Here is a 284,853-nt window from a genome sequence, read left to right on the forward strand (position 1 = left end):
AGATGATTGGAGCACCTTCCCTTTGAGGAAAGGCTGAAGAGTTTGGGAATTTTTAGTTTAGAAAAGAGAAGACTAAGGGGAGGGGAACGTGATAGAGGTTTATAACATTATGCATCAACTGGAGAGAGTTGACAAGAGAACTTTTTCTCCCTCTCCAAAATATTAGATTTTTATAAAAGTGACAAAGAAATAAATGCTCCTTCTCCCAAAATATTGGAACACAGGGGCATCCAGAGAAGCTGATGGGCAGGAGGCTCAGGACAGACAAAAGGAAAGACTGCTTTAAACTGAGAAAGTTTAAAATGTGGAATTCACTGCCAGAGGATGTAGTGATGGCCACAGGAATAGATTCATGGAGGAGAAGTCTACCAATGGCTATTAGCCATGGTGGTGACTGAGGGGAACCTCCAAATTCAGGGGCACTATTCCTCTGACTCCCAGAGCAAGTTTGGTGCAGTGGTTAAGTTCACAGACTCTTATCTGGGAGAACGGGGTTTGGTTCCCCCACTCCTCCACTTGCACCTGCTGGAATGGCCTTGGGTCAGCCATAGCGCTCACAAGAGTTGTCCTTGAAAGGGCAGCTGCTGTGAAAGCTCTCTCAGCCCCACCTACCTCACAGGGTATCTGTTGTGGGGAGGGGAGGGGCAGGTAAAGGAGATTGTGATTGCTCTGGGACTCAGATTCAGAGTATAGGGCAGGATATAAATCCAATGTCGTCGTCTTCTTCAAGAGGCAACATCAGAGGAAGGTCTCAGCCTCCTTGCCCTGTTGTTGGCCCACCAGAGGAACTGGTTGGCCGCTGTGTGAGACGGGGTGCTGGACTAGAGGACCACTGATCTGATCCAGCAGGGTTCTTCAGAAGTTCTTATGAAGGCCTTGGCCTCTCTGCCCTGCTGTTGGCCTTCCAGAGGAACTGGTTGGCCACCATGTGAGACAGGATGGTGGACTAGACAGATGCACCACTGATCTGATCCAGCAGGGCTCTTTGTATGTCCTTATGAAGACCTCTATGCCCTGTTGTTGGCCTTCCAGAAGAACTGGTTGACCACTGTGTGAGACAGGATGCTGGAGTAGATCGACCACTGGTCTGATCCAGCAGGGCTCTTCTGATGTTCTAATGCTGCATTCCTCCTCCCCGCCCCCAGCCTTTCCACCATAACTACTCTGGCTCCGTTTCTTGTTAGACTTCAGCTGACACAGACAAATGGAGTCCAGAATGGAAGGGAGCAGTGAGTTCGTGGGCATTTTGGCTGTTCGCTTTGCACAAAGAAGAATCGATCATTTCTTGTAATGGGTTCTTTGGCAAGCTTTTGGGAACTGCAAAGTGAAATGTTTTCTTCTCCGGGCTGAGAGCACCACTCACTCTGGCAATGAGCTCGCGATGTGGCCGGGGAAGCAGATCAAGAGAGCAGGCCGTTTCCCACAGGCTCTGTTCCCGCTGCCGGGACGTTTGTCTTCATTTTTCACTCATTCTCTGTATCCCACCCACCTACCTTCATTCTTTCCTTTTGTTTTGTCATCAAGTGGCAGCTGATTTATGACCACCCCGTGGGGTTTTCAATGCAAGAGGCCAACGGAAGAGAGTGGCCAAGGCCTGCCTCTTGGACTTTCTTGGTGGTCTCCCAGTCAAGTACTAACTAGACTTAGCTTTCGAAATCTGACAAAATCAGGCTCGCTTGGACTACTGAGGTCTGGGGCCTATTTCTCACAAGCACCCAAATCAAAACAAACCATTACTTATTTATTTTCGGCCAATGGGACTTTGGTTTTAAATTGTGGTGGAACTTGTTGTAAAAACAATTTTTATTATTCTACAACATATTATATCACTATTTCATTCTTCTCTCAAATAAAAGTCAATATGTTGTATCACATTTCCACCTCCCCTCCTCCCTTTCAAGACTTCCCCAGCGTTACTTACAATATAAAAGCAATAAAGGTAATTTAACATTTTTTTAAAAACTGTTTAAAAAGAAAAAAGGAACTTATACTTCTTTATGGTTATTACCTCATTCGATTAATGATCCAATATATTACTAAATTAAGTCATGTTATCTATCTTATTATAATCTTTTAAGAAAGAACAAAATATTTTCTCATACTCTCATTTTAACTATCATTCTTGTCTCAGTAAATTAAAAATAGCTGATAAACAAGTTATCCATTATCAAATATCACCAAGTGTCCTTTCACTCTCCAATGTTCTTCCACATAGTTCTGAAACTTTCGCCATTCATTATTAAATTTTTCCATATCAAGTTCCTTTAGTGTTCTTGTTAATTTGTCCATTTCACTCCAGTGCATAGTTTTCATAACCCAGTCCCATTTTTCTGGAATTTTATTTTGCTTCCACAACTGCGCATACAATGTCCGTGCAGCTGAAAGCATGTACCAAAGTAATGTTCTGTCTTGCTTTGGGAAATTTTCTATTTGTAATCCCAACAAAAAGATTTCTGGTGCCTTCTTCACTTTGTATCCCAAAATCTTTGACATTTCTTGCTGGATCATTTGCCAATATTGTACAGCCCTTTCACAAGTCCACCACATATGGTAGAAGGACCCTTCATGTTTTTTACATTTCCAACATCGATCAGACATCTGGTTATTTGTTTTCGACAGTTTTTTTGGTATCATATACCATCTATACAACATTTTGTAACCATTTTCTTTTATGTTATTACATGTCGATATTTTCATAGAGTTCTTCCACAAGTATTCCCCTTGTTCCATCTGAATTTCCTTGTTTATATCAATTGCCCACTTTATCATTTGAGATTTTACCACTTCTTCCTCTGTAGACCATTTCAGTAACAGTTTATATACTTTATTTTACGTCCTCACCAAACAGCATTTTCTCCATTTCTGTTTCTTCTTGTCTTATTCCTTCATTCCTAATGTCCTGCTTCAGCAGACTTTTAATTTGTAACCTTTGAAACCAATTAAATTTATAATCCAATTCTTCTACTGATTTTAATTCTGCTTTGCCTCCTTGTATTTTTAACAATCGTTTATATGGTGACCATTTCTCTTCCTCAATATCCGAATATAACTTTATTACTTCCGTTGGCACAATCCACAGCGGTTTCCTCTCATCTCCATATTTTTGGTATTTCAACCAAGTTTTAAGCAAACTACTTCTTACATAATGATGTGAGAAAAAAACATCCATTTTACTTTTCCCATAGCACAAATATGCATGCCAACCAAAAACCTTTCCATGGCCTTCTAATGTTAATAATTTTCTGTTTAATAACACTATCCAATCCTTAATTCATACCAAACAAACTGCATCATGATATAGTCTTAAATCCAGTACTTGGAAGCCTCCCCTTTCTTTAGCGTCTGTCAGGATCTTCATCTTAATTCTTGGTTTCTTGCCAGCCCATATAAATTCCAAAAGTTTCCCCTGCCATTTATGAAATTGTTTATCTTCTTTCACTATCGGTATAGTTTGAAACAAGAACATTATTCTTGGTAATATATTCATTTTTATAGTCGATATTCTACCCAGGATAGACAAATTCAACTTATTCCATTTTTGTAAGTCCACCTCAATTTTCCGCCAAAGCTTTTCATAGTTGTTTTTTAAAAAGTCAATATTCTTTGTTGTAATTTCTACTCCTAAATACTTTACTTTAGAGGCCACTTCACAGTTTGTTAAATTTTGTAATTACATCTGCTTAGATTTTGACATATTTTTACACAAAATTTTTGTTTTCTCTTTATTTACATAAAAGCCTGCCAGATCACCATATTCTTTTATTTTTTGGAGCAGCAACGGTGTAACTTGAGTTGGGTTTTCATTTATAAACATTACATCATCTGCAAACGCTCTGTATTTGTAAGAAAAGCCTTTTAATTTCAAACCCTCTATCTCCTTATCTTCTTGAACTTGCATAAGCAGTATTTCCAGTGTCATTATAAATATCAAAGGGGATGTCTTGTTCCTTTACAAATTGCTATTTTCTCTGTCAAATCTGCATTTATACAAAGTCTTGCTTGTTGGTCAGTATATATTGCCTTTACCATTCTAACAGAGTCTTCACCCAATCCCAATTTCTCCATTACTGCAAACATAAAGTCCCAATGAACATTGTCAAAAGCTTTCTCTGCATCAGCGAAAAGCAAAGCTACTTCTTTTTCAGGATGTTTTTCATAATATTCTATTATATCTATTACAGTTCTGATATTTTCTCTTAATTGCCTTCTGGGGAGAAACCCTGCTTGTTCCTCTTTAACAAAACTATTCAAATGCTGCTTCAGGCGTTCCGCTAAAATTCTAGCATATATTTTGTAGTCATTATTTAGCAATGAAATTGGTCTATAGTTTTTTACATTAGTCACATCTCTCTCTTCTTTTGGTATCAACGAGATTACTGCTTCCTTCCAAGTATTAAGTATCTTCCCATCTATTCTTATAATGTTCATCAATTTCTGAAGTTTTGGAAGTAGAGTTTCTTTAAGAACTTTATAATATCTTGCTGTAAAACAGTCAGGACTCGGAGCCTTCCCTGGCTTCATTGAGTTAATTGCCGCTTCAATTTCTTCTTTACCAATTGGGTCATTTAAGATCTTTTTCATATTGTCCGTTAGGGGTTTAACATTAATTTCCTGTAAATAGGCATCTATTTTCTCTTTCCCCCCCACATGACTTTTATACAAATTTGCATAGTACTTATAAAACTCTCTTTTGATTCCTTCCTGGTCAACAATTTCTTTGCTGCCCTAACTAATTTTATTAACAATTTTATTTTCCAGCTTTATTTGCACTCTCAAAAGATTTTTGTTGAAGCCTTTTTAAGTTCCATTCTACTTCTTTATTTAACAAGTGTCTTAGTTGGTCCTATAGAATTCCAATTTCTTTTAAAATCTTCTTTTTCCCTGGTCTCTTTATAAGCTCTCTCTTCTTCTTCTTAATCTCCTTCTGTATGCCTGTCATTTCTTTCTCTTTAGCTTTTCTGTCTTTATTATTCAATGTGATTAAAATACCTCTCATCACCGCTTTATAAGCATCCCACACCGTTTGATATTGAACGTCCTGGTTTTCATTTACTTGGAAAAAGGCTTTAGTCTCTTTTTGCAGAGATTCTACTACCCCATCTTTCTGCAGTAAATCTTCATTTATTCGCCATCTTAAAGTGTTTTTGGTAGATTTCACAGACCACATTATTGGATTATGATCTGCTCTTATTTTCAGAAGAATCTCTATTTTTTTTTGTTGTAAGTCCCAAATTTTTTGTACTCCATAACATATCAATCCTTGAGAAAGAGTTATGTCGAGCTGAGAAGAAGGTATAGTCTCTAACTGTAGGATTTTTCTCCCTCCAAATGTCTACAAGATTTTCTTGCTTGGCTAATTAAAAAAAAGACTTTGGTAGTTTACCCTCATTATTCTTCTTCCCAGATCTGTCCAAAATATTTTTAACTGTACCATTAAAGTCTCCCATTAACATGATTTGCTCATATGTCTCTTGATCAAGTTGCTGCATAATGTCCTTTAAAAAAGAATCTTTTGCTCCATTAGGAGCATACAGTCCCAATAGCAAAGTCTTCTTGTGGTTCATCATCAGTTGCACTGCAATATATCTACCATCATCGTCCTTAAAAATCAATTTTGGTTCCAATTCCTGTCTTACATAAAAAAACCACACCTCTTTTTTTCTCCTTAGCCAATGAAATTCCATACCAAATTGCTTATTCCACAAATATTTGTAATCTAATCGTTTAATATGTACTTCTTGTAGACAAATTACCCTATTTTTTGGACCATAAGACACACTTTCCCCCAAAAAAATTGGGGGGGGGAGTGTGTGCGTCTTATGGAGCGAAGGTACTTACCTTCCTCCGGGGGGGGGGGGGGCGATCCGCTGCCTCCGCCTCCGATCCCGGCGCTTCCCCCGCGCCTGCCTGCCTGGCTCCAGCTTCTTCCAGCAAGCGCTGGGATCGCTCCACGTGGCCCCACCGCAAACCCAGCCCTTCACGAGCGCCGGCTATGGAGAGGGCAGCGTGCTTCCTCCTTGCCTGCCTGCCTGGCTCCAGCTCTGATGCTTAAAGCAAGCGCTGGGATTGGAGGGCAGAGGGAGCTGGATTCCACATTTTAATCACTCTCTACTTAAAGTAGCATTTCCATCAGCTATGTAAGAATCTTCGTTCATGTTAATATACAAAACTGAACCCAGAAGTGAAGGCTGCAGTCCAAAGCATGTCGACTTGCAAGGAAGACCCCCTGAAGTTGGCAAGGCTTTCAAAGGCCAAGCATTAGGGTTGCCGAGTCCTAATCAAGAAATATCTGGAGACTTTGGGGGTGGAGCCAGGAGACTTTGGGGGTGGAGCCAGGAGTTCTTTGGGGGTGGAGCCAGGAGCAAGGTTGCGACACACACAATTGAACTCCAAAGGGAGTTCTGGCCATCACAGAGAGACAGTTTGGTGTAATGGTTAAGTGTGTGGACTCTTATCTGGGAGAACCGGGTTTGATTCCCCACTCCTTCACTTGCAGCTGCTGGAATGGCCTTGGGTCAGCCAGAGCTCTCTTATCTGGGAGAACCGGGTTTGATTCCCCACTCCTTCACTTGCACCTGCTGGAATGGCCTTCAAGTTCTCCATGAAAGGGCAGCTGCTGTGAGAGCCCTCTCAGCCCCACCCACCTCACAGGGTGTCTGTTGTGGTGGGGAGAAGATATAGAAGATTGTAAGCCGCTCTGAGTCTCTGATTCAGAGAGAAGGGCGGGGTATAAATCTGCCATTCTTCTTCTTCTTCACATTTAAAAGGACCGCACACCTTTTAAATGCCTTCCCTCCATTGGAAGTAATGAAGGACAGATAGGGGCACCTTCGTTGGGGGTTCATAGAATTGGACTCCCTGGTCCAATCTTTTCAAAACTTGGAGGTATTTTGGGGAGAGGCACTGGATGCTATGCTGAAAATTTGGTGCCTCTATCTCAGAAAACAGCCCCCCCCACCGAGCCCCAGATACCCTCAGATCAATTCTCCATTGTATCCTATGGGAATCGGTCTCCACAGGGAATAACAGAGTGCCCAGCAGACATTTCTCTCCTCCCCCCCCCAGCTTTCAGATGATCCTTCAACAAGAGGAGGGCCTCCAAACCGGGGGGGGTTCCCTGCCCCCTCCTGGGGATTGTAGAACGTAGAACTAAGAGAGAAGTCACTGTGGAGATAATCAAAAACACAACCACAAGGTTAAAGTGACAATTAACTAGCAAATGTATTATTAACCATAAACACAAAGAAACGTAAGTCCCTAATAAAGTCCTTAGAGTAGTTACATATGGAGAAAGTCCAACATGAGAACGTCTTCTTCACATAGTGATTTCTTCAGTGAAATTTCCATCAATGAAATACGAATTTCCAAATGTTGCTTGAAAATCCCTGGACAGGTCGTCGACTTCTGCCCCACCTGTTTCCAATTCTTTTTCAACAGGGGATATTCCACAAATTTTCTAAAAACATGAAAAGAGACCTCATGCTACCTGATAAATATTAAATGATTAATAATTAATACAAAAATAAATCCCAGAACTCACAACAACAAATATAAGATTCTTGCATAACGCTAACAGGGACCATAGCCTCCTGGGGGTTGGCAACCCTACCAAGCACACATAAAGACAGGGTCGCAAGCACAGCGTCACAGAACCGAGGGCAAGAGCCCGTGTGGCACAGCAGTTGAAGTGTCAGACTGGGATCTGGGAAACCCAGGTTTGAATCCCCATACTGCCATGGAAGCTGGCTGGATGACCTTGGGCCAGTCACATCTTCTCAGTCTCACCTACCTCACAGGGTTGTTGTTCTAAGGATAAAAAGGAGGAGAGGAGAATGATGTCACCAGCTGTGGATCCCCGTTGGGGGGAAAAGTGGGATAAATAACTAAGTGGACGGATAGAATCTTTAGTGCATGTCCTATATGATTGCAAGGTGTACAACATTCACCGTGAAATCCTTCCTTTTCCTGCAATCTTGCCTACCACTCTTAATCAAAAAATGCAACAACTGAAGGGTCTTCCATGGGCCTTTTTTTGGTAGAAAAAGCCTGGCAGGAACTCATCTGCATATTAGGCCATGCCCCCTGACATCACCACTGTTTCACACAGGGCTTTCTTGTGGAAAAGGCCCGGCAGGAACTCATCTGCATCTTAGGCCATGCCCCCTGACATCACCACTGTTTCACACAGGGCTTTCTTGTGGAAAAGGCCCAGCAGGAACTCATCTGCATATTAGATCATACCCCCTGACATTGCCATTGTTTCGCACAGGGCTTTTTGTGGAAAAGGCCCGGCAGGAACTCATCTGCATTTTAGGTCACACCCCCTGATGTCACCATTGTTTCACACAGGGCTTTTTTTGAAGAAAAAGCCCAGCAGGGACTCATTTGCATATCAGGTCACACCCCCTGACACCAAGCCAGCCGGAACTACATTCCTGTGCGTTCCTGCTCAAAAAAAGCCCTGGTCTTCCGGATGATAGGAACCCTGTGGTTATACTCAAATTAGCTAAATTTGGCTGGCTTGCCACCAGAACGAGAAAGTCACTTGTAGCTCAGAAGGGTAACAGGCATTTTTCCCCTTTCTCTCTTAGTTGGTAGCATTTAAAACAGGGTGGGGAACCTTTTTTCTGCCAAGGGCCATTTGGATATTTATGACATCATTCGCGGGCCGTACAAAATTATCAACTTAAAAAACAGTGCTCCGCCAAGAACGAACAATTCAGACTGGCAAATCTTATGCAAATAATTGTTTTTCTATTTGAAGTCACGTGGGGAGAGCCTAATTCAGCACACACACACCGGCTTGCCACCCTAGGCAAATGCCTAGGTCCAGGCATATTAGACCACATCCCCTAATAGTAGCATATTAGGTCACACACTCATTAGCATATAAGGCCACACCATCTGGGATAATCACGTGCAAACTGAACTGGTGGTAGCTGGCTCCCACCCCCACACCTGCCAGCCCTCCCTCCCTTCAGCTGCTCCCAGCAGATCTCAAAAAGCACACACATAACCCAGCAGAAGCCCTTCACAATGCCCATGAGAGGGTGGGGCTCGGCCCAGCAATCCCCGAGGACCAGACCAAGTGATCTCGAGGGTCGTAAATGGCCCTCGGGCCTGACATTCCCCACCCCTGGTTTAAAATGATTAATCCCATTATAAACTATATGTATGTTTTGTAATTGATTTTACCTCTGCCCTCTCAGCGTAATTTATGTGGGATACTGTAACCAGCATTGGTATTATCTGTATTGTTTTTGCTGGCTTCTGCTGAATAAACCTGAAACTTGAGATAAATAACTAAACAATGTAAGCAGAGGAAGCCTACAATTGTGCCCTTCGTTCTCAGGCAACCATGAGGCTAAAATGGAGGAGAGAACATCAGCCACTTTGGGTCCCAATGAAGGGGAAAGGCAGGGTCTAAACAAAGTAAATAAATAAGGGCCATCAACATCCCATTCCACCCTGACCTGGATGGCCCAGGCTAGCCTGATCTTGTTAGATCTCGGTAGGGCTTTTTGGGGGTAGAAAAATCCCAGCAGGAACTCATTTGCATATTAGACCACGCCCCTGTCATCACCATTGTCTCACGCAGGGCTTTTGGGTAGAAAAAGCCCAGCAGGGATCATTTGCATATTAGGCCACACCCTGGCACCACCATTGTTTCACACAGTGCCTTTTGGTTGAAGGAGCCCAGCAGGAACTCATTTGCATATTAGGCCACGCCCCCTGACTCTAAGCCATTTGGAGCTGCGTTCCTGCTCAAAAAAAGCCCTGGATCTCGGCACCTAAGTAGGGATGGCCCTGGTTAGTGCCACTGGGTTGCTGTGCAGGGGCAGGCAATGGCCAGCAACCTCGGAACATCTCTTGCCTTGGAAACCCGATGGAGTCCCCGTAAGATGGCCACAACCAGAGAGCCCTTTCCAGCAGCAGCATCGTGTTCCATCACAGAAGCTACCCAACTCGGGACAGAAAGTTCTTATGAAACCACATCACCAAAAGTCACAAGTCCAAAACATTCTTTTGACTTAGTTTTGTTGATACTTTTCTAGAAAGGCTCCTTTGGGGAGGTTTTGTGTGTGTGTGCGTGCGCGTGTGCATGTGTATGTTTATATGTGTGTGTATTGGGGGGGGGAGCAAACTAGCAAAAATGTGTCAATGCATGGCTTCCCCCCCCAGAAAAGTTCCAGCAGGAACTCATTTGCATATTAGGCCACACCCCTGACATCAACGTTGTTCCACGCCGGGCTTATGGGTAGAAAAAGCACAGCATGGACTCATTTGCATATTAGACCACACCCTTTAGCCAGCCAGAATTGTGTACCTGCTTAAAAAAAAAGCTCTGTGGGAATTCAAAACAGCCAGATGGCCATCTGCAGGTGTTTCCCATTTGTGAAACCAAAAATCTTGAAAAAGAAGGGCAGACCAGCTTGAACCCTGGTGCAAAATGAACAAAATTTTATTCAGAATGTCAGCTTTTGTGTGCTAGAAGCACACTTCATCAGACAATAGTATGGAATGGCAAGCGGTCCTAAAGATGGAGAAACACCAGACCCCAACTTGTGACTCTTTTAAATCTGCTAAAAAAACCCTTTCCATGACTCTGTGCGTAGTAACTCACTGCCCACTTTCTCCATATTTAGGACTGCTGGCCATTCCATCCTGTTGTCTGATGAAGTGTGCTTAGAGCACATGAAAGCTTATCTTCTGAAGAAAACTTTGTTGGTCTTAAAGGTCCAACTTGACTCCTGCTTTTGTTCTACTGCTTCAGACCAACACGGCTGCCCACCTGGATCTATTTACTGGTGCCAAATGTCTCTTTTCCTTCAGGTCTCGATGGGGACAGACACGCTCGTGCAGCTGCTCAGCGGCACAACTATGCTAGCCCCTCGCCTGGGCCGAGCCGGGCTGTCCGTCCTCATGGCAGTGCGGCTGGCAGCGTTGGCGGTGGGAGCCAGAGCCCTCTGGCAGGACGAGGTTGGGGACGTGGGCTGCGATGCCACTGCCAGCTGCCGCCTGGCTTGCTTTGATTCCGCTTTCCCGGTCTCCCCCTTCAGCCTCTTCCTGCTGCAGGCGGCTGTTGTCTCCACGCACGGTTTGGCTTGCTCCTTCCTGTGGCACCCGCCCGACTGCCAGGGGAAGGGGTGGCTCCGCGACAGAACCCAACAGCTCCGACTCCATTTGCTGAGCGTCCTGGCTCGAATCCTCCTGGAAGCCATCTTCCTGGGGACGTTCCACGCTCTCTACACCCGCTACCCGCCCGTCTTGCACTGTCCTCCTTCAACACTGTGCCCCAACTCTGTAGTGTGCACCATCCGGAATGCCCAATGGAAAGACACCTTCAACCTCTTTGTAGCTGGCATTTCCTGGGCCTGTGTGGCTGTTTGCCTGGTGGTACTTTACTTTGCCGTCACTAAAATCGTCCAGCTTCCATTGCGGCCTGCAAAGATGCACTCGGAACATCCCCTTTTAGCAGAATGTGCTTGAGCATCCCTGGTTCAAGGCACCCCCACTGCCGGATTAAACCCTGTGGAGGCCTCTAGGCAGTTGAAATCTTGGAGGCCCCCTTGCAAATTATCTGAGAGTCTGAGTGCCCACCCCACCGCCCACGGCAGCCTGCAGGCCTACGGTTGCCAATCCCCAGGTGGGGCAGGAACAAAGCCCAAAGGCATCCATGAAAAACCAGCCTCAATTATGGAAAAATTAATAACTTTATACAAAAATGTTTTATAATACTTGCGAACACAATATAGCCCGAAACCAAAGTCCTTTCATTTAATACCAACGTTCATTTCTTTGCGGTGGAGGTCCGGGAGAGAAATTGGCCAAGTAAGAGTCCAATGCTAAGAAGGTCCTTTCAGCAAAGACAGGTGCAAAGACGATAAGCAGCACAGCGCAAATTCGCAACAGGGAAGCGCATACTGCTGTTCACACGAGGCTTTTACAAGCTGCATAAAAAATATCAGAAATACAAAATTGTGTATTTTAAGCTTGCTGGTGATTTCTGATATTATTTTAGCAAATTTAGCCCCTCCCCCCACTTCAGGGTCATCCAAAAGTGGGGGGAGGGTGGGAAATGTCTACTGGGCACTCCATTATTCCCTATGGAGATCAATTTCCATTGATCCATGGGTATCTTGGGCTCTGGGGGGAGCCTGTTTTTTGAGGCAGAGACACCAAATTTGCAGCATAACATCCGATGCCTCTCCTCAAAAGACCCTCCAAGTTTCAAAAAGATTGATCCAGGGGGTCCAATTCTATGAGACCCTAAAGAAGGTGCCCCTATCCTTCATTATTTCCAATGGAGGGAAGGCATTTAAAAGGTGTGCCGTCCCTTAAAATGTGATGGCCAGAACTCCCTTTGGAGTTCAATTATGCTTGTCGCAACCTTGCTCCTGGCTCCACCCCCAATGTCTCCTGGCTCCACCCCCAAAGACCCCAGATATTCCTTGAATTGGACCTGGCAACCCAGTGCAGGCCCCTTCGACAAAACTGTGGGGAAGAGGCAGAGAGAGGCAAACTTGGCGACACCAGCAGCAGCCGCACCAGACAAGTCGGGCAAAAAGTGGCTCAGTTGCTGGCTGAACACGCAGGCTGGGAGGGTTGCAAGCAGGGGGGGAAGCTGGCCTGCGGCCCCTAAAGAGCCTACTAGGTCTGATTGTTAATCCACCCCAGCACCCCTCGTGGTTCATAAATGGATGATGTCTGTCTGTCCTCTCCCCTCCATAGCAGCTGGCCACTCTTTTACAGCTTTGAGGGCAGAATACAGCAACTGGGAACAGGGAAGGGGCGCTCTCCCCAGCCAGTCGTCTTGCTCATGTGAAGGCGCAACTGAGGAGCCTGATTGTTGCACGGGGAACAGTTGTCTCCTTTTCATTTAAACCTAGGGTTGCCAAGTCCAATTCAAGAAATATCTGGGGACTTTGGGGGGTGGAGCCAGGGACAAGGGTGTGACAAGCATAACTGAACTCCAAGGGAGTGCTGGCCATCACATTTAAAGGGACAGCACACCTTTTTAAATGTCTTCCTTCCATAGGAAATAATGAAGGATAGGGGCACCTTCTTTAGGGTCTCATAGAATTGGACCCCCTGGTCCAATCGTTTTGAAACTTGGGGGGTACTTTGGGGAGAGGCACTAGATACGATACTGAAAATTTGGTGCCTCTATCTCAAAAAACAGCTCCCCCAGAGACCCTGAAACCTCCAGATCAATTCCCCATTATACCCTATGAGAATCGATCTCCACATAAGGAATAATGAAGTGCTCAGCGGACATTCCTTCCCCCCACCCCGTTTCTGGTGACTCTGAAGAGGGATTGGCCTCTCTACTTACAAGTTGCAGCCAACTTCTTACAAGTAACACAGACACCCCATCCCAAGAGGAAGCCTTTCCAATCTGAGATTGGAGCCTCCCGAGGCGGATAGTCACATGGTGGCTTTGGGGGCGGGGCTTCCCTTCGCCGGCCAGCTGACTGGGGGCGGGAAGCAGCCTGGGAAAGCAGAAGAACCCCCGCTGGGACCTGGGGATTGGCAAGCCTATTTAAACCAGGGGTGGGAAACCTTTTTCTGCCAAGGGCCATATGGATATTTATAACATCATTCGTGGGCCATAACAAATTATCAACTTAAAAAACAGTGCTCCACTGAGGAAGAATGATTCAAGCCAGCAAAATTAATGCAAATAATTATTTTTCTATTTGCAGTCATGTGGGGAGAGCCTAATCTGTCCTCCCCCCCACACACACACACCTGGCCTGCCACCCTAGGCAAATGCATAGGTTCAGGGCTTTTTTGTAGAAAAAGCTCAGCAGGAACTCAGTTGCATATTAGACCACATCCCCTAATATTAGCATATTAGGGCACACCATCTGGGATAATCAAGTGCAAACTGAACTGCGGCAGTAACTTTTCCAGGCCCTGCAGCAATTCTGGCCGGCCAGCCAGACCCCAGGGAGGCTGCCACACAGCACATCTGGGCCCTGCGATCCCTGCCTGGCCCTGGGGAGGCTGCCGCACAGCACAGCTGGGCCCCACAATCCTCGCTGGCCAGCCAGGCCCCAGGGAGGCTGCCACATGGCTCAGTTCGGCCCAGCAATCCCCGAGGGCCACACAAGTGACCTCGAGGGACGTCGTACACAACCCTCGGGACGGAGGTTCCCCACCTCTGGTTTAAACCTGGCTGCCAGGAGGGAAAGTCATTACTTATAATATGGCTTCTCGGGTAGGAAATGGCACCACAACACTCAAGATTGTTATTTTTAGTTTTGTACATTCAAGTTATCAGTGCCTTACTGGAGAGCAAGGACTTCAGAAGATATGCCTTTCTGGGACCAGAGCTGCTACGACGGAGCATCTGCAGATCTCAGCTTTGAACACCCCCAACGATTTATACTTTGAATAATTGCTGCGCTGTTTGCAACCAAGGGAAGTCCTTGCCTGATGTCTGGTTCAGTGTGTAGAAGGCAGCAGAGCCCAGGAAACCCCTGGGACTGACTTACGACTGTCAAAAAAAAAACCCCTGGGACTTACTTACGACTCTACCTTCAGGAGCCTCAAAGTGGCTTACAATCAACTTCCATTTCCTTCCCCACAACAGGCAGCTGGTGAGGTAGGTGGGGCTGAGTTTGGAGAGCTGTGACTGGCCCAAGGTCACCTAGCAGATTCCATGTGGAGGACGGGCGGGGAGGGGGTTGGAATCAAACCCGTTTCTCCAGATGAAAGTCCGCAGTCGCAAACCGCACCACGCTAACTCAGAGGGTTGGCGTCTAGGCAATCTAACCTTGGCCCCAAGAGAAGTAGAATTCTGACACTTGCTGTACATTGAGCATATGTTCATTTTAAAGTGACCGAACAGTGTTACTGTCAAAAAATGCAGCAGACCCCCAGGAGAGAAGATACTCAGGACCTTCTAGAGCAAGGGTGTCAAACATGCAGCCCAAAGGTCAGGTCAGACCTCCAGAGGGCTCTTATCAGGCCCACAAGGACCTGTCACCTGCTTCCTTATCTCTCCCTTGCTTCCTTCTGCATAATAGCTTGCTTTGCCAGGCTCGCTCAATTGCAGAAGAGCTACAGGACTAAACTTCTATTTTCTCCATTGGCTGACCAGCACATGAAGCAACTTTATGTACAAAAGCCCACAAGGCCCAGCCATTGCACGTTTCCCCCTGGGTCTTAGGCTCCAAGCAATGACCATAAGATTTCTGTAATGAAGGTCAATAAATCATCTGTTGGCATTTATTTTGATTGTACTGGATTACTCAGTATATGGAGAATATTTTATATGTAGGGTTAATATTTTAAAACATTTCTGAATTACACACACAAAAAAGTAGGTTTGCAACTTACACAGACCTGAATGACACCTGAACAGCATACTCAGGATTGCTACAGCACAGACACTGTCTCCAGATTATGATGTAATGATTCAGGGCAAGAGGTTGCTGTAATCAGAGACTGTTAAATAAACAAAATACTGCAAGTATGCTTTGTTTGCATTTGTATCTCTGCAACCTGGCATTACATTTTATGACACAAATGGCCTGTCCCAACAAGGTCTCATTTCTATCAGCTGGCCCTCATAACAAATGGGTTTGACACCCCTAGAAAATACATTGACCAAAAGAACACGGGGGGTGTCACTGGGAATCAGTTAATGGAAAATGCAAAGGGGCGATTATTTTGCTCAAGCCGCCATCAGTTTGTTTAACCTTGAGGGATCAGGGAGGAGTCAATTTCCAAACCAACCAACTCATACAGTTCCTTGTGGGACCCTAGCTTTTTTGTTCTGCTCTTCAGTTTGCAGTTTACCCACATTCCAAACATGAGGTCTAGAAACTTGTTAAAGAGCAGAGACTTAAGAAAGTGAACTCTTTGTTGATTCCGCACTCCTCCACTTGCAGCTGCTGGAATGGCCTTGGGTCAGCCAGCACTCTTGCAGTTGTCCTTGAAAGGGCAGCTGCTGTAAGAGAGCTCTCTCAGCCCCACCTACCTACAGAGGGTTGTTGTGTGCGTGTGGAAGCTAAAGGAGATTGTGACCACTCTGAAAGGAGGGCAGGCTATAAATCCAGTATCATCTTCTGCTTCCAGCCTCAAACCCTGCAGTATACAGCAAGGCTTGCCGGCTTCACCTTCTGCTACCAAAACACAACTAAAAAATAAACTAGGTGAGTGGTTACTAGATGATGTGGCAGAGGAAACCTCCACATTCACAGGCAGTAGACCTCTGAATCAGAGCCAGGAGGCAACATCAGGAGGGCCTCCACCTCCGTGCTCTGCTGTTGGCCCTCCAAAGGAACTGGCTGGGCACTGTGTGAATCAGGATGCTGGATTCAGCAGGGCTCTTCTGATGTCCTTATGAAGGCCTCGGCCTCTGTGCCCTGTTGTTGGCCCTCCAGAGGAACTGGTTGTCCACTGTGTGAGACAAGATGCTGGACTAGATGGACCAGTAGTCATTCTCTGAGGTTCTTATGAAGGCCTCAGCCTCTATGCTCTATTCTTGGCCATCCAGAAGAACTGGCTGGCCACCGTTCACGACAGGATGCTGGACTAGATGGACTGATTCCTGCAGGGCTCTTCTGTCCTGAAAAGCTCTCCCCACCCCCCCAGAACTTCATGCTTTTCAAGGATCATTTGAAGTCACGGTGAGGAGCTCTACAAGAGAGGACAGTTCTCTACCCCACCCCAGTTCTGCAGACAACATGAACGCACATGAAGCTGTCCTTCCACTGAATCAAGCCTTTGGTCCATCAGTCACTGTTGTCTCCTCAGACTGGCAGCAGCTCTCCAGGATCTCAGGCGGAGGTCTTTTACTGCCTACTGCCTGGTCCTTACAGCTGGAGATGCCAGGGACAAACCTAGGATGTCCTGCATGCTAAGCAGACACCAAGGGTGGAATTCCAGCAGGAGCTCCTTTGCATATTAGGCCACACACACACAGGGCTGCTTTTTGTAAACTCTTGAAGGACTGGCTACATCAGGGGGGCGTGGCCTAATATGCAGAGGAGCTCCTGCTAGAATTCCACTCCTAGTTGGCATAACCAGGAACTAGGGAGGCTTGGGCAGACCAGGGCGTGGGTCAGAGGACCTCCTGGGGCAAATGACAAGACACAGATGCAGAGACTGTTGTTTTGTTCATGCTTTTTCAGCCAGTGAATACTCTGGTATATGTTAAGGTTCTAGCCCAGGGGTGACCAAATCCACTTAACGTAAGAGCCACATAGAATAGATGTTTGAGAGCCGCAAGACAGGAAGGAAAATACAAGGGGAGAGAGGTGGAAAGAAAGCAACTTTAACTTTAAATGCATTCTCCAAGCCCCTGTCTGGCTTGGTGAAGTGATTTAAAGAGTCAGTTGATAGGGCGGGGGCTTCAAGAGCCACACGCTGTGTGAATGAGTCACATGTGGCTTCCGAACCACAGGTTGCCTCCCCCCCCCTCTAGAAACTTGTTAAAGAGCAGAGACTTAAGAAAGTGAACTCTTTGCCTCTTTTTAAAAGCTTTAAGGTCTGTATGCTCCCTTCCTCAATGCAGTTCCATAAGATCAAATTCAAATGCTGCAATGACATCAAGTCCTCTTGGCAGCCACAGACCAACCATGAAACACCAAGACCGATTTTGCACTAGGATGTGTTCTGAGTGGAGAGCCCTTTTGCTCCCGGCACTTCTCCCCATTTGCGCACAAGCTGCCCCGGAGCTGTGAGTTGGCCTGCCGCTTTTCCGTGGCAAGCAGAAACCGCTCATAAGAGGATCTCGCTTGCTGCAGAAAAGCAGCAGGCCAACTCGCAGCTCCAAGGCAGCTTGTGCAAAAACGGACAGAAGTGCCGGGAGCAAAAGGGCTCCACCCAGAGCAAGCCTAGTGCAAAATCGGTCCGACGCTTTATTGTAACTGTCATTCTTTTAACGGCCATTCTCTGCTTCTGTGGCACTTCTGAACATAAGAAACAATGCCAGCATCCCATAAAGATACGGATTCATCAGGTTGTTGGGAAACCTTTATTTACATGTAGAGATTTTCTTCCCAAAGCTTCTTTTATTTCAGAGGAATAAACCGAGACGAGTGGGTGGCTCCAATGCCCGGTCGGCCGTGCTTCACAGGCTTGTAAGTGATAGAAAATTCACCCAAATAATGGCCAATCATCTCGGGCTGAAAGAGAAAATTAAGGGTGGGGGGGAGAAGAGATGAAAAATAAACCATATTAATACAGCAGCTAGGATTTTACTCACACAGAAATGGAAAAAGAAGAAGATATTGGATTTATATCCCGCCCTCCGCTCCGAAGAGTCTCAGAGCGGCTCACAATCTCCTTTACCTCCCCACCCCACCCCCGCCACAACAGACACCCTGTGAGGTGGGTGGGGCTGGAGAGGGCTCTCACAGCAGCCGCCCTTTCAAGGACAACCTCTGCCAGAGCTATGGCTGACCCAAGGCCATTCCAGTAGCTGCAAACAGAGAAGAGGGGAATCCAACCCGGTTCTCCCAGATAAGAGTCTGCACACGTAACCACTACACCAAACTGGAAACTTCAGGAAATTCCCACAAGATTGAATTTGATGGGGAAATTATTGGAAACAGTGGAGATGGACTACTTATCCCAGTTGCTCGCTGGGAAATCTAAGGAAGAAGTAAGAAAATACTGGGAGAAGTTATACGCGTAGTTAGATACTTAAAACTTACTGATGCAGACTCTTATTTCTACTTACCATATATGCTATATATACTAGAAATATAATCTAAAAATAGATAGTTTAAACGACTTACAATCTTTATAATATTTTATATAGATTATGGTGATATGATGCGAAGTGTGTAATATTACAATGAAAATATTTTATTCTATTCATTTACTGACACACAGAACGGATTATAGTTGTATTACTAGTTGTATTATTACTTTTCTATTCCCACTTCCCACCTCCCTTTTATTCTTCCGGAAAATCAATAAAACTTTAAAAACGAAAAATAAACCAAGTGAGGGTTGAAGAATTAAGGAAGGAAGGGAAAAAATCTGGAAGGGAAGAGACGCACCTCTGGGTTCAGTTCTCAACCAGAACTCAACATTTAAGAAAATGGATACAAAATGTTCTAATGGAACCTATAAATTATACTGAACGTAACCTTCGATCAGTGATGGCGAACCTTTTAGAGACCGAGTGCCCAAACTGCAACCCAAAACCCACTTATTTATCGCAAAGTGCCAACACAGAAATTTAACCTGAATAGAGGTTTTAGTTTAGCAAAAGAAACAACGGGGGTGAAATTAACAAACGGAAAGAACATTTGGTCTGGATAGCATTTGCTTAGGAAACCAACAAAATAGTAACATGTCAGAATGAGAGAATGATGGTGAGAGTGTCAAAGGCAATAAATGGAGGCTGTTCATTGCTCTGTTGCTTGCAAGTCTGGGTTAAACTGAGAACATGCCTTTCCCAGAGGTGTTCCTGTCCACGTAACTTGCTTTTGAACAAGTAACATACGTTATAAATATCATTCTAGTTTGCCATTAGGAAAAAAGAATACATTAAAATATAGTGTGTTTAGCAGGAGCTGGTGGTTAGGGCGTCCAAATCAGATCTGGGAGGTCCTGATTCATAGGCCCACTCTGCCCTGGCAGCTCGTTGGGAAACCTTGGACCAGTGTTAGCCCGCCTCATAGGTTCGTTGTGAGGATAAAATAGAAGGGGGGAGTGTGTCAAACCACTTCAGTGTCCTTTTGGGGGAGGAAGGCTTGATTCAAGGTCCTAATCTCTCCTCCCTCCTGCCCATCCTCACACACCCATGCTCTCTTCTTCCCTTTGGCTTGGACCTCGCCACAACAGTTTTGAAATATGAAACGCAACCAGGTCTTGGCCAGATGAAAATGTGAAGCTGCCTTACACCCATCTCTCTAGTGCAGGGGTGGTCAAACTGGCTCTTTCACACGCATCGTGTGGCTCTTGGAAGCCCCCACCAGAGAAGGCATTTGTCTATTTAAACCACTTCTTCAAGCCAAGCTAGCCAGTGGCTTGGAGAATGCATTTAAAGTTCACTTTCTTTCCACCTCTCTCTCCCCACCTATTTTCCTTCCTTCCTCCCTTCTGATCTCTTATCACCTGGAGATTTGTTGTGATCCCAGGAGGTTTCCAGCCACCACCTGGGGGTTGGCAACTGTTCTACACCCATGCTCAGAAGGGTATAATGCCACAGGGGTAAAGGAGCACGCGTGCCCACAGAAAGGGCTCTGAGTGCCGCCTTTGGCACCCGTGCCACAGGTTTGCCATCACTGCCTTAGATGGACATGGAAACATCCCCGTGAATAGAACACTGCCATTATAAGCTAGCAAATCTTAAAATGTGAAAATAAAATTTAGGACATTAGTAAGAATAATGAGATATGGCAAATAATACAGTAGTGGTCAAACATCTTCTATCTTAATAAATATAGTACATATAATAAAAAATTTAAAAATTATACAGCTCCAGAAAAAATATTAACTAGAATACACTGGTTAAAATTACAATCTGTTACTTCGACATTAACTTGTAAGAACCATAAAATGGAATTTGATTGCATGGGAACAAAATTTGGCAACTTTATGCATGGTCTCTGTATTTACGGTATATCCGTTTCAGTAGCATTTGTGATGGTATACAGAGTACTCAGGCATTTAAGAAAAGATAAAATACAAGCTTGGAAATATTCAAAAAACAGTCAGTTCAGGACCCCTTCTTTACATAATCCTCACGAACTCTCCTAGCTGCCGCCATAAATTTGGCACAATTAATTGTGAGTTGGGGGTTAAAATCTGATAACAGCGTATTTCTGATTTTGAAATCAGAAAACCCGAGACATCCCTCTAACAAAGAATAAATGTACCTGGCTCGTATGCCAGGGTATAGGCCACACCCAAACAAAACATGGTCAATCGTTTCAACTTTATCTGCACCACAAGGACAAACCCGCTCAGCCATAGGCACCTTTCGTCCCGAACTTATCTGCTAACTTTCTTGCAAAGACAACCACATTTTTCTTCTGCACTCTGCCTTCCCAGGAGAACTGTATGTTCTGTTCAGTGCTGGGGAAAGATCCAGTTAACTGCTAGCTTTTGTGTTCTCAAAGGGAGTTGTGGTCACACCCTTTCAGGTAAGCACTGGTGCACCTGAATCCTCTTTTGCAAATTGTATACTGAACATCCCAGTCTGGCAAAGAATTCCGTAGGTTTTTAAAACAAGTTTTCACACCATCTTTGAACCCTGGTGTCGAGGAGCAGAGAGCTCTGGTCAGATGGCATTACCCATCCACCGTGATTTGTTTTCGGAAGGAGCCACAAATTAATTACAGTGACAGAGAACATCAACGCTTGTGACTGACGGAAAGCAAAAGGAGACACACCCAAAAAACCAAGCCTGATCTCTGCCATTTGTGTTTGTACCTTCTGAACAGCTTTTCAGGATTTTCGTTATTTTTGATTCTGAAGTCTGGATGTCTAACTTTTTGAATAACCAGCTTCAAGAGGGGACTGGATAAACATATGGAGCAGAGGTCCATCAGTGGCTATTAGCCACAGGGTACTGACAGAACTCTCTGTCTGGGGCAGTGATGCTCTGTATTCTGGGTGCTGGGGGGCAACAGTGTGAGAACTTCTAGTGTCCTGGCCCCACTGATGGACCTACTGATGGCACCCGGGATTTTTGGCCACTGTGTGCCACAGTGTTGGACTGGATGGGCCACTGGCCTGATCCAACATGGCTTCTCTTCTGTTCTTAATGCTCTAAAACCTGGATAGTCCTGGGCTAGTCTGAACTCATCAGATCTTGGAAGCTAAGAAGCGTCCACCCTGGTCAGTACTTGGGTGGGAGACCAGCAAGGAAGTCCAGGATCACTCCGCAAAGGCAGGCAATAGGAAACCTCCTGTCCATCTCCCGTTCTCAAACTTTTTTATGCCCCTGCCCCCTTGGCTCCATATACTCATCCCCATTGCCCCCTACTAAGGCTGCCGTGAACCTGGGCCTAGGGAGGCCTACAGGCTCCAGAAGCATAACTAGGAGTAGCTAGAGAAGGCCTACATTTCCCAGGATCCAATCTGGTTGAGTGGCAAGGTTTTGGAGGGAAAACTGGCCCGGGGGACCTGAGAGGAAAGCATAAAAGGGCCAACCACAGACAGGGTGCGTTCTCTCAGGAAAACGCAGCAGGAGAGAAGGCAGCAGGAGAGGTCCTTTACCCAAAGGCTTAATTTGATATTAGAGCAGGGAACGTTTAGCAAGTCATGTTAGGGCTTTTCTATTTGTTTTGTACCACCTTTAAGAAGACGAAGACTGCAGATTTATAGCCCACCCTTCTCTCTAAATCAGAGTCTCAGAGCGGCTCACAATCTCCTTCATCTTCCTCCCCCACAACAAACATCCTGTGAGGTGGGTGGGGCTGAGAGGGCTCTCACAGCAGCTGCCCTTTAAAGGACGAAGGCTCAGAGCGGCTTACATTCTCTTTTCCCTTCCTCCCCCACAACAGACACCCTGTGAGGTGGGTGGGCTGAGAGGGCTCTCAGGGCACCCTGAGAGGGTGGGTGGGCAGCTGCCTTTTCAAGGACAACCTCTGCCAGAGCTGTGGCTGACCCAAGGCCATTCCAGCAGGTGCAAGTAAGTGGAGGAGTGGGGAATCAAACCTGGTTCTCCCAGATAAGAGTCCACACACCACCACTACACCAAACTGGCTCTATTGTATATATATTTCACGATTGCCCGAAATGTTTTATCACCCACTTCTTATTTTTTGAACACTGTCAATAAACTGTTGTTGTTTAACTGCTTGGGTCTGAACGTCTCCTTGGTTACAGTTAAGAGGCATTTACTAATAAGGAGGATCCAGGGGTGTTTGGGTGCTGTGGGCCCTCCCATGCAGACCCTGACCAGAGTGGCAGCAGCCAGTAGAAGGTCCTCGTAGGCCCCTGCTGTGTGACATAGCGCGTGGCTCCTGGGTTCTTTCTCAGATCTTATGCTGTGCGGGCAACGTAATGACATCACTCAAAGTAACGTCATCACATTAGGGATGTCCCGGTTTGGGTTTCCCCTGCCAGCCAGCTAGCTGGAGATGGATCGAAGCCCTCAAAAACACAGGAACCTCCACTGGGACCTGGGGAACCTATGCTTACCTATAAAAAGCATTATTCAGAATAGCAATTTGCTTCCTTAAATGTACTGGGGGGGGCTGTTTTTTTTTTAGGTACAGGCACCAAATTTGCAGCATAACATCTGATGCCTCTCCTCAAAACACCCTCCAAGTTTCAAAAGGATTGGACCAGGGCAGTCCCTTTATATATGATGGCCAGAACTCCCTTTTGAGTTCAATTGTGCTTGTCACAACTCTACTCCTGGCTCCACCCACAAAGTCCCCAGATATTTCTTGAATTGGCCTCCAGCCCAAACATTCGCAGGGACAGAGAGGGGCTCCCTCCTCCCCCTCACTCTCACCTTGATCTCCACCTGGTTGAAAGTCTTCCCGTTGTACACGCCCACCATGCTGCCCACCATTTCGGGCAGGATGATCATGTCGCGCAGGTGGGTCTTGACCACCTCGGGCTTCTCCATGGGGGGCGCCTCCTTCTTGGCCTTGCGGAGGCGCTTCAGGAGCGAGTGCTGCTTGCGCCGCAAGCCGCGGTTCAGACGCCGGCGCTGGCGGGCACTGTACAGCTGCATCAGCTGCTCACTGGAGAAGGCAAGGGAAGGAAACTTCTGAGCGCTGCGATGGGAGCACAGAACACCGCCCCCCCCCAGCCAAAGATCAAGTCACTGGGTGCTTTCACACAATGACCATTTGCAAGTGGGGTCTGCCGTTCTTAACGCAGTGAAAATCCAATAGCAAAGCGTGTTATTTAGTGTGTGTGAGCTGTCTGCTAGTTCATGGAACACCCGTGAATGTTTCAGGTGGGGGGGACCAGTGTTCTCTCTAAGCTAAGAAAGTGTGAGCTAGCTCACAGATTTTTAGCCTTCAGCTCACACGTTTTTGTCTTAGCTCAGGGACGATCCCAGATCTCAAGAATTTAGGCAGCAGCTCACGACTTCAATAAAAGTAGCTCACAAAGCAGAATGTTTGCTCACAAGACTCTGCAGCTTAGAGAGAACATTGGTGGGGGGACACCACACCCATATTCAATTCTCTCTGAATAACTCAACAGCTGTGTGGTACCCAAGATAGTGCAGTGTCAAAAGAGGGAGATAATCTCCACTCTGCCAGAAAACTCAAAGGAGTGACCATGGGAGGGCCCCTCAGTTTCAGCCTCAGCTGCTTCCCGGGGAAGATTAAAAGATGCAACCCCCATAGAGAATGAAGAGAAACACACAAAAGACATCATTTCAGAGGCTGGAATCAAGTCCAGCAAGAAGACTAAAGAAGACTGCAGATTTATACCCTGCCCTTCTCCCTGAATCAGAGTCTCAGAGCGGTTTACAATCTCCTTTATCTCCTTCTCCCACAACCTGTGAGGCGGGTGGGGCTGAGAGAGCTCTCACAGCAGCTGCCCTTTCAAGGACAACTGCAGTAGCTATGGCTGACCCAAGGCCATTCCAGCAGCTGCAAGTGGAGGAATGAGGAATCCAACCCAGCTCTCCAAGCTAAGAGTCCGCGCACTTAACCACTACAGCAAACTTGAAGCAACACCTTCGAGGCCAAGATTTTCGGGGCTGATCTGACAAAGGGAGCTTTGATTCTCAAACGCTCACGTTGTTGGTCTGTAAGATGCTGCGAGACTCAAACCTAGCTATACAGACTGCACACACACTGTGTGAGAAAAATAACACGGCTCTTCAGCCATACTCCAAGCTGTGGAGTCTTGTAAGCAAAAATTTTACTTTGTGACTGCATGTGTGAGCCAGGGGGCTTAAAAATTGCGAGCTAGCTCACACAAACTCAGCTTACAGGGAACACTGCTTTCCAGTCCCCTCTTCCGTTCATCCAGATTTCCCCCATCCATCCCTAACCTACAACCCTGAAGGTTTTGAGCCAGGGACTCACAATCTTCCAGGACACCCAGCCTTGGGTCTCCAGAGCAGTACTGCTGCCGTTCTAAATTGTTACAGAAATGCCTTTGGGAAAGCCGCCCTATGGCCAGTGGCGAACATGTGGCCTAAGTCCAATAAAAGGAAAAACGCTCTTACTAGGACATGTCAAGGAGCTGATCCAGGTCAACACCTCGGTAGGTGAACTTCCGGAAAGTCCGTTTTTTCTTCTGCTCCACTTCCGCCTGCCCCCGACGAAGGAAAGCAAAAACACGATCAGTCAGGCCTGGCTTCCCCGACAGCATCCTAAGCCAGAAGCTTCCTGCCTAATAGAGGCTCCTTCCATTTGAGCGAGGAAGTAGTTAAGAACATAAGAGAAGTCCTGTTGGATCAGGCCAACGGCCCATCCAGTCCAACACTCTGTGTCACACAATGGCCAAAAATCACAGGTGCCATCAGGAGGTCCATCAGTGGGGCCAGGACACTAGAAGCACTCCCACTGTGCACCCCCCAAACACCAAGAATGCAGAGCATCGCTGCCCCAGACAGAGTTCCAACAATATGCGGGGGCTAATAGCCACTGATGGACCTCTGCTCCAGATGTTTATCCAATCCCCTCTTGAAGCTGGCTACGCTTGTAGCTGCTGCCACCTCCTGTGGCAGTGAATTCCACATGTTAATCATGCTTGGGTTGAAGAAGTGCTTCCTTTTATCCGTTCTATCTTGACTGCTCAGCAATTTCATGGAGTGCCCACAAGTTCTTGTATTGTGAGAAAGGGAGAAAAGTCCTTCTTTCTCTACCTTCTCTATCCCATGCATAAACATCACCCCTCAGTCAACGTTTCTCCAGGCTAATGAGCTCCGAGCATTTTAACCTTTCCTCATAGGGAAAGTGTTCCAACCCTTTAATCATTCTAGTTGCCCTTTTCTGGACTTTCTCCAATGCTATAATATCCTTTTTGAGGTGCGGCAACCAGAACTGCACACAGTACTCCAAATGAGACTGCACCATCGATTTATACAGCGGCATGACGACACTGGCTGATTTGTTTGCAATTCCCTTCCTAATAATCCCCAGCATAGCACTGGCCTTTTTTACTGCACTGTCTCAACATTTTCAGTTATCGTCGTGTACCAGGTGAAAAGGCAGGGAGAAGCCAGGAAGCCTCTCTCAAGCTAACCTACCTAGCAGGGCTGTTGAGAGAGGAAATGGCCAAGGGGAAATCAGGCAGGCAACCCAGCTCCTTAGGCAAATGCGAAGAGACAAGTGAGATCATACGACGAAACTAGCCCCCCCCCCCCGGATAAATGGAGGCACGGGCAGAAAAACTGGTGCGGTCTGACTTTGGACATACTCTGCTTTCTTTTTATTATAAGCAGCATAATGTAAGTAAACTTCCTAGTGAAAGGCCTCCTTTAAAAAAAATTTAGCAGCTCAGCCAAGGACTAAAATTTTATTTTTCATTTCCCTGACCACTATTCAAATATCACCACAAAATTTACTTTGCATGGTGCAGAGCAGAAAGTGCTAGTTGTCTGCTTATCTTTATAAGTAAGTTAAATGCTAGTTAAACTAGCAGGTAGGGATGAAAACGGCTAGACGTTTAAAGCTTGGATACCGCTAAACGTTTAAACTAGCCTTGCTTTGCAAATGCCACAGGCAGACCTCGGAAATCATGCAGGGACAGAGCTCAACAAACACATTAGGCAGTTGCTGGGGGTGGAGCCGGGAAAGGGTATCCTTAAGTTTTAATTGTATTCTGCTACTTCTCTATTCCAGTTGCCACAAGAACAGATCTTGCTCTTGCAGCAGGAGGTCAAAAATCCACTGCTTGAATATATATTAATCACAATTTCCCTGACTTTCTCTGACTTCAGACCAATTTCCCCGACTTTCCAGAACGCGGCAACTCTGCCAGTCTCCCCCCCCCCCCCTCCAAACACATAAGCCCCTGCGTTTAGGGGAAGGAGAGACCTCCAGATGCCCCCCCTCCAAAAAGCAATAATCTCATGCACAAAAAGCACCCTACAGGGTGAGGCCGTTGGGGGGCACAGTGGGAGGGCTACTGGAGTTCCGGCTCAGCTGGCGGACCTCCTGATGGCCCCTGGGTTGGGGCCACGGCATGACAGTGTGTTGGACTGGATGGGCCACTGGCCTGACCCAGCAGGGCTTCCCTTAGGTGCCTATGGCTTTACTGCCCAGCATGCAACACCCCACAAGAGGCAACTAAATGAAAACCCACAAAGCGCTGCCCCCCCCCACCAGTTTCAGAGGTACACTGCCTCTGGCCATGGGAGTTCCACTCCTCCTAAATTAGGCCAATCCCTTCTGAAAGTCGTGGTTTAGGACTGTCCAATCCTCTCTGGCAGGGCAAATGGTTGCCAGCTCCAGGTTGGGACCCCTCTTGGAAATAAGACTGGAGAAGGCAGGGACGTCCGTGGGGGACAAGGCCCCAGAGTCCCTCCTCCAGAGCACCTATTTTCTCCAGGGGAACTGATCTCTGTAGCGGAGTTAAGTGTAACGAACTCGTAGAATCAGAGTTGGAAGGGACCCCCCAGGGACATCTAGTCCACCCCACCCCGTACAATTCACAAACACCCCCTCTTAAATTCACAGGATCAGCATTGCTCTCACATGGCCATCTGTTTAACAACAGGGATGGTGGCTCAGTGGTAGAGCACCTGCTTGGGAAGCAGAAGGTCCCAGGTTCAATCCCTGGCATCTCCAACTCAGAAGGGCCCAGACAGTAGGTGAAGGAGATGGAGGGTCAGTGGCTCAGTGGTAGAGCATCTGCTTGGTAAGCAGAAGGTCCCAGGTTCAATCCCCGGCATCTCCAAAAAGGGGTCCAGGCAGTAGGTGATGGAGGGACAGTGGCTCAGTGGTAGAGCACCTGCTTGGGAAGCAGAAGGTCCCAGGTTCAATCCCTGGCATCTCCAACTCAGAAGGGCCCAGACAGTAGGTGAAGGAGATGGAGGGTCAGTGGCTCAGTGGTAGAGCATCTGCTTGGTAAGCAGAAGGTCCCAGGTTCAATCCCCGGCATCTCCAAAAAAGGGTCCAGGCAGTAGGTGATGGAGGGATGGTGGCTCAGTGGTAGAGCATCTGCTTGGGAAGCAGAAGGTCCCAGGTTCAATCCCCGGCATCTCCAAAAAAGGGTCCAGGCAAATAGGTGTGAAAAATCTCAGCTTGAGACCCTGGAGAGCCGCTGCCAGTCTGAGTAGACAATACTGACTCAGATGGACCAAAAGGTCTGATTCAGTATAAGGCAGCTTCATATGTCCATCCTCCAAGGCAGGAGAGCCCACCACCTGGAAATCAGCGGTAATTCCAAGGGATCCCCAGGTCCCGCCTGGAGGTTGGCATCCCTGGCGACTGAACTATGGCTCGTGTGAACGCATACACGTGTAGAACCGTTCCCCCCCTTCTTCCTCCAGGCCTGTTCTCTCTCGCTCCCCCAGTGCTTCTCCCCTCCGTTCAACTCCACTGTTTCCCCGTTCACGACCCCCGCCTCAAAACCCGTGAATAAAATCCCCTCCCTGTTTCTTCTTCACAACCCACGCCGCCCCCGGCCCGCCTTTCAGCCCCTTCGGGTCGGATGGATCCCGATTGCGAAGCCCAGAGGAAACAACGCCGAAGATATACCCACCATCTTGAGAGCAGGCCTCGCCGGGAAAAGACCGAGTCCCGCCCGATATCGCGAGAACTCCTCCCCTGCTTCTTTTAAAAAAAAAAAAGAAGAGGAAGTGCACAAGAAAAGACCCCGCCCACCGCCCGCTTCAGCGTGCCCAACTTCCGCCCATAACTGATTCTTTTGCTCCCTTGCGCCACCTAAGCTGCTTGAAGGTATCGCAGCCAGGAAGAGAGCAAGAGTTCAGAGGAGCGCCTTACAGCAAGGGTGTCAAACTTGTTTGTTATAAGGGCCAGATCTGATATAAATGAGACCTTGTTGGGCCGGGCCATGTCAGGCCAGGCCATCTGTATACCTATTTAAGATTAGGTAGCAGAGATATACATTTAGAAACACAATTAAATATTTTTTAAACAAAAAAACCCTTAAAACATTAGCACCTGTTGGTCTTAGAGGTGCTTTCTTTGTATCTCCCCATGGGATCCAGGGAACTGGAAGGAAGCTCTGGCTCTTTCCTTCCTTCCCCAGGAGACCAGGAGCGGAAGGAGTCAACAGAAGGGAGAGAGAGTTGGCTCAGTAGCTCTGCTGTGCGATTGAGAGAGCTTGGGAAAACAAGCTCTGCCTTCTCTGCCTCAGCCAATGGAGAAAATAGAGGTTTTGCTCTGTAGCTCCTGTACAATTGAGCAAGCCTTGCAAAGCAAGCTGTTATGCAGAAGGAAGCAAGAGAGAGGGAGAAGGAAACAGACGACAACCAGTTGCTCAGGGGCCTCTGCATGTCTGACACCCCTGCCTTACAGACTAACCAAATTCGTGGCTTTTGGGAGTCGCTGCTCACTGAAATTTGGGGTGACTCATGAAGGCTCATCCCCTGCCACAAATTTGGTTAGATTCAGGTGGGTAGCCATGTTGGCCTGAAGCAGAGGTGGCCAAACTTGCTTAACGTAAGAATCACACAGAATAAACGTCAGAGGTTTGAGAGCCCCAAGACATGAATGCCAGATGTTTGAGAGCCATGATGAGGGAGGGAGAGATAGTGGATGATATCTGACTTATATCCCGCCCTATACACTGAGTCTCAGAGTGGTTCACAATCTCCCTTCCCTTCCTCCCCCACAACAGACATCCTGTGAGGCGGGTGGGGCTGAGAGAGCTCTCCCAGAAGCTGTCCTTTCAAGGACAGAGTCTCAGAGTGGCCTACAATCTCCTTTCCCTTCCTCCCCCACAACAGACAACCTGTGAGGCGGTGGGTGGGGCTGAGAGAGCTCTCCCAAAAGCTGCCCTTCCAAGGACAGAGTCTCAGAGTGGCCTACAATCTCCTTCTCTTTCCTCCCCCACAACAGACATCCTGTGAGGTGGGTGGGGCTGAGAGAGTTCTCCCAGAAGCTGCCTTTCCAAGGACAGAGTCTCAGAGTGGTCTACAATCTCCTTTCTCTTCCTCCCCCACAACAGACATCCTGTGAGGTGGGTGGGGCTGAGAGAGCTCTCCCAGAAGCTGCCCTTTCAAGGACAGAGTCTCAGAACGGCCTACAATCTCCTTTCCCTTCCTCCCCCACAACAGACAACCTGTGAGGCGGTGGGTGGGGCTGAGAGAGCTCTCCCAAAAGCTGCCCTTCCAAGGACAGAGTCTCAGAGTGGCCTACAATCTCCCTTCTCTTCCTCCCCCACAACAGACATCCTGTGAGGCAGGTGGGGCTGAGAGAGCTCTCCCAGAAGCTGCCCTTTCAAGGACAGTTTCGGAGCGGCCTACAATCTCCTTTTCCTTCCTTCGCCACAACAGACACCCTGTGAGGCAGGAGGGGCTGAGAGAGCTCTCCCAGAAGCTGCCCTTTCAAGGACAACTCCTGCAATAGCTATGGCTGACCCAAGGCCATTCCAGCAGGTGCAAGTGGAGGAGTGGGGAATCAAACCTGGCTCTCCCAGATAAGAGTCTGCACACTTAACTGCCACACCAAATTAACAGAAATAAAGTGCACAAGTGTATCATCCCAAAACCACCACTCCACACACACACACAATCTGTGGAAAAATTATCATCCACAAAACCGGTCCCTGGTGCCAAAAAGGTTGGGGACCGCAGGCTGAGAGGGTGCATTGGCAGCTATCTATCTTGATTATCTCCATAGAAAGAGATGCCCAGGCTTTAAAAGCATACACTGACTGCAGGGAACAGGAAAAATCTGTGTGTTGCTTGTACAGTTTTACTGGGGGTGGGTGCTTCTCTACTCACAAGTAAGCTCCCATGGACTGGTACACACTGCTCCCTGATAATAGGCTTATTCAAAACTACTTGACTGCAGCTTGAAACTGCACTCCTATTAATGTTTACCTAGGACTACACGGGAGGAAACAATCTTGGCTCAACATTAGGAAGAACTTCCTGACCGTTAGAGCGGTTCCTCAGTGGAAAAAGCTTCTTGGGGAGGTGGTGGGCTCTCCTTCCTTGGGGGGTTTTAAACAGAGGGTAGATGGCCATCTGACAGCAATGAAGATCCTGTGGATTTAGGGGGAGGTATCTGTGAGTTTCCTGCATTGTGCAGGGGGTCGGCCTAGATGACCTTGGAGGTCCCTTCCAACTGTATGATTCCAAGAGTCTAGTGTGATTTTTCTTCCTATTGATTTGTTGGGCAATACACCTTTATGTTGCATAAAGCTCTCCGTGGTTTGCAGAGAGAATAACAGAAAATGACCCCCACACACACAGCTGTCGCACAATCTTTTCCGGGGACCGACCCAATGCACCTCAAAAACAGCAAAGTGGTGTGCTCTAGAAGTCTTCCACAAGCTAGATGATACCGTTTGTGAAGCAGTCCTCAAACCGTTGTCAAGGGAAGTACCCACAGCAGCCTGATGACAGCATTGTGAGTCAATTGGTGAGAACTCCTGAGTTGGCAGGGGAGGAAAGGAGAGAGAAGCTTGCTATGATGACCGTCCTAGCCCCATTCCCTCACTCAGACGCAGGATTTTCCCTCCATTCTTTCCCTGGCTGAGTAGCCCCTTTATTTTCTTATTTTCTGAAGATATACGGCTGTCCCATCCTTTCATTTTATTGCATTTTGATGCTGGCTTATGCCAGGGTAAGCGGCCCCATAGTGCAGAATGGTAAAGCAGCAGTACTGCAGTACTGTGGTCTGAACTCTCTGCTCACGACCTGAGTTCAATTCCGGCAGAAGCTGGATTCAGGTAGCCGGCCCAATGTTGACTCAGCCTTCCATCCTTCCGAGGTCGGTAAAATGAGTACCCAGCTTGCTGGGGGGAAAGCAGAGAAGACTGGGGAAGGCAATGACAAACCACCAGGTAAAAAGTCTGCCGTGAAAATCTTCTGAAAGCAACGTCAACCCAGAGTCGGAAACGACTGGTGCTTGCACAGGGGACCTTTCCATGTCAGGGTCTTGAGGAAAAAGATAAGATCACTCTCTTTGACGCAAACGTCTAAAAATGGCACACAAGCGCTCTTCAAAACATTAAAAAAACACGCCGAGGGGAGAAGGTCTGGTGAAATCAGGGGTAAAATGTCTGAGGTGAATTATAACTCTGAAGTGACTTCTTATAATCACAAATACCAGTTCAAATGTGAGAACTCTTAAACTTTTCATAAAGTCTTAGACAGGGTGTCAAACATGCAGTTTGGGGGCTGAATCAGGTCCCCAGAGGGCTTCTATCAGGCTCCCAAGCAACTGGCTGTCATCTGCTTCATCTCCCTATCTCTTGCTTCCTTCTGCATAACAGCTTGCTTTGCAAGGCTTGCTCAATCACACAGGAGCTACAGAGCAAAACCTCGATTTTCTCCATTGGTTGAGGCTTCCCCCTCTCCTGATCCCCTGGAGAGGGAAGGAAAGAGCCAGAGCTTCCTTCACTCAGTTCCCCGGATCCCATGGGAGAGATACAAAGAAAACACCCTTAAGACCCAAAAGTGCTAATGTTTTAAGCATGTTTTTTAAAAAAATCTTTAGTTGTGTTTGTGTCCTTTAAAAAGTTAATATCTCTGCTATCTAATTTTAAACAGGTACACACATGGCCCAGCCTGTCTCAACAAGGTCAGATCCAGCTCTCATAACAAGAGTTCAACACCCCTGTCTTAGAATATCTGAGATAAGAGGCTTTGATTTCAGTGTTTCTTGAACAGACTGGTTCACTTTAACTGACTTTTTCAAGTTTCAGAAGGTAGGGATACACTACCAGGTCCCAAATTCCAGGGATCCCTCCACTATTTGAGCTATCTCCCTTTCCAACAGGGCAAACTAGAAGCTCTGTCCTTTCTCCTGACCTGAATCGGGGTCTTCACCAATCCTCCCTCTTCTCCTTGCTGACCGTCCCAGCCCTCAGTCAGCATGAAACTGTTCTCAGTCAGAGCTAAACTTTCCAGTCAGGGCTAAACTCACACTGGTGAAACTCTTCAACACTCAGTCCCCAAATCTTCCTGCTCAAATGATGCTAACTAGGGATTCCAGCCTCCAGGTAGCACCTGAAGATACCCAGAATTATAGCTCATCTCCAGACCACAGAGGTCAGTTCCCCTAGAAAAAAATGGATGCTTTGGAGGTCAGCTTCTATGGCATTGTATCCCACTGAGGCCCCAGACTCCATCTCCAAATCTCCAGGAGTTTCCCAACTTGGATCTGGCAACCAAGCACTAGCCAATCAAATCCTTTTGAGCAGCCTGTTACTCAAAGCTCTCCAGTTCTGTGAAGCATTAACCCTCCAGAGTTTGTCACATATTTGCACAGCATGTATGTGCTTTTACAGCACAGTGCATCACACTTGTGCTCCTGGTTATTTTGGTGTAGTGGTTAAGTGCGTGGACTCTTATCTGGGAGAACCGGGTTTGATTCCCCACTCCTCCACTTGCAGCTGCTGGAATGGCCCTGGGTCAGCCATAGCTATCGCAGTTGTCCTTGAAAGGGTAGCTGCTGGGAGAGCTCTCTCAGCCCCACCCACCTCACAGGGTGTCTGTTGTGGGGGGAGAAGATTCAGGAGATTGTAAACCGCTCTGAGTCTCTGATTCAGAGAGAAAGCTGGGGTATAAATCTGCAGCCTTCTTCTTCTTACTAGAAATTTCATTGGTGTAGATCAAGATGGGTTACTGTGTTTATCTGCACCAGAGGAAAGGGGCAAGAGTCCAGTAGACTAACAAAACTTGTTGTTGTATGAGCTTTCTTGAGTCTTTATGGTGCTACTGGACTCTTGTTCTTTACCACTGCATGGCTGATGTAATGGTTTGAGTGCCAGACTAGCATTCGGGAGGTCCAGGTTTGACTCTCCGCTTGAGCCACCGATTGCTGCTGGGTGACCTTGGGCCAGTGACTCTGTCTCAGCCTAACCTGCCTCACGGGGTGGTTGTCGAGGATGAACTGGAAGAGAAGGCTGTAAGTTACTTTGGGTCCCTCCTGAGAAGAAATGTGAAGTATAAATAAAGTCATCTGCACCATAAAGGCAGGTGGTCAGCTGATGTGTGAACAAAACTGCTGGACTTGATAGGCCTCGGGTCTGATCCAGCAGTGCTCTTATGTCCTTTACACACAGACATATTAGTTCCATGATTCTCTTACATATTAGTTCTCCAAGCAGGAACTAGCCTATCAAACCGGGAAGGGAAAGGTTGATTTATCCCCCCCCACACACACTTTTTTCTAACAAGTATCTCTGCTACCTTGACCTAGTCTTCCATCTTCTGCTTTTGGCCATCAACACAGACTTTAGCCCTGGAATGTGACCCAGATTTGCCCTCACCACCTTCCTGCAAATCTATCAAGAGGCGTGGCCATGTCAGTCTCTCCGGAGCAGTAGAAAAGAGCAGGAGTCCAGCAAAACTTTTAACAAAATTGGAGGCAGTGTAGCTTTGGAGAGTCACTGCACATGGACCTGAAGAAGTGAGCAGTAAAGCTCAAAGCCTGTCACAAAATTTGTTGGTTTTTTAAGGTGCAGACTCTAGCACTTTTTTAACTGCTATCAGCTGCCCATCTTGATCCATTTGGAGAAGTGAGCAGTGGTGACTCAAGAAAACCTGTAAAAAAAAGGTAGTCCCCTGTGGAAGCACCAGTCGTTTCCGACTCTGGGGTGATGTTGCTTTCACAACGTTTTCACGGCAGACTTTTCACAGGGTGGTTTGCCATTGCCTTCCCCAGTCATCTACACTTTCCCCCCCAGCAAGCTGGGGACTAATTTTACCGACCTCAGAAGGATGAAAGGCTGAGTTAACCTGGAGCCGGCTACCTGAAAACCCAGCTTCCGCTGGGATCGAACTCAGGTCATGAACAGAGTTCAGCCTGCAGCTTTACCGCTCTGCGCCACGGGGCTCAATGCAAGAAAACCTGTTCCCGGTCACAAATTTTGTTAAGTGTTTTAAGGTGCTCCTGGACGTTTGCTCTTCTCTAGTGCTACAGACAGTTACCCACCTTGATCTACCTCCATGGAAGACGCATTTAGCGGCACAGAATGGAAATCCATCAACATTATGAAGAAACTTACACAGATACAAACATCAACCTTCATGAAAGGCGGGCTAGTATGGCTCCTGTTTTTAAAACAGCAGTGACTTGGCACCAGTGTTCCCTCTAAACTGAGTTAGCATGAGCTAGCTCAGATTTTTAGACTCCAGCTCGCACATTTTTGTCTTCGCTCAGGAAGGATGACCCCAGAGTACACTAATTTATGCAGGAGCTCACCACTTTAAGGCCACTAGCTCACAAAGTACAATTTTTGCTTACAAGACTCTGTGGCTTAGAGGGACCGTCGCTTGGCACCCATTAAGCATAACGCAACAGCACCAGTCTGTGCTTTGGGCCCAGTTCTGCTTCCACGCTGCCTGCTGCACTGTTGACATTTTACTACTGCCCCTTTCACAGGTAAAGCCAGAACCACAACTGGCTAAAAGAGTGGCAAACTGGAAAAGGTAAAAGCAGTCCCCTGTGCAAGCACCAGTCGTTTCTGAGGTGATGTTGCTTTCACAACGTTTTCACCTCAGACTTTTTATGCGGTGGTTTGCCATTGCCTTCCCCAGTCATCTACACTTTCCCCCCAGCAAGCTGAGGACTCCTTTTACCGACCTTGGAAGGATGGAAGGCTAAGTCAACCTGGAGCCAGCTACCTGAACCAGCTTCTGCTGGGATCGAACTCAGGTTGTGAGAAGGTGGCTCTGACTGCAGTACTGCAGCTTTACCACTCTGCACCACGGGGCTCTTTGGCAAACTGGACCCCGGGCTTTATTCCTAAAAGCCCACTTCAACAGCCTCAGGCTTTTGCTACCAGAGGAACAGGGAACCTGGTGCACAATCCCTTCGATTATTACCTTTAAATCCTTTTCTGCAAGTACCCCTTTTCCAAACTGCCTCATTCCATTTCAGGCATTTCAAAACTGTGCCTTGCTGGCACGTTGCAGGTACTTTAAGGAACACTTGGATCCAAACCACAAAGACGGATGACTTAACGGAAACCTCTTTGTTCTCACCAAACATGATTTAAACCTCCATGATGCTTTTAACATAAAGGGGAATTTGCTTGTGTTTTACAAAAAGATGAGAGAGAGGGCCCCCGTGCAGGTACTTTTGAAACATGATTAAGAAAGCTCACTGCTCTTAAAGCATTGAAGAGGTCTGCAGCAAAAGAAGCTAGGGCCTTCTTGGTGGCAGCACCAGAATTGCAGAATGCTCTCCCAGAGACCATAAGGACCCTGAGGGATCGCTCCACATTCCGCAGGGCCTGTAAGACCGAATTGTTTTGACAGGCCTTTGTTATCTAACCGGGAGAGAGCTGCCACCCGACATCGTATAGAGTACTAGGTGATCTCAGTCTGACAAGAACTCGCCTACATTGTATATTGTAGTGATACAGCACCGTGAAAAGGTTTTTAGAAAATTTAAAAATTGTAATTATATTTTATTGGTTTTTATTGATTTTTAACTTGTGAAAATGAATGTTGTTAGCTGCCCTGAGTCCGCCTGCGGAGAGGGTGGGATAGACATTTAATGTAATAATAATAATAATAATAATATTTTTCACTTCTCGTCTTCATGGAAATAAGAAGTAGAGAACGGAGAAAGCATTCCCCTGAGGTGGTGGTGAAGCAAGGCATGCCTGGAGTTCCAATGCAGTCTTTGAGCAGGGAAGGTGACCCGCGTTCAAGCCTAGGCTGACCTACTGCAAGCCCCGGGGCTCCTTGGTGTGATATGAGGATGGCAAAACGCTTTGGACAAAAAAAAGGAAAATGGAGACAAGTTTTGTGTTTCTAATCCAAATGTACTTCTCTTTATTCAAACCAGGGGTAAATTACTGGTTAGTGCAAAATGCACCCATTTTATTTTTTTAAAGTTTTTGCCTGAGGGAAATCGACATCTTCACAAGGCCTCCATTAACCCTTTAATGAAATCCACATCCCAAAAGGATTTTTTTTAAAGAACCTGAAGCCCAGATTGAAATGCTGTGCTTCAGAGGTGACACTGTGCCTTTCGAACAATTCTGCCCCTGTGCTGTTACCAGCTCAGAAACTGATAACAAAAAAAAGGAAAAAAAAGAAACACAACACACACAGTAGATTCCTCTTTTTTTTTTTTTTAAACTTCCAGAGTTTCTGGCCCAACCACACCAACGAAGGAGGCTGGAAGCTGACCCCCACTTGCATCTAAGCAGTGCTAACAGAAAACCCTGTGGTTTTTTTTCTTTTTTAAAATTAAAAATAAGCCAGCATACATAGTAGAAAAATTTCTCTTAAAAATCTCACAATCTGTAAATGTATATATTTTCTTCTTCTTCTTCTTTAAACATAAAGTTTACAATATATGGTAAAACAAAGGCTCAGGAAAAAAAATTTTCCAATCAAAAAATAGAGAAAGAAACCTGAAGTTTTTAATTAAAGCTGAAGACTTTTTAAAAACCCTGTAGTTTGAACCAGTGACACACTCTTTATTTGTGCTGATGGGTTAGAGAAAGGGGGGGAAATTAAAAACTGCAGTCCCAACATCACCCACAGCTTCGTTCTCAAAAGCTTCCTCCTTCCCCCAACACCCCCCCCCCCAGATGTTACATTTGTGGTTTGTTTTTTTCTTCCCTCCGGCAAATAGGTGATTGTCACAAGTTCAGAAGTCTAGGATTCCTGGGTTCAGCTGGTACCAGATATCCTGCTCTGGACAGAACTCCCTGATTTCTAGGCGGATGGTGCTAGCGGCGGTAGGGGTGAAAACCTTGAACGTTATGGTTCTGTCCGCGGCCAAAAGCACTGCCCCCTGCGGGCGGCCCACTTGAAGGTGGTACGGAAGGGCCTCCATAGGAGGGGGGCTGCTGGCTGGGATCGGAGAAGCCTTGTCCAAAACCACTCAAGTCTGGTCCGTACCCTAGAAAGAAAACAAAGGGGGGGTGGGGGAGATAGGGACTGAGCAACTCTTCCACTCAGAACTTCAAGCACAACACATCACATTTCTGCACAGTTCTATATTTGCACAAAGAGCCCTGGACCCTGGAGGCATTGGGCGCTACCTTCAGACTTTGTTCAGGTTCAAGAGGGGAGGGGGCAAAGGAGACTCCCGGGTTTTAACAGCTCATGTCTAACTTGAAACTCCTGCCCCAAAGCGTCCTTGTTTGCCAGGCTCTGATGAGAACAACTCTTCTGGTTTGACGCAATCTGATTGACCAACAAAAGCAGCCCCTCGCCCACCCACCCAGAACAGGAAGGGCTGCCCGCAACCAAAGTATAGTGCTGTGCATGGATCCCCCTCCCCAAACGAAAGTGAAAGAGCAGCAGAAAAGCTAGACTGGGGTTATTTTTCTATCTTGATAGCTAGTAACAGCAGTTTGCCTGCTCATGTCGAAAACTGCTGGTAGGCTGGCTTGTGGCAAGGGTAACTTGCCCTTCTGATCCCTCTTTGAACAGACATTCCCAGTGCACAAAAACTCAAGTAAGGCCCTTTGGATCGACCTGTGCAGCAGGATGTAGCAAGCTTTCAGCTGGCGCCAAACTCTTTGGGGGGCCTGGAAGCCTGAGCCAGGGGTCCATGATGGCCAAGACCGTTGGAGGTGCCAGCCAAGTATTTGTAGAAAGTGGGTGGGGCCAGATGGGGATTTTCCCAGCAAGCCTTCTGACTGGAGGTTTGATTGGCCGTGTCAATTTTCAAAAAATGGTGGCAGCTCCAAACACAGCACAAAGATCTTCGCTGTGTGACTGAAGGGAAGCTGCGGTGGCAGCGGCCATTTTGAGGCTGGCTCTGCCTCTTGTGGCAGCGGCCCTTTTGTGGCTAGCTCTGCCTCTTGTGGCAGCAGCCGTTTTCTGGCTGGCTCTGCCTCTTGTGGCAGCGGCCATTTTGTGGTTGGCTCTGCTTCTTGTGGCAGCGGCCATTTTGTGGCTGCACCCACCATGCTGTGTCAGGATTCCGAAGGTGCCCACAGGCTCAAGAAGGCTGGGACCCCTGCCCTAAACAGCCTCTTCTGAATGCTGAGACCCAGGGCTTTTTTTGAGCAGGTATGCAGTTCCAGCTGACTTGGCATCAGGGGGCATGGCCTAATATGCAAGTGAGTTTCTGCTGGGCTTTTTCTACAAAAAAAAGGCTTGCTGAGACCTACACAATTACTTTGGGCCAGGCTTCAAAGAGACCTTATAGCAGCAGAGTCTTTCACATACAGCTTAATGGCAGAAGATCTGTATGCAATCATGGCTCCTCTTCTGGGAACAGGGCCACCAGGCTTCCTGTTCACCTTTTTTTGTAGCAGGAACTTCTTTGCATATTAGGCCACACACCCCTTACGTAGCCAATCCTCCTGGAGCTTACAGCAGGCCCTGTTCTAAGAGCCCTGTAAGCTCTTGGAGGATTGGCTACATCAGGGATGTGTGGCCTAATATGCAAAGGAGTTCCTGCTACAAAAAAAACCCTGCCGAAAAGGAAGGCTGATCAAGTGACCTCTCCTATAGCAAGGAGACTACTTGCATGCAAAAGCATCAGCCAGCTCACTTGCACAGGGATTTCACTGGAACCAACTCAGTCATTTTTTTAGGGTCTCCACAATCAGGACAGAAGAGCTGGCGTGAAGGGGTTCGTTCCTGCCACTTGGAGGGCACGAAAACCCAAACAGAACTGGATTCAGACCAGTTCAGAAGCAGCGGCTCCAAAGTCGTCTAGGGACAGCAGTCGCCTAGAAGTTTGATTTCCCTGCGTTTGTTTTGTCCTCTCTCCTTTGGAAGTTCAATATAACTCAAATCTGCAGAACGGCTTGTCAGAATTTTATACCTGCATGCATCTATAATGCATTCTCCACATGGCATCTCCTGACCTCCCATCCATCCATCCATTTACGCACCGGCAGCTTAGTATGCATCTTAAGTTGTGTGAAAGGTTTCGAGAATGCAGATCTCTCTCTGCACTGCCTGGGCCATAAAGAACCTCAAGTCTGCTCCTCTCCCCATTTCAGCGGAAGGTGCCGCAAGAGAAGCCTACCTTTCCATTAACTTGGGAAACTATTCACTGCCGATTTGACCAACACACTGGTGGTATTATTAGCCAGTACTGCTCAGGGGAAACAGCAAGGCTGGGTACCTCTCCACCTCTAGAGGCGGCTCCCTACTATGGTTCAGCTACTTTTGACTGCTTGCAAGCAGCAAGCCAACTCCTTTCCCATCAAGCACATCAGAGAGAGAGACAGAGACAGAGAGACAAACAGACAGATAGGGAGGCAGAGACGGACGGAGACACTGGGTCTCTTCTTGAACCTACAACAGCAACCAGGAAAGAAAATTAACATATTCGCTAACATTATGGTGTCCATGCAAGCACACTGTTGTATGTGAAGTCCCCCTCCAACTCCCTTGCACAGGAATGCCACCCAGTGCCTCTGTTCCTTTTGGATAATTCTGCAGACGAGTGTCAAAAGAGAAACATGCACTAACGTCTGACCGTTGGACATAGCACTTCTCCTGCTACAGGAAGGGATGAAGGGATTCCAATCTGTTAGCTAGGTGCCCATAAATCTAGGGGTAATATTTAACCCACTGCAACAGAGGCAGCGGATATATTTTTAACCCCCCCCCAAAAAAACCCCCAAATATTTCCTTGTTGTGGTCCCCTGCCAGAGGAAGGCAGGGAGGGGCAAAAGTGCAGAAGCTCAGGGTTTTTTAGCACCCTCTCCCCATCTATCTCGGGTTGGCTTTAATTGCATACTTGTAAGTCAAATTTAGCTACTGACTCTTGCTGCTTCGGAAGCACTCCTCGTATTCTCCTCCTCCCCGCTTTAAGGTAAAATTTGGCTGACTCTTCCCATAGTCTATCTTAAGCAGCATCAGCAACGAACGCAGACCTCCCCAAACAGTTGTCTGCTGTTCCCCTTAAGGAGGCGGTCTCACATCTGGAGAAACGCCGTGCAGGGCTGCAGGAGTTGCTGTCCTTTCCGGGAGGGGAGAGGTTTAAGTGGCTCTTTCTACAGCCTACGTACGCCATGTTGTCTAAAGAGTTTGTTCCGGCTTTGTATTGTTTTTTTTCACCTGTCCATGCCTAACAACTAGTCAAGGTAAAAAAAAAAAGATGCCATCTCAGAAGCCACGTGGCACGCAAAAAGGCGCTGCAATTTAATACTCTTCCCTTCTCGGAGCGAGAACAGAGCAGGTGAACAGAGCAGAGAACAGAGCACATGGAATCCACTGCCACAGAAGGTGGTGGCGGCTGCAAGCATAGCCAGCTTCAAGAGGGGATTGGATAAAAATATGGAGCAGAGGTCCATCAGTGGCTATTAGCCACAGCATATTGTTGGAACTGTCTGGGGCAGTGATGCTCTGTACTCTTGGTGCTTGGGGGGGGGGGGAAGCGGAAGGGCTTCTAGCCCCACTTGTGAACCTCCGGATGGCACTTGGGGGGGGGGGGGAGTGTTGGACTGGATGGGCCATTCGCCTGATCCAACATGGCTTCTCTTATGTTCTCTCTTTTAGAGAAAAGCAACCACCAGCGAAGTCCACGGCAGTTATCTGACTCGATGCTGCTTTGCCTCTTCCAGGGTGTCGCTGCCCATCTCAGAGAGGAGCACTGCTTCCTCTCCACTGAGCGGCGCAAGAGAGCGCTGGGGTGGGGGGCGCGGAGGCAGGAAGCGAACTCTCATATCTACAGTATGTCCAGACAGAGCAGAAAGTGGGTAAGTGAGGACAGGAAACCTCAGCCCTTATTTGCTGGTACTGAACGCTATTAACAAACATCTGTTCGTGGCACAGGGAAGCAGAACTCTTTAAACAAGGGCCAGTGCCTGAACGCAAGAAGTCTCTAGCAGTGGGCAACCATCTCTCCCCGCCCCCCCCCCAGCTGTTAAGAGGGGAACCTGCAAGAAAAACAAAGTTACTCCTCCTCCCCCCTCCCCAATCCCTTCAACACACAGAGATTACAAGCAAGAGGATTTGGTGTAAAGAGGCTCCACCTACCTAGGGTAACTCACTTCTCAGCCTGACCATAAGTGTGTAAACAAAGAATTGGCCCGAAGCCTGAAGGGTCTTGAGAATAGGTACCCAGCCCTGGTAAGAAATGGAGGAAACCAGGGTGACTAAACCCCCAAGAGAGCCCTGGCACAAAACCTACAATTCTCTTGGAAAGGATGAGGGAGACTTACCCACAATGCAGTGCGTATGGTCACCCTAGCTGAAAGAGGACCGGCAGCACTTCGAAGACATTGCCCAAGGGTCTGTTTGGCACCAGAATCGTTTCAGCAATGTCTAACAAACCCCATTTAGAAATCTTAACAGCTATGCATCTTTAAAACATGCAGAATAGGAAAGGCAGCTCTGCCCATACGATACTGCTTCGCCCCAGATGAGTGACACGTAAAGCAAGAATTCTTTGCGACTCGTAGTACACAGTCTTAAATCAGCAGGCAGATAGATTTGGGCATTGAACTGGCCAAATCCTGAACCATTCTAATCCTAAGTATCGAGCCCCTCCAGTTCAAAGGGCGATCTAACTTCAGGTTTCTTGTAGCGCCATATCTTAAGGAGTTCAAGAAAGGCTTTGCAAATTTCTTTCTTAGGACGACATGCCAGGGAACAGGATTTAGCACACCGGATTTATTTTCTGCCTTCCCTCTGTATGTCCCTTAACAGGCATTCTGGGCAGCATCAGTACTAGCATCAGACTACAGGAAGTCCTGAAGGACAAACCTCCAAACAAAGTAAAACCTCTGCAGTCATTAGGGATGAGCCATGGAACCACAGCACCTTTAACACCAGAAGGAGGAAATGGACAAGGCAGGCACCTCCCCAAAGGCTTGTGGTCTCAGCATCATCTTGACCAGCACAGATAAGAACAATGCCTATAAAGCTCTTCTGGAAATCAGAGGCTTGTGTGGAGATGCAGCTTGCAATGCAAGTTGGTGGGTGGGCAGGAGAAAGAGAAGATTCCTTCCCTTAAAAAAACAAAGGCCCAATGCCACCTTAATGGCCAGCCACTCCTTTTTCTATCATTCCATCCTGTCCGGTTTCCTGAAGCTGGCTAAAGAACCTCTGTCATCAAACTGCTCAGATCAGTTTGATGGGTGGGCATAAAATAACAAGACAGCAAAGCAAACTTAACCGTCCAACAAACCTCCTCTATAGCATGCAGGAAATTTCAAAAACAGCCCTGCTCTGTGGTGCTTGGATTAGCAAAGCTTTCCGACACAGCGAGATTGAGAATACTCTTCTTCACCTCCTTCAACAGTTCAAGAGCTCACCTCAGACTTCCAGCCAGCCACCCCCATATGTTATAAGGAGTTTTGCTAACAGAAAATCTCTTTGAACAGCACAAAAATTTTAAAAAGGCATTCCACAGCCAGCAACATCACCTAAGTCAGCTGAGGGTTCTTCCGGTGCAAGAAGGCAGCCAGAAGACCTCACCCTGCAGGACCAATGTCCGACAACTCCTGTTTGGGGAAGGACAGCAAAGATCCTCTTTCTCTACTTCCCAGCAGCTCAACTATTCTGCCATTCACATTTCCAAACTGCTGCGGCTCTTCTTGCACTGTGATCACGAGAAGGCAGCCCAAGCACTCAAAACCTTGCCATGATGGACCTATGACGTCTTTCCCTATCTAGTCTGGGTTTTCCCCACAGAGAATCTTTCTGTCCCCTTCTCCTTACAGAGCAGTCTGGGTCTCTGGGAAGGAAGAACTTTAGAATAGCAGCAAGATTTAGCCTGGAGAGGAGGCGGCTGAGAGGTGATCTGATCACCATCTTCAAGTACTTGAAGGGCTGCCATACAGAGGATGGGGTGGAATTGTTTTCTGTGGCCCCAGAAGGTAGGATCAGAACTAATGGGTTGAAACTAAATCAAAAGGGTTTCCGGGTCAACATTAGGAAGAACTTCCTGGCCGTTAAGAGTGATTTCTCAGTGGAACAGGCTTCCTAGGGAGGTGGTGGGCTCTCTTTCCTTGGAGGTTTTTAAACACATGCTAGATGGCCATCTGATAGCAATGAGAATCCTATGAATTTAGGGGGAGGTATTTGTGAGTTTCCTGCATTGTGCAGGGGGTTGGACTAGATGACCCTGGAGGTCCCAACTCTATGATTCTATGATTTTAACTCTGGGGATTGCTGAGCAAGCAGGGGAGAGGAGAGGTCTCTGGGGAATCAATGGGTCCCAGCTATGTTACATTGGTCAAAAACAATTGGGGACCAGTAACTAAGATGCCACACATAGCCAATGAAAATGATTCCCACACTGCTTGGAGATGGATGATATGCATGCCCCCAGGGGCTCATACCCACCTTGCTTCCAATTAATGAGAGCGGAAAGCAAGTTCATTTTGCTCTGCCTCCCTTCCTGGAATGTCAAGCTAATTCATTACCATTCAAAATGCGCTCATTAGTATTGTGGATGATGCTGAACTGGAAGAGGCAGATAATACTTTGGAGCAGGGGTGGAATTCTAGCAGGAGCTCCTTTGCATATTAGGCCACACGTCCCTGAATGTAGCCAATCCTCCAAGAGCTTACAAGGCTCTTTTTTGTAAGCTCTTGGAGGATTGGCTACATCAGAGGGTGGGGCCTAATATGCAAATGAGCTCCTGCTAGAATTCCACCCCTGCTTCGAAGGATAGAAATAGGCTGCAGCTGGACTTGGATAGGATGGATTTTTTTGTGGGGGGGGGGGGGGCATGATGTCACATCTGACTTACGGCAGCTCCTGGTGAGGTTTTCAAGGCAAGAGCTGTTCATGGCTGGTTTGCCATTGCCTGCCTCCGCCTTGCGACCCTGGTAGTCTGAAGATCAGTGTTCCCTCTAAGCTGAGTTAGTGTGAGCTAGCTCAGATTTTTAGCCTCCAGCTCACACATTTTTGTCTTACCTCAGGAAAGATGACCCCAGAGCACACTAATTTATGCAGTAGTAGAAAAAATTAGATTTATATCCTGCCCTCCACTCCGAATCTCAGCGTGGCTCACAATCTCCTTTATCTCCCCCCCCCCCCGCCACAACAGACACCCTGTGAGGTGGGTGGGCCTGAGAGGGCTCTCCACAGCAGCTTTCAAGGACAACTCTGTGAGAACTATGGCTGACCCAAGGCCATTCCAACAGGTGCAAGTGGAGGAGTGGAGAAACAGATCCAGTTCTCCCAGATAAGAGTCTGCACACTTAACCATTACACCAAACTGGCTCTCAAAAAAATTTGCCTATTCCATCTCCCAGTTCCGAAAACCCATTTAATATATAGCCTTCAAATAGAGGACGTATCAGATATTAAACTGACATGAACAGATACCACACTTGATCTTAGCCAAAAGGCTGAGTAGCTCACAACTTTAATGCCAGCAGCTCACAAAGGAGAGTTTTAGGCTCACAAGGCTCTGCGGCTTAGAGGGAACATTGCTGATGACATTGGGCTAACCTGGGCTATCTAGGTGAGAGCGGGATGGAGGGCTGGGCCCAGACAAACAGAATGAAATAGAACAGGGAGAACTGTAAAGTGTAGCACAGGTAATGAAAATCAGTGATATAAACATTGGATGGGTGAAGCCAGGCTTGACAGTACAACCTGTGAAAAGAATCTGGGGATTTTAGTGGATCAAAGGCTTAACATAAGGCAGCAGTAGAAATGTTTACATGATTTTAAGCTGCATTATCAGAAGTGTATTTCAAGGTCATGGGTGATATTGGTACCAGCGGACACTGCTTTGGTTAGACCTCACCTGGGCTTTAGGAAGGACCAGTTTAGGAAGGACAATAAGCTGGAAAGAGTTCAGTGTAGGGCAACAAAGCTTGCGAGAGGTTCGGAGACCATGCCCTACCTAGGAAGAGAGGCTGAAGAAGCTGGGAATCCCCATGTTGGAGACGACATGCTTGCGAGGTAAAACGCCCAGCGCCTTCCAGTATCAAAGGAAGGGCATGCAGAGGATGGTGAGGACATGTTTTTGGTCATGTTGGATGGCTGTATTCAGACCAACAGATACAAATTGCAGCAAAGGACGTTCTGTCTAAATTTGAGGAAGAACGTCCTGACCGTATGGTGTGTTCGACACTGGAACAGGCTATCTTGGGAGATGGTGCATTCTTCACTGTCGGAGGTTTCGAAGTACCAACTGGATATCTACTCGTCTAGAATACTATAGTTGTAGTCCCTGTGTTGCTGAAAGGCTGATGACCCTGGGGGTCCCTTCCACCTCTGATATTAAATAAAGACATCCCCACCAGGGCTGTAGCCAGAAAATTTTATGGGGGGGAGAGAGAAAATTTTTGGGAGGGGGGGGGGCCCTGCCTGCCTGCCGTCTGAGGGCCACGATGGCAGCAACGTACCTATCCAGGGTGGTCTGCGAGAGCTCCTGAGGGGTGTGGAAAGAGGGGGGGCCTCCGACTGTCTGCCTCTTTGCTGGGCCAGGGCTGCCAGGGGAGTGGGGGGGGGGCAGGTGGAAGTGACCGAACGATCTGGGAGCGGATGAGCCCTGCCTCCCCTGCTCTACCCCAGCTAGTCTCACCAGAGGGCTGCTGGCTCCTGCCCACCTCCTCCTCCTTCCCTGCTGCTGCCAGGCAAGCCCCACCGCCGCCAGGCAAACCTCGCTACCACTGCTGCTGGGCAAGCCTCGCCGCCACCGCCGGGCAGGAGACGGGGCCTTAAAGATCGAAAAAGGGGTTTGATTTAAAGGGCCTGCCCCCCGTAGCTACAGGCCTGATTCCCACTAAAGTTTTTCCTGGGGCCCAATGAAGTCCTACAGGAAAAGCGCATGAATGCATTAGAGGAACCCTGACATAGATTCTCATACTTCCAAGGATAACATGGCCCTTCAAAATGCTTTGAACAATCAATGACTCCACAATGAGGCTGCAAGACAAATGCACTGCCGCACATGACATGACTGAACCGCAAAGAAATATGGAGGTGTAAAAAGATGGCGGCATAAACCCCTCCAGAAGCAAGCCTGCCCCCGAGCAGCAGAGGGCGAGGCCAGAAGCCGCCAGCTTAATCCCTGGGGCATCTCCTAGAGGATCAGGATATGACAGAATCAGCTACCAAGAGAGTGAGCTGGCAAAGGGATGACGTGTGCTTGGGCCTGGATCAAAGACAGTTTAAGGCAACTCCCACGACATTCAAAATATAACCATTAAAAAAAATCCGGTTTTGGATGCTGGGAATTCTCTGTGAAGGCCAAACAAGCCCACGTTTCGCAGTTACAATCCGCAGAAAGTTATGTGAACTTCCACTGGCCAACTCAGTTTGCAAATCAGTTCTCCTTCATTTGTTTCGATTCTGAAGACAAAACTATGAGTCATCTGTCCTTTTTACAAGCTCCTTTCTGGCCAGGAACACTGCCTCCAAGCTATTCAGTTAGTAGTCCACTCCCCCCACTCCAGTTCTTCAGGGTTAACAGCCACCTTTCAGCATCCCCCAAGCTGACCTAAATAGCAGCTGATGCTCTGTATGGTTTACCCTAAGTCTTCTCCCACAGATGGGTATTTCTGTTCCCAGAAGGCAGCCCTGCCAGGTTTGAAAAACTTGTTAAGGGTCAGCTTGCCCTCAACAGTGATGACCACCACAAGCCAACTATACCTATTCCAAGAAAACGCCTTTTCAAAGGTAGAGAGATGACAATCTCAGAAGGTGGATATTTTGGAAATCTTCTGCCGGAGAGCGGGGGGAACATTCTACAGTATCTTGCAGGCAACCCTGCCCCCCACCCTCTGGGCCCTTTTGAACAGTAAAAGGGAAGCAGGAAACGCTGGGAGGAGAGACCGAGACCAACAGATGCTACACCAAACACTTACCAAACTGACTATAGGGGAATTCTGGTTGGGCGGTTGGTGGCTTGCTCATGTCCTGAGTTGGCTGAGATGGTGGCGGTGGCGGTGGGAAAGCTAGTGGTGTCGCCCCAGGGGTGGCGGGTGGTGGAGGAACGCCAGGAGGGGCAAACTGGTCAGGTGGAGGAGGTGGAGCACCATATCCAAAGCCTGAGGGGGGAAACAGGAGAGGGAACATTCACTCCAGTGTAGAAAGGGGCTCCATACGGGAGGAGGGTCTACACTAAGCTACTTGTTCGGCCGAGGCTCAAGCAGGAAAGGGATGCCCTAGAGAGCCCTTCCCACTTCCCTGCCCTTTTTGCAGGCTCTGCTAGAGATTAGGAGAGCAAACGGGGGTCTGCGCGTGCCTGCGCCAACACGCACAGGGCGTCCTTGACCTGCAACAGTCAGGAAGACTTACTGAAGGGTGGAGGGGTGCCGTATCCCTGTGGGAAGCCCTGTGGAGGTGCGAATCCTCCGGGAGGTGTAGAGACGATGTATGAGGTAAACGGTGGTGGTGGCGGCGGCGCTCCTCGACCTGGAGGTGGGGGGCCATACCCACCTGGGGCAGAAAAGAAAAGCAAGAAACAGGAGTCAAAAACATAGAGGCTGGGGACTTCTAGGTCAGAATCAGCCCTTGAAGGACACTGCTTACTATATTGTGAACTAAACTTCTCAGAAATTCGCACTGATGAATTTTTTAAGAATTTTTGCGTCCAGCATGCCGTGATTCATTGCCTCCCCATCAGCACAAGCTGGGGGAAAACTTCTCTGGGAATTTTTTTTTTTTTTTGCATTGTCTTGGGGGACGGTTGCAGGAATGTATAGGATTATCGGGGAAGTGTCTCTCGAGAGTCATTTGGATGCACTTTTAAAGTGCCACAAACTTGCAGTGACGTTTTCTTTGGTAATGCAACCCAATTATTATGCAGTATTGTGTTCTCAATAAAAAGCAAGTGTTTAATGCCTCTCTACATTCTGCCCTCCCCACAAGCTGTTGACTGATCAACAAATCCCAGGCTGAGTACCTCCCCCCACCAAAAGGCAGGAGAGTAAGTTGAGGAAGTCAGAGTTCAAAGATCCCTGGGAACTGTAGTTCAAGATTGCTAGTGCATAATTCTTCACAGCTTCACAACGATCACAGCGCTGATCATTTGGCTTTGCAAAATTAACTCCAGCCCCAGGATCTTCAAGGCTCATAACACACTTACCGAGTGCTTGTCCTGCTGGTACCCACATACCTGAGGGGGAGAGAAGGAGAAGAGATCACATCAGGTTACTCTACCTACTTTGCTAACAAGTGTAGATGTTCTGCCACCTCACCGTCCTAGAGGACTGTGGGAATGCCAATGAATATTAAAGCCCACGGAGAAAGTTATTCACTTTATACACTACTATTCTGAAGCGAGGCATTCCAGCCCCATTGGTGGGCGAAGCCTCACTGGGTTTTTGAGATGGGCCTGCAGACTCAAAGGTAGAAGCCTTGTGTGAGATGCAGCGTCGAGCTCGAGTGAGAGATCAGGTCAAACGCCTGCAGCTCAAAAGGTTAAAGAGCAGCAAAAGTAAGTGACAGACACAAGTTTTAGGGTGTCCCCCTACACTCTCCATGTATCCAGAAAGTAACAACGGTTAAGCTGGGATCAGGAAGCAATTCTTCTCCAGGCCTGTTTGGGCAGGAATCCATGGAACAGGGGTCACTGTGTGTGTATGTGTGTGTGGGAGGTAATTTGTGAGTTTCCTGCATTGTGCAGGGGGTTGGACTAGATGACTCTGGAGATCCCTTCCAACCCTATGATTCTAAGTTTTCCTTTAAAGCTCTTTTAGGGCTTGAAGCATTGCTACAACCCATTTTCAGTACACCAACCAAGTTATATCCTACCACTCTGCTCAGCTAACGATGGCAGCTTTCTCCAATGCAAAGAATGACAGGACAAAACCCACTGCCCATCAACATTTCACAATGAACAGACAGTGCTTCTAGTAGCTATTGCATTATCCAGAATTGCTCCCTCCACATCATGGGGATTTGGTTAAGGTCACATCATGCAATGCAGACATAATTCTCTAACCAGACTGGGTTGTACCTACTTATAGGTATTTCAGTAGCAGAGTGTATAAACAAGTTAGATGCTGCCCCAACTATTTCTGCTTGTTGCTGGTGGGCAGACCGCAGATGCACACAAGGACGGGACATGGCCATGGCGTGTTCAGCTGCCTTGCTGGGAGATGGGCATGTGAGCCCAACTCCACCATCTGGGGAACAGGATCTCTGCCCCAAAGAAAGACTGAGCTGGACCAATAAGCAAAAGAAGTCAGTGGCCAGTCTGAAATCTAAAATGGGTGTTTTCAAAGCCCCCCACGGGGTCTGTCTGGAGAGGATCCCGCCATGGGCTGGAAAGAGGTACCTTGAGGCCCATAGCCTTGCTGCCAGGTAGGTGGGGGCTGCCCTGCCCAGCCGTTTGCAGCGCTTGGCATGATCCGGCTTCCCCACTGACTGGTGCCTGTCGGCCCTGGAGTCTGGCTTTTGCTATCCCGAGGCTCGGCCCGCTTCACCTCCACCTAAACAAAGAGACCAGGCACTCAGCGGGGAGATGCTGCAGGGTCAAACTGCCCCATTCTTCCCTTTCTCACACACCCGCAATTTACGCTTAAAAACTATATCTTAGCATCTTATAACTTACGGCTAAGTACTTAAAAATATATTAAACTCTTAATTAAGGACACTTTATTTCAAAAAGTAAATGTTTCTCAGGTACCGTGGCCATCAGAGCCAGCCATTCCAAGACTCTTTGTTTCATGTGAAGTTTGGGCAAAGACAGACCTTCTCTGCAAGATCTGTCTTCCATGGAAAGAAGCTGTTCTACTTTCATTCTGGTTTAGCAGCAGTGACAACTGCTTCAAGAATTTGCATTCTTGATTAATAGCTCTTAACAGCTTGTGTTTCAGGGTAAATGTTTTCACAGGTAAAAAGGCTCCAGGTAAAAGATCGTGGGTGAAAGAAGGTGCTTTAGTCAGACCTTTTCTCATGGTGGTTTAATTGAAGAAAGCTATGGAAGTGAGGACTGAAATCCACCACGTCTAAAATTGCAATTTCCGCTCCGTTCATACCTGAGAAACACACGTTTGGTTTTCTTTCTCTTTTTCTTTTTTTAAAAAATCAGTTTTTTAAAAACTTAACTGTCTTTTAAAAAAAATTTAAAAGTCTAATGGAAGAGAGAGACTTACCTTCCCCAGGCTAAGGCTTAAAGAACCTCAATTAACTCAAACAATGTCAGAAGGAATGGATGTGATAAGAGAACCTTACATTACATCTAACAAAAAAGTAAACAAACATGCAGGTAATAAAAAAAATGGACAGTTGAGTCAATAAGAAGCAAAACCTTCATACTGTGTTAAGTTCCGGGGGGGGGGCGGGGGGGGAGAGTTATTTTGCAAATAACGGGAGACATTTCCTTCAACTGAACACACCCCAGTGCTCCAAGGCCAATAAGACTGCCTGGTCTATTTAAATTGAGCTTTTCATCCAGTAACGCACTTTGCTCATGAACCATACAGCTTTTCTTCTAAATCCGTTCAATTAAAGCTTGCAATAATTTAGTTTGTCTCAGCTACACGTAACCAAATGAAGCAGATTTGCCTCTGAAGAGTCCAGGGGACAGTCCAAAGACACACAGGGGGCAGCGAGCCCGCTGGACCTGAGCCGGCTCGAATCTAGGAGATGCCTGAATGGGAGACCATCGATGCCCCTGAGCTCTTGAGAGGAAAGGTGCAGCAGCGATGTAATAAATACACAGCTGCACAGGCAAAGTTCGTAAGACTTGGGTGTCCCCAGTCACTCCCAAACACCCTCTGCGCAGGCAACTCAACAGTTTTTATTGATCTGAAAGACTGATGGAGGCCAAGAGAACAAGGAGGACACACCTGCTCAAAGCAAGGAGCCCTCGTGTGCTCAAGCAACCTGGCTGCTATTTAAAAAAACAAAGCCAATTTTTCTTTTGCACTGTCTTAATTACTTTCAAGTAAAAAAAATTAAGACTCTGATTCAAAATTAAAAAGAAATAATATTAAAAAAGAAAATCCCCTTTTCTCCCTGTACCCTAAATATCTTTTTTTTTTTTTAAAAGAAAATTATGGCTCCAAAAGCTGCTTTGTTTCAGAAATTCCCCAGATGGTGGCAGTGTTTTAGAAAGTGTGACATTCATTGCCAAGGGGATGAGACATTCAATGATGCCAATTTGGATTCCACCCTAGTAAACAGAACACCCAGACAGCCAGCATCAGAACACCTTTGGGCCAAGAGCAGTTTCGAGAGGCTGCAGCAATACTCTTTAAACAAGATTCTGCTTCATCTCCCCTTAAGACTGGCTGAAATATTATGGCACCCAGCTGATGTTGCAATTTGGGGTGACTTCTGTGCCAAAAAAGCCAAAGGCCATTCCACACTCAACTGCAATAAGGTCTATGGAGGTGCTTATCTGAAACTGACACGTCATGATCTTGTTCCAAGATGTTCTGAAGCCCCCACCATGTGCATCCTGTTACTTTAAAAGGCAGCTCTCCTGGGTATTCAGAACTAGTGCCAACAGCAACGGAGGGCAATTTCGCTGCAGAATACCACCAGATAAACAAGGGTTCTAAGTTCCTAACATGGTGGAATATTCACCTAAGTTACACTGACCACTCCAATATTAACTGGAACCTCCTAGGAGGTATTCTCCAGAGGATCTGGGGGACTTGTTACATTCTCTTTTTATTTTTGAAAATCAAGTTTATAGTGCCCGTTGCTGTAAAATTAGCAGACTGTTGAGAGGCTCTAATCAGGAGAAACTGAGGGAAGAAAACTCAAATGCGGTGGGGGCAGGACTCGATTCTGCATACCCATCTTTCGGTAGAAAATTAAGCCGTAAACTCTTTCAACGTTCCCATGGCATTTAACTCTCCTGTGTCAGCGGTCATAATGTTTGCACCATGCAAAACTGGATGGTTGCAAGCATGCTGGTTTTGAGCCAGGATTCCCCACAGTCCCCTCCACTTTCCTTTTGCAGAAGCTGGGGCAATTTCAAGGCAGAGGTTGCTTTGTGGAACTACTCAGGCCCCCTCCTCCCCCTCTTCCAGCTTGCTTCCTCAGAGGAAACCTCTGCCCCGAGGTGAGCAGCTTCATCAGAGGGTGAGGAGAAAGGCGGAGCCCTCGCACCCGTCACGCCTCTTAAGTGCTGACAACACAGTATGAAGACGACAACAACCAAAGGTCACTTAACTGTACTGTGGTTAAAAAAAAAATACTATTAGCTATAAAAGACCGTGTGGATTCGTATCAAAGTCTCACAGTAAGTGACCCAATTTTTTTTTTGTTTAAAACCGTTCCTTCAGGATGCTCTGTCAAGTTTATTCAAATTTAACCTTCCCTCAAAGGCCGCTGTAAACATGCAGCCTTCTTGGTCTCTGCCCCGCCCCGCCCCTCGGGTCCCACCCCAGAATACGGAACACACATCTGAAGGAGCAGTAATGGGAAACTGAGCCTTCGGCAACGTGGAGATTTCACTGGCGTTTCAGAAGAACTTTCTACCCCTGCCCCTTCAAGTCGACTTCTCTACTTGCCTCCTGTGTGCACGTGCGGGTCGGGAGAGGGAGGTGGTGTGCTGCTGAACACAAAGTATGTATAAACGAGACTGAACACCACTTGCTTTTGTTCACACAGAGGCAGCCACACAAATGGACACATTAGAAAGGCTATGCCAAACCAGTGTTCTATACATTTCCTTTACATTTAAGTCCGATTTTCAAATTTCAGGGAGGCCTTTTGGTACTTTTTGTTGAGATACTGATGGATTTTGCACAGGGTATGGAAAGGGGTCCATCCTATCATGGCAGTTCCTAGTTGGGCACAGCAGCCATCAGCTCTATCAGGTGTGACTTTTGCCCGGTTCTCGCACAAAACAATTGTGCGCCCAAACAAGTGCCCAGCCCTCTTTCTGCTGCTGCACACTGGCAAGGGAAGAGAGATGGTGGTGCAAGTAAGCATGTCTGCTGACGGTGAGAAGGCTTCCACAGAGCCTGGAAACACAGTTTGGGCCTTCTTAGTCTTCGGAAGGATTGTTCCTTATCCATGGACAGGCAGAAAATGAATGGTCTATTAAGCTAAAGCAGACTCATGAGAAGTTTTTGGCTTTATCTTGGAGGATTCTTTTCCCTTCAGTCCTTTCCAGCCAACATTACCCCTGCCCCAAACTACCGGGTCATATTTGCCAGCCAAATTGCCAGTTGCCCCAAGCCTCAGCTTTGTCTTAAGGTAAAATAAAACTACAACTACACACTTTTTTGCCCATGATGTCGTGAAAATGCATGTTGACAGCCTGGTCCACTGATTGTTCGTCCTCGAAAGTAATAAATCCAAAACCTAGCCAACGACGAAGAGTGAATCAAGGTAGCAGGGTGTTGTGACACAAAACAGGATGATGAACAGTATTAGGGGCGGACCAAGGGTTCGAGCGAGGGTTTCAGGAGACAGGGAGGGGGCAGAAGCCCCAAATCCAATCAGCTGGAAAGGGTGCACTTGGCGGTTGGAGAGGCACTGTCAGGGGTGTGACCAAATACATACCAGGGGCCTTAAGCCTTCCTTGTGCCTTGGCCATTAATGTTCAAAGAAACCAAAACTAACTCCAAAGCAGGATCTGTGCAGAACAGCAGAACTTTTACACCACTGAATGCTACAGAGCTCTGTTGGTTGATGCAAACACACATACACCCCACGCCAAGGCAACTTTTCTTTTCAGTTAAATGTAGAGGTTGATGACATTAAGGGAACATGGTGCCGGGGCTGGATGCTACATTCTGAAACCCAAGATTTCTCCCTTGGTTTGCATTTTGCTTTGCAGCTAGTGCTGACAGCAGCCATTTATTGCTCTAAAGCGTTCAACAGAAAAAAAAAAAAAAAGATACAGTCTCTGTAACAGTTAGTGTCTCTCTAAGCTTACCCAACAGGATTGGGTAAGCCCATGGAGCCTTATCATAGAGAAGATTCATATTTTAAAAGACACAAAGATACAGGCCAAAACAGATTGCAGCAAGTAAAAATTCTGCTTTCGGCAACAAGAGTAAGAAACAAATTAAAACAAACAAAAAAAGATGGATTGGAGGGGGATGACTTTTAAAAAGAACCTCTTGCATGCAAGAGGGCTGGCAGTATAAACAAAGTTGTTAAGTCTGTAACGGCCAAAAGAACAGTCTTTTTGTTTGAACACAAACGATCTGAAGGAGGGAGGAATTTCTAGCGAAAGATGAGCGCTTCTGCATCTGAACAATGCGAAGGTATTAGGAAAGATTTCATTTCAAAGCATCTAGGGGTGGGGGTGGGCAGGAAGCCCTCAAGAAAACGTTTCCTGATTGGCCTTTCCAGAAGGAGCTCATTTTCTTCTTCAACGTAACAGGGAAAGGGGGTGGTGGTAAGAAACCAGGTTTTCAAAAAAGGGGAAAAAAGCACCAAAACTTATATAAGATGTGAGAACCCGCTTTTAAAAATGTCTGTCTTTCAAAGAGAAAAGGGGGGGGAAAAAGAGTATGAAACAACTTAATAGAATGTTTTTTAAAGGTCTACATAGAGATTTAAAAAGCAGTCATAGATCTACGCATCAGTTTCCAAGTTGTCTAAAAACAAGTCCATATGCAATTGCCGTCTACATGCCATGTGTTGAAAACACTGGTAAGAGTTCTAAGGTCTTCCATCCATTTTAAGGTTCTAGCTGGTTGGGCTAAGCAGAAAGTAAGATTGGCTTCATGCAGTATTTCATGGGAAGCAAGAGCAGTCATCAAAGAGTGATGGAAACCCAGAAGCTGCTGTAGCTGCTGGGAACTGAAAAAGGCTCTGAGATAAACTGGAGGAATTCTAAAAATTTGATGGTGATTGGGGAGAATGGGGTTGGTGAAGGTGGTTTATGATTCCTTGGTTATAGAGGATAGCTGTCTATCTGAGAAACACTGCATGATTCAGGAGAGCATTTTTAAAAACTGTTACCCATTGGTACTAACTGGTCTTTAACAGGAAGCCAGCAATGAATATGGTGTAAAAAGGCTTACAAGAGACTGAAATGCAAAAGGCAAAACCATCTGCAGAGTAAAAAAGCAGCCGGTTTTTGTGAGAATTCAAATATAATACTTCTTTGAGTATGCTCATCGGCAATACGTAGCTACTCTTTGAGGAAGATGCCAGTGAGGGGGATTGGGCAAGTCGCCTTGGCCGCGTCTGGTGTCCTGGAAACATTCACGGAAGCTGCTGGCAGGGCAGAGCTTCCCCAACCACACTGCTCTTTGCCCTCAAACTCCCCTTCTCAGGTTGGAACACTGCCCCGGAAGCCAAAGGTCCTGCAGGATGAGGGCGAGGCCTTCAATAACTATAGGGAAATCATGAAAAATAATCTCTCTTGTGGCCTACATCTCTGGCACTGTGATGTGTTCTGCTTGCTAGATTTTGATGGGACCTTTGAGAAACGACGACTACTTGGACCAACTTTTTCTGTGAATTATTCCACTGGATCAGCCCCATGATTTGCTGCCTGCTAGCTTGTGCCTGACCTGAGATAGCTCAAGCTAACCTGGTGAGACTCTGGAAGCTAAGCGGGGTTGGCCCAGGTTTGTATTTGGAACTCCGGAGTCGTGACACAGAGACAGGCAATGGGAGAACACCTCTGAGCGTCTCCAGCCTGGAAAACCCCACAGGATCACAAGTCAGCTGCAACTCGATAGAAAAATGATAACAAAACCCTGTCCTCTACCCAACTACGTTTTCAAACCAATATTTTGCTATCCTGACCCGGATAGCCAGGCTACCCTGACCCCATGACATCTTGGAAGCTAAGCAGGATCAGACTTGGGTAGCATTTAGAAGAGTGACCTCCAAGGAATGCCCAGTGGTGGTGATGCAGACACAGGCAATGGCAAACCACCTCTGAAATGCCTCTTGCCTTAAAAACAAGTCTAGCTCGCCACCCAGAGGTGAATAATACTATAGGAGCTAAAACTTCTGGCTGCCAGACAATCTTAGGATCGCCTGACTGTTCTACACAATAATAATAATTAATCTTTTGCTGCCACAAAAGTCTCTATTAACAGAGCAAGCTGAAATGCAAAGATTTCGCCTTGGCATGGTACACTGAGCTTATATGCTTTGAGAGTTTTAGTTGATGTGTGGCACACACAAGGTAAAAAAACCCAGCACAGTCCACAGAAAGTCAAGTGTGCCCAAAATGGACCAATAGGTGTTCAGTGGAGCACTTCCTATTCACTTATTTCCAGCAGGACTTAAGAGAACTCAACTGCCTTTAAATTGCACTCTGTATGCAAATATGTAAAATGTGTAGGAGTTCAAGAACTCCAAACTATTTTCTATTTGAAGCCTTTGGGTTTGCAGAAAAATACACTAATGACTCGGCCCCAAGAGATCAAAGCTCAAGTCACAAAGCGCACTGGGGCGGTCTCGGGCAAGTTATTACCAGCCCAACCTGTCCTCACAGTTTTGTTCTGAGGACAGAGTGAAAAAACACAAGTCCTCATAATCCCATACTGGGTGAAGCGGTTGAAAGAATATTAGACACCAGAACTGAAGCCATGATTTAGTTTTGGAAGCACCAAGGAATAAGCTTGCAAGAAGTCATTAACCATTCAGCCCAAATGCCCTATCTGTAAAAGAGAAATAAGGCACTAGGAGGAGAAATTCTGTGTAAAGTTCCCTGAATACTATGTAGGGCAATAAAATAATTAATGCAAACAAGACAGTGAATGAGCAGAGATTCAAAGTAAAAGAAGAAACTGTGCAAGCTTGCCAGTTACGGAAGTGATAAATTTGGGGATAAAATGGCAAATGGCATTCAGAGTGACCAATGATGAAAACTACAGGAACCTACTTTGACCAAAGGTCTGTTTTAGATGTGGCACTTTGTAATGTGAAGAGAAATCTCAGGCTTATAATGAGACCCATGGGTGCTTCAGATGAGTGGCTAAAACCATGCATGTGACAAGTAGCGTGTGCTGCACACGCAAGACAGCTGCCGATAACCTGAACACATGGCTCTGTGGTGTTGTTGTGGGACCGCACCCAGCCAAGGTGAATGTTGCGGGCTTGGACCTATGCTGCACCCCTGTAAAATGGGATGGCAGCCGTGCCCATGTTTGTTAACAGGCACTGCCCATATCTCTTGCAACATGGAACCTGTAGGCAAAGTCACCAACGTCGCTACTGTTCTCTAAGCTCCAAGACTTTTAAGCCACATTCGGCAAAACAGGCTGCCGTTTGCAAGCAGTGGTAGCAGTTGTGTGTGAAGCAGAAAAATAAAAATATTAGAGGGGGAAGTTGCAAAAAAGAAAGGTGATATGAGAGCCATAACTGGAGAGAAGAGCCTTCAGAATTTCTTGCTTTGTCAGAGGGCAAGTCGAAAGGCTAGACTGTGCACAGACTTGACTCACAAGATCAAACTTGGGTCTTCAGAGTGGCCAAGCAGAGCTTTTGCAAATTCTTGTTGCCTTCACTATTTTTTTTTAAAATCCCGCCTACAGCCCCACCTACCAAAAGGTGCCGCTCTTTGTGTTGCCGGTAAATTTTTCTGCTGTAACAGGGCGAAGCTGTTGCAAAATGAATGAAGGCATCAAAATAAGATCCACCACTCCCCCGCTTCCCTTTCCCAAATATTGAAACTTCGTTTACACTCCAATAAAGTTAAAGCCTGATCCCGCCTTAGTTTGTGGACATGGCCTGTACCTCTGTGATAGATTATCACCTAGAGAGAAGAAATCTAAAGAGATATTAATCACAAAACAGTTCACAGAGAGAAAAAAAGGAGGGGGAAAAGAAAGAACTTAATGTATACTGTACTTTTACTATGAAACACTTAAATATGTCACTAAGGATGTATGTCTAAATTAAAAATAAAAACTAAGACTTAACAGCTTAATAAATATGAAGTGAAGAACTGACATATTACTTTAAATAATGGAGTCCAGGAGGAGGAGTGGAAGAGTCCAGATGGCAAACTGTTTTCCAGCACGTTCAACATGCTATAGGGTGGCTGGGTGCAACTCACATTGATGGCATTTTTAAAATACTGCCTCTTGAGAGTCAACAGAAAGGTGACTGTCACAATGGAAAGCTGGACAACACAGCAACTATCTCTTTGGGACCAAAGATGACAAGACATGCCTATTACTCAGCCTGTAAACGACATGGGGGAAAGCGGTTTTCCCTTTGACACAAAAAGAAGGGGTGGCAGAGATTCTCAGCCAAAACATTTTTCCAGCAGCAGTTCATCAACATGGGTTTTTAGACCATGAATATCAACTCCAGTCACTAGATAAAAAAAAAAGACAATAAAATCATATCTAGCCAGGCAGCTAGGGATAATTGTAAAACGGACTGTAAAGTTTTAATATGTTGCTGCTTTTTGAAAAAAAAAAAGGAAGGGGGCAGAAATCTAGAACTAGTTTGCAACTTCCCCCCTCGCTTTTCTGTTTTGCTGTTTGAAACCAGCATCTTAATCCAGGTGTTACCTTTTTGTTAAGAAAAACACCTGGAGGGGGGAGATGAACATGTAACATCCGACTTCAAAAGCACACACTCACACACCAGATGAAATAGCGTGAAAGGACTACATGAAGTGAATAGTTGAGTGAAATTTCCTGAGGCAATGTGCACAACAAATATATAAAACTGCTTTTTTCGGGGGGGGAGGAAGGGGAGAATGTGAGAGTTTGCCATCTGACTAGAGGAAGAGGATAAAGAAATTTCAAGGACAAACTAAATTCTCCTTTACCTCGGGGCCGCTGCTTCTCTGCATCATATATCATTACCACTTCAGTGACCTGGGAAAAAAAGGGGGAAATGCTACTAATGATGCTACTAGAGAAAGGTCGACAAGCAGAAGCAAGATGGGCTCATTTTCCAGAACTGGGCTACAAAACACAATTAAACGCTGGACACATGACTATCGATATCCATCTGCTGGATAACAGTACAATGAACATCTGGCAAGGAGTTTCCCATCCATAAAACCAGGGCATGATCTTGCATAAGGTGCCAACCATATAAAATACAATAGATAAAAAAAATCAGAAGGTATATAATTGGGAATGCATATAACACAGGACCAACCATCAAAAGAAAAGGCTTAACAAACAAGGCCCCATCTGCAGCTGAGTGATTGTCTGCCCCTCTTCAAAAATTGCCTAGAGAGGCTTTGATTAACTGCTGTGGCCGGGAAGGGGAAGGCACATAATGCATATGAACAAAAAGGGAGAAGCAAAGCATTTCTGAAAAAGGAAACTTGATGTAGAGGACCAAACAAACATCAGGCATGTATTCAAGGGAACCCATTAATGGTCTCAAGCAGCCCAATTTCCCCAAGATGATCAAACATCTGTTCCCATCAACAGCTGCCTGTGCTAACTACCACTTACCTCTGATTTGTTTACATGCTCAAGGGATGTTTCAGGGGCTGAAGCAAGTTGGTAAATGAGGAGAAAGCACCCCTCCCCCAAATGGCCAAAGGATAGAGAATGATTCTTTTGATGCCATACACAAAACTGGGATCATTACTAATCTGATCTCTCTGCTGAGACTCTCTGTAAACAATCCCAAACAGCGAGTAACCAAATGTTACTGCACAGTTGGAGGACTCTGTCCACAATACAAGAGGTGCAGATTCAGAGTTAATACCCCCGAGTCTACAATCCACCCTCAACTCAAATACAGCAATTGTGTCACTAAACCCCAGAAACGAGATGAGGTACTACGTGAATTCAAGAGGATGACACTTATTTCGAGCTGTCTAAACCAGGGGTGTCGAACTCGTTTGTTGGATCTGACATAAATGTCACTTTGTCAGCCTAGGTCACGTGTGCGGTAAAAGATAACACAAAGTACCCGTGATATAAACTTTATAAAGGTGATTTCAAGATGCCAAATGGCAACAGCAGGTGAATGACAAGAGCGGGCTTGATTGGGTCAGGTGTGATATGCGGAGGAGCAAGCAGGAGTGGAGATGTCAGCATTGGTAATGTGATAGGAAACCTAGGTCTCAATCTAGTCCAGGAGGATGCAAACAATAAATGGGCATAAGTCTGACATTAGAAAACAAAAACATTCAAAAACCAGTGGGGGAACATTTAACCTTCCAGGACATTCAGTTGCTGACCAAAGAGCAGCCGTTTTCTTACAAAGGAATTTCAAAGAGAGATGAGAGAGATTGCTGAACCACAACTGATAATGACGCTCAATGCATCCTCCTGGACTAAACTGAGACCTAGGTTTCCTGTCTCATTACCAACATCTGCTATTGTCATTTGGCATCTGAAATCACTCCACTCTCAAAAAAATAAGGACCAATGGACTCACGTTCTAGCTTTACCTGAAGACGTAAGCAGTGACTCACGATAGCTCATGCTTCCACGCTAACAAATTTTGTTAGGTACTACTGGACTTTTGCTTCTTTCCACTAATAAAGATTGAAAGCTGTGCTGTGAGGTTTCTTCCCCCCCCCCCATTCATCTGTTTAAACTGGACAGAGGGGGACCTCTCCCAGTGAAATAATGCATTGCTTTCAGAGTGGGTAAAATCAGTGCTACTGCATCAGTGCTAGAAAGGCAGCCAGGGAGGGAGATGTGTTGAACTGGAACATAAGGAACCATAAAAGTATTTTCAAATATTTAGTCATCTACTGCCAGACATTACAACACCATAGAATCCAATCCAAGTGTGCTAATTCCTAATCAGGGTCTTTTTGAAAGAAAATAGGCACTGAGAATCTTTTTTTTTTTTAACTTTTTTTCCAGAATAAGCCGAAGTAATTTTCTTTTAATTGGGGCTTTTTTTGTAGAAAAGGCCCCAGAAGGAATCCATTTCAATATTAGGCCATCCCCCTGACATCACCAGGAAATTGTTTGAATATTAAGTCACACCCCTGTTTTTAATTCTCCTTTTCCTTTATCCCATGTGCCCCTTCCTTTTAACACATCTAAATGTGTGTGTGTGAGAGAGAGGTGGGGGAGGGAGGGGGGAGAGAAAGAAAACAGCAGAGTGCTGCAATCTCAATGTAAATTGTGCTTGGCAGAAGAATCCATCCACCCACTTTCCCTCTGAAGAAGAACAAGAAGGAAGGCTTATACCTGAAATGAAGGAGCCAAGGGAGGAGTCAGGCTTTGCTTTTGTTCTGCGGCAGCAGCACTGCCTTTCATTTTCATGTTCCCTCCCCCATCCCTTCCTCCCAATGGAGGCGTGGTCAGCCAATGGAAGGAAGGGAAGTGTGGCTTGGATCTCTCCTGCAGGAAGCAGGAACCAGGAAGAAGGAGCTGGACAAAAGACAGCTGCGATGTGATGGCGGCAGCAGAGAGAGTCAGTTGCCTGAGGACCAGATGGGAACCTTGCAGGGGCCAGATGTGGCCCACGGGATGTATGTTTGACACCTCTGGTCTAAACTGTACCCCTGCCAGTACAAATTTCAGTAACACTGTGCTAAGTGCTGAACACTAAAAGCTAAGTGCTTCACCAGAGTCTCTACACCTTCAGACAGGTAGACAGCTTAGGGATAAGAAAAGACCAGGGTTCTCCATCAAGAAGCGAAGAGGCAACTCTTTTTCTTACCCGGTAGGCATGTGAGTCCTCTTGAGATATCTGTCCCCTGCTTGACACACACCAAGTTTTAGCTTACACAGGCTCATGAGTGAAGCAAAATAGCCTTGGGGTCTGCTCCCCAACCTGAATACAAACTCTGGTGGCAATGCATTAAGTGTGTCTGGTCAGAAGGAAGACCCCCCCACACCAGTTTAAAATATGTGCACCAGCTGCAAGGTTGCTGCACCTTTCTCAGCGGGAAGGGCACTGCTCCCCAGTGACAGCATTACCTGCTCAGCAACCTCTCTTCCTTGGCTCTCAGCATTTCCCTGCAGTGGCAGCAGAGGCTGTGCTGCTGGAGCAACAAAAGAAACGACACTGGGAAAAAGAAATTTAACCAGCTCCAGCAAAGGTTTAGGCAGCTGTTAAGAAAGCCACAATTCCCTCCTTGGGAGTCTTCTGGGAATTAAAGAAAAAGGATAGCTGTGCAATGAAAAGGGATGCAATTAGATTCTCCCAGCATGACATTTTGGTATTCGGGGGGGGGGAGGAGACTTTTTTTGCAGGATTCAAATTAATGAGCATGAATGGGAATGGCTAGGTACTAAAAAGAATTGCCCCATCCCACTGTCCATTTTCGGATTTACCCTGGGCAAAACTCAACAGCAACTGCTGAACACGTTCCCGTTCGCTTGCTGACTTTTCAAAATCCACCCCCTTTCCATAGCACGTCGCAAATCAACTTAAATTCAGTTATCAAATTTAGCAAACTCGATTTTGCAATAAAACTGCTGGCTGGGAGTGACTCGTTCAACCATTCCTTTGCAGCCTGTGGGGAGACCCTGAATTGCACTTCTGCGCACAGCCTACAGAAGCTCCTGGCTGGGTTTTGGGAGGCCATGCCTCACCTCAGCCCCGCCAACCAAGGCCAACATGGTTTCAGTTAGATGCGTGGAAGGCTACAAGTTAGTTGCCACGGCTCACGTCTCAACCTGCAGCTGTATTACTCAGCCACCTACACTACTATCCTGACAAGCTTGTTCTTGTTTGGCTCAACCCCCCGAAATATACCAAAAATGCTGCCCAGCTAACGTTTAGGAATAGGAGTGTTCTTGGGACAGCAATCAACACTCAGCTCCATACTTTGGCCCAGGACTATGTGGGGCACAAGCTCCAGCAGATGTTCAATGCCTTCCTTCACAATGACTTCTATTCTCCTCTTACCTCCAGTGGGGATTATTCCCTGACCCCCTACCCATGGCTTTCATGCCATTCCCTGATGCTGTTGCCAAAACTTCTGAACTGGTTAGAAAATTTGAGAAATGGTGCAAAATGAACATGAAAATATGTATGTTCACATAAGCTGGGAGGGGAGGAGGAAGGAAAAGGACAAGGAGGAGGAGAAATTGGATTTATATCCTGCCCTCCACTCCGAATTTCAGAGGCTCAGAACGGCTCACAATCTCCTTTACCTTCCTCCCCCGCAACAGACACCCTGTGAGGTGGGTGGGGCTGAGAGAGTTCTCCCAGAAGCTGCCCTTTCAAGGACAGAGTCTCAGAGTGGTCTACAATCTCCTTTCCCTTCCTCCCCCACAACAGACATCCTGTGAGGTGGGTGGGGCTGAGAGGGCTCTCCCAGCAGCTGCCCTTTCAAGGACAACCTCTGCCAGAGCTATGGCTGACCCAAGGCCATTCCAGCAGGTGCAAGTGGAAGAGTGGGGAATCAAACCCGATTCTCCCAGATAAAAGTCTCCCAGATAAAACTTAACCAGAAGGCAGGTGAAGTACAGGATACAGCTCTGCTAGAAGCGAGCAATTTTGTGCTAATCAGGAACTAGTTTATATGACTTCACATTGTTTGCAGTCCCCCTTTCTCACATGGACTCAAGGCGAATACATCTTATTAATATCAGCTCCCCAAAATCCAATGGCACTATCACTTACCATGTGTGGTGGCTCTTAAGCTAACATGTTAAAATAAACTAGTGAATCAAGTAACGTGTCACTATTTATTACTTTGCTGACCAATAGCCACGGCCTCCTTTTGGAGATCGGCCCAAAGCCAGCTTCCCTCCAAGCTGAGTGTGAGCTAGCTCATAGTTTTTAGCCTCCATCTGACACATTTTTTGTCTTGGCTCAGGAAAAACGGCCCCAGAGCAAATTAAATTTATGCCGTAGCCAAACTGCTCGCTCACAGCTTTAATGCCAGCAGCTCATCAAGTAGAACTTTTACTCACAAGACTTCACAGCTTACAGGGAGCATCCCGTGACACCACCCAGAAGTGAAGACTGGAAAGTCTAAACTAGGGTGGAAAAAAGCGATATGAAGCGTATGCTCCATACTCTTTGCATATGCTGGTTAACACTCCCAGCTTTAAGTTTAACCCGCTAAGCCACCGCTGTTAAGATTAAATAGACTCTGTTGGATTAATGAAATCCTATTTTAAAAGCTTAATGCTATGATTAATGTTCTCTTTTTTAAAGGCAGAATTAGGTGCTTGGAAAATAAAAATAATAGCAAAAGTCATTCGCAGACCGGGGCGGGGGGGAGGAGGTGAACAACACAGTTGTTATTTTGTTTGTATGCTAACCAGATAAATTGCACTGATCCAGTAAAATGGAGCACACTTGAGGGAAGCAGACTGTACTTCCACGCGGGATAGAAGGCATCACTTGGCAATCAGTTTGCTTCCAAATAGGAAATTACAAAGAGGGAACCCCCACTCCCCCCCAGCTCACTCTACTGGCTTTCCAATTCTCCCAGGGCAAAAAGAGCTTGCCTGAAAACACAGCTGCTGAGAGACTGATTGGGCAGGGAGCTCCTGCCTTTCACCAACCGTGCCACTGTAGATTCCTCCGGGAGGAGAAATACCATGGAGAGACTGGGGAACCTCGTTTCCTTAGACCCCACAGATAAAGGGACAGTCTGGGTGTGCCTCTGTGCTCCGTTTTCAAGTTACCAGGAGTCTTCAGCAGAGCACAGTCCTGTTTCTGCTCTTTACTGGGGACCCCCCCCCCTTTCATAGGTTTGATCTTAAATCCCACATTTTCCAGCATGCTTGAGATTTCTCCTAGATCGTGCCAGGATCTCCCTTAGGGTTGTACTGCTTTTGTTATGCACTATTAGAAGGTACAAGTGGAGACCCATGATATTAGCGAAGGGAGCCGTTCCCCAGCTTTATTCCCACCTGGTGCAGCTCCCAGCCTCTGTTGCTGGGCCTGCCGAGGTTTCTTCCCCTGCTCCCGCTGCCAGCAAGCCCTATGTGGCCCCTGGCCTCCTCCACTGGGCTCACTAAAGCTTCCCCCCACCACGCTGCTAATGCTATCAGTCAACCCCATGTGGCTCTCAACCTCCGCTGCCAGGCCCACCATGCCTTCCTCCCCCCACCCCCCCATGTCACCATCTGTCAGAGGAGAATGTGGAACCTCATACACAAACAATGCTTTGGTTTTGGGTGGTTTTTAAACCTCCCCAATGCAGTTTTTAAATATTTTCAGAGTTTTCTGCAAACCTGGACAGTCAATAAAATTGCTGAGCAGTCAGGTTAGAACTGATAAAAGGAAATAGGGTGATTAACACATGGAATTCACTGCCGCAGGAGGTGGTGGCGGTGGCAAGCATAGACAGCTTCAAGAGGGGATTGGATAAACATCTGGAGCAGAGGTCCATCAGTGGTTATTAGCCACAGCATATTGTTGGAACTCTGTCTGGGGCAGTGATGCTCTGTATTCTTGGTGCTTAGAGGGGCCCAGTGGGAGGGCTTCTAGTGTCCTGGTCCCACTGATAGACCTCCTGATGGCACCTGGGTTTTGGCCACTGTGTGACACAGAGTGTCGGACTGGATGGGCCATTGGCCTGACCCAACAGGGCTTCTCATATGTTCTTGAGAGTCCCCCAACTATCTGCTTTTAGTCAGTGTATACGAGAGATTTAAATATCCACAGATTGGGTCACACTTGACTATAATATATGACTGAGGCTGCTGACCACCCCCTCCCCAAACCCAAGGCTCCATCTGATTAAAAAAAAAATTAACAGAACATGAAAGCAGCAAGAACAGTTCATCAAATGAAATTACAGACAGATCCTGCCTAAGGAACGGTTTGTCCTGGGACCTATTTTCCTGATTTCATTCAAACCAAATGTATGCAGAGACGCAGTCAATATGGAGCAGCCTTCTAGCATTCAAGGCCTTCTGCGAATGGCAAATCAACAGCACTGGGCTTGCAAAACAGCAGTTCTTTTTGGGGAAACGATGAATTGGTCATTCCAAAAGCGGCATACAATAGAGCAGAGAAGGGGAGAAAACAACGCTGCATCCAAGACACTGCCCCCACCATCACAGGAACTCACCACTCCAAACTTTTTGAAGTATTCCCTGAGCTCTGTCTCGCCACAGTTGTGAGGGATTCCACCAACAAAAATTTTATTCGATTTATTGTCAGTCCTGGAGCCTTTCTGCTAGGACGAAAGGAAGAAAAATGTCTTGTTAACACTCACATTGCCTTGTGATGTTGCCTTCATGGGGGCAGAAGCATGCTGCAGGGTGGCAAGCAACCACAACCGAGATTGTGCTCAAGTTGAATTTCTCACATCTAGTGCAGCCAGGCCTCATTTGGGGCAGGAGCTCCTGAAGCTTTAAATTTTACTGTGTCCTTTCTTACCCCCCCCCCCCAAAAAAAAACTTGCTTCTGGGCTCCACTGTTCAAACACCCTGTGAGAATTTTGCTGAACTCTAAGATGTGACAAACTTTCTAATATTTTTCCCCACAAAAAAGGGGAAAATAACCAAAACATATAAAGCAGACAGAGGGAAATCTTCCTCGCACCACTGTGGCCACACAGGAGAAAGTAATTTAAAAAGTATGATGGGAGTAAGGTTTTACGATGACAATTAAAATTCAAGAAGCATTTGGTGGTAGATGCTGAGCTGACAGAATTTAGTCCATCTTCCGGTGATGTCAGGGGTGTGTGGCATAGGCAAAAGAATTGTGCTAAGGAGCTCCGGCAACTCTTTTTCTACAAAATGACCCCTGAGCAGCTATCCGTAGCTACCGTGACAAGTAAAAGTGCAGGCTGGGATCAAACGATGCTTTCAACTGCCTTGCCATCTCTGTAGGGTCAGCTGTGGCTCCAAAGGCCTCCTCCTCTTCAGGCTTGAGAGGCTAGCTGGCAGAGTTCAGAGAGGGCTGGAGAACAGATGAAATTCTTTGGGCTGGATGACACTGACCCACAGCTGAGCGACAGATGTCACATTTTAGCCAGATGTAATCAGCAAACAGAGGTATTTATCAATCACATTTGGGAAAAGTTACATAACAGCAAGGTGGGAACAATCAAAATAACTGCCTAGAACAGCTTTGCAATGTGACATTTTTAGGGCTTGTGCGGTTCTTTCCCCATCATGACAGCATCATTACAGAATAATCTCTCAAGGGAGGCCCACTTGGCTCCCTGTCTTTGACTGTTCAGGTAAGATATTTATTCATTAATTCATTTCCTGATCTGTGGCGGCACAGTTACAGGGTTTCCTGGAGGGCACTTCCATACTGGACCCATTTCAGTCCAGCTTCCGCCCAGGACGCAGGACAGAGATGGTGCTGGTTGCCCTCACGGGTGACCTCCTGAGGTATCTGGATCAAGGCGGTTTGGCAGTACTGCTGGTATTAGACCTGTCGCCTGTATTCGACACAGTTGACCATCAGCTGCTGTCCAGCCGCCTTGCTGATGTGGGGATACAGGGGTCTCCCTTACAATGGCTTTCCTCTTTCCTTCAAGGTCAGGGACAAAGGGTAGCTATTGGGGAATTGTCGTCCCAGAGGCACCCACTTATCTGAGGGGTGCCTCGGGGAGCGGTTCTCTCCCCAATGCTGTCCAACATCTACATGTCCCCCCTTGCCCAAATGGTCAGGAGATATGGGCTGGATTGTCATCAGTATGCTGATGACACTCAGCTCTATCTATTGATGGGTGACTGGTCCAGCTGTGCCCTGGAGAACTTGGACCTGGTGCTGCAAGCTGTGGTATCCTGGCTCAGGCTGAGTCGACTAAAGTTGAATCTGACGAAGACAGAGGTTCTCTATCTAGGTCACAGCGGCCTGGGAAGGGTGATCCTTTTACCAACCTTCAATGCTGGCATCAACGGTTAAGAGCTTGGGAGTGCTCCTGGAGCCCTCCTTAACTATGGAGGCCCAGGTAGCAGCCACTACCAGATCCGCCTTTTACCATCTTTGGTGAATACGGCAGTTGGTCCCCCACCTTGAGCGTGGTGACTTAGCAATGATGATCCACACCTCGGAATTGTTCTGGATGGCATATGACATCTAAATGGGAGAGGGCTGCCACCTCACCTGGAATTATCTTGTATTAGTACCAACTGCTTAGGATTCGACGACTTTGGAGAGAGGAAGATACTACGTGATCCTGCCTATAATAGATGTAGTAGCACCATTGTGATTTTATTCAATTGTTTTATTGTTTTAATATTGTTTATTAATGTTGCCTTTGTTTATCTTTTGTCGTTAGCCACCTTGAGTCTTTGTAGAATGGGCGGGTTATAAATCGAGCGTAATAAATAAACAATTATATGGGGTTTTCATCTTTGAAATTAGACGTGATTATAGTTTTGTATGTGACTATGGGCAATTCTTTGGAAAAGAGGCTTACAAATAAAACAAGCATTAAAATTGTTGGTTAAGGACACCTGAGCCCTGCCTTGGATGGCTCAATTCTACCAGATCTCAGAAGCTAAGCAGGGGTATGGCCCGGACCAGTATTTGAATGGGAGACAGTCAAGGAATACCAGGGACACAACGCACAAACCATCTGTGTTTGTCTCTAGCCCTGAAAACCCTACAGGGCCACCAATTTGGCTGTGACTTGACAGGACTTTCCATCACCAAGGACATCTGATGACATCAGTACAGACGGTTACAGCCTTTCCAAATGAGATTCTGCACTCAACTTACCTTGGTGCTTATGTATCGCCTTTTACATGTCTATCTGTGACCAAGTAGAACACTTGGGTCAAAGCGACAGGCATCGTTTCCCCAACCTTTATCGTGGGGAGCTACAAGAACAGCTCAGCAGACAAGAGCATGGCTGCCATGATCAGACGGAAATCCAACTTTCAACAAGCAGTGGCATCTGGTGAGCCAGCCCCAGCCCCAAGAGCTCAACTGATTTCTGTCAGTACACATGGATCTCACCTTCTGCTTCAAGCTTGTAAACAAAACTCCTCAAAATGTGGGCAAGATAAATCAAGAGTGTGTGTGTGTGGGGGGGGGAGCCTCAACATTTCTGTCAAGGTATAGAGGGGCACAAGACGCAGGCTAGAAAAGTCAACTGGCTCTCTTACCCATCCCTCCTTTGGTCGTGTTCTCTCTGGTTGCATCCCTCGAGGGGTACAGGGCTTTGGATCAATCTGTTAAACAAGGTGACAGTGTGAAGCAGCTTGCCAAGAAAAAAACTACTGGCGGCCTTACAAGATACAGCTATAAATCTGATAAACCGTTCTGCCCCACACCAGTGCTTAAAAAGACAGCTGCTGAGTACCAGCAGTTGCCTCCTGTCTGTCCCAATTTTCCAGGATGGCTGGAGCAATTTATCTTAGAAACCCATGTAGTAGCCTGGGTGAACCAGTTGGGAGAAAGCTCCCCTCCAACAGAGGCAACCGTGGCTGCAACTTGGCATGAAGTCACGATGTCTCAGAGAAAACCAGAGTTTACCAGCAACAGAAGAAACTCAATCACAACAAAGCAAGGGCCAGACAAGCCCAGCGCCAAGCTACATGTTACTCTACTGCAAGGCTGTCCCAGTGGCTACTCACCTGTGGAGAGAGAAAGGCCAATAAGCAACTAGGCCCAGGGATCATTTTATATATTTGGAAGACAGCAGGTTTTCCCTGTTTCAGAAAGCCGATCTGCCTTGAATGGTACGTATCAGTAAAAGGACAAATAATATTTATAGCCTGTTTTGCAAGGGGCCCTTGTTTCGTAATGGAATAGCACTTTTATCTAAGTGGTTAACCCCGCCCTTTCTCTGTGTAGCTTAGGGCAGCACACATAGTTCTACCGTCCTCCATTTTTTTCTTGCAGCAGCCACCTGTCACAAAGCAGGCCTCTGACAAAAAAGGCAGGACAAATAGTCACCATTACACTTATCTTGGCATGCAAAAATAAAAGGATTCTTTGGTGATAGTCACCATTAAAATAGGAGGGCTCATCTCACAATCATAGTGGGGCGGATCCTCGCCTCATTTCCCATTACGAACAATCTGTAAGGAACAGGGTATCCACAACAGGATGAATGCTGAATGTTTCTCTAAAAGCTGAAATGTACCAAGTCTTGGCATAAAACACCATCAAACCTGGAAAGTCTGGCCAATAACTGAAGCATTTAGCTGTCAAGTCCGTCACATCAACACACAATTACATTCCCTCCCCACCCCTGCCCCCCAGTGTGTAGCAGACTTACATTTCGTCCATCTAATGTATGGGGCCTGCTGGCCAGGACGGTCCCCACACAGTTGGGATCTTTGAACTTGACAAATCCAAATCCCCGGGACTGATTGGTTGTCTTGTCTTTCATTATTACACAGTCAACAACTTCCCCATACTGGGAAAAGTAGCTACGGAGTGTTTCTGTTAAAAATAAAAAAAAGAAACATACATGCTTTGTTGTGAACTAAGTATCTCTCAAAGAAACAGGATGCCGGCGAGGCTGGAAATGAATGAAGCTACAAGCTTCCCCAGTAATGTGCTGTCTCAAGACAGCTTGTGGATAACATATTCAAGGCTGAAAACAGGAAGGTCTCACTTTTGGGAAATCAAAATGACATGTAAAAGTTTAGTTACCTTAAAATGCGTTTCCAGCCATTCAACACTTAGAGAAGTATGGAAATTCTGTTCAAAATAAATCAGTAGGTCCACAAAATGATGGCTTTCTAGTAAAGGCAAGAGTGTTGATGTACTCAAATACCACTGCATACTCTTAGGGAGGATGACTAAAGCATTATTTCTTGTTATAAGACACATCAATCACCACCTTGCCCTGCAGTAATGGGAGGGGGGAGCTGACATTACTCTGGAGAGCTAATTCTTGGGAAACTCCTATTAGGTGGGAAGGACTTATGTTTTTCTGGCTGTACTGCCCCTCTGGGAAAACACCAAGTGATCTGGGATTGGGCTTTATGTTCAAGTCACATTATGATGGAGGACAGGAAGGAAAAAAAGACCATATGCAAGCACAATGTGTTACTTTTAAGTAGGAGAAGCAGGGACCTGAACTTCAAATGTGTGTGTGTGGGGGGGTTGAATTCTTTGTAAATTCTTTCATGATTGATGATGGTCATTACCTTGTGTAGTGCTCCAATCAAGGCCACCCACAAACAACTTTCTGTAATTCAAAGAATACATTAGTTAAAAACGTTTGTTCTGAAAATATAATCCACTTTGTACCCCACAGACACAGCCCACATGCATGTTCTTCAAGCTGATGAGCTATTGATATATTTTCGGAGGGATAAATCATGTTTGGGTATACTCTACAGCAGGGATGTCAAACTCATTTGTTATGAGGGCCAGATCTGACATAAATGAGACCTTGGAGGGCCGGGCCATGTTAGGCCAGGCTGGGCTGGGCTGTGTGTGTTCCCATTAGGGAGCAGAGATAGAAACTTTATAAAGGACACAGACAATCACAATTAAAGAGGAGGAGCCTCAGCCAATGGAGAAGATAGGGGTTTTGCTCTGTAGCTCCTGTGTGATCGAGCAAGCCTGGCAAAGCAAGCTGTGATGCAGAAGGAAGCAAGAGAGAGGGAGAAGGAAGCAGATGACAGCCAGTTGCTCAGGGGCCTGATAGGAGCACTCTGAGGGCCTGATTTGGCCCCCAGGCCAGTTTAACAAAACTGCTCTACAGCCTCCAAAGCTATGAACAACTGATATTTCTTGTCCAGTTTTCCTTAAGACTATGGAGCAATTTTCAAGCTTGGTGAAACAACCAACACTGAAATAATATATATAAATATAGGAAGTTTTAATAATGTTCTGTACTACGGTCATCATTCATGAACTACAGGAAAAAAGAATCTTTTCTCCTTCAGAAACTGAAACAGATGTTGCCTAGTATTAGCCATTGCCCACAACTTCTTCACAAGGCATGATAGCAATAAATGTCAGCTTTTAATTTATTTATTTAGATTTTTTTTTTAGTTGCCACTCATCTGAAGGGTCTCTTGGCAACTTACAAATTTACCATTAAAGTAAATAATATATACAATAAATTACTGACATTAAAATATTCAAATATGTGGCTCTCACCACAACGCTATTACAACAGGCCCAAAACATGGTTACTCTCCAAAAGTCAACTTAAATAATTCAGTTTTGCAAGCCTGCAGATACTAAACAAGTCCAGCAGGGCACAGGTGTGATCCAAGAGTGCATTCAATATCCAATGTCATCATCATCATCCCACTGGATAGGGGGCACAACGGAAAAGGCACGGAAGCTTGGGGGGGGGGGGGAGTTGTAACAAGAGAGAGCCCCATCGTATGAGGGTCCCAGATGGTTATCGGCTTCAAGGGATAAAACCAACACCTTGAATTGGATCCAGAGACTAACTGGAAGCCACTGCAGCTGCTGTAGAATTGGGAGTAATATGAGCTGACCATGATGTCCCAGTCAGCAACCTGGCAGCTGCATTCTGGATCACCTGCAGTTTCCGAAGTGTTTTCAAGGGCAGCCCAATGCAGAGCTAATTGCAGTTGTCCAGTCTGGAGGTCACCATTGCATTGGTCAAAATGGCAAGGTCTGACCCAGAAAAATAAGGAGCCAGCTGGCAGGCCTGGCATAGGTGAAAAAAAAAAGCTAACACTGGCTGTGCTACCATGGAGACTTGTTTATCTAATGATAGCACAGAATCTCAAAGCTCCTTACTGGACACCACTGAGCCTCAGGAGTGCTCCTCCAGCTAGCATTTCAGTCTTTCCCAGCCACATGATCGCCATCTTGGATTCAACTTCAGCCAGCTCCCCTTTAAAACTACTGGGGAGAGACAGACAGAGAGCGCTAAATAATGTTAGAGAGGCTTGAATCCTTTGGGACCCCACAATTCAGGTCTTGTTGGGAAGACGTCTCCTCCCTAGCCCTCTGTGAGCATCCCTAGAGGAATGAGAAGAACCAAATAAGGGCAATGCCCCATGCACCCAGGGAGGCAAGGCAGTCGGTCAGGACTAAATGGTCAACTGTACCAAAGGCCCCTGATACGTCCAGAAGGCTCAACAAGGCAGGCAAGCCTTTATACATATGTAAATAGGCAACATCAACCAAAGCAACCAGTGCTGTCTTGGTCCCAAACCCAGGTCTGAAGCTTGATTGATTATAGTTCTTATCTCATTCATTTAGTAATTTTTCCGATTTACACAGGAGGAAGAATCACAGTGATAGGTTTGCTAAAGGCAAGTGAGAAGACAGGCTGATACTAGATCATAAGTAAGCCATTTGGAAAAACAGTTTTCCAAGCAGTTCAAGCGTTTGCTAAAGAATCCGGCCAAGGTGGGAACTCTCCATATACATTGCCTCAAATGATAGGCAGGATATAAATGTATGCTCAAAACAAAGACGCACCTTTTAAAGCACTGAATAAGGAACTGCATGATAGCTGCAGAATAACAGTAGGCAACCCAAAGAATCATACAGCCATCCGTTCCCACTTACAGGTTTGATCAGCACAAGGCCCTGAGTAAACTCCTTCTTAGTATCAACACACTGCCACTGTTATAATATTACAAGCCCATCATGACTGTACTTATTATAGTCTCTGTACCAATGGAATTACTGCAGGTAGGCAGGCAGGGGTAAAGGTATGCAACTGGAGGTAGTGAACCTCATTGGCCACAGGACTGCACATCCACAATGATCACACTAGTAGATAAAGAAGCTTTCTGTGTCCCAAGAAACACACTAAGACACACACACCCACACCATTTCTGCTTGCTGCCCAGAAAAGCAGGGTATTCTTACCCTAATCCCAGTCTGCATTCCAGTACAGAAACAAAGCAAAGATTATAGTTGCTCCCATATTTCCCACATGTAGGTAGGGGAGGAAAAGAGAATACAGCCAGGTCCAGCTTGTCTGCTAGGCAAACTAGACATTTGCCTAGGGCACCGACAGGGCAGAGGCGCCAAAATCGGTCCCCACCCTGCCCCCTAGGCAAATCTCTAGTTATCTGCCTGCTTCCCCCTCCCTCCCACCCAATTTTTAATGCGGCGTTCGCTTTTTCAGTGGCTTGCTGGTCCTTCCTTTCACCACCGCCCCAGCACTGAATGTCTGGAGAGCACCGGAAGGCTGGCATAGAAGTGCCGGCCTCCTTGAAAGAGCCTTGGGAGCCAGTGCTTCGCCACCAGTTCCCCAGGCATTACAAATTGGGAGGGAGCGAGGGAGGTGGAGGTGCCGCAGAGGGGGGCAGTGGGACAGGACATAGGTGGCGGGCATCAGGCCAGGCCTGAATACAGCTCTGTTCTACCTCCTGCAGACCTCAATTTGGGTAGCAAATCATCATAACCTCTTAACTCCTCCTGTTTGCAAGAAACCAGGAAGAACAGGGACAATTCTTAGATTCTGGTCATTCCAGGCTATTAGCATGAAACATCCTTCCACTTCAAGTTACTGAGAGTGCCTGTTTTTAGTAAGTCAATCGATATCAGACATCAGTATGCACACATCGGCAGTGCAGGTGCAAGCAAACACACCTTGCTTGCACACCATATGGTGGAAGAGAGCCTGTGGGAAATCACAAGCGGCAGAAACAAAGGCTTCCTTTCAAGAGCACACCAAGCAAGGCGCAGTAATTAAAGGTCCAGGCACCATTAACTCCCATCACCTGGATATCCTGCACTGAGCTTCGGAGAGGACCTAATTATAGATTTAAAGAACATTACAATCATCCCACCCTTCCAATTAACAAAGACTTTACACCCTCCAAGGGAACCTGCAGCCATTCATCTATTTTATTCTCAAAACTGAAAGGAGTGGAGAGGAGAGGGAAAAGGAAGAGCAGGTGTTTGACTCTGTGAAACAAAGCAGGTAATTTAGACTGACATGGAATACTTGTGTGTCCCCCCTTCCCCTCTTCAATGCAATCTAAGCTACTGGATACAGACAATAACAACTTAAAGGGAGAGTGCTCTGTAAGTGTGTTACTGCAAAAAAAAAAGAAAAGAAAAAGAAACTGATGCACTTGATGTTTGCATAATATAAAGCAGGGGTCCCCAACCCCTGTGCTGCAGACCGGTACTGGTCCATGGCCTGTTAGCAACCGGGCCGTGAGCTGTATATTTATTTCATTATATATTATAATGCAATACGACGACACTGGATTTATATCCTGCCCTCCACTCCGACTCTCAGAGCAGCTTACAACCTCCCCCACAACAGACATTCTGTGAGGTAGGTGGGGCTGAGAGAGCTCTGATAGAAGCTGCCCTTTCAAGGACAGCTCTGTGAGAACTATGGCTGACCCAAGGCCATTCCAGCAGCTACAAGTGGAGGAGTGAGGAATCAAACCCAGTAATATTTTTGCACTTTAGACACTGGTTTAATGTTTGAAATGTTTGAATCTTGAAACATTTCAATGGTTTGATGTTCACAACCTTGCGGATCTCCTATTTGGGTGGAAAGGCAGAGTAGAAATCTTTTAGATAAATACTTAAATATCTGATTTTTAAAGGCAACAGCAGGTGACTGGACAGCAGCAAGAATCAGATCACCATATGCCACTGAACATTTCTGCACTAAGATTCAACATATTACTGTAACTAATCTACTCTGTATCTCTCTCTCTCTCGGCTTGACTTCGCGAATGAAGATTTAAGAAGGGTGCAGTAGTCCACATCTGCTGCAGGCTCGCTGGTGGCTGACAAGACCAATGCGGGACAGGCAGATCCGGCCACAGTGGCTGCAGGGAAAAGTCTGATTTGGGGTTGGTGCTGTAGCAGCGCGATTCTTCCTCAATCTCCTTTTGTCCTCAAGACCAGCTATGCATGCATTCTCAAAGGAAGAGACAGCCTGGTGGATGGTGTGCCTCCATGCTTTGCGATCTGAGGCTAGGTCAGACCACTGGTGATGGTTGATGCGACAGGTGCCAAGGGATTTCTTCAAGGAGTCCTTGTACCTCTTCTTTGGTGCCCCTCTATTTCGATGGCCGGTGGAAAGTTCGCCATACAGAGCAATCTTGGGAAGGCGGTGGTTTTCCATCCTAGAAATATGCCCTGCCCAACACTAAACAAAGACAGACCTCAAATTGCTCCATGCAGTATTCTTTTAGAAGTGTACTGTATACAGATTCTACAAAGCTGGTGGGCAAAGCGGTCTTTGCACTATATCCCATTCACTAGGGATAAGCAAAGCCACTAACACTCACTATGCTGGGATCATTTACACCTACAGTCCCCAACCTTTTTGGCACCAAGGACCAGTTTTGTGAAAGAATTTCTCCAAGAACTGGGGGGGGGGGGGGGGATGGTTTCAGGACGATACAATTGTGCACTTTATTTTGGCGTAGTGGTTAAGTGTGCAGACTCATATGGGAGAACCGGGTTCGATTTCCCACTCCTCCACTTGCAGCTGCTGGAATGGTCTTGAGTCAACCATAGCTCTCGCAGAGTTGTCTCTCAGCCCAACCCACCTCACAGGATGTCTTGTTGTGGGAGAGGAAGATAAAGGAGATTTTAAGCCACTATGAGATTCAGAGTGGAGGGCAGGATATAAATCCAATGTCTTATTATTATTATTACATTGTAATATATAATGAAATAATTATACAACTAACAGGCCATGAACTGGTACTGGTCCACAGCCTGGGGGTTGGGGACCCCTGATTAACACATAATGGCAAAAGGTGGGAGAGAAACAGATTGCCCATATGTGATTGTGCCTTCTAAGACATCAGTCCCAACACACCCAGGGAGATGAGGTACATGTAAATTGCTAAGCAATACATAAGAACAAGCAAAAAGTCTACTCCCAGATGCAAGACAGAAAAATCCCCGGCAATTGCATTACTGAGAACACTCTGCTGACACCTAAAAACTATCATGCCTTCCTCTTACAAACTGAATTTGGAGTCTTGTTTCCAATGACAGTCTTGTAGACCTTCCACTGAGCTTCTGCTTGAAAGGACCAGACCAAAATTGTGTTGAGAAACAAAGTTTTAGCTTCTGGCTCATCATAAGGCTTTCTGGCACTGCTGGACTCCAGATTTAGGTTTTGAATGCTGGTTGTGCTAAAAACAAACCACCAATTTGGGAGAAACACAGAGGTACACAAAAATATAGAATCAGAGTTGGAAGGGACCTCCAGGGTCATCTAGCCCAACACTCTGCACAATGCAGGAAACTCACAAGTACCACCACAGGATCTTCATTGCTGTCAGATGGCCTCCAGCCTCTGTTTAAAAACCTCCAAGGAAGGAGAGCCCACCACCTCCCGAGGAAGCCTGTTCTACTGAGGAACTGCTCTGTCAGGATGTTCTTCCTCATGTTGAGCCGGAAACCCTTTTGATTTAATTTCAACCTCCTGGTTCTACCTTCTGGGGCCACAGAAAACAATTCCACACCATCCTCTATATGACAGCCCTTCAAGTACTTTATCTCACCACTCAGCCGCCTCCTCTCCAGGTTAAACATCCCCAGCTCCTTCAACCTTTCTTCATAGGACTTGGTCTCCAGACCCCTCACCATCTTCATCGCCCTCCTCTGGACCCATTCCAGCTTGTCTATATCCTTCTTAAAATGTGGTGCCCAAAACTGAACACAATACTCCAGGTGAGGTCTTACCAGAGCAGAGTAAAGCGATACCATCACTTCACATGATCTGGACCCTAGACTTCTGTCGATACAGCCCAAAATTGCATTTACCTTTTTAGCCATCACATCACCAAGTTCAGTGTATGATCCACTAAGACCCCTAGATCCTTTTCCCACATACTACTGCTAAGACAAGTCTCCCCATCCTATAACCATGCACTGGATTTTTCCTACCTAAATGCAGAACTTTACATTTATCCCTGTAAAAATTCATTTTATTGGTTTTAGCACAGTTTTCCAGCCTGTCAAGGTCATCCTGTTTCTGTCTTCTACTGTCAGTTTGGTGTGCCACCAGAGATTTAGATTTTTTTTCAGCCCAAAAGACTCCAAATAATATACAATGCAAAATATGTTAATTTGATTCCATTGGATGATACACTTCAAACATTGGCTGCATCACACTTGGAGTGGTGTTTCCCCAGATGTTTTCAACACAATCTGCTAACATCCCAAAAGACAACACAAGGTCAGACTGCATCATCTGTTTCTCATTCAAGAGATGCTGCTGATATCAAATAATCTTTTCTTTTCCCCATATAATCATCATCTTTGTGATATTCTAGGGAGCACCCTTCCTGTAACAGCGTTCTTATAATAAACATGGTTAAATTTCTTCACTTTTTATATCCACATCTTTTCAAAGCCCACTCCCACCATTTTTGAGACACAAGTACAACTTAATCCACAAAAAAGAATATTAACATATGAATACTCCTAAAACACATTGTTTCCCAGATTGTCAGATATCTTTCAAGCTTGTTTTCTACACCTTAAAGTTTTGTTGTTTCCTTGTTTCCAAGGGAAGGAAGAGGGAAGGCAACAGCTACTGCATTGCTTGATCCCTTTAGCCAAGCCAGTAGGTTTGCAACCCTGTTGTGAAAATTCCTGCTTGAACCTTTTCCTCCACACTTGCAGAGCCAGCCAGAGAATCCTCCTAAGGCCCCTGGTTGCTTCATCCCATACCTGTTGCTTCATTCCTTGCTGCTCCCCCTACACACCAGCTGGGTGCATCAGGAGGCTGCCTGGGCAATAAACTGGTCTTCCTCTCTAGTTTCAGAGAATGATACCAGGCCGTCAGCAACCTGAGTACATAACCTTACGTTTTTGCTTTGAATATCCATGCTTGAAAAAGACAGAACGTCCATAACATGAGTATGCAACATAATACAGAGACTGATTCATGGGACCAAATCTACTAACAGAAGCCATTAAAACCAAGTAGCTATGGACAAGCACACACATGGCCTGCATCATGAGTATTTCTGGTCTCTTTTGTGCAGTCTCTGGTTGCCTGAGGATAGATGAGGCAGCCCAAGGAAATCTGTGAAAATTATTCAGGTGCACAAAAGTATCCTCAGAAATAAAACTGTCAGATTAAAAGGATATGTGAACAACTGCTGGGGGGAGGGAGCCAGTGAGGATTCCTCATAGCAAGCAAGAGAGTGTGACATATGAAAACCGTGTCTGAGAACTGCAACCTCTCTGCTGCACTGGATAGTATCCCACGATCATCATGCACCCACTTTTCTGTTTATAAAAAGGGAAACATAATTTGTGCGTGTGTGATTGGAAAGAACCAACAATTTGGGGGATGCTATTACAGAATTCTACCCATAGTTTAAGTAAAAATCTTGGGAACTATTGCAAGACAGTGTGATATAATAAGCAGATTTTCTAAAAAGAAACAGGATCCTTTAGACATTGGATAAACCAGCTAAACCTGTTTAAAAATCTAATTCCTTTTTTGTTAGCACTCAACACCTTCCAGCTTCCACTTATAGCCAACTTGGCTCCCCCCCAATGTTCACATGTACTCTTGCATGATGAAGTTATTCCAGACAAAGCAAGCTGGAGTTAAGTCGCTCCAAGGTGGGAATGCTCATATGACCAGGGGTTCAGTGAAATTTAAAAAAAGACAGTCCCCTGTGCAAGCACCAGTTGTTTTCACAACATTTTCATAAAGTTTTCACAATGTTTCCACGGCAGACTTTTTACGTGGTGGTTTGCCATTGCCTTCCCCAGTCATCTACACTTCCCCCCAGCAAGCTGGGTCCTTGATTTACTGACCTCGGAAGGATGGAAGACTGAGTCAACCTGGAGCCGGCTACCTGAACCACCTTCCACTGGGATCGAAATCAGGTCGTGAGCAGAGGGCTCTGACTACAGTAATGCAGCTTTACCACTCTGCACCACTCCATATCAGTGAATATTATCATCATATTATATCAGTGAAATCAGCAAGTCGCAACTGAATGAAGTACATCACCATATTCAAATACCTTTCATACTTTTTGAAACAAGATTAAAGCTGAGCTGCTTTCACAGGAGACTGAGCCAGGTGTATGTTTGGAGTTGCTTTAAAGAAAGAAAAAAACCCTCACTGTGCATTTGTTTCTCTAGACAAGCTTCAATACCTAAAAATCTAGCTCAGTTAAAGCTGAATGAAGCGTTCTGGGCCCTCTGGCAGATCTGTGGCTTAGACACATAGCTTATGGCCACACAGCCATGTCTAGCTTAGCTACCTTATGAAAACACATTCTTGTATTCCATAATTAAGGTAAGCCTTAACAATGAAATGCACATGTTTTATAATAAACCTGCTGAAACTGTGAGCTGCATTTTAAAAAAACAACAACAATTGAGTGTCTGACACTGTTGTATGAACGGAGGAAAGGAAACAGGCCAGTGGGGGCACCAGAAGTGTAAGGGTAAATACCCAGAATGAAGACACACAGTCAGGAAGGCTAGAATCCTGCACTGTGAAAGCAGCTCAGTTTTGACTGATTTGATAAGCACAACCCTCATGTTAGATTCTAAGCACACTGTCAAGTGCTAAGACAGGGAGAGGGTCCAATGTCCCCATGCAAGAGCCAAGAATTCACCCCTCAAATGCTCAGCCCACAAACATTGCAGCTTCTGGGATGGCTGGGACATCCCAAATTTGGTATGTGGAGGAGGAAAATGACAATGTCAAGTCACAGTCAACTTACGGCAACCCGAGTCTAGCGTTTTCAAGGCAAGAGACATTCAGAGGTGGTTTGCCAATGCCTGCATAACAACCCTGGACTTCCATGATGGTCTCCCGTCCAAATATTAACCAGGGCTGACCCTGTTTAGGTTCCAAGATCTGGCTGCAATTCATTCAAGAGGCTAAGAACTTCAGTACCTATCACCAAAGGTAACACAGAAGCAGTTCGAGAGCAACCCCCAATGCCAGGAGGTGTTATTTTCATCTTTTCTAGACACCAAGTAAAAAGGGGCCAACCCTCCCTGGTTCTCTGGTCTAGATAGCTCAGGCTAGCCTGACCTTGGAAGCTAAGCAAAGCTGGCTCTGCTTAGTATTTAGATGGGACCCAGGAAGTCCACGGTTGTTACGCAGAGGCAGGTAATGGCAAAACCACCTCTGTTCCTCTCTTACTTTGAAAACCCTACAGAGTCACCATAAGTTGGATGCAACTTGATAGCACTTTCCACCACCACCCTCCTCCCTGATGACTAATATCTCTGGTCTCACTAGCTTGATTAGAAGCTACCAGACCTACTCAGCAAGTAAGCAGTGCCCTAACAGTGGCTGACATTAGACAGCTAGGTCTCACAGGCAAGTAGGCTTAAAGAGCTGCAAGAGGCTAAGCAAAGACAGAAGCTGTTAGGGAGACCATAGAGGAGGAGAAGATTGGAATTACTACCTGAAGGAGTCTCAGAGCACCTTACAATCTCCTTTCCCTTCCCCTCCCCACAACAGATACCTTGTGAGGCAGGTGGGACTGAGAGAGCCCTAACAGAAACTGCTCTTGAGCAGAACAGCTCTGAGAGAGTTATGACTGACCCAAGGTCATTCCAGCAGCTGAATGTGGACAAGTGGGGAACCAAACCAGGTTCTCCCACATAAGAGTCTGTGCACTTAAACGCTACACCAAACTAGCAGTTAACAACAGCTTCAAGACTATTACTAAGCCAAGTACCACCAAGAAGGCAGAAGCGATTATCTTTTTGGCCTAATGAAGGCAGTTCTAAACAACAACAACAGAGAGAGAAAAAGCATACACCTTCAGTATACTACGTTATGAACCTACTCCAGGTTTTTTCTCCATAAGCTTTATCACTGGGCTACAAAACATCTTCCGTGATGAAAAATTAAACCCGGTCTAACTATAATTCCAGCACACTAGAGAAAATCTTTAGATGGCTTTGCCAAAATCCACCCCCCACAGCCATACACACACAAGAATGTAAAATTCACAGGATAGGGGACAGCAGAGGAAAGGAGGAAGATCTTTCAGAACAGTCTCTCCAGTTTCTCCCCAGTTCTCCGGTTTGATAACTGGCAATGCTGGCATTCTACAGAAAGCTACCCCCCTCTGTGAACTCTTTAATGATCTTAACTTAAAAAAAAAAGTTCAAAATGTGAATTTTAAGCACAGGCACACTACCTCCAACGTCTCAGTTCTTTTTAAATTACGCATGCTGTACAAACTGTGCCCGTCGCAGAGGGTTGTTTAGGGACATCTGAGCAGTGGCTTACATTAAAGACTGCTCCCATCACTACAAAGCATGGCCACTGGCGTTCTAACTCCACCTGACTGTACCCTGATGTCTTGTCCTACTGTTCCTACATGGTAATCCAGGGGGAAGAGAAGACAGCTTGTTTGGTACCAAAAAGCCAAGCCAGGGATTTGCAATTCACTTGTATTTCTTAGATGTATACAATTAATGCATACCGAGAAAAGGGGTGGTGTTGATAAGTGTTCTTGTTCTATTTGAAGATGGTGGCATCACTAATTCGTCTTTTGGTACATTAAATGTTTTATACATCCCTTTGAAGGCACCCTATTGCTAAGAACAGCTCCCCCTTTGAGCTGGAACAGCTACAAACAGGCACCAAAGTATCAGGAAGACCTTGAGCACCATGGACACTAAAATAGCCTCTGTTTTAGCAAAAGACATTATATTGGATTCTGTGAACCCCACAAAAGCCAGTGTGGTGTGGCAGCTAGACTGTCAGGCCAAGACTGGGAGACCCCAAGCTCAGACTCCCCACAGACATGGAAAGCTGCTGGGTGACCTTGGGTTGGTTACACACTCTCAGTTTAACCTACATAACAGGGTTGCTGTGAGGACAAAATGGAGGAAAGGAGAATAACATAAGTCATAGTGTGAGATACCAATGAAGTAAAATTAAAAAATAAAATAAAATACAAGGTTGAACAGTGGGGTAAGTATCTTTCAAATAGGTAAACATTCACATGCTACTTATAACAGAGGCCCTGATTTCTACATGGTCATCTAAGAGAAGCAATATGCCGGAAATTCCAAGAGACAAAAACTTTGCACATGGGGTCAGTATTACCTGCCTCTAGTAACTTCACCAGATATTTTCTCTACTATATTGCATTTATGCTCCCATCTATTCTCTTTATTTAAGACGTTCAAGGTCACAAAGATGTACATCTGTAAAACTATGAAAATGACTACAACACACAAAAATGTAACAATGCCTGAATCTTGCATCTCTGTGTAAAGGAGCACTATAATTTTTATGATGAAAGCTGAGTTCAAAGGAGCACTCACATGGAAGACAGATCCAGTCAGCTTTCTCACTCAATCTTGCCCCGTTCCACAGCCCCATTCCCCATGGTTTTTGTATGTGAAGGTCCCGTGATCGCTAGCATTGCCTTTTTATCTCTAGCAGAAAAGCTGGTTGGATCCAACCCCAAAAACACAGGCTGCTGACGCTGCACACACCTGCTGAAAAGTAGCACCAGTGGTATTAACTCTTCTGTGTTTTACAGATCAAATATGTTTCTGACACAACAACACAGCAGTCCGACTGCATGACTCTCTCAGTCCTCAGTGGCCTGCTCTATTCTAAATTATCTTTGGTCACCTTGACAAGTATTCAGACAAAAAGGCAGGGTATTCTAAGGTCAAGCAAAGCAGCTGTATGTAAATAGTGCTATTTATACACAGCTCTATAGATTGCCACAAGCTAAGACAGTTTTGGCCTCTTGCTTTGTGATAGATGGATTCTGGTACATTGAGCAAATGCAGAGTTAACCAACACTGCAGACTGAGGAAGATGGCATTAAAAAGCAGGGACTATAGCAAAACAGCAGCCTAGAGAAACCAGCTGCCAAATGCCAAATAATTCTCATCCTCCTCCACAATCTGCCTTTTCCCAGCTACCTGTTTTACCTGTAGCTCATCTTCCATTGCAGAACGTTTCTACCTGCAAACCCCTTTCTTTTCAACTTGGCAGGAAAAGCTGGTATTTTTGAGGCCTGGTTTTCCTTATTGCTAGAACAAACATAGCCCAATAAAATTAAAGTACAGGTAATTCAAGGACCAATACAGACAATAAAAAAGAAGGCAGCATACACAGCAAACAGAACCATCTATCAGTATGGCAGTATGACCCAAATGCTCCACACACTATCAATGAACTCAGTTGGATTTCTGAATAGCACCTGTAATATTTACCAAATCAAACAAGCTAATGTCACACCCCCATTCACTACTTAGGGCTTGCTTCCAAGCATGAATAGGATCTGGCTGTATTTCCCACCCCCCTTTGATTTGTTCTGCACCTTGAACCATACTCATTGATTTGAAATATTTATTATAGAGTAATTTTGCCTGCAAGTAACATGACTTGATTCTTTTAACAAAATCTTTTAGGTGTCCTGGACTTCAGCACGGCTGGAAGACACCTTCAAATGATGCCACTTACCAAGCAAGTATTCATCGGATTTTGTAAGCTAACAGAATGCTGTGGTCATGTGCTGCCTCACATCCAACAAGATAAAGTTAAACATCCTATCTGGAATTCAGATTTTTTTTCTTTTTTTTTGGGGGGGGGGGAGTTAAGCATCAAATATTCTCCATTTTTATAGCAACCAGCAGGAACCAATTAAGCCACCTGAAACACAACCAAATTTGGCCATTGGATTTCAGATTCTACCTTGTATTTTTAGCTCAGAGCATTCTGTCAACAATTAGAAGGAGGAAAAAGCATTTCTGAACTGAGTGGCTCAATCCTAGTGTCTCTTGGTGTCGCCCAACTTTCTCACCTCCTCCTCCACGTACAACTCAAAATGCTGCTCCTGGGGGCCAGAAACAGGTGGGAAGTGTCAGAGGTCTACAGTGGAAGGGGGAAGCCAAGTATTGCCCCCCCTTCAGCCCACAGACGCCTCTATAGGCTCCAAGCCATTAAATCCAACTTGCAACACTCCCAACAAAAGTTACTAGTGAACAAAAAAACCTGCTTGGATCAGGCAGGCAGGAGCATTTATTTAAGTTACCTAGGCCTTCATGAATTATATGAAATTACATGAAAATGAATTATTACAGTCACAGGTGACCAAAAATCCTGACGTGAATCAATACAGTGCTTTTGCGCTCCCCACCCCCCAATTGCTTATGGACCACTGACAGAATTTAACTTTGGGGCAAAAGAATTGGATGTAAGTCTGTTTCAATGTTTATGACGGTGCCCTCAATTCACAATGAACAAGACCCCATGCCCCCAAAATCTTACAATTTAAACTGCATCCCTGAGGAAACTACCCCAAAAGAGGCAGGAAACTATCCAAAAAGAGGGAAGGGACAAGATATGAAAAAATGCAATCACACATACCTGGGAAGGACAAATAAAGGGCTTTGTGAAAACACTCACATAAAAGGTAGGTTTTGAAAAGTTTTACTGAGAAAGCAAACAAGACTCCAGAAACCAAAGCATCACACACTGCATGGAAGAAACCCCTGTGCTAAACAGAAATCAAGATGCAAGTTATTTCTTTGATCACAAGTCAGCATCTCTTTCAGATTGTTTAACTGCAATGCTGGTTTAACATCATAAATCGAACATTATGGGGCTTGACACCCTTCTCCAGAGATGATGGTAAAGGAAACTGTACAATTACTATAAGACACTAGCTCCCATTGTGTCTCTTTTAAATGTAAAATGCAGACACAATCCAAATATTACAGAACTTTCAGTTTCATTTTTTTACTCAAGAAGAACAACCTTATTACTTTATTTAATAATAAAGCAGGTGACTTGTGCTAATAACCAAAGCAGCACAATGGGGCCACCCACACAGTTCTGACATACTTGGGGGGCTTCCCAGAAAGATATGACATGGTAAGGCTAACAGACTAGGCATGTGCCAGGAAGCGTGGAATGCTTAGAGCACTTCAGAGTCAATTAAGGTGGGTGGGGGGAGATGGGAAATTGGCCCTCTCAGGCTCTTGAAAGCTTACAGAATCTTGGATGAGGAAATTCAGCTGAGAGGGATTTCCAAATCATTTATTTCCCCCCCCCCAAAAAAAAAAACCCCTCCAGGGCCCCCTAGCTTGTTCTCTTAATAGTAGTTAATAGCACTTAACGGTCAAGTGTTTGCCACAGGCCTACCTACAGAAAAGGCCACAGTCTCTGCATGCTTAGGAGGACCCTCTGCCAATTAAGCAAAATTAAAAAAAACAAGATACATCCACCAAAATAACTGCATGGTTTGGACTGAGCATGCTCAATGCCCTCAGAATGCAGAAAGCAGTTTAGTCAGGTAAGGGGAAAGAACAGTAAGAGAGGAGCTTCCGCATTTATCCAAAGAGCTTACAATATCCAGGAGAGAATTATTCAGATCAGCTGGAGAGCTGAATGTTATCTACTCCTAACTTCCTCAGGGGTCTCCAATTCTCTTCATTCTACAAAGGTTAGAACTAATTTGGCATAGCCTGGAATCCAACTATTGCTTATTATTGCACTGCAAAAGGCAGCCGAGTAAGCAAGGATTACAGAAGATTTTTCCAGTTCTTTGCCTACATTCTGCAGACATCGTGCTCAACATTTGGAACACAGTGACTGAGAACATGTACAACCAGTGAGTTATTTTAGGGTTATAGATTAAAAGCACAAAGTCTCTTGGAAGGCTTTACAAAAGTTACTCTTTTCTTTTCAAATTCTGCTATTCCTGTAGCAAAGCTGATCAGTAAAACAAGAACAAGCAGCATAAAACCACATGAAGACAACCCATGAGGTCTTATCTGTAAATGGCAGGACGAGCAGGGAAGCCAGAAGAGATACAAAAAGCACCTTCTTTTAAGTCTGTCTCAATGTCAAAGCCTGAAGGCAAGCCTTGCCTCAGACAGTACCTCTAGAAGCAAGAGGGTGAATCCCAGTCTTCCTGACCTACTCTGATGAGTCACCAAAATTTCATCCTGCATAGATGTTCATTGTCCTTCAACAGCAGGGAACATAGAAGAGGCACTGAGACAGCAGCGAGGGCTCCAAGCAAGGGAGAGAGACTGCAGCTAGGAAAATGGACAAGGAGAGGGCAAGCAACATACCTTCACCTTGGAGAATGCCAGGGACTCTTCACACTGGGTATAAAGCAAGGAAAACACAGGGAACAGCTGCAGTTTTATGAGAGATCCCTGCATGACCTTGAGCCCCCAGTGCAGGGAAGTGCAAAGTTGGCAAGCCCTCCTGAATTATTTGAAATCAAGGAAGGGGGGGGGGGGGGAGAAGCTAGCAACTAGAATGGCCTCACAACCTATGACACAGGAGATCTCTCCACTGCACAAATGACCTGAACCTAACTTGAGTCTGCACAGCAAAGGCAGTCGAACCCTAAACCTCACAAAGAACAAATGAGCTCTTGGGAAGCATACTTCCAGTCAGCTCTTTACCAGCTACACAAAGGCACATGCATGCATGCCCTTCTGAATCAGTTCTCCAACAGCTGCATGACCTTCACACAAATGTACTGAGGGAAAGGCACCCCCTTCCCAAAGAGGCCTTTGACCCCACTAAAGTAAAAACACCTCAGTCACCAATTTGTCAATCTAGGTCAACATTGTCTCTTTTGCTCCCCAGGGTGTCAGGCAGAGAAAGGCTTTCCCCAGCATCTGCTATCCAAGATTCTTTAACCAGAGATTTAACTTGGGGCTTTCTGTGTATGAGGCAAGAGCTCTGCCACTGAGCTGCAGCTTTTTGGTTTGTGAGTTACTCCACCACTGCAGAGGCCTTAAGGGTGAGTGACAGTGACTCTCCCTCATTAATTCTTTTCAGACCTGTAACCATCCATTACCAACTAGCCCTTTCTCCTAGAATCACAAAAAAGAGATACCCCACTCCCCAGCTTGTGCTCTAATAGGGGGAACCTGTTTGGGGTCCCATTAACTGGAAGAAAAGAAGATTCAATAAATGTTTTAAACAAATTAACTAAACAGACAGCCTCCCCATAGCTCTCCATCCTCAGCAAAGCCCTTCTAGCAAAACCTAGCTCCCACATGGAAGAAAGCAGTAGTGTAGATCTAACCATCCCCAAACTTAAATTGGAAGAAAGTTCCTTGGCTTGGAGGAAGGGTTCAAGCTTGCGCCAAAAGGAAGTATATAAACAAATAAACTGTATTCAAGTGAGTGGTATGATACATCCCAGCAGCTGACCACCTGTGCCCATCTTTTTAAAAGGCTCTCAAAGAGTGCCCTTGTTCCTGCCTCATTCTAGCAGCTGCTGACATATTATCATTCAGGCCACATCTCAAAGTCCCCTTCCTCACCCATCACCCCTGCTGACTGCAAACTTTCTCCCAGGCAGGCTAAAACAGGGGTCACCTTCCTTTGTTCTCACTTTGTCCCACTGAGTCTATACAGTTGAGACCCAATCCTGTCCTTTCTAAAGAAGCCACCTGAAGCAAACTCTTAGAACATAAGAGAAGCCATCTTGGATCAGGCCAATGGCCCATCCAGTACAACACTCTGTCACACAGTAGCCAAAAAAACCCAGGCGCCATCAGGAGGTCCATCAGTGGGGCCAGGACACTAGAAGCCAAACTGCAGCTCAGGAGCCAAGTGTGGCTCTTTCACACATATTGTGTGGCTCTTGAAACACCCCCCCCCCCACTGCCCTGTTGGCTAGCTTGGAGAAGGCATTTGTCTGTTTAAATCAAGCCAGCCAGCGACTTGGAGGATGCATTTAAAGTTAAAGTTGCTTTCTTTCCATCTCTCCTTCCCTCCCCCATCCCCCACCTGTTTGCCTCCCTCCCTGCTCTCAAACATCTGATGTTCACGTCTTGTGGCTCTCAAACATTTGATGTGTATTCTATGTGGCTCCTGCATTAAGCAAGTTTGGCCACCCATGAACTGACGCAAGAGATTCCACACACACACACCCCAGCTTACTCTGAAATATCCGCCGCAGCCTGAATGGGTGAGTGCCAGAGCCCCTCGGATGGGAGACTACCAGGACAGTGCATGGTGTTGCAAGGCAGAGGCAGGCTGCAAGCCAACCAATCTCTGCCTCTGCACCTTTCTTGCCTTAGAAACCTGGGGGTGGCAGGTGGAGGCTCAACCATAAGCCGCCTCCAACTCGAACCTTGAGGGACGTTTGCAGGCCGCCTTCCCACCCGCCTCAGTACAGCCTCCCCTTCCCTTATCTGAAAGGGTTGCCAAGTCCATGTCGAGAAATATCTGGGGACTTTGGGGGCGGAGCCAGGAGCAAGGGTGGGACAAGCACGACCGAACTCCGAAAGGGCTTCTGGCCATGGCACCGAAAGGGCCCCCACCTTCTCTCTCCATTCTGTTCTTGAAGTTCCTTTGCAGTAAAACAGCTACTTCGAGGTCACCCGTTGAATGCTCAGGAAGGTTAAAGTTGCCCCCACACGCTTTAAATGCCTCCCCTCCACCGGAAGGATGGGGACACCTCCTTTTGGGGGACACAGAAGCAGACCTCCCGGCCCAATCCTTCTGAAGCTCGGAGGGTGTTTTGAGGAGAGGCACAGAAGAAGAAGAAGATATTGGATTTATATCCCGCCCTCCACTCCGAAGTCTCAGAGCGGCTCACAATCTCCTTTATCTTCCTCCCCCACAACAGACACCCTGTGAGGTAGATGAAGATATTGGATTTATATCCCGCCCTCCACTCCGAAGAGTCTCAGAGCAGCTCACAATCTCCTTTCCCTTCCTCCCCCACAACAGACACCCTGTGAGGTAGATGAAGATATTGCATTTATATCCTGCCCTCCACTCCGAAGAGTCTCAGAGCGGCTCACGATCTCCTTTACCTTCCTCCCCCACAACAGACACCCTGTGAGGTAGATGAAGATATTGCATTTATATCCTGCCCTCCACTCCGAAGAGTCTCAGAGCGGCTCACAATCTCCTTTCCCTTCCTCCCCCACAACAGACACCCTGTGAGGTAGATGAAGATATTGGATTTATATCCCGCCCTCCACTCCGAAGAGTCTCAGAGCGGCCTACAATCTCCTGTATCTTCTTCCCCCACAACAGACACCCTGCGAGGTGGGTGGGGCTGAGAGAGCTCTTACAGCAGCTGCCCTTTCAAGGACAACTCTGCCAGAGCTCTGGCTGACCCAAGGCCATTCCAGCAGGTGCAAGTGGAGGAGTGGGGAATCAAGCCCGGTTCTCCCAGATAAGAGAGCTCTGGCTGACCCAAGGCCATTCCAGCAGGTGCAAGTGGAGGAGTGGGGAATCAAACCCGGTTCTCCCAGATAAGAGTCTGCACACTTCACCAAACTGGCTCTCAAATGTGCAAATCTGGTGCCTCTGCCCGAAGAGACAGGCGCCTTCCCCAGAGACCTCTCCCTCCCCCGCTTCCTGATGCGCCTGGAGCGGGGGATCCCCCGCCCCCGCCTGGGGCTTGGCAGCCCCCCGACTCCTCCCCTGCCCCACGTGACCCGTCGCCTCACCCGATCTCGTCGGCGCCCCCAACGCTATTCATGGCGGCAGCGGCGGCGGGGCCGGGACTGGGCCCGGTCGGCTGCCCCTCCGCTTCTCCCAACGGCAGCGGTCGATCAGTCGCTCCTTCCGTGCCTCCGTGGCGCGCGCCGCCTCTCGCCGTCGCCTCTTTCCCCCGCCGTTTCGTTTCTTTTCTTTCCCCCCCCCCTTTCCGCCTCCCTTTTACCTCACACAAGACGGCCCGGCGACAGGCAGCGGGCGTCGCGCGCATGCGCACGCGCGCCTTGCCCCTCGCTGCCTATCCCGGCTGCGTCGGCCGCTGTTGCCAACGGCCGCTTCCACTGGCCGGCTCCCCCTGCGCGCGCACCGCCCCCAAGCCTCTCACGCCGCCGCTCTTCGCCCCGCCCCTTCGAGGGACGTCATTGGACGCTACGGGGTTTCCGAAAAGAAAGGGAGGGGGGGACTCGAGAGTCTGGGCGACCTTAGTAACGGCACGACCGAGGCTCTCGGTCCGGAAGTCTCCGCTCCAGCGAGAGGTTTCATGGGAATTGTAGTCTTAGTTTTGCAGGTTAAAAAAAGGAGGGGGCTGGGCGGGTGTGCGCCTGCGTAGTAGCTTCAGCGGCGCGAGATATCTTGGGAGACGTAGTTTATAGTTGTAAAGTGGGATCCAAGTGAGCAGCCGTGTTGGTCTGAAGCAATAGGACAAAGCAGTAGACAAGGAGCACCTTTAAGACCAACTGAGTTTTATTCAGAATGTAAGCTTTCGTATGCTCTTAAGCAGACTTCATCCGACAAAACTGGAATGGCAAGCCATCTTTAAATATAGAGAAAGTGGACAGTGAGTTGGCTTGTAGAGTCATGGAAATGTTTTTAGCAGATTAAAAGAATCACAAATTGGGGTCTGTGTTTGTTTGTTTAGTATTGTTAACTGGGCTGTGACAGCAGTGGGGGGTGATAAAAAGCACACATGTTATAGGTGTGAAGTGCCATAAATCTGGGTGTCATTTCGGCTTCTTAGTTGTGGGTTTAAATGGAGGGCATTAGTATCTCAAGAAGTTATAACATCATTATAGTTTGCCATAAGAAAAAAAGGAATACATTAAGATATAGTGGAAGATGGGTTGGTATATGTAATGAGATAAATAACAGCCAATATCCCTATTTGAGTATGTCAATACGAAAAACCAAAACATTCTGATACACTGTTCTAAAAGAGAAATACATTCTAGTTTGCCATTAGAAAAAAACGGGTACATTAAAATATAGTGGGAGACGGGTTAGTATATGTAATGAGATAAACAGCCCATATCCCTTATTTGAATATATCCATACAAGAAAAAAAAACATTATTCTGATACACTGTTCTAAAAGAGAAATACATTGGAATACTGTGGATGTATAGCTATACTCAGTGAGAGTTGGTTTAACATATGTAATGAGATAAAAAACTAATATCCCTCTTCAGTCCTGGGGAGGTGTTTGTCCCAAGTTTCATAATAATTTGTAATTCAGCAATTTCTCTCTCCATTCTGTTCTTGACGTTCCTTTGCAGTAAAACAGCTACTTTGAGGTCACCCATTGAATGCTCAGGAAGGTTAAAGTGTTCTCCGACTGGTTTCTCAGTTCTGTAATTCCTGATGTCAGATTTGTGTCCATTTATTCAGGTTTGTCCCGTTTGCCCTATGTAGAGAACTGTAGGGCATTGTTGGCATTTAATGGCATATATAATGTTGGAAGATGAACAAGTGAATGAACCTGAGATGGTGTAGTTCAGGGGTCCTCAAACTTTTTAAATAGGGGGCCAGTTCACTGTCCCTCAGACTGTTGGAGGGCCGGACTGCCGTTACTGTACAAGGCCGCGGGCCGTCAGTTCTCCGTCTTCTGCATCTCTCTCCCTTCCCCACACCACACACCCCGGCCTGGGAACTCACCTCACCTCAGTATCACCTCACACTCTGTCTCCGCCGCCTCAGCCCAGTGCTGGAAGTGTGCGTTGCTAACGCGAGTTTAGGTCGAACTTCACTTCCGGTCTGATTTTGCCATAACCCGGCGGGCCGCAGAAACGTCCTCAGCGGGCCGCATCTGGCCCGTGGGCCGTAGTTTGAGGACCCCTGGTGTAGTTAATGCTGTTGGGTCCAGTGACTGTGTTGTCTGGTTGTATGTGGCAGCAAAGTTGGCACTTGGGTTTATTGCAAGCTGTGGTACCGGTGGTACCGGTGTTCATGCTCAGATGTGATGTTGTATTGTTGTGAATGAGGAGTTGTTTGAGATTGGGGGGCTGTCTGTGTGCAAGGAAGGTTTACCCCCCAGTTCTTTTGAAAGAGAGCTGTCCAATAGAGGTTGTAAGTTGCTGATGATACGTTGAACTGTTTTCAGTTGAGAGCTGTGTCAGACTTTGTAACTCATCCTTATATCTTTAGTAATAGATGTATTTGCTTGACCTGACTAACTCCATTTTGTAGGCTACTATAACCCTTGCCTACATAATAGAGTTAGTCAGGTCAAAAAATTAGTCACGGCCAAAAAATTAGTGTATTTGTTTTTCCATCATGTGGTCTGGCTTCACTCGTTCCCGGAGAAGGTCATTAGCAACCGCGGGCCACAGTTCGTTGCAAACTTTTGGCGGGAGTTCTGCAAAATGGCAGGGATGGAGCAGGGATTAAGCTCGGCTTACCACCCGCAGACGGACGGACAGACGGAGAGGGTGAACGGGCTTCTAGAGCAGTACTTGCGGTGCTACATCAATTACCAACAATCGAACTGGGTGGAGCTCCTCCCATTTGCTGAGTATGGTTACAACAATAGTGTGCATAGCTCCACCAAAGCATCCCCATTTCAGATAGTCAATGGTTATGAGGGTAAACCCTTCCCTTCTCTGCCGACTGCGAGTGGCACAGCGCCGCCTAGCTCCTGCCAGCAGTGGTGGGAAGGAGTCAGGAAGGGATGGGAAGTGATTCAGGAAAACCTGGAGGCAGCGAAAAAGACTTACAAAGACTACTTTGACAAGAAACATTCCCCACAATGGGAGTTTAAGGAGGGGGAAAGCGTATTTTTGTCAACCAAGAACCTCCCTCTACCACAGGCTTGTCGAAAAATGGCCTACAAGTTCTTGGGACCATTCAAAATAAAAAGGGTGATTAACAAGGTCACAGTAGAACTGAAGTTACCAAAAATGTTTAGTAAGATCCACCCTGTTTTTCATTGCAGTCTTCTTCGCAAGGATCCTGGAGCCACATCTTGGCACCCCCGCCCTCCAGAGCCACCTTCTATTCAAGTGAAGGGTCAGAGCCACCATGAGGTGCAAGAGATCTTGGACTCCAGGGACCAGAGGGGGGTTTTGTACTATCTGGTTCGCTGGAAGTACTTTCATAATAGCTGCGACGAGTGGGCAAAGTCAACAGACCTACGAGCCCCCCAGTTACTGAAAAAGTTTTACCTACTGCACCCAGACAAACCCCGAGCAAGAGCTTAGGGGGGGCAGTATGTCAGACATTGTAACTCAACCTTATATCTCTAGTAATAGATGTGCTTGCTTGACCTGACCAACTCCATTTTGTAGGCTACTATAACCCTTGCCCTTTACTAACCCTGAGAACAGAAACATGCATTTCAAACCAAAGCAATTGCCAACCGCAAGGGGAGGAATTTCTCACTTGGTACAAAGAACATCTGGGGCCTTTGAAGCTCGCCTGCTTCAAGGTAACCAGCAGGGTTCTTCCCTGGGAAGGAGATAAGGGAGTATGGGAAGCGTCAACTGTCTCCAAGAGTGTGAGAATGGTTTTATTGTTATGTTCCCCTGTGATGTACAAAAACCCGTGGCTTAGCCTTGGAGAGTATCAAACTCAATCTGCTTCTATACCAGACCGCTTGTTTTCAAATAAATGAATTAATTTTGAAACAAAATGATTCGTTCTTGTTTGAAGTTCCAAGTCTGACAAGCTGTGTGTGACCACTAGTGGTGTTCTGTTATTGTCTCTTTGGGGTTTGTCTTGTAACAGGTTTTCTCTGGGTATCAATATGGCTTTGTTAATCTGTTTCTTGACTTCATCAGGTGGGTACTTTAGTTCCAAAAAGGTTTGTTGTAGATCCCTCAGGTGAGAATCTCTGTCAGTAGGATTGGAGCAAATGCAGCTGTAGCTTAGAGTGTCAGCTTGTGTTCCATTAATACTAACCATGTTGCCTATAATGTTTATTTGCTTGCAACTAACCCCGATGATCCCCCGTAGAATTTTAGGCATGCCTGAGGGGGGAGAGGAAGGCGGGAGGGAATTGGGCGCCAGAGGCCATAAACGGTTTTGAAGTGCAGAGAAGCGCGGCCGCTTCCCAGGCGCCGGCAAGGACACCAGCCGGGAGGGGGAGTGGGGATGGCCCAACGGAAGAGATAACAGGCGTGTGAATCAAGCACCTCTGAAAGCAGAATGTAACTTTATTATGAGAATGATTTAAATCCCCCAGGCTTTGATGCATCCCCATAAATGCTAGTGCTTGTTCCCTATACGTTATCACTCTCAAAGACCTACTGCAAGAGTAACATTGTTGTAATCAATAAATGAAACTTATTTTCAAAAGAAAAGAGTTCTCTCATTGTTGAAGCCTCAATGAACCCTGCACTGACATAGAGCCTGGCTGTATACAATGGATTGTTTTGTATGTTTGGGGTGGTAGCTGGAGGCATGCAGGTATGTTTGTCGGTTTGTCGGTCAGTAGGTTTCTTGTATAAGGTAGTGTCTATGTGTCCATCGTGTATTTTTACAGTGGTGTCCAGAAAATGTATTTCTTGCATAGACTGGTTCATTGTCAGGTTGATGGTAGGGTAAAAGTCACTGAATGCTTGGTGGAATGCATGCAGGGCTTCTTTACCATGTGTCTGGACCATATAAGGTAGAGATGAGTGGGCAGGAGTCTAGGAAGCGTTGCTTCAAGTCAGCCATAAAGATGTTAGCATATTGTGGGGTCATGCGGGTGCCCATGGCTGTCAGCAAAGGTTCATTGAAGCTCCCAAAATAAGCAAGCTTGGTGATTTGAAACAAAGTTGCATTTATTGTATACTCCAAAGTTACTTCAGCATGATAGGCATTGGAACTGATGGCAAGCAGTTCGAATCATTGGCATTTAACATTCTACATCAATTACAACTACCCCCCAATTCCCAAAACCAAGGCTGCTTTTGCATGTGAGACTTTTCACTCAGCTCCTCCTTATCTTCTACAGTTAGTGGTTACATTTCCCGGCGGTGATGTCCTTGCTGCCTCTAGGGAGGAGGTGAGAATCTGCTGGGCATTCTCCACTTCAAAGAATGCCTAGCAACCTTTGATGTTCCTGGGAAGCTACTCTTTGGCTATTCCCTACTTGGCCCCCCCTCTCCTATTCTACTAACACCGGTTAGTGAGCATATATGCGAGTTAATCAATGTGGTTAGTAGTCAGCATTCAGCAATAGTATCAATGAACAGAGTCTGACAATGGCTGTATCGTTGACCTGTAGGAAAAGTTCATTGCCAGACCTGAAGTAGTTATGGGTGAGAACAAAATGGCACAGTTTGGTGGCAAAGTCAGCTGTGTTTTTATCAGAGATTATATTACTTACAGCTTGTAATCCATCTTGGTGTGGGATATTGGTATATAAAGATTCCACATCCATGGTGGCTAAGATAGTGTTCTCTGGAAGGTTGTTCAAAGATTGTATTTTCCTCAGAAAATCTATAGTGTCATGAACATAACTGGGGGCATTGGGGCATAGGGTCTTAGAATAGAGTCCATATATCCAGATACCCCCTCAGTGATGGTGCCTATCCCTGACACAATGGGATGTCCCGGGTTACCTGGTTTGTGTACTTTGGGTAGAAGATAAAACGTACCTGGTCGAGGTTCCTGTGATGTGTCTGACAGGATCTGTTCCTGAATGCTCAGCGGTAATTCCTTTGTAATCTTGTTCAATCCTTTTTTGTGTTCCTGTGTGGGGTCTGAGTCCAGTGGTTTGCAAAATGAAGTATTTGAGAGTTGTCTTTGGGCCTCCTTGATGTAGTCTGATGTGTTCATGGTGACAACAGCTCCTCCTTTGCCTGCCTCTTTGATTGTAATATCCATCTTGGTCCTGAGACTGTCTATGGCCTTCCTTTCAGCATGGCTGAGATTCTGCGGTGTGGGGTGTTGTTTGTTGATCACATCAGTTTGAACTTTCTGGCGAAAGCACTCAATGTGGTGATCCAGTGTGGCATTGCGACCCTCAGGAGGAATCCATGTGGAGTTTTTTTCCTTTTTGTAATGTTGTTTTGTTGGTATGATGTGGCAAGTATCCTGTTCATTGTTTGGTTGGAGGGATGGTAAATGTTCTCCAGTGGAGTATGTGATTATATGCTGTGATGATGTAGCATGTTCTTCCTTGTTCTGTTCTTGCGTATTTTGGAAATATTCCTTTAGTTGAAGATGGCAGAAAAAGGTTTCTAGGTCCCCACAGTCTTCATACAACAAAAAAGTATATTTCAAACCAGCAGGAGCGATTCAAGGCTCTTGTGTTTTTTATATATACATATAGATATACGTATATACATACATACATATATACATACATACATATATATATACACACACACACACACACACACACACACACAGGGGTCGTTTTGTAGAAAAATAGGTGGCAGAGCTATTAGCATAACTCATTAGCATATGCCCCCTACCAGCCAAAAGCAACCCGGTGCAAGAAAGGAGAGCCCTGGGTGAGCGAGGCCTGCTTGGGCTGGCTAGAGATCCAACTAGCCCAGGCAGGCCTTGCTTACCTGGGGCTCTCTTGGGCTGCCACCGCCCCCAGTCAAAGGCCAGCAAGGCACCCACCGCCCACAATCACATAAGAAGTGGAGAAAGGGTGGCGCTGGCTTCTCCAGGGTTAATGAGGACTGCTGGGGGCATAGCAAAGCCCCTGGTGGCTGGCTGGCTGCCTGCTCTCCTAATCCAGGGATTGTTATGCAGCTGCACCTACTACTCAATGGACAAGGAAGTAAGTGAGGAAGAAGAAGGGGAACCCTCAGAAAGGTTCAGGAGCTGTTCTCCTGTGAGCTCCTGCTGAATCTGAGGCCTGTGTGTATAGATAGATAGATAGATAGATAGATATAGACAGATATAGATACACACACAAACACACACAGATCCATGGAAAATAAGTTTTTGTTTCTTGGGATATCATTTCTCCCCTTCTCTTTAATTTCTTTAACATTAGCTGTGCGATACATTAATTCCAAGGGATTCTAACTGCATAGCAGAAGTGCAGGTATTTTTAATAATTAATGTATCTCCTTTAAACACAAAAAGGTGTTTTGTGGTATCACTAACAGGTTTATCGTAGCAGGAATAATTGCTGAATAAATAATCGCTCAACGATCAATTTAACTGCAGTAAGCACTCCTCCTTGGTTTTTATAATATAGTGGGTTCAGTGCATGAAGAAGTAACCAGCTGAGTGATAACAAGCTCTTTAATAGACATGATATAGGATAGGGCTACATTATAAGACTGGGGATGGGACCTACCGGCCCAACATATACATCTCTGGATTCCCGCGCTTCAAACCGTTGGGGGCTTGTGATTGGTCTAGAGCTGCAGAGATTTGGATCCTGCAGCCCTTTGTTCCAAGTCCCCAAGTTCAGCCCGTATGGCTCCAATGAGCCTGGCAGGCACACCCAAAGTCTTCACTTGAGTCCACATACATAACAGTTTTGCCACGAGAGACTTAATGTGAAACTCGTCTCTGGAATTAATTATTTGATACATGCCAAGGCAAGTCCGTCCTGCTTATACAACACGTGATGCTGTATTTCCTTTTGTCATCCTGAATCTACGGCCAGTGAGGTAGAGAAAAATTATCTCCGCTTATTTGCTCCGTTACTTTATTTATATCCCTCCTTTCTCCTTAGAGAGGATCCAAAGCGATTCCTCTCCTCCCTTCTATGTTCATAACAACTCTGTGAATGGAATTGTTAGGCTGAGAGAGTGTGTGACATCCAGCAAACTGCCCTGGCACGGGTGGGGATTTGAACCTGGTCCAACTCTAGCTTCTAGTCCAACACTTTAACCCAGGGGTGCCAAACTCATTTGTTTTGAGGGCTGGATCTAACATAAATTAGCCCTTGTTGGGCTGGGCCATGTGTATCATAAAATGTAATGCCAGGTAGTGGAGATATAAACTTTACAAAGGACACAGACAAATACAATTAAAGATTTTTAAAAGTAAAAACAAAATATGCTAACACCCTTACAATATTTTGTTTATTTAACAGTCTGATAACTGACGCCTCTTGTTCTGAATTATTATATCAAAACCTGGAGACCGTGTCTGTGCTGTAGCAATCTTGAGTAGGCTGTTCAGGTGTGTGTATGTAAGTTGCATACTTCATTTTGAATTATTGACATTCATTCCAGAAATGAGCCCAATATGGGAAAGGGCGGCCTATAAATTTATGGAAATAAATAAATAATAAATAAATCTCACGGTCAATGCTTTGAGCCTAAGATCCAGGGGAAAACATGCAACGGGTGGGTCTTGCGAACTTTTGTACAAAAGTTGCGTCTTGTGCTGGCCAGCCAATGGAGAAAATAGAGGCTGTGCTCTGTAGCTCTTGTGTGATTGAGCAAGCCTAGCAAAGCAAGCTGTGATGCAGAAGGAAGCAAGAGAGACATAAGGAAGCAGATGACAGTTGCTCGTGGACCTGATAGGAGCCCTCTGGGACCCTGATCCAGCCTTCAGGCTGCATGACACCCCTGCTTTAACCACTAAACCTCATGCTGCATGTTACAAGCCTTCATATTTCAGCAGCAGATGCTGCATTCCTCGGCTTTCATAAGCCAGGCTGCACTTCCCCAAGCCCCTTCCGTGTATTAGAGATTCATGAGTCGGGGGCAATAGGTGGTGGGGATCAAGGTTGCCAGCTTCAGCTTCTGCATGCCAAGCACAAGCAGATGCTCTGCCAGTGAGCCACAGCCTCCCCCTCCAGCTGCCCTTCAGAAACAGGCACTCCAAGGTAGACTGCCTTTGAACACAGGGCTTCCATTAAGCCATCACGATTGACCCAACTCATCTCTCTTGCATGAAGTTGTCTAATTGCCTTTCAGTGCCATCACCTCACTGGTATCCTGTGGCAGTAAGTTCCACAAGTTCATTATGGACTGTGTGAAAGAGCACTTCTTGATGCTTGTATGAAGTCTAGCAGCTGTCAGTCTCTTCAGAAGGTCATGCCCTTTTAGTCCAGGGGTCCCCCGACCTCTCTGATTCTGCGGGGACCTTTGGAATTCTGACACAGGTGGATGGGCGCAATACAAAATGGCTGCCATGGGAGGTGGAACCACACATCCACCCAGAGGCAGCCCAAGTGCAGGTGACAAGAAGTGTCATTTTAGCAAATACACTAGGAAAGAGAAGTGTGTGTGTGTGTGTGTGTGTGTGTGAGAGAGAGAGAGAGAATAGATCCCAAACTGGTGGCAGTTGCTGCCACGGTAACAATATTTTGATCTGCACAGCCAATTGGATCTCCAGGAGCCAATCCAGATCCCCACCTGCTATCACCCACTTTCTAAAAGCACCTGGTGGATGCCTAGATAGGTGTTGGCAGGCCTCACGGTGGCGGGTGCCCGTCAGCACCATGTTAGGGGCCCCTATTCTTAGGATTACCAGACGGCCTCTTTTTAGAGGACACGTCCTCTTTTCTTTTTTACAGGGCTGGATCTAGGGGGAGGCAGAGGGGGGTGCTTGCCCCGGGTGCCGATGGAGGTGGGGCGCCAAATTGGGTATGGAGTCCATTGTATTCTATGGGACCATAAGCTAGAATGGCCCAAAAGGGGGCATCATTTTTTAATTTTGCCCCCTCCTCAAAAAACATGTAGATCCGGTCCTGCTTTTTTACATTCCCTTCCTCTTTGGGGCTCTTTAAAAAAAACCAACCTGATGAAAATGGCCTCTTTTGGGGTTGAAAGGTCAGGGATATTCCTAGCTAGTAGCTGTTAACACAGCTGAAAGAGCTGGGGTATTTCAGTTGAGATTTGTCATAGGAAACACTTGTTTGAAGTAGTCAGGCGGGAAATATGTCCTCTTTTTTGCTTTTCAAAACACTTAGATGGTCTTAAAGGTGTGTCTGGACTCAGACCTTGTTCTGCTGCTCCAGACCGACACAGCTGCCCACCTGAATCTACAGTCACATTCACATGCCAGTCTTTCATGGGATACCAGTTAGTTTTCAAGCCATCCAGTGACATTTCATCCTAATTTTTCTGCACTAATTTTAACCTGTCACAATGCTCCCTCAAAACTGTGGAATCTTATGAGCAAATAGTCTCCTTTGTGAGCTCCTGGCATTAAAGTTGTGACCGAGCGGTTTGTCTGCTGCATAAATTAGTTGACGCTGGGCCCATCCTTCCTGAGCTAGGACAAAAATGTGTGAGCTGGCGGCTAAAAAACTGTGAGCTAGCTCACACTAACTCAGCTTAGAGGGAACCCTGAAACCCTACCTATTCTAGTTCAACGGGAAAAGAGAAAAACCATCTCCTTTCTCAGTACCATGCATCATTCCATCAATTTCCAAGGAGTCCCCCAGGGTAGGGTTGCCAGCCTCCAGGTGGGGCCTGGAGATCTGCTTTTGCAGCTGGCAGAGATTAGCTTTCCTGGAGAAAATGGCTGCTTTGGAGGGTGGACTGAATGGCACTGTACCATGCTGAGGCCCCTCCCCTCCCTAAACCCTAATCTCTCCTGGATCCACCCCCAAAGGCTCCAGGTATTTTCCAACATAGTCCTGGCAATTTTTAGGCTGTTACCAATGGATTTAGAACAGGGGTGGCCAAACTTGCTTAATAAGAGCCACATAGAATAATTGTCAGATGTCTGAGAGCCACAAGACATGTCAGATGTTGGAAGGAGGGAGGGAGGAAGGAAGGAAGGAAGATAGATGGAGGAGGGAGAGGTGGGGAAAAAAAGCTTTAAATGCGTTTTGGGAACTTTAAACACTTTCTCCAAGCTGCTGGCTGACTTGGCTGGGAGAAGTGACTTAAAGTGGAGAAGCTATTTAAAGAGAGAAATGTCTTCTCCAAGCTGGCCGACAGGGTGATGGGGGCTTTGAGAGCCGCACAATTTGTGTGAAAGAACCACACGTGGCTCCTGAGTAGGGTTGCCAATCCCCAGGTGGGGGCAGGGGATCCCCAGTTTGTAGGCCCTCCCCCCGCTTCAGGGTCGTCAGAAAGCGGGGGGAGGGGAGGGAAATGTCTGCTGGGAACTCTGTTATTCCCTATGGAGATTTATTCCCATAGAAAATCATGGAGAATTGATCTGCGGGTATCTGGGGCTCTGGGGGGCGCTGTTTTTGGGGGTAGAGGCACCAAATTTTCAGTATGGCATCTAGCGCCTCTCCCCAAAATACCCCCCAAGTTTCAAAAAGATTGGACCAGGGGGTCCAATTCTATGAGCCCCAAAAGAAGGTGCCCCTAGCCTTCATTATTTCCTATGGAAGGAAGGCATTGAAAAGGTGTGCCGTCCCTTTAAATGTGATGGCCAGAACTCCCTTTGGAGTTCAATTATCCTTGTCACAGCCTTGATCTTGGCTCCACCCATAATTTCTCCTGGCTCCACCCCCAAAGTCTCCTGGCTCCACCCCCAAAGTCCCCAGATATTTCTTGAATTGGACTTGGCAACCCTACTCCTGAGCCACAGTTTGGCTGCTCCTGATTTAGAAGAAGGACCTGTCGAGGAGAGGGAGCAGTCTGCTGCACTGTGATCTCTTTCCACCAGATGTCCTCATGACCCTTTCTCCGTTCCCAGTTAGGGTCCTTTGGAGCTTCTTGTGCTCAGAATCACCTCCCCACCCCCATCTGCACACTCAGCCTTTCCCCGGCTATTTAAAGTCGGTTCAGAGTCCGGGCCATTCCTTTCCTGGCCACTTGCTGCTCTCTTGTGCTCAAGACACCTTCTGTCTTTGCCGCACCAAGCCAGCCATGACTTCCTCCACGGCTGGACACCCCATCTTTCTGGAAGGAGAAAACTGCAAGCCCTCCTGGAAAGAGGCGTCTGCAGGCTATGACCAGACAGACACCCACTTGGAGATCCTGGGGAAGCCAGTGATGGAGCGGTGGGAAACCCCCTACATGCATTCCCTTGCTACCGTGGCAGCCTCCAAAGGTAAGAGGAGCTGTGTCCATCCAAGAGAAAAAATCTAAAGACAAAATGCGTGCCACACTTTTCAGTTCTGCAGAATCCTTCATTGCACCAGATGTTTGGTGCAAAACATACACACACACACACAATTCACTCCCCACCCCCCGCCAAATTGTGTTGTGGCTGCAGCAAAATGACCCCTGGAGAGTTTCTTGGTGCTCCAACCAGCCTTTTGAAGGCCGCAATCCCCACTGAAGCTCTCCTTCCCAAATGAGTGCCTATTTTAAGGCAAGAGTGTACCAATTCTTCCCATTTGAGTTCCAAGTTCCATAGACGCACAGCTCTGTGCATCTCTAGGGGGGGCAGAACAGGATCGATTTTTTAACAAGACGGTTGACTCCTTTTTCATTTCTTAACTGGTTGTGCATTTTTCAGTCTTGCTGGAGAAAAGCGGGATACATTTTTTTAAAAGGGGAAGAAATTGTGTTCTGTCTTAAATCAAGATGGCCGTCTGTAGCAGCAAAGAAGAGCAAGAGTCCAGAAGCACTTGAGAGACTAACAACATTTGTGACACACTTCTCACTTCTTCGCTTTGTTTTGTCTTGTATAAATGCTCTGGCAAGGAACAAGGCACTATTGGTTACTGGGGACTGGGGAAAGAGTGCAGGGTGGAGAAGAAGAAGAAGAATTGCAGATTTATACCCCTCCCTTCTCTCTGAATTAGAGACTCAGAGCGGCTTACAATCTCCTTTATCTTCCTCCCCCACAACAGACACCCTGTGAGGTGGGTGGGGCTGAGAGGGCTCTCCCAGCAGCTGCCCTTTCAAGGACCACTTCTACAAGAGCTCTGGCTAACCCAAGGCCATTCCAGAAGGTGCAAGTAGAGTAGTGGGGAATCAAACCCGGTTCTCCCAGATAAGAGTCCGCGCACTTAACCACTACACCAAACTGGCGTACACCAAACTGGTGGAGGGCAACGTTCCCTCTAAGCTGCAAAGTCTTGTGAGCCAAAATTCTGCTTTGTGAGCTCCTGGCATTAAAGTGGTGAGCTCCTGCATCAATTAGCATGCTCTGGGGTCATCCTTCCTGAGCTAAGACAAAAATGTGTGAGCTGGAGGCTAAAAATCTGTGAGCTAGCTCACGCCAACTAAATTTAGAGAGAACAATGGATTGGGAATCTTTCCAACATCACAGGGCTGGACTTAGGTAGCCGCATCAGTTACTGGAAAGACAACATGATTTATTAAAGTGCAAGCTTTTGTTGCCTTAGCACCCTCACTTCATTGGATGCGTGAACTGAAATCCCCATCTTCTGAATATGTACACAGCAGAGAGAACGCAAAAGTTACAAACTGGGTGGTGGTGGGGAGAGTTATGCAAAGCAACATGCCAATGCCAAACTTCAGTCATAGTTAAGGGGCCTCTTGCAGGCGCCTGGCCTCAGGATGGCTTGGTTAGGGGAAGGGCCTTCTCCGTTGTGGCCCCTATCCTGCGGAATGCACACTCAGATGACACCCGTGCCCTGCCAACCTTGTTTCATTTTTGCAGGGCATGAAAAGCTGAATTGTTTAGGTTGGCCTTTGTAAGGTAACCACACATTTGGGCTCTTTCAGCAGTGGCATTATGATGGCTGCATTAATACTTCAGTATGAATATTTTATACCTGTTATTTGTTTTTATGTTGTTTTTGCCTTATTGGTTTTAAATTGTAAGTCGCCACAAGACCCTTTGGGTGAGCGGCACCTTAAAAACCTAATAAATTAAACTGAAAAGCATACAGGCTAAGCAACACTGCCAAAGTTGTGGTCATTGATAACTTTGATAAGCTGCCTCATCCCCGTACTGGGTAAGCAACTTTTTATTGAGACAATCATACCTCCAGATAAATTGTAATGCGGCATTATCTCTCTGAAGTTCCTTCGTGGTGAATTCCAGGTCAAGCGAGGGAGCTTCTGGGGAGACTGAAATACATACACAAACCATTCGAAGGGAAATGATTAGCCCGCTGTTGGAAGTGTTCCCTGGCAGATCCAATAAACTCCAATTAGATTATCTTCTGTCAGATAGGAACCACCAGACAACAAGACAGGCGGCTAGGTTCTGTTCCCAGGTTTATAAAGAACGCAAAAAGCGAGACAAGTAGGCCAAACTGTAAATCTTTTAACAAATTTTAAAGTGACTTTTTAAAAGGTTTAAAGGTTTAAATAATAATCTTTTATATTCTTTTTTACTGTTACAACCCTCAAGTCATCCAATCCTAATATGCGGACTCTTTGTGGGACTTTTTATAAGGTACTTTTAAGGTTGCTCTAACATGTTCTGGTCAATGACTGTTATAATAAACTGACTGAAACACACAAGCTGGCTGCTCATCTCCAGTCCAAAACAGGCATTTATCTTCTGAGCTTTGAGGGAGGCCCTCTGACCCATTTTTCGGTTGCACTGCGGCTAAGAATAGCCATGCAGTGAAACATTTACCACTTGTGGGCTTGATTCAGATGGAATGCCCCCTGCAGCAGCTGCAGTCTGAGGCCTAGGATATGAACAGAAGAGGGGGGAAAGACCAAAACCTCCATCTAATCCAGTATCTTGCTTTCCACATTGGCCAGCCAGTTACTTCTGGGAGCTCATAAACAGCAGACAAAGGCGATTTGTCCCTTGGATTCAGGCACAAATTGTCTCTGGACTCGGAGGTTTGTTTCCATTCAGCTATAATCATTCAGTACCCCCTCCACATTAATATCTCTAATTCTCAACATGGCCCCGTCTTTATACTGCACTCCAGAGACTGGTGCCATGCATATACGAGACAGGTCTTTCAGCGAACCTGAAAAAGGTTTACAGAATTTTTCTTTTTAAGGGAGGAGGGAAGGAAGGAAAAATTAAGAAAGATGAACAAAGGGTAGGTTGGCTGGTGGGTGGGAAACAGGAGAAGCGGACAGACCCTCTCCCCATTTTGTGGCACTGGGTTGTGTTTCTCCTGTCCTGAATCTATTGTCCGTCATTTTCACTGGGCAACTCCCCTCACATTTTTGCAGAAAAAGCCCAGCAGGAACTCATTTGCATATTAGGCCACACACCCCTGGTGTCACCATTGTTTCACAAAGGGCTTTTTGTGGAAAAAGCCCAGCAGGAGCTTATTTGTATATTAGGCCACACCCCTGGTGCCAAGCCAGCTGGAACTGCATTCCTGCTAAAAAAAAAAGAGCCATGCCCTCACCTCTTCTAGAAATCAGGACCTTTTTTTAGCTGGAACTCCTATGCATATTAGGCCACACCTCCCTGATGTAGCCAATCCTCCAAGAGCTTACAGGGCTCTTAGTACAGGGCCTACTGTAAGCTCCAGGAAGCTTGGCTACATCAGGGGTGTGTGGCCTAATATGCAAATGAACTAATATGCAAACTCCTAATATGCAAAGGAGTTCCTGCTACAAAAAAGCCCTGTGACTAGAATGATGACATGGAGAGAAGAATTTCATGTGTCTATACTTAATTTTATAAGTCTCCTCAATTGTCACCTTTGCTGTTTTTCTAAAGAGAAAAAAAGTAAAAATTTTAACCTTTCTTTGTTGCAAGAAGACGCTCCTATAGTGTCACTTCCTCTTTTCTGGACTTTTCCTGCCCTACAACCAACTCTCTTCCGAGGTGGGCAGATCAGGCACCCACCCTGTGACCGCACGGAAGGTCCACATGTCTGGGCTATCTAGCAAGTCAGCTCTTGGCAACCGGCTCTCTTCTCTCTGCCTGCTCCAGGGGGCCGTGTGCTGGAAGTGGGCTTTGGCATGGCCATTGCTGCCAGCAAAATCGAGGAGTTCAACATTGAGGAGCACTGGATTATCGAATGCAATGAGGGGGTGTTCCAGAGACTGCAGGAGTGGGCCAAAACGCAGCCACACAAGGTATGAGTGTGAGGTGACCAGGGGGTAAGGGTGCAAAACCCCAGGTGTGGGCAGGCGATCCCCTGGTTTGGAGGCCCTCCTCCCACCTCAAGGTTATCAGAAAGTGGTGGTGGTGGTGGAAGTGAAATGTCTCCATTATAACCTATTAGGGTTCCTCCGGTGGTGGACTTTCTCTGTCACTCACCAGCCGCTCTAGGCATTTCCAGGAAAACTCTATGGTTTTCCCGGACGCTCTAGCAATTTGGGAGGGGAGAACTCTATGGTACCTATTGTACCCTAGAGTTTCCCCTCCCAAATCGCTAGAGCGTCCGGGAAAGCCATAGAGTTTTCCCAGGAACGCCTAGAGCAGCCGGTGAGCGACATCGCCAGCGTGATGATGTCACTTCTGGGTGATGTCATCACACCAGTGACATTGGGGGAGGTTCCCCCTGCCGGCCCAATGTTGGCTGGTGGGTTGGCAAACTCCAGGGCGGGAGAAACCCCGCCCAGCCCAGGGGCTCGGCAGTAATATACCCTATGGAGACTGATTCCCATAGGGTATAATGGAGATTGATCCATGGGTATCTGCCCCCCCCCTGTTTTCTGAGATAGAGGCACCAAATTTCCAGCATAACATCTGGTGCCTCTCTTCAAAACAGCCCCAGGGGGTCCAATTCTGTGAGCCCCAGCAGAAGGTGCTCCTATTCTTTATTATTTCCATTTGAGGGAAAGCATTTAAAAGGCATGTGGTCCCTTTAAACATGATGGCCAAAACTTCCTTCAGAGTTCAATCGTACTTGTCACACCCTTGCTCCTGGCTCCACCCCCCAAATCTCCTTCTATTTCTTGAGTCAGACCTGGCAACCCTACCAGGAGGGTGTGGCTTTGGGCTATGTCCATAGGGATAGATTGCCGTCCCCCCATCTATTCCAGACCCTCTTCCTCAGAGGTGTCAAACTTATTTGTTATGAGGGCCGGATCTGACATAAATGAGACCTTGTTGGGCCAGGCCATGTGTGTCATGAAATGTAATGCCAGGTGGCAGACACAGACAAACACGCTTAAAGATTTTAAAATACTCCCCCCCCCCAAAAAAAACACCCTTAAAATAAACATGCTTAAAACATTAGCGCTCTTGCAATATTTCATTTATTTAACAGCATCTGATTACTGACACCTCTTGTTCTGAATTATTGCATCAAAAACTGGAGACCATGTCTGTGCTGTAGCAATCTTGAGTATGCTGTTCAGGTGTTGTTCAGGTTGTATCTTCAAGTTGCAAACCTAGTTTTGATTTGCTTGTGGGCTGGATAGAACCCTTGTGGGGGCCTGATTTGGCCCCCAGGCTGCATGTTCGACACCCCTGCGTTTCCTGATCAGCATACTTAGGAAGCTACCTTGCATCGAGTCAGGCACTCAGGTCAATCAGCTATGCTCTACTCCAGGGGTCCCCAACGCAGTGCCCTTTCCTGGCACGTGCCAAGTGTTTTGAGAAAGTAGGTGGGACCAGGTGGATCCTTTGCCCAGCAAGGCTTCTGATTGGCCACTGGCAACTTGATAGTCCATGGAGAGTTATTAAAAACGTTGCTTTGGCAGAAGCTACCATCACAAGCAGTGGTGGAATTCTGGCAGGAGCTCCTTTGCATATTAGGCCACACACCCCCTGATGTAGCCAATCCTCTAACAGCTTACAAAAAAGAACCTTGTAAGCTCTTGGAGGATTGGCTGCCTCAGGGGTGTGTGGCTTAATATGCAAAGGAGCTCCTGCTAGAATTCCACCCCTGATCACAAGAAAAGGATCTTCACTCCATGTCTGCAAGTAAGCTGTGGCGGCCATTTTGTGGCTGGCTCCACCTCCTCTGGCAGCCACGGTGTGGCAGCCATTTTGTGGCTGCACCCACCCTGCTGTGTCAGACTTCCAGAGGGGCCCACAAGTTTAGAAAGATTGGGAAACCCCGTTCTGCTGACTCCAGAGTCTTAGGCAAAAGGTCTTCCCCACCACCTGCCCCTGAGCCCTTTTAACCAGTGACGCCAGCGACTGAATCTGAGAATTTGTGCGGGCAAAGCAAGGGGGGGGGTGGAGTCTGTCACTGAATGACAGGATCCTGCCCCAAACTAGAAAGCAGGGCAGCGTGGAAACCATGTGAACATATGAAGCTATCTTATACAGACTCAGGCCATCCATTCGCTTCGATCACCATTGCCAGCTCCGGCTGGCAGCAGGCCTGGAGATGCCAAAGGTTGCAGCTGGCGCCTTTTGCTTGCATCTTCACTAGGGTTGCCAATCCCCAGGTGGGGGCAGGGGATCCCCAGTTTGGAGGCCTTCCCCCCGCTTCAGGGTCTTCAGAAAGTGGGTGGGGGATGTCTGCTGGGCACTCCATTGTTCTCTATGGAGACCAATTCCCATAGGGTATGATGGAGAATTGATCCGTGAGTATCTGAGGCTCTGGAGTGGCTGTTTTTGAGGTAGAGGCACCAAATTTGCACCATAGCATGAAGTGCCTCTCCCCAAAATACCCTCCATGTTTCGAAAAGATTGGGCCAGGGAGTCCAATTCTATGAGCCTCAAAAGAAGGTCCCGCTATCCTTCATAATTTCCAACGAAGGGAAGGCATTTAAAAGGTATGTGGTCCCTTTAAATGTGATGTGAACTCTCTTTGGAGTTCAATTGTGCCTGTCACAACCTTGCTCCTGGCTCCACCCTCAAAGTCTCCTGGCTCCACCCCCCAAAGTCCCCAGATATTTCTTGAATTGGACTTGGCAACTCTAATCTTCACACTGCAGGGCGTTCATTACAGGAGAAGCGTTTGAGAGTGGCCTTATGAAGAGGGGCCTTTTTCTGTGTTGCAATTACATTTTCCGAGGCCCTTATATCCTTTAACTCGCTCGGCTTGATATTTAAAGCAGTTTAAAGTTGGCAAGTGCAGACTTGTGGTTTGTGTCCAGGGAGCCTTTGACTCTGCTGAGCCAGGGAGCCTTTGACTCATTTTTGCTCACTTGCAGCCCCTTCAAACAGCCAAAGCAAGTTAAACAGCAACCAAGCAGGCTTGCAGAGCAAACTTTGAGGCCGGTGGCACCCTCAAGACCGATGAAGGTTTTTTTCTGGGTAAAGGTTTTCGTGCACAATTATTAATAGCTCATCAGTGGAAAGCTTCAGTTCTAAACGTAAATGGTTTCTTAAAATTTGGGACCTAATAGTGATGGATAAAACAGCTGGTAGTATACAAAATTCAGAAGCATTTGACAAAGGAAGCGAGAAGAATATGTTTATAGAGAAATGGTTTCATTTTTTTGCCTATGTACAAGCTGACCAAAGTGCACTTTGTAAATTACCGGATAAATACTTAGATTTTGCTTTTTACTAGATATTTACTCTATATATCATATACAAACCAGGATGGCTTGTGTTATAGATATTGTTATTGTTATAGTTGATGTTTGTAGAATTGTCAAAGATTTCAGGTTTTCACGGCTGGTAACATCATTAGGGTTTGTAGAATCTTTTGGGCTCAAGTGCCGTGTTCTACTGGAGAAAGTTTTCCTTCCAGACGTTTCGTTCTCAGCTGCGGAGAACATCCTCAGTGGCGTTGCAGTCAGAGCTCCGCAGCTGAGAACGAAATGTCTGGAAGGAAAACTTTCTCCAGTAGAACACGGCACTTGAGCCCGAAAGATTCTACAAACCCTAATTTTGTAGAATTGTGTTTTTAATAATTAATAAAAAAAATTAAACTTGGGGGGAAAAAGGTTTTCGTGCACACGAAAGCTCATACCCGTGAATTTAACTTTAGGAACAGTCTTAGGGAAAAGCTGTACATAGTCAGACATATAGGTTGGACTTTAACAAGGCAAACGTCAACAAACTTAGAACTAAGCTGGGTAAAATCTCACGGTCAGAAATACTTAAGAAGAAAGGGGTTCAAGAGGGGTGGGAGTTTCTTAAAAGCGAAATACTGAAAGCGCAATCACAGACGATTCCTATAAGAAGAAAAAATAGAAAAAGCCTCAAGAAGCCAAAGTGGCTCCATAAACAGCTCTCTAAAGACTTGAGAAATAAAAAAGACTCCTTTAGGAATGGGAAGGAGGGCCTTATAACCAAGGAGGAATATAAACAAATCGCCAGTGCTTGTGGAGAAAAAGTGAGGAAAGCTAAAGCTTAGTATGAGCTTAGGCTAGCCAGAGATGCTAAAATCAACAACAAAAAAAGGTTCTTTTCTTATGTTCAGAGTAAGAAAAAGTGCAAGGGCATGGTAGGCCCATTGTGAGGTTCAAGAAAGGTGCCATCAGAAAAAACAGGTTTACACTGTGGCACGGCAAATCATGGGTTTTCCCCATGCAAAATGGCGGCATGGAGCGGCTGGTACAAAATCACTAACTTGCTCCAGAGAGAAACGGAAGCCTGGCGCGGAGCAAGGTTAGTGTGGAATCAGCCCAAATATCACCAAATTGTTGCAGGGTAAAAATCAGCAAGCTTGTACCTGGTTTGTGATGTTTGGGTTGAGCAGAATAACAACCATGGTTTGGGGGGAACAGTAGGGAGAAAAACGAAGCACTGTGTGGAAGTCCAGCAGCTGGATGACCTCCTTTTCGATGCTCATTGGTTGGTTTCTTCTTCAAGGTCGTCCCCCTGAAGGGGCTGTGGGAAGACGTCGTCCCAACCCTGCCTGATGGACATTTTGACGGTAAGAGAGATCCTGCTCCACGAGGACATTCTTCACACCTGCAGCTGACCAACATTTCAGCATTTTCTGTTGCATCAACCCATCTTTTTTTCCAGATCTGACTGGTGGCCGATGTTTTTCTTCACCTGAAATGCAATTGCAGGGCCAGCCCGACAGTGTTTTCTTGTAAACAGGGCTGGCGCATGGGAGTAGGCCAAGAAGGCGGCCACCTTGGGAGCCACTTGGCTTAGGGGTGCCATAAGACGCCCCCTCTCCCCGTGCCCACTGCCTCCATCTCTCCCCGCCTCTCCGCTGCTTGCCTTCCCGCGCCCGAAGATGCTTCCTGCGAGTGCTCAGACTGGCCCGCCCCGCTTCAAAGGGAGCCGGCCAGCTCCCTTTGAGGCAGGAGAGGGCTGAGCTGAGCGCACATGTGAAGCCCACGCAACCCGATGACATCACTTCCGATGAGAAGGGGGGCAGGCAGGAAACGGGGTGATTTGCCATTGCCTTCCCCAGTCATCTACACTTCCCCCCCCGCCCAGCAAGCTGGGGACTCGTCTTACTGACCTCAGAAGGACGGAAGGCTGAGTCAACCTAGAGCTGGCTACCTGAAAACCCAGCTTCTGCCGGGATCGAACTCAGGTCGGGAGCAGAGCTTGGACTGCAGTACTGCAGCTTTACCACTCTGTGCCACGGGGCTCCTTAAGGCAAAGGAGGTCTCCTGTGCAAGCACCAAGTTGTTACCGACTCATGAGGTGATGTCACAATCCACACTTTTTTAAAGTTTATGGCTTCTGTGGAATAAATCTGAGTTGGATTAGAGATGTATTTAAGTGGACTTTATTATTCCTAAAATTATTTGGAGGCTGATATATACACAGAACCCATTGGGGTCTTTGTTCCTTCATTCAATTTTTCCGTGGGACTTTTTTGGTTGCTCAATCCCCAGGTGGGGGCAGGGGATCCCCTTCTTGGAGGCCCTCCCCCCACTTCAGGGTCATCAGAAAGCGGGTGGGAGGGAGGGAAATGCCTGTTGGGCACTCCATTATTCCTTATGGAGACTGATTACCATAGGGTATAATGGAGAATTTATCTGCAGGTATCTGGGGCTCTGGTTGGGGCTGTTTTTTGAGCTAGAGGCACCAAATTTTCAGCATACCATCTGGTGCCACTCTCCAAAATACTTCCAAGTTTCAAAAAGATTGGACCAATTCTATGAGCCCCAAAAGAAGGTGCACCTATCCATTATCTCCAGTGGAGGGAAGGCATTCACAAGGTGTGCACTTCTTTTAAATGTGATGGCCAGAACTCCCTTTGGACTTCAATTATGCTTGTTGCAACCTGGCTCCACCCCCAATTTCTCATGGCTCCACCCCCGAAGTCTCCTGACTGCACCCCCAAAGTCCCCAGATATTTCTTGAATTGGACTTGGCAACCCTAGCTGGCCCGGGGTGCCAGAGGAGTAGCTACATGCAGGGCTTTCTTTGTAGCAGGAACTCCTTTGCATATTAGGCCACACCCTCCTGATGTAGCCAATCCTCCTGGAGCTTACAGTAGGCCCTGTACTAGGAGCCCTGTAAGCTCCAGGAGGATTGGCTGCATCAGGGAGGTGTGGCCTAATATGCAAAGGAGTTCCTGCTTCAAAAAAAGCCCTGCCTTCATGATTCATTTGCCTCTGGGTCTTCACAGTCTGAGTGCCATTGCCGCGTCCCATGAGCCCGGGGCCCGATTTGGAACAGGACCGTGGTGCACAAGGAGAAAGGGCTTCAGCTTGCTCTCCCCCACCACCCCACCCTGCACTGCTGTCCTGACCTGATCTGGCTGCTACTGGCTATGCCGGAGGTTCAACAGGTACAGGTGGGAGTACGTGAAAGGCAACTGATGCTCCTCTGGAGCTGTTGCAGGTCAGGGGGTGTGGAAGGTACAAGACACTCTCCCCGTGCACTGCAATCCCCCTATATGTGTCCCCTCACCCAGTTGGTATGGAGGTCTGGGCTGGGATGTCACCAGTGTGCGGATGACACCCAGCTCTATCTGTTGATGGATGGCCCCGGAAGATCATGGCTGGATAGCTCTAACAGAGTCAACTGAAACTTAATCGGAGCAAAGTTGGCTCTGGAATCAGGCTCTGGGTCCTTGATGAGGTAGCATTAGCGCCAGCCAAGGGTCATTTTGTAGAAAAATAGGTGGTGGAGCTCATTAGCATAACTCATTAGCATATCCCCCCAGCCAAAAGCAACCCGATGCAAGAATGGAGAGCCCTGCTTGGGCCGGCTAGAGATCCAACAGGCCTCGCTCACTTGGGGCTCTCCTGGGCTGACCCCTCAGTCAAAAGGTCCAGAAAGCTACCCACTGCTCAGAATCACATAAAAAGTGGAGAAAGGGTGGTGTGGGCTTCTCCAGGGCTTTATGAGGGCTGCTGGGGGTGTGGCAAAGCCCCTGGTGGCTATCTGGCTGCCCGCTCTCCTAATCCAGGGATTGTTATGCAGCTGCACCTCCTATTTAATGGACAAGTTAGGTGCGAAGGAGGAGGCGGAACCCTCCGAAAGGGTCAGGAGCTGTGCTCCTGTGAGCTCCTGCTGAATTCAAGGTCTGGTGCCAGCAGCAAGGGTTAGAAGCCTTGGGGTGATCTTGGATGCCTTGCTTTCTGTGGAAGTCCAGGTCCCCACAGTTGCCAGGTATGCCTTTTACCATCTTTGGCAGGTCAGGCAACTGATTCCTCACCTCTCTGCTCAGGATCTCGCCTCAGCGACCCATGCAATGGTCACCTCCAGGCTAGATTACTGCAATTTGTTCTACACAGGCTTGCCCTTGAACCTGACCCGGAAGCTCCAGCTGGTGCAAAAGGTGTGGCTGTGATGCCTAGACAGGCGCATGTCCAGCCGGTGCTCCCTGCCGCACGCTGGCCCAGCCGTGAGTCCCGTTTGGAGCAGTGACTGATTCTGACTACTGTCGTTGTTTGCTCAGCCAGGGACCAGGTTTTTGAAATGGCCGCCGTCTGAACTTTTAACTTGCAAATTGATCTGTCTGGTTTTGTGCTTTAGCCAGTTGTTTTAGAACTTATTTTATTCCTGATGTGACCTGCTTTGAGCCCCTTTCAGGAAAGGAGGGATAGAAATGGGAAATAAATAAATAACAAGTAAATCCCAATACACATCAGCCCCAGCCCTACAGAGCTCCTCAGTACACACTCATCGGATGGTCCAGAGAGCCAGTTTGGTGTAGAGGTTAAGTGTGCGGACTCTTATCAGAGAGAACCGGGTTGGATTCCCCACTCCTCCACATGCAGCTGCTGGAATGGCCTTGGGTCAGTCGTAGCTCTGGCAGAGCTGTCCTTGAAAGGGCGGCTTCTGGGAGAGCTCTCTCAGCCCCACCAACCTCACAGGGTGTCTGTTGTGGGGAAGGAAGGGAAAGGAGATTGTAGGCCACTCTGAGACTCTGTCCTTGAAAGGGCATCTTCTGGGAGAGCTCTCTCAGCCCCACCTGCCTCACATGGTGTCTGTTGTGGGGGAGGAAGGGAAAGGAGATTGTAGGCCGCTCTGAGACTCTGTCCTTGAAAGGGCAGCTTCTGGGAGAGCCCTCTCAGCCCCACTCGCTTCACAGGGTGTCTGTTGTGGGGGAGGAAGGGAAAAGAGATTAGTGTATAAATCTACGGTCTTCTTCTTCTTCCTCGTTTCAGACCTGACCTCAGGATGGTGTACTGCATAGCTAAGCCCATAGAAATCGACTTCTCTTGTTAGCAGATGGACAGAAGGGATCCCAAGATCTCTTTGAGTTTCATTCGTTCTGTGCAACCAAAGTTTGCAAATGATTGCCAGGTTAGGTCAGTGGCCTTTGGGCGTTCAGCCTTCCTCAGCAAACACTAAAGCCTGTCGTTTCTTCCCTGCCCTCAGGAATCCTCTACGACACCTACCCCCTGTCCGAGGACACCTGGCACACACACCAGTTTAGCTTCATCAAGGTGAGGCCAGATTCTGCATGTAAAATTAAAAACACCGTCCGTTCCACCGTTTCTCTCTCTACGGGCCCTGGCCTGGGTGGTCCAAGTTGCCAGATTTCGTCAGACCTCGGAAGCTAAGCAGGGAAGGTCGGGATGTGACAAATTGCCCCCAAAGCCTCTTGGCCTGAAAGCCTCATGAGGGGTCACCATACGTCAGCTGTGACTTATCAGCTTCTAAAGGGGCTTAAAGAGATTCGTGGAGAATAAGTCTTATCATGGCTCCTCGGTCACAGACTTTAGTGGAGAACTTTCTCTCCCCACTCTGGAACATCCAGTGTTCCAATGTATTTCTCTTTTAGAACAGTGTATCAGAATAATGGGGTTTTTTTGTGTTGATATGCTCAAATGAGGGGTGTGAGCTGTTTGTCTCATTACATATACTAACCCACTTTCCACTACACTTTAATGCACCCTGTTTTTCTAATGGCTGACATATTATTTCTCTTTTAGAACATGGCCGTATTCTTCTGTCAGAACATACATTAATTGGATGACTTCAAAGTTGCTGTTTTACTGCAAAGGAACTTCAAGAACAGAATGGAGAGGGAAATTGCTGAATTACAAGTTATTATGAAACTTGGAACAAACACCTCTTCTGTATAACAAAGCAGTAGACAATTGCACCTTTAAGACCAACTAAGTTTTATTCAGAATGCAAGTTTTCGTGTGCTCTTAAGCAGACTTCATCAGACAAAATGGGAATGGCAAGCAGCAATTCTTAATATAAGTGGGCAGTGAGTTGGTACGTAGAATCATGGGAATGTTTTTAGCAGATTAAAAGAATCACAAATTGGGGTCTGTGTTTGTTAGTGTTAGAACAAAGCAGGGCTGAAGCAACACTGGAGGGGGATAAAAAGCAGACTGCTGTTGTAGGTTTGAAGTGCCATAAATCTAGGTAACATTCTGGCTTTGCTAGTTTAAATAGAGGGCATGGGTTCTCAAAAGGTTATGTCTATTATAGCTTGCCATTAGAAAAAAAGGAAGACATTAAAATACAGTGGAGGATGGGTTGGTATACACAATAAGACAAACAGCCAATATCCCTGATTTGTGGGGTGGTGGTGTTGTCCTGAGGTAACCAGAAATTTAATCGTGGCAACTAGCAGGGAAGTCCTGGCACCCTGTTGCAGAAAGAACTTTTCAAAAAGAACTGTCAGCCCTACAACCTGATCCAAAAGAGAGCCAGGGTGTGACTCCCCAGGTGGAGGTCAGAGTTATCATTCAGGGACAAGGATGTTGTTATACATTAAAATATAGTGGAAGATGGTTTTAGTATATGTAATGAGACAAACAATATCCCTTGTTTGAGTCAATACAAAAACATTATTCTGATACACCATCCTGAAAGAGAACTACATTGGAATACTGTGGCTATATAGGCGTACTTGGTGAAAGTGGGTTTATCCCAGGGGTGGCCAAACTTGCTTAATGTAAGAGCCACACAGAATAAACATTAGATGTTTGAGAGCCACAAGACATGAACACCAGATGTTGGAGGGAGGGAGGAAAACAAATAGATGGGGAGGGAGAAGTGAAAAGAAAGCAACTTTAACTTTAAATGCATTCTCCAACCTGCCAGCTGGCTTGGCTTGGGGATATGATTTAAAGAGACAAATGGCTGATGGGTTGGTGGGGGCTTCAAGAGCCACACAATATGTGTGAAAGAGCCACATGTGGCTCCCGAGCCACAGTTTGGCCAGCCCTGGTTTAGCATATGTAACGAGATAAAAAAAACCAATATCCCTGTTCAGTCCTGGAGAGGTGCTTGTTCCAAGTTTCATTATAACTTGCAATTCAGCAATTTCCCTCTCCATTCTGTTCTTGAAGTTCCTTTGCAGTAAAACAGCAACTTTGAAGACACCCGATGAATGTTCTGGAAGGTTAAAGTGGTGGTGGTGTCTCGAGGTAACCAGAAATTTAATCCTGGCAACTAGCAGGGAAGTCCTGGCACCCTGTTGTAGAAAGAACGGTTCAAAAAGAACTGTCAGCCCCACAACCTGATCCAAAAGAGAACCAGGGAGTGGCTCCCCAGGTGGAGGTTGGAGGCACCAGTCATGGACAAGGATGCTGTTATATGTGCACACGCTGCTCGTCTTTGGTACAACCTCCTCCCAAACAGTAGTCCAAAACAGCAGGCCTCAATTTTGGGCAGTTCACAGGACCTCTAGATTTTATTGTGCTCTTTTTTTTCTTACCCCCTCCCTCAAAAAAATACTTGCTTCTGGGCTCCATTGTTGAACCCCCGTGAGAATTTTGCTGAGCTCTACGATTTGACAAACGTTCTAAGATTTCCCCCCACAAAAAAGGGGGATATAACTAAAACACATAAAGCAGACAGATGGAGCTCTTCATCGTGCCACTGTGGCCACATAGGAGAAAGTCATTGGAAAAGTATGCTGGGAGTAAGGTTTTATTATGACCATTATAGTTCAAGAAGCATTGTAAGGTAGATGCTGAGCTGACAGAATTTAGTCCACCTTCCAGTGATGTCAGGGGTGTGTGGCAGATGCTAATGAGCTCTGGCACCTCTTTTTCTACGACACGATCCCTGCAAAAGAGGCATGCTTACTTGGCTTCCGTGGAGGAGGAAGTGAAAAAGCCAGATCTTGGTGGTTCTTCAGAAACAGTGGCCGGCTACCTAGCCAGGTCAAAATTTGTGAAACCCCGCCCCGGCTGGCAGCTCTTTCCTTGAGCTTTCCTCATCATCTTGGAGGTGAGGAAGCAAGCGGCAATAAAACGCATCCCTTCTAGCCCAGATCCTCACAACAGCCTTGAGGTTGGAAGCCCCGCAAAACTGTATCCTCGGCCTCACCTGTTGCGCTTCCTCACAGGGTCACGCGTATCGCCTGCTCAAACCCAGCGGCGTCCTCACTTACTGCAACCTGACTTCTTGGGGGGAACTGCTCAAGAGCGAGTATTCCGACATCGAGAAGATGTTTCAGGTGAGGGGGAGGCCGTCCGGTGCTCAGAAGGTGCCGAGCTCTTGCGCTGTCATGCGCCATGGGGCCTGTGGGGTCGGAAAAGGGGGAAAGAGGCCTGGGAGGCGTACAAAGGAACTGGGGCAGAGGGGTTTTAGCCTGGTCCCGTCATTATTGCCATGATATGGCGTAGCAGTCATGGTTTCTATGGAGCAGTCTACGCCAGGGGTGGCCAAACTTGCTTAACATAAGAGCCATATAGAATAAACGTCAGATGTCTGTGAGCCCCAAGACATGAATGTCAGATATTTGAGGAGGGGAGGAAAATAGATGAGGGAGAGAGGGGTGGGAAGAAAGCAACTTAAAATGCATTCTCCAACCCTCGTCTCGGAGAAGTGGTTTAAAGAGATAAATGCCTTCTCCAAGCCAGCTGATGGGGTGATGACGGCTTCGACAGCTACGCAATGGCTGATTCCGCACTACCCTTGCTTCGTGCCAGGCTTCCGTTTCTCTCTGGAGCAAGCGAGCGATTTCGCACCAGTTGCTTTGCGTCATTTTGCATGGGGAAAACCAGCAATTTGCCGTGCCTCAGCAGAAACCTGTTTTTTTCAGGTTTACACTGCAGCACGGCAAATCGTGGGTTTTCCCCGTGCAAAATGGTAGCGTGGAGCAACTGGCGCGAAATCGATAGCTTGCTCCGAAGAGAAACGGAAGCCTGGCGCAGCACAAGGTTAGTGTGGAATCAGCCAATGTGTGTGAAGGAGCCACAGTTTAGCCACACCTGGTCTTGGCACTTGAGGCTAGACAGGTGGCAACCAGAGAACAGGCCTTCTCAGTCACGGCACCAAAACTTTGGAACTCCCTCCCGAGTGAAATTCCTCTGTCTCCTCCTATGTGTCTTTCACCAACAGGTGAAGACATTTTTTTCATTTGGCGTGCTCCCCCACTAACAATTATTGACCCTCCTCCCTGGTTTCCATGTTCTTTGTGTTTTCACTGAATTGTTTAAATGTTTTCAGTTGTTCAGGTGTTTTAATGTTTTTTATGTTTCCCGCTTGGGGACCCTGACTGGGTGGAAAGGTGGCATAAAAACTTTGTAGTAAAATAAGTAAGAGGGACATAGGGGAGGTCCTCTAAGAGCAAATTTTCTGTCCTCTCCCCAATTCTCCGGATTGTTTCCATGACAACTGCATTGCTTTTATGACACCTTATCCTGCAGATAATGGGCTAAATTTCCTATATTCAAGATCTGAGGAGGGTTTAAAATATCTGTATCTCTCCCCCTCCCTTATATTCTGAATTTGTATACTTCAAGGACGATTCTACACACGATATTTGACAAAAATGTGGTATGACCCTAGCTAATCTCTGAATGTGCGAACTTGAGAGGTGGGATTTGGTAAGAGCCATGGCTAGCCAGTAATTTATTTTCTTGGGCCTTGTTAAATCTTTTACTTCTCTGAGGAGAACAAACACCCCCCCGCAAACAGAAAATGAAATCCCAGTTTGTTTTAATCAAAATAAATACCCATGGTGGAGCTGTTGGCCCTGTGTTGCCTTCTAGCTTTTGTTTCATGTTTGCAGCAGATTATACTAGTCACAATGATAGTAAATTGACAGCAGTATCTGCAGGGCCCCGCTGGTTTCTTGAGTGAAAAACTGTAATTTGTTCAAAAGGCTTTTTTTCCTTTTTGTTTCCAGAGGAAGCGATGGAAAACAGTGTCTGAGGCATCTCCAACATGGTACCCTTGGGCAGGGCTTTTTTTTTTGTAGCAGGAACTTGTTTGCATATTAGGCCACACCCCCAGATGCAGCCAATCCTCCTGGAGCTTACAGTAGGCCCTGTAAGAAGAGCCCTGTAAGCTCTTGGAGGACTGGCTACATCAGGGGTGTGTGGCCTAATATGCAAAGGAGTTCCTGCTACACAAAAAGCCCTGCCCAAGGGCCCCATGGTGCTGCCAACAAGAGCTTTTAGAAAGTGAGTGGGGCTTTTGCCCAGAAAGGCTTCCGATTGGCTGTTTGATTTGGGGGTGCGGATTTTTTAAAATGCTACTTTGGCAGCTGCTGCCACCACAGCACAAGAATCTTCACTGTGTGCCTTAAGTTAAAGCTGCAGCAGTTGTTTTGCGGCTGGCTCCTCCTTCTGTGGCAGCCATTTTGTGGTTTGCACCCACCATGTTGTGTCAGGATTCCTAAAGTGCCCACAGACTCAAAAGTAGTCAGGACCGCTGCTGAGATGCACCACTTGTGGAGTGATGCTCTGCATTTTTGGTGCTGGGGGGGGGGGCAACAGCGGGAGGGCTTCTGGTGTCCTGGCCCCACTGATGGACCTCCTGATAGCACCTGCTGTTTTTTTGCCACTGTGCAACCGAGTGTGGAACTGGATGAGCCATTGGCCTGATCCAGCATGGCTTCTCTTGCGTTCTTCTGTCTGGGGCAGTGATGCTCTGTATTCTTGTTATTGGGGGGCAGCAGTGGGAGGGTTTCTGGAGTTCTGGCCCCGCTGGTGGTCATCCTGATGGCACCTGGGTTTTGGCCACTGTGTGACACAGTGTTGGACTGGAGGGGCCACTGACCTGATCCAACAGGGCTTCTCTTGCATTCTTATGTCTGGGGCAGTGATGTTCTATGTTGAGGGGGCAACAGTGGGAGGGCTTCTGGAGTTCTGGCCCTGCTGGTGGACCTCCTGATGGCACCTGGGTTTTGGCCACTGTGTGACACAGTGTTGGACTGGCTTCTCTTATGTTGGACATGGCTTCTCTTATATCCTTATGAACTCACACCCTTATTGCTACCTGAGCACTTTGATTCCGGCCTTAAAGATACCATCTCTCTTAGGAAACACAAGTGGCGCAGCTGGTGGAGGCTGGCTTCAAGAAGGAGAACATCCACACCACTGTCATGGATTTGGTCCCTCCGGGTGACTGCAGATACTACTCCTTTCCCAAGATGATCACCCCCACCCTCATCAAATAAGATCAACCTGCAACCCCAGCCCAGTCGCCCGATTACGCTGAGACAGGATGGAACAGAAAGTGCCCCCGAGCACAGACTGGACAGAAGAAAAGGGAAGAACCTCCCTTCAGCATCTGGAGAAACAGATGTTCAAGAGGAGGCACTGAGCACGGCCTACTCACTTGTCAAAGCGAGCGGATTCATTGCAACTGCGTTTCCCGACCTCCTCCGTCTACTAACTGGACTAGCACTGCAACTGAGTTACTGACAAATTCTGGGGCGCAAGTTAACCTGCCCTTTGGGGATCCTTGCCAGGTTTTGGCAGTGCAGTTGCAAGACCCAATGGGGAATACACTTATTTTGACAACCTCATTGTCGTTTCTTTTTTTCAAAATCAGTTTCTAGCCCAGTAGTGGTCAGCATGAAGCCATTCGTGCCGCCCCTTGTGAAATCTAGGACAGACATGACCAATACACCCTCTGTCAGTCAAGTTTAATGTGGTCAGACACCCATCCGAAAAAGAAAGAAAAATAAGTAACAAGTGGCATTAAAACACCCCAAAGTATACAATTCAGCTTGGACACAGTATAAAATATTATACATTTCCATTTCTAATTATAAAACCAAGTAAACTGAAATATTTCATAGACCTTTAAATATTTAAAAGCATATTTAAATATGCTCCCTCTAAGCTGTGGAGTCTCGTGAGCAAAAATTCTGCTTCGCGAGCTACCTGCACGAAAGTGGTGAGCGACTGCATAAAATGGTTTGCTCTGGGGCCATTTTTCCTCAGCTGAGACAAAAATGTGTGAGTGGAGGCTAAAAAACCGTGAGCTAGCTCACACTAACTCAGCTTTTAGCGGGAACACTGGGGGAGGGGAGAGGAGGAGGTGTTTAAAAAGGTAAAGGTCGTCCCCTGTGCAAGCACCAGTCATTTCCGACTCTGGGGTGATGTCGCATCACAATGTTTTCACGGCAAGACTTTTTATGGGGGTGGTTTACTATTGCCTTCCTTCCCCAGTCTTTTACACTTGACCCCCTGCCAGCTGGGTAATCACTTCCTCGTCGCCCTTGAGCCAGTTACCTGAACCCAGCTTCCACCGGGATCGAACTCAGATCGTGACCAGGGAGCTCAGACTGCAGCACTGCAGCTTTACCACTCTGCACCACGGGGCTCCTGGGAAGTGTTTGAGGGGGGATTGTGGGGCTTCGTGGTCTCCCTGCTTAAGGACAGCGCTTGGTGTACAACCCCATCTCTCTTTATATCAAAGCACTGAGAAAAAGGGCGGAGAAGATGGCGTGTACAATTTGTGCGCACGCACACACACAAGCAATTTTATTAGAGAAACACATGAACAGCAGCTTAGGTGCATCCGGGATGTCCACTCACAGTCTAACAGCTTAAGAGATCCACAAAACTACTTGCGGTACCAGATCTGGAGCCTCTTTTCCCGCTTGATCTTTTTCTGCAGCTGCAAGATCCCATAGAGAAGAGCTTCGGCCGTAGGCGGGCAACCTGCGAGAAGAGGCCTGTTAGCAACTGGGCCATGAGTTGTATAATTATTTCATTATATTATTGCAATGTAATAATAATAAGACATTGGATTTATATCCTGCCCTCCACTCCGAATCTCAAAGCAGCTCACAATCTCCTTTTCCTTCCTCCCCCACAACAGACACCCTGTGAGGTGGGTGGGGCTGAGTGAGCTCTCCCAGAAGCTGCCCTTTTAAGGACAACCTCTGCCAGAGCTATGGCTGACCCAAGGCCCTTCCAGCAGCTGCAAGTGGAGGAGTGGGGAATTGAACCCGGTTCTCCCAGATAAGAGTCTGCACACATAACTACCACACCAAAATAAAGTGCACAATTGTATCATCCTGAAACCATCGCCCCCTCCCCACTGGTCTGTGGAAAAAATTGTCTTCCACAAAACCGGTCCCTGGTGCCCAAAAGGTTGGCGACCACTGGTCTAAGAGCCTACACAGCGTCTTGGCTTAGGGAGGGGGGTGGACTTTACCTGTCCTGACCAATGTTCCCTCTAAGCTGCAGAGTCTTGTGACCAAAAATTCTACTTTGTGAATGACTGGCATTAAAGTTGTGAGCTATTGCATCAATTAGTGTACTCTGGAGTCATCCTTCCTGAGCTAAGGCAAAAATGTGTGAGCCAGAGGCTAAAAAACTGTGAGCTCGCTCACGTTAACTCAGCTTAAAGGGAACACTGGGCCTGACCTGGATAGCCCAGGCAAGCCTGATCTCATCAGAAGTTGGAAGCCAAGCAGGGCCGACCCTGGCAAGGACTTGGACCTTCAAGGAATACCAGGGTCGGGAGGCAGAGGCAGGCTTTATGAAGCCACTTAGAATCATAGAGTTGGAAGGGACCTCCAGGGTCATCTAGTCCAACCCCCTGCACAATGCAGGAAACTCACAAATACCTCCCCCTAAATCCATCTAGCCTCTGTTGAAAAACCTCCAAGGAAGGAGAGCCCACCACCTCCCGAGGAAGCCTGTTCCACTGAGGAATCGCTCTAACGGTCAGGAAGTTCTTCCTAATGTTGAGCTGGAAACTCTTTTGATTTAATTTCGACCCATTGGTTCTGGTCCTGCCTTCTGGGGCCACAGAAAACAATTCCACACCATCCTCTGGACAGCAGCCCTTCAAGTACTTGAAGATGGTGATCATATCACCTCTCAGCTGCCTCCTCTCCAGGCTAAACATCCCCAGCTCCTTCAAGCTTTCCTCATAGGACTTGGTCTCCAGACCCCTCACCATCCTCGTCGCCCTTCTCTGGACACGTTCCAGCTTGTCTATATCCTTCTTAAAATGTGGTGCCCAAAACTGAACACAATACTCCAGGTGAGGTCTTATCACAGAGTAAAGTGATATCGTCACTTCACGTGATCTGGACACTATACGTCTGTTGATACAGCCCAAAATTGCATTTGCCTTTTTAGCCGCCGCATCACACTGTTGACTCATGTTCAGCGTATGATCCACTAAGACCCTGAGATCCTTTTCGCACATACTACTGCTAAGACAAGTCTCCCCCATCCTATAGCCATGCATTGGATTTTTCCTACCTAAATGCAGAACTTTACATTTCTCTCTGTTAAAATTCATTTTATTGATTTCAGCCCAATTTTCCAGCCTGTCAAGGTCATCTAGGATCTAGTTTCTGTCGTCTTCTGTGTTTGCAACCCCTCCCAGTTTAGTATCACTTCTCTGACTATCCTCCATGCCCCAGCAGGAATCCAGAGAGCTCGCCATGACTTCAAGGCATGGACAAGCACACACACACACACACACACACACACAATGGAGGAGAAAATACCCCCCCCCCCTTTACCTGGAACGTAGATATCCACAGGCACAATCCGATCGCACCCCCGCACCACAGAGTAAGAGTAATGGTAATAGCCACCGCCGTTTGCGCAGCTGCAATGGCAGGAATGTTTTGTTAAGGTGCGCTTAAGGTGTCCTATCGACATTGAGGTGCATGTCCTACTGGTGCGTGCGTGCGCACCCTGTCACAACCCAGGATCTTCTAGGGCAGGGGTGTCAAACTCATTTGTTATGAGGGCCGAATCTGACATAAATGAGACCTTGTCGGGCCGGGCCATGTGGGACCGGGCCATGTGTGTACCTATTTAAGATTAAGTAGCAGAGATATAAGCTTTATAAAGGGCACAGACAAACACAATTAAAGGTTTTTTAAAAAACTTAAAACATGCTTAAAGCATTAGCACTCCTTGATCTTAAAGGTGCTTTCTTTGTATCTCTCCCATGGGATCCAGGGAACTGGGCAAAGAAAGCTCTGGCTCTTTCCTTCCATCCCCAGGGAACCAAGAGGGGGAGGAGCCTCAGCCAACAGAAGGAAGAGAGGCTTTGCTCAGAAGTTCTGCTGTACAATTGGAAGAGCCTGACAAACCAGGCTATCCCTCCTCCCCTTCCTTCCCAAAGGAGGAGCCTCAGCGAGGCGGGTGGGGCTGAGAGCTCTCCCAGAAGCTGCCCTTTCAAGGACAGAGTCTCAGAGCGGCCTACAGTCTCCTTCCCCTTCCTCCCACACAACAGACACCCTGTGAGGCAGGTGGGGCTGAGAGAGCTCTCCCAGAGGCTGCCCCTTCAAGGACAGAGTCTCAGAGCGGCCTACAGTCTCCTTCCCCTTCCTCCCACACAACAGACACCCTGTGAGGCGGGTGGGGCTGAGAGCTCTCCCAGAAGCTGCCCTTTCAAGGACAGAGTCTCAGAGCGGCCTACAGTCTCCTTCACCTTACTCCACCACAACAGACACCCTGGGAGGTGGATGGGGCTGAGAGAGTTCTCCCAGAGGCTCCCCCTTCAAGGACAGAGTCTCAGAGCGGCCTAGTCTCCTTCACCTTCCTCCCACACAACAGACACCCTGTGAGGCAGGTGGGGCTGAGAGCTCTCCCAGAAGCTGCCCTTTCAAGGACAGAGTCTCAGAGCAGCCTACAATCTCCTTCACCTTACTCCACCACAACAGACACCCTGGGAGGTGGATGGGGCTGAGAGAGTTCTCCCAGAGGCTCCCCCTTCAAGGACAGAGTCTCAGAGCGGCCTAGTCTCCTTCACCTTCCTCCCACACAACAGACACCCTGTGAGGCAGGTGGGGCTGAGAGCTCTCCCAGAAGCTGCCCTTTCAAGGACAGAGTCTCAGAGCGGCCTACAGTCTCCTTCACCTTCCTCCCACACAACAGACACCCTGTGAGGCAGGTGGGGCTGAGAGCTCTCCCAGAAGCTGCCCTTTCAAGGACAGAGTCTCAGAGCAGCCTACAATCTCCTTCACCTTACTCCACCACAACAGACACCCTGGGAGGTGGATGGGGCTGAGAGAGTTCTCCCAGAGGCTCCCCCTTCAAGGACAGAGTCTCAGAGCGGCCTAGTCTCCTTCACCTTCCTCCCACACAACAGACACCCTGTGAGGCAGGTGGGGCTGAGAGCTCTCCCAGAAGCTGCCCTTTCAAGGACAACCCTTGCAAGAGCTATGGCTGACCCAAGGCCATTCCAGCAGCTGCAAGCGAAGGAGTGGAGAATCAAACCCAGTTCTCCCAGATAAGAGTCCGCACACTTAAATACTACACCAAACTGGCTCTCAGCAGGCATTAATGGGCCAGGAGAAGCTAGATTCTGGGATCTGGTCAAAAGCTGCAAGAACTAAACCCACAACCCCCTCTTCCCAAGAATAACATAGGAGAAAGAAAGATGTTACCTCCCCATAGAGACCACGTAACGTGGCTCAGGCATCTGGTCATAAACCTGGCAAAAAACAGAAAGCATGTGAGCTCTGAGCTTGGCACCCTCTCCCCCCTCTTACTGATCTAGCCCGATTTCATTCCGCCCCCTTCCTCCAAGACGCTCAGGACAGGCAGCTCTTTCCTCATTTCAGAGACTGGACTGAGGCCTCCCAGATCCCCCAAAAGGTAAAGGTAGTCCCCGTGCAAGCACCGAGTCATTACCGACCCGTGGGGTGACGTCGCATCTTGGCAGACTTTTTGCGGGGTAGTTTGCCTGGCAGCCTCTTTCCTCTGGAATGTTGATGACGTACGGTTTACAGTTGTGCAACTTGCCCTGTGGTGTTTTGTGGCCGGGCTCTGCCTCGTGGCAGCCATTTTTTGGTCATGCCCGCCACCCTGTTTCAGATTCCCCAAGGTGTCCGCAGGCTCCAAAAGGCCAGGGACTGCAAGTGTAGAGGGTCAAAGCACTAAATCAGCAGTCCTGACAACAGAATCTAGACCGGCACTAATCCTCGGGGCCCTGTGAGGTAGGTGTGCATTAAAAATAAAACCTGCATTAGCAGCAAGTGCCGCCAAAGCACCAGGATCTTCTACTGCGCGCCTGAAGGCAGTCCGTACGCCCGACTGAAAATATTTTGAAACGATACGTGCCTTTCTAACGGCATCCCGTTAAACTCAGCTTTTGCCTGAAATGTTGATGACGTACTATGAAGATGGCAATGTAAACCCCAGGGTTTCTGTGAACAGAATCGCTAGGATCGTATAAGAACATTTATTACAAATAAAGACAGGCGAAAAATAGAATATCGAATCATTTCACAACTACTCAGCTCATGATTCCATAAATACTCAGTTCACAGTAATCTTGTAAAATTCAAGGAGCAGCAAAATATGCTGCAGTTGTTCCAAATCCAGTAAATCCCATGAAGATACAATTAGTGCAACTGGACAGCCGGTATTCTGCTTCCTGTATCAGAAATTTCCTCAGGCATGGGATTATCCAACAGTTTCACAACATCAGTGAAGACTTAGTCTTAACACATAAGCTTATGACGGACAAAAATGTATTGCTTCTATTTGAATTTTACAAGATTACTAGGAAGTGAGTACTTGTGGAATTATGAACTGAATATTTATGGACTGATTCGATATTCTATTTTTTGCCTGTCTTTATTTGTAATAAATGTACTTATGCTATCATAGTAATTCTGGCTGCAGGAATCTTTGGGTTTACGTTGCTAGCCTCTCTCATTGTATTGGTAGTACTATACAGTTATGCAACCTTACTCTGTGGTGTTTTGTGGCTGGGCTGTGCCTCGTGGCAGCCATTTTGTGGCTATGCCCACCATCCTGTTTCAGACTCCCCAAGGCAGAGGGGGAATTCTAGCAGGAGCTCCTTCGCATATTAGGCCACACCCCCATGATATAGCCAATCCTCCAAGAGCTTCCAAGGCTCTTTTTTGTAAGCTCTTGGAGGATTGGCTACATCAGGCCTAATATGCGAAGGAGCTCCTGCTAGAATCCCACCCCTGCTCCAAGGTGTCCACAGGCTGGTGACCGCGGGTGTGGAGTGTCAAAACACTAACCAGCACGCCTGACAACAGCCCCATGAGGTAGGCCAGTACTGTTAAAAATAGGGTTGCCAAGTCTAATTCAAGAAATATCTGGGGGTGGAGCCAGAAGCAAGGGTGGAGCCAGAAACAAGGGAGTAATTTGGGGGTGGAGCCAGAAGCAAGGGAGTGACAACCATAACTGAACTCCAAAGGCAGTTCTGGCCATCACACCTTTTAAAATGCCTTCCTTCCATAAGAAATAATGAAGGATAGGGGCACCTATTTGGGAGCCCTTAGAATTGGAACCCCTGGTCCAATCTTTTTGAAACTTGGAGGGTATTTTGGGGGAAGGCACTGGATGCTATGCTGAAAATCTGGTGCCTCTACCTCAAAACACAGCCCCCCCAGAGCCCCAGATACCCACGGATCAATTCTCCATTATTTCCTATGGGAATCGGTCTCCATAGGGAATAACAGAGTTCCCAGGAGACATTTCCCTCCCCTCCCCCCGCTTTCTGATGACCCTGAAGCGGGGGGAGGGCCTCCAAACCGGAGGATCCCTTGCCCCCACCTGGGGATTGGCAACCCTAGTTAGCAAACTGGAGGGGGGGGAGGGGACCCGGAAGAACAGACAGCCCAAGCCCCCTCCCCCCTCGTTCAGTCAGAGGCAAGACCTGCTACACCAAGCCCTCCCCTTTGCCTCATCCTGGCTGTCTCCACTTTGGCCCAGTGTCACCCCCGGGAAGCCTCTCTGCTGCCCCCAAGGGCCAGGCGTCACACGTACCTTCCGGAGCGCAGGTGCCATCTTGTTGGTCAGCGTGCCTGCCACAATCATGACGTCGGCTTGCCGGGGACTGGCTCTGAAGACCACCCCAAAACGGTCCATGTCGTAGCGAGGGGCCGCCATGTGCATCATCTCCACGGCACAGCAGGCCAAGCCAAAAGTCATCGGCCACAAGGAGCTCTGGGGGGGAGGAGAAGCCGTGCTGGAGGTCGGCACTGACAACTTGAGAAAGTCTGTCCCTCTTTGGCTTTGCCAAAGCTCCACTTGTGACCCACAGGCAGGGCTTTTTTTGTAGCAGGAACTCCTTTGCATATTAGGCCACACCCCTCTGATGTAGCCAATCCTGTTGCTTGCAATGGGCCCTGTGCTAGGAGCCCTGTAAGCTCCAAGAGGATTGGCTACATTAGGGGGTGTGGCCTAATATGCAAAGGACTTCCTGCTGCCAAAAAAGCCCTGCCCATGGGTTAGATGTCCGTCACTTCCCCACATTTTAATTCGCATTAGTCCGGTCATGAGATGATCAGGATGGGATTTTTTGCAAAACAGGAGCGAACAAAACTGGAAACAAACGAACAGAATATAGCGCAAAGGTGGCCAAACTTGCTTAAGGGAAGAGCCACACAGAATAAATGTTAGATGTTTGAGAGCTGGGAGGGAGGGAAAGCAAATAGATGGGGTAGGGAGGAGGGAGAGAGAGGTGGAAAGAAAGCAACTGTAACTTTAAATGCATTCTCCAAGCCGCCTGCTGGCTTGGAGAGGTGATTTAAAGAGAGAAATGCCTTCTCCAAGTTGGCCAACGGGGTGTTGAGACTTGGACAGCCACACAGTATGTATGAAAGAGCCACATGCCGCTCCTGAGCCACAATTTGGCCACGCCTGGTATAGTAGAAGCCGGGAGTCCTCAGCATGGTGCCCAAAGGACCGCGGTGCCAACCAAAGGTTTTCAGAAAGTGGGCAGGGCCATGTGAGTCTTTTGCCCAGCAACGCTTCTGATTGGCCGCTAGAAAGCTGATAGGGCGTGCAGAGGTTTAAAAATGTTGCTTGACTCATTCCTCAGGAAGGGGTGGGGGATTCTTCCCCCCCTTTGGGGGGCTCCTGCTCACCGCCAGCCAGCTGGCAAATAGGAGAAACCCTCCCCCCAACAGCGACACCGCACATCGCTCAGAAGTGACGTCAGAATGTCGGTGATGTCGGGGGTGGGGTGACACTCTGCTTTTTGGGCGAAACTCTATGGTTTGAGGCCAATTTTACCACACTTGCGGGCGACATCCCCACCCACTCCTGGAATGCCCCCTTCAAATCCCCCAGCTGGTGTGACGAAGGGACCCGGCAAACCTACATGTGACTGAAAGCAAGCTCCAGCAACCATTTTGTGCTTGGTCCACTTCCTGCGGCAGCCATTCTGTGGCAGCCATCTTGTGGCTTTGCCTACCACACTGTTTCAGAAGTCCAGGGCTGCCTACAGGCTTCAAAAGGTTTGGGACCCTGGTATAAGCCACAGTGGAAGTAGTGTGAAGTCACAGAATGTCTGAGAACATTCTTACGTCTGAAGGAACGGCACTGTCAACTACAGAATGTTCGTTAGTCCCTCTGCTGCGAAAAAGGTCAAGGTGGCCTGGCAAAACCTCTCTAATTTTTATCCTTGTTTCTCCCTCGATGCAGCCACGTGATTAGTAGTCGTTGTTCAATACAGTCACAACCAGCAGTATAAAACAGAAGTGTGTGTGTGTTGGGGGGGGACATTTGCAGAGAACCATTACATTAAAAAAATATCCAATACATTAACCCAAATCAGCACTAAACCATGGTAGACACAGAGAAATTTGCGTGGGTGGAAGGTGAGATTCCGTGCCAATGTGCGCCGGACCTATTTTCCAGTTGAAGAGATGCCCTCTCTCTAGAGTCCCTGGACTGCTCCTAGAAAAAGGGTTGGAACACTTTCCCTATGAAGAAAGGTTAAAGTGCTTGGGGCTCTTTAGCTTGGAGAAATGTTGACTGAGGGGTGACATGATAGAGGTTGACAAGATTACGCATGGGATGGAGAAGGTAGAGAAAGAAGTACTTTTTTCCCTTCCTCACAATACGAGAACTCGTGGGCATTCCATGAAATTGCTGAGCAGTTGGGTTAGAACGGATAAAAGGAAGTACTTCTTCACCCAATGGATGATTAACATGTGAAATCACTGCCACAGGAGGTGGTGGTGGCTGCAAGCATAGCCAGCTTCAAGAGGGGATTGGATCAACATCTGGAGCACAAGTCCATCAGTGGCTATGAGCCACAGCGTATTATTGGAACTCCCTGTCTGGGGCAGTGATGCTCTATATTCTTGGTGCTTTGGGGGGGGGGCACAGTGGGAGAGCTTCTAACATCTTGGCCCCACTGATGGACCTCCTGATGGCAGCTGGAGTTTTTGGCCACTGTGTGACACAGAGTGTGGGACTGGATGGGCCAATGGCCTGATCCAACATGGCTTCTCTTATGTTCTTATGTCTGGGGCAGTGATGCTCTGTATTCCTCTTGCTGGGGGGGTGGGGGCACAGTGGGAGGGCTTCTAGTGTCCTGGCTCCATTGATGGATCTCATGATGGCACTTGGGTTTTGGCCACTGTGTGACACAGAGTGTTGGACTGGAGGGGCCACTGGCCTGATCCAACATGGCTTCTCTTATGTTCTTATGTCTGGGGCAGTGATGCTCTGTATTCTTGGTGCTGGGGGGGGGGCACAGTGGGAAGGCTTCTAGTGTCCTGCCTTCCTATGGCCTCTGGGTTTTGGCCACTGTGTAACACAAAGTGTTGGACTGGATGGGCCATTGGCCTGATCCAACATGGCTTCTCTTATGTTCTTATGTCTGGGGCAGTGATGCTCTGTATTCCTCTTGCTGGGGGGGGGGGGCACAGTGGGAGGGCTTCTAGTGTCCTGGCTCCATTGATGGATCTCATGATGGCACCTGGGTTTTGACCACTGTGTGACACAGAGTGTGGGACTGGATGGGCCACTGGCCTGATCCAACATGGCTTCTCTTATGTTCTTAAAAGAACACTCCTCCCCGGGGACTGTGGGGAAGGAGAGGAGATCTTACTCACCCGACGAGCCCAGTTAATCAAGTCATCCAGTCTGGCGACGACATATTCACCTCGGCTGCTGGGGAGGGAGGGTTTCTTCTGAACGATTGCCGAGCTCTTCTGCACCTGAACAGCACTTTGGGAAAGAGCACAGCCCAGAATGGTGTCAGTACAAAAAGCCTGGCTCCTGCAGGCACACTCCGACCTCTTGTGGCCACCGCCCTATCCCATCAGCCCCTGGGGCAGGGGTGGCCAAACTGGCTGAATGCAAGAGCCACACAGAATGTTTGACAACCTCAAGACATGAACGTCAGGTGTCAGAGGGAGGGAGGGAGGGAGGGAGGGAGGGAGGGAGGGAGGAAGGAAGGAAGGAAGGAAGGGAGGGAGGGAGGGAGGGAGGGAGGGAGGGAGGGAGGGAGGAAGGAAGGAAGGAAGGAAGGAAGGAAGGAAGGAAGGAAGGAAGGAAGGAAGGAAGGAAGGAAGGAAGGAAGGAAGGAAGGAAGGAAGGAAGGAAGGAAGGAAGGAAGGAAGGAAGGAAGGAAGGAAGGAAGGATAGACAACCACTACTACCGACACAACAGGCCCACTTCCTCTCCAGCAAGTGCCAGACAAAAATAAGTCACTTGGCATGAGAACTGCTGATGGGTTCCCTGCAAGTCAGTGGCAGCCCCGTAGCCAGAAATTTTTTGGCAGGGGGGTGGGATGGGGAGTGCCCTCCCCCCAACATGGTGATGTCACCTGAGTAGCAACCAGGCCTACATCTCCCAGGATCAGGCCTCATCTTGGGCAGGAGCTCACAGGTGCGGAGCTCCGGAATTTTATTGTGCTCTCCCCCCTCCCCCATAATTTCTGGGCTCCACTGTTCAAACCCCCTGTGAGAATTTTGTTGAACTCTAAGACCTGACAAACTTTCTATTATTTCCCCCCCACAAAAATGAGAAAAGAACCGAAACATATAAAGCAGACAGATGGAAATCTTCTTTCTCCCGCTGTGGCCATACAGGAGAAAGTAATTTAAAAAGTACAATGGGAGTTAAGGTTTTATTATGACAATTCTAATTCAATAAGCCTTTTAAGGCAGATGCTGAGCTGACAGAATTTAGTCCACCTTCCGGTGATGTCTGTCAAGCATAGGAATTTCAAAAGAACCAAGCGATGATTTAGAAACAAAGTATTGGTTTACTGATAATCCATGTTGTCCTTGGAAGGACCAGATTGAAAGTGATACAGTATAATGTATAGTAGCTGTATATTTGTATGCTTGACAATGAATTTGTATGCTTGACAACGTCAGGGGCATGTGGCATAGGCAAATTAGTTCTGCTAATGAGCTCCGGAGCTTCTTTTTCTATGAAATGACCCCTGTCCCTCTGACTGGGTGCGCAGAGGTTTTAAAGGGAAAACCTGCCCAATGGAGAAGAGAGGGGTGGGACCTGTGCCACAGTAGAAAAAGAAGCTCCGGAGCTCATTACCAGGTGTGAAATCACTGTGGGGCTGCTGACTGAAGCAGCTGGACTGGCCCACAGCTCCCTCCTCCTCCTCGGCTTCTGTGTGGCCTTCCACTGAGCGAGCCCAGTCAGCCTCCCTCCCTTGGTCGAGTGCCCAGTGGGCGGATGCAGCAGCACTCTGATTTCTTCCCCTCCCCTTCCGCCTGCCTCCAAAGAACTGCCACACTCACCTGCCTGCCATAGGCAGCCACTTAGGGTGCCACCCAGCCTAGGGTGCACCACTAGGTGCCCCCTCTCTCCATGCACAGCAGGTGTGCTCCTTGCAGCCTGCCTTCCCCAATAGAAAGCAGATTCCATGGAGTGCAGACACTGCCCAGCTGGTTTCCTGTTCAGATCTGGGAAACGCAAAAGTGGATGGCGCCTGCGCAGCATGCTCCTTGGAGCCGACAGGGTTAAATTAACCAATTGTGAAAGCTGAAGAAGATCCAATGACAGTTTCTAAAACTTGGCCCCTGTTGAAGTTGTCTGCTGCCACTCAGCCTTCCTACTCTACTTTCACAGAGCCGTGGGGTGGGAGCCGTAGCTCAGTGGTAGAGCTTCTTTCTCGCATGCGCAAGGTCTTGTCCCTGGCACCTCCAACTAAAAGGATCAAGTAGAAATGGTCATGTGAAGGTCTTGTCCCTGGCACCTCCAGTTAAAAGGATCAGGTAGTATTGTCACAATTTTTACTGCTTAATCTCACAATTTTTTTTAAAAAAAATTAAAATTTAAAATTAAAAAAATGTAAATCAAAGATGTCAATAGTTTCAAGTTTCTTCATTTCTCCTACAATTCTCTGGTGTTAAAATTTCGGTGGTGGTGGGAGGGGTGCTAGTGGGCACCAAACACTCTAGAACCGGCCCTGCCCTGCCGCCTGCCCGTTTTGTTTTTTTAATTTTTTTTTTATTTCAATAGAAAAACATACAACCAAACTATAGGGCATAATAGCCAAGAATACCATCAACACTCTGTTACAAATCCTAAATTCACAGTTACCAACCATCTAGCTTTAGTTGCATCGAGGGAATTATATCCTTATCGCACAAAAACTCTAAAACTGTTTCATCATACTCTGATAAGGGAACTACCGCACGAGAGCCCCCCCACCCCCACAAAATGGATTATGCATAATCCTGCCCATCAAAAATTGTTCGCAGAGTTTCTGGTCCCCTTGTCTAAGTAAAGAACTTGTGGGGGTCTTCCAGTTCCTGGCAATAACCAAGCGAGCAGAAGCAACCAATGTTGAGACAAAAGTTTTGATGGTTTTATCTATCAGTGAATCAGCCCAAAAATCCAATAATAAGAATTCTGGGGAATAAGGCAATGGAGACCAACCATGTTGGAAAGCTCTTTATGAACCTCCCGCCAAAAATGATGAACTGCCTGCCTGTTTGAGGCGCCTCCTGAGCGCCATAGCTGGGGCCCCCATAGCTGTGGGCAAGGCAGTGTTGGGAGGGGTGTGGTCCCCTGTGCCCCCTGCCTGTCTATGTGCCTAGCGAGCAGTCCAGGTGGTCCCTCCCCCGGTTACATGCCATCGACGAGAATGGGAGCTGGCAGCGTCGGGATTACCTGTCAGCCCTGTCGGCTGCTGGTGTCTGATGGAGCGCCCGGGCAGAAGCGGAGGAAGCCGCCAGAGGCCTGTGGGATGGGGGGAGAGCAGAGAGTCAAGGTCTGTCGTGGGGCTCCTGGCAGCTCTTTGGGGGAGAGCGGGTCCCTCTCCTTGGATATGCAGGAGGCTCCAAAGCCCTGGCAGCTCTCCCTCCCACCAGGGAGTCCCGCAATGAGGCATTAGCCCGGGGACAGCAGCCCACTGTCTAGTTCCATGCCTGCCACCCATCCCCAGTAGCCCAGAGACGGGCTCCAAAACTGGAGTGCAAGCTCAGAGCTGCCAGGAGCCTCTCTGGGGGCGGACTATGCAGCTACGTTGGGACGGTCTCAAGCGATCCGAGGCTTCCTTACCTCCAGAGGGATGCGCCGCGTGGGACAAGGCGAGAAACTGCGGGGAGGAAAGCACACAAAGTTGAAGGAATTAGTATGAAAGCCAGACTGGGAGAGAAGGCCTACGGAGAAGCAGGGCTTTTTTTGTAGCAGGAACTCCTTTGCATATTAGGCCATACAACCCCGATGTAGTCAATCCTCCTGGAGCTTCCAGTAGGCCCTGTAAGAAGAACCCTGTAAGCTCCAGGGAGTTGGCTACATCAGGGGTGTGTGGTCTAATATGCAAAAGAGTTCCTGCTACAAAAAAAGCCCTGCAGAGGAGCAGCTCGTTTTTAAAATGAGCCAGCGTGGTGTAGTGGGTCTAGACCAGGGGTGCCAAGCATATGGCCAAGGGGCCGAATCAAGCCCCCAGAAGGCTCCTATCAGGTGCCTGAGCAACTGGCTGGCATCTACTTCTCTCTCTCTCTCTTGCTTCCTTCTGCATCACAACTTGCTTTGCCAGGCTTGCTCAATCGCACAGGAGCTACAGAGCAAAACCTGTTTTCTCCATTGGCTGAGGCTCCTCCCTTGGGGAGGAAGGGGGGAAGGCAGAGCTTTCCCAAGCTCTCTCAATCGCACAGCAGAGCTACTGAGCCAAGCCTCTCCTGAGGACCTTCCGTGTGCAAGTCAGAAGCTCGCAGTGAGCCACAACCTCTCACCTTTTGACGCTGATGCTTAATATACTTGTTAGCCTTTTTGAGGCCCTTCAGCTGTCCCAAGATAAGAGCTGCCAACTGCAGGCTGAGAAATTCCTGGAGACTCTGGACAAGAGCTGGGGAGGAGAGAGACCTCAGTGGGGTGTAATCCCACGGAGGCCACCCACCAAGCAGCTGTTTCCCCAGGGGAACTGATCTCTGTCAGCTGGAGAGAAACTGCAATTCTGGGAGAGTTCAGGCCCCACCGAGAGGCTCGTTAAACTAAGAGAGAAGTCACTATGAAGATAATCAAAACCACAACCACAAGGTTATAGTGACAATTAACTAACAAATGTATTATTAACTATGAACACAAAGAAACATAAGTCCCTAATAAAATCCTTAGAGTAGATACATATGGAGAAAGTCCAACATGAGAACATAGTGATTTCTTCAGTGAAATTTTCTTCAATGAAATATGAATTTTGCTTGAATGTTGCTTGAAAATCCCTGGGATAGGTCGTCGACTTCTGCCCCACCTGTTTCCAATTCTTTTTCAGCAGGAGATATTCCACAATTTTTAATAACAAATATAAGATTCTTGCATAGCACTAATAGGGACGGACCATAGTCTCCACAAAAACCTTCACTTATGGCAATTGCTCAAAAGGCTTTTCAAGCAACATTTGGAAAATTCATGTTTTATTGAAGAAAATTTCACTGAAGAAATCACTGCGTGAAGAAGACGTTCTCATGTTGGACTTTTTCCACATGTATCTACTCTAAGGACTTTATTAGGGACTTACGTTTCTTTGTGTTTATGGTTAATAATACATTTGCTAGTTAATTGTCACTATAACCTTGTAGTTGTGTTTTTGGTTACACATCTCGAGGCTGGCAAACCTACCCAAGAGTTCAGCCACAACTGCCTAAAGCAGTCAGAAGGCAAACAACACGCAGTTCTCCACTTCCTCAGAAATAAAGTTTAACTTTTTTGTCTCGAGCATGGATCACTGGCCCTTCCTTCCCTCCTTGCCTTGCGGCTCTCAAACATTCTATGTGGCTCTCAAACAAGTACAGCCACTCCTGGCTTAAACAGTTGGAGTATTTAAAATGAGATCTGCCATGGTCATGGAAACATAGTTGGAAGGGACCTCCAGGGTCATCTGGTCCAACCCCCTGCACAATGCAGGAAACTCACAAACGCCTCCCCCTAAATTCACAGGATCTTCATTGCTGTCAGATGGCCATCTAGCCTCTGTTTAAAAACCTCCAAGGAAGGAGAGCCCACCACCTCCCAAGGAAGCCTGTTCCACTGAGGAATTGCTCTAACGGTCAGGAAGTTCTTCCTAATGTTGAGCCGGAAACTCTTTTGATTTAATTTCAACCCACTGGTTCTGGTCCTACCTTCTGGGGCCACAGAAAACAATTCCACACCATCTTCTAGATGACAGCCCTTCAAGTACTTGAAGATGGTGATCGTATCACCACTCAGCCGCCTCCTTTCCAGGCTAAACATGCCCAGCTCCTTCAACCTTTCTTCACAGGACTTGGTCTCCAGATCCCTCACCATCTTCGTCGCCCTCCTCTGGACCCGTTCCAGTTTGTCTAGATCCTTCTTAAAATGTGGTGCCCAAAACTGAACACAAGACTCCAGGTGAGGTCTTACCAGAACAGAGCAAAGCGATACCATCACTTCACATGATCTGGACACTATACTTCTGTTTCATCATACACCTGTGTGATTGAGCACGCCTTCTGTTGATACAGCCCAAAATTGTATTTGGCATTTTAGCCACCGCATCACACTGTTGACTCATGTTCAGTGTGTGGTCCACTAATCGCTTGTTTGAAGTAGTCAGTCGGGAGAGAGAGAGAGAGATGGCTTTTTTGGAGCAGAAATGCACAGGAGCACAGTTCCATTATTAACCAATAGTATCAGGGGGTGCGGCCTAATATGCAAAGAAACTGCTGGGCTTTTTCTACAAAAAAGCCGTGCGTGTGTGTGTGGGGTGTGTTGTGTTGTGTTGTGTGTGTAGGTAGCCTTGTGAGCAGAAAATCTACTTTCTGGCATGAAAGTTGGGAGCTCCTGGATGAATCAGTTTGCTCTGGGGCTGTTTTTCCTGAGCTGAGACAAAAAAATGTGAGAGCTGGAGGCTAAAAGAATTGTGAGCTAGCTCACACCAACTCCCCTTAGAGGGGACTGTAAGCACACACGCGCACATCCATCTCCCTTTTCACAATACGCAGCCCCAGCCAGCCACAAGACTTGCAAAGAGGTTTCCAAAGCCAAGCCCTGCAGATTCCCCCGTGGCCAGGCGACAGGCCTGCAATGCACCACGGGGGTGCGGCTGCCTCTCCTCCCCGCTTCGCCCCCTTTTGCACTCACCGGGCAGAGCCGCCATCTCGGCTTCCGCCGCTGCACCCTTCAGGCCACCTCTGCGGCCGGCGGCGTCCCCAGGCTTCCCGGTGCTGCCGCCCAATCGCTCCGCCGGGACCTCGGCTGCCTTCCGCGCGTTCCGGGGGACTGGCGGGCGCGCGTGGCTCCGGCGCCCCCTGGCGGATGGGTGGGGGAGCGACAGCAGGGACTGCGCAGCTCAGCCCATTCTGATTAACACGTGGTCGGTCTTAAAGGTGCGACTGGAGTCCTGCTTTGTGGTTTCCTGAATCACGACCGGCTTTCGTTTCCCGTTTGCTTTACTTATTTTATTTTTGTTGTATTATTTTATGCGGTGTTTTGTTTTTGTTTTTTGCAAGGGGAGGCCTTTGCTGCAGCTGGAGCGAATTGCATTTGCCACCTGGGATGAATTGCATTTGCCTCCTTGAATCATTTGCTGATGCCCGTAGTGCCGGTAGGGCTTGCTGTGACCCGGGCTAGCCTGCCAACCGTTTCGTGGCCAGGGAGAGAATCGCGCTTGCGTTTCCTCGGCTTCCCTTCCCCGCGCAACTCCGGCCGAGGGCACGCGCCTTCACACGCTTGCAAAATGCAAAGAGCAGCGGACGGCTGGGGTCGATATTACCCAGGGTGGGAAGGAAAAAACGACCCGCGTCCCTGGGTGGGCTCGAACCACCAACCTTTCGGTTAACAGCCGAACGCGCTAACCGATTGCGCCACAGAGACCCCGCTGCCAAAAGAGCTCCTGCCGCCGCTCTTACGCGGAACGAGCGGAGACGCCAGACTGACGTCCATCAAAATGGAACTCCGCTCCAGTATTAAGGCAAAAGGCAACGATGCCGCCGTCCATTCCTGCCCTTCCCTTTGCAGATGGCCCTGCGGGGCTGAGTCAGGCGTGGCTGCATAGTAGGCGGCGGAGCACTCTGCACATGTTCAAGGAGGCTCTTGGGTAGGGCTGCCCATCCCCCGCTTGGGAGGCCCTCCCCCCGCTTCAGGGGCATCGGAAAGTAGAGGGGGGGAATGTCTGCTGGGCACTCCGTTATTCCCTATGGAGACCGATTCCCATAGGATATAATGGAGAATTGCTCTGCGGGTATCTGGGGCTCTAAGGAGGCTGCTTTTCGAGGTAGAGGCGCCAAAGTTTCCGCATAGCATCTGGGGACCCTCCTCAAAACATCCCCCAAGTTTAAAAAAGTTTGGACCATGGGGTCCAATTCTATGAGCCCCAAAAGAAGGTGCCCCTATCCTTTATTACAGGGGTGTCAAACATGCAGTTTGGGGGCCGAGCCGAATCAGGCCCCCGAGCAACTCACTATCATCTTCCTTCTGCATCACAGCTTGCTTTGCCAGGCTTGCTCAATTGCACAGCAGCTACAGAGCAAGACCTCTATTTTCTCTATTGGCTGAGGCTCCTCCCTTAGGGGAGAAGGGAGTGTGCGCTTTTCCAGGCTCTCTCAATCACACAGCAGAGCTACTAAGCCAAGCCTCTCTTCCTTCTATTGACTGAGGCTCCTTCTCCCTCCACCTTTAAGACCAAGGAGTGCTAACGTTTTAACCATGTTTTAAGTTTTTTAAAACATATATTTGTGTTTCTGTTCTTTATAAAATGTATATCTCTGCTACCTAATCTTAAAATAGGTACAAACATGGCCCTGCCCAACATGGCTTGGCCCAACCAGACATGGCCCAACCCACAAGGTCTCTTTTATGTCAGATCCGGCCCTCATAACAAATGAGTTCTACACCCCTGATTATTTCCAAATGGAGGGAAGGCATTTCAAAGGCATGCAGTCCCTTTAAACGTGATGGCCAGAACTCCCTTCGGAGTTCACTTGCTCCTGGCTCCACCCCCAAAGTCCCCCAGATATTTTTGGAGTTAGACTTGGCAACCCTACCCTTGGGGGAAACGAAGAAAGGAGCCACGTGGGCGCCTTAAGAGCTCACCGACTTGCGCTTTCCTGGGCTCCAGCTTTCAGTGGTTTCTCAGGCAGCATCCCAAGGGGGGCAGCAGGAGGCCATGGGGTCCGGGGGGGGCAGCGAGACCTCCCAACCCACCCCTTTCCATGCCAGGCACGACACGTGCAATAACGCCGTTTGAATCCACTTCTTCGAGGATCGTTTGCAACTGGATTTTGCCGTTGCCCGCAGTGAAATCTAGCTGCAGAGCGCATGGGAAATGTGTGGTGGTGGTGGTGGTGTGCGTGTATGTGTGTGTGAAAGCACGTGAGTCCTGCACTCCATCTGTGCACTATCGCCTTCCCCTGCTAGGGACAGTTAAGAATTTTGTGGCTTTTTTTAGGCCAAGGGGAGAGACAGGAGAAGTCTAGGAGGCTACTAAGATTGCCACTCCCCATATGGGGGCAGGGGATCCCCCAGTTTGGAGGCCTCCCCCCCTTCAGGGTCATCAGAAAGCAGGGGGGGGGGGAATGTCTGCTGGGCACTCCATTAAACCCTGTAGGGCAGGGGTGTTGAACTTATTTGTTATGAGGGCTGGATCGGACATAACTGTTGTGTCAGCCTAGCAGGCCATGTCTTTACCTATTTAAGATTAGGTAGCAGAGATATAAACTTTATAAAGGACACAGACAAACACAATTAATTTAAAAAAACACTTAAAACATGCTTAAAAGGTTAACACTCATTGGTCTTAAAGGTGTTTTTTTTGTATTTCTCTCATGGGATCCAGGGAACTAGGCAAAAGAAGCTGTGGCTCTTTCCTTCTTTCCCCAGGGGGTGGGGTGGGGGAGGAGCCTCAGCCAATAGAAGGGAGAGGGCTTGGCTCAGCTCTACTGTTCAATCGAGAGAGCCTGGCAAAGCAAGCTCCCCTCCCCCACTTCCTTGCCAAGGAAGGCGCCTCAGCCAATGGAGAAAATAGAGGTTTTTTGGTCTGTAGCTCCTGTGTGATTGAGCACACCTGGCAAAGCAAGCTGTGATGCAGAAGGATGCAAGCAGAGGGAGAAGGAAGCAGATGACAGCCAGTTGCTCGGGGGCCTGATAAGAGGCCTCCGAGGGAATGCTTTGGCCCTTGGGCCTTATGTTTGACACCCCTGCTATAGGGACTGAAGGTAGACATGCATTGAAAGTCACCATGGACTTATGGAGAGTCCTCAAGACAAGAGTAACAGAATAATCGCCCTTGCCTGCTCGTGTCTAGCAGCCCTGGACTTCCCTGTGGTGGAGCAGACAGTATGGTGTAGTCCAGGGGTGGGGAACCTTTTTTCTGCCAAGGGCCATATGGATATTTATAACATTTGCAGGCCATAAAAAATTATCAAAAAACAGTGCTCCACCGAGGGAGAATGATTCAAGCTAGCTAAATTGATACAAATAATTGTTTTTCTATTTGAAGTCATGTGGGGAGAGCCTAAACACACACACCAGGCCCGCCACCCTAGGCAAATGCAGGGGTCCAGGGCTTTTTTGTAGGAACTCAGCAGGAACTCGGTAGCATATTAGGCCACATCATCTGGGATAATCAAGTGCAAACTGAACTGGGACAGTAACTTTTCCAGGCCCCGCAGCAATTCTGGCCGGCCAGCCAGGCCCCAGGGAGGCTGCTGCACAGCACATCTGGGCCCTGCGATCCCTGCCTGGCCCTGGGGAAGAAGAAGAAGATATTGGATTTATATCCCGCCCTCCACTCCGAAGAGTCTCAGAGCGGCTCACAATCTCCTTTCCCTTCCTCCCCCACAACAGGCACCCTGTGAGGTGGGTGGGGCTGGAGAGGGCTCTCTCAGCAGCTGCCCTTTCAAGGACAACCTCTGCCAGAGCTATGGCTGACCCAAGGCCATGCTAGCAGCTGCAAGGGGAGGAGTGGGGAATCACACCCGGTTCTCCCAGATAAGAGTCCGCACACTTAACCGCTACACCAAACTGGCTCTCCAGCTGCACAGCGTGGCTGGGCCCCACGATCCTCACTGGCCAGCCAGGCCCCAGGGGGGCTGCCACATGGCTCGGTTCGGCCCAGCAATCCCCGAGGGACACACCAAGTGACCTCGAGGGCCGTATACAGCCCTCAAGACGGAGGTTTCCCACCCCTGGTGTAGTGGTTAACAGCGGCAGACTCTAATCTGGAGGTTTGAGTTCCCCTCCCCTCCCCCACAGGAAGCCCGCTGGGTGACCTTGGGCCAGTCACAGTTCTCTCAGAACTCTCTCCGCCCCGCCTGCCTCACCATGTTGTACAGAGGGGGGAGGGAAGGCAATTGTAAGCCGCTTTGAGACCCCTTAAGAGTCGAGGCAAGCGGAGTATCAAAACCAACACTACTTCTTGTTGGTCTACCATCCGAGTACTAACCAGAGCCGATTCTAGTTCATTTCGGAGAGCCGATGAGATCGGGCTAGCCTGGGCCATCCAGGGCAGGGAAAAGCACTATGATGAACTTGAACACAACGCTGAACATGACTCAACAGTGTGGTGCAGCGGCTAAAAAGGCAAATGCAATTTTGGGCTGTATCAACAGAAGTAGTGTCCAGATCACGTGATGTGATGGTATCGCTTTGCTCTGGTAAGACCTCACCTGGAGTCTTGTGTTGTTTTGGGCCCCACATTTTAAGAAGGATCTAGACAAACTGGAAGGGGTCCAGAGGAGGGCGACGAAGATGGTGAGGGGTCTGGAGACCAAGTCCTATGAAGAAAGGTTGAAGGAGCTGGGGATGTTTAGCCTGGAGAGGAGGCGGATGAGAGGTGATCTGATCACCATCTTCAAGTACTTGAAGGACTGTCCTCTAGAAGATGGGGTGAAATTGTTTTCTGTGGCCCCAGAAGGTAGGACCAGAACCAATGGGTTGAAATTAAATCAAAAGAGTTTCCAGCTCAACATTAGGAAGAACTTCCTGACCGTTAGAGTGGTTCCTCAGTGGAAGAGGCTTCCTCGGGAGGTGGTGGGCTCTCCTTCCTTGGAGGTTTTTAAACAGAGGCTAGATGGCCGTTTGACAGCAATGAAGCTCCTGTGAATTTAGGAGGAGGCGTTTGTGAGTTTCCTGCATTGTGCAGGGGGTTGGACTAGATGACCCTGGAAGTCCCTTCCAACTCTATGTTTCTATGACCATGGCAGATCTCATTTTAACTGTTTAAGCCAGGAGTGGCTATACTTGCTTAATGTAGGACCAGAACTAATGGGTTGAAATTAAATCAAAAGAGTTTCCGGCTCAACATTAGGAAGAACTTCCTGACAGAGCAATTCCTCAGTGGAAGAGGCTTCCTCGGGAGGTGGTGGGCTCTCCTTCCTTGCAGGTTTTTAAACAAAGTCTAGATGGCCATCTGACAGCAATGAAGATCCTGTGAATTTAGGGGGAGGTGTTTGTGAGTTTCCTGCATTGTGCAGGGGGTTGGACTAGATGACCCTGGAGGTCCCTTCCAACTCTATGTTTCTATGACCATGGCAGATCTCATTTTAACTGTTTAAGCCAGGAGTAGCTATACTTGCTTAATGTAGGACCAGAACTAATGGGTTGAAATTAAATCAAAAGAGTTTCCGGCTCAACATTAGGAAGAACTTCCTGACAGAGCAATTCCTCAGTGGAAGAGGCTTCCTCGGGAGGTGGTGGGCTCTCCTTCCTTGCAGGTTTTTAAACAAAGTCTAGATGGCCATCTGACAGCAATGAAGATCCTGTGAATTTAGGGGGAGGTGTTTGTGAGTTTCCTGCATTGTGCAGGGGGTTGGACTAGATGACCCTGGAGGTCCCTTCTAACTCTATGATTCTCTGATGGTAGCTAAGGTTTACTTCAGTTAAGAACAGCAGGGGCCTTGTCTCCCCACCCACTTGCCCGAGAACCAAACAGAAAATATTTCAAAATGCCTGCGGAATAAGGAGTGCCGTGGGCTCCTGGGGAGGATACAGCAAAGCGGCCCCCTGGGCCAGCTTCTCAGCTTCGTCACGGTCAAGCTAGCCCCACTCCAACCAGTTCTTGCCGCCCCCCCCCCCCAAGCCAACCTTTATGCTCAGAGCAACAACAGCCCTCCCCATCACTGTGCCTGCAGGCGGCGGGGCCATTTTGTAGCAAAAGAGGTGCCGGAGCTAATTAGCACAACTCATTTGCATAGGCCACACCCCCTGACATCACCGGAAGGTGGACTAAATTCTATCAGCTCGGCACAGACCTTCAAATGCTTCTTGAATTAGAATCGTCATAATAAAACCTCCCTCCCGTCATACTTTTAAAATAACTTTCTGCCATGTTGCCACAGCGGTGTGATGAAGATTTCTATCAGCTGGTTCTTTCCCCATTTGTTGCGAGGGAAATATTAGAAAGTTTGCCAGAGCTTAGAATTCAGCAAAATTCTCACAGAGGGGGTTGGACAATGGAGCCCAGAAGCAAGTTTTTTTTTGGGGGGGGGGGGTAAAGCTGCAGTACTGCAGTCCGAGCTCTCTGCTCACGACCTGAGTTCAATCCCAGCAGAAGCTGGGTTCAGGTAGCCGGCCCCAGGTTGACTCAGCCTTCCATCCTTCCGAGGTTGGTAAAATGAGTCCCCAGCTTGCTGGGGGGGAAGTGTAGATGACTGGGGAAGGCAATGGCAAACCACCCCATAAAAAGTCTGCCGTGAAAACGTCATGATGTGACGTCACCCCAGAGTCGGAAACAACTGGTGCTTGCACCTTTACCTTTAAGAAAGAAAGAGCACAATAAAATTTAGAGGTTCTGGAGCTCTGCTCCTGTGAGCTCCTGCCCAAAACGAGGCCTGCAAAGTGCTTCCAAGAGAGACGAGTGAAAGAAAGCCTTCAGCAGAATTCCCTGCTCTTGTTCCACCACAAAACTAGAATAAGCACAGAGACCACTTAGAATGATAGTTTATTATCTGCAAATCGTCCATTAAAAATCATTTTAAAAGGTAGGCTGCTGCAGGAATGAACAACAAGCCTGGCAAATTAATCCCGGAAGTCAAATGGATTTTAAGCAGCGCTGGGAGTCCCAAGCCAAAGCATCAGCTTACGAGCCGTTTTTTTGTTGCCAGCTGCCTCCTCCTAAGCTGTTGGGATGGATGGAGTTGCATTTGGTGGTGGTGGGAGATAGAATTCAGGAGATGACCATGTGGCTGTGGGGCTTTGGAAGCACGACTCAGGATTCAGCTAAGCTAGAGACGCTCCAGCATACACACAGGAGAGTTGATGGTGGGTTATTGTTGCCGGTGTGTTTTCTAACCCCACTGCCGGTAGGCTTCTGTAAGGTTTCACGTATCTGGCAAATCTGTCTGACCACGGGCAACTTGGTGGAGGGGGGGTAGGATTAGAAAGGGGTGTGTGTGTAAAAGAAAGGTGCAAATTACCATAAGAAGCAAACCTGCCTTCTGAAAAAAAAATCTCATCTCCATTGAAAGCAACTGCCCACTCATGGAAGGGGGGGGGAGTACACAAGATATTGATCCCCGAAGCGAGGCCATTAATTCTGGCCAGTCCCAGGAAGGGGGGGGGGGGAGCAGACAGAGAAGGCAGGCCAGACAGCCTGGCCTGAATCTTCATCCTTCTAACAAAATGCAATTTGAATTATTGTGGGGGGTGGGGGGAGAGAGACAGTTATGGTGGTACGAGGATTTGATCCCTCACTGAACCACCAAATAGACAAATATTTATATTTATATATATATTATAAACATTAAAAAAGGAATATATTTCATGTACAAAATAATTGTGATTCCATCTCTTCTATGTACACAGGTTGGGCCCCGCCAAGAACTTGGAAGGAAACGGCAGCCGGATTCACGAGGCCTCTTCAGGAGAGGGGGTCGGCTGCTGCAGGCCTCGCTTCCTTTTCTTTCCGAAGATTCTCTTCGAATATCTCCTTTTCCCTGAAGGAAGCAAAGAAATATACATGTTTTTTTAAACAACCACTGTAAACCTAAAGAGGCTTCCCAGATCCGCTGAATGAAGCACGCAAAAGAAGTCAACCGCAAAATGAGATTCCCAACGTCTGTGCTGAACACGGTGATACAACAGGTTCAGTTTCATAGTGGGAATGGCTTATGTCAGGGGTGTCAAACATGGCCCCCGGAGGGCTCCTATCAGGCCCCCAAGCAACTGACTGTCATCTGCTTCCTTCTCCCTCTCTCTTGCTTCCTTCTGCAACATAGCTTGCTTTGCAGGACTTGCTCAAACTGCACAAGAGCTACACAGCAAAGCCTCTATTTTCTCAATTGGCTGAGCTTCTTCCCTTGGGGAGGAAGAGGGGAAGGTAGAGCTTGTTTTTCCAGGTTCTCTCAATCTTACAGCAGAGCTACTGAGGCAAGCCTCTCTTCCTTCCCCCTCCTGGTCCCCTGGGGAGGGAAGGAAGGAAGGAAGGAAGGAAGGAAGGAAGGAAGGAAGGAAGGAAGGAAGGAAGAGCCAGAGCTTTCTTTGCCCAGTTCCCTGAATCTCATGGGAGAGATACAAAGAAAGCACCTTTAATACCAACAAATGCTAATGTTTTAAGCATGTTTTAAGTTTTTTTAAAAAAAATATTTAATCATGTCCTTTATAAAGTTTATATCTCTGCTAAGTAAGTATACGCATAGCTCAGCCCAACAAGGTCTCATTTATATCAGATTCGGCCCTCATAACAAAATGAGTTCGACACCCCTGGCTTTTGTTGTTTAACGCATACCCAGAAGAAAGCAGAAGATGGTACTGGCAGAATTTTTTTCCCCCTGACTACAAAAAGCCAGGCTGATTTCGCACACAGCTTACCCCGCAGTCACGTTCCTGTTCTCTGCGCAACGTCCGTCAGATTTCCCACTATCTGCACCGGAGTTACAGGAAGTGCCGCGGCTTTTGCATAGCAAACGTAAACTGGGACCGTTTTCGCATACAGCTTACCACGGGGTCACATTCCTGTTCCCTCCACAGCGTCCGTCGGATTTCCCATTATCTGAGCCGAAGTTACAAGAAGTGCCGCGGCTTTTGCGTAGCAAACGTAAACCGCTAAAATCCAGTTTGTTTGCTACGCAAAAGCCGCGGCACTTCCTGTAACTCTGGCGCAGATAGTGGGAAATCCGACGGACGCTGCGCAGAGAACACGGATGTGACCACGGGGTAAGCTGTGTGCGAATTGGTACCAGTGTAGCATAGCGCTTCGAAAGTCAGCCCTAAGACTGGACAAATCCAGATCCAAATCCTCACTCAGTCTTTGTGACCATGAGCTGGTCTCTCTCTCTCAGACTAGCCTACCTTGCAAGGTAGTTATAACCAGGGCTCTTTTTCTAGCAGGAGCTCATCTGCATATTAGGCCACACAATCCTGATGTAGCCAATCCTCCAAGAGCTTCATACAGAGCCTACCGTAAGCTCCTGGAGGAGTTTATAAGTGGAGGAGTTATAAGTGTAAGACAGAGGTAGAATGAACTACGTACACTGCCCTAAGCTCCAGGCAGGATACAAAAGAAAGTTTGAGTGTACCAAAATCCCAGTGCACAGGGTCAAAGCAGTGCTCCCTCTAAGTGGAGTTAGCATGAGCTAGCTCACAATTTTTAGCCTCTGGCTCACAATCTTTGTCTTAGCTCAGGGATGAAAATAGAGGCTTTGCTCTACAGCTCCTGTGTGATTGAGCAAGCCTGGCAAAGCAAGCTGTAATGCAGAAGGAGGCAAGAGAGAGAGGAAGCAGATGACAGGGAGTTGCTTGTGGGCCCGACAGGAGCCCTTCAGGGCCTAATCCGGCCCTTGGGCTGCGTGTTTGACAAGGCTAAAATGGAGAAGGGGAAGTGCATAGATCAACTCTTCCGGGAAAGGGTAGGATAAAAACTGGAGAGGAGAGAAAGTCTCCATGACAAGTTACACTCAAACTCACTTCCGTGAATGCAGAGTAATTCAATTTTAAACCAAATACCTTTGGCCAAGCAACGGCCCCCTCATGTATTTTTCTTCCGCCTTCTTGTAGTCAATCCGATCCACAGCTGAAATGGCATATATGATTGCCTGGTAGGGAGACACAAAAGGAGAAAGCCCTCTTTTAAAAGGCTGGCACATTCAACCGAGAAACAAATTCCAGACTGCTTGGAGGAAGGAAGAATTATGTGGGCTGGGCCCTCAAGCCTCACTTCGAATCGTAGAGGTGGGGGCCAAACAGGCCACCTGGATATGGTCCCTTCCAACGGAAGGGCCTTAAAACCAGGCAGTTATGCTGTGACACTCCCAACACCCCCCCTCCATCACAGTATTAAAATCCCTCCCACTGTCAGCTGCAATGAAGCTGTGGGAAGGGAAGAACAAGCTGTGCTGCAGCCAAGGAACCTGTTTGACGCAACCACGCTCACCCAACCCACGGCAGTAGGAGGGTCAAGCTGTGCGGCTGAAACCTCCCTGCATTAAGGGGTGAGGGGAGGGAGAACAAGCCTGGAAGAATGCAGAGTTATACTTCGCCCTTCTCTCTGAATCAGAGACTCAGAGCAGTCTACAATCTCCTTCCCTTCCTCCCCCACAAAAGACACCCTGTGAGGCGGGTGGAGCTGAGAGAGCTCTCCCAGAAGCCGCCCTTTCTAGGAAAGAGTCTCAGAGCAGCCTGAAATCTCCTTTCCCTTCCTCCCCCACAACAGACACCCTGTGAGGCGGGTGGAGCTGAGAGAGCTCTCCCAGAAGCCGCCCTTTCTAGGACAGAGTCTCAGAGCGGCCTGCAATCTTCTTTCCCTTCCTCCCCCACAATAGACACCCCATGAGGTGGGTGGGGCTGAGAGAGCTCTCCCAGAAGCTGCCCTTTCAAGGACAGCTCTGCAAGAGCTGTGGCTGACCCAAGGCCATTCCAGCAGCTGCAAGTGGAGGAGTGGGGAATCAAACCCGGTTCTCCCAGATAAGAATCTGCGCACTTAACCACTATACCAAACTAGCTCTGGTCCTACGCTTTAAAGATGCTGGTCCTACACTTTAAAAGCCGTTGTGTGTCCTGCGAGTCTGGTGCTGTATTCCCTCCACCTTCAGAAAGCCAAGCGGAGGGCCATGGAGGCAAAGACATCCTTGGCTGCGGCTCTCTTTGGCTCTGGGATGCCCTTCCCCCAGCTCCATTGATGGTCATCTTTAGAAGACAGCAGACTTCTTTAAAAAAAATTTCAACAGACTTTTAATTACGGGACAACTTCTCTACTGATGGCTTGTCCTCCAATGGTGGTATTTTACTGGTTAGTCAAGTATGTATAACTTTGAACAGGCAGTATATAAATTCAAATAAACTAGATCATTATAAAGAAAGCTAATGAGGGGTAGTGGATAAGCAGTTAAGAAGAAGAAGAAGAATTGCAGATTTATACCCCGCCCTTCTCCCTGAATCAGAGACTCAAAGCGGCTTACAATCTCCTTTATCTTCCTCCCCCCAACAACAGACACCCTGTGAGGCGGGTGGGGCTAAGAGGGCTCTCCCAGAAGCTGCCCTTTCAAGGACAACTCCTGCGATAGCTATGGCTGACCCAAGGCCATTCCAGCAGCTGCAAGCAGAGAAGTGGGGAATTAAACCTGGTTTTCCCAGATAAGAGACTGTGCACTTAACCACTACATCAAACTGGCTCTCCAGCAGACCTGGGCTGGAACTCTTGCGGAAATATGAAGCTCGCTGGGTGATCTTCGGCAAGTCACCCAGGTTTAGTCCAGGAAAGGTGGGGTGAACCAAACACAGGACACAGAATGTATAAACTAGAAAAACCTAGCTGGATTGGTCCAGGAGTCCCTCTAGTCCAGCATCCTGTCTCACACAGTCAGTTCCTCTGAAGGTCCAGCAACACAGCACAGAAGCCAAGGCTTTCATAAGAACAGCCCTGCTGGATCAGACCAGTGGTCCATCTCGTCCAGCATCCTGTCTCACACAGTGGCCAGCCAGTTCCTCTGGAGGGCCAACAACAGGGCAGAGAGGCTAAGACCTTCATAAAAACATAAGACGACCCTGATGGATCAGACCGGTGAGGGTCCATCTAGCCCAGCATCCTGTCTCACAGTGGTCAACCAGTTCCTCTGGAGGGCCAACAACAGGTCAGAGAGGCTAAGACTTTCATAAAAACATAAGACGACCCTGATGGATCAGACCGGTGAAGGTCCATCTAGCCCAGCATCCTGTCTCACAGTGGTCAACCAGTTCCTCTGGAGGGCCAACAACAGGGCACAGAGACTAAGACTTTCATAAAAACATAAGAAGACCCTGCTGGATCAGACCACCGAGAGTCCATCTAGCCCAGCATCCTGTCTCACAGTGGTCAACCAGTTCCTCTGGAGGGCCAACAACAGGGCAGAGAGGCTAAGGCCCTCGTAAAAACACAAGAAGAGCCCCACTGGACCTGACCAGTGGTCCATCTAATCCAACATCCTGCCTTACACACTGGCCAACCAGTTGCTCGCCCTGGAAGCCAAGGGTCTTCCAAGGGTCTGATCCAAGACTCTGATGCTGCTTCCCAATGCTGCGCTTCAGAGTTTTTACTGCCCCTCAGCTGCAACTGTGATTCGTTTACCTCTGGAAAAAGGACATCCAAGATGAATTTGACGCTGTCTCCGTTGATGAGCGGCAGCAGTTCAGCATCGACTTCCCGGTAAACCTCCTGCAAATATTTGACCACGAGGTCCAGCTGGTTCTCGTCCTCCAGGTAGGTCTCGATGGAGGTCACAGACGGAGGCGCCTTGAGGAACTTGTTCAGCCACAGCGACTGCTTCTTGCTCTCCAAGATGGCTCGGAGGTGCTCGTGGGCCCCCTTGGCCTTCACGATGAACTCCACGATCTTCTTGTTGGCTCTGTCCCTGGCTGCTCTTGTCCTGTCAGGAAGGACTTTCTTGGTGGGCTTGGGGGGAGTGGCCTCAGGTGGAGGTTCTTCAGAGTTCACTTCCTCTATTTGTGGGGAGATCATCTGGGATAAGTCGTGATAGGTCTCTTTTCTAACCGGGTAGCCTTGAAAGAAAAATAAAAGGATGAACATCAAATTTTCATATATCATGGGAAGTCACCTAGTAGTATTTTATTTTGAATTTTTTCTTCCTCTCCCACAACAGACACCCTATGAGGCAGGCGGGGCTGAGAGAGTTCTCTCCATGTCTTTTCATGGACAACTCCTGCAAGAGCTATGGCTGACCCAAGGCAGGTGCAAGTGGAGGAGCGGGGAATCGAACCCAGTTCTCCCAGATAAGAGTCCACACAATCACTAAACTGGCTCTCACTAAATCTACCCAAACAGGACTGTGATCACCCAACTGCCAGCAATAGAGCAGAGGTCTGCTTTGGGATACTTGCAAAACACCTCTGGGATTGGGAGGGGCCATGGCTTAGCGGAAAAGCCTCTGCTTGGCATGCAGAAAGTCCCAGGTTCAATCCCCAGCATCTCCAGCTCGAGTAGGAGGTGATGTGAAAGATCTTTGCCTGAGGTCATGCGCAAAGGAAACTTCACAGCCTCCCCTTTGGGGTTTTTGGACTACACGTTCCCCGTGGGGCTGGGAGAGGGGTCAGGCACTGCATTCAGCTCGTGGGCTTTGAAGCAGAAAGGAGATTCCAGAGGGAAACCAGAGCTGGGGCTCATATTCTGAAGCATACTCACTCATATCGTCAGCACAGTACTCCAAAAGGGTGCCAGTGAAAGAATGACAGCCTGGGGGGGGAGTGAGAGAGAGCTTTGAGTTAGCTACAGCTTCGCAGCAGGGAGATTTCGCCACTCACCATCGCTGCCGGGGAGGGGGGGGGGTTGGGTTGCTGCCCTCTCTGAAATGGAAACTTAGACTGAAAGCAACCTACAGCTAGATGCATCCAAGCAGAGTTCCACAGTTCTGGCACAATCACAGTAGGACAATGTAACAAAGTAGGAGTCAAGTTGCACCTTTAAGACCAAGTTTGTTGGTCTTAAAGGTGAAACTTGACTCCTGCTTTGTTCTACTGCTTCAGACCAACACGGCTGCCGGCCTGGATCTATCTAGTAGGACGACGTGCAAGGGAAAGCGGCTACTTCAGAGGGAGGGGCCGCCAGCATCTCCGCTGACCTGTGTTTTTACCATCACCCAGCCCCACAGCTCATCTTCAGCTTCTTCTCTACCCTCCCCCTAAGAGCCCAAACCTAGAGAGTACCATCACCCACCAAGGATGATTCATGGCACCCAAACTCCCACCATATTGTAACCCAGGGGTCTCAAACATGCGGCCCAGGGGCTGGATCAGGCCCCCGGAGAGCTCTTATCAGGCCTGTGAGCAAGTCTGCTTCCTTCTCCCTGTCTCTCGCTTCCTTCTGCGTCACAGCTTGCTGTGCCAGGTTTGCTCAGTTGCACAGCAGCTACAGAGCAAAGCCTCTATTTTCTCCATTGGCTGAGGCTCCTCCCTTGGGGAGGAAGAGGGGAGAGGGAGAGCTTACTTTGCCAGGCTCTCTCAATTGCACAGCAGAGATACTGAGCCAAGCCTCTCCTCCTTATATTGGCTGAGGCTCCTCCCCCTCCTCATCCCCTGGGGAGGGAGGGAAAGAGCCAGAGCTCAATCCCATGGGAAAGATACAAAGAAAGCACCTCTTAAAAAAAAAAGAAAGCACCTATGTCCTTTATAACGTTTATATCTCCACCTCCTGGCATTACATTTTATGACACACATGGCCTGGCCCAATAAGATCTCATTTATATCAGATACAGCCCCCATAACAAATGACTTCAACACCCCCGTTGAAACCCTTTTAACCATGGGTGTCAAACATGTGCCCCAGGGGCCAAATCAGGCCCCCAAGCAACTGGCTGTCATCTGCTTCCTTCTTCCTTTTCATCACAGCTTGCTTTGCCAGGCTTGCTCAACCACACAGGAGCTACAGAGCAAAGCCTCTATTTTCTCCATTGGCTGAGGCTCCTCCCTTGGGGAGGAAGGGGGAGAGGCAGAGCTTGCTTTGCCAGGCTCTCTCAATGGCACAGCAGAGCTAGTGAGCCAAGCCTCTCTTCCTTCTATTGGCTGAGGTTTCTCCCCCTCCTGGTCCCTTGGGGAAGGAAGGAAAGAGTCAGAGCTTCCTTTGTCCAGTTCCCTGGATCCCATGGGAGAGATACAAAGAAAGCACCTTTAAGACCAATGAGTGCTAATGTTTTATGCATGTTTTTTTTTAAAAGATCTTTAATTGTGTTTGTCTGTGTCCTTTATAAAGTTTCTATCTCTGCTCCCTGTTACATTTTATGACGTGCATGGCCTAGCCCGACAAGGTCTCATTTATGTCAGATCCGGCCCGCCTAATAAATGAGTTCGACACCCCTGATTTAAGTGTCGTGAACTCCTGTGGAAGCTGAGCACAGCAAAAGTACAGGGCAAAAACACGTGAGGGGCAGCAGTCCCCTTCAGGCACGAAGAGTGAATTTTCACTGGATGCAGAAGGCAGCCAGCTTTGGAAAGAAGAACGCCAGGGGCTTCTGCATCTAAGCAAGGGACTGCGGCACAAGGAACTCAGAGGCCTGCAAAAGGGAGGGAAAGAAGGTGGCGAGTCAAAGCTTGTTCCATCAACGGGTGCCTGAGGGGGCTGCCGATACATGCCTTGCATCTGAGAGAAAAGGCATGCATTTGTAATTTTTTTTGGAGGGGGACAGTGTAGAGATTAAAGAAAAACAAGAAGGGAGCAAAAATCTTGGGGAGAAAAGGTGATGGAACAGAGTGGATGAGCAAAAACAGAGTTAACTAAGAAGATGATATTGGATTTATATCCCACCCTATACTCTGAATCTCAGAGCAGTCACAATCTCCTCTACTTTTCCTTCCTCCCCCACAACAGATACCCTGTGAGGCAGGTGGGGCTGAGAGAGCTCTCCCAGAAGCTGCCCTTTCAAGGACAGAGTCTCAGAGTGGCCTACAATCTCCTTTCCCTTCCTCCCCCACAATAGACACCCTGTGAGGCGAGTGGGGCTGAGAGGGGTATCACAGCAGCTGCCCTTTCAAGGACAACTCCTACAAGAGCTATGGCTTACCCAAGGCCATTCCAGCAGGTGCAAGTGGAGGAGTGGGGAATCAAACCCAGTTCTCCCAGATAAGAGTCCGTGCACTTAACCATGACACCCAACTAGCTCTCTAACTCAGCTCCACCCCTCTAGCTCTTTCTCCATTCCTTTCCAGGCAACCCAAAGAAAAACTGCTGACATATTTGCTCCTTATCTCTCCAATGAACAGAGCTAGAGATTTTTGAAAAGCTAGATGGGGCATGGCATTATTTGGGGGGGGGGGGGGGGTTGCACTGCTTCCATGTTCTCCCTGTAGCTATAACCCTGCGTTACCCACCCGAGAAGGGGAATGCAACCTGTCCTCTTCTTGCTTTTAAAAAAGGGACGTTTCATGGAACAGAAGGCACTGCCCCATCGTCTTACCTACTCGAATTCTATAGTCTGTGATCAGGTTGATGCACCAGTTGATTTCATCCCAATGGCCCTCCCTGGCTTTATCCTAGGAGGGAAAACAGAAAGGTAGAGGCAGGCCGTCTTCTCTGGGGCTAAGCAGGACTTCTTTTCAATTTAGAAGAAGCAGCAGAAGACAACAACAACATTGGATTTATATTCCGCCCTCCACTCAAGAGTCTCAGAGTGGCTCACAATCTCTTTTCTCTTCCTCCCCCACAACAAACACCCTGTGAGGTGGGTGGAGCTGAGAGGGCTCTCACAGCAGCTGCCCTTTCAAGGACAAGCTCTGTGATAGCTATGGCTGACCCAAGGCCATTCCAGCAGGTGCAAGTGGAGGAGAGGGGAATCAAACCTGGCTCTCCCAGATAAGAGACTGCACACTTAACCAGTACACCAAACTAACCCCTCCCCCTGCCTGCTACAGGATCACACCTACGGCTGTCAAGCTCCCACCAAGCAAACCATCCATACAAAACAAACTGTGGAAAATAACAAACCGCTATTCCGAAAACCAGAGTTCTTAAACACCAATTACACAATGTTAAAATGGAAAAATCTTGAATTCAATATATTAAACACCGATTCACATAGGGTAATATAGCAGATTTCCAGAGAACAGCAAGGAGAGATAAGGAGGCCTTCCTGCAGGAACAATGCAAAGCAATAGAGGAAAATAATAGAAAGGGAAGTACAAGAGATCTATTCAAGAAAATTGGAGAAATCAAGGGAACGTTTCGTGCAAAGATGGCCATGATAAAGGACAAAAATGGTAGGGACCTAACAGAAGCAGGCGAGATCAGGAAGAGGTGGCAAGAATATACAGAAGAATTATACAAGAAGGATCTCAATGTCCCGGACAACCATGACAGCGAAATCGATGACCTTGACCCAGACATCCTGGAGAGTGAAGTCAAATGGGCTTTAGAAAGCATTACTAACAGCAAAGTGAGCGGAGTTGATGGTATCCCAGTTGAGCTTTTCAAAGTCCTAAAAGATGATGCTGTTAAAGTGATGCACACATTATGTCAACAAATTTGGAAAACGCAACAGTGGCCACAGGATTGGAAAAGATTGTTTTATATTCCAGTCCCAAAGAAGGGTAATGCCAAGGAATATTCAAACTATCAAACCATTGCACTCACTTCACATGCCAGCAAGGTCATGTTAAAGATCCTATAAGCTAGGCTTCAGCAGTATGTAGATCGGGAACTACCAGAAGTTCAAGCTGGGTTTCAGAAAGGTAGAGGAACTAGAGATCAAATTGCCAACATTCGATGGATTATGGAGAAAGCACGGGAATATCAGAAAAACGTCTATTTTTGTTTCATAGACTATGCTAAAGCCTTTGATTGTGTGGATCACAACAAACTGTGGCAAGTCCTTAAAGAAATGGGAGTACCATACCACCTCACATGTCTCCTGAGAAACCTGTATAAGGGTCAAGAAGCAACTGTCAGAACGGGATATGGAACAACTGATTGGTTTAGAATAGGAAAAGGAGTTCAACAAGGATGTATATTGTCTCCCTGCTTATTTAATTTATATGCAGAGTACATCATGCAGAATCCTGGCCTGGATGAAGCACAAACCGGAATTAAGATTGCTGGGGAAAACATCAGCAATCTCAGATATGCAGATGACACTACTCTAATGGCAGAAAGTGAGGAGGACCTAAAGAACCTCTTGTTGAGGGTGAAAGAGGAGAGGACAAAAGTAGGCTTGAAACTCAACATCAAAAAAACTAAGATCATGGCATCTGGCCCCATCACACCTTGGCAAATAGAAGGGGAAGACATGGAAGTCGTGACAGACATCACATTTCTGGGATTCAAGATCACTGCAGATGGTGACTGTAGCCATGAAATTAAAAGACGTTTGCTCCTTGGGAGGACAGCTATCGAGAACCTGGGCATTATAATAAAAAGTAGAGACATCACCCTGCCAACAAAAGTCTGTATAGTCAAAGCAATGGTATTCCCAGTAGTAATGTATGGCTGTGAGAGCTGGACCATAAGGAAGGCCAAGCACAGTAGAATATCAAAGATTTCAGGTTTTCATGGCTGGTAACATCATTAGGGTTTGTAGAATCTTTCGGGCTCAAGTGCCGTGTTCTACTGGAGAAAGTTTTTCTTCCAGATGTTTCGTTCTCGGCTGCAGAGAACATCCTCAGTGGCGTTGCAGCCGGAGCAGGCGCTCTGACAGCAGCCAAGGTCAGAGCGCCTGCTCCGGCTGCAACTCCACTGAGGATGTTCTCCGAGGCCGAGAACGAAACATCTGGAAGGAAAACTTTCTCCAGTTGAACACGGCACTTGAGCCCGAAAGATTCTACAAACCCTAATCACAGTAGAATAGATGCTTTTGAGATGTGCTGGAGAAGACTCTTGAGATTCCCTTGGAATGCAAGAAAATCAAATCAGTCATTCCTAAGGGAAATCAAGCCTGACTGTTTCCTGGAAGGTCAGATGCTGAAGCTCAAATACTTTGGCCACCCAATGAGAAGGGCGCACTCCCTGGAGAAGACCCTGATGCTGGGAAAGACAGAAGGCAAAAGAAGAAGGGGATGGCAAAAGATGAGATGGCTAGACAGCTTTACCGATGTAACAAACACGAATTTGAGCAGACTTCGGAGGACGGTGGAAGACAGGAGGGCCTGGCGTGACTTGGTCCATGGGGTCGCAAAGAGTCGGACTCGACTGTGCAACTGAACAACAAAAATATAGCAAGATAGAAAATGCTACAGATTCAAAATCCCACAGGTGTGCGAGTTCAAAATTCAAAGTTCCACATATGCATGCCAATTCCTGACTTCAAGCGCTTTAAAGACAGCTCGCCCGCTCCTGCGGATAAATTAAAGTGCCGGTGCTTGCAGTGATGCCGTGCAATGTAACCTCTCATCTTCTCTGATGGTTCCTTTCCTCAAATTCCAAGCAGCGTCATTAAAGCTTCACTCGTTCCACAAAACCATTTTGCACTGGTGGGTGCAGAAACAGCCTCTGACAGCAACGCTCGCCTGTGTTACTGCTTCGGATGGAACCCTTCTCGAAGAGGCATCTCCCACTTGTCGGTTCACATGGGATCGCTTTCACACAGCACCAAGCACGGAGAGGAAAAAATCTATATTTTTCCATTCTAACATTGTGCAATTGCTGCTTAAGAACTCTGGGTTTTGGAATAGCGGTTCGTTATTTTCCAGTTTGTTTTGTATGGATGGTTTTGCTCCTGTGGTGCTCTAGGATTACTCAAGCTCCCGCCGAGACAGGGGATCCCCTGGTTTGGGGGGGCCCCAACCCACCAGTGTGGAGCAGGCCGCAGGGGGATCCCCGCCCCCAAAGAGCCCCCTCGCCGTGCGACGTGCCCTGCATGATGATGTCACCCAGAAGTGATGACATCACGCTCAGGATGCTCTAGGATTCGTGGTAAAACTCTATGGTGCCACAGAACAGGGCTAGAGATTTTGGCACCGTAGAGTCTTGACCGCGGATCCTAGAGCATCCCCAGTGCGACGTGCCTGGCGAGATGATGTCACTTCTGGGTGACGTCAACATTGCATGTGAGAGGAGTCCCCCCCCCCCCCCACCACAGCGGCAGAGGCACTTGGCAACCCAAGGCACATCAGCACCCTCCACACTCCCCAAGCGCATGTGTGTTCCCACTGCACTTACGATCAGCATCTGCTTCTCCTCACAGTCAAAGTGCTTTAGGTTTCTGAGAGAGACGAAGAGACTGCGTGAAACAAGAGGGAGAAAAGATTATTTTGTTCCCTGCCATTCTATGCCATTCTCCAAAGATGTCAGAGCAGGATACGCCCTCCTTAATTTCATCCTTGCACCAACCCATCAAGTAGGAGAGGAGGAAAGAGCAAAAACAAAGTCTCCCAACAAGCTTCATGCCAGACTGTGGATTTAAATCCAGGTCTCGAAGGGCCCTTTTCCAATACTCTAACTCACTACATCACCACAGCTGTTCTCTGAAAATTAGCACATTCCATTTTAAACCCTTTGATGCATACTGGAGCAATGAGGGACTGTGGCTCAGTGGTAGAGCCTCTGCTTTGCATACAGAAGGCCCCAGGTTCAGTCCCCGGCATCTCCAGTTAAAAGGACCTGGCAGTAGGAGAGGCGAGAGACCTCTGCCTGAGTGTCAAGCATTGTTTAATCTCTCTTTTACTGTATGAATAAAACCAATATATTATAGAGATTTTACTATTCTAAATTAAACCTGGGCTCATCAAAGTGGAAATGCAGAGACAGAGCTTTTGCGCCTCTTTCGCTTTCACTAACAAATGCAGGAATTTGCTCTTTGAAGATAAGGCCTCCAGGGACAGTTTCCCAGGCTAGTCTTGGGCCCGGGAAGAATAACCACAGGGGAGATAAGGAAGTTACTGTGTGAACTTTCACACGTGAATATGGGCTTGTTTAGAATGTGTAGCAATGTTTAGAGAACCTTTGATGTGCCATCTTTAAGTATAATAATAATAATAATAATAATAATAAAATTTTATTCATATCCCGCCCTCCCTGCCGAGGCAGGCTCAGGGCGGCTTACAAGGTGTGGCAAAAGCCATGTTAAACAATAAAACAATTATACATTTCAATACAATTTACAATTTACCATTAAATTTTTACATAATATAAAACAGTCTAAAATCAGTCTAAAATAGTCTCATCTCATTGCTATCTCAGTTATATTAATGTTAATGATGGCGTGATGTTTATTTCAGGCTCCATCTTGGAAGGCTAGCCGGAAGAGGGCGGTTTTGCACGCCCTACGGAATTGGCTAATGTCCCGTAGGGGCCGCACCTCTTCCGGCAGCTGGTTCCACCATTGGGGTGCTTTTATAGAGAAGGCCTGTTCTCTAGTTATTTTTAGTTTGGCCTCCTTTGTATGCATTCTACTGTTACTTTGTATCAGTTCCAATACCCCGCTCACTAGAGCCGCATGGATTATCAAGAAACCATACTTTGTTTCAACTCAAGGACTGGTTCTGTTGAAAATTGCATGCTTGACACTGAGACCCTAGAGAACCACAGCCAGTTTGAGTAGTTGCTATTAATCCTGACAGACCAAGGGTCTAGTTCAATGCAGTAGGCTTAGAACAAAGAAGTCCTTCTTCACCCGAAGAATAATGAATATGTGGAATTTAGTGCCTGGGGACTTCAAGGATAAAACCTCTAAGAAAGGTAGATTTGCCCGAAACAGAACTTTACCTCGGGACCTGTTAAGATATGAAAGAAAAGAACTGATGGTCCCTTTTCAGACAAGGTGTTCTGTTCTCAGCACAGTCCATGGAAGGAACTGGTGAATCTCTCAGACACGAGGATCTGTTCATGTTTCTACCCGTGTAAAGGACATACGTATGGACACGGAAGCATCAGATCTTCTATAACGCTAAGGTGATTAAGCTACCCATATGGGACTTATTTATTGCGCTACATGATCTTAGTGATGCTGTGATTAGCTCATCATCACGTGCAGGGCTTTTTTTTGCAGCAGGAGCTCCTTTGCATATTAGGCCACACACCCCTGATGTAGCCAATCCTCCAAGAGCTTACAGGGCTCTTAGTGCAGGGTCTGCTGCAAGCTCCAGGAGGACTGGCTACATTGGGGTGTGTGGCCTAATAAGCGAAGGAGTTCCTGCTACAAAAAAAGCCCTGACAATGTGTATTTTCTAATTTCTGCCAAGCTATTTAAATTTATAATTTGCAGCCTATGCAGGGTGGTTATGTTGTTTTTATCACTAAAGGCAGGATGCATCAGAAGCCAATTTAGCAAGAATCTTTGACCCGTGGTCTTTACCCTTTGGATTTCTTGTCATTCATATGCTTCTCTACGAACTGTATGCTGGCCTTCTTAGCTTTCTGCTTCACGCTTTTCACCTATTGGAAAACAAATCCAGAAGTGAAACTTGTTGGTTTGTTCTTTAAAGAGAAAGTCTCACACTGCCCGAGGCTGGAGCGCAGTTTCTGAAGTCCTTTTTCTAAAGCCACAAATATGTTTAAAATCAAAAACACAAGTACCCAGCTGAACTGGAACAAATACCGACATACTCCAGCATGGCTGTCTTTAGCCTGTCAAATGCTTCTGGGGAAACCTACAAGCCAGGCATAAAGGCATCCGGTCCTATTAATTTAATTTTTCGATTTAGACCTGCCCTATCTCACAAGCTAAGTAATATCATAAGTACAGAATTACAGAAACCATCATCCACATCATTGGCAACAAGTCCTAACCACATATAGGCTGGTAATGTTCAGCATAGCATAAGCACCTAGATGGTAAGGTGCTGGGGGCAGCAATGACTCCAGGGGACACCTGTTGGATCAAATAAAAGCTGGCGGAAGAGCTCCTTCTTAGATAAGTCTCGCAGGGCCCGGATCTCCAGTAGGAGCTCATTCCACCAGGTGGGGGCCTGGACTGAAAAGGCCCTGGCTCTTGTTGAAGCCAGTTGGGCATCCTTAAGACCAGAGATCACAAGATGTTATTCAGCTGACCTCAGAACCCAGAGGGGCTTATATGGGGGGGGCTCTATTTGCCAGCACTCATCTCCAGAAAAGTGACATTTAAGAGACTGAAAGCCAGAATGTGGTCTTTCTTGGATACTATTCCAGGGTAATGGAATAGCCTACTGGGAGAAATATGTCAGACTAAGACCCCAGATTCAGGTGGGTAGCCTGAAGCAAAAGAACAAAGTTCAAGTCCACTGGCACCTTTAAGACCAACAAAGTTTAATTCTGGGTGTAAGCTTTTGTGGGCATGCACACTAGCACAACACCAACGCAGGCAACACAAAAGCTTATGCCCAGAATTAAACTTTGTTGGTACCCATGGCACCTTTAAGACCAACAAAGTTTAATTCAGGGTATAAATTTTTGTGTGCAACTACAACTCTGATGTAACAGGGGTACAATCCCCTCCTCCCCCCATTTTCAAGAAAGGGTTTTAAAGCCAACGGAGGGCACTGATTGACATTTAAAATATTGTCACCCTTTCAGTGTTACTAGTAACAAGAGGCAAGAGAAATATCTTCAGCTAAGAAGCAAATCATGACAGGCTTTTCTGAATGTGTCCTAGAAGAGATAATTATTTTGCTTATAAGAACATAAGAGAAGCCATGTTGGATCAGGCCAACGGCCCATCCAGTCCAACACTCTGTGTCACACAGTGGCAAAAAATTTTATATATACACACACACTGTGGCTAATAGCCACTGATGGACCTCTGCTCCATATTTTTATCTAAACCCCTCTTGAAGGTGGCTATATTTGTGGCTGCCACCACCTCCTGTGGCAGTGAATTCCACATGTTAATCACCCTTTGGGTGAAGAAGTACTTCCTTTTATCTGTTTTAACCTGTCTGCTCAGCAATTTCATCGAATGCCCACAAGTTCTTGTATTGTGAGAAAGGGAGAAAAGTACTTTTTTCTCTACTTTCTCCATCCCATGCATTATCTTGTAAACCTCTATCATGTCACCCCGCCGTCGACGTTTCTCCAAGCTAAAGAGTCCCAAGCGTTTCAACCTTTCTTCATAGGGAAAGTGCTCCAGCCCTTTAATCATTCTAGTTGCCCTTTTCTGGACTTTCTCCAATGCTATAATATCCTTTTTGAGGTGCGGCGACCAGAACTGCACACAGTACTCCAAATGAGACCGCACCATCGATTTGTACAGGGGCATTATGATACTGGCTGATTTGTTTTCAATTCCCTTCCTAATAATTCCCAGCATGGTGTTGGTGTTGCTTAATTATAGGCAGAAAGTCCGTCCTGGCCTGTCTTATTTTATCCACATAGCCTGCTCTTCCATCCAAGCTTGCTGTCCCCTTCTCAGGATGGTGGGGTGTTTGTGTGTGTGTGTGTTTTAAGCAGGGCTTTTTTTGTAGCAGGAACTCCTTTGCATATTAGGCCATGCCTCCTTGATGTAGCCAGTCCTCCTGGAGCTTACAGTAGGCCCTGTATGAAGAGCCTTGAAAGCTCTTGGGGGATTGACTACATCGGGGGGGGGGGAGTGGTCTAATATGCAAAGGAGTTCCTGTTACAAAAAAAGCCCTGATTTTAAGTATGGATGTCACTGGCTTCTAGAGCAGATCCTGACCTACAAAGGCCCGGCCAGTTGAAATTTGGGGGCAGAAGTTTAATCGTCCCCCTCCCACTTCCCCCTCCTTCCATTTCCCTGGTCTCTCTGTGATTACAAAGAAGCACAAATGGCTCCTTATCCACCAGCCCCAGAAAGCTACAAGGAGAGAGGCAAAGAAGGGGAAGAAGAGTGGAACAAAGTGGAGCAAGAGAGGATTCTGCCCCACTGAGGAAGGAGGGAGAAACCTTCAAGGCAGGCAAGTGCTGGACTTCAGAGGGTCACGAGGACACAAGTGGAGAAAAAGCAGGAAGGGGAGGACAGCGATACACTTTTTTAGCTGGACTCCAAAATGAAAAGCCACATGGAACCTTCTATGAAGATGAAACAAGACACTCCAGGAGAGCATGTAAACCAGGGGTGGGGAACCTCTGTCCCAAGGGCCATATGTGGCCCTCAGGGATTGCTGGGCTGAACCGAACCATGTGGTAACATCCCTGGGGCCTGGCTGGCCAGCGAGGATCGTAGGGCCCAGCCACACTGTGCAGCAGCCTCCCCAGGACCAGGCAGGGATCACAGGGCCCAGATGTACTGTGCGGCAGCCTCCCTGGGACCTGGCCGGCCGGCCAGAATTGCTGTAGGGCCTGGAAAAGTTACTGTCACAGTTCACTTTGCACTTGATTATCCCAGATGGTGTGGCCTAATATGCTACTAAGTTCCTGCTGGGCTTTTTCTACAAAAAAGCCCCAGACCTATGCATTTGTCTAGGGCAGCGGTCAGTGTGTGTGTGTGTGTGTGAGCGCCAGATTAGGCACTCTCCACATGACTTCAAATAGAACAATTATTTGCATTAATTTTGCTGGCCTGAATCATTCTCCCTCGGCGGAGCACTGTTTTTTAAATTGGTAATTTTTTATGGCCTGTGAATGATGTTATAAATATCCATATGGCCCTTGGCAGAAAAAAGGTTCCCCACCCCTGATGTGAACTTTTTGAGGGATCCAGGACTCTTCCTCTACGACTGATGAACGGCAGGGGGAAGCCCTCCGCATCCCGTCTCGGAGTAAGGGCAAGATGGATCAGTAAGCAAAAGGCTACGGCAAAAGAGTTCTCACCACGGCAGGCCAGTAGGGGTATCTTGAGAACTTGCACCAAACCAGCATCCCCGCTTCCATCGAGCAAGGCTCTAGAGGCACAACAGACAGACAGGGTTTAGTCCAATCCAATCCAAATACCTTTATTGGCATAGCAACAAAAAGTACAGCATGGCAAATTTACATAAGAGTTTCAGTTATAAAAACCAGTCGGACATCAAGAAAGGGAGCTAGTCTTTTGCTCCCTGATTGTTATGGCAGCCAAAAGGTACTTTGCAACTAGGCTTGTGATATGGGAACATCGGTCAGACAGCAGAAAGAAAACTAACTTCGCCTCAGATAATCCATAAAGCTTAGACAGGATAGGTTTGATCATACAGTCCTGCGCTTCCTTATAAAAAAACCACAGTGAAGTAAGACATGGGTGACTGTTTCGAAGTGCCTTCCATTACATGGGCAGACTCTTTCTTGATAAGGCAGGGGTGTTGAACTCATTTGTTGTGAGGGCCAGATCTGACCTAAATGAGACCTCGTTGGGCCGAGTCATGTCGGACTGAGCTGTGTGTATACCAATTAGGTAGCAGAGATATAAACTTTATAAAGGACAAAGACACACACACAATTAAAGTTGTTGTTGTTGTTTTTTTTAAAAAATCCTAAAATAAAACATGCTTGAAACATTAGTACTCATTGGTCTTAAAGGTGCTTTCTTTGTATCTCTCCCATGGGATCCAGGGAACTGGGCAAAGGAAGCTGTGGCTCTTTCCAGGAAACCAGGAGGGAGAGGAGCCTCAGCCAATAGAAGGAAGAGAGGCTTGTCTCAGTAGCTCTGCTGTACAATTGAGAGAGCCTGGCAAAGCAAACTTTACCTCCACGCTTCCTCCCCAAGGGAGGAGCCTCAGCCAATGGAGAAAATAAGAGGCTGTGCTCTGTAGCCCCTGTGCAATTGAGCAAGCCTTGCAAAATAAGCTGTGATGCGGAAGGAAGCAAGTGAGAGGGAGAAGGAAGCAGATGACAGCCAGTTGCTCAGGGGCCTGATAGGAGCCCTTCGGGGGCCTGATTCGGCCCTCGGGCTGCATGTCTGACACTCCTGTGATAAGGGATGTCGGCAAACCTCCCAGACAGTACTGCTGAGGGTAAAACGTTGAGTCTTTCTAACATAAAGGAGCGGCGTAACTGGGGTGACACAAGCTGAGAAAGGTAAGCATCAGGCAGCCCATAATCTGGGTTTAGTCAGCAGCAGGCTAGGGGTGGCGGGGGCCTTCGGGCCATTCTGCATGGAAGCGGGGCTTTCCCAAGCGCGGCTGCGATGGCCAGGGTGGGTCATTCCTGCCTCCTCAGTGCATGGGCAGGGGCACACAGAGACACCCCGAACCCCCCCAATTCTAAATCGGAACGGTGGGAAATATCACTCCCAATACAGCTAAAGGTCAAATGGGAATGGATCCCTCCTTCACCTTGATGCAGGAGGATACTAGGGAGTTCTTCTTCATCGTCAGCTGCCTCTTCATCCACAAAAGCTGAGCTGAGGCATAGTTCTCCGGTTGGACTAAGTCTCCGTGCTGCCTCCAAGGGAGACTCGAAGCCTGCTCGCGAAGCAATAAACACGCATCACCTTGCTTTATACGCAACCCGGACATGACAGAAATACCCCCTCCCTAGTCTGTGTTGTGTGCAGGGGTGGAATTCTAGCAGGAGTTCTTTTGCATATCAAGCCACTCCCCCACCCGATGTAGCCAATCCTCCAAGAGCTTACAAAAAAGAACTTGGTCAGCTCTTGGAGGATTGGCTACATCAGGGATGTGAGGCCTAATATGCCAAGGAGCTTCTGTTAGAATTCCACTCCTGGTTGAATGTGAAACGAAACATGTTTGCGCTGTTCACACAGATACCCCACACGAAAGCCCAAGGATATTGTCACCTGGTTTACATTTTGAACTGGGAATTCTCCGGTTTAGACTGAAGAACGCCGAAGTATTCGGCGAGACTCCAGAAGCCTTCGCATCAATAGAAAGGGCTCGGATTTAGAAAGATAAATATTCATGATGCAGAGCGGACACCTTTTCTCTCCAAGATGGAAGCTAGTTCCAAAGATGTACCTGATAAAAGGAGCATATGGAATGTACCTTGCATCTGGGGAAGCTGAGAGGGCGTGGCTGGCCCCAGGTCACCCTCTGAGCTTTCACAACATACTGGGGATTTGAACCTGGGTCTCTCACAGGGCTGTAGCCAATGGGATTCAATAGGGGCACTGCCCCTGTGTCCCCCTCCTGCTGGCGATGGTTGTGGTCTCCCAAATCTTAGTCCAGCCCTCTAACCATTACACCACAATGGCTCTGGGAATGAGAAGGTTCCAGGGTTTCTTATGAAAGTGCTGTGAAGTGTTGCTCACCATTTAGAATATTTCCACTATGCAGCACAGATGAAGAAGAAGACCGCAGATTTATACCCCGCCCTTCTCTCTGAATCAGAGACTCAGAGTGGCCTACAATCTCCTTCCCCTTCTTCCCCCACAACAGGCACCCCGTGAGGCAGGTGGGGCTGAGAGAGCTCTCCCAGAAGCTGCTCTTTCAAGGACAACTCTGCGAAAGCTATGGCTAACCCAAGGCCATTCCAGCAGCTGCAAGGGGAGAAGTGGGGAATCAAACCTGGTTCTCGCACAATCACTACACCAACTCACCCAATCAGCTATACGCGGAACCGGCCTCTAGAGAGACATCCTTGAAATCAACAAAACAGCACAGAAGGGCCACCCGTTTCACACAAACAGGCACACAACGGCCCACCGCCAGCTAAGGGAGGAGCAGCAGTTGTGTAGGCCCAAGCAAAGACCCATCTGACCAGCCCCGCCCTTTCCCCTCTCCTCTGTCAGAGGCCAAACTGCTGAATGGGCAATGTAACAATTTAGTCATTCATAAATGGTTTTTAGCTAGCCGCTTTGAGATGGTATTTCTCAATGAAAAGCAGGACACCAGCCTGCCAGATAAAAACGGATAAAAGCCAATGCTCCCCCTAAGCTGTGGAGTCTTTTGAGCAAAAATCTACTTTGTGAGCTACTGGCATTAGAGATGTGAGTGAGTGATTTGGCGACCGCATAAATTAGTTTGCTCTGGAGCCATCCTTCCTGAACGAAGACAAAAATGGGTGAGCGGGAGGCTAAAACCGAGTGGGCAGTTGTGTTGGTTTGAAGCAGTAGAACAAAGTGGGAGTCAAGTGACACCTTTAAGACCAACCAAGTTTTATTCAGAACGTAAGCTTTCGTGTGCTCTCTAAGCACATTTCATCAGACAAAGAATCGGGTACAGTGGGCAGAGCTACATATAGCTAATAGGCAGTGGTGTAGAATGCAAAATGGTACAAATTTAAGATCCAAGGACAGAATAGTAAAATTAACAAATTGAGCAAACCTTTGATCTGGGCAGCATGAGTATGAGAAAGCAATAAAACAGCAATATGTCAAAATGTGAGAATGACTGTCAATCACTCTATTATATAAGCCTGGGTCAAAAAGAGGGCATTACTTTCTCAAAAGTACTCTGCTCAGGTACTTTTCAACCCAGAGAAATATCTGCAAACCCCAGAGCTGAGCCCTTCATCTGCGAACTCAGATTAAGCCCTACAATTCGAGCATCTTGGATACCAACAGCATTTTGGGGGTAAAGACTTTCTGAGAAAGACTTTGATCTACCCAGACAAAAGGTTTGCTCAATTTGTATTCTGTCATTGGATCTTAAATTTGTACCATTTTGCATTCTAAACCACTTGCCTACCAGCTATATGTAGCTCTGTCTACTGTACCGGATTCCTCATCAGATGAAGTGTGCTTAGAGCACACAAGTCTTTTGAGCAAAACCTTCTGAATAAAACTAAGTTGGTCTTAAAGGTGAAATTGACTCCTACTTTGTTCTACTGGAGGCTAAAAAATGGTGAGCTAGCTCACACTAACTCAGCTTAGCAGGAACACTGATAAAAGTGTACCTTTTCCTTCCCAATCGCAAAGCTGGAAGTTTTTTGCTTCCTCTGCCCACGGATACAGGTTTTCCTTCCGGATGCCATCCAAAACAGCCCCAACGGGATCAGGGCTGCCGGCTGAGCCCTCGTGAAGACTCGCACCTCTTCTTTCTTGGCAAAGAGAGGACACCGCAGGGGTTTGTTTCTGACCTTTCAAGTCCTGAGGGTGCCTCTCGCCATCCCGGTCTTTGCTGTATTTCCTGGGCGGGAGCTCTTCTTCCTCCGCGGGACCCTTTTCTGCTTCAGCTGAAGGACATTTGATGGGCGACCCAAGCAGGCTCCTTCTCAGCCCCAGTTCACCACCAAGCTTTCTGCCCGGAGTCAATTTGGCAAAGTTGGGAGAGGAGCGAGTCGGGGTGCTAGTTCTAGCGAAGCATTTCGAAGGAGGCGGGGAGGAGCTCCTTTCCCTGCCGGCCTCCTCTTGAGGGTGCCTCTCCCCCACTTTAGAGAAACGCGGGGATCTTCTGCTTGCGACGGGGCCAGACAACGGTTTCAGTGTGACCTCTTTCTTAGGCGTCACTGGCGTTTTGGCTTTGGCTGCACGTCGGGGTTGGCCTTTCAACTCCCCATTTCTCAAAAGGACTCTTGATTTAGACCCAGGCAATTTGGCACTGGGAGATTCCTTGGGTTTTCCCCTGGAACGATTACAACACTTATTTGGGGCACCCATGATCTGCAGTGCTGCGGCTGCCTCCCTTTCCCTCTTCTGCATGTCATTTTGAGAGGAGCGCGGCCAATGGCCAGCCACATGGCCTTCGGTTTCCTTCCGGGTTGCTGCTTTACTTTTTGTAGCCTTTGAAGGGCTTCTTTCTTTGGACTGTGCGGTTTGTTGCAAAATGTCCAGAGCTTCCCGAAGAGCTCGCCGATACGTTATCTCTTCCATTTTATCGTGGTCTTTCCTGCTCTGACCTGCTAAGAAACACACTCAGATGTACAAATGTGACTACTCAGAATCCCCAAGTCTGCCTCCCTGGACACCAAGGGTAGGGACACACAGAAGAAGATGATGATGCTGGATTTATATCCCGCCCTCCTCTCCGAATCTCAGAGTGGCTCACAATCTCCTTTATCTTCCTCCCCCACAACAGACACCCTGTGAGGTGGGTGGGGCTGAGAGAGCTCTCCCAAAAGCTGCCCCTTTCAAGGACAACTCTGCAAGAACTATGGCTGACCCAAGGCCATTCCAGCAGGTGCAAGCAGAGGAATGGGGAATCAAACCTGGTTCTCCCAGATAAGAGTCCGCACACTTCACCACTACCCCAAACCGGCTCCCATATGGAGAATGACTTGCTTGCTCCCTTACAGAGTATTCATCACTGCAAAGGGCAAACGATATGCAGAGGGAGCATCCCTTATGGATCCTTGTGGGCATGAGGTCACTGTCCGCGGAACAGGAGGAACACTCCCAACACAAGGCAACAACGTGGAAGCAATCCATACCTAAGTTTGCAGCAATGCATTCGATGCTCTCCTCCGTCAAGAGCTCAACGCTTTTGCAATGCACACGCGCTCTGAAAACAAAAAGGAGAAAGTCATCAAAAACAGAGCTCTGGAACAAAGAAGGAGTCGAGTGACACCTTTAAGACCAATGAAGTTGTATTCAGAATGTAGTGTAATAAATGGGAAGACCATTTGGTCTGGATAGCAATAGAAGGTGATAAAAGTTGCCTGTTAATTGCTGTTGGTGAAAGTCTTTCTTATGCTGTTTTGTCATTTGATCCTTTGTGTCAGTTAATACTCTTAACCCCCCAACTACATGTATTTCAGCCCACTGTCCCCTATCCCGTCTGAAGAAGTCTGCATGCGTACGAAAGCTTCCATTCTGAATAAAACATTCTTGGTCTTCAAGGTGCTCCTGGACTCCTACTTTGTTCTACTCTGCTTCAGACCAGCACAGCTGCCCACTTGGAGCTCTGGAGTTAGCTAGCATTTACATTCAAATATCTATGTCTCACTTTTCCCTTTGCAGCTCAAGGCAGATAACAATTCACAGCTATGTGCAACCACACAATTAAATACACACATGCTCTTTAAATCCCATTCTTTTCCCACACCATTTGCTGCCTAAACCGCTCCAGCAAACACTTGGGGACATGCTCAGAAGCAAACGTCTGCAGCGCGTCTCAACAAAAAAAGGTTTGCTACAGAAATGACATTAACAGCCCATGACAAAGAAGCCCACAAACTTGCAAAGGGAATAATGTACGGAGAGGGGTTGGGGGTGCTTCATTTAAATGTTTGTTTTGTTGGGCACTCCCTCATAGGTCAACTCCTTCCTAACCGATGTTTATGTTTGGTATGTATTGAATGAACAAACGAACAAATATTTATTTACAGTCAGACCATTATTTACACGCCACAGGCCATTAAGCACAATATATCCTTATTAAAACCACCAAAAATATCCCAAATCTAGAAAGTCTAAAATAAGTCTAAAATGTCAAATATCCAGGGCTCATTTTCTTGCAGGAGCTCCTTTGCATATTTGGCCACACCCCCTGATGTAGCCAATCCTCCAGGAGCTTACATGGTTCCTATTACAGGGCAGACTGTAAACTCTTGGAGGATTGGCTACATCATGGGGGTGTGGCCTAATATGCAGAAAAGCTTTTGCTACAAAATGAGCCCTGCAAATATCAAATATCTGTTTATTTTATTTTATTCTATTTTTAGCCTGCCCTTCCCGTAGGACAGGCTCAGGGCGGGTTACATCATAAAAACAATCAACAGTAAAAACAATAAAAGACCAATTTAAATATATAACATCTAAAACTACAGAATGACTAAAATGGCAGGTCCTGCCTCACAACTGTACAGTAGATCTTACAGCACTGAGATGGAATGAAGGGCGGAGGCCGGTAACAAGTGACGCCCACTGCCTCAGCTGAAAGCCTGGCGAAAGAGCTCTGTTTTACAGGCCCTGTGGAACTGGAGCAGATCTCCAGGGGGAGGAGCTCATTCCACCAGGCAGGGGCCAGGGTTGAAAAGGCCCTGCCTTTCGTTGAGTCTGGATGGACGATTCTGGGGCCGGGTATTATTACCAAAAGTTGCTGGGTCACTGATTATAAAGACCTCAGGGGCTCATACAGGGAGAGGCGGTCCCGAAGGAATGCTGGCCCCTCGGCCATGAAATCATATAAATCACACAATTCAGACAGGCCATACAGAATCATGTTTCTTATTGTGGAATTTTACCAAATGGTAACAAAATTTAGCTATTTGTCTGGAGATAAGCAGATTTTCATCAGTTAAAAGTTTCTCCAGGCAGGCCTCGTCTGCATCCACTATTGTTCTGTCTAAAAATGGGGAAATAAAACTTATCCATATATCCTTGGTGGAGTGGACATCGAAAGAACATCTGGATCATTGATTCCACTTCTCTCATGGGGCAAGGGCAACATCTGTCTTCATATGGGACCCTCCCATATTTCCCATCTAGCACCTTTGAAGGAATAACCGCACATCGATGGTATGTATTGTAACTCTCCAAAAAATGTTTTAATGAGGCACGTTTAGGAAGGGAGTTAATCTGAATGGTTTTACAACATGATTTTATCATGTATGTTTTAAATTGTTAGCTGCTTTTGTAAAGCAGAAAGGCAGAGATATAAAACTGTGGAAGTAAATAAATAAATTGTAGATAAATTTATTTTGTATGGAGTCTTAACAAGTCAGCCCAAAGGGCCCATCCTGTGGAACGCCTCCGCAAGACACCAATGAGGGATAGTCGTTAGAAGGTCAGATTAAGACCCAGGTAGGGCTGTCAAATCCAACTAAAGAAATCTGGGGACTTTGGGAGTGGAGCCCGTTGTAAGGGTGTGGCAAGCACGACTGAACTCCAAAGGGAGTTCTGGCCATCACATTTAAAGGGACCATGCTCCTTTTAAATGCCTTCCCTCCGTTTGGAATAATGAAGGATAGGGGCACCTTCTTTGGGGGCTCATATAATTGGACCCCCCTGTCCAATCTTTTTGAAACTTGAAATTATTTTGACCGGAGTCACCAGATGCTACGCTGAAAATGTGATCCCTCTACCTCAAAATACGACTCCCCTAGAGCCCCAGATACCCATGGACAACCACCCCAGATCAATTCTCCATTATAGTCTATTATACATTTCTCCATTATACATTTCCTCCCCCACACCCAGTTTCTGATCACCCTCCAAACCGGGGGATCCAAACCGGGGGATTCCATGCCCCCAACTGAGGATTGGCAGCCCCTAGACCCAGGAGACCTGGGTTCAAATTCCCCTCTTGCCATGAAAGCCACTGTGCTGTCACTTGCAGTCCACCTAACCAGCTCACGTGGTTGTTTTGCAGAGACCAGAGAGCCACAGGCAGGGCCCTGAGCCTCCTTGGCAGGAAGCAGGATAAGAAGGCAGGGGCCCAGCAGCGGTACTTAACTGTTCATTCAAACCTAGGATTTCAACCAAGCAGTAGGTCGCCGCACCTTTGCAAGCCTGCCGTGTTTGGGAAGCACAGCCCCGAGACAAAACCTGGGAAGAGGAAGGGAAAAACATTGAGCTGTTCCAAAAAGCATGCATGCAAGAGAACAGGGTGTTATGGGAGATGAATGGCGAAGAAGAAGATGATATTGGATTTACATCCCGCCCTCCACTCTGAATCTCAGAGTAGCTCACAATCTCCTTTATCTTCCTCCCCCACAACACCCTGTGAGGTGTGTGGAGCTGAGAGGGCTCTCACAGCAGCTGTCCTTTCAAGGACAACACCTGCTATAGCTATGGCTGACCCAAGGCCATTCCAACAGCTGCAAGTGGAGGAGTGGGGAATCAAACCCGGTTCTCCCAGATAAGAGTCCACATACTTAACCACTACAGCGAGCTGTGCTACCAGTCTGAGAAAACAATACTGATGGACTTGAGGGTCTGATTCAGCGTAAGAAAACTTCATGTGTAAGAACAGAGTAAAGCGATACCATCACTTCACGTGATCTCCATCTTTGAGTTTAACATTTTAAAAAATTACCAATCCAAATTCTAAAAGAAGCATAAACTACACAGATGTAACAAATTTACCTTGTTTCTCTTATTTTTCAGTATTTATTCTGGTTTTGCTATTCCTGAAAACTAAAAGCCCTCAATTTGCACTCCCCCCCCCCCACTATTATTTGAGATCTCTCCAGCATTGTCCACACCAGTTATTTCACAGTCATGAAGGCTAGAAACCTGTTTTTTTATTTAAAAAAATGAGTTCTGCCCTATTGTGTTTTCTTGCTGCTTGGTACAACCACAGAACAGCCCTTATAACAGCCAGTTAAAACAGGCACATGCATCCGAGATTCACCCTAGAAATCATAGAATTGGAAGGGACCTCCAGGATCATCTAGTCCAGCCCCCTGCACAATGCAGGAAACTCACAAATACCTCTTCCTAAATTCACAGGATCCTCATTGCTGTCTGATGGCCATCCAGTCTCTGTTTAAAAACCTCCAAGGAAGGAGAGCCCACCACCTCCCAAGGAAGCCTGTTCCACTGAGGAATTGCTCTAACGGTCAGGAAGTTCTTCCTAATGTTGAGCCAGAAACTCTTTTGATTTAATTTCAACCCGTTGGTTCTTGTCTTACCTTCTGGGGCCACAGAAAACAATTCCACACCATCCTCTATATGACAGCGCTTCAAGTCCTTGAAGATGGTGATCATATCACCTCTCAGCTGCCTTCTCTCCAGGCTAAACATCCCCAGCCCCTTCAACCTTTCTTCATAGGACTTGGTCTCCAGACCCCTCACCATCTTTGTTGCCCTCCTCTGGACCCGTTCCAGCTTGTCTATATCCTTCTTAAAATGTGGTGCCCAAAACTGAACACAATACTGCAGGTGAGGTCTTACCGGAGCAGAGTAAAGCAATACCATCACATCACGTGATCTGGACACTAGACTTCTGTTGATACAGTCCAAAATTGCATTTGCCTTTTTATTTTGTATTTTATTTATTTTTACTTATTGTAAATGTAGATGCAAAAGGACAGAAGAGCAGGATGGAAGAACGAGACACATCATTTATCAGTGGAAGCTATCATACCATATTAAAAATTGACTCAAGTATCTTTTTTAACTAAAAACCTATCTTTTCGTATGTTTTTTTAAAAAAAAATTCCAGAAAAACAAAGAGTCCTTAAGAAAGTTCACAACAAGATGACCAAAGCCAATAGAAAAACTGCCAGATTGAACTAGACAAACAACAACCCAGCAAGCCAAGACGGTCTCCTGCTGCTTGCTTAATTTGTTTCCTAAACACACCGCTGTTTTGCAATTTCATCTCCATTTGAGTGGAGGGCTTTGAACCTTACGATAAATCTCTGCCCAACCACACCGAAACTTCTTCCCTCTCTATAAAAAAACCTCAGAAACACTCGCAATCCGCCCAGGAGGGGGTGACCGGCTGTCAAATTAATCACCTTTGCTGGCCACAGGCGCTTCTTCCTCTTCAACAGGATATACTCGGCATCACTCATAGCTGCTTGCGGGGAGGGCAGACGGCACTGAAGTTAAAGGGAGTGCCTCCAAGATTCAGGCATTCTAAAAGACAAACAGGAGTACCCATCATTGTTCCTATTCCCATCCATCAACGTGGGTTGCCACGTCAGATTCAAAAAATATCTGGGGGCTTTGGGGTGGAGCCAGGAGACTTTGGGGGTGGAGCCAGGAGCAAGGGTGTGACAAGCACAATTGAACTCCAAAGGGAGTGCTGGCCATCGCATTTAAAGGGGCTGCGTGCCTTTTCAATGCCTTCCCTCCATTTGGAAATAATGAAGGATAGGGGTGCTTTATTTGGGGGGTCATAAAATTGGACCCCAGTGTCAGAACTGGCAGAACATCAAACAGAGTCCAAACTTGTTACAAAGTATAGGCGTTTATTCGAGAACTACAGTACTGAAGCTACAAGATAACACTGATGCCAAGGCCTGGCATCTAGTTACATTTTATGTGGTTAGAACAGCAACAATAAAATCATCTTTCACACGGGGTACAGACAAGTGTCTCATTCTCAGGGATCGTTATCAGAAGGGAGGATGCATTCCCGCTGAGAAGGCCTGTTCGGCCTGGCTTCAAACGGCCATCTGCAGATGTTGACCAGAGGTTATCTGTCACCCTCCAAGGATCACAGGGTGTTTGAAATGCAAAGCATTTGGGTGTTAGTTACAGAGGCAAAGCTTTATGTGTTAGTGTGGGCTTGCAATATGGAGTCAGTGTGGCTCACAGCATGTATGAAAGTTACAAGTTCTGACACCCAGGTCCAATTTTTTTCAAACTTGGGGGTGGGTGTTATGAAGAGAGGCACTGGATGCTATGCTGCAAACTGGTGCCCCCCTAGAGCCCCAGTTACACACGGATCGATTCTCTGGTGCCTCTCCTCAAAGGACTTCCCAAGTTTCAAAAAGATTGGACCAAGGGATCCCATTCTATGAACCCCAAAAGAAAGTGCCCCTATCCACCATTATTTCCAATGGAGAGAAGACATTTAAAAGGTGTGCAGTCCCTTAAAATGTGATAGCCAGAATTCCCTTTGGAGTTCAATTGTGCTTGTCACATTCTTGCTTCTGGCTCCACCCCCAAAGTCCCCAGATATTTCCTGAGTCAGGTCTGGCAACCCTAAACTGGCTGGACCACACACAAACACACGCCCTATAGTAGGATCAGCTTCAGGCCTCCACAGCGTCTGCTTGGGCTGCTCCATCAAGGGATATTAGAGCACTTCTGGGGGTCTAGTTGAGTACCTCCTTCCTCTATAGCAGCCACTTGCCCCTGGAAGCCGCCAGATGGGCACAGAGGCCAAATGGTCCTGTATTCCCACCCCCACCCCCCTAGAGTTGCCAAGTCCAATTCAAGAAATATCGGGACTTTGGGGGTGGAGCCAGTAGCAAGGTTGTGACAAGCAGGATTGAACTCCAAAGGGAGGCTGTTTTTTGAGGTAGAGGCAGCAAACTTTCATCATAGCATCAGAGGCCCCTCCTCAAAACATCCCACAGGTTTCAAGACGTTTAGACCATGGGGCCCAATTCTATGAGCTCCAAAAGAAGGTGCCCCTATCCTTCAGTATTCCAAATGGAGGGAAGGCATTTAAACGGCATGCAGTCCCTTTAATCCTGATGGCCAGAACTCCCTTTGGAGTTCAATCATGCTTGTCACACTCTTGCTCCTGACTCCACACCCAAAGTCCCCAGATATTTCTTGAGTCAGACTTGGCAACCCGGGAGGGGGGAGGTGCCTGGGGACTGTGGGATTTGGCGAGGGGAAGGACCTCCTTCCACGGGTGCCAATTTCTCCAGGGGAATTTAGCTGCGCAGATGGGAGATCCGCTGTCATTCCAGGAGATCTCTCCATACCCCACCTGTGGCAAGGGGATGTCAACAGCTTCCGGGGTGGTGGGGGGGGAGGAGACCAAATATAATCGGGGAGGGGGGAGAAAATATCCCAACCGTAGTCCCCTCGCCCCTCTTGTAGGGTTGCCAGGTCCAATTCAAGAAATATCTGGGGACTTTGGGGGTGGAGCCAAGAGACATTGGGGGTGGAGCCAGCAGACATTGAGGGTGGAGCCAAGATCAAGGCTGTGACAAGCATCATTGAACTCCAAAGGGAGTTGTGGCCATCACATTTAAAGGGACCCCACACCTTTTCAATGGCTTCCCTCCATTGAGAATAATGAAGGATAGGGGCACCTTCTTTGGGGGCTCATAAGATTGGACCCCCTGGTCCAATCTTTTTGAAACTTGGGGAGTATTTTAAGGATGGACACCAGATGCTGTGCTAAGAATTTGGTGCCTTTACCACAAAAAACAGCCCCTCCAGAGCTCCAGATACCCACGGATCAATTCTCCATTATACCCTATGGGAATCGGTCTCCATAGGGAATAACAGAGTTCCCAGCAGACATTCCCCTCCCCCCCCCGCCTTCTGATGACCCTGAAGCGGGGGGAGGGCCTCCAAACCGGGGGGATCTCCTGCCCCCACCTGGGGATTGGCAACCCTCCCCTCTTGATCCAGTCCCAAGCCGACAGGCCCCCACTCCTCCCTTCCGCCCTCCATTCCCTTCGGGCCTCTCCTTTAGAAACCCTGAACAAAACTCTCCCCCTCCCAAATTTTCAGACCTAACCGTCCGCCCCCCCCCTCCCCCCCAAAATTAATAATTATTACCTCAGCGCGAAATCTGCGGGCGGTGGGATTCGAACCCGCGTTCCACGGGGAGGGGTTCTCCATCCAGCCCCGTTTTTGTGTCGCCGCTCAATGACGCCAACGTAACCCCGCCCCCCCCGCTTTATTTCTCCCTCTGGTGGTTTCTGCCGTTTCGGAGAGCTCTCTCCCTACTGGTGGCCCCAGGAGCCAATCATGGAAGGGCTTCCTCCTGCCCGCCCTCATTCGAATAACGAGGGAGAAAAGAGCGAGAGGGACGCTTGCGCAGTATTTTGGAGTTCTTCTCAACGCTCCTCTCTCCCCTCAGACCCTCCCGTATTAAAGAAGCCAATCCACTTGCAGAGGTTTTTTTTCTTTCACCGCCCTCACGGGGGTGGGTAGACAAGCAACCAATCAAATTTCAGAGATTTGCCTTCACTTCTCACCCTTTGGCCAGTCAGGAGGTGACGTTTTGTTTTGCCGTCTGCCCCGCCTTACACTCGTAGGGGGCTTTTAACGGTCTCTGCTTTCGCGCTAGGACAAGAGAGGGAGCCAATCAGAAACGCTCTTCCACCTTTCTTCCTCTCTGATTGGACAGTGTGCAGCCTACGCCCTTTCCCCATGTCCCATGTGTTTCTGCGCGCACTTTTTTCCCCCGATGGAGAAGTGTTTTTCAACGAAGGGTTGCCAACGTCCAGGTGGAGCCTGGAGATCTCCCGGCATTGCAGCTGATCTCCAGAGTCAGAAATCAGCCTCACTGGAGACAATGGCTCTGTGCCAATATACCCTGCTGAGTTTGGTCCCGCCCCTCTTCAACCCCTCCCGCCCCCATAATGTACCCCCCATCTCCAGGAATTATCAACCCACAGTTGGCAACCCTATGATCAAACTGAAAAGGTAACCCCCTCTCCCCCAAAAGAGAGTCAACTGTACTTCTGGAAATAGATCCAGGGGGTAGCCAATTAGGGTTGCTAGGTCCAATTCAAGAAATATCGGGGGACTTTATGAAGAAGCAAATCTCCATTCAGCGGCTTGTGTTCACTGCACATAGGAGCATCGCTCGAGACAACCATCTATAACCTCTCATGCATGCACACTTAATCATGCATATTCAGAGTACAATAGATGGCACAGCTGGAATTTTACCCCCCCCCCCCGCAGCTATTATGCTATTCTCTAATGCTGATTTCCAGGCTAGTGAGAGATGAAATAAAAACATTTTCATTTGGCTCCTAGACTGGCACATGTAAAAAGCTAAAGGTAGTCCCCTGTGCAAGCACCAGTCATTTCTGACTCTGGGGTGATGCCGCATCAGCTAGGGTTGCCAAGTTCAATTCAAGAAATATCTGGGGATTTTGGGGGTGGAGCCAGGAGACATGGGGGTGGGCACAACCACCAAATGGCCACATGAGAGGCAGAGCCAAACACAGAGCAAGTCAAAATACAAGGGATAAGAACACATTAAAAAAATACACTAGGAAAGAGGAATCAGAGTAGGGTGACCAGGTCTGACTCAAGAAATACCCAGTGACTTTGGGGGTGGAGCCAGGAGACTTTGGGGGTGGAGCCAGGAGCAAGGTTGTGACAAGCATGATTGAACTCCAAAGGGAGTTCTGGCCATCACATTTAAAGGGCCCACACACCTTTTTAATGCCTTCCCTTCATTTGGAAACAGTGAAGGATAGGGGCACCTTCTTTTGGGGCTCATAGAATTGGACCTCCTGGTCCAATCTTTTTGAAACTTGGGGTGGGGGGTGTTTTTAGGAGAGGCACCAGATGCTATGCTGAAAATTTGGTACCTCTACCTCAAAAAACAGGGCCCCTCCAGAGCCCCAGATACCCACAGATCAATTCTCCATTATACCCTATGGGAATCGGTCTCCATAGGGTATAATAGAGTGCCTAGCGGTCATTTCCCTCCTGCTTTCTGATGACCCTGAAGAGGGGGGGAGGGCCACCAAACTGGGGGTCCCCTTCCTCCAACTGGGGATTGGCAACCCTAAGTCAGAGAGACAATAAAACCCACCCTTTGGTGGCAGCTGACTTTAAATGCTTTTTAAGCTGCCCTGCCCGTCAAATGGGCAATTAGAAGCCCTGCTGGACAGAGCCCCTCCCACTTTCTAAAAACACTTTGGGCACCAGGAAAGATGTTGGCGGGCGCCTTGTTGGCACACCACATTGTGGATCCCTAAATTCAGCTAGGAAATACCACTTATTAGAAGTGCTAAGATTCTCATCTAAGCTGCATCCAGTCCCTGATTAAACTTCTCAGAGTGGGTGTCAGAACTGGTAACTTTCCTATATGCTGTTAGTCTATGTGACTCCATATTGTAATCAAACACTAACCCAGGCAACCTTGTTCCAGCAACTCACTAACATCCCTGTGCATTTCAAACAAACTGTGATCACTGGAGGGTGACAGATAGCCTCTGGTCAACATCTGCAGATGGCTCTTTGAAGCCGAGCCGGTCAGTCTTTCTCAGCAGGATTCCATCCTCCCTTACTGATAACAAACCCTGGGAAACAGACCGTTGTCTCTAACCATGTGAAAGATTGTTTTATTGTTGCCACCAAAACCGCATAAAGTGTATCCAATGCTAACTTTCGGCATCAGTGTTATCCTGTACCTTCAGCTCTGTAGTTCTCAATAAACGCCTATACTTTGTAACAAGTCTTGGGCCTTGTTTGGAGTTCTTCCAGTTCTGACAGTGGGGTATGTTGAATGTGCCGGTTTGGCGTGGGATGTCGGAGAGGGGTTGGCGATCTGGCTGGTGTACCGTCCGCCTAACGCACCGGCCAGCGCCTTACCATCCCTGATGGAGGCTGTGGCGAGCTGGGCGTTGGAGTACCCAGGGCTTATGGTCCTGGGTGATTTCAACGTCCATGCCGACGACTCGGCCTCCACTCAGGCGATGGACCTAGTGTCTTCCATGGCGACACTGGGACTCTCTCAATTTGTTACGACACCCACGCACCAGGCCGGGCACATGTTAGACCTGATCTTTGCGTCCGGGATTTCGGTGAACGATATCGCGGTAGAAGCGGTGCCATGGTCGGATCACCTAGCCCTCAAGGCCCGTGTGGAGATGCCACCCCAACCCTGTATGGGCGGAGAGCCTATTTTGGCTCGCCCCCGGAGCCTGATGGACCCGGAACGGTTCCAAATGGCACTAGGGGATCCCTGGCCCCCTGGCGATTCCCTCGATGACCTGGTGGAGGCCTGGCAAGGCCGGCTAACCAGGGCCATCGACGAGATCGCACCTCGACGTCCTCTGCGCCCTCGCAGGAGGCTGGCTCCATGGTATACCCTGGAGCTACGCCGGCTGAAACAGGGGCTCAGACGACTAGAGAGGCAGTGGCGGCATACTCGGGACGAAGCGACGAGAACATCTTATAGAACGTTTATGAAGTCTTATGAGATGGCAGTCAAGGCTGCAAAGAAAGATTACTTTGCAGCCAAGATTGCATCTGCAGATTCGCGCCCGGCACAATTATTTAGAATAATTGGAGATCTTACTACATTGCCTCAAGGCAAACCAAATGTTAGGGAATTAGAGATTGGCTGTGAGGCTTTTGCGAAATATTTTGCAGATAAAATCACGTCGCTCCGCCAAGACCTGCCTATCACATTGGATGCAGTACGGGAACTTGAGGCTCCGCGCCTGTCTTCGGGTTTGGAGTTGGGTCGGTTTGACCCGCTCAGCCTGGAGGAAGTCGATGGAATTCTCTCTGTTGCGCGCCCAACAACTTGCGATTTGGACCCTTGCCCCTCCTGGTTGATTAAAGCTTGCCAGAGGGAGCTTAGATGTCCTTTACGGGACATAATAAATAGATCCCTCTCGGAGGGGCATTTCCCATCACCTCTGAAAGAGGCTTTGGTCCGCCCCCTCTTGAAAAAATGCACAGCAGATCCGGCCGAATTGGCAAATTACCGACCGGTTTCTAATTTACCGTTTTTAGGTAAAATTATTGAGAGGGCAGTGGCGCTGCAACTACAGGGTTTTCTGGATGACACTTCCGTCCTAGACCCTTGCCAGTCCGGCTTTCGCCCAGGCCACGGGACGGAGACAGTGCTGGTCGCCTTGGCAGATGACCTCCAGCGGCAACTGGATCGAGGAGGTGTGGCGGTGCTGATGTTGTTAGACCTGTCGGCAGCGTTCGACACGGTCGACCACCGGCTACTGACCCGCCGCCTCGCCGACATAGGGGTCAGGGGGCTGGCCTTACAATGGCTTTCCTCCTTCCTCAAAGGTCGGGGACAAAGGGTGGCAATCGGGGGTGAGCTTTCCCGGAGGCGCACACTAGATTGTGGGGTGCCTCAGGGAGCAGTTCTCTCCCCGATGTTATTTAACATCTACATGCGCCCCCTTGCCCAGATTGCCCGGAGTTTTGGACTGGGCTGTCATCAATATGCGGATGACACCCAGCTCTATCTGCTAATGGATGGCCGGCCTGACTGCGTTCCAGTGAACTTAGACCGGGCACTGCAGGCCGTGGCAACTTGGCTTAGGCTGAGTGGGTTGAAGCTGAACCCGACGAAGACAGAGGTCCTTTGCGTGGGGCGCGGCGCTCTGGGAAGGGAAATACCTCTCCCGGTTTTTGACGGTGCGCCGCTGAAGGCGGCGGGCTGGGTCAGGAGCCTGGGAGTCCTACTGGAGCCTTCACTATCAATGGAGGCCCAGGTAGCGGCCACTGCCAAGTCGGCATTCTTCCACCTGAAGCGGGCAAGGCAGCTGGCTCCTTTCCTGGAGCGCCGGGACCTGGCAACAGTGATCCATGCGACGGTCACCTCAAGACTAGACTACTGCAATGCCCTCTACATGGGGCTGCCTTTGTGTCGAACCCGGAAGCTGCAGCTAGTGCAGAACGCAGCGGCCAGGCTGTTATTGGGACTCCCGAAATGGGAGCATATACAGCCGGGGCTGCGTGAACTGCACTGGCTGCCAGTTACATACCGGGTCCGATACAAAGTGCTGGTTATTACCTTTAAAGCCCTATATGGCCGAGGACCTGCCTACCTAAGGGACCGTCTCTCCCCATATGAGCCCCAAAGAGCACTGAGGTCGGCAGGGAAGAACACGCTGACTATCCCTGGGCCAAAGGAGGCGAAATTACAGAGTACACGGGCACGGGCCTTCTCTGTTATAGCCCCGTGCCTTTGGAATCAACTTCCGGAGGAGGTACGGGCCCTGCGGAATTTGGACCAATTCCGCAGGGCCTGTAAGACCATCCTTTTCAAGCAGGCGTTTGTAGAACTTGATAGGATGGCTGTTTAATTACCAACGATTTATCTAGTGACCCCTGCCATAATACAAGTGTACAGATAACATCAGGAAGATCACCGCCGTTTAAACTATGGAATGATCCAGACATTTGGAACTGGTTTTAGATTGTTGTTTTAAATCAATGTATAACTTAAATGTTGTTTTAAATTACCTTATATTGTATATTTTATATTGTATAATTTTATCGAACTTTTGTCAGCCGCCCTGAGCCTGCCTAGGCGGGGAGGGCGGGATATAAATAAAATTTATTATTATTATATATGTTGAAGAACTGAAACATACTCATTTTTTCCTCCACCAGACCACTACAAACAAGCAACCTGCTCTTTTGTCATTCCAACGTATTCAAAAAAGAGCTCCTTCCATATTTGACAGCGTAAATTGATGCTAGACTTCCACCCCGAATAACCTTAGTGTGTGGCAGATCATTTGAAAAACTATTCCTCCAAAACAGCGGGCAAGCTAGCCATTAAACGATCACGTGGTCTGAAAAAAAAAAATCCATAAAGCAGGCAGCTCCGAAAATTCCTACATGCATCCCTTCCAGGAGTCACTTTAGGGCAGGGATGGGGAACCTTTTTTCTGCCAAGGGCCATATGGATATTTATAACATCATTCGCTGGCCATAAAAACATTATCAACTTAAAAAACAGTGCTCCGCCGAGGGAGAATGATTCAAGCCAGCAAAATTAATGCAAATAATTGCTTTTCTATTTGAAGTCATGTGGAGAGAGCCTAATCTGGCACACACACACACACGGCCCACTGCCCTAGGCAAATGCATAGATCCAGGGCTTTTTTGCAGGAAAAGCCCAGCAGGAACTTAGTAGCATATTAGATCACATCCCCTAATATTAGCATGTTAGGCCACACCATCTGGGATAATCAAGTGCAAACTGAACTGCGGCAGTAACTTTTCCAGGCCCTGCAGCAATTCTGGCCGGCCAGCCAGACCCCAGGGAGGCTGCTGCACAGTACATCTGGGCCCTGTGATCTCTGCCTGGCCCCGGGGAGGCTGCTGCACAGTGCGGCTGGGCCCCACGATCCTCACTGGCCAGCCAGGCCCCAGGGGGGCTGCCACTAGGGATGTGCAAAAAAAAAATAATTCGGAATTACATGGATTTGGAAGTATACGGGGAAAAAAAATTCGGAATCCCGTATACTACTGAATACTGCATTCGGAATAGCCGCATATACGGTAGATGCGCGGCTATTTCCGAATATACGGCCCCATTATTCCCTATGGGCCATTGAAATCAATGGCAAATAGGGCATATTTGAAGCCGCCTGGAGGGGAGGGGGTTTGAGGGAGAGCCCCCAAATTTGCAGGGGACCTGCAGAGGACTCTCCTCTACAAACCCTCCAAGTCCCAAAAAGATTGGTCCAGGGGATCCCATTCCAGGGGCACCCAAAGAGGGTGCCCCTATTCACCATTATACCCTATGGGCCATTGAAATCAATGGTAACATAGGGCATAATTAGAGGCTACTGAGGGGCAGGGGGTTTGAGGGAGAGCCCCAAAAACGGCAGGGAACCCGCAGGGGATTCTCCCCTACAAAACCCCCAAGTCCCAAAAAGATTGGGCCAGGGGGTCTCTGTCTTTGGGCTCCCCAAAAGGCCCATTGCCAACAATGATGGGGAAAGCCCAATTAGCCACTTCCTCCACTACAATTGCTGTGGGGAAAGTGGCTCTGGCCAGAGGGGAGTTTGAGGGAGAGGCCCCAAAACTGCAGGGCAGCTTCAGGGGACTCCCCAGCATAAAACCCCCCTGGCCCAAAAGGACTGCACCCATCTATGGGCACCCCAAAAGGAACACTGCTCCCAATGGTGAGAAAAAACCAATTAGAGCCACTTCCTCACTGTAATTGTCGTGGGAAAAGTGGCTCTGGGGAGCAGGAGGTTTTGAGAAGAGCCCTCCAAACTGCTGTGCAGCTTCAGGGCACTGTCCCACACAAAACCCACAAGGCCAAAAAAAAAAAATTGGACCAGGGGGTCCAATTCCTGGGGTACCCAAAGCCAAACCTAACTTCACACCAGGGAATCTCTACAGGACCCAAATGCACTACATCCCTCTATCTACTCTATGAACCCTGCAGGCCTGGAACCAATAGAAACCCAGTTGCCAACGTCACTGCCACACAAAACACAATCTGCTCAAGGTCTGCTCTGCAGAGACCTGGCTGCAGCAAACCCAGATGCCAGCTCTCCAGCCCTGCCCCAAACAACACGGTCCAGGCTGGTCCAGGCTCTTTTGCGTTACCCAGGGTGCACCACGAGGAGGCAAGCCAGAATTGCACCCCAAATGAGGAAGATCACCCCACCCCCAGACCAGGAAAAGGGACAACAGGAAAAAAGGCCAAGCAACTCAAGTGGTAAAAAAGTGGCCTTTTCACCAATAAGAAAGCTCAGGCCAAATCAATCAACAAGACCCCCCCCTAAAACCACAACCAGGAAAAGGGGGACAAAAGTGGCCTTTTAAACAATGAAAATTAGGCCCAGCAGCACCCCCCCCCCCCAGAACCTGAAGAGAAAAGTAACAGCAGCAGCACAACACAGCAGCAACAAATACTTTTAAAACAGTAAAAAAATCAACTTTTAACAATACAGGAACTTTGCCAACCCCTCCCCCCCCAAAAACCCCTTCACCCTAACCCCAAGAAATCCAAGCCACCCAAATCAGGAGAAGTAAAAGGACACTGCACTTTTAAAAGTCCTCTCACTAAATTAAGATATGGGCAATTGGCAACCCCCCCCCCACCCCAGGCCCCCCCACCCCCAGCAGAACCCCCGCCCCCTAACCCTAACCCCAACCCCAAATAAGCTACCCAGTACTCACCCACCCAAATCTGGATAAGTAAAGGGACTGAGTCTTAAAAAGTCCTTTTACCAACAAAAACAAGACCCCCCAAGACTGTCTTACCTTGTCTTCTCTAGTACTCCAGGGAAGTCTGGTAAGGCTGAGTGAGAGAGCAGCAGCAGGCAGCAGCTGAAGCCAAGGGCCAGCCAGCACAGCACAATCTCTCTCTCACACCAACACACACCAACACAGCAGCAATGGAGGAGTCCAGCCAGGAAGACTCCTTAAAAAGGTTCTCTGGCGCTACAGAGAGCAGTTTCAAAAAATAGCACTGCTCTCTGATTGGCCAGACAACAGTGCTTACTTGGATACCCAAGTAAGCAAAAGATAAAAACAACAACAATGTTGCTGATGGCTGGGCCATTAGCTACACAACAGCCCTGCAAAGCATGCATTTGCAATGCATTTTGCAAATGCATGCTTTGGATTGGCTGCTGGGGCTCCTCTTCCCCCTCCCCCCCTCCCCGATCCCAGGGAGGCTATGGGAGAGGCGGGAAAAGGCCACCAAAGGTGGGAAAGGAGGCAAGCAGCTCCCTTGAGGCTGCAGAAGCCACTTTCCCGTCTTTTGCATTGACATCCGTATACTTCTGAATATCTATTCGGAAGTATACGGTGAGCCGTATTCAGCTGCCGCATAATGGTCCCCGATTGGAATCGGCTGCAGCCGATTCCGTATACAGCCGAATCAGTGGTGATTCGGCAGCTTATACGGTTCGGCCGAACCGAATGCACACCCCTAGCTGCCACATGGCTCAGTTCGGCCCAGCAATCCCCGAGGGCCACACCAAGTGACCTCCTCAGGACGGAGGTTCCCCACCCCTGCTTTAGGGCTATTTGGTCCAGTAGTCTAGTCTTGGGGCCTCAGAGGGAAGGGAAGTGACCTCCGATGGGACTTTTGCAGATCAGGGCCAGATTAACAATTAGGCCACTTGTCTATGGGCCTCCATGCCTTTAGGGGCCCCAGGCTGGCTTTTGGCTGCCAATTCCCCCTGTTTACAGCCCTCCCAGCCTGTACCTGAGCCGCTCTTTGCCCCACTTGCCCGGTGCGGCTGCTGCTGGTGTTGTTCCCGAGTTTGCCTCTCTCTGCCTCTCCCCTGCAGCTTTGTACAAGGGGCTTTTGAGTCGGAAATGACTGGTGCTTGCACAGGGGACCTTTCCTTTTCCTGCAGGCTGCAGCGGGGGCAACGTGCAGCAGGGCAGGCGTTCCAGCTCTGCAAGGGGGGGCTCTGCGATTTTGACTGCCTCGGGGGCCTCCACAGGGTTGAATCCAGCACTGCTGCAGATTGTGATATATCAACTGAAGTCCCGTCAGCAGGATGGCGACTGAAGAGCAAAGATATCCCCGACCTGGATGTTCCAGCCTGATCTCATCAGCACTCAGAAGCTGGATCTGTCCTGGTGCGTACTTGGATGGGAGACCCCCGAGGAAGCCCAGGGCAGCTACGCAGAGGCCAACCATCTCCGTTAGTCTCTCACCTTGGAAGCCCTACAGGATCACCATAAATCAGCATTTTACAAATGGAGAGAGAGCATACCTTGAAGCTGCCTCTGCTTGTAGCCATCACCACTTCCTGTGGCAGGCAATGCCACATGTTCGTTACTCTTTGGGTGAAGGACTCCCTTTTCTCTGCTCTAGCCAGTTTGGTGTAGTGGTTAAGTGTGCGGGCTCTTATCTGGGAGAACCAGGTTTGATTCCCCACTCCTCCACTTGCACCTGCTGGAATGGCCTTGGGTCAGCCAGAGCTCTCTTATCTGGGAGAACCAGGTTTGATTCCCCACTCCTCCACTTGCACCTGCTGGAATGGCCTTGGGTCAGCCAGAGCTCTCTTATCTGGGAGAACCAGGTTTGATTCCCCACTCCTCCACTTGCACCTGCTGGAATGGCCTTGGGTCAGCCAGAGCTCTCTTATCTGGGAGAACCAGGTTTGATTCCCCACTCCTCCACTTGCAGCTGCTGGAATGGCCTTGGGTCAGCCATAGCTATCGCAGGAGTTGTCCTTGAAAGGCCAGCTGCTGTGAGAGCCCTCTCAGCCCCACTCACCTCACATGGTGTCCGTTGTGGAGGAAGAACATATAGGAGATCGTAAGTCGCTCTTGAGTCTCTGATTCAGAGACAAGGGTGGGGTATAAATCTTCAGTCTTCTTCTTCTTCTAAACCTAGTGCTCATTCATTTTGTGGAGTGCCCAGCAGTTCTTGTGAGAAAGGGAGGAAAGGAGTTCTTTCTCTACGTTGTCTATCCCAGGCATAAATTCGCTCTGTATTCATAGAATCATAGAATTGGAAGGGTCCTCCAGGGTCCTCTAGTCCAACCCTCTGCACAATGCAGGAAACTCACAAACACCTCAAAGTAGCCAAGCGTGTGTGGAAGATACAAAGGAAATGGACCGGTGGGCTCTAGCAGTCCCAATGTTCCTGCTGTAGACCAGGCTAGTGAAATACCCGAAGGGCATGAAAAGTTAGCTCCAGGCACTTGGCAAAAAAGCTTCTGGGTCCCTTCCCCATTTAGTCTGCAGAGATCAGGGGATCTTTCCACAGTCACTGGCAAGCAACAGTGTAATTAACAGACAGCATTTATTGCCTCATGACACTCTCACCTTCATTCTCCCATTCTGACATGTTTGTTTTATTGGTTTCTCACGCGAATGCTACCCAGACCAAATGTTCTTTCACTTTGTTCATTTCACTATTTTGCCATTGGATTCTAACTTTGTACCACTTTGCCTTCTTAGCCACTGCCCACCAGCTAAATGTAGCTCTGCTCACTGTACCCCGTTCCATTGTCTGATGAAGTCTGCATGTGCACAAGAGCTTACATAATGCTTACATAAAGCTTAGTTGGTCTTCGAGATGCTGCTGGACTCCTACTTTGTTCTATTCCCTCCCAGCTTTTCTGCTTGAAATGCTGTCACAGTACCACACGGACCTGTGTGGACAGTCCCAGCGCTGTGGCGGCTCTCTGTGGTGGGCTGTCCCTTCAAAATGGTGTCTTCCAGCCTCCTGTCTGATGATTTCCTGTTCTCTCTGGGCAGCCAAGAAACAGCTTGATTATCAGTTCTTGCTGGGGAAGACCAACAGGCTGACTTTGCAGTAGGTGACTGTGTGCTCCAGTGGAGCCTCAGCCAATGGAGAAAATAGAGACTTTGCTCTGTAGCTCCTGTGCGATTGAGCAAGCCTTGCAAAGCAAGCTGTGATGCAGAAGGAAGCAAGAGAGAGGGAGAAGGAAGCAGATGGCAGCCAGTTGCTCAGGGGCCTGATAGGAGCCCTTCAAGGGCCTGATTCAGCCCCTGGGCCGCATGTTTGACACCCTTGGGCTATAGTGTTGGGCTAGCACCCGAGAGATGCCCATTCAAATCCCCAACCTTCTGTGCAACTTGCTGGATGCCCTTAGGACAGCCCACCCCCCAGCCTTACCTGTTGCACTGAGCTTTTGGGCATGGGCACCATGTTTTACCACCCCAAGGTCTAAGGAGGGAGATGTATGTTTGTGCCAAGCTGGTCCCTAGCCAGCAGGGGGCACTGGGGCGGTGGCCCCTACAGAATCTGCAGCACCCCCACCAAGTCTTCCCTCTGCCTTCCTTGGTGATCTCCCATCCAAGTATTAACCAGGTCAGCTTCTGATATTGGGCTGACGTGGCCATCCAGGGCAGAAGAGAAGAAGAAGAGGTTGGATTTGTACCCTTCCCTTCCCTCAGAGCGGCTGACGGTCTCCTTTCCTTTCTTCTCCCCACAACAGACACCCTGTGAGGTGGGTGGGTCTGAGAGAGCAGCTCTGAGAGAACTTGTGACTGACCCAAGGTCACCCAGCTGGGTGCATGTGGGGGAGTGGAGAACCAAACCTGGTTCTCCCAGATTAGAGTCCATGCACTTAATCACCACACCAAACTGGCAGGGCAGGGAGATGTACAGAGAGACAAAAAATGTGTGTACAGATGACCCTTACATCCTTTCCTGATTTATTCTCATAGCACTGCTTCAAAAATAATCAACAACCAAATTAAATAATCAACAATTTAAAATGGAACAGTGACTTTGGCAAAGAAAATCCCTTCGGGACTCTTTCTTTCACATGAGCTGATAAAGCATTTATTCATAAGTGAACTGGAATGCCCCGAGACCACAGCGAATAATTAATAGCTTGAAAATAATGAGAAATTGCAGGGAGACTCAGGAGTTTGCTGGAGGGGATTAATGTCTAAATAGTCCTATCTTGCCTGCAGAGGGGGATTTTTATGTGGAATATAGTGATGTAGGAAGCAACGCATGGGACCTGGTTTTACTTCCGTTAGCAGCCGAATACAGAAAAGGCACCAAGTTAGTGGTGCCAACAGCTTGTCTGCTGGAACTTGAACAATATTAGAAAAATACTCCGTTTGAGGATTCAGGCGACACACAGAAATGTTTAGGCGGGTCAGCTAGAAACGATCCAGAGAGCCAGTTTGGTGTAGTGGTGAAGTGTGTGGACTCTCATCTGGGAGAACCGGGTTTGATTCCCCACTCCTCCACTTGCAGCTGTTGGAATGGCCTTGAGTTAGTCATAGCTCTGGCAGAGGTTGCCCTTGAAATGGCAGCTGCTGAGAGCCCTCTCAGCCCCACCCACCTCACAGGGAATCTGTTGTGGGGGGAGAAGATATAGGAGATTGTAAGCTGCTCTGATTCAGAGAGAAGGGTGGGGTATAAATCTGCGGTCTTCTTCTTTGTGGGCTAGCAAAGGCAGAGAGCGGTACATCGATCGCGATGTGTAAACTGGGTTAAGCCTGTTATGCCTGCAGTTTACTGCAGATAATCTGAGCAGTGAAGCCTTTCAAGCTTGATTTTTGGATTCCGTACCTGCAATCTGCAGCACCATTCTTTTTCCTCCACTATATTTATTCTGGGTGGGCTGGGCAGCCCTCTCCTGCCGCCTGCTATAAACCCAACAGCCACGCACGGCGAATCAGAAGCCTTGGTCTGTCTGTGGCAATAGAAAAGAGCAAGAGCCCAGTAGCAGCTTAAAGACTAACGAAATCTGTGGCAGAGGAGGCGCTTTCGTGAGTCACTAGATCAGGGGGTGTCAAACTCATTTGTTATGAGGGCCGGATCTGACAGTTTGGTGTAGTGGTTAAGTGTGCGGACTCTTATCAGGGAGAACCGAGTTTGATTCCCCGCTCCTCCACTTGCAGCTGCTGGAATGGCCTTGGGTCAGCCAGAGCTCTCATAGGAGTTGTCCTTGAAAGGGCAGCTTCTGGGAGAGTTCTCTCAGCCCCACCCGCCTCACAGGGTGTCTGTTGTGGGGGAAGGAGATTGTAAGCCGCTCTGATACTCTGATTCAGAGAGAAGGGTGGGGTATAAAACTGCAGTCTTCTTTTTCTTAAATGAGACCTTCTCGGGCCAGGCTATTTGCGTCATAAAATGTAATGCCATGTGGCAGAGACAGAAACTTTTTAAAGGATGCAAGCACAATTAAAGATTTAAAAAAAAACTAAAAAAAAATGCTTAAAGTATTAGCACTCTTGCAATATTGTGGTCAGTATCAAAGTGAGTTCTCCCCCTCCCCACTTCCTTCCCAAGAGAGGAGCCTCAGCCAATGAAGGAAACAGAGGCTTTGCTCTGTAGCTTCTGCGCAATTGAGAAATCCTGGCAAAGCAAGTTGTGATGCAGAAGGAAGTGAGAGAGAGGAAGAAGGGAGCAGACTGGCTTGCGGGCCTGATAGGAGCCCTCCCAGGGCCTGATCCAGCCCACGGGCCACATGTTTGACACCCTGCACTAGATGGTTCACAAAAGCTCCTCCCGTCACAACATTTTGTCAGTATTTAAGCTGCTACTGGATACTTGCGCTCTTCTCCTGCTATAGAGTGGTAGGTATACGTGAAGTTGATTGACCAATGAAATCAGCTCAAACTTTTTGACTGTGCCATATAAATACACACTCTCCAAGTGCAGCGACTACCCATAAAGGGTGAGACAGATAAAGCGAGAGTCTTGAAGATCCTGGGGCTCCATCCAATGGGAACCGGATCAAAAAAGAAAATGTAAAGGATTCGCACACACACCCAGTCCAAAGTTTCAGTTTATATTCAAAGAGCAGAGAACTTGCTTTCCAGGATAAAACTACAACCATTTTTCTTCTAACAACAAGAGGAAATGAAGCTGAAATAAGAGCTCACACAAACTTTGAAATTCGAGTCTTCTAGGAATGACCAAAAATTTTTGGAAGCGCCTTGGGCAGTTCTGCCAAATTATCTCTTTTATTTCACTTATATGCTGTCAGACGTGTAACTTGCTGAAACTGAATTGTAGAATAGAGTTACTTGACATGACTAACGCCATGATGTACTTTGATGTAGCCTCTGCTTTACTAACCCTGAGAAATGTAGCAAGTGCCTTTCCCCAAGCATATTGTAACCACAAGGAGTAAAATATCACACCCGGTCGAGAAAGCCAGCTGCGGCTTTGAAGTTAACATCTCCAAGGTCCCTCTTCCCTGAGAAAGAGAGATAAGGCCCTGGGAAGACCGGATTGTCTCCGGGGGTGTGAAAAGGGCTGTATTGTTTCCTACTTTCGAATTGTAGAAAAGGCCAGCTTCAGCCTTGGCTCAGTATCAAACTCAATCTGCCTTTCTGCTTGACTGTTTGTTCCCAAATAAATGGATTAATTTTGCAACAGAATGATCCGTGTCTATTTGAAGTTCCACGTCTTGACATATGCTATCGTTTTCCTCAGTGTGGATCAGGCCCATAGCTACAGTGGGGCCCAGGGGTCCAGGCCCCACCAATCAAATCCTTGTGTAACCTTTCTGGCCCCACCAATCAGTCCCCCATTGCTCGCTGCTGCTCTGTTCAAGAGGTCTTAACCCAGGGGTGTCAAACATGTGGCCCAGGGGCTGAATCAGGCCCCTGGAGGGCTCCTATCAGCCCCCCTGAGCAACTGGCTGTCATCTGCTTCCTTCTCCCTCTCTCTTGCCTCCTTCTGCATCACAGCTTGCTTTGCAAGGCTTGTTCAATCACACAGGAGCTACAGAGCAAAATCTCGATTTTCTCCATTGGCTGAGACTCCTCCCCCTCCTGGTCCCTTCATAAGAAATGAGTTTGACATTGTGTGAAGCATGATATTTCTAATATTGATTTAGTATGCATTTGGTGTTCATACTCCCCCCCCTTAACTATTCCCCTTTTTTGAATAAAGATTTCTCTTCAAAGCTTCTCCCACCTGTGGACTCTCAAGGATGCAGGATATGCAAGTAATCTCCATGCTGTAAAGCAGAAGTACCTCCCCCAAGTTCCCATACATATCAGCAAGCCAGGAATGTGTGGGAACCGAGAGATGTTGTAGTATCCAAATGGCTAGTTGAGAGTATGCTTTGAACCTTCTATGCAATTCACATCTGTACGTTATGTTTTGAAGCTATCTGAACCTTGTCTTTGAAGTAGCCTTTAAGATGCCATGCTATGTAACTTACTGTATCACTTCCAAGGTATCGTACCTTGGGCAAGTATTGGATTATCAATAAAGCAAGTCTTTGATTTAAACAATAGCTCGATTGTTCGAAATACCGATGCTTGACACCCTTTCTTTCTCCTCCCCCGCATTACCACCCAGCCTGATAAAAAGTGCAGCAGAGGAAAGCTCGTGCATAATTTTGTGATAACAAGAGAGATAAATTGGCTTTTTTTTTTTAAAGGAGCGTTCACAGGATATTTTGAGAGTTGGCACTGAGAGCCTGGCCTCTCCTAAACAAAACCCTGCCTGTGCCCCCCCCCCCCCAATTTAAAATCCTGGCTATGGTACTAGTGGAGATGCAACGTAACCCGCATCTTTCCCCTCTTCTTTTTACCCTCACAACGGCCCTGTGAGGTGGGTTGGGTGGAGTGTAACTGGCCCCAAGGTCACCCAGCAAGCTTCCACGAACCTGGGTCTCCCAGAGCCTAGTCAGACCCCCCCCCCAGTTTTCTAGACCATCCTTTCAGCAGGGCAAGGCGTTACAATTCCTGTTCACTTGCATAGAACAAAAAGAAAATTTCCACGTCACCCCATTTTTAAAACAGCCAGCGACAAAAGATGTTGTATATTATAGTTACAGGTATTTTATTACTAGTTGATACTTTTTACCTATATAGAGAGATAGATATATACAACATTGAAAAGGCTGCCCTCGGGCTTAAGTGCTAAATTATCGTTAAAAGGATAACTTGAAACACACACATCTACAACCTCACACTTGTTTCTTCCAAGGCATTTGCATCGCAGAGTCGCCACGGTTCAGCAGGAGAGTGCATAAATAGATGTCTTCGGCATCAGGAAAAGAGAAATGATTTGGGAACAACCACTATGTACTACAACATACAGACGCGTTTCGTTTTGCTTTTTAGTCAACAAACAGAAGTCTCCGAAAGAGTTTCTTTTTCCCTTGGGAGGCTGGTTCCGGACAACGAAACGTTATCCCCCCCCCACACACAATGCAACAGCTCCCCCCCCCAAGTTCTGTCTAGGTTTGCGTTCACAGCACTTTGGCTACTTGGAACGAGAAGGTTCTTTGCTTCCATCTCGAGATATTTCATTATCACCTCCTCCAGTGCTGTATAGAGTCAGCTATATGCTGGAAGCCCTATGCCGGCAGTCCTCAACCCTTTTGAGTCTGGGGAACCTCTGGAATTCTGTCCCTGGGTGCTGGGCATGGCCATAAAATGGCTGCCCCAAAATGGCCATTGTACGAGGCGGAGCTTGCCACAAAATGACTGCCCAAGGTTGCTTTTAGCCACACGCTGAAAATCCTTGTGCAGTGGCAGCAACTTTTTAAAAAATGTTTTTTTAAAAAATCTTCCCAGCCAATCAAATCTCTAATGGCCAATTGGAAGTCTTACTGGGCCAAAGGCCCACCTGGCCTCATCCGCTTTCTAAAAACATTTGATGGGCGCCAGGGAAGGCGGGATCCCTGACCTAAAGGGAACACAGTTGCCCAGCCAACATGGCGGTCCATCACAGGATCAAGAGAAGCAGCCATCTTGGCTCCCTGCCTTAGACGGCAAAAACAGGGAAGTTCTTCAAATCTGGGAAGCCTGAGTGATGTAGTTTGGCTTTTTTTTTTAAAAAAAAGGTAAAGGTAGCCCCCTGTGCAAGCTCCAGTTGTTTCCGACTCTGGGGTGACGTTGCTTTCACAATGTTTTCAGGGCAGACTTTTTACAGGGTGGTTTGCCATTGCCTTCCCCAGTCCTCTACACTTTCCCCTCAGCAAGCTGGGTCCTCATTTTACCGACCTCGGAAGGATGGAAGGCTGAGTCAACCTGGAGCCGGCTAACAGAACCCAACTTCTTCCAGAATCCAACTCAGGTCATGAGCAGAGGGCTCTGACTGCAGTACTGCAGCTTTACCACTCTGTGCCACGGGGCTCTTCGTTGGGCTTAGAAGACGGCAACTCGCGCAGGCCTCCACCAGCTGAGGAGAGGCTGGGCTCATGGTGTGTTGAGCAGTCCTCACAAGCAGTTCCTCTGTGATCTGTTAGAAGGCCCTTTTGTTTAAAAAAACAGTGATGGCTGCATCCAATCTGCCAAAGTTTTAAAAGCGACGAAAACGAGTACCTTTCCTATCCCATTATTTATTTATGGGCCCAAAGTCACAAGAGTTCTACCCAAAATGGAAGAATTGAAATCTCCTGAATACTGGATTTTCCCTTCCTTCAGTCCTTGGTGTTTTTGTATTTGTGTGTGTGTCTGCACCTGGAAGTCATGGCGACCTCTGGTGACTGACCCCCTACTGGGGGCCTGGAGGGTATTTCAGGGAGGTGGCTGCACAAAGCCTGCCCCTGCCCTCCCGACTGCTGGTATTCCTTGGAGGTCTCCCATCCACGTACTTGCCAGAGTCGACCCTGCTTCGCTTCCCAGATCCGACATGTATACTTTTTTCTTCTACTTGCAGAGAAAGAAACCCATACCGTCATCCTAATTTGTAATCAGACTAAATTAGCAAAGTACATTGTGGGGAGGGCGGAAGCAGGGGCAAAAACCTGTTTGCAGAATCTTTGGCATGCCATTTGACGCAGCACTTGCCTATTTCTGTAAGCATCTGCAAACGCTCTAAAATTCAATTCTTTGCAACTGCTTTCTTTCTGCCTCCAAAATTATTCATTGTCCGCCATTTTTATAAATGCTTTACTTTCTCTTTAGTGGTGCTTTTTTTTTTTCCCTTTTGGCCGAAAAAGCCCAACAGGAGCTTGCTGGCATATCAGGCTGCACTACCTGCACTACATGGTTGCCGCATGGTGGGTCAGGCCAGCGGGAGTCCTAGCCAATCCAGGCAGAGCTCCACTCCTGTGCAGACCGGCAGGAAGAAGGGGGAGGGGAAGCCTTGCTCCTTAGTCTATAGGTCGAACGCATCTTATCCCTTCCCCACCAGTGAACTGACACACAAGAGTGTGGATTTGTCCTCTCGATCTGTATCCACAAGGGCTTTCAAATGTTGTCTCGTCAACTCGTGCGGTTGACAGGGGGCTAGTCATGTGCCCTAGCAGAGTGCATCTTCTCCATGAAAGCCCTCTCCGAGGGCCGATCAACTTTCCTCTACTGTGGAACTGGTTTGGGCATAAACAACGAACCGCCACACAGGAAGCTGCCTAATAACTAAATCAGACCATTGTTCCAGGAGGGTTCCAACCAGCGCCGAACCAATGGCGCGTGGTGCCCCAGGCAGGCTCCCTGCCCACCACTCCCCTTCCCTTTGCAGCGCCACAAGGCAGTGCCATGCTCCATCACCCCCCCCCTCCCTGGTGTGCTGTGGCTGGTCCTTACCGGCTTCAATGCGGCTGGCGCAGTATCTTATCCTTTGAAGAGCCCGCAAGAGGAGACTTCGATCCCCCTCCTTCCCGGAACCGGAAGAGAGGGGGAGCGAAGTCTCCTCTTGCGGGCTCTTCAAAGGATTGGAAGCCATGCCAGCTGCATCGAAGCCGGTAAGGACCAGTCTCGGTGTAGTGGCGACAGAGCATGGCACTGCCTTGTGGCACCGTGAAGAAAGGGAGGGCAGTGGAGGAGGAGGGAGACAGGCAAACTAGCCGTTGGGGAGTCCAACTTGACGCCCCCCACTTCCTGGCACCCTAGACAACTGCCTAGTTTGCCTAGTGGGTGAGCCGATCCTGGTTCCAGGGTCTCAGGCAGAGGCCTTTTACGTCTCCAACCGCCTGTATCCTTTCAACTGGAGATGCCGGGGACTGAACCTGGGACTTTCTGCATGCCAAGCAGTGGCTCTACCATTCAGCCACGGCCCCTCCGCAGAATTGGAGAAGTCCATTCTGTCACCCTTGGGAAAGCAACGACAATATTGGGGGGTTTTGCTGGGCTGCTAGAGGCCCCCTTGCATTGGAAGGAAAGTGCACTACAGGGAGAACGACAGGCGTTACAACACCAACAAAAGGAGGGAGGGAACACAATCCCACCCAGAGACAAAGAGTGCAAAACCAGCCTTGTATGCGCTTGCACTTGAATCCACATAACAGACCATACGAAGATTAGCCACGTACTGGTGCAGAATTAAAAAGAAAAAATCAGCACCGTTCAAGAAATGCATTGATTAAAGTGAAAAAAAAATCACTGTATTCACAAGCCCTTTAATAGTATGGGATGCATATGTTACCAAAGGCAGGCTCTCCTCACAGGCCTTCATTCACCCACATAGCTAAAAACACCAGGCGGTGTTGACCCATCCAAGCGGTATGAACATATGAAGAACATATGAAGCTGCCTTCTACTGAATCAGACCCCCCTCGGTCCATCGAAGTCAGTCTTGTCTACTCAGACTGGCAGTGGCTCTCCAGGGTCCCAAGCTGAGGTTTTTCACAACTTCTTGCCTAGACCTTTTGAGTTGGAGATGCCGGGGATTGAACCTGGGACCTTCTGCTTCCCAAGCAGATGCTCTACCGCTGAGCCACTGTCCCTCCCCATAATAAAGGATGGCAAACTGACGGGCCCATAGAAACCATTGTGTCCAGTTTCCTGTCTCCTTCCTTCCCTTCCAGGGGCTAGCGCCTTGTCAGTTTCCTGCTTCTCCCCTCGCCTTCACCACGTCACCCGACACCCTGGCCCGCCTGCCAGATCTTAATTGCTTTTCAATTCTGTGAAGTAATTAAACCGCAGGCCGTAGAGATGCTGTTCAACACCCCCCACTACCCAGCTGAGCAGATGGCAGAAGAAATGGAAACCAGCCTTTCGACTGCTGCTCAGGCCGGACTCTTTTCAACTGCGAGAACCCATTTTTGTCTAGGTTTGGGGTGCCTGAAGCAGGGGATTGCCAGCGGTATCATTCCAAGTGAAAGCTTAGCCTTTGGATTTCAGGCAATGGTTTAACCAAAATATTGTGTTGGTAGTCCGCCTAGTGAGATGTCTTGAATCTTCTCGCGTTTGGCGTAGTGCTTAAGGGACTCTTATCTGGGAGAACCGGGTTTGATTCCCCACTCCTCCACTTGCAGCTGCTGGAATGGCCTTGGGTCAGCCATAGCTCTGGCAGAGGTTGTCCTTGAAAGGGCAGCTGCTGTGACAGCCCTCTCAGCCCCACCCACCTCAAAGGGTGCCTGTTGTGGGGAAGAAGATCAAGGAGATTGTAAACTGCCCTGAGTCTCTGATTCAGAGAGAAGGACGGGGTATAAATTTGTTGTCCTCGTCTTCTTCTTTAGAGGCTTGCCAAAGTTCTTATAGAGGTCAAATGCTTGAAAATGCTTCCTCCACTGGGCATGTTGAATGGTCTTCTCAGGAGGTGCGGTGCAGGCATTAGCAACACTAAGCTTAGCAGCAAGACCTTCCCTTTATCCACATGAGCAGTTTGGGCAGGACAGTTCCGACAACTCTTGCCTTTCATAGATGGATTTCTAGATGCTATCCCTTGTGGGCTACAAGAGCCCGGCGGATCCCGTGACAGCTACTTTTGAGGCTGAGAAATGGATCGGGAAGCAGACATCCTGTCCTGACTGAAGGGAGGACTGTGCTGAGGTCAGAGGAATCTCAGAGTCATTTGTGGGTAGAAGGGCAAAACTGGGAAACTGGGGCAAGCTGAGGCTGAAAAGGCTTGCTCTGGGCAGTCATCGTACCTGGTGTGCTTGGTGATGTCCAGGGCTTTTTTAGTAGCAGGAACTGCTTTGCATATTGGGCTACCCACCCCTGATGTAGCCAATCCTCCAAGAGCTTAAAGTAGTCCTGTAAGAAGAGTCCTGTGAGCTCTTGGGAGGACTGGCTACATAGGGGGTGTGTGGCCCAATATGCAAAGGAGTTCCTGCTACTAAAAAAGCCCTGGTGATGTCAACCCGTGTTCCAACGAAGCTTCTTTTAGGACTCTTTGGGGAGTGGCTTCCAAGGGGGTTCCTCTCCAACTCATGTATATAGGACAAGATATTCCCCCAGGTCAGACTGATGCAGGGCTATTTTTGCAGCAGGAACTCCTTTGCATATTAGGCCACATGCCCCCTGAGGTAGCCCATCCTCCTGGGATTTACAGTAGGCCCTGTACTAAGAGCCCTGTAAGCCCCTGGAGAATTGGCTACATAAGAGGGGTGTGGCCTAATATGCAAAGGAGCTCCTGCTGCAAAAAAAGCCCTGGACTGATGTAATGTTTCTCCATTATTTACTGCTTCTTGCCTTTCTCAGCATTGTAAGTTCCTTGGGGCGAGAGACTGGTTCCCTCAGCTTAGGATACGCTGCATGGCTCGTCTTATCTGCCTACCTCAGGGTTCTCCCACCTTTGGGCACCTTTAGAATTCTGACAGTGTGGTGAGCACAGCCGCAAAATGGCTGCCACAAGGAGGTGGAACCTGCCATAAAATGGCTGCCACAGATTACCCACCACCACACAGTGAACATCCTGGTGTTGTAGGGGCAGCTGCTGCCAAAAGCAAAGTTGCTAAATATCGGCACAGCCAATCAAATCTTCTATGGCCAACTGGAAGCCTTATTGGGCAAAAGCCCCACCCGGCCTGCTTTCTACAAGCGCTTGGTGGGTGCCGGGGTGCCAGTCCCCCACAGCACAGTGCTGGAGAATCCTGATCTGTATAGAGGCCAGCTTCCAGACCTTTACTGCAACCAAGGATAGGGCCAGGCAGATGAAGGAGCTCTGCAAGCAGAAGTAGGGTTGTCAGGCCTCAGATCCAGCAGGAGCTCACAGGCACGCAGCTCCTGAACTTTTCTGAGGGTTCTCCTCTTCCTGCCCACCTGCCTTGTCCACTGAACAGTAGGTGCAGCTGCATAACAATCCCTGGATTAGGATTTTATTCCAGGTATAAGCTTTCACATGCACACACACACACACTTCTTCAGATGCATCTGAAGAAGTGTACCCGGGAGCTTGTATCCAGAGAACCCACCGGATCCAAACATTGTTTTGCCATTTCAGACCTACGCGACTACCCACCCCAATCTGTCCATTTACAGTCTCTCTAGGTCTATAATTGATTATTGTCATATTGTGATTATTAACTATGATCATCTATTATTACAGTTCAAAATCTCTTCCCCAAATCTGATAAAAGGCTACTTACACAATACCATCGCACAATTTTGCCCTAACAGAATAGGCCCCTTTAAAATGGAAAGTGACTCTATACACCTAAGTGCTGAAATTTTACACAAATCCACCCCTTTTGAAACAATATCCCAAGAAAAGCTGTTGCACTTTTGTTTGTTTGTTAAAACCGCTAAAATTACTGGATGGCAACAAAAAGCATTTCTCAAATATATAGATCCAGGCGGGCAGCCGTGTTGGTCTGACGCAGTAGAATAAAAGCAGGAGTCAAGTTGGACCTTTAAGACCAACAAGGTTTTATTCAGAAGATAAGCTTTCGTGTGCTAGAAGCACACTTCATCAGACAATAGGATGGAATGGCAAGCAGTCCTAAATATAGAGAAAGTGGGCAGTGAACTAGCTTGCAGAGTCGTGGAAATGTTTTTTAGCAGATTAAAAGAATCTCAAGTTGCGGTCTGGTGACTGTTAGTCGTCATTGTTGACTGGGATGAAACAACAGCAAAGGCAATGTAAGTCAGAATAGCAGATTGATGTCTATGTCATGAGGGGTGAAGTGCGATAAATAAGAGTATGTTGTAATGTTAGCTCTGGGTTAAAATGAGGGCATTAGTTTCTCAGAGGTTTAATTTAAACATGTAACATATGTGTGTTGCATGTTTAAATTAAACCTCTGAGAAACTAATGCCCTCATTTTAACCCAGAGCTAACATTATAACAGACTCTTATTTATTGCACTTTATACTTCATGACACAGACATCAATCTGCTACTCCGACTTATATTGCCTTTGCTGTTGTTTCATCCCAGTCAACAATGACGACTAACAGTCACCAGACCGCAACTTGAGATTCTTTTAATCTGCTAAAAAACATTTCCATGATTTTGCATACTAATTCACTGCCCATTTTCTCTATATTTAGGATGGCTTTCTTCTAGCACATAAAAGCCTACATTCTGAATAAAACTTTGCTGGTCTTTCAAGGTGAAACGTGACTCCTGCTTTATTCCTCAAATATCTTTTTCTTAAAAACAAAATTTTTGATTCCATATCAAATCTGGGGTACAGTTTTGAAGCAGGCCGCTTGTATCTCTAGGAATGTTTTCTTTTTCAACCGCTTGTATCTGTAGGCGTGTTTTCTTTTTCTTTCCTCTGCTAGCCTTTTTCTTTTTTTAAAAAAATAACAGGTCATTAAAATTTGCTCATGCTTTGGAAACATAAAAGGGGGAGGTAAAGTCCGTAGCATGAGAGAAACTGTTAAAACTGAAGCCAGAGCATTCACAAGCAAAGCTGTACACAAACCACATTATTTCTTCATTCACAAGAGCTGCCCCTCCCTCTGTGCACGCTCCTAATCCGGCAGGTGGCTTTTGTGGGGTTCTCCCCACAGCGCATCGGGGAGGGAAGCAGGATAGACTTGGCCCCCTCGAACGGTCAGCAAGAGCAAAACAACTGGACTCCTGCGGGGTTAACTCGGGCAGCCCGTGCCGTTCACCACAACCGCCGAGGCAACGGAGGAGTACTCGGTTCGGAAAGATTCAAGGTCCTCTTCTTTGGCTGAAGGAGGCGCAGAGCTGGCATCCGACAAACTGGTCCCCGAGGGTTTGCTATAAAGGTCGTCTTCGACAGCGAGGGTGCTTTCTGCTCCCTGGTCCAGGCGTGGCTCTTTGGCCGTATCCGGGTGACGCCCATTCCTAGAACCGTCATAGTGGCTGTGGTTGCCCAGACGGCTAGAAGCGACGACGGCTTTCATGGCTGCCTGTATAAAGCAAGGGAGAGAGGACGTTTGGTCTTCACAAAATGCAGTTGCCGCTTGATCTGTTGGTCCCCCACCCTCCATGCCAACGAACAAATCCCAGCCAAATGTAGCAGCAGCCAGGGCCAGCGCTAAGGAATCTGCTGCTAGAGCATAAGAACATAAGAGAAGCCATGTTGGATCAGGTCAATGGCCCATCCAGTCCAACACTCTGGGTCACACAGTGGCCAAATTATACACACACACACTGTGGCTAATAGCCACTGATGGACCTTTGTGGGGAGGGACGGTGGCTCAGTGGTAGAGCATCTGCTTGGGAAGCAGAAGGTCCCAGGTTCAATCCCCGGCATCTCCAAAAAAGGGTCCAGGCAAATAGGTGTGAAAAACCTCAGCTTGAGACCCTGGAGAGCCGCTGCCAGTCTGAGAAGACAATACTGACTTTGATGGACCAAGGGTCTGATTCAGTATAAGGCAGCTTCGTATGTTCATATGCTCCATATTTTTATCTAACCCCCTCCTGAAGCTGGCTATGCTTGTAGCCGCCACCACCTTCTGTGGCAGTGAATTCTACATTTTAATCACCCTTTGGGTGAAGAAATACTTCCTTCTATCTGTTTTAACCTGTCTGCTCAGCAATTTCATTGAATGCCCACGAGTTCTTGGATTGTGAGAAAGGGAGAAAAGTACTTCTTTCTCTACTTTCTCCATCCTATGCAGAATCTTGTCAACCTATATCATGTCAACCCGCAGTCAACGTTTCTCCAACCTTTCTTCATAGGGAAAGTGTTTCAGCCCTTTAATCATTCTAGTTGCCCTTTTCTCGACTTTTTCCAATGCTATAATATCCGTTTTGAGGTGCGATGATCAGAATTGTACACAGTATTCCAAATGAGGCTGCACCATTGATTTCGTTTTCAGTTCCCTTCCTTCAACCCAAAAGCAGCCGCCCACCTTTAAAACACTGCACTCTCGAGCACCCGGCGTGTTGTTTCTGCTTGCTGCGGGGCTGGAAGATTTCTCCAACCCCTCAGGAAGCAGAAACAAGGTGGCACTTTCAGTCCCGGGCACTTGAGAGTGCCCAGGACTGAAAGCTAAGCTCTGCGTTGTTTCTGCTTGCTGAAGGGCCAGAAGATTTCTCCAACCCCTCAGGAAGCAGAAACAACACGCCCCCAAAGAGCCAGCACCCTAGGCAGTTGCCAAATGTTGCCTAATGGACACGCCGGCTCTGGCAGCAGCAAGCAGAAGAAACAGAGTAGGCTTTTAAATCTGAAGCCCTGAAACCAAAGACAGACAATAGCAACAAAGCCAAGAGCAATCTGGATCAGCCCTTTCTCCCAGGAAAGGTGTTTGTGAGATGGAACTGTAAACAGTTTAGTTTATTACATTTATAACCCGCCCTCCCCGCTGAGGCAAGCTCAGGGTGGCTTACAACATTAGTCATAATAACAATAAAAGACCAACACATTGGAAAAAAGGTAAAGGTAGTCCCCTGTGCAAGCACCAGTCGTTTCCAACTCTGGGGTGACGTTTCTTTCACGTTTTCATGGCAGACTTTTTACGGGGTGGTTTGCCATTACCTTCCCCAGTCATCTACACTTTCCCCCCAGCAAGCTGGGTTCTCATTTTACCGACCTCGGAAGGATGGAAGGCTGAGTCAACCTGGAGCCGGCGACCTGAACCCAGCTTCCGCTGGGATTGAACTCAGGTCATGAGCAGAGGGCTTCGACTGCAGTACTGCAGCTTTACCGCTCTGCGTCACGGGGCTCTCTAACACATTGGTACCTCATAATAATAAAATCAATCAATTAATAAAACAATTTAAAACAGTTGGTGCTAAAAACATTTTGGTGTTATTCAGTTATTCATGTGAAAGCTTACAGGCTGAATAAAACTTAGTTGGTCTTAAAGGTGTACTTGTCTACTGCTTTGTTCTATCGCTTCAGACCAACACGGCTGCCGACTGGGATCTATCTGTGTGGTAAATAAAGTTGAAACCAATGTTCTCTCTAAGCTGCAAAGTCTTGTGAACAAAAATTCTACTTTGTGAGCTACTGGCATTAAACTTGTGAGCTCCTGCATCAATTTTTGTGCTCTGGGGGTCATCCTTCCTGAGCTAAGACAAAAAATGTGTGAGCTAGGGGTTAAAAAAACTGTGAGCTAGCTCACGTTAATTCAGCTTAGAGGGAACATTGGCTGAAACCATCAAACGGCATCCGGAACAAGGCAGATTTCATCAGGTTCTGGAAAGCCTGAGGCAACGGCAGGGGTCAACTTCTGGAAGGAGAGAGTTCCATAAGGAAGGCGGGGGGGACACAGCAGAAAGGGCCCTACTCCGTACAGCAACCACCAGAAGGCCTACGAAGCAGGGCCACAGGATGATGCCTCTCAAACTGGAGGTGGATTGGTCTCACTTCATTGAGGGCATAGCTCTGGGACCCCCAGTTCAAGATCCCCTCGCCAGAGGACTGCTACCTGTGTGCTCAGAATCTGAGAATCACTCAGGCCTTACCTTCAGCTTCCTTCTGGCATTGAACTCCTGTAGTTTCTTCTGGGTGCTGTCCATGTGAGCAAACTTAGCGGCTTTGCCCGTGACCCAAGGATGCTCCAATGCCTGCTGCACCGTCAGTCTTTTCTGGGGATCCAAGACAATCAGTTTTTGGACCTGCAGGGCAAAAGGGGATCATGACAAGGCCGGGGAGAACAGAGGGAGGGGAGAACCAGGTGTGCCGCCCTGCATGCCTTGGGGGAAGGTGCCAAACAACAGCTTCCCCGCGGCTCTTTTGCTCTGCCTCCTTGGGCAGGCCTTTCTGGTGGCTCCACTCCAGGCTGCCTTCCAGTCACTCACTTTCCAGGTTTCCCCTGAGCAGACAGAATGGAGGGGTGTTTTGGCTTGTAGTCTTCATGATATTGGGGGCTGAGGGCCAAACTGGCTCAGAGTTCGCTAGGTCTGAAAGGGAGGGAGGGAGGGAAGGAAGGAAGGAAGGAAAGGAGGGAGGAACGGAAGGAAGGAACATAAGAGGAGCCATGTTGGATCAGGCCAATGGCCCATTCAGTCCAACACTCTGTGTCACATAAGAACATAAGAGAAGCCATGTTGGATCAGGCCAGTGGCCCATTCAGTCCAACACTCTGTGTCAAATAAGAACATAAGAGAAGCCATGTTGGATCAGGCCAATGGCCCATCCAGTCCAGCACTCTGTGTCAAATAAGAACATAAGAGAAGCCATGTTGGATCAGGCCAGTGGCCCATTCAGTCCAACACTCTGTGTCACATAAGAACATAAGAGAAGCCATGTTGAATGAGGCCAGTGGCCCATTCAGTCCAACTCTCTGTGTCACATAAGAACATAAGAGAAGCCATGTTGGATGAGGCCAATGGCCTATCCAGTCCAACTCTCTGTGTCACATAAGAACATAAGAGAAGCCATGTTGGATGAGGCCAGTGGCCCATCCAGTCCAACACTCTGTGTCACATAAGAACATAAGGGAAGCCCTGTTGGATCAGGCCAATGGCCCATCCAGTCCAACACTCTGTGTCACATAAGAACATAAGAGAAGCCATGTTGGATCAGGCCAGTGGCATATCCAGTCCAACACTCTGTGTCACATAAGAACATAAGAGAAGCCATGTTGGATCAGGCCAGTGGCCTATCCAGTCCTACACTCTGTGTCACATAAGAACATAAGAGAAGCCATGTTGGATGAGGCCAATGGCCCATCCAGTCCAACACTCTGTGTCACATAAGAACATAAGAGAAGCCATGTTGGATGAGGCCAGTGGCCCATCCAGTCCAACACTCTGTGTCACATAAGAACATAAGAGAAGCCCTGTTGGATAGGGCCAGTGGCCCATCCAGTCCAACACTCTGTGTCACATAAGAACATAAGAGAAGCCCTGTTGGATCAGGCCAGTGGCCCATCCAGTCCAACACTCTGTGTCACATAAGAGCATAAGAGAAGCCCTGTTGGATCAGGCCTATGCCCCATCCAGTCCAACACTCTGTGTCACATAAGAACATAAGAGAAGCCATGTTGGATCAGGCCAATGGCCCCTCCAGTCCAACACTCTGTGTCACATAAGAACATAAGAGAAGCCATGTTGGATGAGGCCAATGGTCCATCCAGTCCAACACTCTGTGTCACATAAGAACATAAGAGAAGCCATGTTGGATGAGGCCAATGGCCCATCCAGTCTAACACTCTGTGTCACATAAGAACATAAGAGAAGCCATGTTGGATGAGGCCAATGGTCCATCCAGTCCAACACTCTGTGTCACATAAGAACATAAGAGAAGCCATGTTGGATCAGGCCAGTGGCCCATTCAGTCCAACACTCTGTGTCAAATAAGAACATAAGAGAAGCCATGTTGGATCAGGCCAATGGCCCATCCAGTCCAGCACTCTGTGTCAAATAAGAACATAAGAGAAGACATGTTGGATCAGGCCAGTGGCCCATTCAGTCCAACACTCTGTGTCACATAAGAACATAAGAGAAGCCATGTTGAATGAGGCCAGTGGCCCATTCAGTCCAACTCTCTGTGTCACATAAGAACATAAGAGAAGCCATGTTGGATGAGGCCAATGGCCTATCCAGTCCAACTCTCTGTGTCACATAAGAACATAAGAGAAGCCATGTTGGATGAGGCCAGTGGCCCATCCAGTCCAACACTCTGTGTCACATAAGAACATAAGGGAAGCCCTGTTGGATCAGGCCAATGGCCCATCCAGTCCAACACTCTGTGTCACATAAGAACATAAGAGAAGCCATGTTGGATCAGGCCAGTGGCCTATCCAGTCCAACACTCTGTGTCACATAAGAACATAAGAGAAGCCATGTTGGATCAGGCCAGTGGCCTATCCAGTCCTACACTCTGTGTCACATAAGAACATAAGAGAAGCCATGTTGGATGAGGCCAATGGCCCATCCAGTCCAACACTCTGTGTCACATAAGAACATAAGAGAAGCCATGTTGGATGAGGCCAGTGGCCCATCCAGTCCAACACTCTGTGTCACATAAGAACATAAGAGAAGCCCTGTTGGATAGGGCCAGTGGCCCATCCAGTCCAACACTCTGTGTCACATAAGAACATAAGAGAAGCCCTGTTGGATCAGGCCAGTGGCCCATCCAGTCCAACACTCTGTGTCACATAAGAGCATAAGAGAAGCCCTGTTGGATCAGGCCTATGCCCCATCCAGTCCAACACTCTGTGTCACATAAGAACATAAGAGAAGCCATGTTGGATCAGGCCAATGGCCCCTCCAGTCCAACACTCTGTGTCACATAAGAACATAAGAGAAGCCATGTTGGATGAGGCCAATGGTCCATCCAGTCCAACACTCTGTGTCACATAAGAACATAAGAGAAGCCATGTTGGATGAGGCCAATGGCCCATCCAGTCCAACACTCTGTGTCACATAAGAACATAAGAGAAGCCATGTTGGATGAGGCCAATGGTCCATCCAGTCCAACACTCTGTGTCACATAAGAACATAAGAGAAGCCATGTTGGATCAGGCCAGTGGCCCATCCAGTCCAACACTCTGTGTCACATAAGAACATAAGAGAAGCCATGTTGGATGAGGCCAATGGCCCATTCAGTCCAACACTCTGTGTCACATAGTGGCCAAAAAAAATCCAAGTGCCATAAGGAGGTTCACACGTGGGGAGAGAGGAAGGAGGGAGGGAGTGGGGGAGGGAAGGGAGGCCAAATGGGCTGGGAGCAGTGACTCTTGTTTCACCCCACAAGCCATTTTCCCATGCAAAAATCACACTGGTGGTGGGGAGTACTTCCCCATTTCTGCTGCTCCACACGGTGTTATCGGTGCACATAAGAACATGAGAAGCCCTGTTGGATCAGGCCAATGGCCCCTCCAGTCCAAACCCAGGTGCCATCTGGAGGTCCACCATGGGGGCTGTGGAACAGTTTTGGCACAGGAAGCTGCAAACACCGAGGCATCAGCAGCAGTGGCGACACATCTCCAGGGTGGTTTTCCCTGCCCTGTCCTTGGCCTGGCCTCTCCTCCTGAGTGAAATGAGGATCCTACTACATCGTTTTTTGCATCATTTCACATGTCATGTCAACACTTCCATTTTGCAACAGTTGGGGTTTTTTTTAGACTTCTGGTTGGTTCGACAACCCTAATCCCGATGGCGTCGTTTACTGAATGTCGTGCCTCGCCAAGGGTGCTGACTCCTTCTGCCTCATCCGCCTTGTGTTATGCATAACGCAAGGAAGCAAATAACATGTTCCAATGAAACCTACTCCAGCTCAGGAGCAAACTCTCCACCCCTGTGTGGGAGTGGCCTCAGAAACTGGGGATTTCTTTTTTTTACTATAACCAGCCACACACACCCCTCAACACCCAGATTTTGACTCTTTCGTAGTTTCAAAGGGCCACTATCTCCACCTCTCCACCCCCTAATTTGCTGCTGCTTCCAGGTAAAGGGTGCATTTTTCACCTCTGTGGAATGCCCCCTCAGTATGCTTTTTTCCCAAAGAAAGCTTTTTTTTTTAACACCACACTATTGTGTAGAGTTGCCAGCCTCCAGTTGGGGCCTGGAGATCTCTCACTTTTGCAACTGATCTCCAGCTGGCAGAGATCAGATCCCTGGGAGAAAATGGCTGCTTGGAAGGGTGAGCTCCATGCCCTTGTGCCATGCAGAGGCCCCTCCCCTCCCCAAACCCCGCCCTCTCCCAGCTCCACCCCCAAAGTCTCCAAGTATTTTCCAATACAGGTCTGGCAACCGTACCACTATGTGCCTCCCCTCTACTTGTGAATAGAAGAAAGTTAATATAGAAGGGAGGGTCGGGGAGGGACGGGGGCTCAGTGGTAGAGCATCTGCTTTGTAAGCAGAAGGTCCCAGGTTCAATCCCCGGCATCTCCAACTAAAAAGGGTCCAGGCAACTAGGTGGGAAAAACCTCAGCCTGAGACCCTGGAGAGCTGCTGCCAGTCTGAGTAGACAATACTGACTCTGATGGACCAGGGTCTGATTCAGTAGAAGGCAGCTTCATATTGGATAGGGACGGTGGCTCAGTGGTAGAGTATCTGCTTGGTAAGCAGAAGGTCCCAGATTCAATCCCTGGCATCTCCAACTCAAAAGGGTCCAGACAAGAAGGCATGAAAAAGCTCTGCTTGAGATCCTGGAGAGCCGCTGCCAGTCTGAGTAGACAATACTGACTTTGATGGACCAAGGGGGAGGTCTGATTCACTATAAGGCAGCTTCATACGTTCATAAGAACATCCCCATCACCACCAGTCTAGTAGACAGGACTCGAAATTACTCACCAGATCCTTGGCATTGAGAGACACCTCATCCCACCAAGGAGAAACAAACTCGTAGTCACAGTTTAGAATCCTGCTGTACATATACTGATCTCCTCTCGGGTCGAAGAACGGTTCAAAGCCACACAACCTGGGGGGGAAGGGGGGGGGGGAAGTTAGGCAGAGCAAAAAACAAATCAGTGGGTTCTACTAGATCAGATCAAGGCTAAAAGCTAAAATAATCAAACTGGGGCTTCCCTACTTTGGTCACATCATGAGAAGACAAGAGCCACCGGAAAAAGGCAATCAGCCTAGGCGAAAAGATGAAGGCAGCAGGAAAAGAGGAAGAGGCAAAGTAAGAGGGATGGATTCCTTCAGGGGTGGAATTCTAGCAGGAGCTCCTTTGCATATTAGGCCACACACCCCTGATGTAGTCAATCCTCTGAGAGCTTACAAGACTCTTTTTTTGCAAGCTCTTGGAGGATTGGCTACATCAGGGGCGTTTGGCCTAATATGCAAAAGAGCTCCTGCTAGAATTCCACCCCTGGACTCCATCAAGATCTGCGCAAGGGTGTGAGCGAGGGACCGTTTGGGAGGGTGTTCGTTCATAGCACTGAAGTAATTTGGAAGCAACTTCACACGCACATCAAGCAGAGGATAGACAGAATGGCACACACACACACACAGCAAAGAAACAAAACCAGAACATAGAGTTCCCCCTAAGCTGTGCTAGGGTGTTCTGGTACACCCATTTCCTGCCCTCAGCGCAGAGATTTTTACCTCAGCGCAGGGCGAGGGTCTGTGGAATTTGGTGCTTGGTCTCCTGGGGCAGCCCTGTGCTCCCTCAGCTGGCACGTGCAGGACTTATAAAAGGCAGCCACTCCTGGTGTTCCTCCATGGCCTCCTGTTGGCTAGTGGTCAGGATGGAGGCTGGGCAGCCTCCCGATGGCACCTGGGTTTTGGCCATGGCTGGAAACAGTGTCAAGATCGACCGATTCTGACTAAAGACTGGGGGGATCTTGGCCTGTTGTATCAGGCTTGGTTAAAATCATAATGGATCCCCTGCTGCTAATGTTTTACCCTTAGTTATTCCCTTCCCCCCTTTTCTTATTTTGATTTGCAACTGGTGTGAAGGAAATAGTCGGCGCCTTCTCAGGGCCTGAGGTGGGAGGAAGCCTTTCATGATAATACAAGGACAACTGGCTAGATAATCACCTGAGAAAGTATCTGGTAGTTATGTGTGAATGTTCCCTCTTGGAACCCTCCCCCCCCCCCCCCCGTAGGAATGTTTTTGAAGTGTATCTTAAAACCCATGTATCAATGCATTGGTTTCATTCTTAGAGTACCGGTTATCAAGAGAGTACCGGTTATCAATAAATGTAGTCTTAGTATCAACTTTGACTCATTCTTGAATCCGTCGACTTGACACACAGAGTGTTGGACTGGATGCGCCATTGGCCTGGTCCAACACAGCCTTCCTTATGTTCTTTTTGGAGTGATTCTGCCTTCTCCCCGAATCCTTCACTCTTGAATCAGGTGATCAATCTCCAGGTGGAGCAGCAGCCAACTTTTACCCTGCCTGCCGGCCCCCTCCCACAAGGATACCAGCTGCTTCCGTGGACTTGCCTTCCGGAAGGAGGGTCATTCTAATTCTCACACAACGTTAAAAAGAAGGCCCTTGATTTTTAATTCATTTGGCTCTCAGAAATTTGGGGGAAAAACTGACACAAGCCTAGCGGGGAAATCTTTCTACGTCAGGGGTGGGGAACAGTGGCTCTCCAGATGTTTTTTGCCTACAACTCCCATCAGCCCCAGCCAGCACGGCTGTGCTGGCTGGGGCTGATGGGAGTTGTAGGCAAAAAACATCTGAAGACCAACTGTTCCCCACCCCTGTTCTATGTGGATATGTTGAAGTGGGGCATTTGACAGTTCTCCCCTTGGCCTGCTGCAGAAATATGTTTTTTCTTTTTTTAAGGGGGGGGGTGGGTCTGAATTGGCACCTCTGAGGCATGTCACAAGAATGAAACTTTCCAGTGTCCCCCAACTTTCAACTGTAGCTCCTGAAGGCACTAAAAAAGCCCTCTAGACCAGGGGTGTCAAACTCATTTGTTATGAGGGCCAGATCTGACATAAATGAGCCCTTGAGAGGCCGGGCCACGTCGTGTCAGTCCATGTGTGTACCTATTTAAGATTAGGTAGCAGAGATATACATTTTATAAAGAACACAGACAAACACAATTATATATATTTTCAAAAACTTTAAACATACTTAAAATGCTAGCACTCATTGGTCTTAAGGACGCTTTCTTTTTTTCTATTTCTCCCATGGGATCCAGGGAAACAGGCAAAGGAAGCTCTGGCTCTTTCCTTCCTTCCCCAGGGGACTGGGGGGGGGGGAGCCTCAGCCAATGGAGAAAATAGAGGTTTTGCTCTGTAGCTCCTGAGCAATTATGCAAGCCTTGCAAAGCAAGCTGTTATGCAGAAAGAAGCAAGATATAGAAAGAAGGAAGCAGATGACAGCCAGTTGCTCAGAGGCCTGATAGGAGCCCTCCAGGGGCCCGATCTGGCCCCCGAACGGCATGTTTGACACCCCTGCTCTACATGCTTGGGGTGGGGGGCTTTGGCTTTTTCTGCATGGGACAGAAACCACTTCCTTTGCTTTGGCTAGAAAAGAGAATCACACAGAACATTAAGGAGGGTGTCGTGGAGGGACCTGCATTCCCTTCAGCATCTCAGTACTGTAATTAACAAGCAAATGTATTGGAACATAATCAATTAACAGATTGCTTTTTAAGTAACTGGGGTTTAAGTAACGTGACCTCTTGACAGTGCGAACTGCTACGTTCCAGAGCTTGTAAAGAAAAGGGATGTTTTCAAGCTAACAATTCCCCTGCTACCGCAAAAACAGATTTCTAATACACACACACCCCATCTGCTGCTTCGCTGTCTTCCATTCTAATGTCCACTCAGTCAGAAAGGAAACACACACACGTTTTAGCAATGCCTCAGGGCTCCATTACTTTAAACTTGGCTAGAGACTGCAAGGGGGAAAAAAACCCAATCCACGGCAGCCATCTGTTTGCTTAAACACAAACGCTTGCACAAACACAAATGAACACAAATGGCGGTTTTTAAACAGGCTAGATGGCCATCTGACAGCAATGAAGATCCTGTGAATTTAGGGGGAGGCGTTTGTAAGTTTCCTGCATTGTGCAGGGGGTTGGACTAGATGACCCTGAAGGTCCCTTCCAACTCTATGATTCTATGAACCCACAAAAATAAAAGGCAGCCCAGCACAGGCTTTACAAATCCTGCCTGGTGTCAACAGGGAAGATATTGGAAGATACTGGATTTATATCCTGCCCTATACTCTAAATCTCAGAGCAGCCTTCCTCCCCCACAACAAACACCCTGTGAGGCAGGTGGGACTGAGAGGGCTCTCCCAGAAGCTGCCCTTTCAAGGACAGAGTTTCAGAGTGGCCTACAATCTCCTTTCCCTTCCTCCCCCACAGCTGACACCCTGTGAGGGAGGTGGGGCTCAGAGAGCTCTCCTAGAAGCTGCCCTTTCATGGACAACTCCTGCAATAGCTATGGCTAACCCAAGGCCATTCCAGCAGCTGCAAGTGGAGGAGTGGGGAATAAACCCGGTGAGGTAGGTGGGGCTGAGAGAGCTCTTGCAGCAGCTGCCCTTTCAAGGACAGAGTCTCAGAGTGGCTCACAAACTCCTTTCTCTTCCTCCCCCACAACAGACACCCTGTGAGGTGGGTGGGGCTGAGAGAGCTCTTGCAGCAGCTGCCCTTTCAAGGACAGCTCTGCCAGAGCTATGGCTGACCCAAGGCCATTCCAGCAGCTGCAAGTGGAGGAGTGTGGAATCAAACCCGGTTCTCCCAGATAAGAGTCCAAGCACTTAACCACTACTCCAAACTGGTAAGGCAAGGCTCCTTACGGAGAGCTGTTATTCTTGTATCTGAATATTCTTGATTGTTGTTTAGATACCTGGATTGCGCACGTATGGAAGCTCAGATACCTTTGAAGTCATCCATGTTCTTTAATTTCTATAGTTGTGAACAGAAAATTCAATACGAACCTTAAATCCGCGGGGGGGGGGGAGGGGGAGAGGGAGAAAGGATCCAGTGTCCTTCTACCCCTTTCTGCCCCTGAGATGCAGTTCAAAGCACACCACCTCCTCAGAAGCCAGTCCTGCGGAATCCCTTTTGGGGGTGGAAAACACTGACTGGTGGCAACTGATTTTCGGGGACCCCAGAGCTTTTTCAAGGGAAGAGATGTTCAGGGGTGGTTTGCTGCTGCCTTCCACTGTGTTGCAGCCTTTAACTTTCTTTGGTGACCAACCAGGACGGACCCTGCTTAGCCTCCAAGATCTGATGAGACCAGGCGAGCCTGGGCCCTGCAGGAAAGGGCTGCCTTTGAATGCCACAAAATGCAGGTTTATCTGGGGAGAGCACAAACACAGGCCTGGATGCGCCTCTCCTTGCTTTCAGAGATGTTGCTTTCGATGAAGAAAATGATACTGGATTTATATCCCACCCTCCACTACAAATCTCAGAGTCTCAGAGCGGCCTGCAATCTCCTTTCCCGTCCTCCTCCTCAACAACACCCTGTGAGGTGGGTGGGGCTGAGAGAGCTCTCAAAGAAGCTGCCCTTTCAAGGACAACTTCTGCCAGAGCTATGGCTGACCCAAGGCCATGCCAGCAGGTGCAAGTGGAGGAGTGGGGAATCAAACTCGGTTCTTCCAGATAAGAGTCCGCACACTTCACCACTGCATCAAACTGGGTTTAAGGCCTGTGGGCTGGATCAAGCAGATGACAGCCAGTTGCTCAGGGGCCCGATTTGGCCCCCGAACGGCATGTTTGACACCCTATCCTATCAGGCCGCGATCGAGTCTGCTGGGGACTCATTTTACCAACCTCAGGAGGGAAGGCTCAGTCAACCTTGAGCCGGTTACTTGAATCCAGCTTCCGCCGGGATTGAACTCAGGTCGGGAGCAGAGCTTGGACTGCAGTACTGCAGCTTACCACTCTGTGCCACGGGGCTACTCCCACATAAATCGGAGGAAGGTAAAGACGAGCAGAGCAGAAGTTATTTAGTGTGTTGGGGTTTTTTGGGGGGGGGGGAGATTAGGGGACCTACACATCAAACCTTCACAGAAAGAGCGAAGGCGTACTCATTTCTCACCCATCCGAAGGAAGCAGAGGAGCAAAAGTCGTGTAAACTCACTCACAAGATATACGTGATGACTCCGACTGACCACATATCCACTTCAGGACCGTACGGGGATCCATGGAGGACTTCAGGAGCTGGAAGCAATTTAAAAAGAAAAGTCATAGGTTTTTTTCCCAGTGGGCAGCCACGCTGGTCTGTAGCAGTAGAACCAAGTAGGAGTCAACTTGCACCCCTGAAGACCCGACAAAGTTTTATTCAGAAGGTAAGCTTCCGTGTGCGCTTGCACACTTCTTCAGAAGTTGATCTTCTGAATAAAACTCTGTTGATCTTAAAGGTGCCACTTGACTCCTACTTTGTTCTAATGGCTTTCCCCCTGACATTTTGCATCGTGTTCTTTGGCATGCAGGCAGCTGGCACAAGCCTGGGCATTGCCAGGCCTTCTCTCCCGCTTGAGTCCACCCCTTTGATGCGCAAGCTCACCCGTGCCTTTTGCCAGCTTGGCCTCGACCCACGCTTTCTCGCCCGCCCTTGACAGAAGCGCAAGGGATCGGCGCTTGGAATCGCAAGCTGGAAGGACAGCGAGTGGGAGCCGAGTGTTTCATTCCCACTCATTTCCAAGGGGATTTTCAAGCAAAAAAAAAGCGAGAACTTCTGCAGAGGGCGTGAAGATGCCTGGCTTCGAGGGGGACATCGTGCCCAAACGCTGCCAACGAGGCATCACAGAAACCCGCACAGGTTCTCCTAGAGAAGGGAGTGCCTGAGATAACTCACTTGGTGGCAAAATATTTGTCAATAGTGCTGTCTAATTATAATTACCAGATAGTAAATTTTGGAATAGCCTGTAATAGTTTGCATAGAGAATATTTAGGCAGTTAAGAATTCATAGCAATGCATAATTAATAGTTTAAAATATGGGTTCAATTAGATTAATTGTGTTTTGACACAGGAATTATTGTCTTAATTTTAATTTTGTTTTCATCTTGACCGCTCTCCTTGGATAGAAAATGGTCTACTTATCTAGAGACACGGCTTTTTTTGAGCAGGAATGCACAGGAACGCAGTTCTGGCTGGCTTGGTGTCAGGGGGTGTGGCCTAATAGGCAAATGAGTTCCTTTTGGGGTTTTTCCTACCAAAAAAGCCTGTGTGAAACCACGGTGATGTCAGGGGGTATGGCCTAATATGCGAATGAGTTCCTGCTGGACTTTTTCTAGAAAAAAAGCCCTGTCTAGATACATCTTTATAACTTAAAATCCTTACTCGATATTTTATTGTATGCGTGTAAGTATTTATGCTTGTCTACAACCTGATTCCGTAAGTTTAATTAACTGTATATGAATATTGATATTAACTTGTATATTTTTTAAAAATTAAATCAAAATATAAGGAGAACAGTGCTGTCTCTACAACGAAGGCTTGGTTGTGCTGCTAACACGTACCAGGATTTTATATTGCTGTAATGTTTTATAATGTTATAGAGTTTTACGGAACTTTATATTAATATTAGGCGGTCTTTCAGATTGTTTAATTCTGTTCTGTGATTACGATCAGGGCTTTTTTGGTAGAAAAAGCCCAGCAGGGACTCATCTGCATATCAGGCCACTGTCAACCGTGCTCCTTTCTGGACCACATTTTACTATGTAGAGAACAGACCATCAGCTCCCCCCCATTATTTACAGCCCAGAGGGCACGTAGAGGAAACATCTGGCCCAGGACCTCCAAGTCACCTCCCCCCCCCCTCTTTTCACACAGACAATCCTGACCTCTTCACGAAGGAGTGTGAGAAGGCTTGATGAAGAAGAAGAAGATATTGGATTTATATCCCGCCCTCCACTCCGAAGAGTCTCAGAGCGGCTCACAATCTCCTTTACCTTCCTCCCCCACAACAGACACCCTGTGAGGTGGGTGGGGCTGAAGAGGGCTCTCACAGCAGCTGCCCTTTCAAGGACAACCTCTGCTAGAGCTATGGCTGACCCAAGGCCATTCCAGCAGGTGCAAGTGGAGGAGTGGGGAATCAAACCTGGTTCTCCCAGATAAGAGTCCGCACACTTAACCACTACACCAAACTGATGTTTCCAATAGCCTAAGATTCCTTAGTAATAAAATAGATAGTTGCTTAGTAACCTCTGAACCCGTGACTCAAGTATGCATTTGTAGTGTAACCTTTGATGACATCCTATATAGCAACTGTGGAACTGTTTGTACCCCATTACTCCCAAAGGTAATGTTTGTGTCCTTGGCAAAGCTTCTGAGTGTCTAACAATAAACCTACTTTTGATTCAAACGAAGGACTAGGTTACTGGGAAATATTGGCGCTTGATAGCCACACCCCTGACATCACCATTGTTACACACAGGGATTTGGGTAGAAAAAGTCCAGCAGGGACTCATTTGCATATCAGGCCACACCCCCTGACACCAAGCCAGCCGGAACTGCGTTCCTGTGCGTTTCTGCTCAAAAAAAGTCCTGATCATGATTATTGGTTTTCCCTTCCCTTTGGCTTTAAAATATTTGCAATGTGTTTTTTATTTACTCCCTTGTTTTATCTCGAGCTTAAGACCATTGGTTAAGGAAAGGTCCCCTGTGCAAGCACCAGTCGTTTCCGACTCTGGGGTGACATTGCTTTCACAACGTTTTGACAGCAGGCTTTTATGGGGTGGTTTGCCATTGCCTTCCCCAGTCATCTACGCTTTCCCCCCAGCAAGCTGGGTGCTCATTTTACCGACCTCGGAAGGATGGAAGGCTGAGTCAACCTCCAGCTAGCTACCTGAAAACCTAGCTTCCGCTGGGGATCGATCTCAGGTCATGAGCAGAGCTTAGGACTGCAGTACTGAAGCTTTAACACTCTGCGCCACGGGGCACTGGTCAAAGAAGCTAACAAATAAAAGGAAAGGAAAGGAGAAGAGCCTGAAAATTTGGATGCCGAGGCTGCATTCCAGGGTGTCCATTAGATTGCCTCTCCATGCTGCACAGCATGGAGAAAAACACAAAGGCAGCCCTCCAGGTGTTTCCAAAGGGTGCGATGGACTTGCCGAAAGTCACCTGGTGGCTTTTTTCTCTTCTCCCTCCTGCCCTTTGCACTGCATATCTAACTTTGGCCTGCGTTCTGCTGCTGTGGTGCATTAAATCGTGAGTCCTCAGCGTGGCAGGTGCCGTGGAACCCCCATTTCCAATGCATTATGCCAGGAGCCGCTCTGGCAATAAGGAAACCACAGACTGGCACCACAGCGTGGAAGCAGGGATGGCTCGCCCGCTAGGCAAACTGGGCGGTTGCCTAAGGTGCCGAGAGGCGGCATACGGAGCTCTCCCACCAGTGCCCCAGGCAAGTGCTCAGTTTGCTTCCCTCCCCACCCGTAGCTGCCATGGCCACCGCTAGCCCCTTCCGACCCACCCCTGCCACGCGCTCCGCTCGTTCGCTCCCCTCCCCCTGCTCGCCGTGACTAAAACGAAGCAGCCTGCGCGGTTTGTTAAGAGACTCTTAACAGAATGCGCAGGCGTGGGCTGCGAAGCAACAGGGCTTCGTTTTAGTCGCAGAGAGCAGGGGGAGGGGGCAAGTGAGCGGAGCGCAGCAGTGGGGGGAGTGAGCGGCCGGTGGCGGGGGCTGCCTGCCTACGGCGCTATTCGCCCTAGAGCTACCCCTGCATGGAAGACGTCTGGGAGCAGAGCCACAGTGCTGTACAGATATAAGGAAATGGCAGCTTCCTTAGGGAATAACCCTCCATCTTATATGCTGCAGTAATTCCCTCCTCCAAATCGGTTTCTCTCTGCACGGGCAGAATGAATTATAATGATCACCAGAGCGTTTTGGTTTTTTTTTGTAGCAGGAACTCCTTTGCATATTAGACCACACACCCCTGATGTAGCCAGTCCTCCAGGAGCTTAGCGTATTGAACATATGAAGCTGCCTTCTACTGAATCAGACCCTCGGTCCATCAAAGTCACTATTGTCTACTCAGACTGGCAGCGGCTCTCCAGGGTCTCAAGCTGAGGTTTTCACACCTACTTGCCTGGACCCTTTTTTTTTTGAGATGCCGGGGATTGAACCTGGGACCTTCTGCTTACCAAGCAGATGCTCTATCACCGAGACCCTGTACAAAGAGCCCTGTATGCTCTTGGAGGATTGGCTACATCAAGGGCGTGTGGCCTAAGATGCAAAGGAGCTGGGTGGTTTTTCTCCTGCCGCTTTTCCTTTTGCCCCCTTACCACAGTATCCTGGGGTGCCGCACACAGTTTTCATCGTGTCCTGTTCATCCACAATCTTGGATAATCCAAAATCACCTGGAGCAAAACAGAGAGAACTGAAGGAAGGAGTGTGTGTGTGTGTCGGGGGGAGACACCTGGCCATCTCTCTCTTCATGTGGGGGTTTCACTCTAAAATGTCCCGGGTTCAAAGCATGAGGACGCCCAAGAGATAGTGAGTTCAGCTCTTTATTCAGTGATTCAGCATAGTGAGATAGGAACAACTGTCTGGCAGGACCAAAGGCCCTGCTTATATGCATGCAAACCTCCCCACCCAGAACCCATTACCATCATCCCATTACACCCAACTATAGGGTAATAGCTGGCCTCACGATCCCTGATGGGCCTCCTTCCTGAATCCAGGTGGCTCTTGTTTTAGGGTCTCCAGCTCAGCCAAGTCTAACCCAGTTCCAATACATAACACAGTCACATGTAGTAATTTAAACATTTGTACTCCACCTTTTTTGCCCTGCAATGGAAACTCCAGTTGATTTACAACACTAGCCAAGCTAAAGGAGGAACTACAACCAGAACCTTAAAAGTAAAACCAGAACAAACATTACGGCAGCCACACCAGCAGCCAGCTCAGGGACATACTAAAATGAACGACAAGATGGTCCGTAGGAAACAATAGCAGAGCCTGGATGGTCCATAGGATACAATGGGAGAGAAGATGGTCCACTGACTTGCATGGGCTTCATTGAAATACACTGAAGCACAGAAACGGCTGCAACAAAAACCTGGAATGGATAATCTTCTCTCCCATTATATCCTATGTGTCAAGCATCAGTATTTCGAATAATCAAGCTTTGTTTAATTCAAAGACTCGCTTTATTGATAATCCAACATTTGCTCCAAGAAACGATACCTTGGAAGTGATACATAGTTTCGCATGGCATGGAATCTTAAAGGGTATTTTCAAAGGCACAATAGCAGATAGGTTCAAAAGCATAACATACAGATGTGAATTGCACAGAAGGTTCAAAGGGTACTATCAACTATTCATTTGTTTACTACAGCATCTTCTAGTTCCCACACATTCTTGGCCTACTGATAAGACATATGGCTGGGAACTGGTGGGAGAGGCAATTCGCTTACAAAGACAAGGTTACTTGCATATTCTGAATCCTTTAGTGTTACCAGGTGGGGGGGGACGCTTTGAAGGGCAATCTTACGCAGGAAAGAAGAGAAAGAAAAAGAAGGTTCACTAATATATGTTGATTCAATAATCAGAAATAGCATGCTTGACACTACGGACCATCCAGGCTCTGCTATTGTTTCCTATGGACAATCGTCTGCCAACCTCCAGGACTGGATTGACATCCTCCTCCACAGCTCCCGACTCAAGGGCTGCCAAAGGGACAGGGAGAGAACTAGGCCCCTGAGGGGCCTCTCCTTCTTGCAGACTGGCTGGAAAGGACCAGGGATGATGCTGGGAAACAGCAAGTCCATGGGGTGGTTCGATGAGTAGCCATCATACTCAGTTCTGCTAGGAGGTTCAGCAAGGACAGAATAGGGTCTGGGGCTGCTCAGCAGTAGGTCTGGGCAGGGGAAGGGCAGAGAAAAGCAGGACAAGACCATTTCTGGCCAAAAAAGAGGAAGAAAAATATATATTGCACTGTATTCCTACTGTTTTTATCATAGAGGACTCCTAGAGCATTCTGTATTTCAGTGAGATCACCGCTAGGATTTGAAGAAGACGACAACATTGGATTTGTATCCTGCTCGCCACTCCAAATCTCAGAGCAGCCTACAATCTCCTTTCCCTTCCTCTCCCACAACAGACATCCTGTGAGGTGGGTGGGGCTGAGAGCTCTCCCAGAAGCTGCCCTTTCAAGGACAGAGTCTCAGAGCGGCCTACAATCTCCTTTCCCTTCCTCCCCCACAACAGACACCCTGTGAGGTGGGTGGGGCTGAGAGGGCTCTCATAGAAGCTGCCCTTTCAAGGACAGTCTCAGAGTGCCCAACAATCTTCTTTCCCTTCCTCCCCCACAACAGACACCCTGTGAGGTGGGTGGGGCTGAGAGCTCTCCCAGAAGCTGCCCCTTCAAGGACAGAGTCTCCGAGCGGCCTACAATCTTCTTTCCCTTCCTCCCCCACAACAGACACCCTGTGAGGTGGGTGGGGCTGTGAGCTCTCCCAGAAGCTGCCCCTTCAAGGACAGAGTTTCAGAGAGGCCTACAATCTCCTTTCCCTTCCTCCCCCACAATAGGCACCCTGTGAGGCGGGTAACTGAGAGAGCTCTCCCAGAAGCTGCCCTTTCAAGGACAGAGTCTCAAAGTGGCCTACAATCTCCTTTCCCTTCCTCCCCCACAACAGACATCCTGTGAGGTGGGTGGGGCTGAGAGCTCTCCCAGAAGCTGCCCTTTCAAGGACAGAGTCTCAGAGCGGCCTACAATCTCCTTTCCCTTCCTCCCCCACAACAGACACCCTGTGAGGTGGGTGGGGCTGAGAGCTCTCCCAGAAGCTGCCCTTTCAAGGACAGAGTCTCAGAGCGGCCTACAATCTCCTTTCCCTTCCTCCCCCACAACAGACACCCTGTGAGGTGGGTGGGGCTGAGAGCTCTCCCAGAAGCTGCCCTTTCAAGGACAGTCTCAGAGTGCCCAACAATCTTCTTTCCCTTCCTCCCCCACAACAGACACCCTGTGAGGTGGGTGGGGCTGAGAGCTCTCCCAGAAGCTGCCCCTTCAAGGACAGAGTTTCAGAGAGGCCTACAATCTCCTTTCCCTTCCTCCCCCACAATAGGCACCCTGTGAGGCGGGTAACTGAGAGAGCTCTCCCAGAAGCTGCCCTTTCAAGGACAGAGTCTCAAAGTGGCCTACAATCTCCTTTCCCTTCCTCCCCCACAACAGACATCCTGTGAGGTGGGTGGGGCTGAGAGCTCTCCCAGAAGCTGCCCTTTCAAGGACAGAGTCTCAGAGCGGCCTACAATCTCCTTTCCCTTCCTCCCCCACAACAGACACCCTGTGAGGTGGGTGGGGCTGAGAGCTCTCCCAGAAGCTGCCCTTTCAAGGACAGTCTCAGAGTGCCCAACAATCTTCTTTCCCTTCCTCCCCCACAACAGACACCCTGTGAGGTGGGTGGGGCTGAGAGCTCTCCCAGAAGCTGCCCCTTCAAGGACAGAGTTTCAGAGAGGCCTACAATCTCCTTTCTCTTCCTCCCCCACAATAGGCACCCTGTGAGGCGGGTAACTGAGAGAGCTCTCCCAGAAGCTGCCCTTTCAAGGACAGAGTCTCAAAGTGGCCTACAATCTCCTTTCCCTTCCTCCCCCACAACAGACATCCTGTGAGGTGGGTGGGGCTGAGAGCTCTCCCAGAAGCTGCCCTTTCAAGGACAGAGTCTCAGAGCGGCCTACAATCTCCTTTCCCTTCCTCCCCCACAACAGACACCCTGTGAGGTGGGTGGGGCTGAGAGCTCTCCCAGAAGCTGCCCTTTCAAGGACAGAGTCTCAGAGCGGCCTACAATCTCCTTTCCCTTCCTCCCCCACAACAGACACCCTGTGAGGTGGGTGGGGCTGAGAGCTCTTCCAGAAGCTGCCCTTTCATGGACAGTCTCAGAGTGCCCAACAATCTTCTTTCCCTTCCTCCCCCACAACAGACACCCTGTGAGGTGGGTGGGGCTGAGAGCTCTCCCAGAAGCTGCCCCTTCAAGGACAGAGTTTCCGAGAGGCCTACAATCTCCTTTCCCTTCCTCCCCCACAATAGGCACCCTGTGAGGCGGGTAACTGAGAGAGCTCTCCCAGAAGCTGCCCTTTCAAGGACAGAGTCTCAAAGTGGCCTACAATCTCCTTTCCCTTCCTCCCCCACAACAGACACCCTGCGAGGCAGGTGGGGCTGAGAGCTCTCCCAGAAGCTGCCCCTTCAAGGACAGAGTTTCAGAGAGGCCTACAATCTCCTTTCCCTTCCTTCCCCACAACAGACAACCTGCGAGGTGGGTGGGGCTGAGAGCTCTCCCAGAAGCTGCCCTTTCAAGGACAGAGTCTCAGAGCGGCCTACAATCTCCTTCCCCTTCCTCCCTGTGAAGTGGGCGGGGCTGAGACAGCTCTCCCAGAAGCTGTCCTTTCATGGACAACTCCTGCGAGAGCTCTGGCTAACCCAAGGCCATTCCAGCAGCTGCAAGTGGAGGAGTGGGGAATCAAACTCGGTTCTCCCAGATAAGAGTATGTGCACTTAACCACTACACCAAACTGACCAGAAATACTGTTGCATGACACTGCCCTCCCCCATCCTTCCCCACTGAGCACTGGTGAGGAAGTGAGTGGCGCCTATAAGAATTTCCTCACAGAAGTGGGCAACTGACAAACCTTTGATGGCATGCCAGTTCATATGGGGAGAGACAGTCCCTCCATGAGCTTCTCTATGGCAAGTCAGGAGCCCAAATGCCTTTCCCAGCTCTCTGACTTTCTCCTCCTCGCCCTGCTGTGGCTGCTTCCTAACCTTCCCTGACGCTGCGTAAATCCTCTCTTCCCAATATCCGATTTCCTGGCTGGGCAACAAAATGTCATTCTCTGCCCTGCCTTGCCTGCTCCAATGTGCCCCCTGGCACTGCCAAATTCTAATGCTCCCTCACCTCCAGGGCCTTAAGCTATGTCAACTTTAAGAAGCCCACAGCATTAACAAAAAAAAAAAAAAGAGAGAGAGAGAGAGGGGGGGTAATTTAGTCATTGTTAGTGATCTTTTTACCTTAGAGGCCCCTCAAAATTACAAGCCCTAAACTCCATCTTGTGCTAAAATTTACCATGACACCTGTTTATCCCCCTTGCACCTGGTTTTTGGAATTGACTTCAGTTTGTGGCTTCCAGCCTATCTTTTGGCTATCGCAGGGGTGGCCAAACTTGCTTAACATAAGAGCCACACAGAATGAATGTCAGATGTTTGAGAGCTGCAAGACATGAAGATCAGATGTCTATGAGCCGCAGGGAGGGAGGGAAGGAAGGAAGGAAGGAAGGAAGGAAGGAAGGAAGGAAGGAAGGAAGGAAGGAAGGAAGGGAGGGAGGGAGGGAGGGAGGGAGGGAGGGAAGGAAGGAAGGAAGGAAGGAAGGAAGGAAGGAAGGAAGGAAGGAAGGAAGGAAGGAAGGAAGGAAGGAAGGAAGGAAGGAAGGAAGGAAGGAAAGGAAGGAAAGGAAGGAAAGGAAGGAAGGAAGGAAAGGAAGAGAGGGAGGGAGGAAAAGAAGGAAAGGAAGGAAGGGAGTGTTCCCTCTAAGCTGAGCTAGCTCACAGATCTTTAGCCTCCAGCCCACACATGTTTGTCTTAGCTCAGAAGGATGACCCCAAAGCACACTAATTTATGCAGGCACTCACAACTTTAATGCCAGTAGCTCACAAAGTAGAATTTTTGCTCACAAGACTCTGCAGCTTAGAGAGAACACAGGAAAGAAGGAAGGAAGGAAGACGAGGGAGGTAGAAAGAAAGAAATTTTAAATGCATTCTCCAAACTGCCAGCTGTCTTAACTTGGAGAAGTGATTTAAAGAGAGAAATGCGTTCTCCAAGCCAGCCAATGAGACAGAGGGGGCTCTGAGAGCCATACAAAACGTGTGAAAGAGCCACGCTCCCTTGCCACACTTTGGCCACCCCTGGGCTATAGGCTACAGCCTAGAAAGGGCCCAACCCTTGAAGGCACTGGATGCCTCTCTCCCCCTCGAAGAATCTTCAGGGGAGTACAGGAGTACACAAGGTGGATAATTTTTTTTTAAAAAAAAGTGTAACAAGACCCAAAATAAAAGTTGCCTTGGCACAGTTTGTGGAAACAGTTTCCCCGGCCATACCAATTTTGAGAGGAGCATCCGGGGAGAGATCCGCATAGAGGAGATTCTCTGGTTTCAGGTCCCGGTGGACCACTCCGTTGGCATGCAGATACTGTGGGAAAAGAGGGCGGGAGAGAAAGCCATGTGAGAATCCCAGCCCCTCTCTTGCAAGGCCACAGGGCAGGAATACCGGCAAGGGAACTGAACAGGGCATGCCGGGACTCTGCTCTGATCCAGCAAGCTCAGTTCCTTGGCCAGCAGCTGCCGACAGTTCTGAATGTTGCCTAGATGACTAAAGCCGGGGTGTCACACTCATTTGTTAGGAGGGCCGGATCTGACACAAACGGGACTTTGTGGGGTCGGACCATGAGTATCATAAAACGTAATGTTGGACAGCGGAGAGATAAACTTTATAAAGAATACAGACAAAGATAATTAAATAAATCCAGGTGGGCAGCCGTGTTGGTCTGAAGCAATAGAACAAAAGTTGGAGTTCAGTAGCACCTTTGAGACCAACCAAGTTTTATTCCCAATGTAAGCTTTTAGCACACGAAAGCTTACATTGTGAATTAAACTTTGTTGTCTTAAAGGTGCCACTGGACTCCAACTTTTGTTCTGAACACAAAGATATTATCTTTAACGTAAAATGCAAGCATGCTCAAAACTCCTGCAATATTTTGCTTAAAATGGAAAGGTGGGGGAATAGTGGGATGTGACAATGCAATTTTTAAGATAAAACATCAAGGAAAAGCACAAGGATCACAGTAGAAACTACAAATATAAAATGCTCTGAGCCTGGGAAAACAATGAAATGTCACTGCAAGTTTCTCCCCCACCTCCCCGGGTCTACTCAGACTGGCAATTGCTCTCCAATGTAATATCCCCCTTTGGCTGTGGGTTCCCAAGTTAGAGTACCATTCAACGGAGACAAGGTCCATTCAGCAACAGGTCCATTGAGCAGAGATAAGCTGGCTCAAAGCATCAACCCTTTATTTGCTAGGACACAACTCCAGGAAGCATGAGATTTAGCTGTCTATAGAGGAACGTTAAAAGTGAAACTGATCTCCGCTCCATTAAAACACACTGCAGCACAGACAAGAGTTGTAAGGAAAACGTGGAACGGATTTTCCATTAAGGTCCTGGGCCCTATCTATCTGGGCACAGAGACCTTAATGGAAAACTCCATTCCATGTTTTCCTTGGAGCTTTGCTTTCTACTGTATCCTGCAAAGAAAAGGCAGGGAACTGAAAGAGCAGGGAACTTCGGCAGCCTCGGAGCTTCAAACAGTGAGGACTGAAGAGGGAGCAGAGTGAAAAGGGCCTGGGGGCCATTTAAAAACCCTGGGTGGGCTGATTCTGGCCTATATCTGACACCCCAGGACTAAAGGCAAGGTGGCCAGAGTGAGTGAGGACAATGGGATTCAACGGGGGGCACGCTAGAAACAAAAAACAACAAAATGAGATTTCTGGGAGATGGCAAAATCTGCTTAAATGGGAACAAGCCAAATTGTGTTTTGTTCCACAAGTCAGCCGTGGAGATCACAAATCCCACTTAATAGCTTTTCACTTGGAAGAGGGTCACCCTAATCCTCAGGTGCTGGCTGGGATTGCTTTCCCTGCCCTGATGGGGTCAAATTCTCAAACCGCAGCGGAGAGAGAATGAGAGACTGCATTTTCCTGTCTTTTATGAATCCCCTCGCCTTTTACAAGCCCTTGGTTGCGATGGAAACCCTCTTCTGCTGACCTTAAATACAGAGAAACAGGGACCTGCCTAATGTACTCTCGAGGGTTTTTCCCTTTTAAAACTTCTCTCTCTTTTATACCCAGCAATAATTTACATCCCATGGAACAGCGCTCAGAACGGGCTTGAAAGAACCTGCAGGGGTAACCACTGGCCACTGACGGAGGTTTGGACAACCTCAGCAGTGACTTGCAGGGGAATCTCTGTGTTGCAAAGGATTCTGGGTGAAATGCTCCCAGGGGGCACACTTTGGTTGAACCTGCAGGTTACTTTTGAGCAGCAGGCTCCCAAATCCAGAACTGCTGTGTGACTCTAACATAGGAGTCGTATCTATTTGCTTTAAGGAGAAAACATATTTGCAGGGAGAATTAGTGGGTGCCCAATCCTCTTCTCCGCTTGACAATTCTCCCTTTGACCTCAAGTATCCTTTTCTGCCCCCGCCCCCAAGGTTTAGAGACAGGAAATGCTTGGCTTTGGAGGGGGGGAGAGATTAAGCACTCCAATCCTGCTTGTCCAACCTTTTCTGGAAGCCCCCCCACTCCATCCCTTCATTTCAAGGGTTCTCTACTTATGTCCAGCAATAATTTAGATCCAAGGGAAAGGTGTTAAGAAAGGGCTCGACTTACTGGCCTCTGTTTTAACAGCTAGAGTCGAGTCCAGGAGCATCTTAAAAGACCGGGGCGGCCAAACTTGCTTAATGTAAGAGCCACACAGAATAAACATTAGACATCTGAGAGGCACAAGACATGAGCGTCAGATGTTTAAGGGAAGGAAGGAAGGAAGGAAGGAAGGAAGGAAGGAAGGAAGGAAGGAAGGAAGGAAGGAAGGAAGGAAGGAAGGAAGGAAGGAAGGAAGGAGGGAGGGAGGGAGGGAGGGAGGAGGGAGGGAGGGAGGAGGGAGGGAAGGAAGGAAGGAAGGAGGGAGAAAGGAAGGAAGATGATAGATAGATGGATAGATAGATGGACAGATGGATGAGAAAGAGAGGTTGGCATGACTTAGAGAAGTGATTTAAAGAGACAAGTGCCTTCTTTGAGAGCCATGCAATGTGTGTGAAACAGCCACATGTGGCTTCCAAGCCACAGTTTGGCCACCCCTGTTAAAGACCAGCCAAATTTTCAGGGCGTGAACTTTCATCAGATCCAAGAAGGAATGGAGACCCCTGAGTCCTATAGCCCAGTCTGAAGGGGAGAGAGGCAGGACATAAGGACTGAGGGATCCCCATTCTTACTTGTATCTGATGAAGGGAATGCTGACGCTTGAAAGCTCCTGCCCCAAAAATCTTGTTGGTCTTTAAGGTGTTCCTGAACTCGAATCCAGCTCGTGAAGACCAGCACGACTCCTCTCTAAAACTTTTTTTAATGAGTCAGGGTAGAGAAGGTAGAGAAAGAAGTACTTTCCTCCTTTTCTCACAATACAACAACTCATGGGCATTCAATGAAATTGCTGAGCAGTCGGGTTAGAACGGATAAAAGGAGTCCTTCTTCACCAACAGGGTGTGTGATGGAACCGGCCCGATTCTGCCTTCAGACCCGGTCCCGTCAACTCCCTATTGAGTCGCCAACTCCTGGAGGGAGCTATTTCTCCTCCGGCCACTTGGGCTCGCTGCCACCACCTGCTCAGTCTAGGGGTTCAGATTGAGAGGAACAGGACTCCCAACCCCCCTCTCCAGCTCTGAGGCCAGGCCTCAAGGTCCTCTGCCACCCTGTACTTGGGTATCACAGAGACCTCAGCACTTCTTTGGGGAACCCCTGGAGGATTGGCACTTTATCCAACTGCATGCCTTCCCCCTTCCCCGGGGCCCCCTTCATAAAGCAGCGTGGTCTAAGCGGTTGGGATCTATGTGGTACAGAGTTTGACTGCCAGCATTCAAAACAGTAAAAATATTTAATTAAAGGAGAAAAAGAAAAGAAAAGAAAAACAAAACAAAAACAGTTGCATGTAAAAGGTTAGCACAGCACAGCACCCGCACAGCAAACAGCATGACAAATAAAAGGTGGTTTTTAAACGCATCCTATTATTCCTGGTCTAAACTTGCCCTGCCTTGTGAATAACTTACTTGGTCTGACTGCCCAGGGGGCCTTCTCCCTCTGGGTGGGCCTCTCCCACAGTCAGGAGCCCACAGACTCACAACCTCCCCCTTGGAGGGCCAGCTGCAGACTGCTTCTCTTCCTGCCTAACTCACATACAGAGAACAAAAGAACTTCCTGCCGCTCTAGGAGGCTTTCCCCCTAGAGTTGCTGGTTTGGCTCTGGAAGGGAGGGGGGAGTGAGGGGCCGGCTAGGCCCCAAAGCCTGCCTAGCAGTTTCATGTTCCCTCCCAACCAAGATGGCGTTTCTCCACAGGGTGATTAACACGTGGAATTCACTGCCACTGGAGGTGGCAGCAGCTACAAGCATAGACGGCTTCAAGAGGAGACTGGATAAGCATATGGAGCAGAGGTCCATCAGTGGCTATTAGACACAGGGTATAGATGGAATTCTCTGTTTGGGGCAGTGATGTTCTGTATTGCTGGTGCTTGGGGGGGGGCAACAGTGAGAGGGCTCCTAGTGTCCTGCCCCACTGATGGACCGCCTGATGGCACCTGGGTTTTTTGGCCACGGTGTGACAGAGTTTTGGACTGGATGGGCCATTGGCCTGATCCAACATGGCTTCTCCTAAGTTCATGTCTTTTTTTGCTTAAGGTAAGCCACCATTTAAACCCTAACAAAATTCTAAATGCCTTAGGGGAGGGGGAATTAAAAACCATAATCTCCCCAATACGATTTTCAGAAAAGAAATCTTGCCGATTGCACCAGTCCTGGGGTTTAGGGGAGCTAGAGACCAACCCACAATGGAAATCTCTCTTCTATAGCTCGTTGCTAGCCAAGCCTGTCAACTCCACACTCATTTCTCTGCATTCTGGAGCGGAGCTTTTCTGCGCCATCCAACGACCTTTCTTGAGGTTACCTGATCCCCGGGCTCAGAGCCTGTGAGCCAGATGGCAGAAACGGATTATTCGAGGCCATGCAACATGCAGTGAGGACTTCTGGGAGCTGAACTCCAGATGTGCAATTTAGCCCGACCAAGAAGCCCATAGGGGGGACTGGGACAGCGATGCTAGGAATGGGAGGGAGGGTCACTATAACCCCCCGATGGGAAGTGGTCACTCTGGGCTGCCTTACAGTGCAGTAAGGAAAAAAAGAGAACTCTTCTGCCTGTCTTCTCCACCACCCAGAACTGGGGTGCAAAGTAGTCCAGTGGGGTGGGACAATTTCAGTGAGGAAAACGGTGTAAGGTAAGAGTCCCTAACATCATATGCCTGCCAGCACTTCTCCTGGGGCCCATCAAGTGTTTTCAGAAATGCTTTTTCCGAGCAAGCCTTCTGGTCGGCCACTGGAGATTTGATTGGCTGTGCAGCTTTTTAAAAATGTTGGTCACTGCGTGAGACAGAATCCTGGACTAGATGGACCACTGCTCCAATCCAGCAGGGCTCTTCTGATGCCCTTATGAAGGCCTCAGCCTCTCTGCCCTGCTGTTGGCCCTCCAGAGGAACTGGCTGGCCCCTGTGTGAGACGGGATGCTGGACTAGATGGACCACTGCAGGGCTCTTCGGTGGTTCTTATGAAGACTTCAGCCTCTGTGCCCTGTTGCTGGACCTCCAGAGGAACTGGCTGGCCACTGTGTGAGACAGGATCCTGGACTAGAAGGACCACTGGTCTGATCCAGCAGGGCTCTTCTGATGTGCTTATGAAGGCCTCAGCCTCTCTGCCCTGTTGTTGGCCCTCCAGAAGAATTGGCTGGCCACTGTGTGAGACAGGATGCTGGACTAGATGGACTACCGGTCTGATCCAGCAGGGCTCTTCTGATGTTCTTATGAAGTTCTTAGCCTCTATGCCCTGTTGTTGGTCCTCCAGAGGAACTGGCTGGCCACTGTGTGAGATGGGATTCTGGACTAGATGGACCACTGCAGGGCTCTTCTGTGGTTCTTATGAAGACCTCAGCCTCTGTGCCCTGTTGCTGGACCTCCAGAGGAATTGGCTGGCCACTGTGTGAGACAGGATGCTGGACTAGATGGACCCTTACAGGTCTGATCCAGCAGGGCTCTTCTGATGTTCTTATGAAGGTCTTAGCCTCTATGCCCTGTTGTTGGTCCTCCAGATGAACTGGTTGGCCACTGTGTGAGACAGGAAGCTGGACTAGATGGATCCTTGGACTGATCCAGCAGGGCTCTTCTGATGTTCTTACGAAGGCCTTAGCCTTTATGCCCTGTTGTTGGCCCTCCGAGGAACTGGTTGGCCACTGTGTGAGACAGGATGCTGAAATAGATGGGACGACTGTTCTGATCCAGCAGGATTCATCTCATGTTCTTATGAAGGTCTCAGCCTCCAAGCCCTGTAGTTGGCCCTCCAGAGGAACTGGTTGGCCACTGTGTGTGGCAGGATGCTGGACAAGGGGGACACCTAATCTGAACCAGCACGGCTCTTCTTATGTTCTTATGCTATGGCAGCTGTTGCCATCACAGCTCTAGGATCTTCATTGTGTGACTGAAGGTAAGCAAATTAAGATACAAAAAGCTGATTGGAAGATGCCATCCCAAATTAGGGATGCCAAGTCCAATTCAAGAAATATCTGGGGACTTTGGGGGTGGAGCCAGGAGATGTTGGGGGTGGAGCCAGGAGGAAGGTTGTAACAAGCATAACTGAGCTCCAAAGAGAGTTTTGGCCATCACATTTAAAGGCACCACACACCTTTTAAATGCCTTCCCACCATTCGAAATAATGAAGGACCTTATTTTGGGGCTCGTAGAATTGGACCCCCTGGACCAATCCTTTTGAAACATGGAGGGTATTTTGGGGGAAGGTATTGGATGCTATGCTGAAAATTTGATGCCTCTTTCTCAGCCTCTCTGCCCTGTAGTTGGTCTTCCAGAGGAACTGGTTGGCTACTGTGTGAGACAGGATGCTGGTCTTGATGGACTGCTGCTCTGATCCAGCAGGGCTCTTCTGATATTCTTATGAAGGCGTTGGCCTCCATGCCCTGTTGTTGGCCCTGCAGAGGAACTGGCTGGCCACTGTGTGAGATGGGATGCTGGACTAGAGGGACCCCTAATCTGATCCAGCAGGGCTTATGTCCTTATGAAGGCCTCAGCCTCTCTGCCCTGTTGTTGGCCCTCCACAGGAACTGGCTGGCTACCGCGTGAGACAGGATGCTGGGCTAGATGGACTACTGGTCTGATCCAGCAGGGCTCTTCTGATATTCTTATGAAGGCATTGGCCTCCATGCCCTGTTGTTGGCCCTGCAGAGGTACTGGTTGGCCACTGTGTGTGGCAGGATGCTGGCCGAGATGGACACCTAATCTGAACCAGAACCAGCATGGCTCTTCTTATGTTCTTATGCTTTGACAGCTGTTGTCATCACAGCTCCAGGATCTTGACTGTGTGACTGAAAGTGAGCTACAGCTGACATTTTGTGGCTGCACTCACCACGCTATGTCACAATTCCAAAGGTTCCTACAGGCTCAAAAAATTTGGGGACCTCTGGTGTAAGAGACACAGATGTCAACCACCCCCCTCCTGTCTACATCTAGGCTGCCCCCCTATTGCAGCACAGTAATTCCAAATCTGGAGTTGCAGTCATGGAGATCTCATGCTGTGTGTTGCTTGGCCCCAGGACCCCCCTGCCAAGCAGAACCCCCCTTGATTAACCCCTGCAGGCCTGCCACACAGCCAACACCCAGCCCTTCACGGCCCACAGACCGAAGCTGTTGCCTATGGTGTGCTTGCCTCGTCCAAACAAACAACAGATGCCTTGCAAATTGCGTTACCGGTCTAGGGAGCTGCCGCTGCCAATCTTCATTTCACAGGTTGCCGATTTCAGAGATTAGAGACAGAAAGCATTAAAAGACAGTGACAGTTAATAAAAATAAAACCCGGGGAGCCTGCTGGAGGGGGAGGGGGAGTCCTCTCTCATACGCTGCGAAGAGGAAGCCGAGGAGAGTGGTCGGCATCAAAGACAGAGGAAGCCATTATCCCCCGGACAAGAATTGGCATGAATTATTCTGCTCAGGTTGCAGAACTTTGTGCTCCTGATTGGGAGATATATTTTTTATTTATACATGGTTTTATTTATTATTAATATATTATTTTATTCATAAAATAGAATTGTACTGTATCTCTTCCAAGATACAATGACGTAAGAACATTAGAGCAGCCCTGCTGGATCAGACCAGTGGTCCATCTAGTCCATCATCCCACCCTGGCCAGCTGGTTCTTCTGGAGGGCCAACAACAGGGTATAGAGGCCGAGGCCTTCATAAAAACATCAGAAGAGTCCTGGTGGATCAGACCAGAAGTCCAACTAGTCCAGCATCTTGTCTCACACAGTGGCCAACTAGTTCCTCCGGACAGCCCATAACAGGGCATAGAGGCTGAGGCCTTCATAAGAACAAGAGAATAGCCCTGCTGGATCAGCCCAGTGGTTCATCTAGTCCAGCATCCTGCCTCACAGAAAGGCTGACCAGTTCTTCCAGAGCCAACAACAGGGCATAGAGGCTGAGGCCTTCATAAGAATGTGCAAAGAGCCCTCCTGGATCAGACCAGGGGACCGTCTAATCCAGCTTCCTGTCTCACACAGTGGCCAAGCAGTTCCTCTGGAGGGCCAACAGGGCCGAGAGGCTGAGGCCTTCCCAAGATGTTGCCTCCTCGCTCTGGGATTCAGGAGCTGACTGCCTCTGGACATGGAGGTTCCCGTTTCGTTCTCCGGCAGACCTCCCCTCCATGAATCTGTCTAATCCCCTTCTAAAGCGGTCTGTGCCCGAGGCCATAACTGCATCCCCTGGCAGAGCATTCTACATTTTAATCACTCGCTAAATGATTCGCAAAGTCACTTCATGATACTTCATGATTAAATGATCTGCAAAGTTGCTTAGATAAATTATTAGGGACTGCAGTCCTGCAGTGCAATTTTTGCAGCTTTTAATGTGCCACATTAAACCTTAACCCTGCTGCAGTGTTTATTGAATGTCCCGTTCTGTACTGACTACCTCTGTGTACTCTCCGCCTTGAGGCCAAGTGAGAAAGGCAGACTATAAATCATGTACTTAAAAAAAAAAAAGCAAATTAAGATACACAAAGCTGATGGCACGATGCCGTTCCAGATGAGGGTTGCCACGTTCAATTCAAGAAACATCTGGGGACTTTGCGGGTGGAGCCAGGAGATGCTGGGGCTGGAGCCGGGAGCAAGGTTGTGACAAGTATAATTGAACTCCAAAGAGAATTCTTGCCACAACATTTAAAGGGACTGCACACCTTTTAAATGCCTTCCCTCCACTGGAAATAATAAAAGACAGGGGCACCTTCTTTGGGGGCTCAAAAGAATTGGAGCCCCTGGTCCAATCCTTTTGAAACATGGAGGGTATTTTGGGGAGAGGCACTGGATGCTATGCTGGAAATTTGGTGCCTCTACCTCAAACAACAGCCCCTCCAGAGCCCCAGATACCCGTGGATCAATTCTCCATTATACTCTATGGCACGGGTCCCCTGTCGCGGCCTGTTTGAAATGGGTCGCGCAGTCTTGCCGCTCCCGCCCCCCGCAGTCTCTTCCTCCCTGTTTTCACCTTCAGAGGCAAAGGCAGCGAGCAATGATGCTGTGGTTTCCCCGACCATTCAGCTGATCGGTGGGGGTCAGTCTGGGAGGTGCTTCACCGCCCCTTCCCCAGCCTTAAAATGGTGAAAATGGGGGGGGAGAGAAGGAGGCAGCGAGGCTGCACGGGGGGGTGGGGGCAGTGAGGCTGCGCAGGGGGCAAAGGAGGGAGGAGAAAAATGAAGGGAGGAGGAGGTGCCGTGGGGGGAGGCTGAATTGGGTGCCCCCACCTTGCTGGCCCTGGGGCCGCAGTTGGCAGGGTGGCCCTAGGGCCGGTTCCTGGGGCCAAAAAGGTTGGGGACCACTGCTCTATGGGAATTGGCCTGCATAGGGACTAATGGAGTGCCCAGCAGACATTTCCCTCCCCCACCCTTTGCTTTCTGAGGACCCTGACGTGGGGGGTCCCCTGTCCCCACCTGGGGATTGGGCAAACCAGAAACTGCAGTGTACTGATTAGCAAACACTAGAAATAAACCGCCGCTTTTTTATGTTGCAAATAAGTGCTTAAGCAATTTCTTTCATAATGATGCAATTATATTATCATCACAAACCAAAATTCATTAAATTTCCATAGAAAAATCAAAAAGTTATTTCACACCACTCTTGTAAGGTAGTACTTTCAAAATCAGAATGTTATTTCACATCACTCTTGTCAGGTACGTTACAGTCCACTGTCTCAGTTTTCCTTTGATTGAAAGACGTAGACAGGACCACGCTTGTATATGATTCCTCCTGTGGGTAGCAGACCGAAGTCCGATTCCTCCTACGCGTAGCAGACCGAAGTCTGACAGATGCGGCGGCTACACAGGTCCTAGGTTCAGTTCTGTTATTTTGTTCGCCTTCCACTGGTCGCTTTCAGTTGTGCTTGAGAACCATTCGTGCAAGCTGCAAAGTAACATTGTATTGGAATGTGTGAGGAATTGCCTTTAGCGCAGGTTCCAAAGCTAAAAGAAAGCGGCCGGTGGAAGGTGAACGAAACACAGAACTGAACCTAGGACCTGTGCAGCCGCCGCATCTGTCAGACTTGGGTCTGCCACCCACAGGAGGAATCATATACAAGTGTGGTGCTGTCTACGTCTTTCGAGCAAAGGAGAACTGAGACAGTGGACTGTAAAGTACTACCTTACAAGAGTGGTGTCAAGTAACATTCTGGGTGTTTTCGCACTCACGTTTTACTGGCGCGACGACCCTCCTCACGCCGGCGGATCTGCAGTGATTTCGCACTAGAAGCGCCGGCGCAGCCCAAAGAGCCGGCTACTTCCGTCGCTAAGCCAGCGCAAACGTTTTCCAGCTTCTTGGCGGTTTGCGTTTGCGCTGGCTTAGCGACGGAAGTAGCCGGCTCTTTGGGCTGCGCCGGCGCTTCTAGTGCGAAATCACTGCAGATCCGCCGGCGTGAGGAGGGTCGTCGCGCCAGTAAAAGGTAAGTGCGAAAACACCCTCTGATTTTGAAAGTACTACCTTACAAGAGTGGTGTGAAATAACTTTTTCCATGGACATTTAATGAATTTTGGTTTGTGATGATAATAATATAATTGCATCATTACGAAAGAAATTGCTTAAGCATTTATTTGCAACATTAAAGAAGCAGTGGTTTATTTCTAGTGTTTTTCCACCTGGGGACTGGCAACCCTATTGCAGATTCAAGCCAGGAGGGTGGGGCATCTCGGGCAACACTCTGAATGCAACATCGGATCAAGAAAGACGAGACTTACGGCCACGGCCTCCAGGATCTGCTTCACCACATTGGCTGCGTCTCTCTCGCTGTAGAAGCCCCTCTCTACAATCCTGCGGAAAGGGACAGCAAAGGGTTCAAAGACTGCCCCCTCCCTTGCTCCCAGCATGCCTGTAAATGCTTACAAAGCATCTAGGCCCGGTTCGTTTCAGCAACCTTGCTGAAACGTGGGAATCTGGAGGATGTGGTGGGTTGCTAAGCAACCACCATATCTGAGGCCCAACCTAGGAGGAGGCAGTTGGTGCTGCTAAGCAACTGCCCACTTCCTTCCTTCCCCCAATTTTGTGTAAAGGAAAGTGAGATGAAATCCGGGAGCCATTTGAAGAACTGAGTGAACGGTTGCTCAGCGACCACTGGGGCTTCGCCGACTGGTTGGGTCAGGGAGAGGTGGTCCGGTAGTCGCCTAGCAACTCATTATTTCCTCCAGCTTCCCACTTGTCCCCCTCCGCGTCATTATAAATAAAGGAGTGAAATCAAGGAACCAGAAGACGCAGCCCCAAGAGTACAGCAGTAAAGGGTTTAATGTTGATTGGCTAAGCTGTCCCCCCCTCCCCCACACCCTCCCCAAGGGAAAGACCTGAAACAAGAGGCCAGAAATTCACCCTGTCGACTGCATTTCCAGGAGGGGAAAGCGACACTCAATAATCTCCCAGCCAGGCCTTGCATTCAGCAGGAGCTCACAGGCGCACAGCTCCTGAACCTTTCTGAGGGTTCCCCCTCTTCCTTGCCCATTGAATAGGAGGTGCAGCTGCATAACAGTCCCTGGATAAGGAGAGCGGGCAGCCAGCCAGCCACCGAGGGCTTTGCCACGCCCCCAGCAGCCCTCATTAACTCCTGGAGAAGCCTGCACCACCCTTTCTCTATGTGATTTTGGGTGGTGGGTGGCTTGCTGGCCTTTTGACTGCGGGGGTGCGGCCAAAGAGAGCCCCAGGTGAGCAAGGCCTGCTTGGGCTCGCTGGATGTTTAGCCAGCCAAGCAGGCTTCATTTGCCCGGGGCTCTCCTTTCTTGTATTGGGTTGCTTTTGGCTGGTGGGGGGGGGGAGCATATGCTGATGAGTTATGAGCTCCACCACCTATTTTTCTGCAAAATGACCTGTGCTCCCAGCCATATGACAAAAAAGTAACTTCATGAGACCATTCCCAAGCAGTAGATGATCTTGGGCAGGTGACCGGTTCTCATGGACTAGGGTCACCCAAAACTCCAAGAATACCCTAAAGGGCTTTTTTTTTTGTCCTCATGCAGGTGTATTCTTAACCTAGGACTGCAAAAAGCTCTGTCACCCTCAGTGGCTCCGATATGCCCATTTCTTCACCTCTATGGAGCGGGGGTCAGGCGACACACATGGTATTAGACATACACGGGGCTTTTTTTTCGTAGCAGGAACTCCTTTGTATCTTAGGACACGCCCCCCTGATGTAGTCGATCCTCCTGGAGCTTACGGGGCTCTTAGTACAGGGCTTACTGTAAGCTCCAGGAGGACTGGCTATAGCAGGGGTGTGTGGCTTAATATGCAAAGGAGTTCCGGCCAGAAAAAAAGCCCTGGACAGACAGAATGTTCATGCTATATAATGCGGAAAGTTGATTCCATATGTAACGCGCCCCAGTCCCTTTGCAATTCTGATTTCTTGCTGGAGCATTTGGGACGCATACTCCACGAGGGCAGTTCACCTGCCCAAGAGCCTCCATTAACATGACAGGTGCATTCCTGCAAAATAGGGTTGCTTGCCAGCCTCCAGGTGGGGTCTGGAGATTCCCTGGAATGACAATTACTGCTCTCCAGGCTACAGAGATCATAGAATCCTAGAGTTGGGAGGGACCTCCAGGGTCATCAAGTCCAACCTCCTGCACAATGCAGGAAACTCACAAATACCTCCCCCTAAATTCAGAGGAAGATCAGTTCCTCTTTGGGGCATGGCTGCTTTCGAGGGGGGTCTCTGCAGCGTTGTGCCCCACTGAGGTCCTCAGACTCGCCAAACCCCACCCTCTTCAAACTCCACTCCCCGTCCCCCAATCCCCAGGGCTTTCACAACCCAAAGTTGACAGCCCTAACACAAAACCACGGTTCCCTCACGCTTACAAAGGAAGAGCTAGGACCCCAGCAATTAATGTCTGCCTGCCCCACGCAGCTTAAGAGAGGCACAGAATTGCCGCCTGAAAGGAAGAGAGCAACCTCTTCGCCGAACGTCCTGCGCAGGGAGGCAAAGCCAGGAAACCAGCCTCCCCACCCCTTTTAAGGACATAAAACAATTGCTTTCCTTCAAATGTGCAAAGTGCAAAGTTTTTTAAAACACACACACACACACAAAAGCACCCTGCGCATCAGAACCAGATTAACAATTAGGCCAAGTAGGCACCGGTCTATGGGCCCCCATGCCTTTAGTGGCCCCGGGCTGCTCCCCCCATCCCCCCCCCCCCCGCTGGCAGCCTTCTCAGCCTGAACGAGCAGCCAGCAACTGGGCTGCTCTTTGCCCAACTTGCCTGCTGCGGCTGCTGCTGGCGTCGTCGCCAAGTTTGCCTCTCCTCCCTGCAGCTTTGTCAAAGGGGCTTCTGAGACAGTGTTGCAGGCTGCAGCGGGGGCTGTGGGGTGGGTGCTCGGACTCAGAGATAATTTGCAAGGGGGCGCCCAAGATTTCGACTGCCTAAAAGCCTCCACAGGGTTTATCCCAGCACTGCTGCGCATAAGCAACTGCAGGTCCAGAAATGTTGAGCAAACAGAACAAATACCGCACAGGCAGCTAGCAGGAGAAAAGGCACAGAGCCCAGACTGGGCAGAGCGGGGGCGACAGTTGGAAACGGCCACCAGAAACCAGCCATTCCCCCTTCGCCCTGCTGCATCATGGGCAGCCACCCCCTTCCCTGCGTCTTGCCTGCATTTGTCTCCTTTCATTAAGAGCCTGCCAGTTAAGAAGCAGCGCCTTGCCGGTTACCTGTCGAAGAGCTCTCCGCCCGTCACAAGCTCCAGGATGAGGGTGATCTCCGAGGGGGTCTCAAAAATCTCTTTGAGTTTGATCTTTAGGAAAGAAAGGAAAAGAGAACAAGACAGCTGTGGGCCAAACTGATGCAGGGGTGGGGGGGGGACAAGGCAAACATCCAGAGGCTCGGTGCAGCTCTCTTCTTGTTTTGTGCCACAGCCCCCGGCTCAGCCCTGCAGGGCACAGCGGTGTCCAGGGTGGGTGGGGGGTCCACAATATCGGAAGAGAGCAACCAAAGTAAGAGAGCCAGTTTGCCGTAGTGGTTAAGTTTGCTGACTCTTATCTGGGAGAACCGGGTTTGATTCCCCACTCCTCCACTTGCACCTGCTGGAATGGCCTTGGGTCAGCCATAGCTCTGGCAGAGCAGTCAGTGGAAGGGCGGCTTCTAGGAGAGTTCTCTCAGCTCCACCCGCCTCACAGGGTGTCTGTGGTGGGGGAAGAAGACAAAGGAGTGTAAGCCACTTTGAGACTGATTCAGAGAGAAGGGTGGGGTATAAATCTGCGGTCGTCGTCTTCTTCTTCTTCTAAGAGCAAGAGGGTAGACCTGTGAGATAGTGAGACACTCGCAGCGCTGCCAAATGAACCGAAAAACTGGCCGGCCTGTTTCTCTGGCTTGGGTGGACAGCCCAGCCGATGATCAAATATCAACACATGAAAATTTCACAGCTGGGAGCCTGTCGGCAGAGTAAACTACTACAGAAGGCACAGGAAAGGGGCGGAAAGTCGAGAAGTTGGCAACCTAGTTTGTCCCCAGTATCTTGGGTGGTGGAAAGTGCCCTCATGTCGCAGCTGATGGATGATAACTGCATGGGATGTCGAACTCATTTGTAATGAGGGCCGGATATGACATAAATGAGATAAATGTTGGGCCGGGCCATGTGTCATAAAACGTAATGCCAGGTAGTGAAGATACAAACGTATTTTGGCTCGCCCACGGAGCCAAGTGGACCCTATACGGTTTCAGATGGCTCTTCGGGATCCTTGGCTCCCTGGCGATTCCCTAGATGAGCTAGTGGAGACCTGGCAAAACAGGCTCACCATGGCCATCGATGAAATCGCTCCCAGGCGCCCTCTGCGCCCCCGTACAAAGCTGGCACCCTGGTATATGCCAGGGCTATGGCAAATGGAACAGAGGCTCAGATGGCTAGAGAGGCAGTGGCGACGAGCCCACAACGAAGTGGCAAGAGCAGCTTATAGGGCATTTATGAGAACCTATGAGACGGCGGTCAAGGCCGCTAAGAAAGTATACTTTACGGCCATGATTGCGTCTGCGAACTCGCGCCCAGCACAATTATTTAGAACAATTCGGTCTCTAACTACCCTACCGATGGGTATACCAAATGCTAGGGAATTGGATATCGGCTGCGAGGCCTTTGCGAGCTTCTTCTCAGATAAAGTCCTGTCAATCTGCCGCGACCTCCCAGTCACTTTAGAAACAGTAATGGAACTCAAGGCTCCGAGCACATCTTCTAGTCCAGTTTTGGATTCTTTCACTCCACTCAGCCTGGAGGAAGTTGACAGAATACTCTCTACTGTACGCCCAACTACATGTAGGCTGGACCCGTGCCCCTCTTGGCTAATAAAAGCTGGCTGTGAGGAGCCACGGGTTCCCCTAAGGGAAATTGTCAACCAGTCCCTTCTTGAGGGAACCTTTCCCCAGCCTCTTAAGGAGGCTGTGGTTCGTCCCCTTCTAAAAAAGCCATCTTTGAACCCAGCTGAATTGGCAAACTATCGGCTGGCGTCCAACTTGCCGTTTTTAGGCAAGATTATTGAAAGGGCTGTGGCAGTGCAGCTCCAGAGTTTTCTGGATGACGCTTCCATGCTAAACCCACATCACTCTGGTTTTCGTCTGGGTCATGGGACGGAGATGGTACTGGTCGCCCTCACAGATGACCTCCAGAGACACCTGGATAGAGGTGGCTCGGCGGTGCTGATGCTATTAGACCTGTCGGCAGCATTCGACACGGTTGATCATCAGTTACTGACCTGTCACCTTGCCGGCACTGGAATCCAGGGGTTAGCCTTACAGTGGCTTTTCTCCTTCCTCCAGGGTCGGGGATGGGGGGTGGCACTAGGGGAAGAACTATCCCAGCGACACCCACTTATTTGTGGAGTGCCACAGGGAGCGGTTCTTTCTCCGATGTTGTTTAACATCTACATGCGCCCCAGAGGCATGGGCTGGGTTGTCACCAGTACGCTGATGACACCCAGCTCTACCTGTTGATGGGTGGTCAGTTCAATTCCACCCTGGAAGATCTGTCCGCAGCATTACAAGCTGTGGCGGGGTGGCTCAAGCTGAGTGGACAGAAATTAAATCCAACAAAGACGGAGGTCTTGTATCTAAGTCACCAAGGTCTGGGACCGGAGGTCCATTTACTGACCTTTGATGGGGTGCAGCTTATGCTGGCACCCAAGGTTAAAAGCTTAGGAGTGCTCTTGGATGCCTCTTTAACGATGAAGGCCCAAGTAGCTGCCACTGCCAGGTCAGCTTTCTACCATCTGTGGATGGTAAGGCAGTTGGTTCCCTTTCTTGATCATGACGACTTAGCTATTGTGATCCATGCTACGGTCACCTCAAGATTAGATTACTGCAATTCCCTCTACATGGGGCTGCCCTTGTTCCAAATCCGGCGACTCCAGCTAGTGCAGAATGCTGCAGCCAGGTTGTTAATGGGAGTTCCTTTACGGGAGCATATTTGGCCTGTGCTGCAAGCACTGCACTGGCTACCGATAGTGTACCAGATTCCCTTCAAGGTGCTGGTTATCACCTTTAAAGCCCTATATGGCCAGGGTCCTGCATGCCTTAGGGACCGCTTTTCCCCATATATGCCCCAGAGAGCGCTTCGGTCCGGAACCCAAAACCGGTTGATGGTCCCCAGCATCAAAGAAGCTAGGCTTGCGTCAAGAAGAGCCAGGGCCTTTTCCATCGTTGCTCCTAACTGGTGGAATGAGTTGCCGGAGGAGGTGAGGGCTCTGCGAGAACTCACACAGTTCTGCAGGGCCTGCAAAACGGCACTCTTCCACCGCGCTTTTTTATAACGACATCTACAGCGATGGATTGGGCCCAGTGGCATGTCTGGGACCTCCAGAAGTTTAAAAATCAACCAGTCTGATTACCACTACTAATATCTTCTTGTTTGGATACATCGAATTAGCACCAGATGTTTTAAAGAAGATGAAGAAGATATTGGATTTATATCCCGCCCTCCACTCCGAAGAGTCTCAGAGCGGCTCACAATCTCCTTTCCCTTCCTCTCCCACAACAGACACCCTGTGAGGTAGATGAAGATATTGGATTTATATCCCGCCCTCCACTCCCAAGAGTCTCAGAGCGGCTCACAAGCTCCTTTCCCTTCCTCCCCCACAACAGACACCCTGTGAGGTAGATGAAGATATTGGATTTATATCCCGCCCTTCACTCCGAAGAGTCTCAGAGCGGCTCACAATCTCCTTTACCTTCCTCCCCCACAACAGACACCCTGTGAGGTGGGTGGGGCTGAGAGGGAACAGCAGCTGCCCTTTCAAGGACAACCTCTGCCAGAGCTGTGGCTGACCCAAGGCCATGCCAGCAGCTGCAAGTGGAGGAGTGGGGAATCAACCCCAGTTCTCCCAGATAAGAGAGCTCTGGCTGACCCAAGGCCATTCCAGCAGGTGCAAGTGGAGGAGTGGGGAATCAAATCCGGTTCTCCCAGATAAGAGAGCTCTGGCTGACCCAAGGCCATTCCAGCAGCTGCAAGTGGAGGAGTCGGGAATCAAACCCGGTTCTCCCAGATAAGAGAGCTCTGGCTGACCCAAGGCCATTCCAGCAGCTGCAAGTGGAGGAGTGGGGAATCAAACCCGGTTCTCCCAGATAAGAGAGCTCTGGCTGACCCAAGGCCATTCCAGCAGCTGCAAGTGGAGGAGTGGGGAATCAAATCCGGTTCTCCCAGATAAGAGAGCTCTGGCTGACCCAAGGCCATTCCAGCAGCTGCAAGTGGAGGAGTGGGGAATCAAATCCGGTTCTCCCAGATAAGAGAGCTCTGGCTGACCCAAGGCCATTCCAGCAGCTGCAAGTGGAGGAGTGGGGAATCAAACCCGGTTCTCCCAGATAAGAGAGCTCTGGCTGACCCAAGGCCATTCCAGCAGGTGCAAGTGGAGGAGTGGGGAATCAAACCCGGTTCTCCCAGATAAGAGAGCTCTGGCTGACCCAAGGCCATTCCAGCAGCTGCAAGTGGAGGAGTGGGGAATCAAACCCGGTTCTCCCAGATAAGAGAGCTCTGGCTGACCCAAGGCCATTCCAGCAGGTGCAAGTGGAGGAGTGGGGAATCAAACCCAGTTCTCCCAGATAAGAGAGCTCTGGCTGACCCAAGGCCATTCCAGCAGGTGCAAGTGGAGGAGTGGGGAATCAAATCCGGTTCTCCCAGATAAGAGAGCTCTGGCTGACCCAAGGCCATTCCAGCAGCTGCAAGTGGAGGAGTGGGGAATCAAACCCGGTTCTCCCAGATAAGAGAGCTCTGGCTGACCCAAGGCCATTCCAGCAGGTGCAAGTGGAGGAGCGGGGAATCAAACCCGGTTCTCCCAGATAAGAGAGCTCTGGCTGACCCAAGGCCATTCCAGCAGCTGCAAGTGGAGGAGTGGGGAATCAAACCCGGTTCTCCCAGATAAGAGAGCTCTGGCTGACCCAAGGCCATTCCAGCAGCTGCAAGTGGAGGAGTGGGGAATCAAATCCGGTTCTCCCAGATAAGAGTCCGCACACTTAACCACTACACCAAACTGGCTCTCTAAAGGTTTTAATGTTTTAACGTTTTTATATTTACTATTGTTTATATTTACTGTTAAATGGTTGGTCACACTACTGCTGACTCTCATATTGTTAGCTGCCCTGAGCCTGCCTTGGTGGGGAGGGCGGGATATAAATTAAATAAATAAAGGACACTGACAAAGACAAAGACAATTAAAGATTTTTTTTTAAACTTACAATATTCTTAAAAGATTAGCACTCTTGCAATATTTAAACAGTTTCTGAGAACTGGCACCTCTTGCTCTGAATTATTGCATCGAAATCCGGAGACCATGTCTGTGCTGCAGCAATCTTGAGCTTGCTGTTCAGGTGTTGTTCAGGGGTGTGTCTGTAAGTTGCAAACCTACTTTTGATTTACTGACATTCACTACAGAGTCTTATGGTCAGCGCCTTGAGCCTAAGACCCAGGGGGAAACATGAAATGGCTGGGCATTCTGAGCTTTTGTACATAAGCTCTTTCAAGTGCTGGACAGCCAGTGGAGAAAATGGAGGCTTTGCTCTGTAGCTCCTGTGCGGCTGAGCAAGCCTGGCAAAGCAAGCTGTGGTGCAGAAGGGAGAGAGAGAGAGAAGGAAGCAGATGACAGGGAGTTGCTCATGGGCCTGATAAGAGCCCACTGGGGGCCTGATCCGGCCCTTGGGCTGCATGTTTGACACCCCTGTGGGTTTTCAAGGCAAAAGATGTTCAGAGGTGGGTTACCATTGCCTGCCTCTGCATAGTGACCCTGGACTTCCTTGGAGGTCTCCCATCCAAGCACTAACCAGGGCTTCCAAGATCTGATGAGATGGGGCTAGTGTCAGAACTTGTAACTTTCCTGTATACTGAACATAGTAATGTTAGCCTGACTGACTCCATGTTGGAAATGTTTACTAACCAAGTGCTTTTGCATTTATGCCTACTAACCAAATGCCTCTGCATTTCAAATAAACCCAAACCACTGAAGGGTGACTGATAGGCTCTGGGAAGCATCTGCAGGTGTCCTTTGAAGCTGGCTTGCCAGAGCAAAGCAGCAGGGTTCCTTCCTCCGCCTTGGAGATAAGGGGCCTGGGAACGGACAACTGTCTCCCTAAGCGTGATAAAGAGTTTTATTGTTTCTGTTACCCCTGTATAAAGAATGCGCCGATAGCCATACCGGTTATCAGAGTCAATTTGCTTCTTCGCTGAATGTAGTTCTCAATAAACGCTTCAACTTTTGAAACAAAGTAACACGTCTCATTTGAAGTTCTCCAGTTCTGACAGCTAGCCTGGGCCATCCAGGGAAGGGTCCCGTCTCTTTACTGATCACTAAATCCTAACTTGTTGTGCTCCACAGGACATACAGACGCTATGGGATGGGGAGGGGGAGCACACAAAAAAGGAGAACCAATTTTCTACAAAAAGGCCCGTAAAGGAGAATGGCTGCCACAGAGGAACCAGGCCAGGAAAATGGGGGAAAAGCCAGAGCTTCCCATGCACACAGCACACACACACAAACACCCAGCTTTGCTGCCACCTTTGCTTTAAAAACGCTGCATCAGATTAAGGAGTGATCCCAGGAAAGCTGGAAAGCACCTACATGAGCCCCACGATGTCGCGTGGAAGCAGAAAACCCACTTCCCGGCGGCAGGAAGGCTGGACCAAACACCTGGTGTGGAAGTAACCTTTATCAACAGATCAGGAAAGAAGGGGGGGGGGTTTCAGAAACAGACAGGGAGGGGGAATATCGGAAATGCACTTCCCCTTTCCCTTGTTTTATGAATTTTAGTGACACCGAGAATTTCACGCACCTTTAATCATTACCTTGGCAGCTCTGGCTGACTCGTGGCACCTCACGGCTGAAGAGGCGCCGCAAGAGCCTTATCCCCGTCTTCCTTAATACGTGCCAGTGCTTGGGTTTTTTTTTTCATTAACTTCAAAAGTTTACAATCCTATTATCACTTCCTATCAGCTGAACGCGAGCCAGGGAGGGCACAGAGAGGAGTCACGAGAATAAGGAAAGAAATAAAAATTCTCTCTCTCCCTCCCACACACACCTTTTTAAATGGAATTTCTGAGCAAACCGAAAAGGCCTGCATGGGGGGCAGAGGGAGAAAACTGTGGGTTTTTTTTTTTAAAAGGGCTATTAGTTCAAGGAATTAGGTCAGCAATAGCCTGGGATGGAATCTTTATTTCTGGATATCGCTGGGATGCTTTGCCAAAGGAGATCTCTTGCATCCCTCTGGGAAGATGCCATTTAAGGAAACCAGTAACTTCTGGATGTCGAGAGAAGTCTATCACTTTTTTTTTTCATCCCAGCCTTCTTCTAAGGAGCATGAAGCAGTGTGCCTATCTCAAATGTGAGAGCCAGTCTGGTATAGTGGTTAAGTGCATAGACTGTTATCTGGGAGAATCGGGTTTGATTCCCCACTCCTCCACTTGCACCTGCTGGAATGGCCTTGGGTCAAGGTCAACCAGAGCTCTTACAGGAGTTGTCCTTGAAAGGGCAGGTTCTGGGAGAGCCCTCTCAGCCCCACCCACCTCACAGAGTGTCTGTTGTGGGGGAGGAAGGGAAAGGAGATTATAGGCCCCTCTGAGACCCGGTCCTTGAAAGGGCAGCTTCTGGGAGAGCCCTCTCAGCCCCACCCACCTCACAGGGTGTCTGTTGTGGGGGAGGAAGGGAAAGGAGATTATAGGCCCCTCTGAGACCCGGTCCTTGAAAGGGCAGCTTCTGGGAGAGCCCTCTCAGCCCCACCCACCTCACAGGGTGTCTGTTGTGGGGGAGGAAGGGAAAGGAGATTATAGGCCCCTCTGAGACCCGGTCCTTGAAAGGGCAGCTTCTGGGAGAGCTCTCTCAGCCCCACCCACCTCACAGGGTGTCTGTTGTGGGGGAGGAAGGGAAAGGAGATTGTAGGCCACTCTGACACTCTGTCCTTGAAAGGGCAGCTTCTGGGAGAGCCCTCTCAGCCCCAACCACCTCACAGGGTGTCTGTTGTGGGGAAGGAAGGGAAAGGAGATTGTAGGCCGCTCTGAGACTCTGCCCTTGAAAGAGCAGCTCTGGGAGAGCTCTCTCAGCCCCACCCACCTCACAGAGTGCCTGCTGTGGGAGAGGAAGGGAAAGGAGATTGTAGGCCCCTCTGAGACCCGGTCCTTGAAAGGGCAGCTTCTGGGAGAGCTCTCTCAGCCCCACCTGCCTCACAGGGTGTCTGTTGTGGGGGAGGAAGGGAAAAGAGTTTGAGCCACTCTGAGATTCAGAGGTATAAATCCAATAGCATCATCATCATCTTCCTCCTCCTCTTCTTCTAACAAGTCTGTGAGGTAAGTTAGGCTGAAAGGGACTGACTTGCTCAAAGACACCAAGTAAGTTTTGGGGTTCAATGAGGAGTTGCACCTGGTTTTCCAGGTAATCACTGTTTTAACCACTGCACCATTCTGCCTTCCATCAAACAATGAGTTTATGGCCAAAACGCTGCACGGGGATAAGCTGCAGCTTCACAGCTAAGAATGAACTGATGTGGGCTACTGAGCTGCTCTCTCCTTGGAATTCGAATGAGGACTTTTGATGTTCAGAAACCGTAAGAACAGACTAGCACTGTGTCTTGGCCACAACCACGGATTTAATTGTGTGTTTGCCACAAGTTGTTCTTGAATTGTATGTCAACCGGGCCTTTTTTTGTAGCAGGAACTCCTTTGCATATTACGCCCCACTCCTCTGTTGCAGCCAATCCTCCAAGAGTTTACAGGGCTCTTCATACAGGGCCTACTATGTTTTTGTCCCTTTGGGTTTTTGTCCCTTTGTCTCTGACTTCCCCCCCAAGAAACTCCTGACTGAGGCACCCCTCTCTGTTTTTCTATCGAGAAATTAACCTTACAGAAAAGCATCCTGTTCCTAGAAGGGTGTGATCTTTGAAGCTCCATAATGTGCCACGTTAACGGAGAAGTAACTCGCACCGCCACGGCCAGTGGTTTAAAGGCAACTGATCGGGGATTAGAAAGAGTGCTTCCAGAGGATTATCCCACATCTGGCCCATCTCGGCGGATGTTGATGGCTCTACAGGCAGCCGAAAGAGCAGATGGGCTGCGGTGCTGACCCAGCAGGGACCCTTTGTACATAATCTACCCCTCTAGGGGAACACAGGGACAGCGTCCTGCTGTTGCAGAAGCACAAGCGAAAGATCGCAGCCTTTCCAATGAGCATCGAGAAAGCTGTTCCAGGAAGAGGGCTCTTCTCCGCATCGGCCCCCCTCTTTCATTGGGGGGGGGGTGTTCAGTGAGAGAAAGCACTGCTCTTTTCCCTTGCTCAGACAGGGAAGCAGGGTTGCGCTAAAAGGTAAAGGTAGCCCCCTGTGCAAGCACCAGTCGTTTCTGACTGGGGTGACGTTGCTTTCACGACATTTTCACAGCAGACTTTTTACGGATGGTTTGCCATTGCCTTCCCCAGTCATATACACTTTCCCCCCCGCAAGCTGGGGACTCATTTCACCGACCTCGGAAAGATGGGAGACTGAGTCAACCTTTAGCCAGCTACCTGAACCAGCTTCCACTGGGATTGAACTCAGGTCATGAGCAGAGGGCTCCAACCGCAGTACTCTGTGCCACAGGGCACTAGGAAGTCCCAACTGGATGAAGGCAGGACCGAACTCATTCTGGTCCCTGCAAAAATTCCGCAATGCTGATTTTCCCCATAGGCACAATCCTAGGTTTTTATTCAGAAGGACGCCCCATTCACTTTAATGGCCTTAGACCTGCAAAAGAGTATTTAGGAATCGGGGAAGTTAACCCCTCCATCATTATTTGTTGGCTCATTCCAGCCACCTGGAAACCAACCGGCTCACACTCTGGTGCACGCATGAACATGTTTTGGTGTTCATGTACCCAAAAGGCAAGAAAGTGTGGGGTTCTGCACAACAGAAGCCAACTATCGCTGCGGAAAAAGAAAGGCAGAAGGGTCGAAATACTCCACCTTCGTCTCCCACACCAAATTGGCAGCCCTCCCTGGCACCATGTCCAGTGAAGTCCCTCCCCCACCGGGTTACCTCTTCCCAAAGCTCCTGGTTGGCTCTGGAAAGGCTTGGATCCGAATGAAGACTGCTTGAAATGTTGTTGTTGAAGGAGATTGGATTTATATCCTGCCCCTCGCTAGCCAAAGGAGTCTCAGAATGGCTTACAAATCTCCTTCCCCTTCCCCTCCCCACAACAGACACTCTGTGAAGGAGGTGGGGCTGAGAGAGCTCTCCCAGAACTGCTCTTGAGCAGAACAGCTTTTGATAGAACTTGTGGATGACACAAGGCCAAGGCCACAACAGCAGGTGCAAGGGGAGGAGTGGGGAATCAAACCTAATTCTCCCAGATAAGAGTCCGTGCATTAAACCACTACACCAAACTGGCTGCTATTTGGTCCCACTTAGAAGCCAATATAGATTGGATAAAGAACCATTCAAAATGCCATATCGTGCCTGGAAACGCGTCATCCTTTGGCTTTTGGAATTCTATTCATTATACGAGCATCAGTCCATTCCTAAAGGAACTGTGGAATATACTCTCAGACTGAAGAGGAAATAATTTTAGCAGACCAGTGTCAGACGCTGGAGCTCAAAGTAAATGGACCATCTTTTGTTGCAAAAGTAGTAGTGTTTATTTGGTATCTCAAAGTTCTGAATAGGCAGTTATTGGAACTGATAGCAAACATTGAAACATACATGGGTTTTAAGGCCTTACATCAAATAAACAATCCTACATTCTCACACTCTAATGTTGCAAGTAACACTTTCCCTCCTTCTTATCGCTTGCGGCTCCCTTTCTCACGGAGGAGCCTTGCTGACTCCCCTTGAGGCTTGCTATCTTCAAAGAGCTGTTGCTTTGTTAGTGTTATGCAGAGGAGTTCACAGCCTGGGTTAGTAACATTTCTAAGACCGTTTGATATGCAAGGTCTTCTGCTTCATGGTTAGTAACAGGAGTTCAAAATGGAGTTAGTCATGTCAAGGAACAAGTTACAGAATACATTCAGTATGACACAGTAATACTCTCCAATGTCTGACAACCAGTATACATTGGGACATATTTTGGACAACATAATTTGTAAATTCTTTGCTATTACATTGAGCAGATGTTTATTCTGGACACTGTATTTTGGTTTTGGACCACAAACCATATGATATGAATCTGTAGATGAGATAAACCTAAATTATTGGGTTTTATATACTTTATTCATATATGTGAATCTGCAGGGGTGGAATTCTAGCAGGAGCTCCTTTGCATATTAGGCCACACATCCCTGATGTAGCCAATCCTCTAAGAGCTCTTTTTTTTAAGCTCCTGGAGGACTGGCTACATCAGGGGTGTGTGGCCTAATATGCAAAGGAGCTCCTGCTAGAATTCCACCCCTGTGAATTGGTATAGTGGCCTGAACAGCAATTGGTGTGGTTTTTTTATGGATCAACCAGAGAGAGCATTAATTGGGGAGGGGACTTCTCGGTGCACAACACAACACAACACAGGCTGCTCTTACTTACTATATTTGGATGCGAGAGCCTCAGCAAAACGCCAATCTCAGTCCTGACAATTTTCTTGTCTATCTGAAAATTAAAAAGAGGGAGGGGCATGTAAGCCATGTTCTCTCCAACAAAATTAAATCAATCAAACGTTGCTAACAGCCAATGCCGCCTCTGCTCTGTTCCTCGTAGGAAGTCCCTCACTCAGCTGCTGACTTGGGGCCGCTCCACTGCAGCTTCCAAATCTTTCCAAGAACAACTTGCAAGGGCCAAGAAGAGGAATGCTGGATGCATGCACAGTAACACATGTACAGGGCCAGTCAATCTCCGAACCCCAGGGCCAAGAGGCAGAGGAAGGCTTTGGCCTCTATACTCACTGCTGGACCTCCAGAGGAACTGGCTGGCCACTGTGTGAGACAAGATGCTGGACTAGATGGACCACTGCAGGGCTCTTCAGTGGTTCTTATGAAGACATCAGCCTCTGTGCCCTGTTGCTGGCTGTCCAGAGGACCTGGTTGACCACTGTGTGAGAAGGGAAGCTGTACTAGATAGACCACTGGTCAGATCCAGCAGGACTCTTCTGATGCTCGTATGAAGACCTCAGCCTCTCTGCCCTGTTGCTGGCCCTCCAGAGGAACTGGCTGGCCACTGTGTGAGACAAGATGCTGGACTAGATGGACCACTGCAGGGCTCTTCAGTGGTTCTTATGAAGACATCAGCCTCTGTGCCCTGTTGCTGGCTGTCCAGAGGACCTGGTTGACCACTGTGTGAGAAGGGAAGCTGTACTAGATAGACCACTGGTCAGATCCAGCAGGACTCTTCTGATGTTCTTATGAAGGCCTTAGCATCTCTGCCCTGCTGTTGGCCTTCCAGAGAAACTGGCTGGCCACTGTGTGAGACAGGATGCTGGACTAGATGGACCACTGCAGGGCTCTTCTGAGGTTCTTATGAAGATCTCAGCCTCTGTGCCCTGTTGTTGGCTGTCCAGAGGAACTGGCCGGCCACTGTGTGAGAAGGGAAGCTGTACTAGATAGACCACTGGTCAGATCCAGCAGGACTCTTCTGATGCTCGTATGAAGACCTCAGCCTCTCTGCCCTGTTGCTGGCCCTCCAGAGGAACTGGCTGGCCCCTGTGTGAGACAGGATCCTGGATTAGATGGACCCCTGGTCTGATCCAGCAGGGCTCTCAGCCTATCTGCTCTGTTGTCAGCCCTCCGGAGGAACTGGTTGGCCACTGTGTGAGACGGGATGCCGGGCTAGATAGACTCTTGGTCTGATCCAGCAGGGCTCTTCTTAACCAGGCACAGGCTGCAGAGAAGTCATCTTCAAGGGGCTTCTTCAGAGCTGGCCCAAAGGGTTTTTTTAGCACCCTAAGTGAACTACTACTTTGCCCTTCCCCGTTCAATAGAGAGAAATCTAGAATTAATGTTTTACCGACCAGGCCTTCAAAATGAGCAATGTAAAAATAAAACCAGGCAAGCTCTTTGCCTCCGTATTCCATCCTGGCAGCTGTAGGACTAGCGTCAACAGACATGGGGATTCTGGCAGCCAGCCAATTCCAAGCTTCTCCTCAAGCCAGCAGAGGTGGCTCCTTTTGGGAGCCATCTCAGTGCCCCTCAGAATCTGGCACCCAAGGCGATCGCCTAGGTTTGCCCACCGGTTGGGCCTGCACTGGACACTCAAGAGTGCCAAACCAAGCTGCTCCATAGCTTGCTTAGTTTGCATCGACTTTGATACGACCCCTCCATAGTACCAGATCGACTTTGATTGGCACATGGGAGTCTCTAATCCCAAATAGGTCTGAAGGTCAAGCCCAGTGCTGGCCCGAGGGTGTGTGGTGCCACAGGCAGGCTGCCTGCCCACCCCCCCACCCCTTCCCTTTGCCCGTCGTCCCCCCATTCCCCATCAGAGTGCTCAGCGCCTGGGCTGACCGCCTTCAATGCTTCTCCCCCCTCCTTCCAGGAATCAGAAGTGAGGGGCAGCGAAGTCTCCTCCCACGGGCTCTTCAAGGAAGTAGATGCTGCACCACCAGCTGCATCGAAGACAGTAAGGCCTAGGCATGGTGCGCTCGGGGAGGGGCGGCGGCATGCAGGATCTGACGCTCTGATCATGCCGGGGAAGTGAGGGGGGGGAAGCGCAAGGGAAGGGGCGGGCGGACGGGGGGAGGCAGGCAAACAAGGTGTTTGCCAATTTGGCGCCCCCACCTCCTGGCGCCCTAAGCAACCACCTAGTTTGCCTAGTGGGTGAGCCGACCCTGGTCAAGCCATAGGGCAGGAAGGAAATCCCCCTTGTTTTTTAAAAGTGCAACTGCCGCTCACTCACCGTCTTCTGCAATATTTTGGCAGCATACTGGGCATGGGTCTCTCGATCTTCACAGCTGTACACCACCGACGTGGCACCCCTACGCAAACGAGAGGGAGAAATCATCACACAACAGCCAACCCCACCACCTGTTTGTTCCAGCTACAGGAAGGAAAAGAAACATACCCACTGAGCTGAGGGAGGGGGAAAGAGCTGGCACGAACTGGATGCCACAGCTCACCTCTTTCTGCCCACCTCTGCTCATGAGCTTTTGAGGACTGCCTCGGTTGCTAAGAAGAGGTCTGGAACAGTAGCAGAGGGGATGCGGGAGGAATCTTTAAAGCCACCAAATTCCTCCTAATAGGAAGGGAATTATGTCCCTGGAAGGGCATTGCGCTCCAGCAGTCAAAATCTGCTGGTGATCCCTGGCCCGAAAGAGGTCCGACTGTCCTCAACGAGGGCCAGGGCTTTCTCAGTGCTGGCCCCCAACTTGGTGGAACGCTCTGCCATAAGACATCGGGGCTCTGTGGGATTAAATGTAAATAGTAATAATAATAAGGGCTCTCTCTCCCAATCCTACACCACAGCTCCCTGAGGACTATTTCAGTCCAGACATAATGCAAAACTTAGAGGCCACAACAAAAACCGCAGATAGTTAAGGGGCCATCAAACTGGAACTGGAAACCTGGGGTTGGTTGATGGACCACAGTTTGTCGTAACTACAGTTCAGTTTGATGGATGAATGTGGACTTTGTGGCTTAAACCCCGTTTTTGCAAGACAGGCCGCAGTAACCAAGGCCCCGTAACCAGCATTGTTGGTGCAAGTTAGGATTTTGGCCATCGTCTGTGAGTCAAATTCTATTTTCATAAACTAATTGTTCGTGCTTCGGGTTGTGTCTGAGCCGAGTCTGGAATCAGATCTCTCCCCCCTCCCCCAGTCAGCCTATTTGGGGTTACAGATTCCAATGGTTAGAGCAAGAGTGTTAAACATGTGGCCCAGGGGCTGAATCAGGCCCCCGGAATGCTCTTGTCAGGCCCCCGAGCAATGGCTGTCATCTGCTTCCTTCTCCTTCTCTCTTGCTTCCTCCTGCATCACAGCTTGTTTTGCCAGGCTTGCTCAATCGCACAGTAGCTACAGAACATAACCTCTATTTTCTCCACTGGCTGAGGTTCCTTCCTTGAGAAGGAAGGGGGGCAGGGAGAGCTTGTTTTCCCAAGCTCTCTCAATCGCACAGCAGAGCTACTGAGCCAAGCCTCTCTTCCTTCTATTGGCTGAGGCTCCTCCCCCTCTTGGTCCCCTGGGGAAGGAAGGAAAGAACCAGAGCTTCCTTTGCCCAGTTCCCTGGATCTCATGGGAGAGATACAAAGAAGCACTTTTAATACCAACAAGCGCTAACGTTTTAAGCATGTTTTAAGTGGGTTTTTTTTTTAAAAAATAGTTGCTTGTCTGTCCCCTTTATAAAGTTTATATCTCTGCTACCTAATCTTAAATAGGTATACAGATGGCTTGGCCTGACATGGCCTGGCCCAACAAGGTCTCATTTATATCAGATCTGGCCCTCATACCAAATGAGGTTAGAGCTTAGCGGTGCCCCCCAATACTTTGGGAGAATTAATGCAAGCGAATCCCAGTAAGACAAGTAAAGCTTCTACGGAGCGGGGTGAACTTTACTGCCTTGTTGGATGAAACCAGCAGGGACTCATTTGCATCTTCGGCCACACCCTCTGCTGTCACTGTTGTTTCGTGCAGGGCTTTGTAGGAAAAGCCCAGCAGGGACACATTTGCATATTACTTACTGATTTGATTTCTATCCCGGCCTCCCCGCCGAAGCAGACTCAGGCCACACCCCCCGACACCAAGCCAGCTGCGACGGCATTCCTGTGCATTCCTGCTCCAAAAAAGCTTTGGACGAAACTGGCACGAGGGTCTCTCATTCTCCCTCCTCCACATCTCCCAGGGCTTAACGTGCACAGCGTCTGAGATGACCTCTGCTAGCCTCAGGAGGCCCCTGCCTCACCCCTCCTCCAAATCTGGCTTGCCTTTGGTAAAACCATTTAAATTAAAACCGGAATGCTGAAGAGATCTAAACCTTTAAGCGGCTTTTAAGACCAAAAAGTACCGGCCAATCCGCGCCCCCCCCAACCCCTTTCGCCTCCCTCCCCACAAACCGAGTTGGCACATTTGTGCTCAAGCAGCGACATCACAGCTGAATCAGAAGGGAATGAGTGATTACATTGCAGCATTCACTGCCAGGGAATGTAGTCATGGCCTCAGGTAGAGACAGCTTAAAAAGGGATTAGGCAGATTCACAGAGGAGAGGTCTATCAACGGCTAATAGCTATGGGGACTGAGGGGAACCTCCACAATGAGAGGCAGTCAACCTTTTTGCTAGCAGGTAAAATCAGGGGAAGACCTCAGCCTCTTTGTTGCCAGACCTCCAAGGAAACTGGATGGCCACTGTGTGAGACAGGATGCTGGACCAGATGGACCACTGGTCTGATGCAGCAGAGCTCTTCTGCTGTCTTTATGAAGGCCTTGGACTCTCTGCCCTGTTGTTGGCCCTCTAGAGGAACTGGATGGCCACTGTGTGAGATGGGATGCTGGACTAGAGGGACCACAGGTCTGATACAGCACAGCACTTATAGTTGGTCATTATGAGAGAGAGAGGATGCTGGACTTAGATCACTGGTCTGATCCAGCAGGGCTCTTCTTATCTTATGAAGGCCTCAGCTTTCCTGCCCTGTTGCTGGCTCTCCAGGGGAACCGGTTGGCCACTGTGTGAGACAGGAGGCTGGACTAGAGGAACCCCAGGTCTGATCCAGCAGAGCTCTTCTGCTGTCTTTATTTATATATACAGTATGTCACAGAAGTGAGTACACTCACTCATATTTTGTAAATATTTAAGTAGAAGAAGATGATATTGGATTTATATCCCGCCCTCCACTCCGAAGAGTCTCAGAGCGGCTCACAATCTCCTTTCCCTTCCTCCCTCACAACAGACACCCTGTGAGGTGGGTGGGGCTGAGAGGGCTCTCATAGCAGCTGCCCTTTCAAGGACAATCTCTGCCAGAGCTATGGCTGACCCAAGGCCATGCCAACAGGTGCAAGTGGAGGAGTGGGGAATCAAACCCAGTTCTCCCAGATAAGAGACCGCACACTTAACCACTACACCAAACCACTACACTACACTTAACCACTACACCAAACCACTACACCAAACCGCACACTTAACCACTACACCATATCTTTTCACGTGACAAAACTGAAGAAATGACACTTGGCTACAATGTAAAGTAGTGAGTCTATGGCTTGTATAACAGTGTAAATATGCTCAAAATTACAGAACACACAGCCATTAATGTCTAAACTGCTGGCAACAAAAGTGAGTACACCCCTAAGTGATAATGTCCAAATGGGGCCCGAAATGTCAATATTTTGTGTGGCCACCATTATTTTCCAGCACTGCCTTAACCCTCTTGGGCATAGAGTCCACCAGAGCTTCACAGGTTGCCACTGGAGTCCTCTTCCACTCCTTCATGACGACGTCACGTAGCTGGTGGATGTTAGCGCACCTCCACCTTCCATTTCAGGATGCCTCACAGATGCTCAAGATAGGTTGGACTTCAGAAAGGCAAACTTTGATAAACTTAGAACTGTGCTGGGTAAAACCCCATGGTCAGAAATACTTAGGAGGAAGGGGGTTCAGGAGGGGTGGAAGTTTCTTAAAAGCAAAATACTGAAAGCGCAATCACAGACGATTCCTATAAGAAGAAAAAATGGAAAAAGCCTCAAGAAGCCAAAGCGGCTCCATAAACAGCTCTCTAAAGACTTGAGAAATAAAAAAGACTCCTTTAGGAATTGGAAGGAGGGCCTTATAACCAAGGAGGAATATAAACAAATCACCAGGGCTTGTAGAGAAAAAGTTAGGAAAGCTAAAGCTCAGTATGAGCTTAGGCTGGCCAAAGATGCTAAAAACAACAAAAAAGGGTTCTTTTCTTATGTTCAGAGAAAGAAAAAGAGCAAGGACATGGTAGGCCCATTGCGAGGGCAAGAAAGTGAAATTGTAACAGGTAATGAAGAGAGGGCGGAAATGCTCAATTCCTACTTTTCCTCAGTCTTCTCTTCTGAGGGAAACGGTGTTCAACATGGCAAAAACAGAACACATAAGGAGGGTATGAAGTTCCAACCTAGGATCAGCATAGGGGTAGTACCTAAACACCTAGTTTATTTAAATAAAACGAAGTCCTCAGGACCAGATGAATTGCATCCAAGAGTTCTAAAAGAGCTTGCGGATATAATTTCTGAGCCTCTGGCTATTATTTTTGAGAATTCTTGGAGAACAGGAGATGTGCCGGAAGATTGGAGGCGGGCAAATGTTGTCCACTACTACCAGAATTACGGTCTTCAAGTATGTCTCCAGACCAAAACCCTATTGAGCATCTGTGGGGCATCCTGAAATGGAAGATGGAGGTGCGCAAGGTCTCTAACATCCACCAGCTATGTGATGTCGTCATGGAGGAGTGGAAGAGGACTCCAGTGGCAACCTGTGAAGCTCTGGTGAACTCTATGCCCAAGAGGGTTAAGGCAGTGCTGGAAAATAATGGTGGCCGCACAAAATATTGACACTTCGAGCCCCATTTGGACATTATCACTTAGGGGTGTACTCACTTTTGTTGCCAGCAGTTTAGACATTAATGGCTGTGTGTTCTGTAATTTTGAGGGTACAGCACATTTACACTGTTATACAAGCTGTAGACTCACTACTTTACATTGTAGCCAAGTGTCATTTCTTCAGTGTTGTCACATGGAAAGATAAAATTTAAATATTTACAAAATGTGAGGGAGTGTACTCACTTCTGTGACATACTGTGTGTGTGTGTATAAAATTAAAAAATACAACCAGTTTATAATCTTTAAATAATAATTATCAAGTCAGAAGTGGGCTAAAACATTGTGTGAAGGATGTGATTGTCTAGATTGGTTCAACAATGAGATGGTTGTTCTTTCTCCAAAAATGGAAGCCATTTTTCTAGATAGAAGGCAGAACTGCTTTCGGATTTATTAATATTTTCAGCAATTTTATCAAATATAAAATAGTCCCAGACTTTTATATACCATTGATTGATGGAAGGAGGTGTAGTATTCTTCCATTGAAAAGCAATTAGATGTTTGGCTGCCATAAGAAATAATGAGACTAACTGTCTCATTTCACTGGGGACATGATTCTCATGCCAAATGTGCAATAAAGCTATAGATGGAGTCTGTGGAATCAACAGTCCCAAGATCATTCGAATTTGTTAAAACACTGACTGCCAGAATGGCTGGATCACTCTGCACTCCCACCATTGGTGCAAATAAGTGCCTTTAGGATTTCTGCTGTCTTTATGAAGGCCTTGGACTCTCTGCCCTTCAGAGGAGCTGTTTGGCCACTGTGTGAGACAGGATGCTGGACTAGGTGGACCACTGGTCTAATCCAGGAGGGCTCTTCTGATGTTCTTATGAAGGTCTGGGCCTCTCTGTCCTGTTGTTGGCCCTCCAGAGGAACTGGCTGGCCACTGGATGAGACAGGATGCTGGACCAGATGGACCCTTACTGGTCTGATTCAGCAGGGCCCTTCTGATGTCCTCATATCTTGGAAGAGCGCGAGGGCACACCCAAAATGAGAGGCTGAGAAATTTCAGAATAAGCTCCTGCTAAATCAGTGGGGTTCCCACCGGGAGGTCACTCTCTATTACACTGACTTACCAGATTACCAAGACCAGTACCCCTGGAGAAGATGGCTGCTTTGAAGGGTGACTTCTAGGGCATTATACCCTGCTGAGGTCCTCCCCTCCCGAAACTCCACCCTCTTCTGGCTCCACCCACAAAATCTCCTGGTAATTTCCACCCCAGAGCTGGCAACCCTATGACCCATGGAGGAGAGAGAAGATGCCTGAGGTCCAGAGAATTATCAGGCCTTTTGACCTGCCCTCCCTTCTGGAAAGTTCACCCTCTCACAGACATATGCAGCTGCCTTCCACCAAACCACATTTATTTTCATTTTTTTCTTTTTAATTTCCAAGTAGATCTTTCCTTTCTGCCCAATCCAGGTCGCCAAGGCAGCGAACAATTAAAACAGCGTGATGAAAATACCTCAGAAAACCAATTAAAAACCAGAGCTAAAAATACACATCTAAACCAAAAAAAAATACAGTGGATTAAAGCATAAATAGGAACAAGGAAACATTGAGGGAATGCCAGGAAGCGAAAAAAGGCCACCTCCCTTGGCGGAAGACAGTGAAAGAAGGGGAAGGCGTCCCATGATTTTGATTCCAGGCCCCCCTCAGGTCTTTTGCCTCCGCAATGGAGACCTGAAGTGGTTGACGCCAGTTTCCTCTCCTCTGTTTTATCCCATACCTGCGAGGGAGGTGATACTGGAAGTGTGTGACTGGCTCAGTAACCTAGCAGACTTCCACAGCACCGTGGGGACTGACGCCTGGATCTCCCAGCCAATGCGCTAACCACTAGATCACGCTGCCTCTCACTGGTCCATCTTATCTCCCTTAGCAGGCAGTTGGTCTGAGGCAGAGAAAAGCCTCTTCAGACACCTTCTACCTCAGGAGAGAAAGAAGAGATTGGATTTATACCCTGCCCTTCACTAGAGAGTCTCAGAGCAGCTTACAATCTCCTTTCCTTTCCTCTCTCCACACAGACTCTCTGTGAGGTAGGTGGGGCTGAGAGAGCTCTGAGAGAACTGCTCTGTGAGGGGCTGCGTGTGGAGGAGGAGTGGCGAACCAAACCTGGTTATCCCAGATCAGAGTCCGCAAGCTCACGCTAGGGGTTCTGGCGCACCTAGGCCAAGCCCTGATCCCCTGCTCCTCCTTTTGACTTCTCTCTCGTGCTTCGCACAAGTGCTCAGCCCAGCCCTCCCCTACTTCAAAGGGAGCTGGCAAGAGAACCGGGTTTGATTCCCTCCTCCTCCACATGTACAGGCTGATGTGACCTTGAGTGAGCCACAAGTTCTTGCAGAGCTGTTCCTCTCAGGAGCAGTTTCTGTCAGAGCTCTCTCAGCTTCACCTACCTCACAGGGTGTCTGCTGTGGGGAGGGGAAGGGAAAGGAGATTGTAAGCTGTTCTTAGAGTCCTTTGGGTAGTGAAGGGCGGGGTATAAAACCAATCTTCACCAACAGTGGTTCTCGGAAAGGTCTTCTGCAACGCTTCCTACCTGAGATCCTTCATCTGGAGATCCTGGGGACTCCCTCTCTCTCTTTCCGTTGGCTTGTATTCCACCCTTTCCTGCAAGCAGGCTCAGGGCAGATAAAATAGATTAGGTCACAATTAAAACTCTGATTCAGAGAGAAGGGCGGGGTATAAATCTGCAGACTTCTTCTGTGGTCTTCTCCCCGCCCTCCCCCGGCTGCTCCACCTCCAGGCCAAGGAAAGCTGAACACCTGCGATTCGGCATGGGATTTTGTAATGCACAGGGAGCCGCTGGGGGAAGAACCTGGCAACTCGGCTGCTCTCTGCCAGGGTGACGCCAGGTTCTGTGTGGGATGAGCCACATCTCTGAGGCACGGAAGTCCACGCTACAGATGCCTCCTCGACTCAATGCAGCCCACCTCCAGCTTTGGACGTTCTGAGCTTCGTGAACAGCAACAGCAGGTGGATCGCAAAGAAAAAGAGGAAAAAGAGGATCTCCACACGCCCACACACCCCTCGTCCAAGAATTAAAGGCTTTTAGTGTAGTTGTTAAGTGTGTGGACTCTTATCTGGGAGAACCAGGTTTGATTCCCTACTCCTCCACTTGCAGCTGCTGGAATGGCCTTGGGTCAGCCATAGCTCTGGCAGAGGTTGTCCTTGAAAGGGCAGCTTCTGGGAGAGCTCTCTCAGCCCCACCCGCCTCACAGGGTGTCTGTTGTGGGGGAGGAAGGAAAAGGAGATTGTAGTCCACTCTGAGGCTCTGTCCTTGAAAGGGCAGCTTTTGGGAGAACTCTCTCAGCCCCACCCACCTCACAGGGTGTCTGTTGTGGGGAGGAAGGGAAAGGAGGTTGTAGGCTGCTCTGAGACTCCGTCCCTGAAAGGGCAGCTGCTGGGAGAGCTCCCTCAGCCCCACTTGCCTCACAGGGTGTCTTAGTGGGGAGGAATGGAAAGGAGATTGTAGGCTGCTCTGAGACTCTGTCCTTGAAAGAGCAGCTGCTGTAAGAGCCCTCTCAGCCCCACCTGCCTCACAGGGTGTTTGCTGTGGGGGAGGAAGGAAAAGGAGATTGTAGGCCACTCTGAGACTCTGTCCTTGAAAGGGCAGTTTCTGTGAGAGCCCTCTCAGCCCCACCCACCTCACAGGGTGTCTGTTGTGGGGGAGGAAGGGAAAGGAGATTGTATGCTGCTCTGAGGCTCTGTCCTTGAAAGGGCAGCTTCTATGAGAGCCCTCTCAGCCCCACCCACCTCACTGGGTGTCTGTTGTGGGGGAGGAAGGGACAGAAGATTGTAGGCTGCTCTGAGACTCTGTCCTTGAAAGGGCAGCTTCTGGGAGAGCTCTCTCAGCCCCACCCACCTCACAGGGTGTGTGTTGTGGGGAGGTAAGGGAAAGGAGATTGTAGGCCGCTCTGAGACTCTTTCCTTGAAAGGGCAGCTTCTGGGAGAGCTCTCTCAGCCGCACCTGCCTCACAGGGTGTCTGTTGTGGGGGGAGGAAGGTAAATAGATTGTGAGCCACTCTGAGCCTCTGCAGTCTTCGTTTACCTTCTTTCCAAGGCACTGACTAAACAGCTGTAATTGGTCTTGCCTAGGGGCAGAGATGGTGGTTGTATCGCCCTGGAGGGATGTAGCGTGGGGGGGGGGTTACCATTAAAAAGACCATTTTGCAGAGAGAAACAAATGTCAATTGGTCGAGTATGGAGAGTGGGGTTTAAAGGGTACAGTCCAAGGCCTGGTTACCCACAAGTGTGGGGTTTCTTGCTAACCGAAGGGCTGATTCAAATTGCTGGAAAAGACAGTCTCATTCAACTCACTTCTGAATAATCGTGTTTACCTCTCCTTCAGTTTCTCCGTTCAACGACCCTTCAGGGTAGGCTAGATCGAGGGACCAAAGGTTGCCCAGTGAGTCTCACAGCGTAGAGTTTGTTGGTCGCTATAAGGCACAAACAATAGGCTCCAGACTGCGTAAGGAGAGGGGGCTTAACCCTTTAACCACGATGTTATTCCGTATGTCTGGTGACTTGGGAGAAACCCTCCCACATCCAGTAATAAAGGACAGATTTCAAACAAGAGAGTAAGGGACCGTATTCCCAGGATTCCTCACGGTTTTGTGCCCTCGGTCCTTCCTCAGCCTTTTCTCTCAAAAACATTACTTCACAGTACATATAATGCAAACACAGATCAATGCATGTCAATTACAATCTCTGTTTCCATACGGAACAACATTGTGGAGGCCTTTTGCCCTTGAAACACCGTATACTGAATATCCTGTGGAGGAGACTCTTTGAGGGAGAGCAGAGCACCCTGAATTCCAGTTCGGTTACAAGTGATGCGTGATTATAGTTAACGCATGTCCGTTGATTATGCACCAAGTAGAACATGTGTACACACTACTAGTGTGAAGATATTATTGTTAAAGGTAAAGATAGTCCCCTGTGCAAGCACCAGTCATTTCTGACCCACGGGGTGATGTCTCATCATGAAGTTTGCACGGCAGACTTTTAACGGGGTGGCTTGCCATTGCCTTCCCCAGTCATCTACACTTTCCCCCCAGCAAGCTGGGTACTTATTTTACCCACCTCAGAAGGATGGAAGTCTGAGTCAACCTTGAGCCAGCTACCTGAACCCAGCTTCTGCCAGGATCGAATTCAGGTCGTGAGCAGAGAGCTTGGACTGCAGTACTGCAGCTACACCACTCTGCGTCATGGAGCTCTTCAATATTATTGTTACTTAGGGATTATTTTCGTTATTTTCTCCAGGGGAGCTGATCTCTGCGGATTGGATATCAATTGTAAAAGAGGGATCTCCAGGCCCCACCTGGAGGCTGGCAACCCTAGCGGACACTCAGGCCAGGCTCATCACCTGCTCCACCAACCTGAGACTTCTGAAACACCCTGAAACATGTATTTATTCTTAGAGGAAGCCAAGGGCTGCTGACCTACACAGCAGCGCATACCACTCCAAAAGGAGGACATGTTTTAACAAGAGGTCCCCAACCCCAGGGCTGTGGACTGGTACCGCTCCATAGCCTGTTAGCACCATGGTTGTATAATTTTTTCATTATATATTACAATGTAGTAATAATAAGAAGACACTGGATTTATATCCTGCCCTCCACTCTGACTCTCAGAGCAGCTCACAATTTCCTTTATCTTCTTTCCCCACAACAGACACCTGTGAGGTAGGTGGAGCTGAGAGACCTCTCCCAGAAGTTGCCCTTTCAAGGACAGCTCTGCGAGAGCTATGGCTGACCCGAGGCCATTCCAGCAGCTGCAAGTGAAGGAGTGGGGAATCAAACCCGGATCTCCCAGATTTTGCACACTTAACCACCACAACAAAATAAATAGCACGATTGTATCATCCCGAAACCATCGCCCGCCCCATCCATGGAAAAACTGTCTTCCACAAAACCGGTCCCTGGTGCCTAAAAGGTTGGGGACTCCTGTAGCGATCTTCCCCCAGCAAATCTGGGTCCTGCTCATTACTCCTCTGCCCCTTAAAATATTTCCTTAGCTCTGGCTTGGCCTAAAAGGAGACCCTCCTCTCCGAATCTGCGGCTGAGGCGCTGGAAAAGGTCCGGACTTGGTGGCTTCAGCCCGCCTGGACATTTCCCAGATTGCCCTCTCCTTTGAGATGGGGGCGGAAGAGGCTGCCTGTTGCTAATCAGCGGCAAAGGAAATTAGCTTTCCGCAGACTCCGACTCTCTAATTAGGGCAGCATCACTCTTTGATGTGTTGGTGGGGGGGGGGGGGGTGTTTGCTGAGGCTGGCTGGGAAGTCTAGTGGGGACTGATTGGAAACAACCCCTTCCGACATGAGAGCCCACAATCCTAACCCCGCAACTGTGAGCGCTGGGAGCAGTTACGGGAGGGAAATTCGCTCTTCGCGCATTCAGGAACCCTTTTTCTCCACAAGCTATGGCTGGAACCAGACCCTGCCTTTCTCTCACTTCCACCAGAGCCTGGGGAATCATTTTAAAGGCAAGCATCTAAGTTGTCACCACAAGTGGAGGTCTCGTAGTGAAGAGAAGACCCCACAAAAGAAGAGGAATTTCAGTCCCCCGCCTCCCCCCCGCACCAATACTCCCTCTAAGCTGCAGAGTCTTGTGAGCAAAAATTCTACTTCCTGAGCTCCTGGCATTTAAATTGCGAGCAACTGCATAAATTAGTTTGCTGTTGCCCTATTTTTCCTGAGCTAAGGCAAAAATGTGTGAGCTGGAGGCTAAAAGACTGCGAGCTAGCTCACACTAACTCAGCCTAGAGGGAATACTGCCTCACACCCCTGTTTCTCCCACCCCTCTGACTTGTGGGGCATTTGATGAGGAAGCTAAAACTCTGTTTTTCTCTCGTTATAACATCTAAACATCTGCAGAAATTGAACTTAATTGGGGGGGGGGGGGGAAGTCAGGCAGTAAGTCCAAAAAGTATTTTAACAAACTGGGTTTCTCTGAAACCCCCTAAGATTTGTGGAATGCTAAATATTAGCAGTATTGAAGGTTCTGGGAATCCTCACGGTTACAGACAAAGGTTTTCAGATTGATCAGGAAGAAGACAGAAACCAGGCAGGTCACGACCTCTCTGCACCTGAAGGAAAATAAAATAAAGGCAACCCTTTCTCTCCATCTCTTAGCCTTCTGCTTTAGGGACTGTTTTGTAATGCACACAGATGTGCATGGCTAGAAAATATTCCCCATCTGGAATATAAAGCAAAAATATTGATTTACCGCGTTATTTACAACAATCTCTGCTAGTCATCAAAGTAACTCAATTTGCAAGAACCGAGCAAGGCTGTTAACAGCAGGACATTTTGGACAATATCAGATCATATGGTCACCATAAGTCTGCAATTAACACACTCACATGATCAAAGTAATAAAAGTGAGCACTCCAGTTATTACAACATGACCAGTTCTGTAAAACTACTTTTTATAACACCCACTTGGCATTAAAATGCGTTAACCTATGGAACCGACTCCCCGAGGAGGTGCGGGCCCTGCGGAGCCTTGAACAGTTCCGCAGGGCCTGCAAGACCATCCTTTTTAAATCAGCATATTCGGACTGCTAAGAAAAATGGTAATTAAAGATCCGCCAATGCGGTCCAAAGATCTATACCGCAGTATAATTGTATCTACTAGACTGGTTTTTAATTTAATGTTTTAATGTTTTATTGTTCTATAATGTAATTCTAATGTTTTATTTATTATGGTGTGTTTTTATGGATTGCTGTTAGCCGCCCTGAGCCTGCCAAGGTGGGGGAGGGCGGGATATAAATGAAATTAATAAATAAATAAATAAATAAATAAAATGAAAGTATTTCGGAATTCTTTTAAAATAACTCAATTGTGCCCTATTCTAGGCAAAGACTGGCCATTTACTTTCTGCAAGAATCTCAGCAACATGGGAGAGAAATTGGTCAGGGTTCCATCCTTCTCTAGGGAAGGCTCTCTGGAGGCCTTGTGCCACCACAGTTAAGGCCCTGCACCACAGTTAAATAGAGCTCCGTAGCGCAGAGAGATAAAGCTGCAGTACTGCAGTCCGAGCTCTCTGCTCATGACCTGAGTTCAATCCCAGCGGAAGCTGGGTTCAGGTAGCCAGTTCAAGGTTGACTCAGCCTTCAATCCTTCCGAGGTCGGTCAAATGAGTCCCCAGCTTGCTGGCGGAAAGTGTAGATGACTGGGGAAGGCAATGGCAAACCACCCTGTAAAAAGTCTGCCGGGAAAACATCATGATGTGACATCACCCCAGAGTCGGAAACAACTAGTGTTTGCACAGGGGACTACCTTTACCTTTTTTAAACCACAGTTAAGCCCCTCAGCTGTCTCACAGAAAGCGGGACAGAGGCCCACTACATGCACGTAACAGCAAAGGCCCACATAAAGCTGCCACAGACCCTGTATTCATCTAGCATTGCCTGCTCAGACAAGCAGCTGTTCTCCAGGGTCTCAGGCAGAGAAAGCTGTTTCTCAGCACCTGAGATCTTTACCCCTGGAGATAAATAAAATGCGCCAAGTGTAGATTCCAATTCTGGGTTACAGATCCTCCTGCAAGTAGCGTTTTGTGAACACTAGAGAGAGAAAGTATTTTTAAAGTCTGGCCACCTTGGGACTGCCGCCTCTGGTATGTCAAGCAAAACCAAGTAAGAACCGCAGTTTGAAATTATTAGTAAACAACAGAAAACTGTGTAGGGCAATAATACTATGTCAATAAGGAACAATTATGACAACTTCTGTATCCAACCTCTGATATAATAAAGAAAATAAATGCAGCTGACCAATAGGCTCTGTCCATAAGATTAAACCAATAATGTCCATCAACAATATCAGTGCACAGTCCAAGTACTATTCCAAAATTGTCCTGGGGGCAGGATAAAAGCAAATCCAGCTGCAATGTGTTTGTGCCACGTCTACAGAATGAATAGACTGGAGCTTCCATGCTGTTGTTGCTGTTCTGTTACACAGCCAAGTCCAACTCTTTGCGACCCCATGGACCAAGTCACGCCAGGCCCCCCTGTCTTCCAACCCCCTCCAAAGTCCGCTCAAATTTGTGCTAGTTACATCAGTAAAGCTGTCCAGCCATCTCCTCTTTGCCGTCCCCATCTTCTTTTGCCTTCTGTCTTTCCCAGCATCAGGGTCCTCTCCAGTGAGTGCTCCCTTCTCAATGGGTAGGCAAAGGATTTGACCTTCCAGGGAACAGTCAGGGTTGATTTCCCTTAGGACTGACTGATTGGATCTTCTTGCAGTCCAAGGGACTCTCAAGACTCACATGGGGGTGCCCAATTCGGCGCCCACAGAAGACCAGTGTCCTAAACAACTGCCAAGTTTGCCTAGTGGTAGGGCTGGCCCAGTGTCCTTAATAAGCACCAAGCTCCACTGAGAACAACCTACAGGTGATCCATGGCCTCAAAGATATCCAGCCGTCCTCAACCGGAATCAGGGCTTTTTCGGCCCTGCCTCCAACCTGGTGGAACACTCTACCAAATACCACCAATACTTTGCAGGACTTAATGCAATTCTGCAGGGCCTGTTGTCAAGTCTGTCTATAACTCTGGCTCAGTCAAAGAGCATTCTGGGTAGAACCAAAGTATAACCAAATGCTGCTAGCTTATACTCTCCCTACCCCTCCTTTCCTGTAGTGTGTAGCTTTGCTTTGAAATGGAAAGATGTGAAAGTCTTATCTGTGCCTTCTCAGGCCTGGATCTCGGAAGGGAGTCAGGAGCCCACTACGATCAAGGCCATGCAAGCCTGAGAACAAATTGGTAACATCAATGTGTGAATGTTCCCTGTATAATCCTCCCCCTTAGGAATTCCTTTGAAGTATCCCTTATATGCAATGTATCTACAGTATATTCTTTAGTCTTTTCAATGCTGGCCTAGCCTCAAGTATCAGTATCAATAAAGTAGCTTCTTTGTATCAACAGCGACTTGCTATTGAATCTGCTGACTTGACACCTGTAAGGCAGAGATGTTCCTCCAGGCTGTTGGTTGAGGACAGCAACTGTTTCCCTCATGGCTGGCACCCAACTCTTTCCCTTCCATCTTTTTTTGCTTCAGCCTCCTCCTTGCCCTCCTTGCAAGATGGTGACATGGTCCTGAGCGGGTACAGGACTGAATTAGAGGCACCCTCTAGATCAGAGGTGTCAAACACGCAGCCCGGGGGCCAAATCAGGCCCCCAAGCGACTGGCTGTCATCCGCTTCCTTCTCCCTCTCTCTTGCTTCCTTCTGCATCTCAACTTGCTTTGCAAGGCTTGCTCAATCGCACAGGAGAGCAAAACCTCAATTTCCTCCATTGATTGAGGCTCCCTGGTCCCTTGGAGAGGGAGAGAAAGAGCCAGAGCTTCCTTTGTCCAGTTCCCCGGATCCCACGGGAGAATCACAAAGAAAGCACCTTTAAGCTGAACGTGCTAATGTTTTAAGCATGTTTTAATTTGTTTTGTTTTTAAAATCTTCAGTCGTGTTTGTCTGTGTCCTTTAAAAACGTTATGTCTCTGCTACCTAACCTTAAATAGGTAAAGTCTCAGAGCAGCCTGGCCCAACAAGGTCTCAGATCAGGCCCTCATAGCAAATGAGTTCGTCACCCCTGCTCTAGAGCCTAGTTAATATGTAGGGCATACTGTTTTATTGGTTTTAATTGGTTTTATTATAGCATTGGAGAAAGTTCAGAAAAGGGCAACTAAAATGATTAAAGGGCTGGAACACCTTCCCTATGAAGAAAGGTTGAAACGCTTAGGGCTCTTTAGCTTGGAGAAACGTCGACTGAGGGGTGACATGATAGAAGTTTACAAGATAATGCATGGGATGGAGAAAGTAGAGAAAGAAGCCCTTTTCTCCCTTTCTCACAATACAAGAACTCGTGGGCATTCGATGAAATTGCTGAGCAGACAGGTTAAAACGGATAAAAGGAAGTACTTCTTCACCCAAAGGGTGATTAACATGTGGAATTCACTGCCACAGGAGGTGGTGGCGGCCACAAGTATAGCCACCTTCAAGAAGGGGTTAGATAAAAATATGGAGCAGAGGTCCATCAGTGGCTATTAGCCACAGTGTGTGTGTGTGTGTGTGTGTGTGTGTATATATATATATATATATATATATATATATATATATATATATATATATATATATATATATATATATATATATATATATATTTGGCCGCTGTGTGACACAGAATGTTGGACTGGATGGGCCATTGGCCTGATCTAACATGGCTTCTCTTATGTTCTTATGTAATGCTACATTGAAGTTTTTAGCTCCTGTCATACGTCACCCAGAGCCCTGTGTGCTTGGGGATGGGGCAATTTGTAAATTTAAAATATAAGTTAATACATAAATATGAAGCTACTTCATTTGCAGGGTCAGAGGCCTGGTCTCCTTTGCCCAGGATCATTTGCTCCTCTCGGTGGCATCTCTCCAGGATCTCTGGCAAAGGTTTTCCTGGCAGTGGACACACCGGGGGGTGAACCGGCATTCTTCTGCATTGTGCAGAATGTAATCACCTACAGAATCACAGCCCTTCCAAAGGTCAGGGTTTTACCCAAACCGAGGAAAAAACAGGCAATCAGCACAGCCAACGGAGAAATAAGCCCACATCTAAGCCATCCATGGCCCTAGCCAAAGGTCCAATAGGAAGGTTGCTTTTTTCCAAAACCTACCAGCCTGGGTGGACTTCCATGCTCTCCATCAGCCCTGATCTTGCTCCAAGCCAAAGAGACCATCCCCAGTGCTCAGGCAGGCAAATCCTGCCATCTCAGTGTAGAGCCACTTTGGTGTGGTGGTTCAGTGAGCAGACTCTTATCTTGGGGAACCGGGTTCAATTCCCCACTCTTCCGCTTGCAGCTGCTGGAATGGCCTTGGGTCAGCCAACACTCTCACAGAGCTGTCCTTGAAAGGGCAGCTGCTGTGAAAGCCTTCTCAGCCCCACCAACCTCACAGGGTGTCTGTTGTGGAGGAGGAAGGGAAAGGAGATTGTAGGCAGCTGTGAGACTATCCTTGAAAGGGCAGCTTCTGGGAGAGCTCTCTCAGCCTCACAAGGTGTCTGTTGTGGAGGAGGAAGGGAAAGGAGATTGTAGGCTGCTCTGAGACTATCCTTGAAAGGGCAGCTTCTGAGAGAGCTCTCTCAGCCTCACAGGGTGTCTGTTGTGGGGGAGGAAGGGAAAGGAGATTGTAGGCTGCTCTGAGACTATCCTTGAAAGGGCAGCTTCTGGGAGAGCTCTCTCAGCCTCATCTACCTCACAGGGTATCTGTTGTGGGGGAGGAAGGGAAAGGAGATTGTAGGCCGCTCTGAGACTCTGTTCTTGAAAGGGCAGCTTCTGGGAGAGTTCTCTCAGCCTCATCCACCTCACAGGGTATCTGTTGTGGGGGAGGAAGGGAAAGGAGATTGTAGGCTGCTTTGAGACTATCCTTGAAAGGGCAGCTTCTGGGAGAGCTCTCTCAGCCTCATCTACCTCACAGGGTATCTGTTGTGGGGGAGGAAGGGAAAGGAGATTGTAGGCCGCTCTGAGACTCTGTCCTTGAAAGGGCAGCTTCTGGGAGAGTTCTCTCAGCCTCATCCACCTCACAGGGTGTCTGTTGTGGGGGAGGAAGGGAAAGGAGATTGTAGGCCGCTCTGAGACTCTGTTCTTGAAAGGGCAGCTTCTGAGAGAGCTCTCTCAGCCCCACCTTCCCAAGAGGGTGTCTGTTGTGGGGGAGGAAGGGGAAGGAGATTGTGAGCCACTCTGAGATTTAGAGTGGGGCGGTGGTATAAATCCAATACCTTTTTCTTCATCTTAGAAGGCACTCTGATGCTGAAAAACGACCAATAAATGCACCAAATTAAATAAGGAGAGATAAAACCTAAAACCATGATAGGCTGAAGAAAGTAACGTTCTGGGGTGAGCTGTGCTGAGCTTTACGAAATGGTGCTGGGGCTCAGACTGACCTGCCCATTCTGCTCTCAAAGGTGTCCTGAGGGTGGCCAGAGCCAAGCGCTTTGCCCATGTTCAGAGACTTGGTGCCTCTCGGATCTAGAAAACTGCAGGCACAAAGCCAACCAGCCAGCCAAGCCCAATCAAAAGGGTTGCCAGGTTTCCACCGGCAGGGGTGGGGGGCAAGATTGCCGGATCCAGGTTGGGAAACTCCTGGAGATTTGAGGGTGGCGCTTGGGGAAGGCAGGGACTTCAACGGGGTTCCATGCTGTAGAGCGCACCCTCCAAAACAGCCGTTTTCATCTCTGATCTCTGTCGTCTGGAGAGGAGCAGCAGATAAGAACAAGACTCCAGTAGCGCCTAACAAACTTTCCCGCACTTTCTTCGAAGTGAGCAGTGACTCACAAAAACACATACCCTGCCACAAATGTTGCTATTTTGAGAAAATCCTGAACTCTTGCTCTTTTAAGAACATAAGAGAAGCCCTGTTGGATCAGTACAATGGCCCTTCCAGTCCAACACTCTGGGTCACACAATGGCCAAAAACCCAGGTGCCATCAGGAGGTCCATCAGTGGGGCCAGGACACTTCAAGTCCTCACACTGTGCCCCCCACAAACAACAAGAAGACAGAGCATCGCTGCCCCAGACATAAGAACATAATAGCAGCCCTGTTGGATCAGGCCAGTGGCCCATTCAGACCAACACTCTGGGTCACACCGTGACCAAAACTCCAGTGCCATCAGGAGGTCCATGCCACTAGAAGTCCTCACACTGTGCCCCCCACAAACAACAAGAAGACACAGCATCGCTGCCCCAGACATAAGAACATAATAGCAGCCCTGTTGGATCAGGCCAGTGGCCCATTCAGACCAACACTCTGGGTCACACAATGGCCAAAAACCCAGGTGCCATCAGGAGGTCCATCAGTGGGGCCAGGACACTTCAAGTCCTCACACTGTGCCCCCCACAAACAACAAGAAGACAGAGTGTTATGTCTTGAAACCATAGTCTATGTACCACGCGGCGAACGCTACAGAGGCGCCCGTGGAAACCCACTGGTCCCCAGATGCAGCTCGCTAAGACACTCCGCCCATCAAGATCTGTGGCGGGATGTTTAACTGGCCAGGATTGGACCTGGCCTGACTGAGGGTTGTTCCGGGGAATGTATATAAGCGGGACCCGGCCTGCGCGTTCTCTTTCTTGTAATGTGCCTCCGAATAAAGTATGTTGCCTTCAACACGTCTCGTCACTCAGTACATTACAGCGGCGACGAAGGTGGGATCTTAGCCAGGTAACTCCCAAAGAGGGACTTCGCGGACCTGGCCAGAGACGAGGAAGGCGCACCGTCTAGAGAGATGGAAGCACCCGCCGCTGCAGTCATTATGGCTAACCCAGGTGAAACGACAGGTCATCTCGAAGAGTTTAACCCCACTAAACCGGAGAGGTGGGAGACCTACACCGAGCGGGTCGATTGCTATCTTTGAGCGAACATGATCACGGACGACAGCCGAAAGAGGGACGTGCTCCTGAGCGTCTGCGGGGAGGCCACATTCAAGATCGCCAAGGGTCTCTCGGCCCCCGCGAGGATCACGGAGAAGACGTACAAGGAGATAGTCAGACTCCTTACCGGGCACTTCTTGACCCAACCATTAATCATTGCCCGCCGATTCCTCTTCCACAAGAGGGACCAAGAGGCAGGAGAGTCGGCCGCCGAATACCTGGCCACTTTCTGCCAAATTGCGGGAAACTGCAGCTTTGACAAGCTAGAGGAAGCCCTGAGGGACCGATTCGCCTGGGGCCTCAGGGACGAACGACTACAACAAAAGCTCTTCACGAGGGAAGAACTCACCCTCCAAAGCGCCTTCAACGAGGCCGCCGCGTTTGAGAGAGCCACGAAAGCTTTCCACAACCCGCAGGCAGAAGCCGTCCACCAAGAGGAGACGGCGCAGAACAACCCAGAGGATGAGGAGACACACCAGCTACGTTGCCAACCAGGCATGGGGCCGAAAGCGACCCAGCGACCATGAGCAACCGAGAGACCAGCCACCACCAAGTGCGCCAGCTGTGGGGACCCACACAAGCGTCGGGACTGCCCCTACTGCAACGTGGACTGCCAGAACTGTGGGAAAATGGGCCACATGGCGTGGGCTTGCCGGGTCAAGGCCGCCCGCAGACGCCAGTCCACCAACCAGGACTCGACCGAGGACTACTTGACTGCATCGACTAGCCTACAGGTAATGAACTTGCCCAGCAATACCCCTGACAAGGTCAAGGTATTGATCCGGATCGAGGGCAGCCCCTGCCTGATGGAAATGGACTCGGGCTCCTCCATCTCCATAATTTCGGAGGAGTCTCTAAGAAAACTTTGCCCACGTGGCCGGCCCAGGCTGCGACCGGCTGGTTTCATACTACAGGACTTCCAAAAGAACCCCGTTCAGATTTTGGGATGGGCCACGGTGAGGGTGGAGTTTAAGAGCTTTAGGGGGAAACTTGATATACTTGTGGTCAAATGCCAGCTTACCACACTGCTGGGGCTGGCCTGGTGTCGGCTGCTAGGGATTCAGATTGTGGGGGTGCAGCAGCTGGGGACGCAGGGGTTTGAGCACGTGTGCCGGGAATTCCCAGAGGTGTTTGATGGGGCCCTAGGGTGCTACAAAGGCCCTCCCATATCCTTACCCCTTGACCCCCTCATGCGACCGATATGGCGGAAGGCCAGGCGAGTTCCGTTCGCTCTCAAGCCCAAAATAGAAGCGGAGATGGACCGTCTAACCGCCCAGGGAGTGCTAGAACCGGTTTCCCATGCTGCATGGGAAACACCTATAGTAACCCCGGTGAAGCTGAATGGGGAGGTGCGCATATGCGCCGATTACAAGCGCACCATAAACAAGGCACTACAAGACAACCCCTACCCCGTCCCCATAGTCAGTCACGTTTTGGCAGCACGAGCGGGTTCTAAAATATTCGGGAAGCTGGACTTGGCCCAGGCGTACCAGCAGCTCCCCGTGGACGCCGAGACAGCAGAAGCCTAGACCATAGTGACCCACTGGGGAGCTTTTAGGGTGCGGGGGTTGCAAGTTGGGGTGAGCGTGGCTCTGGGGGTCTTTCAGAGCCGAATGGATTCTCTCCTCAAAGGGATTTCCAGGGTGCAAGCGTTTTTCAACGACGTGTTGATCGCCGCCCAGGACGCTGAGGAGTTCAGCAGCCGCCTGCGAGAGGTACTCCGCCGATTCCAGGCAGCAGGACTTAAAGTCAAGCGGGAAAAGTGTTCCCTTGGGGTGCCGAGGGTGGAGTTCTTGGGCTTTGCAGTTGACGCCGCAAGAATCCACCCTACGGCCGACAAGACCAAGGCCATTGTGGAGGCCCCGGCCCCCACGTGCAAGGCGGAGCTACAAAGCCTCTCGGGGTTATTAAATTTCTATCATTCATTTTTGCCCCACAAAGCGGCCATCGCAGAACCCCTCCATAGGCTTCTAGACAAAAACGCCCCCTGGGTGTGGGGAAAGAAGCAGGCCGCCGCTTTTCAGGCAGTCAACGAGCTCCTCGTATCTAATAACGTGCTCCACCATTTTGATGAAGCCCTGCCGGTAATCTTGGCTTGTGATGTGTCCCCATATGGGGTGGGCGCCGTCCTGGGTCACCAACTCCTGGACGGAAGGGAGGTCCCCGTAGCCTATTATTCTAGGACATTGACCCCTGCAGAGCGCAACTATGCCCAGATAGATAAGGAGGCATTGGCAATAGTGGCGGGGGTGCATAAATTTAACGACTACCTATACGGAAGGCGTTTTACAATCGCCACGGATCATAAGCCGCTCTTGGGACTCCTCGCCCTAGACCGCCAGACGCCACAGATTTTGTCACAGCGCGTCCTGCAGTGGAATCAGTTCCTCAATTCCTATACATATGCCCTGGTCCACCGTCCGGGCAAAGCCATGGGGCACATGGACGCCCTCAGTCACCTGCCGCTGCCCTCCATGGACCCGTTCCCGGCCCCCGCTCACCATGTGATGCTCATTGAGACGCTACCGGAAAGACCCCTCCACACTGCAGAGGTAGCGAAGGCCGCGGGGCAGGACCGGATACTCGCCCGAGTTCTCGACTGGGTGGGAAGGGGATGGCCCGAGGGAAAACAGGCCGCTGAATTCAAGGCATTCGCAGCCCGCAGGGAAGAACTGTCCACTCACAAGGGGTGCCTTCTCTGGGGAAGTAGGGTGGTGGTCCCCCCCCCCCATTGCGGAAACAAGTGCTGGAGGCCCTACACGAAACACATCCAGGGATTGTACGGATGAAGGCCCTAGCACGCAGCTATGTATGGTGGCCGGGGATGGACGAAGAGATCGAAGGGTGGGTTCAAAGGTGCCAGCCCTGAAAGGAGTCCCAGCCCGAGCCGCCAAGTGCCACTGGACACCGCTGGGAATCCCACAGGAGGTCCAGGTTACACACAGACTTTGCGGGGCCATATCAGGGCCAAACCTTCTTCGTCCTGGTGGACGCATACACCAAGTGGTTGGAAGTTATTCCAGTAGCTTCAACCTCCACGGCGGCGGCGGTCCGGGCATTGCGCAGGGCCTCCTGCACGCAAGGGATCCCTAACACCCTCGTCACTGATAATGGGGCCGCTTTCACCTCCCGGGAATTCTGGGAGTTCTTGCAGAGATACCTAATACAACACATAAGGTCCGCCCCTTCCATCCGGCAACCAACGGCCAAGCGGAGCAGATGGTGCGCACCACAAAAGAGGCCCTGGGATGCATAGTGCAGAGGGACTGGGACCACCGCCTGGCCGTTTTCTTATTTGATAATAGAATCACCCCCAACCCAGTCACCGGGGTGAGCCCGGCCAAATTGTTAATGGGGAGGAAGCTGATCACAAGGTTTGACCAGCTGCATCCCGACCAGGCCACCGACCTCCGCAGTTCCCCCGAAATCAGGGAGGCTGCTAGGGGGTTCTTTCCAAGGGATCCGGTGTACACGAGGAACTACGCAAGCAGCCCTGAGTGGGTAGTGGGCCGGGTGCTGCACATGACCGGGTCCTGGCACTACGACGTCTCAACGGAGGGGGGCCAAATCCTGCAGAGGCATATAGATCAGATGCGCTGCCGCACCTTGCCGGAAGAGCCGGCAGCCATAAGGGGCCGGGAGGAACCGACAGCAGCACCCACACCGAGAGCTACCCCGCCCATGCCAACCGCACAGGCGGAAGAGCAGCACCACGGCGGGAACAACCCCCCAGGAGTAGGGACTCCAGAAGAGCAACAGGGGGCGGACAGCCCAATGCTGGCATTACCCCTACACGGGGAAACCGCCGCCACGTCCGCTGCGGCCCCATCAGCCACGGTGGCCGCTCCTACTCCCCAAATAACCCCAAGAAGGTTGACCAGGGAACGCAAGGCCCCAGGATACTTGAAAGGCTATGTGTCCTGAACTGGGGGGGGAGGAGTGTTATGTCTTGAAACCATAGTCTATGTACCGCGCGGCGAACACTACAGAGACGCCAGTGGAAACCCACTGGTCCCCGGATGCAGCTCGCTAAGACGCTCCGCCAATCAAGATCTGTGGCGGGAAGTTTAACTGGCCAGGATTGGACCTGGCCTGACTGAGGGTTGTTCCGGGGAATGTATATAAGCGGGACCCGGCCCGCGTGTTCTCTCTCTTGTAATGTACCTCCGAATAACGTCTCGTCACTCAGTACTTTACACAGAGCATCGCTGCCCCAGACATAAGAACATAATAGCAGCCCTGTTGTATCAAGCCAGTGGCCCATTCAGACCAACACTCTGGGTCACACCGTGGCCAAAACCCCAGCACCATCAGGAGGTCCATCAGTGGGGCCAGGACACTGGAAGTCCTCACACTGTGCCCCCCACAAACAACAAGAAGACAGAGCATCACTGCCCCAGACGTAAGAACATAACAGCAGCCCTGTTGGATCAGGCCAGAGGTCCATCCAGACCAATACTCTGTGCCACACAGTGGCCAAAACCCAGGTGCCATCCAAAGGTCCACCCAGCAGAGCCAGAACAAAAGAAGCCCTCCCACCATTGCCCCCCCCCAAGCACCAAGAATACACAGCATCACTGCCCCAGGCAGTCTTCCCCCTTATAAAGGTAAAGGTAACCCCCTGTGCAAGCACCAGTCGTTTCCAACTCTGGGGTGACGTTGCTTTCACAACGTTTTCATGGCAGACTTTTTACGGGGTGGTTTGCCATTGCCTTCCCCAGTCATCTACACTTTCCCCCCAGCAAGCTGGGTACTCATTTGACTGACCTCGGAAGGATGGAAGGCTGAGTCAACCTGGAGCCGGCTCCCTGAACCCAGCTTCTGCTGGAATCAAACTCAGGTCGTGAGCAGAGCTTAGACTGCAGTACTGCAGCTTACCACTCTGAGCCAGAGGCTAATACCTACCCATGGATCTCTGCTCTTAAGAACATAAGAGAAGCCCTGCTGGGTCAGGCCAATGGCCCATCCAGTCCAGCACTATGGGTCACACAGTGGCCAAAACCCAGGGGCCATCAGGAGGTCCACCAGTGGGGCCAGAACTCCAGAAGCCCTCCCACTGTTGCCCCCCAAGCACCAAGAATAAAGACCATCATGTGCCCCAGACAGAAAGTTCAATCTATAACTTGTGGTTAATAGTCACTGATGGAGCTCAGCTCTTAAGAACAGAAGAGAAGCCATGTTGGATCAGAACAATGGCCCATCCAGTCCAACACTCTGTGTCACATAAGAACATAAGAGTAGCCATGTTGGATCAGGCCAATGGCCCATCCAGTCCAACACTCTGTGTCACATAAGAACATAAGAGTAGCCATGTTGGATCAGACCAATGGCCCATTCAGTCCAACACTCTGTGTCACATAAGAACATAAGAGTAGCCATGTTGGATCAGGCCAATGGCCCATTCAGTCCAACACTCTGCGTCACATAAGGACATAAGAGAAGCCATGTTGAATCAGACCAATGGCCCATCCAGTCCAACACTCTGTGTCACATAAGAACATAAGAGTAGCCATGTTGGATCAGAACAATGGCCCATCCAGTCCAACACTCTGTGTCACACAGTGGCCAAAGCCCAGGCACCATCAGGAGGTCCACCAGTGGAGCCAGGACACTAGAAGCCCTCCCACTGTGCCCCCCCAGCACCAAGAAGACAGAGCATCGCTGCCCCAGACATAAGAACAGTTCTGATGCATCAGGCCAGTGGTCTATCCAGTCCAACACTCTGGGTCACACAGTGGCCAAAAAAACCCAGGTGCCACCAGGAGGTCCATCCGTGGGGCCAGGACACTAGAAGCCCTCCCACTGTCCCCCCCAGCACCAAAAAGACAGAGCATCGCTGCCCCAGACCTAAGAACAGCCCTGTTGGATCAGGCCAGTGACCCATCCAGTCCAACACTCTGTGTCACACAGTAGCCAAAAAAGCCCAGGTGCCATCAGGAGGTCCATCAGTGGGGCCAGGACACTAGAAGCCCTCCAACTGTGCCCCCCCCAAGCACCAAGAAGACAGAGCATCACTGCCCCAGACATAAGAACAGCCCTGTTGGATCAAGCCAGTGACCCATCCAGTCCAACACTCTGGGTCACACCGTGGCCAAAACCCAGGTGCCTTCAGAAGATCCCACAAAGTGGGGCCAGGACACTAGAAGCCCTTCCACTGTGCCCCCCCCCCCCAAGCACCAAGAAGACAGAGCATCACTGCCCCAGAACAGCCCTGTTGGATCAGGCCAGTGACCCATCCAGTCCAACACTCTGGGTCACACAGTGGCCCAAAAAGCCCAGGTGCCATCAGGAGGTCCTATCAAGTGGGGCCAGGACACTAAAAGCCCTCCCACTGTGCCTCTCCCCCCAAGCACCAAGAAGAGAGCATCACTGCCCCAGATATAAGAACAGCCCTGTTGGATCAAGCCAGTGACCCATCCAGTCCAACACTCTGGGTCACACCGTGGCCAAAACCCAGGTGCCTTCAGAAGATCCCACAAAGTGGGGCCAGGACACTAGAAGCCCTTGCACTGTGCCCCCCCCCCCCCAGCACCAAGAAGACAGAGCATCACTGCCTCAGACATAAGAACAGCCCTGTTGGATCAAGCCAGTAACCCATCCAGTCCAACACTCTGGGTCACATAGTAGCCAAAAAAGCCCAGGCATCATCAGGAGGTCCATCAGTGGGACCAGGACACTAGAAGCCCTCCCACTGTCCCCCTCCCAGCACCAAGAATACAGAGCATCGCTGCCCCAGACATAAGAACAGCCCTGTCAGATCAGGCCAGTGGCCCATCCAGTCCAACACTCTGGGTCACACAGTGGCCATCGGGAGGTGCCCGGACCGAGGCCTCCCCCACCCCGTGCCTCTCCCAGCCCCAAGGCGCCTGAGCCTCGTTGCCCCAGGGCTGCTCGGCAGGGCTCCCCCCACCTCCCTGGAGGCGAGCTGCCATTCCGGGGAATTGCCAGGCCCCGCCGGGAGGCTGGCACCCCTCCCCCGGCCCACCTGCCCAGCTCGGCGCCGCGGGCGTAGAAGTGGTCGAGCGCGCAATCCCGGCGGGAGCCCTCGATCCAGTACTCGGCCGCGGCCGGCGGTGGGGGGGCGCCAGGGCTGGGCATCTTGGCGGCGCAGGCAGCCTCGGCCGGCCTCTCCCTCGGGCTGCAGGCGGGCGGCGTCTCCTCCGGCTCAGCTGCAGCTCATCGCAGCCCCGCCACCGGGCGCAGCCCCAGCAGCAGGCGCGGCAGGAGCGGGGGGGGGGGGTCCCTGCTGGCGGGGAGGCGGCGGCAGGCGGGGCCAGCGGGGGAGCGGTGCATCCGCCGCGGAGAGGGCCGGGCCAGCCGGGCACCACCCTCTCCCTCCCCCGCCCCACTCGGCAGCGCGCAGTCCCCGCTCCGGGCGGGGGGATCGCGGGGGCGGGGGGACGCGTCCATCGCACGCCTTAATTTTAAATAAATAAATAAATCACCGTTTCCCTTAACTTGCGAGCGCATTTTTGCAAAACCAATGGCGAGTGCCTTTTTGCGAAACCAATGGCGAGGGCATTTTCTGCAAAACCAATGGCGAGGGCATTTTTGCAAAAACCAATGGCGAGTGCCTTTGCAAAACGAGTTTCCTTCGTGGGATTATGGCTGCGGGTGTTTTGTTTTGGGTTTTTTTGGCGGGGGGAGGTCATGCTACGCTAACCCCACCCCCGGACAGCATCCCGGTGACCTCGACTGGAGAAAACCCATCGATCGCCGGCGCAGCAGCTTGGCCATACCCGGCTCTCGCCTGCCACCTACTGGACCCGCATTGGGGCCAGAATCCAGGCTGCCGGGAGGAGCGGGGCAAAGCGTGGACTGAACTCCGTCGTTGAATAGGAGGGGGAGATACGAAGTAATTTCTCAAATTATCTTTATCTTTTGTCAGTCCAACGGAATCAAGCTGGCCTGATTCAGGTAGACTTAAAAGATGTCCTGGTTTCTGTTGCAACTAGTGATTTGTCCAGATGGGGTGGCCCTGGCGGTCTGTAGTGTCCCAGTAGAAAAGAGCAAGACTGTAGCCCAGGGGTGGCCAAACGTGCTTAATGTAAGAGCCACATAGAATAAACATCAGACCTTTGAGAGCCACGAGACATGCATGGCAGATGTTTGAGAACTGTGGGACAGGCAGGCAAAGAGATGGAGTGGCAGAAAGAAAGCAACTTTAAATGCATTCTCCAAGCTGCCAGTTGGCTTGGCTTGGAGAAGTGGTTTAAAGAGACAAATGCCTGCTCCAAGCTAGCTTATGGGGTGGCAGGGGCTTTGAGAGCCACACAATACGTGTGAAAGAGCCACATGTGGCTCCTGAGCCATAGTTTGGCCACCTGTGCTCCCGCAGCACCTTGAAGACTGACAAAACTTGTGGCAGAATAAGCCATGGAACTAGTGACAGACTTCACATTTCTGGGATCCAAGATCACTGCAGATGGTGACTATTAAATTAAGACATTTGCTCCTTGGGAGGACAGCTATGGCGAACTTGGGCAGTATAATAAAAAGTAGAGACATCACCCTGCCAACAAAAGTCCGTATAGTCAAAGCGATGGTATTCCCAGTAGTAATGTATGGCTGTGAGAGCTGGACCATAAGGAGGGCCGAGCGCAGAAGAATAGATGCTTTTGAGCTGTGGTGCTGGAGAGACTCTTGAGAGCCCCTTGGACTGCAAGAAGATCAAATCAGTCAGTCCTAAGGGAAATCAACCCAGACTGTTCCCTGGAAGGTCAGATGCTGAAGCTGAAGCTCAAATACTTTGGCCACCCAATGAGAAGGAAGCTCTCCCTGGAGAAGACCCTGATGCTGGGAAAGACAGAAGGCAAAAGAAGAAGGGAACAGCAAAAGATGCGATGGCTGGACAGCGTTATTGATGTAACTAACACGAATTTGAGCAGACTTCGGAGAATGGTGGAAGACAGGAGGGCATGGTGTGGCTTGGTCCATGAGGTTGCAAAGAGTCGGACTCGACTGTGCTACTAAAAAACAAACCGCTTTCGTGAGGCACTGCTCATTTCTTCAGATAGATTAAGACAGGTGGCCATGGTTGTCTGTCTAGAGGTGTACACGAGCAAAAATCCAGGAGCACTTTGAAGACTAACCACATCCGTGGCAGGGCAGGAGCTTTCCGGAGTCACTGCTCGCTTCTTCAGATAGATCAGACCCTGTTAACTGGGCTTTCTTCCTGGGGGAATGCGATGGAACAGAGTTCCAGAACCTCTTCGTGGAAAGAAGAAGAAGAAGATATTGGATTTATATCCCGCCCTCCACTCCGAAGAGTCTCCGAGCGGCTCACAATCTCCTTTCCCTTCCTCCCCCACAACAGACACCCTGTGAGGTAGATGAAGAGATTGGATTTATATCCCGCCCTCCACTCCGAAGAGTCTCAGAGTGGCTCACAATCTCCTTTCCCTTCCTCCCCCACAACAGACACCCTGTGAGGTAGATGAAGATATTGGATTTATATCCCGCCCTCCACTCCGAAGAGTCTCCGAGCGGCTCACAATCTCCTTTCCCTTCCTCCCCCACAACAAACACCCTGAGACGTAGATGAAGATATTGGATTTATCTCCCGCCCTCCACTCCGAAGAGTCTCAGAACGGCTCACAATCTCCTTTCCCTTCCTCCCCCACAACAGACACCCTGTGAGGTAGATGAAGATATTGGATTTATATCCTGCCCTCCACTCCGAAGAGTCTCCGAGCGGCTCACAATCTCCTTTCCCTTCCTCCCCCACAACAAACACCCTGAGACGTAGATGAAGATATTGGATTTACATCCCACCCTCCACTCCGAAGAGTCTCAGAGCGGCTCACAATCTCCTTTCCCTTCCTCCCCCACAACAGACACCCTGTGAGGTGGGTGGGGCTGAGAGGGCTCTCACAGCAGCTGCCCTTTCAAGGACAACCTCTGCCAGAGCTATGGCTGACCCAAGGCCATGCTAGCAGGTGCAAGTGGAGGAGTGGGGAATCAAACCCAGTTTTCCCAGATAAGAGTCCGCACACTTAACCACTACACCAAACTGGCTCAACTGGAAAGAAAAACACACACAAAATTAAAAGTTCATGAGGGGCGCCTGAGTGTTTCTCCTTCGTTTCCCTCTTGAGAGATCTGACACCTCTTTTTCCAGGGGGAAGAACCCTGGTCACCACCATTCCTAAAGGTTCTACCCAGTGGTGGGATTCAAATAAATTAACAACAGGTTCTATGTCCTAATGACCATTTTAACTATATCAAAAGATATACTGAAAGGTAGTTTAATAATTCACGCATTAAATACTGCAATAAGAACAGTAAAAGAGGTAAAGACAACTAGATTATGTTTAAAGAAAGATTTATTGAAGATATTTCCGTATTGGGAGTTCTGGCCCTCACATTTAAAGGGATGGCACACCTTTTCAATGCCTTCCTTTCATAGGAAATAATGAAGGATAAGGGCACCTTCTTTTGGGGCTCATAGAATTGGACCCCCTGGTCCAATCTTTTTGAAACTGGAAGGGTATTTTGGGGAGAGGCACTACCATCCTCCACTGCGAAGACTGCCCATTTATACTCACTCTCTGTTTCCTATTACTCAGCCAGTTTTTGATCCACAAGAGGACCTGTCCTTTTACTCCATGACTCTCAAGCTTTCTAAGGAGCCTTTGATGAGGAACTTTATCAAAAGCTTTCTGGAAGTCAAGGTAAACAACATCTATTGGGTCCCCTTTGTCCACCCCCTCAAAGAACTGTAACAGGTTAGTGAGGCAAGATCTTCCCTTACAGAACCCATCCTGAGTCTTCCTCAATAACCCGTGTTCATCAATGTGCCTGCTCATTCTGTCCTTGATAATGGTTTCTAACAACTTTCCCGGTATTGAAGTCAGACTGACTGGCCTGTAATTTCCCGGAAATCCTCTGGAACCCTTTTTAAAGATGGGGGTGACATTTGCTACCTTCCAGTTTTCAGGAACGGAGGCAGATTTCAATGAAAGATTACATATTTTTGTCAGAAGATCAACAAGTTCAACTTTGAGTTCTTTCAGAACTCTCGGATGTATGCCATCCGGACCTGGTGACTTATTAGTTTTTAATTTGTCTATCAGTTGTAGGACCTCCTCTCTTGTCACCTCAATCTGACTCAGGTCTTTCAACACCCCTTCCAAAATTAGTGGTTCTGGAGCGGGCAAACACTTCTCGTCTTCCACAGTGAAGGCAAAAAATGCATTCAACTTCTCAGCCATTTCCCTACCCCTGATGTAGCCCATCTTTGTATTCAGGTACTCATGATGTTATACATGGTTTACTAGCCTTCCCCTTTAAATCCGCACAACCTTGTGCAGTAGGTGGGGCTGACAGACACAGCACCATCCTTAGGAGATCTAACTCAGACTCTCACGCAGGTCTGTGCAACTGGGCTGCATAGGGAAATGGCTTTAGGATTGCACTGATAATGACTGATTGAAATCAGCCTGTGAGTTTTGCAGGAATCTTACCTTCAGTCTTCCCAGTCCAGAATTCTGATTGCAACAAATCTTGGCTTCTTCTTCTGGCCAATTAAATAAAACACGATTGCTCCTAACTTTCAACAATTTGAACAATTTCTTTGAACAATTTTGAGGAAGAGAAGAAGAAGAAGAAAAAGAAAAAGAAGACCATAGATTTATACCCCACTCTTCTCTCTGAATCAGTCTCAGAGTGGCTTACAATTTCCATTATCTTCTTCCCCCACAACTGACTCCCTGTGAGGTAGGTGGAGCTGAGAGAGCTCTTCCAGAAGCTGCTCTTTCAAAGACAACCTCTGCAAGAACTATAGCTGATCCAAGGCCATTCCAGCAGCTGCAAGTGGAGGAGTGGGGAATAAAACCCAGTTCTTCCAGACAAGAGTCCGCACACTTCACCACTACAACAAACTGGCTCTTGATAGAAAGGATAAACAGGATAGAAACCTGGTAAACTAGTCACTAACTGCTGTTAATACACCTATGTCCTTAGTAATGTTTGATTTTTTCCCTCTTCAGTGTTGGATGCAACCATTTTCTCGCCTTAAATACCAACAACTGTCCATAACAATATAATTCCCAGGGTCCTGGGTGGAACGTGCCAAAAAAGTACCTTTTCAGGTTCAGGTATATTGGACTGGGAATATATTGGTAATTCCAATATTCCTGAATTCCAGATACCTGTAAGGTAATTGGATTTGGAGGGTCCCCCCCCCATTTCCAGTTTTTTCAGGACCATTATTCTGTATGGGGAATGGCTGGGGAAATGGAACAGTTGTTTTGAAAGATTTCCAGGTGGCCGGGGGAGTTGTTTTTAGAAGAAGAAGAAGATGATATTGGATTTATATCCCGCCCGCCACTCCGAAGAGTCTCAGAGGGGCTCACAATCTCCTTTCCCTTCCTCCCCCACAACAGACACCCTGGGAGGTGCGTGGGGCTGGAGAGGGCTCTCCCAGCAGCTGCCCTTTCAAGGACAACCTCTGCCAGAGCTATGGCTGACCGAAGACCATTTCAGCAGGTGCAAGTGGAGGAGTGGGGAATCAAACCCGGTTCTCCCAGATAAGAGTCCGCACACTTAACCACTACACCACTGGCTTTTAGAGGCACAAGCACCACAATCGCAGGGAAACTGCTGGTGCCTGTCCTTTCAATCAGTGGCTCCCAACCTTTTTGGCACCAGGGACCAGTTTTGTAGCAGACAATTTTTCCACGGACTGTGGGGGGTGGTGCAGGGGTTCTTGCTGCCCCAGGCCACCCTGCTCCCATGTCCCTGCCCCCATGGGGGCCTTTAAATACGGGGGAGACTGGGGCTGCTTCTGGCCACCTCCCCTGGAAGGGGAGGCAGCCTCAGAGCGAGGCCACACTGCCTCTTTCGTCCACCACCGTCTTTGGAGTGAGGCTGTGTGGGTGGGCAAAAGGGGTGGTGGAGCAAGCCTGCTCTCCTCTATGCCTGGGAAGCAGGGCTTGGAGGAGAGCACACGCCGCTGATCCATCCCACCGCTCTCAGCTTCCCAGATCTGTGACCCAGGAAGCCAAGAGTGCTGTCCCTGTGCAGCCTGGATGCTAACACACCACGGACCGGGACCAGTCCATGGCCTGGGGGTTGGGGACCCCTGCTTTAAATAACCCCCAAGTTTCAAGTCGATTGGACCAAGGAGTGAGTCCAATTTTATGGGCCTCTGAACATTATTTCCAGTGGAAGGGGGGACAGAAAACCCTGCAAGCTGCTTCCAGGGCAAACCCACCCCCCCATGTCTGCAAGTAGGAATCACTGACAGACAGCGAGTATAGCAGAACTTCTACAGAACTCAGTAATCCCAGAGGAACCACAAGCCAATGTGTCAAGCCAGAGAACCAAAATCAAACCAGAGAATCTTGCAGTGGAACCTGAAGCGGAGTGGGGGTGGGAGGTTCAAGCCTGTTACAACCAGTGTATAGACTGCTATGGAAGTGTCAAACTCATTTTGTTATGAGGGCCGAATCTGACATAAAGGAGACCTTGTCTGGTTGGGCCATGTCAGGCTGGGCCATGTGTGTTCCTATTTAAAGATTAGGTAGCAAAGATACAAACTTTATAAAGGACACAAACACAAATATATTTCCTAAAAAACTTAAAACATGCTAAAAGCATTAGCACTTGTTGGTCTTAAAGGTGCTTTCTTTGTATTTCTCTTACGGGATCCAGGGAACTGGGCAAAGGAAGCTCTGGCTCTTTCCTTCCTTCCCCAGGGGACTGGGGGGGGAGCCTCAGCAAACAGAAGGAAGAGAAGCTTCACTCAGTATCTCTGCTGTGCGATTGAGGGAGCCTGGCAAAGCAAGCTATTCCTCCTCCTTCCTCCCCAAGGGAGGAGCCTCAGCCAATGGAGAAAATAGAAGTTTTGCTCTGCAGTTCCTGTGCAATTGAGGGAGCCTTGCAAAGCAAGCTGTTATACAGAAAGGAGAAAGAAGGAAGCAGATGACAGTCAGTTGCTCAGGGGCCTGATAGGAGCCCTCCGAGGGCCTGATTCGGCCCCCAGGTCAGATGTTTGACACCCCAGCTTTGCAGAACGAAGTGTCACTCTGGCAATGTGAGCTTAAAAGGCTGGCCTCCCTAAAAAAGCAGTGTGCCAACCAAAGCTGGTTATACAACTTGAGCAAACACGGGTGGAGGACTCACATGTCCAGGCAGAGGTTTTTTTTTACCATCACCTGAAAGCTACTACAGTTGGGGCACCCAAACGCATGCCACAGAACCCATCTGAACAGATCAACCGTTGGCTGGGGAAAAG

At 48.5% G+C, this 284,853-nt stretch overlaps 7 protein-coding genes, 2 non-coding genes and 1 pseudogene across 15 annotated transcripts; 3 read left to right on the forward strand and 7 right to left on the reverse strand.

The window, feature by feature from the left end:
* The first annotated feature begins 10,839 nt into the window (after positions 1-10,839).
* Positions 10,840-11,490, forward strand: LOC132567474 (gap junction beta-6 protein-like). Its single transcript, XM_060233149.1, has one exon. It carries the CDS (start codon positions 10,840-10,842, stop codon positions 11,488-11,490), a length of 651 nt encoding a protein of 216 aa, XP_060089132.1.
* A 6,488-nt stretch (positions 11,491-17,978) lies between these two features.
* RPS15 (ribosomal protein S15) lies at positions 17,979-25,272 on the reverse strand. The gene is made up of 3 exons (XM_060233151.1): positions 25,127-25,272; positions 23,444-23,678; positions 17,979-18,143 (listed from the first exon to the last, which is right to left on the reverse strand). Exons 1-3 carry the CDS (start codon positions 25,270-25,272, stop codon positions 18,030-18,032), a joined length of 495 nt encoding a protein of 164 aa, XP_060089134.1. The 3' UTR covers positions 17,979-18,029.
* An 11,532-nt stretch (positions 25,273-36,804) lies between these two features.
* DAZAP1 (DAZ associated protein 1) lies at positions 36,805-91,218 on the reverse strand. 6 transcript variants are annotated; one of them, XM_060232850.1, is made up of 13 exons: positions 90,944-91,041; positions 71,725-71,765; positions 70,845-71,011; positions 69,727-69,792; positions 66,723-66,830; positions 59,574-59,622; positions 54,093-54,175; positions 50,184-50,337; positions 48,990-49,019; positions 48,200-48,340; positions 47,767-47,949; positions 41,969-42,058; positions 37,775-37,916 (listed from the first exon to the last, which is right to left on the reverse strand). In XM_060232850.1, exons 1-12 carry the CDS (start codon positions 90,973-90,975, stop codon positions 41,979-41,981), a joined length of 1,134 nt encoding a protein of 377 aa, XP_060088833.1. In that variant the 5' UTR covers positions 90,976-91,041; the 3' UTR covers positions 37,775-37,916; positions 41,969-41,978. The 6 variants fall into 6 exon arrangements, with proteins under 6 accessions (XP_060088829.1, XP_060088832.1, XP_060088830.1 ...); XM_060232846.1 differs by lacking the exon at positions 41,969-42,058 and having other exon boundaries at positions 36,805-37,916; positions 66,723-66,827; positions 90,944-91,218; XM_060232849.1 differs by lacking the exon at positions 41,969-42,058 and having other exon boundaries at positions 36,805-37,916.
* Positions 45,100-45,306, reverse strand: LOC132567837 (U2 spliceosomal RNA; annotated as a pseudogene).
* An 11,490-nt stretch (positions 91,219-102,708) lies between the features above and the next one.
* Positions 102,709-121,833, forward strand: GAMT (guanidinoacetate N-methyltransferase). The gene is made up of 6 exons (XM_060232853.1): positions 102,709-103,081; positions 106,811-106,956; positions 111,551-111,614; positions 115,487-115,554; positions 118,425-118,535; positions 121,350-121,833. The coding sequence occupies exons 1-6, from the start codon at positions 102,898-102,900 to the stop codon at positions 121,485-121,487; spliced, it is 711 nt and encodes a 236-aa protein (XP_060088836.1). The 5' UTR covers positions 102,709-102,897; the 3' UTR covers positions 121,488-121,833.
* A 935-nt stretch (positions 121,834-122,768) lies between these two features.
* NDUFS7 (NADH:ubiquinone oxidoreductase core subunit S7) lies at positions 122,769-138,792 on the reverse strand. The gene is made up of 8 exons (XM_060232854.1): positions 138,602-138,792; positions 135,560-135,596; positions 135,170-135,238; positions 132,135-132,249; positions 129,052-129,231; positions 126,690-126,736; positions 124,809-124,897; positions 122,769-122,982 (listed from the first exon to the last, which is right to left on the reverse strand). Exons 1-8 carry the CDS (start codon positions 138,615-138,617, stop codon positions 122,885-122,887), a joined length of 651 nt encoding a protein of 216 aa, XP_060088837.1. The 5' UTR covers positions 138,618-138,792; the 3' UTR covers positions 122,769-122,884.
* Positions 138,793-139,259: 467 nt separating this feature from the next.
* On the reverse strand, positions 139,260-139,333 carry TRNAN-GUU (transfer RNA asparagine (anticodon GUU)). The gene has a single exon. It is a non-coding gene; the product is annotated as a tRNA-Asn (tRNA).
* Positions 139,334-145,380: 6,047 nt separating this feature from the next.
* PWWP3A (PWWP domain containing 3A, DNA repair factor) lies at positions 145,381-177,656 on the reverse strand. Its single transcript, XM_060233447.1, has 14 exons — positions 177,612-177,656; positions 174,453-174,573; positions 172,442-172,533; positions 169,476-169,546; positions 168,003-168,944; positions 165,482-165,613; positions 164,046-164,116; positions 160,657-160,736; positions 158,523-158,583; positions 154,831-154,906; positions 152,067-152,117; positions 150,996-151,426; positions 148,400-148,488; positions 145,381-146,391 (listed from the first exon to the last, which is right to left on the reverse strand). Exons 2-14 carry the CDS (start codon positions 174,507-174,509, stop codon positions 146,316-146,318), a joined length of 2,229 nt encoding a protein of 742 aa, XP_060089430.1. The 5' UTR covers positions 174,510-174,573; positions 177,612-177,656; the 3' UTR covers positions 145,381-146,315.
* A 23,540-nt stretch (positions 177,657-201,196) lies between these two features.
* Positions 201,197-277,721, reverse strand: LOC132567757 (calcium/calmodulin-dependent protein kinase type IV-like). Of its 2 annotated transcripts, none has more exons than XM_060233449.1 (11): positions 277,600-277,721; positions 251,563-251,641; positions 249,262-249,324; positions 237,972-238,054; positions 235,024-235,096; positions 223,974-224,064; positions 218,173-218,247; positions 214,031-214,106; positions 208,816-208,942; positions 204,037-204,159; positions 201,197-201,530 (listed from the first exon to the last, which is right to left on the reverse strand). In XM_060233449.1, exons 1-11 carry the CDS (start codon positions 277,710-277,712, stop codon positions 201,240-201,242), a joined length of 1,194 nt encoding a protein of 397 aa, XP_060089432.1. In that variant the 5' UTR covers positions 277,713-277,721; the 3' UTR covers positions 201,197-201,239. The 2 variants fall into 2 exon arrangements, with proteins under 2 accessions (XP_060089432.1, XP_060089431.1); XM_060233448.1 differs by having other exon boundaries at positions 201,223-201,530; positions 204,037-204,189.
* On the forward strand, positions 208,348-208,413 carry TRNAT-UGU (transfer RNA threonine (anticodon UGU)). Its single transcript has one exon. It is a non-coding gene; the product is annotated as a tRNA-Thr (tRNA).
* Positions 277,722-284,853: the final 7,132 nt, after the last annotated feature.

This window comes from Heteronotia binoei, chromosome 2, assembly GCF_032191835.1.
Source record: "Heteronotia binoei isolate CCM8104 ecotype False Entrance Well chromosome 2, APGP_CSIRO_Hbin_v1, whole genome shotgun sequence".
NCBI lineage: Eukaryota > Metazoa > Chordata > Lepidosauria > Squamata > Gekkonidae > Heteronotia > Heteronotia binoei.

Excerpts from the sequence above, each read along its gene's own strand:
- PWWP3A (XM_060233447.1), bottom strand. The coding sequence starts at position 174,509 with ATGAGTGATGCCGAGTATATCCTGTTGAAGAGGAAGAAGCGCCTGTGG. Across the intron at positions 164,117-165,481 it reads TAGTATCCTCCTGCATCAAG|AGCCTTGCTCGATGGAAGCG; the intron begins GTGAAGGAGGGA and ends TTGTGCCTCTAG. Across the intron at positions 152,118-154,830 it reads AGACTATAGAATTCGAGTAG|GCTGTCATTCTTTCACTGGC; the intron begins GTAAGACGATGG and ends CTCCCCCCCCAG.
- NDUFS7 (XM_060232854.1), bottom strand. Across the intron at positions 129,232-132,134 it reads TGATTAACTGGGCTCGTCGG|AGCTCCTTGTGGCCGATGAC; the intron begins GTGAGTAAGATC and ends CCTCCCCCCCAG. Across the intron at positions 126,737-129,051 it reads TGGCACCTGCGCTCCGGAAG|GTTTATGACCAGATGCCTGA; the intron begins GTACGTGTGACG and ends GTTTTTTGCCAG.
- GAMT (XM_060232853.1), top strand. The coding sequence starts at position 102,898 with ATGACTTCCTCCACGGCTGGACACCCCATCTTTCTGGAAGGAGAAAAC. Across the intron at positions 103,082-106,810 it reads TACCGTGGCAGCCTCCAAAG|GGGGCCGTGTGCTGGAAGTG; the intron begins GTAAGAGGAGCT and ends TGCCTGCTCCAG. Across the intron at positions 111,615-115,486 it reads GCCTGATGGACATTTTGACG|GAATCCTCTACGACACCTAC; the intron begins GTAAGAGAGATC and ends CCCTGCCCTCAG.
- DAZAP1 (XM_060232846.1), bottom strand. The coding sequence starts at position 91,203 with ATGCGCGCGACGCCCGCTGCCTGTCGCCGGGCCGTCTTGTGTGAGGTA. Across the intron at positions 49,020-50,183 it reads GCAAGGCTATGGGCCTCAAG|GTATGTGGGTACCAGCAGGA; the intron begins GTACCTCTTTCC and ends TCTCCCCCTCAG. Across the intron at positions 47,950-48,199 it reads CGGCACCCCTCCACCCTTCA|GCTTTGGATATGGTGCTCCA; the intron begins GTAAGTCTTCCT and ends TTCCCCCCTCAG.
- LOC132567757 (XM_060233448.1), bottom strand. The coding sequence starts at position 277,712 with ATGCCCAGCCCTGGCGCCCCCCCACCGCCGGCCGCGGCCGAGTACTGG. Across the intron at positions 218,248-223,973 it reads GGATGCTCCTCTCAAAATTG|GTGATTTTGGATTATCCAAG; the intron begins GTATGGCCGGGG and ends GTTTTGCTCCAG. Across the intron at positions 214,107-218,172 it reads CGGCACCCCAGGATACTGTG|CTCCTGAAGTCCTCCATGGA; the intron begins GTAAGGGGGCAA and ends AATTGCTTCCAG.
- RPS15 (XM_060233151.1), bottom strand. The coding sequence starts at position 25,272 with ATGCTGTCGGGGAAGCCAGGCCTGACTGATCGTGTTTTTGCTTTCCTT. Across the intron at positions 23,679-25,126 it reads CAGCTCCTTGACATGTCCTA|TGAGCAGCTGATGCAGCTGT; the intron begins GTAAGAGCGTTT and ends TGCCTTCTCCAG. Across the intron at positions 18,144-23,443 it reads TCAACCAGGTGGAGATCAAG|CCCGAGATGATTGGCCATTA; the intron begins GTGAGAGTGAGG and ends TTTCTCTTTCAG.
- LOC132567474 (XM_060233149.1), top strand. The coding sequence starts at position 10,840 with ATGGGGACAGACACGCTCGTGCAGCTGCTCAGCGGCACAACTATGCTA.